At 46.2% G+C, this 288,358-nt stretch overlaps 2 protein-coding genes, 1 long non-coding RNA gene and 1 other non-coding gene across 6 annotated transcripts; 1 reads left to right on the top strand and 3 right to left on the bottom strand.

The window, feature by feature from the left end:
* The first annotated feature begins 66,811 nt into the window (after positions 1-66,811).
* On the top strand, positions 66,812-224,323 carry LOC146783470 (serotransferrin-2-like). The gene is made up of 17 exons (XM_085634023.1): positions 66,812-67,078; positions 82,416-82,579; positions 124,892-124,991; positions 127,840-128,016; positions 135,859-136,021; positions 154,826-154,890; positions 157,440-157,597; positions 162,704-162,890; positions 163,193-163,341; positions 168,674-168,764; positions 171,248-171,316; positions 180,205-180,387; positions 195,898-196,054; positions 213,275-213,357; positions 217,035-217,219; positions 217,778-217,964; positions 223,164-224,323. The coding sequence occupies exons 1-17, from the start codon at positions 67,024-67,026 to the stop codon at positions 223,208-223,210; spliced, it is 2,220 nt and encodes a 739-aa protein (XP_085490149.1). The 5' UTR covers positions 66,812-67,023; the 3' UTR covers positions 223,211-224,323.
* On the bottom strand, positions 90,894-91,033 carry LOC146783473 (U4 spliceosomal RNA). Its single transcript, XR_014971094.1, has one exon. It is a non-coding gene; the product is annotated as a U4 spliceosomal RNA (small nuclear RNA).
* Positions 92,220-147,297, bottom strand: LOC146783471 (uncharacterized). Of its 3 annotated transcripts, none has more exons than XR_014970565.1 (3): positions 139,111-139,189; positions 138,900-138,996; positions 92,220-92,553 (listed from the first exon to the last, which is right to left on the bottom strand). It is a non-coding gene; the product is annotated as an uncharacterized LOC146783471 (long non-coding RNA). The 3 variants fall into 3 exon arrangements; XR_014970564.1 differs by lacking the exon at positions 92,220-92,553 and adding an exon at positions 124,261-125,266 and having other exon boundaries at positions 139,111-139,251; XR_014970566.1 differs by lacking the exons at positions 92,220-92,553; positions 139,111-139,189 and adding exons at positions 124,300-125,266; positions 147,254-147,297.
* LOC146783472 (uncharacterized) lies at positions 93,791-106,835 on the bottom strand. Its single transcript, XM_085635069.1, has 2 exons — positions 105,524-106,835; positions 93,791-93,891 (listed from the first exon to the last, which is right to left on the bottom strand). Exons 1-2 carry the CDS (start codon positions 106,833-106,835, stop codon positions 93,791-93,793), a joined length of 1,413 nt encoding a protein of 470 aa, XP_085491195.1.
* Positions 224,324-288,358: the final 64,035 nt, after the last annotated feature.

Here is a 288,358-nt window from a genome sequence, read left to right as displayed (position 1 = left end):
TGCTACTTTGTGCTTGAACATTCTCCAAGGGCTTGATCTGAGCTTGCCCCCTGAACTGAACCCCAGGAACAGTGGGTTCTCTGTGCTTTTGCTCGTCCTCCAATTCGAGCCGTGTGTGCATCCCGCTGGAAAGAGACTGCGCCCCTCATCGCCCCTCCTAGGGCCGTGACACTCAGAAGCTCGCCTGCCTCCAACCCGTGAGAGCCCCGCTCCGTCCCGAGCCGCTCTCTGTTCCCGGGCCAGGCCGCCTGCATCCCTGTCACCGCCTGCTACTGGAGTGCGCTGACCGCGCTATCACCCCTCCCGCCGGAAGACGTCCGACGACTGTGATCTACGCCGGGTCATCCAGCTGCACTGACCGTGCCCTGCGACCCCGCTTCGCTATCCCCGGACATCTCAGGCCGCGCCGCCCCCGCTGTGGAGACCCTCCTGCACCGCCGTGCTAAAGGGTCGCTGGCCGCGCCTGCCTACGTGCCCACACCTGCTGATTGAGGACCCAAGAACACTTCCCAAGCTGAGAGTCGCACCGACCTGTGCCGACTCTCCACATCAAGAAAGAAGTTCCAGTATCGGGCTCGGGGCCCGCAACGCCTTATTTCCCCGTTCGCAGGAGACGAACTCTGTGAGTACTGGAACCACAAGTAACATTTGCAAGAGAACTACACGGTATCCATTTGAAGCTACGAACAACGAACATTTGCCCGCTGTACAACCTGGTGGCATAGCGAAAACGTTATTGGTCTTGTGATAAGTCTGCTGAGATATATATACCTATTTTTACATAAAGAAGCGTATTTTTATATATATCCAAGTCTGGTGTCCGTTTCTGGGGGGATTGATGTATTTACTGTGTGTATGATTGTAAGTGCTTAACCAACAACGCCTGAGGAATCGCCTTGGCTGCTCACGCCACGCACCTAGAGGGTGAGCAAGGGTCATTCGCGAGGGGTTATCCTGCACCCTGACGTGGAGGAGAGGGTTCCTGCTTGACACAAGGGCAACCTTGCGCCAACCAGAGATCCCCGACTCTAACACCCACCATCTCCACCTGGATGCCAGTCACAATCGAATACACCGCCTCGACCATGAAAGGCATCCACTCGGGGGCCCCCACCGACCCCTGCCCTCCTCACATCTACCACAGCACCGAGATCGCTCTACTCGCCGCCACAGACGAAATGTACACCCTCCTGGGCCAAAGCCACTCCGCAGCCCTCATCCTACTCAACCTTTCAGCGGCCTTCGACACTCTCTCCCACCGCACACTAGTCGCCAGACTACACAACGCCGGCATACAAGGAACAGCCCTAGACTGGATCCAATTATTCCTCACTGGAAGAAGCCAAAGGATCCGACTGCCACCCTTCCTCTCCGATCCCAAGTAAATCACCTGTGGAGTCCCACAGGGGTCATCTCTGAGTCCGACCCTCTTCAACATCTACATGACCCCCCTCGCCACCATTGTCCGACAACACGGTCTCAACATCGTATCCTACGCTGATGACACCCAGCTCATCCTCTCCCTCACCAAAGACCCTACCACCGCCAGACTCAACTTCCAGACAGGAATGCATGATGTTGAAGTCTGGATGACCAACAGCTGCCTGTAGCTCAACGCCGAGAAGACAGTTGTCCTCGTCCTTGGAACCACCCCTTCAGCATAGGACAACAACTGGTGTCCGCCACCCTTGGAAGCCCACCTACCCCCTCGGACCATGCCAAAAACCTCAGCATCGTACTCGACTCATCCCTCACCATGAACCGACAGGTCTACACCGTCACCTCCAGCTGCTTCAACACCCTCCGCATCCTCCGCAAGACCTTCAAATGGAGCCTCCCGGAGTCAAGGAACACAGTCACCCATGCACTCATCACCAGCAGACTGGACTAATGAAACGCATACTATGCCGGCATTTACAAGTCCCTACTTCGCAAACTCCAGACATTACAGAACACCGCCGCCAGACTCATCCTCGACATCCCCCGGCACGAACACCTACATAGACTCCACTGGCTCCCCATGGAGAAAAGAGCCACCTTCAAAATCCTCACTCACGCTGACAAAGGCTTACACAACAATGTACCCAAATACCTCAACGACAGAATCAGCTTCCACGTACCCAAAAGAGACAGACGGTCTTCCAAACTCGCACTGGCCGAAACCCCGCACATCCACAGAGCCAGAGCAGGTGACAGATCCATCTCCCACATTGCATCCAAGACCTGGAACGAGCTGCCGGCAGACATCAGTGCTCCCCCTCCCTGAACACCTTCAGGAAGACCCTCAAGACCTGGCTCTTCGGCTAACAGTTCTGCGCCCCCTCCCCCCCTCAGCACCTTGATACGCTCACGGGTGAGTAGCGCGCTTACAATTCCCCTGATTGATTCATTGATTGAGTTATTATCATGAGATGATTGTTCCTCTTCTGCACTGCTTGAGGTGGTGGGGCAACACTCTTCCACCATAGTGGAAGAGCCGCCACTGGGGGTGTGTCATCTACGTGTGTTAGGCATGAGCGACCCACCCACGGCCCTCTTGCGCTACGCGTCCCACCCCCTCTTTACCTGGACATTGACACCATGGCACAATCCACTGCACTCTCTCCAAATCTGTGACTCAGCCAGCAAGAGCCTCAGCCAGGTATGATTTCACTCGGCTGGATACAGCAGTCGCCGCCTAGTATGCTGGTGGACCTCTCCCGATGCAGTTGATGCAGCAGGGTCCCCTTAGCTGTGAAGGCACAGCGCTCATGCCACACAAGTTCACTGTAGCACAGGGGCCTCAGCCTCCACAGCGTACAGCCAGCCCAACATCATACGGCCTGTGATGCAGGGAGACGGCACACACCGTTGGTAATCCCCTCCGTGCACCCCGGTGTAGTGGTGGATTGTAGTATGCGATGCTGACCTCACTACGTTGGTGCGCAGGAGCGCCTCTACCATTATCTTCTCCAAGGGTCGCAAGGCGGTCTTCTCACACAGGTCAGCTACGTGGCTCCATGCGACCTGCCAGACTTCACCACCAGGTACTGGCGATCGTCGTGAATCAATGTCTCCCGCCAGGGCTCATCAACTCCACAGCTCCTCAACATCCCACTCCAGGCTCCAGACGCAGGTCCAGCGAGGCATCCAAGCTCAAGATGCACGTCCAGCGGGGCATCCAGGCTTCAGACGCAAGTCCAGGGAGGCATCCGGGCTCAAGACACAGGTCCAGCGAAGGATCCAGGCTCCAGACACAGGTCCAGCGGGGTATCCAGGCTCCAGACGCAGGTCCAGGGAGGCATCCAGGCTCAAGATTCAGGTCCAGCGAGGCATTCAGGCGCCAGACGCAGGTCCAGGGAGGCATCCAGGCTCAAGACCCAGGTCCAGCGGGGCATCCAGGCTCAAGGGGCAGGTCCAGGGATGCATCCAGGCTCCAGACACAGGTCCAGGGAGGCATCCAGGCTCAAGACGCAGGTTCAGCGGGGTATCCAGGCTCAAGACGCAGGTCCAGCGGGGCATCCAGGCTTCAGACGCAGGTCCAGTGAGGCATCCATGCTCAAGACGCAGGTCCAGCGAAGCATCCAGGCTCCAGACACAGGTCCAGCAGGGCATCCAGGCTCCAGACGCAGGTCCACGGAGGCATCCAGGCTCAAGACGCAGGTCCAGTGAGGCATCCAGGCTCCAGACGCAGGTCCAGCGGGGCATCCAGGTTCCCTACACAGGTCCAGGGAGGCATCCAGGCACAAGACACAGGTCCAGCGGGGCATCCAGGCTCCAGGGGCAGGTCCAGGGAGGCATCCAGGCTTCAGACACCGGTCTAGGGAGGCATCCAGGCTCAAGACGCAGGTCCAGCGGGGCATCCAGGCTCTCATCCTAGCCATCCTGGATGTTGGGTGGCTTGAGGGGGTTGCTGATGTGTGCTGCTCTTGGCCCTGGCTGCTCCAATCTGCATCATACTTCTGTTTTGGGCATCTTTTCTATGGGAGGTGGACTGTTAGGATATTTTTTAAGTTAGAGGAAAATATCACTCATGTTGGGCTGCCTAACATGCGTTTTTTTATTGCTAATGGGCTTATTACCACTTTTTAAACGTTAGCGCGAGGATTTTTATCGCCGTCCTGCTAATTTAATCACCGGACATTTCAGTCGGTTAGAGAAACTATCGCCTGTTAGCGGTGTGCTTTTAATAGGCCGCTAACACGGTGATAATTTCCAGTGGTAGACGCCGATAAAAAAAGTCACGCTAATGTCGTTTAGCGATAATTATCGCCACTTCTTGATAATATACCCCATATTGTTTTTCCTATTTAGGAAACCCAATAGTTCTTTATGGTTCAGTCACTTTGCGAGGATACTATTGTTTTCAAATTAGAGTGGACTTTCTTTTTTTTCATAAATTGTAGCGGAGGCCGAGTGCAACTCTTCACTCCCTCTCTTGCTGTATGTTGATCTGCATGCGCTTGTTGCCGTGCTGTATGTTGATCTGCACGCCTTTTGTTGCCGTGCTCTATGTTGAACTGTACGCGCTTGTTGCCGTGCTGTATGTTGTATTCTAGTGCGGGTGCCATCCTTGCCTTGCGCATTTCATGATGGACATTCCACGTTCCGCGTTTTTGTTGACTGATCAGTCGTTTCTTTAACAGCAGTCGGTGTGTGTATCGCGGCGGTGTAAGTTGTTTGAGGATGGGCTCTTTATGTTTATATCGGAATGGAATAAAGTACCTACTTTGATCTGAATATTCTCCATGGAATTTATTCTTCTATCCAGGCCTTCTTTCCTTTTGTTTTTTATTTGGAGAGAGTATGCAAGGTACAAAAAATGTCTTTATAAACAAACCTAAATACAATTTTGGCTAAGATATGTTTACAGAGAATCATATTTTTTCAGCATTTCATATATATATGTACACAGTACAGATAAAATCGACAATCAGTTAATCCCTACAGTAAGAAGAGAAACCCAAAAGCCTAAAGAAAGAGCCATAAGAAAAGAAAATAGAAATTATGAGAAGAGGGAAAAATAATGAGATGCTACCTAACCCTATAAATTCCTCAACCTAGGCCAGTCAATCCCTCCCTGCACTTTGCCTTGTAATCCATTTCTTCATTGGAGCCCTGACCTTCTTTCCTACAGTCGGGTTTTTACAAATGTAGGGGCATATTATCAAGAAACAGTGTTAAAATTATTGCCGCTTTAGTGGCAGAAAACTGCTGCTAAAGCGGCGATAATGGGCTTGATAATATGCCCTTGAGAATTCCAATAGAAGCCCATGTTCTGGTGTCAACATGGGCTTCTATTGGAATTCTCTGCGGCATATTATCAAGCCCATTATCGCCGCTTTAGCGGCAGTTTTCTGCCGCAAAAGCGGTGATAATTTTAACGCCGTGCTTGATAATATGCCCCGTAGTTACCCTCCTACTCCACTCGGACCTCTTGCTGCCTCTCTGTATTTCAGCTATCCCAGCTTAACACTGCAAAAAAAGTGTGTTTTGTTAAGGACGGAAACAAACAGCCCACTAGTAAATCTGCAACTTGTATATTTGTAACTCTAACCGCTAGTATCTGTAGTAGACTTTTTTACTTACTACCATCCTTATGTGAATTTAGAGTTTTTAGTTTTTTTTATCTTTTATGTAATTTATGTACTCTGGAGCCCTCATTTAATGTAACTGGTCCTATTGTAAAGCGCTCTGACACCTTCAGGTAAAAACACATTCAATAAGTAAAATAAATAAGATTTCCTTCAAACAATGACGTAAGTGGTAATTATTACTGCTGAATTTAAACTAACCAATAATTTACACGAACATAGGGGCATATCATCAAGATCCCGGCGATAGAATTATCGCCGCTTTAGCGTCCGTTTTCGGACAAAAAGCAGCGATAATTGTATCGCACTATCATCAAGCAAGCGCTAAACTGCTTTAGCGCTTGCTTCCTAGCGTTAGCGGGCATTTTCCATTACGCCTTGCATGTCAGCGATAGATATCGCTAATGACATGCAAGATAGGCGTTCCTCACCTAAACGTAATGAAAACGGTCGCTAACACAATAGACTACAGCAGAGGGACCCTGAGTATATCAATAAGTGAGGAAGGGATCAGGGAAAGAAACTATTCAAAAAACAAAACTTCCTACACTAATTTATTCAAGTGGAAGGCAATATGTCCATGAAATAAAGTAGAACCCACAGTCAACGGTGTATAAAACTATGTTATTTCATTTATTAACTAATTTTTTCATTTTTTATCATTTTTTCAAAGAACTCAAAGAACATATACATATATATTTTTCAGACTGTATAATGATACATGTAATACATTTAACATCAAAATATTGAAGCACAATTATGACTAATCATAAACACTGTACAACCATGACATAAATAAGAAACATATATACAACATATATTACAAACAATTAAAGACAATAAACCTGAAAACTCAAAAAAACAACAATATATTGATGATTAAAATCATAGGTTGTGGAGTTTGAACATAGGACCAGCGCCAACGCGCGTTTCGGAGCTCAGAAATGCTTTTTGCAGGCTCCTTCTTCAGGGCATATTAGAGTGGTCTTTCAGAAAAACAAGGCTTCGGGGCCTAGTTTGTTGTCCAACACTCATACAATAAAGTTAAAGATTAAATATTGACAGCCGTTGGTTTGTCAGAAAGAACTCTTATACAAGAGGATACCGGTGGAGCTGCTACTTCAATCTTTAATTTGGCGTTTAAAAAAGTAAAATGTCACTAGGCGTGAAGACAGTATCAAAGCCGATGGTATGTCGTCAAAGTTTGTTCAGTATAACTGGACGGGCATGTAGTGGAATCCAGAAAAATCAGTGAGGATAATCACGTAGTTAAGATTAGCCCAGATGCGACAAAAAAGAGGGACTCCCTTGAGAGCGATAGCCATGGAACCCGTGACATGTATCTGCTGAAATGCCTGACTGCCTTAATGAGTGTTACTATTTACGCTGAGTACCCGACTTACGTCCCAAAGACACCAGCCTTTCTGATGACTGAATAGAAACGAGAATAGGTTTCATTTAAACCCAGGGTTCACCCACATCTTTTGACAATTATACCACCACGGGTCTGTACACCGTACTAAGATAACTTCCTGACTGGCCCCCAAATCTCCGGCCCGGATACTACTAGCACGCTCTTTTTTGTCGCATCTGGGCTAATCTTAACTACGTGATTATCCTCACTGATTTTTCTGGATTCCACTACATGCCCGTCCAGTTATACTGAACAAACTTTGACGACATACCATCGGCTTTGATACTGTCTTCACGCCTAGTGACATTTTACTTTTTTAAACGCCAAATTAAAGATTGAAGTAGCAGCTCCACCGGTATCCTCTTGTATAAGAGTTCTTTCTGACAAACCAACGGCTGTCAATATTTAATCTTTAACTTTATTGTATGAGTGTTGGACAACAAACTAGGCCCCGAAGCCTTGTTTTTCTGAAAGACCACTCTAATATGCCCTGAAGAAGGAGCCTGCAAAAAGCATTTCTGAGCTCCGAAACGCGCGTTGGCGCTGGTCCTATGTTCAAACTCCACAACCTATGATTTTAATCATCAATATATTGTTGTTTTTTTGAGTTTTCAGGTTTCTTATTTATGTCATGGTTGTACAGTGTTTATGATTAGTCATAATTGTGCTTCAATATTTTGATGTTAAATGTATTACATGTATCATTATACAGTCTGAAAAATATATATGTATATGTTCTTTGAAAAAATGATAAAAAATGAAAAAATGAGTTAATAAATGAAATAACATAGTTTTATACACCGTTGACTGTGGGTTCTACTTTATTTCATGGACATATTGCCTTCCACTTAAATAAATTAGTGTAGGAAGTTTTGTTTTTTGAACGGTCGCTAACACAACATCGCCCTATTAGCAATGCGGCCCAGGGCCAGTGAAGCGATAAAATAATGAGCGATAACCGTGCTTATCGCAATTACTTTACGCTTGGAAAAAAGTTTACTTAGGCATACTTTCAATGGGAGGTGGATTGTTGGGATAAGAACACACTTGATTATTAGCAATCTTTTTCTTATTGCTAATTTTTTTTCGCAGGATTTTTCCTGCTATCACCCCTATCGCTGGATTTTACATTGCCTGTTAGCGGCATGTTGATAATACGCCGCTAACAGGCCGATGTACCCCAGCAACAGAAGGCGATTAAAAAAAACGTGCTAAGGGCATTTTGCCATAATTATCGCATTTGCTTGCTAATATGCCCCATAGAATCGTGTGACAGTACTATGTGACGTACCTGAATCCGCGCACCCAACAGTTCATAACACACTTAAAGATTTACTTTCTTTAATCCAATAATAGGTTCCTGCTACTGCAGAAACCTCCAAAAATTGGCCTTGAAGTTCAACACCATTCACTCATTTTTTTTTGTTTTTCTGGATCTACCCGTCAAGCCCTCAGTCAGCCAGTCAAGCCAGCCTGCCACACCAGCCAGCCTAGCCTTCCGTCCCTGCCAGCTCACTCGGCGAACTAGCCCAGGGGGTACTAAGCAGGCTTAACCTTTCAGCCGCCCCGGTCTGTCCAGCTCCACCCTCCCTCCAGCAGCCAACCAGCCCAGCCGAACTGCGGGGGACCAGCCCGCAGTCAGCTATTAGCCGGTCAGCCTTGCGCTGGTCCGACCTAGGAGGGTTTTGCAAGACAGGGGGTCGACTTAGCCTTCCAGCCATGCCGATCGGACCCGCCGTTCCACCGAGGTCGGCAGCCTGGCCGTGAATCATGGCTGATCTGCACAGCAGTCCAGCCAAGCCTGCCGACCTACGTAAACAAGGCTATTGTGCTGCATAACTAAATACTTATAAACTCCCAAAAGCGAGACCTATTGGCAATGGCAATGCTTGTTTAAAGTAAAAATTAAAAAGCATGAAGTATGTGGGTCCCCATAGATCCTGTCCACTTCAACCTCTGTTAAATGCAGATGTACTTTAAGGTGAGCCGAGTGGATGACAGAGAGGAGGCCAGGAGGGTCATGTTCGCAGCGCTCTGAACATCCGGACCCCTTGAGCCTGAGAGTAACCGTCATGGAAAAAGTGTAAAGTAGTGAAATCCTTGGATAGCATCAAAGAAAGAGCCCAGAGGAACTGGCACTTTATCTGGGGGGGGGGGGGGGGTGGAGGATTATTAGATTACAAATTATAGAGCTAGCTTTCTCAGAGATACCTTGAGGAAGGTGGGGGGCATTATGGGCTTTTAGTGCAGCAGGTGCAGTTGCATTGGGACCCAGGCTCATCACACCTCAATTATGGGACCTATTGTTTTTGATCAATTCCTGTTTTGGTTTGATATATTTTTACTTTTATAAATCTCACGTATAGTGTGGATTATGAGCAACAGAAAAATACGCATGAAAAATTTCCTAAGCGCCGTTCCTGAGCTCATTCCTGCCCCTCTCACTCCCCCTATACTTGCCATACATTTTTGGAAGGGGGCTGACTACAAAACATTTTGCTTTGGAGGCTCCCAGCAAACAAGTTTGAAGACCTCTGGTTCAGGTTATGGGTGGCTGTTTATGATGGGGCACAGCTGACTGCTGAAGCAAGTGCGGGTTTCTCCTAGCCATGTGTTTCAAACACATGGCCCCATAAAGATAAGAAAGCTTTCACGACGCACGGTAGGCAGACAAGCCCGTCCAAATGGGACGGCTCGGAAAGCCGGACGAAAACGTCACAAACACCTCTTTTCCAATGGCTGGCCACCGTTTAGCATAAACGGTGATGCCAGCCAATGGAAAAGAGGGGCGGGTCTTAATGCCCTTTACAGAAAATACATGAAATCATTAAATCTCGCCAGCAAGACTGCGCATGTGCGCAGCCTACGCCAGGCGAGACCTAAAAACATTTAGCTTTTTGCTACTGCTGCAACGCTAAAAGCATTGGCAAAGCCAAGAGTTTAAAAAAAACGCAATCTACTGGCCTTGGTAGATGTGGGTCAAGCCAGAGAATTCATTCAAAAAGCCAAACCAGCACTGAGCCAGGAGTCTTGCTTGGCTGTAAGAGCTGAAGTATGAGCCAAGCAAAAGAATACAAAATTACCAAAAGAGTCTTGATTATTTTTGTAAATCACAGATAAAATGGGTGCTGTATTTAATAGTTGTACAAATAAGCCAAGACTCAATAACATGTAGAAAATCAATGATTATTTACTGAGCATTTGTGTTTCAACTTTTTGCAACAGTTGCCATAGCTTGCTTGTTTCAAGGTAAGCATCTTGACATAGCAGGTTTTTGGCATGGTCTCTGCTCTGTCTGCATTCACACACTTGACACATGTCTGGGGTATCTATAATAATACACATTACACATAGGGCTTTAAGTGGTATGAAAAAAATTGGGGGTCTCTCAAGTGGGCGTGGCCAATGTAATAAGGGCATGGCTTAAAAACACGTAAGCTAAAAATCTGTGCTTAGCAAAGTGTGCCGCCCAACTTGTATTTTGCTGTTTCTTTCATTGCATCCAGATATATGATACAACAAGTAACATTGCACCTACATTAAACCAGGACTATTGGCTTTGTCAATGGTTGCTAGCTGCATAAGCTAATTAAGCAGCAACTATGGCTTGTATATAATATTGAAAAAAGTTTCCACTTAAAGACCTGGTGACACCGCGACAATGTTGCTGCTCCTCAGTTTCAAAAAGAGAAGGAAAATCCAGAGAGAAAATGACTCTTTCCCTTCCCATACAACGCTCACCAGTGTGAGCACGCGCACTTCGATGTGCCTGCTGTCACTGCAGTCCAGAAAAAAAGGGACGCCTGTGCCAGTGCACAAAACAGAGCCCGATAGAAACTCGTTTTGACGCCCCCTTTGAAATTTTTTATTTATTTATTTCTAAAGTTTTGTATAGCTCGAACAAGATCCAGGAGGGTATCAGAGCGCTTCACAGTTGAGGTATGTAGGATACCAAAGTGGGACAAGCACAATCATTACAAATAGATTCAAGACGAGAGCATGACAACAACATGATTCAGAGCATTTAAAAACAAGACTGGACGGATCCAATAATAGAGAAGAGACGGCAATGTACACAGTACCAGTAAGATCATAGATTGCCAACACTATTAATCACCAGATTACACAAATGTAAAAGACAACGATCAGGTAATGGGAGAGAAACATTCCATAAATAACATTGAAAGTTGTACAGTGGCCTGCTCACACTGTTAAACCCAGAAGTATAACTGTGTAATGGACAGTCATAGCATCAGAGAAGATAGCAGGATTGAAGCAGCTGAACCAGGACTTTACGGCAAGAACTTCAGCATTAGGATTTTTTTTTTTGATTTCAAAAGAATTTTTTTTTAAAAGATTAGATGCAAGCATAGTGTACAGGCAAGAATGATACAATTGATAACAGCTGAAAAACACAATATGGTATGTTGATAGTAACCAATAGAAATAACATCTTAAAATTCATTATTATGCAAGTATCGGAGACACGTTAATTAAAGAGGAAGCAATGCAGAGCCGGTAGAAGTAGCTATCAAAAGTATCATCATCAGTTATTAATTTGGGGATAGAAGGAAAGAAAAGGAAAAAGCAAAGATGGAAAAGAGACAGGAAAGAGAAGAGGAAAGATAAGACAAAGGGAGAGAGAAAAGAGGGATTTCCAAAGGATTCACCGAACACCCAAGACAACATTAATTAGACAAATCAAAAGGATATTGATCTACCAACCCCTCTGAGGCCAGTTGCATGTACGTATCTAGCCTCAACCACACACCTGAAGATATAGACGGAGAAAGATGAGCATGATCAACTGAAGTATGAGCACTACGTAGAAAAGAAACCCATGCCCACCAAGTATGGTAAGAGATTGAAGAAAAAGATTTCCACTCCATGAGAATTACTTTGACTGCAATGGTTAGTAGAAGATCCAACAATTGTAATTCCATGGAGTCTAAAGGCAATGGGACCGAGGCCGCCAGTGGGCCTAAAAGAATTAATGGAAATGAAAGTTGAAACTTGATATTAAAGATAAGCATGAGGTGTTTATGAATTAAACCCCAAAAGGGTTGGAGAAGAGGACAGTCAAAGAACATATGGTGGAAATCGCCAGGTGCCAGACCACAACTCCAACATAAATTATCTTCCTTAAGATTTAACGAATGTAAACGAGTGGGAGTCCAATGAAGAAGATTAATAGAGAAAAACTTAGACTGCATTAAAGAGGGGGCAATTTTATTACGAAGAGAGAGCCTACCAATATCCTGCCAAGTGTCTGGAGAAATATGATCGGTAACACCATGCTCGAAATGATGAAGCCATTTTTGCTGTGTAACAGTTTGAGAAGGAAGTGTCGGGGACGACAAAAATTTATAAATCCTAGATGCAACATGACCAGACTTAATCCATAATTGAAAGAGCGTAATCGTAGGGGAAGAATGGTGAAGGTGTACTTTAGCAAGTGCTACCTTTATCTTAAGAAAGGTATAAAAATCTACATTAGATAAAGAGAAATGTTGAGCCAGGGAAGAGTAAGGGAGAGGATCATTGTTGGAATCATATAAATGTTTAACAAGTGAGATACCTTTCCCCGACCAATAAGACACCAAAGCTGGATCAATAGAATTCCGCCAAATAGAAGGCCATCTAGTTTTATGTAATGGAATCGCCACTCTCTTATCAACCTTGCGAATCGCAGCAATAGTGTCTAGAATAATAGATCTAGAGAATGGAATAGAAAGGGTATTTGCGGTTAAGAAAGAGGCAGTCGGAAGAGGAGAGGCAATTCCTGTTCTATTAGCAACCAAGCTGGAACATGAATAGAGGAAGAGGAAAACCAGAGCGCCCCCTGGGAGGCCAAAAAATCAGACTGATATTTCCCCCAATCAGGAAGATTACAACCTCCCATATCATAGGATTTCCTCAAGAATTTATAGGCAATTCTAGCCCTTTTGTCATTCCATAAGAATTTGGAAGTAATTAAATCAAGTTCATGAAAGAAGGCATCAGAGAGCTGAACTGGAAGCATAGAGGAAGCAAAATTAATAATAGGTGTTATCATCATTTTAAGAGTTTGGAGTCGGCCCCACCAAGAAATATATTTCGGGGACCAATTCTCTCGAAGACGACGCACCTTAAGAATAGTTTGAGATTCATTATAAGTGACCGTAGCATAAAGAGTGGAATAAAAATAAATACCCAAGTATTTTAATTGCTTAGATTGCCACTTAAAACCCGCCGACCCCATATGAGAGGAGAAACAGTAGGCATTCAAGGGGAACATCTCTGTCTTATCTTTGTTCAGGGTATAACCTGAAACCTCTGAGAAAAGAGAAATTGTGTCAGAAATAGCAGGGATAGCGCGTTCAACATCTTCTGAAAAAATGAGAACGTCATCAGCATAAGCAGCTGTTTTAAGCTGATGAGGTCCAAAAGAAAACCCCCTAATATCTGGATGAGCATCAATCATTCTGAGAAGAGGATCAATGGACAGCAAAAATAAAAGAGGGGACAAAGGGCAACCTTGTCTAGTACCCTGGCAAAGCTTAAAAAAGGACGACGTAGCTCCATTCACTCTTATGTTAGCTCGAGGTCGGGAATACAGAGGCATCACCATACGGATAAAGGAATCACCAAGGTTATGCGCACATAAAACGGCACGTAGAAAAGGCCACAAGACCTTGTCAAAGGCCTTCTCAGCGTCAAGGGCCAAGGCCGCCGCCGGAAGATTGGAACGCTTGGCGGCACCGAGAATGTGACAGAAAGTACGGATATTATCACGTGCAAGACGACCCTTCACAAAGCCTGTTTGGGAAGGATGAACCAATTGAGGAATAAAGGATTCTAAGCGTCTGGCTAGAGTTTTAGCAAAAATCTTAGCTTCCATGTTAAGAAGGGAAATAGGGCAAAAAATTTTGGGGTCTGAATGATCTTTCCCTTCTTTCGGGATTACTACAATAGTAGCATCCGCAGCAGAGCCAGACACCGAGCCATCCTTAATAAAAGCGTCAAAAACCAATTGAAGTTTCGGAACGAGCACGGAGAGAAAGGTCTTATAAAACAAAATAGGAAACCCATCAGGACCCGGAGCCTTACCAGAACGAGTGGCTTTAATCGCGGAAATGATCTCCTCAGAGGTAATCGGACAATTCAAAGAATTATTATCTTCCTCCGATACAGCTTTCAAAGGAACCGTCTTCAGGAATTCCTGACACCGTTCAAAAGAAGCCTGAGTAGAAGGGGTATATAGATTATTATAAAAATCGCGAAAGACCTCAAGAATCTCTGCAGTCTGGAATTTTTTCGTACCAAGTTGATCAGTGATAGAAGAGATTTGGGAAGATTTATAAGACGATTCCTGGAACTTTAATGTAGCTGCAAGAATCTTGCCCGCACGATTTTTTAACAGCAACTTCTTAGATTTTTGAGCCTGCAGGCCAATATGCGCTCTCTTAGTAACTATGGTATTGTATGTGTATTTTAAATTTTTAATAGATTGTAAATATGACTTATTCTTAGAATTGCGAAAAAGAGATTCCTGACGTTTAATCTCCTCTGCTAAATCCGTGAGTTCCTTTTTAATGGCAGCATTCCTCCTTGACATACACTGAATGACCTGTCCACGGAAAGTGCATTTAAAAGAATCCCAGAGGACCACAGGGGAGCTAACTGAGCCAACATTCTCAAGGAAAAACGTCTCAATATCATTAGAAAACTCTCGAGTCAGGGAATCATCATGTAAGATTTCTGTATTTAGTCTCCAAGATCGAGACCTTACTCTAGGGGCAAAAGACGTAAGCGTGAACGTCACCGCAGCATGGTCTGAAACTAGGATAGGATGGATAAACGGAGAAGAGGAAGATTGAACAAGAGAGGAGTGAACCAAAAGATAATCAATGCGTGAAAAAGACGAATGGGGGGAAGAGAAAAAGGAGAAATCACTGCCAGTGGGATTATGAAGACGCCACACGTCCTGGAGATGGGTCAGAGAGCACATATTAATCATTTGTTTATGTGCCTGAGGGGGACGATAGGTAAAGGCAGAATTCCTATCCAAGATAGGATCCATTGGTAAATTAAAGTCTCCCCCTACAATAAGATTGCCAGAGTGAGGAGTATTGTTTAGCTTTTTGGTGATTGTTTTCCAAAAGAGCGGATCATCCTTGTTAGGGGCATAAATATTCATGACAAAGAGAACCGCATTGCCATCAGATATCTTAGATAGTAACCACCGACCCTCTGTATCCTGCTCAGAGGAAATGATAGATAATCCAGAATGTTTAGAAACTAAAGTAATTACCCCATTACGTTTACCACAAGCATGTGAACACGCAACATCAGAAACCCATTCTTTCTTCAGAAATGACGCCTCCTTGACAGAGACCTTTGTCTCCTGAAAAAGGACTAGATCCGAAGAAAGGGATTTGCAGTAATCCAAAATTTTGGACCTCTTAACTGGGTGATTTAATCCTTTAACATTAAGGGAGAGAATATTCAGACCAGACATAGCGCTAGCAACAGAGAAAAAGGATATTGCATGTATAACATATGAAGTACAACTTCCCAAAAGGCACGCCCCCAAACACTAGACCACCACACAAAACAAGGAGAATCCACGGAGGAAATCCGAAAAGAAAGGGAGAAAGAAGAGGAAAAAGAAAGCAAGAAAATAGACAAAGAAAGAGAGATAAGAGTCCAAAAGGAAGGTCTAAAAGAGACCAAGTTCATATCAGGGGGAACATGGGAAAAAGAGCAAGGAAAGCAACAGGAGGAATAAAACCCATCAGAATATCTAACCCCAGACCAATACATAGCTGATTATATGGAAATAAAAAGAAGAACCATCTAAAGGATATGAACAGAAACTCATAACAGTAATCTAAAACTTCAATTCACTAAGAACTAGTGAAAAATGAATCAAAAACTAACGAACTATAGTTGTAGCCAAACCAGAGTAGACACCACCAAGAGCAGAAAAGAATAAAGAGAAAGAAATACATTACAAAAAATATTATATGGGTCAATTATAATACATTTATGAAGAGAAAAAGAAAAAAGAGAGAAGTGAAACATAGTAGGGAACGGAATGTAGTAAAGATAAGTATAACAGTCAATGAAGCTCTACGGCGAATAAATAAGCGAAATGAGATTATATATAAATATGTAAATTCTATAAATAAGCTTATAAATAACTGACCACTGATACATAGAATCCGAAGCACTTAATATACTAAAAGAAATGTGAACAACGTAAATATATGAGCATGAAGATAAAGAAGCATAAGCCCAACAGACACAATACAGCAATAGAACTCTAATCTAGTGGAAGAAGACAATTAATAATAATATTGACACAAAGCGATCAAAGATATAACATTAAGAAAGATATAACCACGAATTATACAGAGAAGAAAGATCATCCCTAATAACAGCAATTAATAATTATCTAAAAACATGCTATGAATCAAATACATAGTCAATCAATATATCAAAAACACCAATAAACACTGGCGGACTCCAGATATACGAAACAACCAAAGACGAAAATCAGACAAAGGGACCACAAACGAAAAAAGAAAAGACCAGAACACACATACAAATATAAGAAAATTAAGAAGCCCTACAATGGGCGAAGAAAAACGGACCCGGACCAATATAGAAGGACAAATTGGGGATGAAAAGAGTAGAAACGACAACAAGTGTACATAAGTGGGATAAAAACCATCAAGAGACATTACCACGAAATATTGGACAAATCGCGCAGAAGGACTAACGACCATAAAAGACCACAACACTATATCGATGGGAAGGGAAAAACATAAGACCATAACAGCACTTCCAGAACAATGGACAATAGGACCATCACGCAGATCTAAGAGAGAGTGAACCTAATAGACCTGGCAAAGACAAAAAGAACATTGCAGTATGTATAAACGTCTCAGGTGCCAGAGGAGCCAGGAACAAGCGAGGCCTCCATTTGAAGATCCATCTGCGACTCCAACTGATTATCCAGAAACGAAGCCAAATCAGCAGGTTCATCGAAGATTCTGGAGCGCCCTTTGAAAGTAATGCGGAATTTTGAAGGGCCGGCGAAAGAGAAGGGAATATTCATCTCGGCTAACCGCTTCCGAAGATTAAGAAAGCCCTTTCTCCTAATGACCGTGTCTCTGGCAAAGTCTTGAGAAATTGAAATGCGATGGCCATTCCAAGAGACAACCCTAACCTTCCGCATGTGAGCCAGAATTTGCTCTGTATGTTGATGGCGCAATGGCTTGAAAATTATCGCTCTAGGTTGCGTAGCAGATTTAGAGCGAAATGTGGGAACACGGTGTGCACGTTCCAGTTCAAAATCCCTTTGGAAAGAAATTTGCAGTGTGGAAGGAATCCATTGATAGAGGAAATCAATCATAGAAGATGCATCTTTCTCAACATCCTCCGGAAGACCAAAAATGCGCAGATTAGACCTGCGGTTACGATCCTCCTGCTCAGTAAGGTCTTTCCGCAATGCTGCCATTGAGCGCTCTAACTGTGAGAGAGATCTAGATTGCTTTTGCATGGAGTCCTCTGCACCACTAATACGTGCTTCTGTGTCCGAAACACGAAGGGAAAGGGCCTTGAAATCATTCCTGATGGCTAACACCTCAACTTGCAATAAATCTGTGTTAGTCTTGGTAGATTGCGCAATTTCATAGACCTCATTAAGGCGCGTCAGGATAGACTCAATAGTGGCACCCGGGTCCTTTTGCGCAGATTCAGGTGTAGGGGATATCTGTTTGGACCTTTTAAGAGACGCTTTAGAGTCTTTAGCGTCTTTAGCATTTGGTGACGGGCCCATATTCGCAGCCATAGAGCACACCACCTTAGCAGGAGCAAAGAGAAAGGAAACGCGCAAAAATGGAAAGCGCGCTCACATCAAAGGGCAATAATAATAGCGTCTCCCAGGGCAAGGAGAGGGACCACCTCACAAAAATATCAAGTCCTGCAGATAACAAAAAAGCACCTTCCAACATCCAGAAACAGCCATGAAGCAGGGAAATAACGATCAAAAAGACCTCATAAGAGGGCAATGGCGGCGCTCTGACTAGAGGTATAACAGCCGAAAACCACACAATATGGTCATAATAGGCAGCAAAAGCAGCAAGAGGAATAAAAAGAACAATATAAACGTAGGAAATGTGAACAACTTCACCAGTTCTTGTCCATCCTCATTCCTGGCAAATCCTTAGCAGTGACAGCGTCGAGTTGAGGAGAAAAAACATGTCGCTCTTGAGGAAAAACAAAATGGCGGCCGCTCGCGAAAACGCCGAGCGCCACCTAAAAATGCCCGAAATATGGTCACCGGTATCCACAAAGTTCAGAAAAAGTCTCTCATAGCAAGCTTGGCAGCTTCATATCCAAAAGGCCCACTTCAGAAAATACCAGGGCAAACCGAGGTGACAGCTAAACCTCCGTTGACTCCTGCTCCAGCGCAGAGCTCAAGCACAAACCGCCATCACGCAGCGGCGCGCAAGCCACGCCCCCGCATTAGGATTTTTTTCACTTCTTTTTTGAAGGAAGCAGTGGATGGGATTCGGCAGACAACCGGTGGAAGGGAATTCCAAATCTTCAAGGCCATGCCTGAGAATGCTCTGTTATTCGTTCTCTTTTTGTGGCAGATTTGAGGTTTCAGGAGCAGTGAGTTTGCACTTCGACATGGAAAGCCACCCCCTGATAATTGTAATTTGTGAGCCAGATAGATGGGGTCTTGAAGTGCAGTGCTTTGTGAGTTAAGCAAGCGATCTTTAGTTGTATTCTAGCTTCACAAGGTAACCAATTTAGGGATTTTAAGGCTTGGGATGTGTGATCATTTCTTTTTGTACCAGTAATCAATCTGGCTGCGGCATTAATGGAAGCCGTAAGTGGAAGCAAGCTTTGTTTGGGGAGACCGCAAAGCATGGAACTACCGTAGTCTAGCCTTGGCAATACTAAAGCTTGAACCGCACATTTGAAGTCTTCGTGTGGAGGGAATGGTTTGAGGTTCCTTAGTAGCTTCATCTGGTGTTTATCACCCTTGGTTGCATTGCTAACATGTTTCTGCATGTTCAGGTGCCTGTCTAGGGTGATTCCTAGAGATTTAGCAGACTCGATAAGGTGGGGAGAGCAGTTGAAGGCTGAAAAATGATGCATCCAGATGTCAATCTTGGGGGCATGGTTAGGGGGAGCAATGAGAAGGAATTCTGTTTTGGAAGTGTTGTGCATAAGGTAGTTTAAAGTGAGCCAGTATTTGGTGTTCATCAAGATGGAGTTGAGTGAAATGAAGTCTCCCGGGGAGGAGACTTTCAAATAAAGTTGGGTGTCATCTGCGTACATCTGAAAGAGAATGTTCGCTGAGTTCAGGGCATTAGCTAAAGGTTCCAGGAATAGATTGAAGAGTATGGGTGAAAGGGCTGACCCTTGTGGAACCCCCATCAATACTGCTGGCGCTCAGCACCGGTGAGACCCGGCCCACTTAAAGCCCTGATTACACTCATAGCCCTTCTTCTTTCTACTCGCCAATGATGGATTATAGTTAGGACCACGTTTTCATAGGGAAATCATTTTTTGATTGGTTTATAGCTGTGGCGCTGTTTGACGAAGCTTCATGTTTTTTTTTTTTAAAGTCTCATCAACCACAGCTCCTTCCTGGAACGTTTTCACGGGATCCATCAAGCAAGGACAGAGGAAAAGAGGGCATCCCAAAACATGTTTTCCCAATTAATTTTTCCATAGGTAAATTGAACAGCAATACCACAAAAACTGCTGTATTAAAAAAAAGACAAATACACCAAATTTGGCAGAAAGCAAGATCTTGGTTCAGAAAGCGTATTTTTTGTGATTTGGGGTATACCCGTTCAGTAGTTTTTGAAAAATTCAGTTTAAAAATGTATAGATATTTCATGCGGCCGAGCTGAAAGATCAGAAGATAAGATCTTATTCGCTGCAATCACAAGAGTCAAAAAAGATGTTGTGGTAACCATTTTACATAAAAAAAAACATATAGGGGTGCAGGGTAGGAATGCCTTGCCCTCCTAGACTTGGTGGTGGGGGTCCCACTGTACCCCCTGGGGCCCAAAATATATTTTTAAAAATAAGTTTACTTCACAATTGCAGACCAACTGCAGCTCTGTGGTAAAATTTAAAAAAGGGAGCTTCCACACTTTGAAAAAAAACCAGGGTGGGCCAGGAAATGCCATAAGTTGATCTTTTGGGGAGGGAGTTGCCAAGCCTTCCTGCACAAGCCTTATACAGGCCACAGGGACCTCATCCTCTTGTGGCCTCTTTCATATTTCAGGGGAGGGGCACAGAGGGATCCTCCCCAAGCCTTTTAAAGGCCCTGGGGACCCCCTCAAAGTCTATGTTTCTTTTTTAGTCCAAAAAAATGTTTTGATTAACTTTTAAAGAAACAGGAATGGTCTAATTAAAATTCCATTCAGACAAATAAAAGAGTTGACTGTTCGTTACTCCATGAGTAGTAGGAGTTTACGATAGCACGGAGCTGGTTTCATTGTTTTGTGCTCTGAATTTTGAATAGCCCTACCTGGCCCCGGTCCTTTGGGCTTAACCCCTATAGGTTTTTGCACTTTTAGAAAGTCAGCATTTTCTTACTCAACCATTCTGTGCCTCTGTCTGTCCCTAGAACACAATTCTGGGTTGAATGACAGTTGGGCTATGTGAGTTCACTCTAGACAGTCACACAAAGGGACCTGAGGTGTGCCCTGCATAGCCTGATGGCCCATCACCAGGCTGATGAGCCTTCTTGAGCTAGACTGGTGGAAGGAGATAACACTTGCACCTGAATAGGGATGTGCCTGTCCCCACACAAAGAAGTCTCCATTCCCTGCAGTGTGTCTGGAGCCATAGCCAGGAAGGGCAGGGTCATGGGCAATACAAAGACCTTTCGTTGAAGTATCCCAACTTCAAAGGTTAGAATGGGTATAAGTACTAGACCTCTGACACCATATACACAGTCTACTTCTGGACTGAGGACATTCTGCTAAGAAGAAGAGCTGTTGGACTGCCAGGAGGGACTGACACTTTGCTGACCCTTATATCATTTCATTAAAAAAAAGGTCAGTCCCCTATTCCTGTAGTGACTACCAGCTACATTTTTCTCATGTTGCTGGCAGCCAATCGGAGCACTCGCTCCAGTGGGAGTCTGACTCCCGCAGGTGCGAACTGGCCCAAGAGGCAAATTGCTCCCTGAGCCAATCAGAATGCTTCTATTTTTAAGCTGGCGTCCTCAAAAGATTCTCGTGAGCCTCTCGCAGAGCCAACCATCCAGATATACAAATATTTATGTACCTCAATTCAGTAGTTCCCAAACTGTGCACCCCGTATGCCACAAAACTCAGCCAGGGGCGCCGCGGTCACTACAAAACTATCAATACTGCAAACATTGTTCAGCAATAAAGTTTTACAGTGATTCAATGAACTCCAGTTCCTTAAATAGCCACTAGATGCCATTATAAGCACATACCTCCAGACTTGGGAACAGCAGGTCAAGTTGCATCATTATGATTGATGACGGACAGGTTCTTCTTATCCATGTTTCCCCTTTTTATAAGCCACCTCATCCAGACAAAAAGTACAGTTTTTCAGAAGAATGGTACCCCTGTCCTACACACTCAAGGTGACTCCGTTTTGTTTTCACTATTGCACTCTCTCAGCTTTGCCGGAATACTGCTGATATTTTACACCAGGACTCTCTTTTGAAGTAGTGAAATATGCTGGTGTTTTAACATGTTTTTCTGCATTCAGTCCAGTGATCGTAGCAGTCAGTCTGGCCTTCAAATTTCAATAGTTTCTCAGTATTACCCCTGTAACAAATTGTTTGATATTATTTTGATTCCAGAATGTATGCAGTAGGGATTTACTTGCTTCCTCTTTCGGTATCTGGTGGTGTACAGAAACAACAAGCTGACTGGATTGCATTTGGCACTTTAATGTATTCTCTTTCCATTTGTTCTGGATTGATGCTGCATTAGCCATAGTTATATAATGTCTCCGCTAGAAGGCTGATGAATGAGCATTTACAGTGTATACTGTGCAAAAGCAAACCATTACTCACAGTCAGGTAAATCAAAGGTTGAAGTGGGCCTACGTTGTGCCCCATTCCGTGTGTTGTGGTGGGCAGAAGCAAAATGTGAATGACACCACAGTAGACTAATAATGGATAAACAGGGCTGACAAAAAGCCCTTGAAAGTATTTATATTATATTATATATATATATATATATTTTTTTTTTAAACAAAAGGTTGAGTGTAACGTCCAACCTAAACGTCCCTGGTAGTCCCTGGTAGTGACAAATTAAACAGTGCAGTTTCTCCTTACCCATATATTGATCCTATGTATTTGCTTTACTCACATTCTTATTTTCTGATTTGAGAACATGCAAGATTGGGAGATGGGATTTTGTCATGAAATATATTACCTATATAATCAATTATGGCATGAATACCAGTTTGAATTATTGACTTCAATATAGGGATAGGTAAATTCTCCTAAAGATGGATTTCTCAATTGTTATGCGCAAACCTCTGCCAATATAAATAAATAAATACATAACGGTCTCCAATTGCACAGATTACAAAACATATACATTATATAAATATAACTTAAAATTGTAAAATGACACAGGATAAAATCATAAATAATGTAAAATCCATATAAAATACTTTCATAGACAGGTGTATAAATCCTCTGTTGTATTTAATCCCCCTGGGTGCTTCGAATCCATTTCTAATATAGATTGTGTCTCAAGCTTCCCGAGTTTACTCTCCCTATCACCTCCTCGCCTACTTGGGGAGATTGCATCAATTACATAATAGCTGAGTTCCAAACTGTTGGATTTATGGTGGGCCCTGAAGTGTAGTGCTACGGGGTATGTATTATCTTGGTCAGTTATCGCCCGCATATGTTGGAGCACTCTTTTGTGCACCTGGAGCTTGGTGCTGCCTATGTACTGCAGGCCACATGAGCACAACAATACGTAGACAGCATAATCTGTTTTACACGTCAATAATTTCTGGATTTTGTGCTCCTTGTTACTGAAGGGGGTACGATAAGTACTTTTATTGATACCGTGCTGGCACGCTTTGCAAGTTTTACACTTTAAAAAACCTTGGTGCGTATGTAGCCAACTGGTCCCCTCTATGATCTCTGGATTTGTTTTAACCGGGCTATCTCTCATGGATGGTCCTCTACTGTAGTTAATGAACACCCTCTACGATAGCAGGGGTCCTATTACCGGATCATTCAACACTAATGGCCAATTTTGTTGAATAATATTCTGTAATACTTCTTGTTGTTTGCTATATCCCATAATTATCCTGAATTCGTTGGTTATATGGTCTTTGCCTGCTGCTACTGAATCAGGGATCTCATGGGTACTCAATTGTCTGTCCTTGAGCAACTCATCCCTTGTCTGCAACATTGATTTGGATATGGCTTTGTTAATAATGCCATTCGTGTACCTTCTTTCCAGGAATCTTGTTCTGCTATTTTCTTGGGCTACTCTTAGGTCTGCATCATTGCTGCTTATTCGTCTAAGGCGTAGCATTTCCCCATAGAGTATACTGTTAATTAGGTGCCTTGGATGTGAGCTGCTAGCATACAATGTTGAATTGCCCGCCGTTTCCTTTCTGTATAGCTTGGTCTCAATCTTCCAATTCCTGATATAAATTTGTGCATCAAGAAAATTTACTGTACTTTCACTAAAGGTAGCAGTGAAGTGTAAATTGACATTATTAGTATTGATGACATTAACAAATTCCGTTGCTTGTTCGAGAGTACCCTCCCTTATCACGAACAAGTCGTCGATAAACAAAGCCACATCCTAATATTGTTTTCGGTGTATTGGCTGTGTTCCACCTTGAGGACCGGCTCCTCCCACCAGCCCATGTGTAGAGAAGCTGGCCCCCATTGCCACACCTCTGGTCTGTTGATACAGTATGTTGTTAAACATGAAGACATTATTGTACAAGCAAAATGTGACCATTTCCCCCAGCATTTTGTTGTGTTTAGTGTATTGTATTGGTCTCATGGCCAGATAATGCTCCATGGCCTTGTCTCCATCCACATGTGTACAGGGATGTCACCTCGAGCGCAATTAAAAGATATTTGTGTTGCCACTCAAAGTTGTTGATCTTTCTCAAAAATCGCTTGTATCCCGTATATCAGAGGGTAGTGTTTTCACAAAGTCCTGTAGAAAGAAATCTACATATTGGGAGGTATGTTCCAAAAGTCCATCCCTGGCTGAAATTATAGGCCGCCCTGGTGGTTTTATTGGATCCTTGTGTATTTTGGGGATAAAATAGATGGTAGGGATTGCTGGGCTCTCTTTTATTAAGAATTTATATTCTTGCATGGTTAAGTTTGGTATAAAATTCATTGTACATGATTTTGAAATTGGAGACAAAGCTTCGGTTATAGCAGGACCTGTCATTTCATTGATTAAATGCTTCTTTTTTGTATTCATCTTTAGACCATATGACGATGTTACCTCCTTTGTCGCAGTTACAGATTACTATACTGTTCTCAACCTGCAATCTCATATATATATATATATATATATATATATATATATATATATATATATATATATATATATATATATATGTATATATATATCGTGGGGAAACATGCAAATATAACATCGGTTTGGTCCCACCGAGGAGCGACGTACCACCACAAGAGCACCATCATTGCCCGCCTTGGACTCCTTCTGTACCTCATGAAAACGTTACAGGGCAATGCGGTGCCGCCGAAGACTATCTGGTATTGGACCCCTCACAGCCTTGAAAATGGGTCTGTCTAGGGGGTAGCGAATTGCTGTTCAGGAACAATAAATTAAAATTGAATAGAAATGCGGGTGTAACAGCAAAGAGAAAAAAACACTGCCCACTGGAGGGTATGAGTCACGCACCGTGAGCTGAACCACATGTCCCAAAATGCACTTATAAAAGTATCCACTGGGGGATGTGAAAGTAAAATGGACACTAACGTGGGAGCAGCGGCGGTGTGTATGGTGTTGGGTACCTTTGAAAAAGTTCTATGCAGAATGTAACGCGTCAGGATTGCCATGCTGATACACTAATAATATATATATATTATCGCTCCAAAATTCTCTAGTCGTAAAGAATTAAGCACTCACTATCTATTTTTAAGAAACACTACTCCTGTGGTGGCAACCTTTTATCACATACCAAAAATTCACAAAGACAATGTGAAACCACCAGGTAGACCTATCGTGTCTTCCCAAGGAAGTCTAACAGAGCACATGTCCATGTTCATTGACTATTTTCTGTTTTCATTTGTGTCTCATCTTGATTCTTATGTGAAAGACACTAAAGACTTCCTGAGCAAGCTTAACACCTTAATCTGGGATGCTAATTATAAACTCATGGTATTGGACATTACCAGTTTATACACATGTATACAACATGAAGATGGTATAAAAGCTGTCCAATTCTTTCTTAACAAAAGATCATTGAGATTCGCAGCACATAATTCTATGTTGATAGAATTTACAAACTTCTGCCTCTCGAACAATATTTTTGTTTTTGGGGATCAATTTTTCAAACAGGTCTCAGGTACGGCGATGGGCACCTGTTTCGCCCCCAGCTATGCCAACTTGTTTGTAGGCTGGTGGGAGGAGCAGGTGCCCAGAACCTATGAGAGAGGAAACATCAAGGGTGAGGTCAAAGCATGGTATCGTTATATCGATGACCTGTTTATTGTCTGGGATGGCACAGTAGAATCGGCTAGAGATTATATAGAAATTTTGAACAACAATGATCTCAACTTACATTTTTCGGGTACAGTGAGTCCAGTGGCAGTGGACTATCTGGACCTGAAAGTGTTTGTTTCCTCAGGCAAGCTGGAAACTGCTCTTTACCGCAAAAGTACAGCGGGCAATTCCATTCTTTTCGCAACCAGCAATCATCCGTCGAAATTAATCCAGAGCATACCATACGGAGAGCTCTTGAGATTAAAACGGAATAGCTCCAGACCCTGTGATTTCGAGGCTGCTGCAAAAGACTGTATATCCAGATTTTGTATAAGGGGCTATGATAAGACACATTTGGAAAAGACACTAGCCAAGGTCAGGGGGATCCCTAGACAGCAGTTACTGGAGGAAAAGAGTGGAACCAGCAAAAAAAAAAAAAAAAAAAAAAAAAAAGCAAGGTCAATTGACTCCCCAGAAACCAAGTTCAGAATTATCACCACATACTCTGCAGAAGCCAATTTTTTGAAACGAATGTTAAAGAAAAATTGGCATATTCTCAAAAGTGACAATATCATGGGGGAAGACATTCCAGATTACCCTATGATAACTTTCAAAAAGGCGAGATCACTTAAGGATAGGCTAGTCAGTAGTCATCTAGTGAAACAACCTACTATACAGGGCACTCTGAAAGACATGCAGGGTTTCTTTCCCTGCGGTAAGTGCAAGGCCTGCTCAAATAGCAAGATGGTTTTGACATACACAGTGCCTGATGTGAATCTTAAAAAACCTATCCTCAAGTTTCTAACCTGTAGCACATCCTATGCAGTTTATTGCCTTGTCTGTCCGTGTGGACTGCTGTACATAGGCAGTACCATTCATGCATTAAAGATTCGTATTTTAGAGCACAGGAGAGCAATATTGAAGAGTGACGCCTCATATCCAGTAGCAAGGCATTATGATGACAAACATCCCAACAGTAGAAACTTTTTACAGTTTTTTGGCCTTGACTATATTCCAGATAACATCAGAGGAGGGGATCATCTTAAAAAGCTACGCAGGTTAGAATCACGCTATATTATAGACTTACAAACCAAATTCCCTCGTGGCTTGAACAGTAATGAGGAACTATCGGTACACCTGGGATCCTAGTAAAGAGTTGATTATGGTAACAGTAACATCATCGCAAGTGTGTGGGATGTGGTGGGGCGATGACCACTATGGTGAGCTTTTAACGTTGCCTTTTTCAGTTATTTTTTCTGCTTTTGTCGAAAATTAGTTGGGCAGTAAAGCCGATTCACGGTTTGATCGATGGCAATGCCGATACACGGCTTGATTTTGTGCAGTAGAGCAGATGCCAGAAAGCGTAAGCCGATACACGGCCTTATGAATTAATATGTTCAAAATCTTGATGTGCTGGTACTTGAGACAATATGCCTTTATTATGTTTGATAATATTGACGATTCTGCAATTTGGATTAATTTGCATGTACCCAGTATGCATGTGTATATGTTTATTTATTCATATACTTGATTTTGAACACATTTCAAAATGGCGCTGTATTATCTGTGCACTTTACGCTGTCCACTTTCTATGTTAAAATCTATGATGCATTGAAAGATTTAAATAATGGCGCTTTACGGTGTGCTGTGAACACCGAGGAAGGCAGATCGCCGAAACGCGTCTGTTCTGGGAATAAATCTCGTTGACACGCTACCCGTGAGTGCTTAATTCTTTACGACTAGAGAATTTTGGAGCGATAATGTTATGCGGCTGGCACCGCCGCATTTACAGCACCCGACCGTGAGTGACTCGGAAATCGAGGTGCGAAGGGAGCAGTAATATATATATATATATATATATATATATATATATATATATATATATATATATATATATATATATATATATATATATATATATATATATATATCAAGGCTCCGGGTACAAAGGCACCAGCACTCACGGGAACAGTTGTCCAATTTTATTTTATTTGGACCAGCTTACAGCAAAACACGTTTCGGCTATCGCCTTCGTCAATTGCTAGAGGCATCGACTTTTCAGTGGACATAAATACTCCATTTACAAACATAAACATCAACATAGGACTTACTCCAGTCCACTTTGGCGGCCATTGCTAAACATGCAAACATCATTCTCAATTGCAATACAATTCTGCCCTGAATGGGCCTTTCAAAGCATCACACCCTGGATGGGTTTTGTCCTGCCATATGTTGAAAAACAATTTAAGTGAAAAATAATAATACTTCATAATCAGGAGCAAATATCAATACATAGATACTTCAGACTACAGGTGGACAGCCAACTCCTCCCCACTATTCAGACCAAGTGGCATTTTGGTCTGTACATCAATAATGTACCTGGATTCAAGTTTCCTTAGTTGTAACTGTCTGACACCCCCTCTAACATTTAATGGTACGTGGTCCAGGCAAAAAAAGCTTAATAAATCCCTATTACTCTGGTGAAAGGATTCAAAGTGTCTTGCCACTGGATATGACACATCTCTATTGTTAATAGCCCTCATGTGTTCCAAAATGCGTACCTTAGTTGGGTGAATCGTGCTCCCTATGTAATATAAACCACAGGGGCAAACCAGACAGTAGACTGTGAAACTGGTATTGCAATTCATCAGCTTGTTGATCTTTCTGGGGGACTTGAGACCTGGGACTTTATAATGTGTTGTTTTCCTGCTGTTTCTACAGGCCCTGCATTTTAAGCACGGATAAAATCCTGTTATTCTCCCAAAAGGTGATGTTATCCTCTCTTTAATGCAATGGCTTTGTACTAGGTCATCACGTAACGTTCTAGCTCTCCTGAATGTCAATGGTGGTGCCTTAGGTATATCCTTCCCTAAAACTGAATCCGTTTTCAGGATATGCCAATTCCTTCTCAATATATTTCTGATGACCTGAGCATCCTCAGAATAATCAATAATTATCCTGAATTTGTTGTCGATCTTTCTTGCTGGTCTGGTAATGTGATCCTCATTTTTAATCAAATCAAGTCTAGACTTCATTTCTGCTTTTCTGATAGCCTCATTTAGGATGTCCTGATGGTAACCTCTCTGCCTGACCCTATTCATGCTTTCTCTCGCTGCCACTTGATAGTCACTATCTAGGGAACAATTTCGCTTAATCCTGAGGAGTTCACCGTAAGGTATACTACTTATAGTCTTCTAAAAATGGCAACTTCGGGCATGCAATACGGAATTCCCCGCGGTCGGTTTTCTATGCAAACGAGTGCACAGTCTACCTTCCATGGGGAACACCATTAGGTCCAAGTAGTTCACACATTTGTTACTGATATCCCCTGTGAACCTAAGGTTTAGGTCATTGTTGTTAAGTATTTCAACAAAATCATTCGCCATTTGTTCAGTACCATTAAAAACAATGAACAAATCATCAATGTATCTTGTCCAACAAATGACTTTCTGAGTCCAACATACATTGGTCTCCGCCCAGGCCACCTGCTCCTCCCACCAGCCCACGAACAAGTTTGCGTAGCTGGGGGCGAAGCAGGTCCCCATCGCGGTACCGCGTGTCTGTTTAAACAAGACATCCTGAAACAGAAAAATATTGTTATGCAAGCAAAATCTCACGAACTCAATTATCATTGTATTATGTTCTGCCAAATTAATTGGTCGATCATTCAGGAAGTATTGAACCGCCTGGATTCCTTGGTCATGATTGATGCTTGTGTATAGACTGGATATGTCGAGGGTCATCATTACAAAGTCATTTTCCCAGTGTACATTTTGTACTTGTTTCAAAAAATCCTTGGTATCCTTGATGTAGGAAGTGAGTTTAGTGACTGGTTCAGACAAAAAGAAATCTACATACTTGGACATGTGTTCCGTTAGACTTCCCAAAGAAGAAACAATTGTCCGTCGCCGCATAGAAAGCACCCGACCGCGAGTGAAGGGGCGTGACGGAAATGTGAGCCTGATATATATATATATATATATATATCCATCATGCGCTTCACCTGGACAGCCAAACACACAGCGGGTGCCTCCGCAGACGCGAGGTGAATTCGTCTTGTCGTGTAACAACCAAAGCATTTTCGGAGGACTCACGGGGTCAGTGAAATAATTTATTCTTACAGCAAACGCGTTTCGACATCATTGCCTTCGTTAGTGCCATAAATAATTATGTATTTCGCACTGCATTCTGTCTTTTAAATAGCCTAATGTTTACTTCATTGGTAGGGCTGCAACCAATCTGGAAACGGCAAGTGTTTCTTGCGTCAAGATATATTTCCACAACGGCCCACTTTTCTGGCTCCTGGATGCTCTGGGCGGTGCAGTTGCGGTACGGCAGGGCCAAGCCGTTTTACAAATCACACCACTTTTCCCCAGACGGGGATTCCGCTCGCACTCACGAATAAGAAAACTTCAAATTGCAGTTGTCACGATTCCAATTTATTTCAGCATACCAGAAGCATATCTACGCGTTTCGGTCTCAGGGCAATCAAACTTCGTTCAAAATTGATGTTCTGCAGAGATGTTTATTAACACAACGCATTTCGACTGCGTTTGCAGCCTTGTTCACGTGTAAAGTGCACAAAGGAATGGTAACTAATAAAGCCTTGTGGATGGTACAGACACAAACAAGGGACAATCGCTACCCAAGTGGAGTTGGCAGACATCTGGTAGTGGTAAAGACTGTGCAACATAGTATATATTAAACATTCATATACACAATGGATGTACCAAAAACATGTATGGCGTAAAATACATTAAACACAATGAGAAATCAAGCACTTGTTGTCAATGCAACACAACAAAAGAATAAATAAATAAATGTCATTGTGCTAACTTACTACAGCGCATGCGCTATTCAAATTGAACAACTTTCTCCAAAATCCAAAGGCAGACAGAATACAGGGTACCGTGCGTAGGCAGAGTACTGCTCAACGCGATCCATCACGTGCACACTGAAATGTTGAGGACTGGAAAATAAATGCAAGTAGAAAAACCACTATGCATTGTCATCCCCAGCAAGTGCTGTGGCACAAGTCGAAAATGCATGTGAACATACCCAGTTGGCGTTGCCAGTAGGTAGTTATAGTTAGGACATAGTTTCCATGGGAAAAAGCGTTTTTTGTTTTGCTAATAACTATGGCACCAATTGAGGAGTATTCCAGAAATTTTCAAAACTAGTACACACCTGAGTACAGCTGCTGTGTGGAAAGTTTCGGTGATTCATGAAGCGTAGGCCGAGAAAAAGGAGGTCCCAAAGGGGTTTTGAACTAGTTCAGCCTGAACTGCAGGAGGGAATGACACCAAATTTTGCAGAAAGCTAGCTCTTTGTCCAGAAAAAGCCCTTTTTTGATTTGGTATAAATCCATTCAGTAGTTCTCGATTTTTTTTTTTTTTAAACTATTTTTATTTGGTACAAAATATTGTTCTTTACAATAAACATTGAGACCATTGTTGAATCTGATTGTTGTTTTTTCGTTCGTGACATGGTAGCTTATACATTGCCTCGAAAGGCGTTCTATTTTCCCCACACCCGTTCCCATTTTTGGGTCATCCTCTATGCATGTACACCGATCTTTCAGCCACCATCGCCATATCCATATAATTTCTCCGCTCCCTTACAGTGGGCGCACTTCGTGCTCCCCATTGTTTTGCGATGTTCCTCTTGGCTATAGTCATACCTAGTGTCGCCCAGGTTTGTGCTGCACTGTTGAGATCTGTGGCTTCCCATATGTTCAATAAACATCTCTTAGGCTCTGGAGGTACCGGGGCCCCACTTACTGTCGTTATTGTGGACATGACAGCCTCCCAGTATGCCTCTATTCCTGGACATTCCCATAGTTGTGATAAAATGTGCCTGATGCTCCACATTACCGTAGGCAGACCTCCCTATCTGACCGCCCCATTTTATATAGTGTAACTCTAGTGTAATAAATCCGATGTAGCACTTTAAGTTGGATTAGGCGTAGTTTTGAAGGAATTGCCACCTCTCTTGGAGACGTCAGCGCCTCTTGCCAGTCCGTTTCGTCTAAGTCTCCCACCTCTTTCTGCCATTTCTCCCGGATCGATTGTGTGGGGTCGGGGTGATTATTAATAAGTTTACGATACGTTAAAGTTTTGGCTTTTTTGTGTAAGTGTTCCGCCAATAGTCTGTCCTCCAAAGGAGAAGCCTCTGGAAGGGCGGTGTCAGGTGGGATGGCTGTCTCCAATGCGTGCTTGATTTGGAGATAGCGAAACATTTCGTATTGGTCTTGGAGTTGGGAGAATGGGATTACTTTTCCCTTGGCCCATAGATCTCCCACCTGCAAAATTCCTATGGCATCCCATTGCTTGAACCTTTTTCTGATGCGTAATGTGTACTATCCGAGCTTTCTGTGCACTGCATGCCAAAGCTGAATCATATGTTTTGTCAGCCCTACCCTAACCTTCTTGTGTTTAGTATTGTACATTGCTCGGTTAAGCCCTTCTTAACCTAGTGTAAGTCTATCGAGGTGATATGCTGGGTCAGCGTGTGGATATGGATCCATTGATTTATTACCGTTAGTTGGGATGCCCAATAATATGCTTGTATATTTGGTAGCGCAATGCCCCCGTCGTACCATGTTCTAAATAATTTGGACATTGCTATCCGGGCTGGTTTTCCATTTCAGAGGAGTTTCGTCACCTCTGTCTCAATAGCCCGGAAGTAGGCTGGGGGGACTAAGAATGGGGTGTTCTGTAGGGCATCTAGGAATCGGGGAGTGCCATCATTTTGAAGAGCGCTGCTCTCCCCAGGAGCGTCAGTGGCAGGGATTGCCAATGTTTAGTGTCTCTACCCAATCTCTTTAGGGGTTCTAGCAGATTTAGGGTCATGAAGTCCTCCAGGTCAGAAGTGATGTGGATCCCTAGGTATTTGAAACTATCCCCCACTATCGTTACCACGCAGTCTGTAGTTAATCTCAAGGGCGGACCGTGCAGAACGTATAGTATGGATTTGCTCCAATTGATGGTATATCCTGAGTGTTTCCCGTAAGCATCGCCAATATGCACAATGCGATGCAATGAACGGCTGGGGGAGGCCATGTATAATAGGATATCATCTGCATATAGGAATAGGCTATCCTAGCAGCTCTCCGTCCAACGGAGCCCACGTACAACTGGATCCTGCCTTATCCATGCCGCCAAAGGCTCCAACACCAGGGCGAAAAGCAGTGCTGACAATAGGCAACCCTGTCTTGTACCCCGCCCTAACGCAAATTCTTTAGATATTTGCCCATTTGCCACTACATGTGCAGAGGGTTTCGTGTACAGCAATCTTACCCATGAGCAAAACCTAGGTCCAAAGCCCAACCTAACGAGCACTGCAAATAAGAATGGCCACCCCACTGTGTCAAAAGCCATACGGGCGTCTAGGGATAGTATTATGGTTCCTCTTGTATTGTGTGTTTGCGTCCTAGTACATTCTGGAGTCGTCTTAAATTCAAGGCCGTGTTCCTGCCTGGCATGAACCCTGACTGGTCAGGGTGTATCAATTAGGTTAGGTCGGGTGTCAGTCTATTCGCTAACGCTTTGGCCAAAATCTTGGCTTCCGCGTTGATTAGGGAGATGGGTCTGTAGGAGGCACAGTCGCGGGCTGGTTTCTCCGGCTAGTGTATGGCTACGACTGTTGCTGTTCTCTGATCTTTAGGGAGTTCTCCTCTTTCTAAGCTTGCGTTGTACATTTTTAACAGGTAAGGGGTGATTATAGTCACACTTTACTTATAGAGCTCAATAGGGGTGCCATTAGGGCCCAGAGCCTTCCCCGAATGTATGTTTCCTATTGCTATTGTCAACTCATCAGATGTAAGTTCGGACTCCAGTAAGCTTGTGTCCTCTTTTGTGAGTGTGGGAAGCCGAATATCTCGGAGAAACACCTCTGCCTCCTCCTGCTGTATTGTGGTTGCTGGGGTGTACATCTCAGCGCAGTGGTGCACTAGCGTATCTACTATGGTTTGGGGGTCCGTTACTACTTCGCCCGTTGAAAGTTGGAGTCCTGCAACAAAGTGACTTGCTCGCTCCTGTTTATCTAGCCACGCCAGCAGCTTGCCCGCCTTATCTCCTACTTCGTATATGGTATGACGTGTGGCTGTCAGTTGGGATTTTGCGTCTTCCCATAGGTATTCCTTATATTCTTGTTTTTTGAGTTGGAGTAGATGCATGTTGGTGTCCGAGCTGTCAAGGGAGTGTTGTGTTTCTAGTGTTTGTAGTTTGTGTTCGAGTGTTAGCACTGTTTTTGTCTTTTCTCTTTGATGGTTGGTGATTAAGGAGATGGATTCCCCACGTAATACCGTCTTGTACGCCTCCCATAAAATGAGGGGTGAGGAAACCGACAGTACATTATCATCAAAATAGTGTCTCGTAGCTGTGCTCAGACCTCTCCAGGTTTTTTTTTTTTTTTTACGTAGCCAGGGTAGATCGGAAATATACGCGTTGTGTGGAGGTGTACCGGGTCTATTTGGCTAGTATAGGGGAATGGTCTGATATTCCCCGTGGTAAGTGTGTTAGATCTATGAGTTTCCCCATGTGTAGTTCTCAAATTATTAAAGAAAAAACACATTTGTATATCTAGGGGCGTGGATCCTCAGTGGATCCAACAGATTTCATGCTGAGATTTGATTGGCTGCTAACTATTCAATCAATCAATATATATATTTATTCAGCTATGTGATAGCCATAAAAGCACACAATAAAATACAAAAAGTGTACATAAAAAGGCATCATATTTCATAAGCCATTAAATAATAAAGATCAAAAAAGGAAAAATCAATCCTCTAACATTATTTTCCTGGAGGATACCGAAGCTTAAAGAAACATAGCTACACAGCAACATGACTTGTCATCAGACAGAGCACGTAAAAAGAGGTACGCCTACATGCAAGAACGTATCTTTCTAGTTCTCATGAGTGGTATAAGAAATTTCCATGTATATAATATATCAAAACCACAGAAGAAAAGAAAATGCAGCATGGTTTGTTTGGACCAATTATTGCATGGGCATGTCCTTAACTCGAGCTCAAGTTGATGCCAGCTTGGAAAGTATAAAAGATATTTGTACCAGCCATAAAACTAAATAATAAAAACCGTGTCCAGCTCCTATTTATGTTCCACAAATAATCTGAGCTAAATGCAGATAATCTCTGTTGGACTTGGCCCTTTTTCCCTAAATTTTTCGCTTTTCTGGGAAATCGCATGATGTGTAAATGCGAAGATTGAATGCTGTGCGATAAAGTACGCAGACTGAGTTTCCCAATTTGAAACATATAACTTTTAAAATGGATGCCATGGCTGTGTGGTTGTGCCAATTGGCTGAGCTGGGTTAACAGTCTAGTTATTATTTCCCAGCAACCCCAGCTTTTGGAGGGAAGCCTGGCACCCAGGGTGCTCTACCCCTCCCCCTAGGCCAGTTAGAGCCAGTCTCCCCAGACGCTTCTAGAAGCTTCTGGCACTGTCTGGAAGGTGGGGTGAGGGGCGTATAAAGGGCGGAGCTGGGCTGCCATGTGCTCAGTCAGAGGGTGGACCTGAGAGAGAGGGGACCTGCTGCCAGGGGTTACCGCCACATGGGCCTGTGGGCTGGGCCCTGAGCCTACCTACCCCCCTCTACTGTCCCCTAGGGCGAGGGAAAGCTATAGTAGGGGCAACGCAGACCTGGAGAAGCCTACGCAGGAGTTTTAGGTGGTAGGGTTTAGTCAGGGACGGGGAACAACCTTTACAACGCAACTTTTACAACGCAGTACCTTTACAACGCATTTTTTACAACGCATAATCCATTACAACGCATGACATTACAACGCATGACACTACAACGCATTTTTAAAAACTACCTTTACAACGCATTCCATTACAACGCATACTACCATTACAACGCATACCATTACAACGCATAATATTACACTACACTATCCAACACTTACCCTACTGTTGCACCCCCTGGAGTTAGAATAGTAATTTTTACCCCTATACTATCCAACACTTACCCTACTGTTGCACCCCCTGGAGTTAGAATAGTAATTTTTACCCCTATACTATCCAACACTTACCCTACTGATGCACCCCCTGGAGTTAGAATAGTAATTTTTACCCCTATACTATCCAACACTTACCCTACTGATACACCCCCTGGAGTTAGAATAGTAATTTTTACCCCTATACTATCCAACACTTACCCTACTGTTGCACCCCCTGGAGTTAGAATAGTAATTTTTACCCCTATACTATCCAACACTTACCCTACTGATGCACCCCCTGGAGTTAGAATAGTAATTTTTACCCCTATACTATCCAACACTTACCCTACTGTTGCACCCCCTGGAGTTAGAATAGTAATTTTTACCCCTATACTATCCAACACTTACCCTACTGTTGCACCCCCTGGAGTTAGAATAGTAATTTTTACCCCTATACTATCCAACACTTACCCTACTGTTGCACCCCCTGGAGTTAGAATAGTCATTTTTACCCCTATACTATCCAACACTTACCCTACTGTTGCACCCTCTGGAGTTAGAATAGTAATTTTTACCCCTATACTATCCAACACTTACCCTACTGATGCACCCCCTGGAGTTAGAATAGTAATGTTTACCCCTATACTATCCAACACTTATCCCACTGTTGCACCCCCTGGAGTTAGAAAAGTAACTTTTACCCCTATACTATCTAATACTTACCTTAAATGCAATTTAATATTATGCGTTGTAATGGTATGCGTTGTAAAGGTATTATGCGTTGTAATGGGAATGAGTTGTAAAGGTAGTTTTTAAAAATGCGTTGTAGTGTCATGCGTTGTAATGTCATGCGTTGTAATGGATTATGCGTTGTAAAAAATGCGTTGTAAATGCATGCGTTGTAAAAGTGTGCGTTGTAACGTCATACATCCGTCAGGGACCTATGCCTCTGAAAGTGACAGGGCTTAGGTGCTGCCTTCTAAGTGAGTGAGGGATCCTGAACTAACCCACTGATCTGGCCCAGCGAGAGGAGAACCCAGGAACGACGGGCAGAGACTAATTAGTCAGCCTTCAGCCACCAACGCAACTCCCCCCCTCAAGAAACCCTCAACCAAGGGGCAAGAACCAGCAAGCGCCACCGTGGGACCCGGACTGCAGACCCTGCAGAGAGAGAGCGCTATTTACAAGCTGCCTGCAGAGAGAGAACGCTATATTCAAGCTGCTCGTGGAAGGAGAGCGCTATAGTCGGTGAGCGCTACATCTGAATTGACTGTGTTCTGCTGAGAGGGCGCTGCCTGTCCACTCCCCTGTGCTGTCGCCAGATTCCTGGTAAATCGACGCCAGCGGGAGCCCACCCCGCGTGATACCGGCCGGAGGCGCGAGTGCCAACTGCCTCGGCGCTTATTCACAACATCGGGAGCCCACCCCGTGTGTGTGCCGCCATGCGGTGTTTTTATTTATACCCGCGGGAGCCCACCCCGTGGTTATTATGCTGATTCAACGGGAGCCTACCCTGTTTTGGCGCTCCACTTAAAAACGGGAGCCTACCCCGTATTGCCCCCGCAAGGAAGAGAAACTGACGGAATCACCGCTGCCGCCCGGGGGGCAGACGAGGAGCGGGCCGCTGCTCTGCCTGCGGCGATCCGGAAGGAGAAGGAGTGGCGCGAGAGCCAGGCGGGAGGCTACCCCGCGCTGGCGTCACCCCCCAGGCTCGACGGAGACGTCGCTCCATGGCGAGGGGCTCTCCGGAGGTGAGGAGAGCCCCGCGAACCGTGCCTGAAAGTCCCGGGTCCCAGGAGGGGGCCCGGGTGAAGTCTGGCGCCGAGGAGAGGTGCTGCTGCCAGGGGTCTCTCCGCGCACTGAGTAGAGCCCCGGGTGCAGCCGCCGTCATCAAGGCCCGGGGGAAGCCGGGAGAAGCGCCGCGGTGATCGGAGCTCTCCCGGAGCTGAGGAGAGCCTCGTGTGCGGTGCCGGCCGCCAAAGACGCCTGAGGTCTGCCCCGGAAGCTGGTGAGTGGGGCTCAGCGTGTGAATGGTTGGGGGGGCGTAGCGGGGCACGTTGTCGGTGCCCGCACCCAAGCGCCGGTGGGAATCCCCAACGACCCCGCCTGACAGTGGATCGCTGCACCGAGGGGGCAAGACTGATCCTGAGTCCAGGAGAGAGACTCATACCGAACCCCTGATGGGTTGGCCTAATGCAGCCCGGTTACAACGTTAGGGGGACAGGTAGACGGTGAAGACCAAGCTTAAGGCCCCGTGGGAGCGCTGTGATCAATTAGCTGTGTAGCGCCTGGGTGACATGCCATATTTGAAGCGCTGTTGATTTTCTAGGTGCAGCGCTATGTTTATTTGCCATGCTCTGGGTGCTAGTGCTTTGCTTTGTGCAGCGCTATGGTAAATGCACTGTTTTAAAGCGCTGTTGCATTGCTATGTGCAGCGCTATGTTAAAGGCTATGTTTTGAAGCGCTAATGCATTGCTATGTGCAGCGCTATGTGTATATGCCATGTTCTGAGCGCTATTGCCTTGCTATGTGCAGCGCTATGCTTATATGCCATATTTTAAAGCGCTATTGCCTTGCTATGTGCAGCGCTATGTTTATATGCCTGTTTTACAGCGCTATTGCCTTGCTAGGTGTAGCGCTATGTTAGAATGCCATATGTGAAGTGCTAATAATTCGCTATGTGCAGCGCTATGATAAAAGGCTCTACTTTGAAGTGCTGGTAATTGGCTATGTGCAGCGCTATGTCGAGATGCCAGGTTTTGATGTGTCAACAAACTGTCTACCTTAATTTCTGCCTCAGGCTCAGGAGTCACTCATATTGGTGATGCATAGGGGAATGCCATGCTATTTTTATTACAGGTGTTCCGGGCGATTGCTTATTGTTATGCCATGATGATTTCCTTGCAGGTTTGAGGCTGATGGACTTATTTTTGTCGTCTTCTATGTCGCAATGACTCCGGCAGGGGCCCGATTGGCCCTGCCCTGTATATAATTCCCCCCCTGTAAATTTTAACCGAGCGCCAGTTGGCGCAGTGTAGAGATTACCAAATATACTGTGTTTTGACAATACAAAAGTTATTCTTACCTAAACTGGTGTAGTGTCTCTGTTTGTAGTGTGCCTTGTGTGTCGCCTGTGTGTACTGCGTGAATGCTTTGCACATTTCCTCCAGAGTTTGGCCCACCCGCTCTGCACCACGCTACCCGTTTCCAACAATCTCATACAGTCCTTTTCTTACTCTCCGTAATCTATCTGTTACGGCTTTCTCCAATAATAAGTGCTTTGTTTGCTTCCTACAAGCACCAGCCTGTGGCCCTCTAACCAAAACTTATCAATTTGGCCCACACTTTCCAAAGAGTTTTTAATATAGCCCAACCAGGAGATAGAAAGGCCCCTTTCACAGGCCAGACAATCATTAATTATACTCTTTGTTAGTGTGGCACCCTCTGAGCTCCAAATAGATAGCCACAGGATGGCCAGGCGACTCTGAATATAGTCGCTCTGATAGCCTATGCTCAACTCAGTGTGGCAAATGAAGTGGGAGAAAGATGCTGGGGCTGATTCTAACCTTCTACAAAAGGGATTCTCCTCCCTCTGGAGGTTTATAGGGGCATCCAGACCCCATGCGCCAACAACATAAGTTGCAAAGAGGCTACACTGTGTTGAGTATATTTGCAGTACAGATTTCAGGGGCCTTCCTCTCTTTAATGATGGTAGACAGAGCAATGACCCAATTGCTCTTGAGAACTTTTCTCTGCACAGTGCTATGTGCTGAGACCATGAACCCAAGGAAATAAAGTTAATTCCCAAATAGGAACATGTGCTGGTGTTAGATAAAGTGTTTGTGCCTACAGTGATGGGTGTATACTTCGTGAAATTTGTCGACAGATTAAGAGTAGCCATCAAATTCACAAATGAACAGGTTAAAAGTCGCAGAGCTTTGGGAGTTCGGCCGATTAAAACTGCGTCATCCACGTAAAATAAGGCAGGAAGGGGCGTGCCACATACTAGAGGTATGTCAGGGGTGCTCTTAATAAGTTCTACACTAAGCTAATTTATAATACAAAATAAACAATAATGGTGCTAGTACACATCCTCGACAACCCCCCCTGAATTAGTACCAAATTCAACAGTAACTTCCCCCTTACTGCCATACCTTACGCGAGCCTTAGTGCCTGTGTGTAAAGAGATCAGTAGAAACACTATTGATGGATCCATTTTTAAGTTAATAAGTAACTGCCATGATTTTGTCCGATTTACACAATTGAATGCCTAAGATAGGTCCATAAAGGCAAGATACAGGTTTGACTGTTTAGTCACTGTGTACTCTCCAATAATTAAACTTAAATTTAAGCATTGCTCTACAGTTCCTATGCCACTTCTAAAACCATACTGACAGTCATTTAATACATTATTTTCAGTGACCCATTCTAGTATTCTATTATACAGCACTCTCCCCACAATTGTTGCTGGAGAGATGGGGCGGTAAATCTAGGTTCTGCCCTATTACTTTAAAAAAAATTGGAACAATGGTCAAAGAAATCCAGGAAGGAGGGACTGAAGAATAATTCAGGCTGTTATACATGTTCGTCAATAATGGGGCCCACAAATGTACATTACATTTGAAGGTGTCAATAGGGACCCCGTCCGGCCCTGGAGCCATCCCACCTGCACTTTCACTAATAACCAGGTAGTGTTGAAAGCAGCCATTTTGGAACTACGACTCAGCCGAGTCCGAAGCAAAAGTTAAAAAAAGAGAAGGGGGTAGGGTAAGAATACCCAGACCTCTTAGGCCTGGTAGTGGTGTCCCACAAGGACCCGGCTGGGCCCAAAAAGCATTTTTCCATGGTGTCTAGTGCTTTTCTCCCTCCCTGGTGAGCAGATGGGCCTAAAAATATGGCTTATCTGCTCCAAGGAAGGTGGGAGGCAGAAAACAGCTAAAATATTGCCTCAATAATGGGGGGTGACCCTTGCCAAAGGGGCTGCTCCCAGACATATCAATAACATCATCCCTGGTGTCCAGTGGCTTTCTGCACTCCCTTGGGGGCAGATGGGCCTCAAAATATGGCCCATGTGCCTACCGTGGGGGGGGGGGGGGCAGAATACGGCCAAAACAATGTTCAACTTATTGGGAGTGACCCTTGCCCAAGGGCCCGCTTCCCGACACAAAATAAATAAAAATTTCCCAGAATAAAATCCCTGGTGACTAGTGGGTGCATTCCTGCTGCTCGATTGCGGCTCACCGGCAATCGGGAAGCAGAAAAACACTGCAAAGAGACACTAGGGGGGGAAGAAAAAACTCTTTCCTTTCTCCCTGGTGCCTCTTTGCCCTCCCCGATCCCTCCCCGGAGGAAAACTCACCTTCCCCCTTGGACGCACTGGAAGCCATTTGCTTCCAGCGAATCCCGTGCCTGCTCTGATGAGGTCGGTGTGGGATGTATGCATCGATATAATCAGATCACAGAGGGGAAGGTTGGGGGTGGAAGTGGAAGTGGAAGCACTGCTATCACCTGTCCACCCCACCGGTATCAGGTACAGTGGCTATTAAACCTGTCCACCTCACCGGTATCAGGTGCAGTGGCTATTACACCTGTCCACGCCAAGGGTATCAGGTGCAGTGGCTATTACACCTGTCCACGCCAAGGGTATCAGGTGCAGTGGCTATTACACCTGTCCACCTCACCGGTATCAGGTGCAGTGGCTATTACACCTGTCCACACCAAGGGTATCAGGTGCAGTGGCTATTACACCTGTCCACGCCAAGGGTATCAGGTGCAGTGGCTATTACACCTGTCCACATCACCAGTATCAGGTACCGTGGCTGTTACACCTGTCTCCTCACCAGTATAAGGTACCATGGCTATTACACCTGTCCACCTCACCGGTATCAGGTGCAGTGGCTATTACACCTGTCCACCTCACCGGTATCAGGTGCCGAGGCTATTATACCTATCAACCTCACCGGTATCAGGTGCCGTGGCTATTACACCTGTCCACCTCACCGGTATCAGGTACCACCTCACCGGTATCAGGTACCATGGCTAATACACCTGTCCACCTTACCGGTATCAGGTACCGTGGCTATTACACCTCTCCACCTCACCAGTATCAGGTGCCGTGGCTATTACACCTGTCCACCTCACCGGTATCGGGTACCACCTCACCGGTATCAGGTACCATGGCTATTACACCTGTCCACCTTACTGGTATCAGGTACCGTGGCTATTACATCTGTCCACCTCACCGGTATCAGGTGCAGTGGCTATTACACTTGTCCACCTTACCAGTATCAGGTGCAGTGGCTATTACACCTCTTCACCTCACCGGTATCAGGTACCACCTCACCGGTATCAGGTACCATGGCTATTACACCTGTCCACCTCACCGGTATCAGGTACCGTGGCTATTACACCTGACTACCTCACCGGTATCTGGTGCAGTGGCTATTACACCTGTCCACCTCACCGGTATCAGGTACCACCTCACCGGTATCAGGTACCATGGCTATTACACCTGTCCACATCACCGGTATCAGGTACCGTGGCTATTACACCTGTCCACGCCACGGGTATCAGGTACCGTGGCTATTACACCTGACTACCTCACCGGTATCAGGTGCAGTGGCTATTACACCTGTCCACGCCAAGGGTATCAGGTGCAGTGGCTATTACACCTGTCCACCTCACCGGTATCAGGTGCAGTGGCTATTACACCTGTCCACACCAAGGGTATCAGGTGCAGTGGCTATTACACCTGTCCACGCCAAGGGTATCAGGTGCAGTGGCTATTACACCTGTCCACATCACCAGTATCAGGTACCGTGGCTGTTACACCTGTCTCCTCACCAGTATAAGGTACCATGGCTATTACACCTGTCCACCTCACCGGTATCAGGTGCAGTGGCTATTACACCTGTCCACCTCACCGGTATCAGGTGCCGAGGCTATTATACCTATCAACCTCACCGGTATCAGGTGCCGTGGCTATTACACCTGTCCACCTCACCGGTATCAGGTACCACCTCACCGGTATCAGGTACCATGGCTAATACACCTGTCCACCTTACCGGTATCAGGTACCGTGGCTATTACACCTCTCCACCTCACCGGTATCAGGTGCCGTGGCTATTACACCTGTCCACCTCACCGGTATCGGGTACCACCTCACCGGTATCAGGTACCATGGCTATTACACCTGTCCACCTTACTGGTATCAGGTACCGTGGCTATTACATCTGTCCACCTCACCGGTATCAGGTGCAGTGGCTATTACACTTGTCCACCTTACCAGTATCAGGTGCAGTGGCTATTACACCTCTTCACCTCACCGGTATCAGGTACCACCTCACCGGTATCAGGTACCATGGCTATTACACCTGTCCACCTCACCGGTATCAGGTACCGTGGCTATTACACCTGACTACCTCACCGGTATCTGGTGCAGTGGCTATTACACCTGTCCACCTCACCGGTATCAGGTACCACCTCACCGGTATCAGGTACCATGGCTATTACACCTGTCCACATCACCGGTATCAGGTACCGTGGCTATTACACCTGTCCACGCCACGGGTATCAGGTACCGTGGCTATTACACCTGACTACCTCACCGGTATCAGGTGCAGTGGCTATTACACCTGTCCACGCCACGGGTATCAGGTGCAGTGGCTATTTCACCTGTCGACCTCACCGGTATCAGGTACCACCTCACCGGTATCAGGTACCATGGCTATTACACCTGTCCACCTCACCGGTATCAGGTGCAGTGGCTATTACACTTGTCCACCTTACCAATATCAGGTGCAGTGGCTATTTCACCTGTCGACCTCACCTTTATCAGGTGCAGTGGCTATTACACCTGTCCACCTCACCGGTATAAGGTGTCGTGGCTATTACACCTGTCCACCTCACCGGTATCAGGTGCCATGGCTATTACACCTGTCCACCTCACCGGTATCAGGTACCGTGGCTATTACACCTGTCCACCTCACCGGTATCAGGTACCGTGGCTATTACACCTGTCCACCTCACCGGTATCAGGTACCGTGGCTATTACACCTGTCCACCTCACCGGTATCAGGTGTAGCCTGATTTTCTCCAGATTTTGTGTTCTTATAGTTTTCCATGGCCTAATGTAGGTGTGTGCGAGGGTCACTTTGGAGTGTTTGTGACTCTTGTTATTCTTGTCGAAGGTCTTTGTCCCTGGATGTAGTTCTGCTTGTCTCTATTCCTTCTCTCTCATGAACCAAGCCCCAGAGCTGTTCATAAATAACAGACCCAACTGGTGAGGAGTTCCAAGACAATCCCGGCTTCAACTGAGTCTATGTTGTGGTCGGTGACTTTAAATGTTAGTTCATGGTGGGCGTATGTCTGATTTGGGTTACAGGGGCAGCACAAACACGTCCCATTGGTGCTCTCATGTAATAGTCACAAGCAAGGGGGACATTAAACATCAAAAATAATAAAAAGACAGCAATGCAAAAAATATAGATGACAACATAAGAGCAGCTCAAGATAGATGGTATTCTCTCTCTCTCTCTTTCTCTCTCTCCTTTTGGAAGACACCTGCCACAGATGACACCCTCAAACCTTTATACCTCTCCAAGCCAAAGTCAATGGAGAGTGTGTTTAAACACCGTGAGTCCTTGTGGAGCCATAGTTGATGGTTTCCCACATTCATGTCTAGTTGTGGGAACCATTTTGGCCCTTTCACTGAGATGTTCTTGTTATCAACGGAGTGGGTGATATGGGTCACTAGGCCTCATGCCCTCTTAAATTGTCACCTCTCCTTGTGTTCTGCATTTTTCATGACAACAGTGTGGTTAACCAATTCATTTTCTCGGTGACATTAGATACATCCAATTTCTCCAACTAGTTTTCTGTCCTCATGGGGATGTGAGACGACACGCGTCTATGCCATATTTGCCATGAGCTGCACTGATGCAGCAAAACGTAGACAGGCTGCTTATTGGTCACGCTAGCGTCAAGCTGATGGAATTCCTTCAAGATTTTACCCACCTTACACATGAGGATACTCAGTGCAAAGTGACGAATTTGTGAATTCTCTACCATAAAGTAGTTTAGAACTCTGTCCACTCCAAATCCTTAATGCACTTTTTTATTTCACTCTTTCTCCCTCTCCAGTATGTTTTATATTTCTGCCTTGGTGGCGTCAATAATACACCATAATGGTAAACATCATTTACCACGAATCCGGAACAACGCATTCCATTACAACGCGGCCATTACAACGACCGCGTTGTTACAACGCATGCCATTACAACGAAAGTCGGAACAACGACTTGCTCTAGGGGTCACAAGTTGCTGGATTTAAAATCCAACACCTTCCCTACTGTTGCACATACTGGAGTTGGAATAGTAAATTATACTATTCCAACATCCAGCACCCCCCCTAGAGCAAGTCGTTGTTCCGACTTGCGTTGTAATGGAATGCATTGTTACAACGCGGTCATTGTAATGATCGCGTTGTAATGGCATGCGATAAAAAAGCATGCGAGATAACTGGCATATTCCACCATAATAGTTGTCGTAACTATGCCAATATAGATACTCATTTTCTTGTGGCAGTGTTCGAGCAACCTGTATTTAACAGTTTAAATGTCACTATTATCCTGGGCCATAAAGCAATCAAACACTTGACAAGGTAAATTCAAAAGTAAGCAGCAATAACTTAGTTATTCAGTATGAATGGAATAGCATCGTAGGCCTTGGAACACAAATGGTTAACAACAGTATCCATCAGGTGACTTCAACCTATGTCACAAAGGGGCGCTTCTGGTGACGCTGCCTGGCAGCTTGAAGTGTGATAGGCTGACAGGCCCAGTGTCCTTTTTCTTCAATCGGCAAAGTACTGAATTAGGGAGGCCCATAGAACTCGTGTTTGGTGTCTTTTTCATTTGCTTTTGCCAGGCCACAGATCTGGCAGGCCCCGGCACAATTAGAGAAATGCCCCTGCCCAAAGCTTAATTTGTAAAATAATAACTGCCAAGGCCCTGACCAGAAGGCCACTGCAGCCAGCACCACCCATCGCCCATGTCATCGCTGCCAAAATAACTACTAACCTCCTCTCTCGCCTGCTAATGCAACAGCTCAAATAATTCCAGGTCCCCAAAGCTAAAGGAATGGCTGGGGAGGCAGGTATTAGTAATTTTTAATGTATATTGTATTCATAAACAACCTTTGTTATGCTCATCTCTAAATTAGATGAGCAGCGCCACCATGTGGCAGACTGTCCAAGGTGCGGTGTTGACAATTTAGTGTCAGAGCCCAGCACCAGAAACCACTGGCCCAAATTAAGCATAGCCCCTGCCCCTTTTATGCTCCTGAGAGATATCTCAGGCTTCCGTGGGAGAGTCAGCAAATGTTTGAAGACTTCCAACCTCCTCCTGGTTCACCACTGTGAAGGGAACAGCTAGTTCGCTCACATAGGAGTGGAGTTCACCAGTAGACGTCCCTTAGTTTTGCTTAGCTGCCACAGCACAAAGCAGCCACAGTGTGCATTTATCCAGGGCTTGAAATGCCCATTCCTTGCTGCTGCTGCATCGTTTTCGGTCGCACGAGGAACAGTGTTGGAACATCATCGCCATCAGAGCATAAGAAGTACTCTGCGGTACTACTGGTCAACATCGTTGCCACAAAACTATTGGACAATTGTAGGGCCTCACATGCACAATTGCCACGTGCCCTGTGGAGCCAGGACCACCCGTGGCAGGGACTCCGAGATGGAGAAGGGAGAGCTCTGGGCAGGACTGCCTCCGCATCATCAATGGCTGTGGTGCAACAGGGTCAGTATTGTTTTCTCCTCGTCGCTAGTGTGTGGGTTTTGTCAGGAGAGTCCTAACCTGAGTACATAACTGTGACCCAGCGTCGGACTGAGACAGGAGATGACGTTTACATTTTCTCCTACCAGTTTCTTGCCTAATCCATTGAATAATGACCACCAGCTCAAAGGTGTGTTGCCCAATTCATTATTTTATATTAGCCCTCTTTTTGCGCTGCACAAGCACTTTATCACTATCACTCCTGCACTTCCTGATTTTGAGAAGTATTCTTTAAAACGTATCTATGATCAGTGGCGGCTGCTATGGGGCAGTAGTAGTGTAGGGTGACCAGATTCTCAAAACAAAAAACGGGGACAGGTCATAGACATAGAAGTAGGACTATGGTTTGCAGTAACCATCGACATAAAAGTAGGACTATTTGACAGCTGTCATAGACATAGAAAAAGGACCACAATTACAGCTCCCTCCACAGACTGAGATGAAGCATTACAGACAACAAATCCGCGGTCTTTTATTGGCAACCCTCTCCTTCACACAGCAGCATTAGTACTTTTTATTACATTTACACTTTTAAGGACTACAGCATATATTTGCCAAAAGTCAATAAAACATCACAGGCTAGCAAACGCCCGATTTTTAGCTTTATCAATGCTCGTTTCTATAGCTGCACGTCAGCACCACATAAAGTACAACTCACCAATGTTGCTTAGTTGCTCATGACAGAAAAGCATGGGAGGTAAACTGCGGAATGCTAAATTGCCAAATGGCAGCCATGGACCAATGTACAAAAAAAAACTTCTCTCCAGGTATTACTGCCTTAGGGTCTTCAGGGTGGCAAAGGATGGCCGACCACACTGTCCTCCCACATTTGCGTAGTTACTGCTGAGATGTCATGTTACCTTACTGGGGTATGTATAGTGCACTCTAGCCATTGGTATCATCTCATAGTGCAATAGTGTGAAGACCTGAGCAAAAAGCTCAAGCAGCGCTGCTCGCCTCTCCCACAGGCGTTAACCCTGCTCCTTTAAGTCCTTTCCAGCTAAACAGTTTGCCGTGATCCGAAAGGTCAGTCAAAAGGTCAAGTCATAGCTTTGATATGGAGAACACAAAGCATGCATCAATTGGTTATGAATGCAATGAGCAATGCATTAATCCTTGCACGGTATGCATAAGGGCTACTGAAAAGTTTGTATGGCTATGAATACAAGCTACAGGACGAAGAAATATTGTTTTATCCAAAGTAGAAACTTTGGCTGCACGATGACGTAGGTGGCGCTGCGTGTAAAATGTCTCTCTTCAAAGGTTTTCCCTTCTTGCTACAGCGCTCACCTCAGTGACGACACATGCCGTAAACAGTGCAAAGAGAGCAGGCGTGCGCATGCTCAACCGGAACAATGAAAAACAGGGACATTTCTGTGTTTAACGGGGACACTGTTTGAAAACAGGGACATTTGAGTCACTTGGAGAAAAGTGTCGGGACACGGGGACACTTCCCCAAAAACGGGGACCGTCCTGGGAAAACGGGGACGTCTGGTCACCCTATAGTAGTGGAGCAGGGAGGGGGCGTTTAAAAAAAGAAAACCACCTAGCTGCTGACTGCTGCCTTTCCTCCGTCCTCTTCAGTCGACGCATGAAACAGGAAGCACCCAGACTCTCCTAAGCCAATCACGACACTGCTGTCACCAGCATGACAGCAGCGTCATGATTGGTCTGAGCGCTGTGGCTCTGCACTCAGACAGGCAGTGGGAGGCTATGCATGTTCTCCACCCAGCTGTGCAGTATAGCCGGATGAAGAAATGCGAACTACACATGACTATCTGGCCGGCCCAAGGCGGCAGGCCACACCGTCATCTACACTTAGAAAGTGCCCACCACTCCCCCCCCTGCTCTGTGGGCAGCTCAGCCCCGCCCCACCCCGGACTTAAACAGAACCAGTACTGAAACATAAAATAATAACATGGGGTTATTATCATTAGATTTTTCCTGTGGGGTGACGCTCCTCTGCCTTGGCGGAGGAGCAGCTGCAGTGTATGGTATATTGAGTAATGCACATTGTTTAAATGAATTGAACAACATATCAGGGTGCCTGGTGGTCATTATTCAATGTATTCGGCACGAAACAGGTTAGAGAAAAAAATGATGCACTCCACACAATGATGTAAACGTTATTTGAAATTACTCCGAACGAAACACAAATGCTTATATTGATTATTTGCTCAGGAGTTTCTCAATGGCTGTCACATCCTGGGACAGGAGATGGGCCCAGGCATCAAAATAACAGTTGTCTACATTAGCAAACCAGGTTTGTTTTGAACTTGTAAAACCAAGCTGCATAGGGTGTCTTGCAGGGTGCCGAGGGCTTGTATGCATTTGTGCTTGCATCAGGCAATGTTTATGAAAATATCAGGGAAATCAAGAGTAACAAGCTTTGGCAATGCCAATAGGTCTGACTTTAAAAGAATCGTTGTTGTTTAATAATGTGAAACATTGCAAGTAAATAGCATGGGACCTAATATGTATTTGTGTAGATGCAAAGACTTGTAAAATAATATTGGTGTAGGTTAAAAGGTCTGGTGAAAGTTGCATTGTCAAGCCAGACTTAAAAATCCATGTATGTTAAGGATTGCCCTCCTACCATCTCTGCTGTAGTCAGAGAAAAACAACATAAATTATCTTCTTATCTAATACACTTTAATATACGGGGCGGCGCCTCCGTTATGGCGGAGGTGCCTCACCCCCCTGCTGGAAGCAGCAGGGGAAAAGGCAAAATGAAATGACAATAAAGCAATTATTAAAAATGCTTTATTATCATTTTGCTTTACCTGTAGGAGTCGGATTGAATACTGCAGCCATCGTCCCTGTCCTGGGGATGGGGCCATCAGCAGCAGGAGCGTTGGACTCTGGTCACTGCTGTCAGTGCGCATGTTGGTTTGGCCGGCTTTCTCAGGACGGCCAAACCGACATGCGCACTGACATCTCCCCAACCCAAGCTGCATTGCCAAGTGGATAGAACTGCAGGCACAGGCTTCCAGTCTCCTTTGGAGCAGAAAAGAAGCCTGCTCAGGCCAATCCCAGCTCTTCGCGAGAAGCTCTGGGATTGGTCGTAGAGAAGTCTGGGAGCCTGTGCTCATGGGAACTGCAGTTTGCAGTTCCTGGAGCAGAAGAGCGCTGAGGCGAAGAGCGGGAGAAGAGGATCGTAGAGGCAGCAGCCAGCAGCCAGCAGCAGGGAGGTAAGAGTACTTTTTAAATTATTTTCCCCCTTGCTGCCACACCCCCCCACTTCGTAATGGCAGCAACCGCAAGGTCATGTGTGTGCCACTAAAAATGTCCAACTCCAGCAGCTGGATAAATAAACAAAATGATCACAATTGTGTGGACGGCAAGTACTTTTTTGTGGAAGCACACAACTTCTGCCCAACTAAAACATGGGGAGAAGCCAGAGCCCCTCTCTAGTAATGCTCACATAATTGTCTGGGGATAGCTTAGCTGTCAAGCCAAACATAACAAGCATTTGCAATGCAAGAGGTCTCACATTTACGTGAGTTTGAGCTATTGCCACTGTAAATGGCATTGGCTTTTTATTTATCTGTTGATTTTTAAAACATAAATAAAAGGCATTGCTATTTACAAGGCCAATAGCTTAAACTCTCGCAAATGCGAGACCTAGTGCATTGCAAAAGCTTGTTTTTCTTTTTGACTGGCTTCACCGGTAACTAACGCCGCTGAACCCATTAGCAGTTATATTTCTGAATGTGGTAATGTAGCAACAAGCAAGCATGATGGCCTCCTCCTCGCGGCCTGTCACTGATGGTGTCGAATGACAATGAACACCTGCGCAGGCAAGCAAAGGGCGCAGTCTGGCTGGAAGCATTTTGTTTGAAAAAGAATTAACCGGTTTACGTGAGGGTCAGGGACCCCTGTCTTTGCCCGGTTATCCCCACCGAATTTGCATATGAATAGCTTGACAGGCTGACCCTGTAGGCACGTAGGCTCTTCCCGCCCCTTAAAAGGTTACCTCACAAGAGAGCCTGGTTGCGACCGGAAGTAGAGAACGAGGCAGGGCAAACAGAGAGCACTCTTTACACTTCCCTTTCTTGCTCTGTAAAAACCCGAAAAAACGGTGCTGGGATGGGCGCACGACACGAGGTATTTATTGCTCAAGCATCACGAGGAGATAGCGTGAGCTGACACCATGTTTTCATCTTGATGATAGTAAAATCACACAAGCACGCACTTGTTCCATTGCTGCCATCAAAAACAAAGCGGGAGCGAATTATACACTCTCCTCCACCCGATTTCTCACTAAAGGCATGTACGAAATCTACATTGTGTAAAATACATTTAGTCTAATGTGCTTTAATTATACAGCCAAGTTTCTAGAGAAAGACAAGCTTAAATTGACCCAAAAGATTGAGGTTTGGTGGCATCATACAGAATGAAATAAAATAACTAAAGCACAGCTTCTGTCCCGAGACAGAATGATCCTGGGCAAATTCTATGTCAGGACAGGAGGCTCCGATTATGCTTTCTCATTTCTTTATTAGAAATGCCCAGCAGCCAATTAGAAGAACCGTTGTAGAACGAAAAAACTACAGTACCCATGAGCACCAGGGTACCACGTGAACAACCATAGAGTCTCACATATAAAAGCCAATGCCAGTGAAAGTACGTCCTCTTTCTTTGCTGCTCCGCAGCCAGTTAAGTGTTTCTTCTTGTATATTACTAATGTGTTGATACTTTGTTGCTATTTTTCTTGCCTACGGCTTCATTTGCATGCTTCGGCGCTCTATTTGCATTGTTACTTTGTTGCCGCTTCTAGCGCGTTTCCTTTCAGGTTCGCGGTGTCTTCACACACGCGCGTTGCTGCGCGGGGAGCGTGTGTCACCTCCCGAGGTCCGGACGCTCGTCGGAGCGTCCGTGCTCGTTTTTCAGGTGGAGTGGGAGTCCTGGGGCAGTGAGACTCGCGCTTTCACGCGCGAGCTCATTTTTGCATTTCTGACTCGAGGCGGCCGTTACCGCGCATGCGCGGCGGCCATTTTTAGTGTTTACATTGTGTTCCTCACGGAGCTTCACAGAATCGGCTGTTTTACACGCCGCTGCCCACAGCCTCACAAGTTAGTCAGCCCCATCGACGCCCATTGCTTTTTCAAGGCTTTGGGCTGTATAATAGCGCATAGGCTCTGCCTAGAGTGATTGAGCAGCAAGCCCTCCCTCCACAATTTATTTATTTATATATTTGGGTCAGGTTTCTCTACCTTTCCTACTGGCTTGCTGCGGGGTTATTCACTCCCCCTGATTTGTGCCTTTGGCATATATATAACACTCGGAGTATCATTTTGTGGGCTTTATTGTCACATTTCTGTGTCAGAAATGGAGGAATATTTTGATGACGATGATTACTCCTTTGAAGAGGATGACTCTAGTTTTCTAGAGCAGGATCTAGTGGAAGCTTTGGACCAAGGGGTTACTCGCTCCGTTAATAAGGCCCTGGTCCACGCCATTAATCCCCTGAAACGTCATTTGACGAACTACGCCAAACAACAGGGTTGGTTGCCTCCTTCCAGTTCCTCCAAATCTCCGGCTAATCCGCATAGATCGGATTTTAAAAGACTGGCTAAATCTTTAGCCACAGAAAAAGCTTCCTCCTTGCCTTCAGTGGGCGCCTCTGCCTCTTCTGGACTTCTAACTGATTCCGATGGTCCTCCTTCCTCTCCTTCGGACCACGATGTTCCGCCTCCACGCAAGAAGTCTCGTAAGGAGCATTATGTCGATGCTCCCACTCACCCTCAGGTCCTTACATTTGAGCCTTCTGAACTTTATCATCCGCATTCCTCTTCCTGGCTCCCTTCCCCTGCTGTTGCAGCCTATGTTCAGGCGCACATTCGGCAGCCCTTCGAAAAGGATGTTAGGGCTCGCCTTCGTTCTGAGTGCCCTCGCCCGGATCTCGCAGATCACCTGGCAGACACTCCAGAGATTGATCCAACTATGCTGTCATACCTCAAAAAATTTGCAAAGGATCCGAAGAAGGGTCTTGACAGGTCCTGGCGTTCCTGTCAGGATAAAATGCTGGATTTACTGGGACCACTCACTAAAATTCTGGATCTGGGATTTCAGGCCAAAGAATCTTCTTCCATCGTGGATCCTGACGACCTGATCGAATGGGCTCAAAGGGCTATTTGCCAGTTAGGCAATGCTAATTGTGCAATTTCGAGTGAGCGTCGTCGCTCTATTTTGCTAAAAATCGATCCAAAATTAGCGGAACTTTCTACTTCCGAATCTGGTCCGGTGGCTCAGGGTCTTCTTTTTGGCCAACCTTTTCTAAAGGAATTGACGAAATTTGTTGCAACCTTCAGCGGTCTGGATAAAGCTCAAGCTTCCATCAAACGAGCTCTTCGTCCGGTTTTTGCCAGGGCCGGACGACATAGGGGACGCTCGTTCGGCCGTGGATCTCATCAATCCTCCCAGAGGGGATTTCAGTCCCAGAAAGGCGGAGGTCAAGACTCTGGATACAACTCCCGCTCCAATTTCTACCCATCCCGCAAAGGGAGGGGTCAATTTCGAAAGGGCCGTGCAGGTGGAAACCAAGGAGCCTACCACGACTCTAACACCTCAGGTGAGTCTGATTCCTTTTTCCGACGTGATTCTGGGGGGCAGAATACAATTTTTTCTCCACAACTGGCGTCTAATCTCAGACGATGCTTAGGTTCTGCAAACTGTTCAAGGTTTCAAAATAGAGTTTTATCAATCCCAGCATCAGTACCTTCCTCCACACCCCCTAACTTTTTCTCTTCAGGACCAAAGTTTTATCTCGGCGGAGATCGAATCCCTCCTCAAAAAAGGGGCAATCGTTCCATCCATTCCCCACCCTCAAGGGTTCCTCAGCACTATTTTCCTGGTTCAGAAAAAAGGGGGCGGCAATCGCCTGGTCCTCAATCTGAAGGAGTTCAACGGAAATGTCGTTTACAGACACTTCAAAATGGAGGGGATTCATCTATTGCGCGATCTTCTTCGCGAGGGGGATTGGATGGTTCGGCTCGACCTCAAGGATGCGTATCTTTCGATTCCTATTTTCAAGCCTCACCGCCGTTTTCTTCAATTCAGTTGGCAGGGGACGCGGTACGAATACACGGTTCTTCCATTCGGCCTCTCGTCAGCACCTTGGTGCTTCACGAAGCTTCTGAGGCCCGTCGCGGAATGTCTTCGTGCTCGGGGTGTCCGCTTAATAATTTATCTCGACGACATTCTTATCATGGCGGACAGTCCCCTCACAGTCTTATCGCATCTGGAGTGGTCTATCGACCTTTTACAATCCCTGGGGTTTCTTGTCAATCCTCAGAAGTCAATCTTGAATCCTACTCAGGTGATAGAGTTTCTGGGCTTCCAGGTGAATTCCCTTTCCTGTCAACTTCTTCTGCCAAACCAAAAGATTCGGTACATCAAGAGGGAATTGAGGTCGGTTCTTTCCACACAGACTGTGTCGTTGAGATCGTTAGCACGTGTAGTAGGTCTTTTAGCTTCTTCCATTCAGGCGATCTTTCCGGGCCCTCTTCACTATCGGGCACTTCAAAGGTTGAAGATTCGTCATCTCCAAAAGGGTCTTCGATACTCGGATCTGATTCCCCTTTCACAGGATGCGAGGGACGAGATGCAGTGGTGGCTAGACCACATGGAGGCCTGGAATGGGCGAGCCCTGTTCGGCTCCTCTCCGGATCTGGTGATAGAATCCGATGCCAGTCTTTGGGGTTGGGGAGCCCGCTGCGGTCCCGTCTCGACAGGGGGTCGGTGGTCCTCCCAGGAACTGTCTCTTCACATAAATTGCCTGGAACTCCTGGCGGGTTCCTTTGCGATCCGGTGTTTTTCTCCTCTCCAGTCCAATTGCTGCATTCTGCTCCGCATGGACAATGTTTCGGCAGTACGGTATGTCAACAAGTTAGGAGGAACGAGATCCAAGATTTTGGCGGAGATCGCCAAGAATTTTTGGCACTTCTGTCTTCAACAAAAGATCACAGTTATTGCCGAATATCTTCCCGGCTGTCACAATCAGATTGCGGACTGGAACTCTCGGCATCTTCGCGATTTCAGCGATTGGCGCCTTCATCCGCGCATCTTTCGCAACCTCCTTCGGACTTGGGGTCAATGTCACCTAGATCTGTTCGCTTCTCGCCTGAACACTCAGCTCCCTCTGTTTTTCAGCTGGAGACCGGATCCGAAAGCCCAAGCCACGGATGCGTTCCTGCAAACTTGGCCGTCAACTCTCTGTTATGCCTTTCCCCCGTTCATGATGATCCCCAGGGTTCTGGCTTACTCGAAACGCTTTCAAACAGAGCTAATCCTAATTGCTCCGCTGTGGCGAGCTCAAGCGTGGTTCCCGGTTCTTTTGGAAATGTGCTGTGCAGTTCCGTTCCTTCTTCCCCAGAAGTGGAATCTGTTGTTGGATCCCCTCGGCAATCCGCATCCCCTTGTTCTGTCAGGCACTCTCCTTCTGCTGGCGTGGCGAATTTCGGGGATCGCTGGTCGCTCCCAGGCCTTTCATGCGACGCTTCCAAATTCATCGGTGATGCCTGGTCTCCCAGTACTCACAAACGATATAAGGCTTCATGGAAACGATGGTGTGATTGGTGTGTTCAGCGGGAAGCTGATCCCACTTCAGCGGATGTGGCTATGATTATTAATTTTCTAGCCTCTCTCGCTTCTTCTGGTTTGGCTTATCGTACGGTCAACAACTTCCGTTCCGCAATCTCAGCGGCTCATGTTCCTATCGATGGTAAGCCTGCAGGTGAGCATCCCTTGATTTCCAAATTGCTTAAGGGCATTCGTTTATCGAATCCACCGTGCCCTAAATATGTCTCGTTGTGGGATGTCTCCATTGTTTTGAGGTTTCTGGAGGCTTGGCCTCCTAATTCCTTGCTTTCCCGCAAGCAACTCTCTGCCAAACTGACTATGCTGTTATGTCTTGTTTCTTGCAAACGAGTCTCTGATGTGCGTGCGTTAGACTTGGCAGGGCGTAGTTTTACACCCGAGGGTGTCACTTTTCTTATTTCTAAACGCACCAAAACGGCTACTTCTTTTGTTACCTATCCTTCATTTCCTCACCATCCCAACCTTTGCGTTGTTCAGTGTGTCAAGGATTATGAGGTATGTACTGCCCCTTTCCGTTCAGATCCACAGGGTCAATTACTTATTGCTTTGCAAAAACCTTTTCGTCCGGTTACGCCTGCTACTTTAGCGCGCTGGGTTAGATGGCTCTTGTCTGAGGCTGGAATTGATGTTTCCATTTTTGGTGCTCATTCGGCTCGTGGGGCTATGGCCTCTAAAGCGTTCTCGATGGGTGTTTCATTATTGGACATCATGAAAACCGCAGATTGGTCTTCTGACTCTGTGTTCAAAACTTTTTATTACAAACCTATTGAACATATTGCTTCTGTAGTGGTGGATAAGCTTTGAACAAGCATAATCGGAGCCTCCTGTCCTGACATAGAATTAAAAATTTGCAAACATTCGTGACAAGAATTTTCAATTCTATTAAGGACAAGGAGGCGAGGATTATCCCACCCAAGGTCATGACTTATTCTCATGTTTTCAATGTCATAATTGCATTCATTTATGTTTAATGCATTGGTTTTTTCTCTTTTTTACCCCCCCCCCTTCTGTTGTTATCTTCACTCTCTTTATGGGATGAATATTACGGCTCTGCCTTTCTTTTCAGGTTCTGACCCCAAATAGCGGTCCTTCTGTTCCACCTGCTTTTTTGCTTGGATGGTCTGCTGCCTCCTGTATTCGGCGTTTGCTGTGTTTACTTTCGTCAGGGTGATTCCGGCTGTTGCTGATGGACTCTGTTACCTGGCATTCATCGTTTTCCATTGGACTTCCTGTTTCCTGTGAACTGTTCCTCACCAAAGAAAGAGGACGTACTTTCACTGGCATTGGCTTTTATATGTGAGACTCTATGGTTGTTCACGTGGTACCCTGGTGCTCATGGGTACTGTAGTTTTTTCGTTCTACAACGGTTCTTCTAATTGGCTGCTGGGCATTTCTAATAAAGAAATGAGAAAGCATAATCCTCGCCTCCTTGTCCTTAATAGAATTGAAAATTCTTGTCACGAATGTTTGCAAATTTTTAATTGTGTTCTTTCCTCTTATCACAGCTCTTTTACACGATCGAAGTTAGTTACTGACGCTGTAATTAAAAGAGACGTCCGTAAGACTCGGCAAGGCAATGCAACAAAAAACACAAGTGGAAGCGCGCCGTACGCGTGCACATCTGCTACACGCCGCGAGCCGTACACGTGCACATCGCTGTCCGGGCGCGTGCACATCTCCTGTCCCTCTTCGGAAGCTAAATCGACAACAATAGATCTCGCCAAAGCAAGCAGCGCATGCGCTACGTCACTAGGCGAGACCTAAAAACCGTCCCACCAGACTATAAACCAGGCCGACAAACAGCCAAAAAAACATGTCCCACACTCTGACCTATCAGACCAACCACTCAGGTTCTGGCAGATTGCCCTACAGGTCAGTCCGACCCTGCTGTGGGCCAGTGCAATGCAATGAGCAAGTGACAGACACACACTGTGTGCTGCCGCGTAGTGCCTGAAGGCACAGTTATATATCTCTTTTTATCTAGCCTTCTCCGCAGCTCCAATGTAAGGATGTTTCGACTCAAAGGTAAAAGGATTTCTTCTGTTTCACTCTCACAGTCTCCCAGCCACAAGAGCATTTGTTGCAATCTAGCGCCCTCTTGTGGCACCAGATTGTAAGCAGCTGCCTACAATGGCTTGCATATAGCACTAGTTCTAATTTTCTGTCAGGTCTGGTGTTGCAGAACCGACCTTTCTTAAGAAATAATTGGCCACATAAAAATCAACATTTATCTAATGTTGCTGCAGAAAATGTTCATCTCTTTTGAGCATTTTTTACCTCTTTATTTCTATACTAGTTCCTGTATTCTACTCCTTTCTTGCTATACTTGCTAATTGAAGCTTCATACTTTTATAATCATTCTTTTATCCATGACTTCTCACTCCTATACTTGTTCTATTTCTATACTTGTACTTTTTCTAGTTATCCCCTTCCCCACCCTCTCCACATATAAAAGACTTAGAAAAGCTTTAGTTTTATATGGGCAATATTTTTCATTTGACTATTTCTGAATAGCATTTGTATATGTCTTTGGATATATTCTTACTTTTTACATATGTCATACCAGCACCTCTGTATCTTGTTCTTCTGTTTAAACACAGCTTTTTAAAATCAAAAAGACATAATTGGCACCGGTATTGGCGGACGTAACACTTAGCTCACAGTCTAAGAATGTAACATATTTGTTCCATCGCTGACCTAGCTCTAAGGAGGAGCTGGGCGCTCTACAGAGAACCCTTTTTATTATAACTGGAGAATTGCAGCCATGATATGGTTTACAAAGAGTATACGTAGTAATCCCCCAAATATATTACTTAATGGTGGGGAGTAATTTCCAAGAAGCAAATAATAGAAAGATTGAATGCAGTCCAAGAAGGTCTGGGTTCAGACAATGAGTTAAGGCATTTAGGGGCATATCAACAACAACCGGCGATAATTATCTCTAAGCACACTTAGCGCTAGGATAATTATCGCCGGCTAGCGTTGATTTTTATCGCTGAGATAGCGTGCTATTAGCAACGCTTATCTAAATAGCGATAAAAATCCTCACGCTAAGTGGCTAACGTGAGGTTATCGCTGGAAACCCAGCGATAATCTCACGTTAGCTTGTTGATAGGGACAGACAAACTTAGCCATGATATCCTCCTTCCATAGGATATCATGGCTAAGTCAGAAAAATACCAGACGTAAAAAAGCAGCGTTAACCGCGGTTAGCGCTGCTTTGTTTGTCTTTAACAGGGTTAGCGATATTCTTGATAAAAGGAGAAATGTTGCTTAGCGACATTTCTCCTATTATTTTGCTCTGGAACGCCCCCTTTGCATCTCATTAGAGATGCAAGGGGACGCGTAGAGTAAAAGGGTGCTAACATGCAAATTTGCATGTTAGCACCCTGTTGTTGATAGGGTGCTAGTTTTATCTCTGCTTTTTTGGCTTTTAAAGCCAAAAAAGCAGAGATAAAGCCCTTGTTGATATGCCCCTTACTCTGAACCCTGATAGTAAGTGTTTCACACCTTGACAGAGGGTCTGAAATAGAGTTTGTCTGGCAGGTTACTGTGTCTCAAACGTGACTGATGGCCCATCTTCCTTATTACAAGTGCATTAGATCCTGTGGCACTTGTAATAAAACAGACGGGCTATCCTCAAGTCTGAGTAACCTGTCCACCAAACTCCAAATCAAGCCCTGAGAGGGTTCATCAAATCTCTGTCACAGCAGAAACCTATTTTGTTTATTAACTGCTTTGCTTGCCTATTAAAGACAGGGACATTCCATTTAGTATGATTCTACCCAGCCCTCCCCTCTAATTTCAAGGGCAGGAAGTCTAATTTCTCGTGAAAGACCAGTGTAAATGTTCCTCTTTATTTTTCTAAATAAGGTATTGGATGGCTCATCTGAGGGCTCAGTGCAGTCTTGTGAATGAACACCAATATTCTCAATTGTAGGATATTCTTCTTGTGCATATATGACTGTCTTGTCTTAGGTAACATTCAGACTTGAGATCAAGTTGCCACTTCTTAATATGAGTTTTATGTTTTTTAACCAGCTGGAAATGTAACTCCGCAGTATGTATGGGATACGCAGAGGCACGAGGGTTCGGAGTTTGACTATTCGGTCATAACCCTCTTTTATCATGAACTCTAAATAAAGTTTATATAAAGTACACAATATGATTTATCTTCTGCCTTCAAGCAAGATACTGGATAATTCATCTGAATGGCAACTACAATTAATTAAAACCAAAGGGGATGATGGACGGAGTGTTGAACATTGCAAGCCCTAAGTTGGCAGGGTATGCCCAGACGTGGGTCCCTTGCTCAGTTTGCCACTGGATTCAAGCTAGCCTGGCTGATGACGGCTGATTAGCCAAAATCCGGTCCCAGGATGCTTGTTTCCGGTCCAGGGAAGACATGGCTTGGCAGTTCGGGCTGGACTGTTCCCATGAGGCACAGGGTCAGACTGATTTGCATATGGCCATGTCTGAACTGGGGTGGGGGAGTGAGCTAAAGAATGATGATGGATTAAACTCAGATCAGTTGACTGGGGGTGAGTGATTGCAATGTTCAACACTCCGTCCATCATCCCCTTTGGTTTAACTACAATTAATTCTTATGAAACTGCACAATGTGATCTTGTGAATGAACACTAATATATTCTAATACAGGTGATCCTTCTTTTGATCTCAAACTCCACAAAAGTATCTTATGTTATGGAAGCTATAGACTTAAGATCATATTGTCACTTAACCAGTTGCACACACAGCAACACAGTATTTACGAGAGGTGTTCGGAGTAGTAGTATGAACGTTCTGTTCAAACCATATTTGACAGTGCATTAAAAAAGACTTTCTAAATTTCTCATTTCTACCTATTATCTCTTTCGCATTAACTTGTATTCTTTTGGAAAAAAATTGCAACCTTTTCATTATATGGAATATTGATTTTGTGATTTCAGTTGCTGCTCATTCCGTATGAATTTTGCATAAAACTGTTGCCGGAAACGCCTTCTTTTCTCTTTGAAAACCTCTCAATTGTGATATGAAGTATTGCGATATGAAGGTTTGACAATGCAGTCTTATTACCTGTCCTAGACTATGTTGACAGCTTAACCTGTGAACAATACGGCTTTGTAGTATCCTTTGGATAGGGAGAGATGTCTCAGCCCAACTTTGTTCAGTCTTTATTTCACTCCCTTGTTGGCTTTATTCCTCCCTTTGGTTTCATCTTCTAGTCTTAAATGCTGATGATACCCAACTCATCCTGAGATTCGATGGCGATATGTCCCAGTTATAGTCTAAATTGAAGTCATGCATGTCTACCGTGGCCAGTTGGATGTACTCCAACTCTCTCTGGCTTAACTCGTCTAAGACTGAAATACTGGTCTTTGCCAGTCCGGCCAGCTAGACCTTCTTCGGGGCTTGAGGAGCGTCCACCTTCACCACTCAGGTCTCTTCTGCCAGTCATCTGGGAGGTTTTTTTGACATTGACCTCTCCTTCCAAAACCACATTTCTAAAGTTATCTCAACCTACTGTTTTTTCCTTCTCAAAACTCTTTAAAACAATTCAGAACATCCTGATCGCTTATAGGGAAACAGTCCTCGACGCCACGAATGGGGCAAGATTTGATTAGTGCAACACTGTTCTCCATGGTCTACCAAAGAAACAGATTTTCTGCCTTAAAATCTTCCAAAATGCTGTGTCCTGCCTTCTTCTTCGGCTTAACAAACGTTGCCACATATCACACCGCGTCAAGAACCTACATCGGTCAAATATCGACAAGGAATATTCGGACCCGGTCAGCTTCATGCCCAAACAGGGCTTAAAGTGAGATTAAATAACTGAGTGTGGGGGGTCTCTCAAAGGGGCGTGGCCAATGTAATTAAGGGCGTGGCTTAAAATACATAAGCTAAAAATCTATACTTAGCATAGTGTGCTGCCCGACTTGTATTTTGCTGTTTCTGTCACTGCATCCAGATATATAAATCAACAACATCATACCTTCAACAAGTCAGGACTATTGGCTTTGCCAATGGTTGTTAGTTGCATAAGATAAATAAGCAGCAACTATGGCTTGTATATATTATTGAAAAAGCTTCCACTTAAAGCCCTGGTGACACCACGACAATGTTGCTGCTCCTGAGTTTCAAAAGAGAAGGGAAATCCAGAGAGAAGTTGACTCTCTTTACAGGATTTCCCTTCCCCTACAAGGCTCACCTCATGCCGTAACTTCTCCACTAGTGAGAAGTGAGCAGTGTGAGCAGCGCACATCGATGTGCCTGCTGTCACTTCAGCCTGGAAAAAAATGGACCGCCTGTGCCAGGGCCCAAGACAGAGCCCGATAGAGACCCGTTTCGAGCCCCCCTTTAAAAAACTGCCGGTCGAGAACCGGTGAGACCCGGCCCACTTAAAGCCCTGCGTCCAAACTCTATTCAGCTACGATTTAACGCCTGTGTTCCCTCTGATCATCATCCACACCTACCCTGCTGTGTGTACCTCTCCCACGTCGCCAGGTCCTAGGGGGACGCTCTTTTAAATATCTTACTCCCAAGGCATGGAAGGCACCAACAACTACCCTTCCTCAACCAACCGCTCTCTATTTACAGAACGGTACAAAAGTGGGTGGTGATGGACGGAGCATCAGAACCAATCAAACACTCACACCCAGTCAACATATCTGGGTTTGATCCATCACCATTCTTTAGCCTACTCTGCCACCCCAGTTCAGACATGGCCATATGCAAATCAGTCTGACCCTGTGCCTCATGGGAACAGTCCAGCCCGAATTGCCAAGCCATGCCTTCCCTGAACCGGAAACAAGCTTCCTAGGACCGGTTTCTGGCATTTCAGCCGTCTTCAGCCAGGCTTGCTTGAATCCAGTGGCAAAGTGAGCAAGGGACTCACGTCTGAGCATACCTGCCAACTTATGGCGAACAAAGCGGTACAAAAGGGGGTGGTGATGGACGGAGCATCAGAACCAATCAAACACTCACACCCAGTCAACATATCTGGGTTTGATCCATCACCATTCTTTAGCCTACTCTGCCACCCCAGTTCAGACATGGCCATATGCAAATCAGTCTGACCCTGTACCTCATGGGAACAGTCCATCCCGAATTGCCAAGCCATGCCTTCCCTGAACCGGAAACAAGCTTCCTAGGACCGGTTTCTGGCATTTCAGCCGTCTTCAGCCAGGCTTGCTTGAATCCAGTGGCAAAGTGAGCAAGGGACTCACGTCTGAGCATACCCTGCCAACTTATGGCGAACAAAGCGGTACAAAAGGGGGTGGTGATGGACGGAGCATCAGAACCAATCAAACACTCACACCCAGTCAGCAGATCTGGGTTTAATCCATCACCGTTCTTTAGCCTACTCTGCCACCCCAGTTCAGACATGGCCATATGCAAATCAGTCTGACCCTGTGCCGAATGGGAACAGTCCAGCCCGAACTGCCAAGCCATACCTTCCCTGGACCGGAAACAAGCTACCCAGGACCGGTTTCTGGCATTTCAGCCGTCTTTAGCCAGGCTTGCTTGAATCCAGTGGCAAAGTGAGCAAGGGACTCACGTCTGAGCATACCCTGCCAATTTATGGCGAACAAAGCGGTACAAAAGGGGGTGGGGATGGACGGAGCATCAGAACCAATCAAACACTCACACCCAGTCAGCATATCTGGGTTTGATCCATCACCGTTCTTTAGCCTACTCTGCCACCCCAGTTCAGACATGGCCATATGCAAATCAGTCAGACCTTGTGCCTCATGGGAACAGTCCAGCCCGAACTGCCAAGCCATGCCTTCCCTGAACCGGAAACAAGCTTCCGAGAACCGGTTTCTGGCATTTCAGCCGTCTTCAGCCAGGCTTGCTTGAATCCAGTGGCAAAGTGAGCAAGGGACTCACGTCTGAGCATACCCTGCCAACTTATGGCGAACAAAGCGGTACAAAAGGGGGTGGTGATGGACGGAGCATCAGCACCAATCAAACACTCACACCCAGTCAACATATCTGGGTTTGATCCATCACCGTTCTTTAGCCTACTCTGCCACCCCAGTTCAGACATGGCCATATGCAAATAAGTCTGACCCTGTGCCTCATGGGAACAGTTCAGCCCGAACTGCCAAGCCATGCCTTCCCTGGACCGGAAACAAGCTACCCAGGACCGGTTTCTGGCATTTCAGCCGTCTTCAGCCAGGCTTGCTTGAATCCAGTGGCAAAGTGAGCAAGGGACTCACGTCTGAGCATACCCTGCCAACTTATGGCGAACAAAGCGGTACAAAAGGGGGTGGTGATGGACGGAGCATCAGAACCAATCAAACACTCACACCCAGTCAACAGATCTGGGTTTAATCCATCACCGTTCTTTAGCCCACTCTGCCACCCCAGTTCAGACATGGCCATATGCAAATCAGTCTGACCCTGTGCCTCATGGGAACAGTCCAGCCCGAACTGCCAAGCCATGCCTTCCCTGGACCGGAAACAAGCTTCCTAGGACCGGTTTCTGGCATTTCAGCCGTCTTCAGCCAGGCTTGCTTGAATCCAGTGGCAAAGTGAGCAAGGGACTCACGTCTGAGCATACCCTGCCAACTTATGGCGAACAAAGTGGTACAAAAGGGGGTGGTGATGGACGGAGCATCAGAACCAATCAAACACTCACACCCAGTCAACATATCTGGGTTTGATCCATCACCGTTCTTTAGCCTACTCTGCCACCCCAGTTCAGACATGGCCATATGCAAATCAGTCTGACCCTGTGCCTCATGGGAACAGTCCAGCCCGAACTGCCAAGCCATGCCTTCCCTGGACCGGAGACAAGCTACCCAGGACCGGTTTCTGGCATTTCAGCCGTCTTCAGCCAGGCTTGCTTGAATCCAGTGGCAAAGTGAGCAAGGGACTCACGTCTGAGCATACCCTGCCAACTTATGGTGAACAAAGCGGACCTTGCTTGGCAGTTCGGGCTGGACTGTTCCCATGAGGCACAGGGTCAAGACTGATTCGCTTATGGCCTGGTTCAAACTGGAATGGCATGGTGAGCAAAAAAACGATGGATTTAGGCCCAGATCTCTGTACTGGGGTGAATGTATGACATTGTTCTGCATTCTGTCCATCAATTGTTGTTTTTGCATTTGTCACCCCGAGTGGGAAGGGTATGCCCAGACGTGGGTTCCTTGCTCTCCATGCCACTGGAATCAAGCTATCCTGGCTGAAGAGGGGTGAAACCCCGAAACCGGTCCCAGGATGCTTGTTTCCAGTCCAAGGAGGACCTGGCTTGGCAGTTCGGGCTGGACTGTTCCCGTGAGGCACAGGGTCAAGACTGATTTGCATATGGCTGGGTTCAAACTGGAATGGCATGGAGAGCAAAAAAACGATGGATTTAGGCCCAGATCTCTGTACTAGGGTGAATGTATGACATTGTTCTGCATTCTGTCCATCAATTGTTGTTTTTGTTGTTTTTTCTCTATTTACAGGAAGCAAAAGCTCAGGGGCATATTAACAAGGAACAGGTCAAATTAATGCTAAGGGCGCTTAGCGTTAATTTTTTTAATGCCCGCTATCGCTGGATAACATCGCCCGGTTATCGCGTTATTAACAACGCTAACCGCCTAGGTGATATAAAATCCAGCGATAGCGGCATTTTGGGAGGTTATCGCTTGCAATGCAGCGATAAAACTACATGGATAGGGATATCCTTGTTGATAGCCCATGGTGGATTTAGCCATGTAATCCACCTCCCATTGGATTACATGGCTAAATCTGAAAATTAGCAGACGTAAAAAAGCAGCGTTAACCATGGTTAGCGCTGCTTTTTTTGTCTCTAACAGGGTTAGCGTGAAGCTTGATAATAGGAGAAATGTTGCTTAGCGACATTTCTCCTATTATTTTGCTCTGGAACTCCCACTTTGCATCTCATTAGAGATGCAAGGGGAAGCGTAGAGTAAAAGGGTGCTATCATGCGATTTTGCATGTTAGCACCCTGTTGTTGATAGGGCGATATTTTTATCTCCGCTTCTTTGGCTTTTAAAGCCAAAAAAGCGGAGATAAAGCCCTTGTTAATATGCCCCTCACTTTTTTGCCCTTGAAGCACAGTTTTTTAAAAACATTTTTCTCTTTCCTAGCGCCTGGACGCTGTCTCTAGATAACAGCTGCGCTTTAGAAATATTCATTTATTCTTTCAACAAGATTAAGATGAAGGATGAGGATGGAAGAGGACAAGGGAACTAGGGGGCATATCAGCAACAACCGGCGATAATTATTGCTAAGCGCTCTTAGCGCTAGGATAATTATCGCCGGCTAGCGTGGATTTTTATCGCTGAGATAGCGTGCTATTAGCAACGCTTATATCAAAAGCGATAAAAATCCTAGCGCTAACTGCCTAATGTGAGATTATCGCTGGAAACCCAGGGATAATCTCACGAAATGTGGCGTTAGCTTGTCGATAGGGACTCACAAACTTAGCCATGATATCCACCCTCCATAGGATATCATGGCTAAGTCAGTCCTGAAGCAGGCGTAAGGAAAGTAGCGATAACAGGGGTTATCGCTACTTTTCTTGCCGCTATCCTTCATAGCGTGGGGCTTGAAGATAGGAGACGACATTTCTCCTGTCGTGTCAGGTCAGGAACGCCCACTTTGCATCTCATTAGAGATGCAAAGCTGGGCGTTAGAAATCTCCACGCTAAAGCAAGGTTTCACGCGTTGGGGTGACTTTGCTAATTAGGCGATAAAATTATCGCCGCTTTTCGGCCGAAAACAGCCGCAAAAGCGGCGATAATTTTCTATCGCCGCCTTGTAGATATGCCCCCCAGGTGTGAGAAGAGGATGGGAGAGGGGACGAGGAACTGGAAGGTGGAGAGGGAGAAAATAGACGAGAAGGAGAGGGGCTGAGGAAAGGATGGAATTAATTTGAAGGGGCGAGTCGAGAGAGTGTAAGAAGGGGGCGAAAGTGGGAGTTAGAGGGCAGCTCGAAATGAGTGAGTTAGAGAGGGAGAGAGGGAGGGAGGGGCTGACAGTGGGAAGAGAGGGAGAGGAGAGATAGAGAGAAAAGAGAGTAGAGAGTAGAGACAGAGAAGGGGGGAGTGGGAAGAGAAAAGATAGATAGACGGGGAGACAGGGAAGAGAAGAGCTGGAGAGAGTGAGAAGAGAGAGAGAGGCGAGAGCGAGACCTGAATACAGGAATCCGGGTTGTGAATACAGGAATCCGGGTTGTGAATACAGGAATCCGGGTTGTGACGTCAGGTGATGTGAGGATGTGTTATCAGAACAGCACACTGTGCATTTGTTTAGCGCTTAACATATTATACAGCTGGATGCACAGGAGAGTAAAGAGATTTGTCCAGAATGTGGCATGTTTTTGTCAGTGTTTAAGCCATGATGGGAACCCACTTCCTATGTCCCAGTATCAGCAATGAACGCTGGTACCTGCCTTGCTTCGTTTCTTCACCCCCAATACATCTCTGTTTTCTAAATGTTGTTGTTACTTTGTGTTTCCATACCCTGCAGCCCCAAAGCGCCTAGAAACGGGCTGATATGTTGGCGCTACACAAAACATCCGTCTGTGTCACGGCGGGGCCGCAGACAGCGCGGGATGCCTTCATTTGGCCGTTTTCAGGGGGAGGCGGAGCCCATCTGTACTGCAGATTTGGCAGAAAATGCGATAATATTTTCCATCTGCCCCAGGAGGACGGCCGCGCAGGGCCTCTCAGCGGCCTCTCAGCGGCCTCTCCAGCGGCGCAGCATGTTTCTGGTTTGCAGGAACATTCTGTGAAAAAAACACCTGAAAGAATCCCGAATTTCATCCATTTTGATCCTTCCCTGAGTACGCGGTATTGTGGCGAGAGTTGCCTCTTTTGGGGGCTCTATATTTCTGTGGTGAAGAAGAGAGAGAGGAGCTCCTCTGCACCCCGCGAGCATGCTTCCAGGCTGGACCGTCCTCATCATCAGCTGCCTGGCACAGCTGTCAGCAGGTAAGACCGCTGACTGGCACCGTGCACCCCGCCTGTGTAAGGGGGCACTCACCGCTGCCCGAGACTGCCGAGACAGACGTACTTCATGCAGTCTGTGCAGAAATACACCGTGCTTCCACAGTCTGTATACAGCAGGCGCACTCCATGCTTCCTCAGTATGTGCATGTATATACTCCGTGCTTCCACAGTCTGTACTCGGACGCACTCCATGCTTCCTCTGTATGTGTAGGTATACACTCCGTGCTTCCAGTCTGTACGCAGACGCACTCCATGCTTCCTCAGTATGTGCATGTATATACTCCGTGCTTCCATAGTCTGTATGCAGACGGACTCCATGCTTCCTCAGCATGTGCAGGTATATACTCCGTGCTTCCACAGTCTTTACGCAGAAGGACTCCATGCTTCCTCTGCATATGCAGGTATACACTCTGTGCTTCCACAGTCTGTACTCGGACGCACTCCATGCTTCCTCATCATGAGCAGGTATATACTCCGTGCTTCCACAGTCTGTACACAGGCGCACTCCATGCTTCCTCTGCATGTGCAGGTATACACTCTGTGATTCCACAGTCTGTACTCGGACGCACTCCATGCTTCCTCTGTATGTGCAGGTATACACTCCGTGCTTCCACAGTCTGTACGCAGACAGTCTCCATGCTTCCTCAGTATGTGCATGTATATACTCCGTGCTTCCACAGTCTGTACGCAGACGGGCTCCAAGCTTCCTCTGCATGTGCAGGTATACACTCTGTGCTTCCACAGTCTGTACGCAGACGGACTCCATGCTTCCACTATATCTGCAGGTATATAATCTGTGTTCCACAGTCTGTACGCAGACGGACTCCATGCTTCCTCAGCATGTGCAGGTATATACTCCGTGCTTCCACAGTCTGTACGCAGACGGAATCCATGCTTCCACTATATCTGCAGGTATATACTCCGTGCTTCCACAGTCTGTACTCGGACGCACTCCATGCTTCCTCAGTATGTGCAGGTATACACTCCGTGCTTCCAGTCTGAACGCAGACGCACTCCATGCTTCCTCAGTATGTGCATGTATATACTCCGTGCTTCCACAGTCTGTACTCGGACGCACTCCATGCTTCCTCTGTATGTGCAGGTATACACTCCATGCTTCCACAGTCTGTACGCAGACGCACTCCATGCTTCCTCAGTATGTGCATGTATATGCTCCGTGCTTCCACAGTCTGTATTTGGATGCACTCCATGCTTCCTCAGTATGTGCATGTATATACTCCGTGCTTCCACAGTCTGTTCTCGGACGCACTCCATGCTTCCTCTGTATGTGCAGGTATACACTCCATGCTTCCTCAGTCTGTATGCAGACGCACTCCATGCTTCCTCAGTATGTGCATGTATATGCTCCGTGCTTCCACAGTCTGTATTTGGATGCACTCCATGCTTCCTCAGTATGTGCATGTATATACTCCGTGCTTCCACAGTCTGTTCTCGGACGCACTCCATGCTTCCTCTGTATGTGCAGGTATACACTCCGTGCTTCCACAGTCTGTACGCAGACGGACTCCATGCTTCCTCTGCATGTGCAGGTATACACTCTGTGCTTCCACAGTCTGTACGCAGTTGGACTCCATGCTTCCAGTATATCTGCAGGTATATACTCCGTGCTTCCACAGTCTGGACGCAGACGGACTCCATGCTTCCTCAGCATGTGCAGGTATATACTCCGTGCTTCCACAGTCTGTACGCAGACGGACTCCATGCTTCCACTAAATCTGCAGGTATATACTCTGTGCTTCCACAGTCTGTACGCAGATGGACTCCATGCTTCCACTATATCTGCAGGTATACACTCTGTGCTTCCACAGTCTGTACACAGACGGACTCCATGCTTCCACTATATCTGCAGGTATACACTCTGTGCTTCCACAGTCTGTACGCAGACTGACTCCATGCTTCCACTATATCTGCAGGCATACACTCTGTGCTTCCACAGTCTGTACGCAGACGGACTCCATGCTTCCACTATATCTGCAGGTATATACTCCGTGCTTCCACAGTCTGTACACAGGCGCACTCCATGCTTCCTCTGCATGTGCAGGTATATACTCCGTGCTTCCACAGTCTGTTCTCGGACGCACTCCATGCTTCCTCTGTATGTGCAGGTATACACTCCATGCTTCCACAGTCTGTATGCAGACGCACTCCATGCTTCCTCGGTATGTGCATGTATATGCTCCGTGCTTCCACAGTCTGTATTTGGATGCACTCCATGCTTCCTCAGTATGTGCATGTATATACTCCGTGCTTCCACAGTCTGTTCTCGGATGCACTCCATGCTTCCTCTGTATGTGCAGGTATACACTCCGTGCTTCCACAGTCTGTACGCAGACGGACTCCATGCTTCCTCTGCATGTGCAGGTATACACTCTGTGCTTCCACAGTCTGTACGCAGTTGGACTCCATGCTTCCAGTATATCTGCAGGTATATACTCCGTGCTTCCACAGTCTGTACGCAGACGGACTCCATGCTTCCTCAGCATGTGCAGGTATATACTCCGTGCTTCCACAGTCTGTACGCAGACGGACTCCATGCTTCCACTAAATCTGCAGGTATATACTCTGTGCTTCCACAGTCTGTACGCAGATGGACTCCATGCTTCCACTGTATCTGCAGGTATACACTCTGTGCTTCCACAGTTTGTACACAGACTGACTCCATGCTTCCACTATATCTGCAGGTATACACTCTGTGCTTCCACAGTCTGTACGCAGACGGACTGTATGCTTCCACTATATCTGCAGGTATACACTCTGTGCTTCCACAGTCTGTACGCAGACTGACTCCATGCTTCCACTATATCTGCAGGCATACACTCTGTGCTTCCACAGTCTGTACGCAGACGGACTCCATGCTTCCACTATATCTGCAGGTATATACTCCGTGCTTCCACAGTCTGTACACAGGCGCACTCCATGCTGCCTCAGCATGTGCAGGTATACACTCTGTGCTTCCACAGTCTGTACTCAGATGCACTCCATGCTTCCTCTGTATGTGCAGATATATACTCCTTGCTTCCACAGTCTGTACTCGGACGCATTCCATGCTTCCTCAGTATGTGCATGTATATACTCCGTGCTTCCACAGTCTGTACGCAGACGGACTCCATGCTTCCTCAGCATGTGCAGGTATATACTCCGTGCTTCCACAGTCTGTACGCAGACGGACTCCATGCTTCCACTATATCTGCAGGTATACACTCTGTGCTTCCACAGTCTGTACGCAGACGGACTCCATGCTTCCACTATATCTGCAGGTATACACTCTGTGCTTCCACAGTCTGTACGCAGACGGACTCCATGCTTCCACTATATCTGCAGGTATATACTACGTGCTTCCACAGTCTGTACACAGGAGCACTCCATGCCTCCTCAGCATGTGCAGGTATACACTCTGTGCTTCCACAATCTGTACTCAGACGCACTCCATGCTTCCTCTGTATGTGCAGGTATATACTCCGTGCTTCCACAGTCTGTACGCAGACGGACTCCATGCTTCCTCAGCATGTGCAGGTATATACTCTGTGCTTTCACAGTGTGTACACAGGAGCAGTCCTTGCTTCCTCTTCATGTGCAGGTATACACTCTCTGCTTCCATAGTCTTTACAAACGCACACTCCATGCTTCCTCTGTATGTGCAGGTATACACTCTGTGCTTCCATAGTCTGTACAATCGCACACTCCATGCTTCCACTGTATGTGTAGGTATACACTCTGTGCTTCCAGTGTCTGTGGATGTACACTCTGTGCTCTCCCAGTGTCTGTGGATGTACGCTCTGTGCTACCCCCAGTGTCTGCAGATATACACTCTGTGCTCCCCCAGTGTCTGTGGATGTACACTCTGTGCTATCCCCAGTGTCTGCAGATGTACGCTCTGTGCTCCCCCAGTGTCTGCAGATGTACCCTCTGTGCTCCCCAAGTGTCTGCAGATGTACACTCTGTGCTCTCCCAGTGTCTGCAGATGTACGCTCTGTGCTCCCCCAGTGTCTGCAGATGTACGCTCTGTGCTCCCCCAGTGTCTGCAGATGTACACTCTGTGCTCTCCCAGTGTCTGCAGATGTACACTCTGTGCTCCCCCAGTGTCTGCGGATGTACGCTCTGTGCTCCCCCAGTGTCTGCGGATGTACGCTCTGTGCTCCCCCAGTGTCTGCAGATGAACGCTCTGTGCTATCCCAGTGTCTGCAGATGTACACTCTGTGCTATCCCCAGTGTCTGCAGATGTACGCTCTGTGCTATCCCCAGTGTCTGCAGATGTACGCTCTGTGCTCCCCCAGTGTCTGCAGATGTATGATCTGTGCTCCCCCAGTGTCTGCGGATGCACACTGTGCTCCCCAGTGTCTGGCGATGTACACTTTGTGCTCCCCAGTGTCTGCGGATGTTCACTCTGTGCTCCCCAGTGTCTGAGTATGTACACTCTGTGCTCCCACAGTGTCTGCGGATGTAAACTCTGTGCTCCCCTAGTGTCTGCGGCTGTACACTCTGTGCTCCCCCAGTGTCTGCAGATGTACACTCTGTGCTCCCCCAGTGTCTGCGGATGTAACCTCTGTGCTCCCCCAGTGTCTGCGGATGTACGCTCTTTGCTCCCCCAGTGTCTGCGGATGTACGCTCTGTTCTACCCCAGTGTCTGCGGATGTACGCTCTGTTCTACCCATAGTGTCTTCGGATGTACGCTCTGTGCTCCCCCAGTGTCTGCTGATGTACACTCTGTGCTCCCCCAGTGTCTGCTGATGTACACTTGGTGCTCCCCCAGTGTCTGCTGATGTACGCTCTGTTCTACCCCTAGTGTCTGCGGATGTACACTCTGTGCTCCCTCAGTGTCTGCAGATGTACACTCTGTGCTCCCCTAGTGTCTGCGGATGTACACTCTGTGCTTCCAGTCTCTGTGGATGTACGCTTTGTGGTACCCCCAGTGTCTGTGGATGTACGCTCTATGCTACCCCCAGTGTCTGCGGATATACACTCTGTGCTCCCCCATTGTCTGTGGATGTACACTCTGTGCTCTCCCAGTGTCTGCGGATGTACACTCTGTGCTATCCCCAGTGTCTGCAGATGTACGCTCTGTGCTCCCCCAGTGTCTGCAAATGTACACTCTGTGCTATCCCCAGTGTCTGCAGATATACACTCTGTGCTATCCCCAGTGTCTGCAGATGCACTCTCTGTGTTCCCCCAGTGTCTGCAGATGTACACTCTGTGCTATCCCCAGTGTCTGCAGATGTGTGCTCTGTGCTCCCCCAGTGACTGCGGATGTACGCTCTGTGTTCCCCCAGTGTCTGCGGATGTACGCTCTGTGCTATCCCCAGTGTCTACAGATGTACGCTCTGTGCTCCCCCAGTGTCTGCAGATGTACGCTCTGTGCTCCCCCAGTGTCTGCGGATGTACGCTCTGTTCTACCCCAGTGTCTGCGGATGTACGCTCTGTTCTACCCCTAGTGTCTTCGGATGTACGCTCTGTGCTCCCCCAGTGTCTGCTGATGTACACTCTGTGCTCCCCCAGTGTCTGCTGATGTACACTCTGTGCTCCCCCAGTGTCTGCTGATGTACACTTGGTGCTCCCCCAGTGTCTGCTGATGTACGCTCTGTTCTACCCCTAGTGTCTGCGGATGTACACTCTGTGCTCCCTCAGTGTCTGCAGATGTACACTCTGTGCTCCCCTAGTGTCTGCGGATGTACACTCTGTGCTTCCAGTCTCTGTGGATGTACGCTTTGTGCTACCCCCAGTGTCTGTGGATGTACGCTCTATGCTACCCCCAGTGTCTGCGGATATACACTCTGTGCTCCCCCATTGTCTGTGGATGTACACTCTGTGCTCCCCCAGTGTCTGCGGATGTACACTCTGTGCTATCCCCAGTGTCTGCAGATGTACGCTCTGTGCTCCCCCAGTGTCTGCAGATGTACACTCTGTGCTATCCCCAGTGTCTGCAGATGTACTCTCTGTGTTCCCCCAGTGTCTGCAGATGTACACTCTGTGCTATCCCCAGTGTCTGCAGATGTGCGCTCTGTGCTCCCCCAGTGTCTGCGGATGTACGCTCTGTGTTCCCCCAGTGTCTGCGGATGTACGCTCTGTGCTATCCCCAGTGTCTACAGATGTACGCTCTGTGCTCCCCCAGTGTCTGCAGATGTACACTCTGTGCTATCCCTAGTGTCTGGAGATGTACGCTCTGTGCTCCCCCAGTGTCTGCATATGTACACTCTGTGCTCCCCCAGTGTCTGCAAATGTACGCTCTGTGCTCCCCCAGTGTCTGCAGATGTACACTCTGTGCTCCCCAGTGTCTGCGGATGTACACTCTGTGCTCCCCCAGTGTCTGCGGATGTAAACTCTGTGCTCCCCCAGTGTCTGCTGATGTACACTCTGTGCTCCCCTAGTGTCTGCGGATGTACACTCTGTGCTCCCCCAGTGTCTGCAGATGTAAACTCTGTGCTCTCCCAGTGTCTACGGATGTACACTCTGTGCTCCCCCAGTGTCTGCGGATGTACGCTCTGTTTCACCCCTTGTGTCTGCGGATGTACGCTCTGTTCTACCCCTGGTGTCTGCTGATTTACACTCTGTGCTCCTCCAGTGTCTGTGGATGTACACTCTGTGCTCCCCCAGTGTCTGCGGATGTACACTCTGTGCTCCCCTAGTGTCTGCGGATTTACACTCTGTGCTCCCCCATTGTCTGCGGATGTATACTCTGTGCTCCCCTAGTGTCTGCGGATGTACACCCTGTGCTCCCCCAGTGTCTGCAGATGTACACTCTGTGCTCCCCTAGTGTCTGCGGATGTACACCCTGTGCTCCCCCAGTGTCTGCAGATGTACACTCTGTGCTCCCCTAGTGTCTGCGGATGTACACTCTGTGCTCCCCCTAGTGTCTGCTGATGTACACTCGCTGCTCCCCTAGTGTCTGTTGATGTACGCTCTGTTCTACCCCTAGTGTCTGCGGATGTACGCTCTGTTCTACCCCCAGTGTCTGTGGATGAAAACTCTGTGCTTCCCCTAGTGTCTGTGGATGTACACTCTGTGCTCCCCCAGTGTCTGCGGATGTAAACTCTGTGCTCCCCCAGTGTCTGCTGATGTACACTCTGTGCTCCCCTAGTGTCTGCGGATGTACACTCTGTGCTCCCCCAGTGTCTGCAGATGTAAACTCTGTGCTCCCCCAGTGTCTACGGATGTACACTCTGTGCTCCCCCAGTGTCTGCGGATGTACGCTCTGTTTCACCCCTTGTGTCTGCGGATGTACGCTCTGTTCTACCCCTGGTGTCTGCGGATGTACACTCTGTGCTCCTCCAGTGTCTGTGGATGTACACTCTGTGCTCCCCCAGTGTCTGCGGATGTACACTCTGTGCTCCCCTAGTGTCTGCGGATTTACACTCTGTGCTCCCCCATTGTCTGCGGATGTACACTCTGTGCTCCCCTAGTGTCTGCGGATGTACACCCTGTGCTCCCCCAGTGTCTGCAGATGTACACCCTGTGCTCCCCCAGTGTCTGCAGATGTACACTCTGTGCTCCCCTAGTGTCTGCGGATGTACACTCTGTGCTCCCCCTAGTGTCTGCGGATGTACACTCTGTGCTCCCCTAGTGTCTGCGGATGTACACTCGCTGCTCCCCTAGTGTCTGCGGATGTACGCTCTGTTCTACCCCCAGTGTCTGTGGATGAAAACTCTGTGCTTCCCCAGTGTCTGTGGATGTAAACTCTGTGCTTCCCCAGTGTCTGCTGATGTACACTCTGTGCTCCCCCAGTGTGTGCGGATGTACACTCTGTGCTCCCCCAGTGGGTGCGGATGTACACTCTGTGCTCCCCCAGTCTGTTAATAAATACACATCATACTTCCTCTGTCTCTACAGATGTTCTCTCGGTGTTTCTCGAATCTAAGCCTAATAGCATAAACTTTTAATGAAGTAGCCTATTTTATTCCTCCTTAAATCCAACAGTGGTTACTCAGTGCCAGCGGGCCTACCGGCATGTATCTTATGGATGGGGCTGGGCCCCTTTCGGTGCCTGGTTTGGGCAACATATATATTATAGGTATTGATCCTTTTTCACGTGTGCCCAATGGACTTCTATGTGTGTCTTGCATACATTGTGTCATTGACTATTAGAGCCCGGCTCCATCTGCCAGAGCTGAAACAAGCCCAAACTCAATGCAGCTGGTACTTAACGACTTTGTTAAATACATGCAGGATCTCGACCTCCGTGTAAACCAGGCAAAAACTTATGTAATGAAGTGTGGGAAGAAACCTGGTAACACACGAGCTATGAGAATTAAGGACTGCATTATTAAATCCACTGACACCTTCTCATATCTCGGTGTGTTATTTGCCAAAGGCAGCTCCTGGAATCAAGCTGTTAAAACAAGGTCGTTACTTTTTAGAAGTGCCTGCATGGCACTACATAAATTCGCTCTGAGATTGGGCACAAATCCCCCTAAGGAAGTGCTGATCATCTATAAGGCCCGGTGTGTCAGCAAAGCTATTTATGGGGCGGGCATCTGGGGACATGTGAACTGCAAGTCAACGTTTGTCTGTCATGCAGAGCTGGGACTACCTTTTCTTACAGATTTAATTAGGACCGAGCCCATACTCTTGTGGCATAAATTGTGGACATCCGAGTATACTGGTTTTAATCAACTTGTCATTAGGGACTGCCTAAACTCTACTCAATACGCATACATTACTTGGCTAAAATATGTAGAGAGTTTTTGCAACGATTTGGAGCACCCAGAATATTTGAATAATCCTGAAAGCTTAGCGAGACTAAACAGGAAAGACCTAAAAACTGACTGTTTAGTACACCTGGAGAATAACAGGATGTCGGAAGAACTATTGAGAGGTTCTGTTCAAATAAACCAGCTAATTCTAACTAATTATTATACTCAATTATATCTTATCCAGGTCCCACACTAAAGCTTAGATATGTTTTAACACGTTTTAGGATGGACATTTTTCACAGCATGGTTACGTTTCCAGATGTAAACGATTGGTCCTCCACTTTATCCAAGTGTCCATGCGATAATGTTTCGGTACAGACAACAATGCACGTTGTTCTCTTCTGCAAATTTTATAACAAATGGAGGAGGCATTATATATTAAGTTACCTAAAGCATCGAGATTTTCTTCAATGTCATCCAGCTTATCTATTTTTGCAGTCCCCTTGGACAATTGATATTTGACAAAGAATGTCATCCTTTCTGTGGAGTGTAATTTACGCGACGAAGTCTGTTTTATGAACTGTATAATGATCTACATGGAATTTTTACGGATTGGAGATTGCTTCAAGTGAGCATGACAGGCAGGTATGACGGGTCCAGTATTACTGAGGCTCTTACCTTCCTGTTGCTCCATGATAGTACACCATGAACTTGATTTCCTTCAGACAGTTGATACCGATAATCCAGCATATATTCCAATGACACAAAGCTTTATCAATAATATTAGCTGAAAAAAGGTGATTGTCCCAAACTAGCATGTCATAAGAGATAGGCGGCTGTCTATGCATTCCAGAAGTCTCAGGCAAGACTCTAATGAAAGTAAGCAGAGCCTTCAGCTTACCCTGTTGAAAGAAACAAGGATTGTGGATTTTACCCAAAGAGGCTTATTACTGTAGCTCTAAAGAAAAGACAGATATTATATTAGATACGTGAGCTCCTGTATTATTGATATGTATATCTTGGTAAATTTAACTCCCTAATGATGCACAGTGATACTACCTAAAGTCAGGAATGTTCAGCCCGCCTGACTGTTATACATACTTTCTTACATGCGTTTCGTGGGTATCCAGAGTGGCAAGTGAAAGATTAGTTAATGCTTTGCTTTTAAAAAAACAGTATAACCGAATTGCATAAGTAAAGGCACCAGCTTCAGAGGTTGGATGGTGGCCCAAGGTGTAATTGTAGACACCGTACTTTGATACATTTTTTACTACAGCTGGGTGTCACACCCGCCTTTTCCTTATGAAGTCTAGACCCTGTAGCAGTCAGGGTGCATTGTGCGGTGGGTAATTTTCAACCATGAGTATTTCCATCTGTTTTAATTCACATTTTTATTCATAATCATACTCGTATGCACTATTCTCCACATTTACATTGTAACTTTACAATACAGGCTAGGGTGAGATGACAGGGATCCTTAGGTCCTGAAAAAGGCCACAGACCTGTCTGTTCCTGGCTCGCTGTGGTGACTGAAACATGTAGACAGATGCATTAGTAATCTCTGATGTGGCATATCTATTCTTTTAATCTTATTGAGGTAAGTCAAAAAAAGATGGATGTGATTAACCTTCAGGTAATTTTATAATTTTTCAACTTAATGAGATTCCACCCATACAAAATATCCTCCTTTCAACGGAGCCTGGAGATAGTTCTTACACAAGCTCCATAAGTTTGGAGACTATTCGGACAGGTATGACGGAACACAAACAATGAAGCACGCCGCCATTGCTGGGCGAGGGTTCCATGTCCTAAATAGGGAGCGCCTTCTAGTGGAATTCCTGACTCCTCATTACCTTTTACGTTTACTGGTGTTTGTTGCTACTGAATCCTAGAGAGGATGTACTGTGTGTGTGCCTCTCTATCCTCTCACTTACCCTTTTAATATTATTCCAAGAGAGAGTAGTCATTTTAACCAAAGAAACTCTCCCCAACATGGGGCAGTGGTAGATTCTGTCTGAAACTGCCCTAAAAGTTGGTTACGCTTCATAGGCAGAAGTAGCCACCCGAATATGACCCGCCAAAATCTTTACATTTAAATACTCAACCTTTGATGCAGCTGAAAGGTCTCCAAAGACAACATTGTCTTTTAGAATTTGTGTTTTTATCATAGTTTAATTTATAACCTGAATACAACCTTAATCTGTTGCCAAAGATGTCATTGCTGATGGCGCTGCTTGAGGGTCACTTGTAACAATCGAGATACCATCTGCGGATGGCAACATTTTAACTGAATCCTGTTAATGGTGAAATGGAGGGATAATGATGGAGTCTTTAATAGCAGAATTAAAAGGTTCAATAAATGAGGCAAAAAGTGAAGTAGTGAGTGAACAACCCTGACATGTACCATGTTCATTGCTGAAGGTGTTAGAAAATGAAAGGTGCAGGCAAAAAGCTACCCCCAACGCCTGTATAATGTCATAATGGGCTCAATAAATGTGATTTGGACAGTGGTACCTCTCCAAGACCTCCACACAAAAAGTGCTATGAAACTTGATTGTACCCCGTTTTGGCATCAAGAAAAAAATCGCCCCAGAGAGCTTTATCAAACAATTTGATTGGGGTGGTCTACAGTTTATATACTGCATTGCTCCCTTAAGCTAAATCTGGTATCAAGGCATGAAATCTCCACGCCAAAAGCTTTGCAAAAATCTTACCTTACCATCTAAGTTTGTAGCGATTTTGGACAATAAGGAAGATAGAAAATGCACCTGGAGCCGTGATGTAATATCCTGATTAATGACTTTCTGAATGACTAATAAAAACAGGTGAAATGAAGTGTAAGTGTACAGGTCTACAGATTCATGGCAACCTTCGGTCTGAATCCCGTCATCCCCTGCAGTGCACATGTATGTTCTTGAATAAGAGCCATCTGTGCTGCCACATCTGTAGGAGGCTGCCAAAAGTTTACTTAAAGAGAAGCACGCCGTACCTTGCCTTGGGCTCAAATGTTCTTCTCTTTATAATGTAGCATAATGTTATACTCAACGGGGCAGATTTACAAGCCCCTTGCGCCACTTTTGCGTCTTTTTTCCCCCATGTTAAAAATGATGCAAAAGGGGCGCAAGGGGCTTGTAAATCTGCCTCAACGTCTTGAATTTTTGTTGGGTAAGTACATAAGTCCTATCTTCATCTTGCATACATTGAATCTGCGAATGTACCCGTCTGCCCTTGCTTAGAAAGCCATTATACGCCTCACTGCTGATTATTCTCATTAGCTTCAGTAATTAAAGCACATTTTTGTCATTCTTCTTCCTATGTTGTTTGAGTTTGAATTGTGATGGTAAAAAGTGCTTCCAAGTATATTATAAGATCGAGTTCTAAGAGACTAAACTAATACACAATTCATGAGTAAAGACCTTCAGAAAATCACACCCAGTATGAATGCCACAGCTATTTACATATGTCTATAAAGAGGTTTACGTCTGAACAAATAGAGTCACACAATCCATTATTTTTCAATAGCATTCAACCAAAGGCCCATCTTCTAGGACTCCGCAGACAGCTAGCCCAGACGATCAAACTAGGAATAATGGCATGATCGGTACTAGTGACTGCGTACACCTCCCGGGGACTTATCGAAGTATCTATTCATCTTTTAGGTGCCTTGACTGATCAGTCAAAAAGAAGTATCGGCACTCCCCTTGTATTTGTATCTTGCTACCTTCTTTCAAATAACCCCTTTCGGCTGATGAAAGGTGGGTTTCATGCGGTCATAGAAGTTCTTCTTTTAGAGCAGTGGTTCTTAATCTGTGGTCTGGGGACTCCTGGGGGTCCGTGAAGCCGAATCAGGGGGTCCGGGTCTCCTTGGAAAACAAAATAATATTAACAGATTAATAAAGTGAATATAAATAAAGAAGCAAAATGTACAACTGAAAAATGTTCTGTGAATGTGCAGGAATTTGAAATTGGAGGCTAAAAATGAAGTAGTATTCCCAGGCTGATTTATGGGACTAGTGTAAGTGCATCGAACAGAATATAGTATGGACGATGAGTGGCCTCAATTGAATTTAGAAAAGCTCCAAGCTTCCTATTAAAATATTTTTTTTTTATATTTGTTTGAGATTAAATAAAATATTTCATAATTTGTGTATTTAGTTTATGAATGCTGGGTGCTGTATATTTTGTGTATTGTTTTGCTGGTCAAATCACCGAAAATTCTGATGCTGGGTTCCCGGGCTTCCAATAATGATTCAGTGAGGGTCCTGTGGTTCCAGTAATGAGTAAGTGGGGGTCCAAAGATGACAAATGGTTAAGACCACTGTTTTAGAGTGTTAATATGCAAGACGGCTCTCGATGTTTGTTTATACTCCGCAGCCCATTTACACTGCAATATAGAGTCTTCATTTGGCTAGGATCTATCATGCCAAATATATGTGCTGCATTACATTATAAACGCGGAATAACAGGGGATGAGTTTTAATAATATTCCAACCAACACATATTTAATAGATTGCACTCACCCTTCTCTTCCTGCCCCAACTCATCCAGCATCAATCCCATGCCCCAATACAGAACTACCCACCACCCTAAAACTCCTGTAGCCCCCTACTACTCAAGCTGCGAGGTGTTTTGGTAGCTCTCCCAACCACACCTTTGCTGAACCCCCAGTAGTTCAACAGTTTAAGACTGTATCACAAATGCAGTATATAAATCTTCTAGTATAAAATAAGGAATACCAACTTTTGTAAAAAGTGTAAATTATGTGCGTAAATCTCGATCACTACCAAGTAAAATACAGGAAGGTATCAGACACAAAGATTCATACCACCACTAATCATTACTACCATTGTTACCAAAGGAGAGCAAGATGATTGGGCATCGATGGGGAGGGAGGTGCATCCCAATCTGGAACTGGTATTATCAATACTCTGTCCTGTCTTTCTTAATGGGGAGCGGATAGTTATCCATTTTTTCAACCTCAGGAAAACTGGGCATTAAAACGTTAAGGGATGTAGGGGAGGAGGCGCGTAGGCATATTGCTTACACTATTGTTGAAACTCCGCTGCGTCTAACCTCTGAGGAATTCACAATTCCATTTGGAGGATCATTTGGGAATCTGATTGAACGCCTCGACAAAAGAGCTGATGGAGATACTGAGAGACAAAATGAATCTTACGGAACATGGTTGTCACAGCTACAAGACCATGTCTACTCTTTCCAGACCAAGACTTCACGCCAACGCATTTCACTACTACATGTATTATAATCCATGTTGTATATTGTGATGTCAACTATGGTATTTCGTTACGGCATGATGGACTCGTGTGGGGGAATTCTAAAAAGGTGGTTGTAGCAGGGGGGTTAGTGCCGTGGAATCGCTGCCAGGGTTGGACGTGTACTGCCGATCAAGAATTAATCTGGTTGATCATTGCGTGCCACCTATACTTGATACATTACTGTGCTTCTGTTTCTCCAAAGTTCTCTTCCAAAGCTCTAACGGCTTCTTCATACTTAGCATATGAATCTTTTTCTATATCTGAAACACCTTCCTTTCGTGTGCTGGGTTTTTGGCAAAGTCAACCTCCGGGACTACATCTTCCTGGATAAGGGGCTTAAAATAAAAGGCATCAAACATCCCAACGGACAGAGGAAACCCTGGATGTTGCTAACTCTGCTCTCAGCCGCGCCCTGAGTATCAGAGCTGATCATTGGTAACAATTACATTCGGTGAGTTGATGGAGCGGCCCAGAGGAGTCTGTGGCCAAAGGCGGGGAGTGTCCAGGAGAAATACAACGTTGGTTGCGGGGGAAGGTCACAAAGAAGGCATTCATTTGTTGAAATGCCTCAGACAAGTGGAGGTGTGGAACATCAGGATGTACGCCAGAGTAAATGAGGAGAGTAGAAACAGTCACAGGGATTACTTGCTTGGGTTTTTCCAGAGGCAAAAGATTCAGGGCCGCTTCACGGGCAAAGGAGAGACATTCAAGAAAGGTAACATACATGTGTAGTGTCTGAACTTGGTTAATGAAGGTAGGGAACTGTTGTCACACTTGCTGTGAAGCAGCAGAGGATCTGCTGTGATCAAACCTATTGAATGTGTGCTGGGATGGGGATCTCAGGGGATCTGTTCTATTTAATGAGGAGGAGGCAATGATAGGGTCAGTGGGAGGTCAAGCAGAGCAACAAAGGCCTAAGAATTCATGGGAAAGGTTAACATTGCAGATTTCTTCAGAAAGTGTTGGTGTCAGGCCCTTGTATGGGAGTGGAGAGTGTCTTGAGCCAATTAAAGCCATAACTTCAGTCTTGAAACAAGAGTCTTTGGGGCATATTATCAAGCATGGCGTTAAAATTATCGCCGGTTTAGTGGCAGAAAACTGCCGCTAAAGCGGCGATAATGGGCTTGATAATATGCCCGTGAGAATTCCCATAGAAGCCCATGTTGACACCAGAACATGGGCTTCTATTGGAATTCTCAAAGGCATAGTATCAAGCCCATTATCGCCGCTTTAGCGGCAGTTTTCTGCCGCTAAAGCGGCGATAATTTTAACGCCGTTTCTTGATAATATGCCCCTTTGTTCTTCATAATGTGTCCCTTTCATCTCATTTTCTGCCTCTCATCTCTTTGGAGTTTGGCTCAATCTTTAACACATCTTCTTGTCTCCTTCTTACAAAAGGTAAGAAGTTTCGCTGGTGCACGCTGTCTGAGCTGGAGCAGAGGAAGTGCTCCGACTTGTCCAGATCGCTCCTCACTGTGCTACCCGCAGCCATGGTCAACTCATTTGCAAGAGTGTCCTGCATCCGAGCACACAACACTCACGACTGCATCAGCAAAATCCAGGTGAGCTCCTGGGGCATCTGAGGTGGGCTTCAGATCCAAGACTAAGTCCCATACAAGTTAGCTGGTCTGAGCAGAGGGGCATAGCAGCTACAGGAACCCGTGGAGGGAGGATGGCAGAACATTTCTCCCAGCTGCACAAACATGCTTCTGGGACCCTGTGAGATGATACATTTTAAAGCTACGGTATTCAATGCAACCACTGACTATAAATGATTTAATTTAAAATCCGTTGGCTGTAAATGTATCCTGTGTAGATACTCATGTGGCATGGATCTGGCCCTTCTGGAACTATGATGCACCTGGTAATATATGAAATGAAACTAACAACCAGACGCATTCCCCCACAAGAATTTACCAATTTTCACTATTTGTGTACTTTCTTCAATATGCAAGGACTGCTGTTAAATAGTATGTTTATATTTGGTGTGGACATTTGTTGTCCAGATTTTTGCTAGCATGGAACCGTGAAGAATTACCTTTGGGAGCACGTGTTGGCAGTGGGTCGATGGGGCACATACTTCACTGGCACGTGCCACAGGAGCCTACCGAGGGGACTGCCCTGTCTCAATGGACACACATGCTCGAGCAGTGGTCTATTAAAAATTGTTTGAGACCCCTTGTGCAAAAACACAAGGGATCTCAGAAAGTATTTTTACAGATGACTGCTTTAGTGTCTTTGAGCTGAGAACCGCAAAACATCAGTATCTAAACGTTTTTTCCTGGGATCCCTTGTGCTTTTTTTGTACAAGTGTTCTGAGAAAGAAAGCTTACAGATCACCGCTCAAGAACCCCCACCCCAAATCACAAATCTGCTAATGTTTTTTAAATAAAAAAAGAAAAACGTCAACAAACTTTTAGTGCTTCCTGCCCCTGTGGGCATTTCTTCACTTCCCCGAGTGGGTCCAGCATCAAAGCATGAACTGAAGACCACCCTAGTAGAGGGTCCATCTGTAGGAGGAACGCATTTCAAAGGGGGTTCCAATTTTATTAACTATATTTATTTTGTTACTCAGCACTATTATTAGAACTGGGGTTAGGAGGGTCACACACTGCAGAGCATAAAAAGAAAAAACACAGCTAGCGCCTTCTCACTTGTTGACAACCAGACTTTACTGGTCATGAAATGAGAGGGATTGTGTTGTGGCCCCTGACTAATGACTACACCACCTGCACTTCTGAGTAACATTGGTCAGGGGTGCAGCTTCAAGGGGGGTGGTTGGGGTGTCACACATCCCTAATAAATTCAATTCAATTAAGCTTTATTCGGTACAAATTAATGACCATAAAAGCACAATGGACAGACATAATAAGAAAAATGCAAGGGGCAAGTTATGGTAAACATAGCGATACATTAAGAATCACAATAAATAAATAAAAACTGGATAAAATACAGAAACATATCCACACTTTGTTAAAAACACATGCTTTTCCTGGAATTGATGCATTTGTTTAAAAAAGTTGCAGTGTAAAAACAAATATCCGCAGATTGCAAATTAAATAATAATTTCATTGCATGCTCAACTGTCCGTATTCCATATTTAACAAATATTGGTTTGAGAAAGGCAATACGGAAATTAGAGTATAATTTGCAAAACAAGATAAAGTGCAGTGTGCTTTGCGTGGAAGTCCCATCACATCTACAAGGCCCAGATGGATGTTTTTTCATTGTCGGATGGGCCACCAAATGGTGCACCATTCCAAATCTGAGTCTTGTTAACACAAATTTATGGGAGGGCCTTGTAACCAAGGTTAAGTAGACAGGAAATCCTTCCGTAGATAGGTATCTATTATAGAACATGACAGTGGACAGAGTTCCGGCGGCAACTGCCCTCTTTCTCTCTGCAAAGTCCAGAAAAACCCTTTTTAGCTCCTTTTTGGGGATCGATAGAACTGCTTTGGGATCTTTTACAATGTTCAGGTTAAGAATATCTGAAAAACATACAATAATGTATTTAATCCAGGGTCTTGCTACAAATTTGTCTAAACGCAAACAATCCTGGATAATAGACCTAGTAAAGGACTTCTCATCCTTCAGCCAGATAGACCGCCAGGTCATCAAAGGCCTAAGGGATAAAAAGTCAAGTAGGTAGTTAACAGATAACTCCTGATGACTCAAAACATTAGAGGCCGAAGTAGGCAAGCATAGAAGTTTTTTAAGAAAAAGATTTTCTTCCAGCTGCAAATTAAGGGCACAACAATAGCCCCAAATTCCTGCCCCATACAGTGCAATAGTTACACATCTGGCTTGGTAAATTTTAAGCATGTCCCCGGTCCTACGGTCCCCAATTTTGGCTGCAAATCTGAAGATGCCATGGGCATTCCTAGCCATTTTATTACGTATGTTATTGAATTCATAATTCCACTTCTTATCACAAGAGAAAGTAATACCTAAATAACAGAATTAATAAATTCATTTTCTGATGAATAGTTGGGTACAGGTGCTTTAAGTTGGGTATGGCGAGGTGTCTGTTGGATTCCACCTGGGATTTTTGCAGAAACACAGACAAAAACACACACTCGCTCTCCCTCTTTGTTTTGAAAGCCTTAAAAGAGTTGGTTATTTTTACAAAATGTTGTGTTTTCTCTCTTAGTACTTCTACCAATCTGCATTCCTCTCCCTTTCCAACACCCCTTAAACCCCTCTCAGGCACCCTGTTTGTTGTGTAAAGTATTTTAAAATGTTATGCCAGCTCTGAAGCTCACCGCTCCCCCAGTCTTACTGACCAAGTTACGCCACTGACACCGCTCTGTATGTCAGTGCAGCAGGTGCTGAGCAGACCCCGCTGAGGCGGATTCAGTAATAATAATTATAATATTTCCTATTTGTAAAGAGCGAGCATATCACCCCTAAAGTGTTTCAAGGCGCTGTAGGCTGTCGGGGAGATTAAGTGAGCTTTTGCCCGGAGTCACATGATGTGGAGCTGAGCTGCCGCTGGCGATTGAACCGTGAAGCCCATGCTCCGGAGTCACACACACTGGCCGCTGCGCCACACCTCTCCCATGTAGTGTGTAAGTGCACCTGCATGCCGGGGGTGGCTCTGGGTTGGCTCTTTGGTACACTATGCTACCTCTGAAAGAATGTTTCAATGGGGAAGGGTCGGAGTGCAACACTTTCTAGGTGGAGCCGAGCGCAGTCAGTGCCCCTCTGTGATCCTACTTGACATTGCACTAGAGTTGGTAATACAATGCACCACAGAGGCAAGCATGTTCCCATATTTGTATTGTAATTTATTGTAATTGCATTTATATAACTCTTACTACCCCTGACGAGGCGTCAAAGCGCTTTTTCGGTGAGTAGCGCGCTACTCCGGAACCCATTAAGGATTAGTGTTGTATTAGTATAGTGAAATATGAAAGTAATTTGAGTGGTGGATAGGTTAGTCGGTTATTTGGATTCAGAAGGATAGTGGAGGGATAAAAGAGGGAAAAAGGTTTGCATTTATATTGCGCTTGTTACCCCTGATGGGGTGTTAAAGCGCTTTTTTGGCAAGTAGCCCGCTACTCCGGAACCCATAGAGGATTAGTGGTGAATTAGTATAGTGAAATATGAAAGTAATTTGATTGGTGGATATTTGTCAGTTATTTGGATTGAGAAGGATAGCGGAGGGATAGAAGAGGGAAAAAGGATTGCATTAATATAGCGCTTGTTACCCCTGATGGGGTTTTAAAGCGCTTTTTTGGCGAGTAGCACCCTACTCCAGAACCCATAGAGGATTAATGGTGAATTAGTATAGTGAAGTATGAAAGTAATTTGAGTGGTGGATATTTGTCAGTTATTTGGATTGAAAAGGATAGCGGAGGGATAGAAGATGGAAAAAGGTTTGCATTTATATAGTGCTTGTTACCCCCGATTGTGTGTTGAAGCTAACCCTGGGCGTAGTGGGCGTAGTGGGGCTACGTGGAGCAGCGCATAGTGTGGCAAAATCTACACACACTTGCGCGCTCCGCGTAGCCCCACTACGCGCCGCCCGCCCTACTTTAAAGAATGTAAAAGTAAATAAATGACCTTACCTGCATTGCGGCGTTCCGGGGCTCCCTCTTCCTGCTTGCCGGCAACTTCTTCACACAAATGCGCATGCGCATGCGCAGGCGTCCGCGCATTTGTGTGAAGAAGTTGCCGGCAAGCAGGAAGAGGGAGCCCCGGCACTGCAGGTAAGGTCATTTATTTACTTTTTACATTCTTTAAAGTATTTTAAAATGAGGGCCGGCGGGTGGCGGGCAGCTCTGCTTCGCAGCGGCGTGTGCGTAGTGCTGCCTGCTTCGCCTACTTCGTAAACGGCGAAGCAGGCAGCACTACGTGCACTCCGTGGGCGAAGCGGAGCACGACGCCCAGCCTTAGTTAAAGCGCTTTTTTGGCGAGTAGCACACTACTCCGGAACCCATGCATCAGAGAGGGACGGGAAGAATCACATGTGACTGTAGTATGCAGAGGGAAAGATAAGCATACTAGGGAGACAGCAAAAAAACACCACCATGAACTTTTTTAGAAGTCTTAAACAAAAGGAAGAAAAAAGCAGCATCTGAAATATCGCACAGAATGAATGAACAAAAGAAGAGGAAGGAAAGGCCGCACATGGTAAGGAACAGGCAAGCAAATGAGTGTCAATGAAGCAGTGGCGGTGCGTCCATTGGGGCGTTGGGGCGTTGCCCCCCCGCGCGCGCCCCGCGCCCGCAGCTTCCTCGGCGTCTCTAAACTTAAGTAAACTCTCAGTTTACTTAAGTTCAGAGACGCTGAGGGAGAACTGTCAGTCAGTATGACGTTGGACCGCCCACCCCCTTCAGAGTCTGAAGGGGGTGGGCGGTCTGGCGTCATGTTGACTGACAGGCATTGTACGGGGCAACAGGCAGCAGCACACAAGTGCGCATGAGTGGGCACGGAGGGCGATTTTTGCACCGTGCCCAGTCATGCGCACTAGTGTTTCCAAAGGCTGGCGCATGCCCATTAGGAGAGCGAGGGTTGAGCCAAGGCTCAAACCTCGGTCTCCTAATGGGTAGGCGGGCGGAGCGTAAGCCTGCTCTAAGCCAATCCTGGTGCTGCTCCAGCACCAGGATTGGCTGAGAGGGGTCTTGCCAGCAGTGATGGGCTGCCTGTTCCGGTGAGTGTAGGCGCCAGAATCGTCGGACCCGAGGCGGCGCGGACCCGGACCTGCTCAGGTAGGATTTGGATTTTATTTAAAAAACCCCACCCCCGCGCGACACCCCCCCCCCCCACGACACGAGCCGCGACTGGAATTGTATGTGTGCAGGTTTCACGTCCTTCTTTCTTTCTGTGTTTTAGGGTGTACTGGTTTCAGAGGCCTTAAATCTACTTGTTCTGTCTCAGGGCTGCTAGAATTATGCGGCAGGAAAGGACCCAATTATGTGACAGGGTTTATCTGCCGCGAGGAAAGGCAAACGTGGCATAAAGCGGCATTTATTTGTGTGGTGGTATTACAGCGTAATGTTGTCAATTTTGCATGTGAACACTGCCTGGGAAAAGTTTTCACCTCATTCGTACCAGATTAGAATCCAAGTAAAGTAATAAGGAATTGAAAGATGACCATTGAACCTTTGCATAGGGCCTTTCACTAGGCAGCAGCACAAGTTACTGCGAGGTTTGTAACGTTTCATCCGTTTGAGCTATAAACATTGCTGGTAAGATCTGCAACTTATTCAGCAGATGATGCATAATGTGGCAAATCCATAAAACACTGCATACACAGAATCTCATAATGTCCAGCAGCTTGTAGCCAGGAGCGCTGGAATTATGTGGCAGGGAACGGCCAAATTATGCAGCATGGTTGACTAAATGTGTAAAAAACAAGTAAACAATGTGGCGCTTTTTTTTTATAGTAACCTCATTATTTAGCCATTTTACCCGTCAACAGTATCTGGGCAGAGATATGACCACATTGCATCCAGTCCAACACCAAAATACAGCAATAAGCAAGAGAAAGTTGGCCAGTCAACCTCTGGCAAAGACCTTCCATTGTGTGGCAGACAAATGCTAGTAGCTTTATTTTCCGTTTGAGATCGAATTTTTTTTTATAACATCAGCAGATGACTGATTATTTGGCAAATCCATAAGTATGCAGCAAACATTGTGGTCGTAACATCGCATATTTCCAGTGGCCTTGATTATAGGTGTGGGTAGATTTCAGAGACCTGGTTTCTTTCTGTTTTTTCGGGGGCGGTGTAGGCTTCAACCGACGTGTGTTCGTGTTTTGACACGTTCAAAAGATCCCCTTGTCTTTCAGTACCCTGCAAGTTTTAGAGGCTTTATGTGTTTTCGTTTTTTTGTGCCGGTTTATATAGCGCAAACTCGACCGGAAGTTATTGAAGCGCTTTACTTTAGCACCAGTTACCTTACACAAGGACACACTCATGATTGGTGGGACGGGGAGATAAAAGTGATTTGCCCAGAATCCCAGGATGTTGAGCCGAGGCTTGAACCTGGTTCCCCAGCTCCGAAGTCGGCAGCTCAGGCTGAAAAGCCACATCCTCTGAGTCCTAATTTGGTCTCCTTGTTGTATGTAAGTGCAGGCTTCAGAGGCTTTGTTTTTCTAAGTGTGTTTCAATTTCCTTATGTGTTGATATATTGTTGATGAGCATAGCTCTACATTCAATGTGTGCTGGCTAATAAACTACAAGACATCATGGCCAGATGTACTAAATGTGTGGCAGTCGCTAACGGTCTAGTTTGTAAAATCAGAGGTTTTGCAACTGCTAATAAGTTATTTGCTATGTGCTAAACCCATTTTTGGAGTCACTAAAGTTGTATGAATACTATGTTCCTGTAAATAAATTGCGCTGCTGTAAAATAAAAAGTTTCCAATATTAAAAAGCAGTCAAAGGGACGATGTTCTACTGGCCCTTGCAGGCGACCATCCCTTTGACTAGCGACTAGTGAGTCCAGTGCTTTGAACCCTCATTACGGTTGTTTCTGAGCAATCCCGATGTTGGCAGGTGTGGGAACTGAGGCACCAAAAGATCTGCTCTAGATTACAAAGTGTGATAAAGTGGTGAAGCCAGGGGCAGAACCCTGAGTCCTACATCAACAGCCAGTGCCACAAAACCATTAAACCAGTGGCCACGGCAATTATGTGATTCTGCATTGGAATACAATTGGCATATAATCTACCTGCCTCCTCTCATTCTCCCGAGGTACTTGCAAAAGGCAGAACTCTTATATAAATAGAAGGAACATAATGAACACACCCCCCACTTTGGGGTATCAGTGTTATAGCCAGGGCCACAGGATTTATTCGATGCTGCTGCGTTTTAGGCATGATTATGGATTTGATACCTTAGCTATATAATCCATCATCTACAGCCTAAATTGAAGATTTTAACAAAAACCATCAGAAAAAGGATCAAATGTTACTAAAAATGCAGTAATATGTTGCTGCACAGTGGATGGCCCTTCACATAGTGTTAACATGTGCAGAAAATGACATAATAATGAAATACTACCCTGCATTACACTGTAAAATGTAGTCAACCCTGCTGCATAATTTGGTACTTCCTGTTGCATAATTCCAGAGGACCTGATTAAAGTGCTGCTGCTCTTCCGGTCCTTGAGAGAGGTGGAGAGAAGCAAAGGAGAGAGATGGGAGGGTAATAGGGGTCATAAGGAGGAGGCTGGGGCATTGCTGGGTGTATTGGATTAATAACCTTCCTGCTTCCTCATATTTGCTTGAAAATGCTCCATTTATCCTCTATTTTTTCAAAAAAAATTCGGAGGAGAACCCCCGAACCCCCCCAAGGTAGTTTAAGCTCGCTCGCTACGCTCGCTAGCCTTAGTGCAGAACTGTCAGAATTTAACGCCTCACCACTTTCATATGTCACCAGCCGCCACTGCAATGAAGCCTCCCAATGTATGGGGCCGCCACTCCATCCTTGACATTATGCGGGTGCAAAATGTGCCCCAGAATGCGCACTAAGCGCTTTTGGTAGCTGGGCAATGAGAGAAACTGGATTTACACAACTGTTAATGCTTTATATGGAAATAAACAGCTCACTTTTAGTTCCGCACTCTGTCACCCTTGTGGCGGAGGGCAGTGCAGCAAGTCACTGTGCTGCCCTGCATCACAGGAAAAGGTCAGGACGACGGAAGAGAATGTATTTAATTTTCCCTATTCAGTCGTCTGTCGACTTCCCCCGCCTCACCCTGCCGAGCTTCCTTGGAACGGCGACGGTTGAGACATTCGTGAGAGCCCTTCGACAATAGACATTGCCGTTTACTTACACGCTTCAGAATGCGAGTTCATCCGAAGTTGCACTCTGATCGTACTACTTTCTGAAAGTTTTCTCTGTTTTGAACCAGTAAATTCAGTCTCCTTAGAGACTGTCAAAAATTGCAATGGCGACTATATTTCAAATCGCCACAGCGGGGTATTGGGTAAAGTTTTCAATAAGCAATAATCGCGCCTCGGTTAGACCTCATTGGCTACGATACTGCCACTGCGCAAAGCTAAAGAACAATCGTCATTCGAGGTACCAATGGTGGAAGAAACTTAGGACACCTATAGTGTCCAAATGTCGCACAAACACAGGACCCAGGGACTATGACAAAAATAACTCTGTTTTGCGATCTGGAATACTTCTAAATTGTCTCTATCACTTGTAAGCCTCATAGAAAGGATGTTTATGAGCAGAGGATTCTGGGGGCCCATATGCCAATTAGCATTTCCTGGTATAGTAGTGCAACGGACCCGTTCACTCCTTCAACTAGAATTCCTCCGGAGCAATTATGAGGACTCTTCAGGAGACAGTGAGGTACTTATTGCTCCCTCGGGACAGGCGAGGTGTTTTAGTCGTCTCAGCCAGCAAAGCATGTAGAAAGAATCGGAATGTAGGCGCCTTCAAGGTCCTCTCACACTTGGGACATCTCACAGCACGCTCTGAATAGTATTTAGGTATGTGGCAAAAGAGCGAGGTGCAGCCCAGACTATCAGAGGCTCGCCGCGGGTACGACCGCTCTCCTTAGTACGATGAAAGTAGGGGTCGAAATGCCGTATTACTTCGAGGTCGCCGTGTTGAGACGTGCTCTGTCTTAGCATCTTCGGGACTGTCACAGTATCTTTTTTCTTGCGGCTCACCGCGGCGGCCATGTTAACAGGAAAAATGGCGCCCGCATGTTGTGTTTCTTTAGCCAGTGATTGATTAATGTTTGACAGTCAACACATGGCCTTATTAGCTGAAATCTAAGGCGCCAACTTACGAAATGTTGGATTCAACCAGTGTTTAATTTGTAGAAGAATTAGAGCTGGTGCTCAAAACTCTGCTCAGAAGCCTGTGGCTAACACAATTGCACCAAATGCCAAGGCTTCATACTCAGGAATACATCTCATCCCTCGGTAATCGTCTACCAGATACTCTATGCCCCTTTATAATATGTGCTAACAGTCTGCACCCAGGACTCTTCTGTCAAATACCCACTGATGTTCTAACACTGCCCCTGGTCTCCTGATTGACCCTGCCCTGACCTCCCACACTCTGCTAATCCCACACCCCGTGACCCGATGGGGACTTCCAGCTGAAAATTACCACATACTTAAAAATTTGCGAACATACGTGACAAGAATTTTCAATTCTATTAAGGACACGGAGGCGAGGATTATGCTTCTCATTTCTTTACTAGAAATTTGCTCAGCAGCCAATCATATTACAATATAACAAAAAACTACAATACCCATGAACCCAATGGGTATGACGAAATAACCATAGAGTATGCACATATAAATAGTCAGCAAGAGAATACCACATCCTCTTTCTTTGGAAATTAGCAACAGTCAGAAGAAGAAAAAAGTGCAATAACTGGAAAAAAGGCGTGGAAGATAAAATCGTAGCTCGAACACTTCAACTGAAGACCAACAGGATAGAAACAGCTGATTTGACGCGTGAAACAACATCCCCCAAAACAGGAACCAGCAGACGTCCAGAAAAAAATAATCCAAGGTAAAGAAGAAGCGCAGCTCACTTCGGATCAGAACCTGAAAAAATATATAAAGTGGTAATATACCATTCCGAAGTGAAAAGAAAGCATAGAATACTTAGGGAGGGAAGAGAAAAAACAAGGACTGTATCCAAATACATCATAACAGTATACCAGAAATATATAGTTGAAAAATTATCATATGCAAAATACATAACAGAAAAAATGGGTGGGATAATCCTCGCCTCCGTGTCCTTAATAGAATTGAAAATTCTTGTCACGTATGTTCGCAAATTTTTAACTCTATGTCAGGACCGGAGGCTCCGATTATGCTTGTTCAAAGCTGAGCCACCACAACAGAAGCAATATCCAGAATAGGTTTATAATAAAAAGTCTTAAACATAGAATCAGTTGACCAATCAGCTGCTTTCATAATATCTATTAAGGTCACACCCATAGAAAAGGCCTTGGAAGCCATAGCTCCACGAGTTGAGTGTGCACCAAAAGTAGTAACATCAATACCAGCTTCACCCATGAGCCATCTGACCCATCTGGCTAAAGTAGCCGGGGTCACAGGGCGAAAGGGTTTTTGCAACGCAATCAACAATTGACCATGTAAATCTTGACGAAAAGGAGCAGTACTTACCTCATAATCCTTAATACATTGCACTACACAGAGTTTTGGATTATTGGGAAAACTTGGGTAAGTGACTGAGGCAGTATTACACTTAGTACGTCTGGAAATGGAAAAAGTAACCCCTTCAGGAGAAAAAGTACGACCTGCAAGGTCTAGCGCGCGAACATCAGACACACGTTTGCAAGAGACTAGACATAAAAGCATAGTTAACTTAGCTGATAATTGTTTGCGGGATAAAGAGTCGTTGGAAGGCCAAGCCTCCAAAAAACGTAAGACAATAGACACATCCCACAATGCAACATACTTAGGACAAGGAGGTTTTACCAATCTGATACCTCTGAGTAATTTGGAAATCAAAGGATGTTCACCTGCAGGTTTACTATTAATAGGAATATGCCCCGCCGAGATGGCCGAACGGAAATTGTTGACAGTCCGATATGCAAGGCCTGAGGAAGCAAGAGAAGCTAAAAAATTCACAATCAAAGTGACATCTGTATTAGAGGGATCCACTTCCCGTTGAGCGCACCAATCACACCAACGTTTCCATGCGGCTGCATAACGTTTGTGTGTGTTGGGAGACCAAGCTTCGTTGAAAAATCTGGAAGCGTCTCCCGAAAGGCCTGAGACTTGCCAGCGATCCCCGAAACCCGCCATGCCACTAGAAAGAGTTGACCCGACTATTAGAGGATGAGGATTGCCGAGGGGATCCAATAACAGATTCCACAGTTGGGGAAGAAGAAATGGCACTGCACAAGACATCTGCAGAAGAACCGGGAACCAAGCCTGAGCCCTCCAGAGAGGGGTGATCAGAATCAACTCCGTCTGATAAAATTTCATGCGTGCCAGAACCCTGGAGATCATGACAAACGGGGGAAAGGCGTAACACAGGTGAGACGGCCATGTCTGTAGAAATGCATCCGTGGCAAGAGCCTCCGGATCCGGACGCCAACTGAAAAACTGAGGAAGTTGAGTGTTGAGGCGAGAGGCAAAAAGATCGATCTGGCAGGGGCCCCACACACGAGACAGGAATCTGAACACCCGAGGGTGAAGTCTCCAGTCGCTGAAATCTCGAAGATGACGAGAATTCCAGTCTGCCACCAGATTGCTGTGACCCGGCAGGTACTCTGCAATCACCGTGATGTTTCTCTGAAGACAAAAGTGCCAAAAATATTTGGCTATCTCTGCTAGAATCTTGGAACGTGTCCCCCCTAGCTTGTTGACATAACGGACCGCTGAGACATTGTCCATGCGCAGGAGAATGCAACAATTCGTCATGCGAGGAGATAGACAACGGATCGCAAAGGACCCCGCCAAAAGTTCCAGACAATTGATATGGAGAGATAATTCCTCCGAAGACCACCGGCCTGTGGTAAATAAAATATCACGCTCTCATAATTTCAGAATATCAATAAGATCATGCATAAAGCAAGAGGCTGAGTCTGTGGTATCAGGTTCATAAAGGGATTTATTCCAATAACTCGAGTCAAAGGGAGAATATTTCCATCACCAAAATTGGATCTGGAAAGGGGCTCAAAAGTATTCTCAATATTCTCAAAACATTATTCACAGAGTACAGTATATATACATTTCTCAATTGTACGTAAGCAAAAGAGCAAGAGAGAATGAGATAAGAGCATGTGGGCGTGTAAGTAGGCGTGAAGGTGGGCGTCCATGTGGGCGTCCACTTGATGATAATGGGTAATTTGTCATGTGTGGGTGGATACCTGGAGAATCCTGCAATGTCAGCAGAAATATTTGGCAGAGATGCGTGCGCAGTCGCATGACGTGTGATAGACGTGCAACTAGAGGGAGAAAGGGACTTGACATTTAGCTCTACATGTGGAGACAAAAGTCTGGGGTTATGTCAACCTAATCCCAAATCATATCTAATATCCTATGTTTAAAGAACTGTGTTATCCAAAAAGAAAGGTCTCTCGAACAAAATCTATTCTATACTGACTGTGAGTGCGTGTACAAGCGTCTAAGTGTCTACACTAAATGCGAGGGGGTAGGAATATTCCATGGTAACAGGGCTATGAATTACTTGCATGAGGACAGAGAAGCCGGGCCTTTTGCTCGGTAGCTGGAAGAATGTTTACTTAAACTACTAGACAGGAATGCATTGGGCAGGGAGCGGAGCAGATAATTTCCGAAGGTGAAATACAGTTCTTGGCAGGCAGCAAGCTGATGTCGGGCATCGTGAGCCGCGCAGAGGATGAGACAAAGTTCATGGTCACAGATGCAGGCTCGGACTGGAGCTTCAGAGACAGAAAGCAAGAAAAGCTTGATGACAGAATCAGGGCCTACTTGCCTGGACTGTAAAATGGCATAAGTGAACCATATAAAGGCGGTGGCCTTTCGTACTTAGGAATGGAATATCCGGCCCATTCATGGCGGATCAACAGAGGACATGTTAACGGTGGACGCACATGTATTTGCGTCTTCATAACTGGAACTGGAGGGAACATACATGTACTTGTAACATGCACATAGAACCGTTGGGGTCCAAGATAGGGGACATAACTGACCAGAAAAATCCATATTTCCACATTCCCTCCTTGTCCCCTACTTGCCCGTCAAGAGATATCAATCTTCATTAATCCATTGATCTGTTCATATAGCATCATTTGTTCTTCTTTCTTCTTCCGGGATCTTGAATGAAAATCTTGATGTGGAATGCACGATGTGGCACACAGACCACAAATCGCTGGTCCACATTGCAGGCATAAGCAGCAACTGAATAGTATGAGAAGGCCAATACCTAGGAAGGATAGGACCCTCCATCCAAAGGTAGATAATACACTCCAAAACCAACCGGACCAAGTCCAGGTGCCTGGATTCTGGTGTATCTGGCTTACAATCTTATGAAGGCGAGTTATGGCTTTATATACAGATGGCGAATTTTCTGGTATGAAAAATGCAATAGCTTGATCCGATGACCCTACAAGCTCCGCCCCTATCGGCCAGGATAACGTCAAGGACAAGACTATTTTGAAGCACAACAATCCGCATAGCAGACTGCTCTTCTGTTAAATTGCCTAAGGCGGAAATAGTTTCGTTCACTACTGCTTCAAGGGTTCTGGTTAATCTACGTATCAGCTTACTATTGGTAACTGTACCTATATAGGGAAAGAAACCTTTATTGAAATCTGTGTATTTTTCCCATGCTGTTTCAGTGTAATCGACAATTGGGAGATCTCTCTGCTGTCTATTGTGTACTAAATGAGTATTTCTATGATAATCAGGAGGAGCTAGGAAAACAGGTGGTAGGAGGAATGCTATGTAACAGGTACCATCCCAATCTAGAGGTAGGCGTATATATGCGGTCTGGCCACATATAAAGTAGGAATGACGAGAAGCTCTAAATGTAGACTTGCCTTGATCACTAAATTTTATTACAGTGGTGCATTTACTATGGCCCATGTGTATGGAGCCATTCTTTCTTATACATAATTCCCCTTTTACTGGGAATACGGACATGGCGGGCAAGATTGGTGTAGCTTCAGATTCAACGTTCAGGATCATGAGGTTAAGTGTAAAATTACCTAATCCATATACTTCATTTCTTAGATCAGTTCCTGTTCTTTTGGGAAGTCCCTCCTTGTTAGGGTAGCAGACTTTAAGCAAAACTAAGTTCAGGTTTCCCCATACCCAGTTGTCTTGATAAACTGCGGAATTCGAATCTAGGGAATTAATCAAACTAAACCATGCTCCACAGGAGCCATTGTGTGTGAACGGATAGAGAAAGAGGGGCAAAACTCCCTTATAGTTCTGATAGGGGGGGAGTCGGCCACAGACCCAGCAGTCTGTAGCATTGCTAGTCTGATGTGAATGGTGCAGCATCTGAATAAAGGTATTGTTGCGTAAGGCAAGTCGATATGATAGCTCATAGGATGGCAGATCACTAAATGTGTGCTTTATGGTATCATTAGTGGAGGAGTATAAGAGTAGGGCAATAGGAGGAAAAATAGCATGTAGTATTAAGCTGATACATATTATCGTGATGCACAGAAGAGATTGAAAAATTACAGTCACTATACATCTATTTGCTTCTTATCTTGCTCTCTTATTTTTGCTTTATGTTATTGTCCAAGATCTTATGCGAGCCAGAATACATGTTCAACCGCTTCACCACCTAGTGGACTTAATTGATCAAACGGGTTCTGACTTCTTAGATCAAAGTTTAGCTTTGTGGAAACTTCTGGGGAGTCTCCTCTAGAAAATGGTGTTCAAAATCCAAAATCCAAGTTTAAAGTCTTTTTCCTTTGTAAAAGAGTGGTGAAGGTGCACTTTGACTTTAACGGCCGTCCCCGTGGTCCAGAGCACTGACTTTGGCGCCTTTCATCCAGGAGCGATGGAGTATTCTTTGACCTGGGTGTTGTCAGGGAAGGCGGCAGCAACCTGCGAACAACAAGAGAGTAGTGCAGACATCAAGGAAGCCAGGTAATCTGTCAGCATCAGTAATCTTTTAGGCATTGGAGTGCCCCACATATTTGGTGGTCTACCAAAGACCACTTCATAGGGAGATAAGCCTGTTCTAGAATGAGCTACCATTCGCATGAAAAAGAGGGCAACCGGCAGGGCTACCATCCAATCTACACCTTTGTCTGCGCAAATTTTAATATCTGATTATGTCTTTCTACAAGGCCTGCTGCTTCAGGATGTCGCACACAATGGAATTTCCAGGTATACCCTAACAGAAGGGACACCTGCTTCATTAGTACCAGGACATATTTGTAACCTCTACATCTGTTAATTTGGATATAATCCATTTGGAGCACTTCAAAAGGGTGGTCAGGTGGATGGAATCCACCTTGTTCCATCGGAATGCCTTTACCTGGATTGAATTGGCAACAGATCATACATGTTCTGACCTTTTGTTTCGCTGCTGCACGCAGGTGCTTGTTGAACCATATATTCTGTAAGCTATCTATCATTGCTTTCTCTCCTAAGTGTGCAGGACTATGTGCGGTATTTATAATCACTTGTACCATCGAATCAGGAAGAAGCCATGTGGATTTGCCCTTGTCATCCAACCCTGATCAGTCAGTACCCCTCCTTGTTCCGACCATTTCTTTAATTCGTCCATCGTAGCATGTGTCTGTATGTCTTGTACATCCTTGGAAGGATCCCTAACTGTCATGGCTTTGGACACTTATTGAACCTGTAACTTTGTCATGTCTAGTGGGGTCTGAGCTGTCTGTTTAGCTGTTCGGTCTGCCAGATCATTGCCTTGGGAAATGGTATCTGTGGCTCTAGTATGTGCTTTACATTTTAGGATAGCTATGGCTGTTGGTAAATGTATTGCTTCCAGTAGGGCTTGAATATGGGGGCCATGCTGTATCTTGGCCCCATGAGAGGTCAAGAAACCTCTTTCTCGCCAGAGAATCGGTGTAAATGTTTACTCTCAGCTCTCTTAGCTCTTATGCACGCTTGTGTCAGGGCGATGAGCTCTGCTGCTTGTGTTGACAATATGTCTATTCTTTTAGTCTCTATTATTACAGTATCAGTAGTCACTGCATATGCTGCCACTAATTCTCCCGCCCCTGTCCTCATGCATGAGCCGTCAACTTATAGTGTTAGGTCGGGGTCTGGGAGTGCAACGTCTGTCAAGTCTTGTCTTGGTTTAGTCACGGTATGTATTACTTCAACACAGTCGTGTGGTGAAACGCTTTCTGTACTGGAGGGCAAAAGGGTAGCAGGATTCAGTATGTTGCATCGTCTGATCTCTATGTGTGGTTGAAATAACGTTGGCTCATAGCCTGTCAGTCTAGCTACAGTCAGGTGTTGTGTTTGTGTCCGGTTCAAGAGAACCTCTACTGCGTGTGGTACTTGTACTGTCAGAGGGTGGCCCAGCACTATCAAGTCACTTTGTCTTATGGCTAAGGCCGTTGCTGCAACTGATTTTAGGCACGCAGGCAAAGCCTGTGCTACTGGGTCTAATGTACTAGAAAAATAAGCACAGGGCTCGTGTTTTCCTGCATGATCTTGTGTTAGGACAGATAGTGCTGTTCCATCCCGCTCTGTCACAAAAAACATAAACGATTTGTTGTAATCAGGGTTTGCTAAAACTGGTGCTTGACATAAAGCTCTCTTTAATTCTTCAAATGCCACAGTGTGTTCTTGTGTCCAAGGGAGGACTTTAGTAGAAGCTGTATTAGGGGCTTGGACTAATTCCCCTGAAAGATCACAATAAAACATGAGAAAAAGGGGAAAGCACCATACCTATTTCCTCGACTTAATTTCTAAGGGGGCTAATTTCTAAGGGGCTTAATTTCTTAAGGGGCTAGCGGGAAGCGAACCTCCTCAGGGGCCAGCAGAAAGCCAATATTCTCCTCCTTCCCCCCCTTTTTGACAGGAGGAAATCTGAAACAGATTTCACTGCTGTCAAACACTATCAAACCCTGTGTCTTGTCAACACTATTAATCCCTGTGTGTAGCTACTGGGCGTAAGCAAAATTATAGAAGATACACAGCGTATTTGAAACGGCGAGAAATCCTTCAAATTAATGTACAAACCTCAATGTGTTAGCTCATAAGCTAGCCAAATGACATCTCATATGCAAATGTCCCTATTACATGAACCTACACCAACCTGAAGTCAATATTAATGCTAGTAGGCCCTAATAGGAATGCTAAATTACCTAAATATTCGGAAAACCAAGTTTAAGAACAGTTGTTAATGTTGATAATTAATAATTTATCTGCTAAAGAAATCAGTCATTTTGCAATAATTTCCACCTATACAATAAATAGCCTAATTTAAAAACAAGTCAACTTATGGGGCCACCACTTACAAGAATGAGCTTACTAAAGCAAACTTTAAAAAGGAAATCCTGTCGGATATTTTCTCATTACCCTAAATACCGAGCCTCATTTGTCACTCTGTGGTGGCAGTCCTTATTTAAAACAGGCCTTCAAGAGTTAAGATGCGAGTGCACAGATCATAATTGTTCCTTAATGTCCAATCTGGAAACATATGACCGAGGCTGCCTGTCTATAAGAGAAAGGCAGTCGTGTGAAAAATATTTTAGTCTTGCATAATTTTTCCTATTATTTCATTCATCTCCAACACCAATTAGACATACACTGATAACGTGTTGTCTGCTATTTTGACAGCATGATAAAGGTAATATCACGTCTGTGAAATTTAGTAATTGTGAACAAGTTCCAGCCAAGCGCTGTGCAAAGATCGCCGTCGTCACGACTATCTCTGTACTTGCACAGGAGAACTTGGTATTTAAACGCTAAACAGACTGGTCAATACAACACAAAAACAAAACATATATAAAATACATATGCCAAGCCATCAGTATACCAAGCACAGAAAGCATAGACAATTGCACTAACATATATAAATGAGCAGCGATGCGCAATTACAGTACCTACAGCTCAGAGGCGAACATTCTGGCCTGCTTAATTTGTCAGGCTTATAATCAATAATTCATTTACCTGCCCTATACACCCCCATCTGAAATCACCGTGTCAAGTCTGACACACAGAATCAGCAATAATAATCAAAAACGAAGAACACACGAACCTGTTTGTTTTCTTTTATAAACACAGAATCAGCAATAATAATCAAAAACGAAGAACACACGAACCTGTTTGTTATCTTTTATAAAAATGAGCTATGCATCTTCGTCAACACAATGTACCCTAATGTCCCAGACGAAGACGCACCTCTCATCTCTCCTCACAGACTTTTAACCACTGGATCATTTATCCAATGCAACTGGTGGCAGCTTGTGGCCACAATTCAAAAATGTCTGAATTTGAAAATCGTTTTTATATAGGCACATAGCCCTTAAAATTCCAAGCAAGAGCAACATTTTACTTTCTGGCCGGAAGCAATATAGCATTTTCTAAAATATAAAACAAATCTTCTCCATAGACATTTCCTCGGGGCACTCGTTTTGCACAGAATAGAACAAGGGAATCTTTCTCGACTTACATTTCTCAGCTGCCCTGTCTTATCAGAGAAGTTAAAAATAGCCCCTCAGCGCGGCCTGAGCCTGGGCTGCCAGCCAACTTTTTTTCGTTGTTCCGGCTGCAGGCATTACACAGATGCGATGTCAGAGAAGCTTTCTAAGCAGTGCCTCTGTTCTGCTCCTCTCACCGGCCCCCACCTACACTGGCTACAAGGTCAGAATCTGTCTCCGATTTCTGTATCACATACTGCTCTACACAGCCCCCACCTTCTCCTCACTCTGAAGCTGTCAAAGACAAAAAGACTACTCAATTCCATAAAAACTGCAATAATTCGCTCAATTGAAAAATTATTTTTACATACAATTTGCACTCAGGGGGTCATAATCTCACCGACTTGACCCAGCACATTGGCTCACTGGACCACCAAGAACACAAACCTGGATTTTGGAACAATTTTGTAAATTCGAAATACCCACAATTTTTCTCAAGCTAAACTTTTCACTAATTATTTTTCATTAACACTTTGTACATTAGGGGTGTCATCAAATCACAGGTGTTGCTCCTTCTCTAGCTACACCCCTCTCAATTTCCTATTGACAACGTAGTCAAATGTTGGACCATGTAAACACCAGCTATGCGCTGTTCATTTGGTGGGTGGCTCAAGAACCTTTGGGCTACTATATCATTATTATATGTATCGTGGTACTTGCGGTGGCACTCTAACTGGTCTTTCTACTGGGGCCACTCTTGCTAGGTCCTCTGAAAGGACGGGATAAATACCAGCAACGTCAGTATTTCTTTCTCTGTCAGCCTGCGCTCATTTTACCTACTCCAATTACTCCTGTAACATCTGTTCCTTGGCTTTTCCAGACTCCAGTCTACTCCTCTCTGCTTCGTGAAACACTTACTCTGACCTACTATGTGACTCCTTGCGCCAAAACTCAATGGCATCCTTCCAAGCTGGTCTACATTTTCTCTTTCATAAGAGTGTCTCGTTGTCCATCTACTTGTTCTGCTTTTACTCGGATACCTTCCTCAACTAACACGTTTTCTCGGGCTTTGTCTGAATCCTCCCTACTTTTCTCTTCTTTTCTGAGCGCTTACTCTGTGCGTCTATGCTATTCTTTACGCCATAATTCAATGGCATCATTATGTTACTGTCTGGCTATCTTTTTCCATAATTCTTCTTCTACTCTCATGATGCAATCTGCATCCCATGTCCCAACTGCGGGCCACCTCTGACTTTCTGGTAAATCCTTGGTGTAGTTTACCCATAGATCAAGAAATAATACGGCATCTAGGCCATGCTTATGATACATAAAGTACCCTGGAGTGTCCCTAGGTGGAATGGGAACAGCTTCTTCGAGTACCCCTTTTCTAGTTTTGATCTGTCTTAATTTTGAAAAGAGCGGCATATTGAGAACTGATCTGATCTGATACCTAATTTTGAACACGTTTAATACCATAAAACACAATAATGAACAGTCATTCACACCACAATATACAGAACGTATTTAAAACATTTAACATTTAACATTTAACGAACAACAATGATCATTAGGGAACTAATCACTTAGCATAATACTCGACACTAACTAGATTATTCTGAATTATATACTAGACATACTAGATATACTGCTAAACAGTACAGATACACTGCTGAAACAGTGCAGACCGGATTTGTGTACCCAAACCCGTCTTGACCGGCACAACCTATGTGCACGTCAGAACGCCTCCCCGGCAATGGTACTCACCGGGTAGCTCGGAACGGAAGGCCTCGGAACTGAACTGGACTGGACTGGACCGGACTGGACTGGACTGGACTGGACTCGTGACCTGGATACTTCGGAACTTCGGAATCTGGTGGGCCTCTGTATACCTCGGACACAGCTCTCTCGCAGGTGGGCTCTGGGTAGGACAATCTGCGTTCCTCACCGCCTCGTATGGATGCCTGGTCGCAGTCTGTCCCCTTCGTTGGCCTGAGGGAGTTGGCGGGAAGACCCGCGACGTGCGCGCTTGAAGTCCATCACGGCTATGGAAGGGGGCAAAACTGGACCTTCATCTCCGGCGTGTGGGGAAAGAGATTAAACTGTTCGGGCGCCATTATGTGGTAAATAAAATATCACGCTCTCATAATTTCAGAATATCAATAAGATCATGCATAAAGCAAGAGGCTGAGTCTGTGGTATCAGGTTCATAAAGGGATTTATTCCAATAACTCGAGTCAAAGGGAGAATATTTCCATCACCAAAATTGGATCTGGAAAGGGGCTCAAAAGTATTCTCAATATTCTCAAAACATTATTCACAGAGTACAGTATATATACATTTCTCAATTGTACGTAAGCAAAAGAGCAAGAGAGAATGAGATAAGAGCATGTGGGCGTGTAAGTAGGCGTGAAGGTGGGCGTCCATGTGGGCGTCCACTTGATGATAATGGGTAATTTGTCATGTGTGGGTGGATACCTGGAGAATCCTGCAATGTCAGCAGAAATATTTGGCAGAGATGCGTGCGCAGTCGCATGACGTGTGATAGACGTGCAACTAGAGGGAGAAAGGGACTTGACATTTAGCTCTACATGTGGAGACAAAAGTCTGGGGTTATGTCAACCTAATCCCAAATCATATCTAATATCCTATGTTTAAAGAACTGTGTTATCCAAAAAGAAAGGTCTCTCGAACAAAATCTATTCTATACTGACTGTGAGTGCGTGTACAAGCGTCTAAGTGTCTACACTAAATGCGAGGGGGTAGGAATATTCCATGGTAACAGGGCTATGAATTACTTGCATGAGGACAGAGAAGCCGGGCCTTTTGCTCGGTAGCTGGAAGAATGTTTACTTAAACTACTAGACAGGAATGCATTGGGCAGGGAGCGGAGCAGATAATTTCCGAAGGTGAAATACAGTTCTTGGCAGGCAGCAAGCTGATGTCGGGCATCGTGAGCCGCGCAGAGGATGAGACAAAGTTCATGGTCACAGATGCAGGCTCGGACTGGAGCTTCAGAGACAGAAAGCAAGAAAAGCTTGATGACAGAATCAGGGCCTACTTGCCTGGACTGTAAAATGGCATAAGTGAACCATATAAAGGCGGTGGCCTTTCGTACTTAGGAATGGAATATCCGGCCCATTCATGGCGGATCAACAGAGGACATGTTAACGGTGGACGCACATGTATTTGCGTCTTCATAACTGGAACTGGAGGGAACATACATGTACTTGTAACATGCACATAGAACCGTTGGGGTCCAAGATAGGGGACATAACTGACCAGAAAAATCCATATTTCCACAGGCCTCCCGTGGACATTGGACCGCAACGGGCTCCCCAACCCCACCGACTGGCGTCGGATTCTATCACCACCTCCGGGGACACTCCGAACAGGGCTCGGCCATTCCAGGACTCCATATGTTCCAACCACCACAACATCTCCCACCTCGCTTCCTCTGACAGAGGAATCTGATCCGAATACCTGAGGCCTTTCTGGAGATGGCAGATTTTGAGTCGCTGGAGCGCCCGATAATGGAGAGGACCCGGGAAGATGGCCTGAATTGATGAAGCTAACAGACCGACAATCCGAGCTATAGATCTCAACGACACAAGCTGTTTGTGTAAAATCAATCTCAACTCCCGTTTGATTGTCCTGATCTTCTGAAGGGGCAATAGCAGTTGGCAAGAGAGGGAATTGATCAGGAAACCCAGAAATTCTATCGACTGCGAGGGGTGAAAAACAGATTTCTGAGGATTCACTAGAAATCCGAGTGACTGTAAGAGATCTATTGACCATTCCAAATGGAGCATTAACAGACGGGGACAGTGAGCCATGATAAGAATGTCGTCCAGATAAATTATCAGACGAACTCCCCGAGCTCGCAGTGACTCCACCACAGGCCTCAGAAGCTTCGTGAAGCACCAGGGTTCTGACGAGAGGCCGAACGGGAGAACCTTGAACTCGTACCAGACACCCTGCCACTGGAATTGAAGAAACCGGCGATGAGGACCGTAAATGGGAATCGACAAATACGCATCCTTCAGATCGAGGCGGACCATCCAGTCCCCTTCCTGAAGAAGATCCCTCAAAAGATGGATGCCCTCCATCTTGAAGTGGCGATAGACAATCCAGCCGTTGAACTCTTTCAGGTTGAGAACTAACCTGGAACCGCCTCCTTTTTTCTGAACCAGAAAGACGTTGCTTGAAAAACCTTGAGGATGAGGAAAAGACCGGACAATAGCCCCTTTCCTCAGGAGGGAGTCTATTTCCGCGGAAATAATCGCCTGATCGTGAAGAGAAAACATCAAGGGAGAAGGAGGGAAAGGTTGACTTGGGCAACTGAAAAACTCTATTCTGAAACCTTTGACAGTCTCCAACACCCATGCATCGTTGGAGATCAAGAGCCAATTGGGAAGGAAAAACTGAATCCTGCCCCCCAACATGACTTCTGTAACAGAGATCAAACTCACCTGAAGCGGAGGAATCGTGATGTCCTCCTTGATGACCTCCGGCACGTCCTTTGCGGAATTGGTATCGACCTCTACGGGAGGGGTAGAAGGAAGGCTTGTTGGTGGCGGAGTTGGGGTCCTGACCTCCACCACGGTGGGACTGGAAACCACGCTGGTTAGATTGGTTAAAGCCGCGGCCGAACGATCGTCCCCTATATCGTCCGGCCCTCCCAAAAACCGGGCGAAAAGCCCGTCTAATAGAAGCCTGAGCCTTGTCCAGACCACTGAAAGTGGCGACAAATTTTGTGAGTTCCTTGAGAAAAGGATGCCCAAACAATAAACCCTGCGCCAAAGGACCGGATTCAGAGGAGGAAAGCTCAGCCAATTTTGGGTCCAATTTTAATAAAATGGAACGTCTGCGTTCAGAAGACATGGCACAATTGGCATTTCCCAAGTGACAAACAGCTCTTTGAGCCCAACCAATGAGGTCGTCAGGATCAATGGCGGAGGAAGACTCTTTGGCCTGATAACCTAAATCCAAAATTTTGGTGAGAGGTCCCAATAAGTCCAATAACTTATCTTGACAAGAGCGCCAAGCTCTATCAATGCCTCTTTTTGGGTCCTTGGCATATTTCTTAAGATATGTCACCATAGTCGGATCCACCTCCGGAGTGTCTGCTAATTTGTCTGCTAAATCAGGCCGTGGACATTCAGAACGGAGACGGGTACGCACATCCTTGTCAAAAGGTTGACGAATGTGTGCCTGGACGTACTCCGCCACCTCCTGAGACGGGAGCCAAGAGGAAGAATTAGGGTGCATGATATCGGAAGGATCAAAAGTTAGAACCTGGGGATGCGATGGCGCATCAACAAAATGTTCCTTCCGGGCCTTCTTACGAGGAGGAGGAGAAGCGACCCCATGATCCGAGGAGGAAGAAGTAGAAGTACTATCATCGTCTGTCTGACGATTTGGAGGGGACGAAGGCTCCATGGGAGGCTGACCATAGGAATGTTCAGAAGAAAGGGCCTTGGCCAGTTTAACAAAATCAGATTTATGTGGATTGGATAGTTTGGAAGATTTAGCAGACCTGGAGGACTGTGAAGATTTTGAAGATTTTGAAGATTTAGAAGACTTAGAGTTAGGTAGCCAACCCTGCTGCACTGCATATTGGGACAAATGACGTTTCAATGGTGTAATAGCGCGAACCAGCGCCTTATTCACGGACGTTTGAACACCCATGTCAAGAGCCTCTACCAAATCCTGCTCCATAGAGCCAGAGGCTTCTTCATCATCATAATAATAGTAATCATCCTCCTCAAAATATTCAGCCATGGCAGTGCCTGGTGTAAATAAAGCCCACAAGAGGAAGGATATCAACAAGGAATCACTTATGCCAAAGCACAATAAAGGGGGAGCGGCAGAACCCCGTAGGCAAGACCAAACAACAGGTTTAATGACCTGAAATTATGTAAATATTTAAATGTGGAGGGAGGGCTTGCCAAGCATAATAGTAATAATAAGCCACTCTAGGCAGAGCCTATGCAAAATTATCCAGCCCCAACTGTGTCTGAAAACAGCAGGACGTCAACAGGGGCATAAAAACAGGCTGTGGGCATATGAGCAAAGAAGCGCTGCTCTCGCGCTGCATTCCTGAAGAGAAACGATGTTTATCAACAGGAAAAATGGCCGCCGCGCATGCGCGGTAACGACCGCCTGAATGTAATGAAAGAAAGAACTACGCGACACGCGTGTAGCCTTTCAGCCCAGTTTTCTCCCTCTCCACGAATAATGAGGTGCGGGCGCACAGCGACCGAACCGGGGAGGCAGACACACGCTCCCTGCAACGCGTATACGCAGGCAATACAATTAAGCAACACTCGCGAAATTGAATTCAAACGGAACGCGCACAGCGCTAGCAATACATACAAAGCAGATATAACAATACCATTGCCATAAGTAAAAAACAGGTTAGAGTATGAAAAGAGAAAGCAAAATGCACTTAACTGGCTGCGGAGCAGCAAAGAAAGAGGATGTGGTATTCTCTTGCTGACTATTTATATGTGCATACTCTATGGTTATTTCGTCATAACCATTGGGTTCATGGGTATTGTAGTTTTTTGTTATATTGTAATATGATTGGCTGCTGAGCAAATTTCTAGTAAAGAAATGAGAAGCATAATCGGAGCCTCCGGTCCTGACATAGAATTAGTACACGTGGCAAATGTCAGTAGGTTTGTCCCCGGAATCGGCGATAACATTTGAAATATGGGACAAATTAATGGAATAGTCATATTTTGACAGGAAGGATGGCTTGCTGTTAGACATGAATTGTGTATGGCAATGCTATGACATACTGCTACGCCTGGTGTGATCACGAGGCTGTCTGCCATCAGCATCTGATATACTACAAGCAGGACGTGCATGCAATGTTTCTAGGTGTATGGTCCCCACTGTGTGACCTATGTGGGAAACAATCAATGTTGTTTTGGAGCACCTGAGAGGTACTGTAGCTGCACACATGTAGGTGTGCTTCGATCACAAAGATAGTAAGCTTGATAAAGCACCTTTTTCTTTTTTTTTAAATATATACCTCAAGCGGGTAGGTCTTGGGGAATTAGAACTTTCTTGTATATCCCCTTCATACTTACCATGTAGGTGTTTAATTACACTGAGACCGTTTTTAGGTCTCGCCTGGCATTGCAGCGCAAAGCGTAGCTCGCTGGGTGAGAGATATTGTAAGAGAATAGATTTGAGAAGACTTGAATCCCCGCCCCTCATTTTCATTGGCTGTCGTCACCGTTTCTGCTAAACGGTGGCCTGCCATTGGAAATGAGGTTTTTAGGCCACTGCCTTTCTCCCTTTAGTCCGGCCGATCCGGACAGGGTCGTCTGCTTTGCTGCAGTCGCAAAGAAATTTTTTATCTTTATGGTGGCCATCTGTTGTCACTCAGCCCGTGTTTATTTTTGCATCGCTCTTTCACTTAAAGTGAAAGTGAAAGCGCAATGCAAATATAAACAAGCGGCTGAGTGAAAACAGATGGCGACCGCTCCCCGTGCCCCGACAGTTTTCTCCAGATAAATCACATGCCCCGGTTTTGGGAGCGGGGTCAGATGAGCCAGGGGCTGCATATGAAGTGTTATGACACAGCACCCCCTCCCCCCAGGGACCGGCATCTCTTCAGAAGGGCTGCTCGACATGCCACACAGCATGCCAACGCGTGCCCTGCCTTTGTGGCATGTGCCATTTTACACACTGTTGGTAAACGTACTTTTGTGACCTTCAAACCTGGTGTGATGACGGCAGCACGCACTAGGAGGCACCTGCGGGGAGCATCTCAGGTTACTGTCGCTGATATTTCTGCAGTTCCCCCTGCCAGGCTTACACCCTACCTGTGACTTGACTTGGTCGTCGCCATGTTTGGTTTCAATTCAGACGCTGCCCTGCCTGGAAGGACTCACGAGCATTTCATTCCTACTCACCATATCGCCCCTGGGTCCCTGATGCTGTGTGTCTCCCCTGCAGCCGCTGTTTGACATCTCGCAGCCATCGCAGGGGGAGACTACAGCTCCCAGAGGGCTGAGCGCTCCTCAGCTGTTCAGAATCTTCGCGCCCGGAGGCGCTTAAGAGAAGGAGGCTCCCTCCGCGTCGCGGGACGCGCGTGGGCGGCGCCGGGCTAAGCCCGGGCAAAGGGCGGGCCGTCTGTGGCCGTCCGGGGCTGGACAAGGCTGGGCTGGGCCACCCCTCTAACCGGCACCATACGTTCTTTGGGATTGTTCGTTTTAACACCTGGTCGGTTTTTGAGGTTTGCTCTGTTAAGGTCTTTCATGTTTTGATAGCTGTTGTTACAAACGTATTGAGGCATCTGTTGTAGAATACGCTATGGCGAAAAACTACAACAAGGGCTCTATACGCTTATTTAAAAAAAGCTGAAAATGCCGTGTCAAAAGAAATTGAAATTGTGGAAAGAAGGTTGTCATTAGAGCCTTTTACCCAGCTTAACTCAGTTGTTTCTACACAGGCTACTCATTCTATCTCTTCTGGGCCTGCTTTAGAGTCCTGTCTTTCCAGTGCCCAATTTTCGATGAATGTCTCTAGTCCTCCTCTTTCCCCCCCAGCCTCACGCACTAGGCAGTTAAAGATCCCTTCTGTTACCCCTGTTAAAGTACCCAAGGGTAAGAGAAAAGCTACTCATGCCCCCAAAGGAAACCGCCAACAAGCTAAACAACCTAGGAATAAAGATCCTGGCCAAGGGTTGGTTCATCCGGAAGGTAGTTTAGTGGTTGAGGCAACTCCTGTTAAGGGAAATGGGCTTACTGAGCATAGGGCTCAAGGGGATGTAGCTACTATGAGGGACATTTCAGTTGATTTGATTAAGCTGTTGGACGAGCGATTGAGAGCGATTATATCGCCAGTCTTGGATAGACTTAGTAAGATTGACGATAGACTTATTCTCATTGAACGTCATATAGCGGGTCAAAGTGCACCGGTGTTAAGGCCTAATCCATCTGATCTACATCCCCTAAGTGTAGTCACTTCTAGAGTGTCTGAACTGGTTGAGTCTATGTCAACTCCTGTTGCTGGCCCTATAAACCCCTTACCACCTGCTCGGGGAATCAATGGTGTTAGCCCAGGGTCGAGGGGTCATACTGAAAGACAAAGTTCTCGGGGGGAGCCTACACATAAGGATCGCCCACTAAATTTGCCACCAGAGGCCTGCCCATATACGGTTATTTTGGCCAATGTCCCGAAAATTTGTGATGGAAAGGAAGAGCATTGGTCCTCCCTGAAAAATAAAGCCCTCCACTATTTGGCTGGGAAGACAGTCTTGGGGAGTCACCTCTTTGATTGTTTTAAAATGGTGAGAAGGGTTCCTTGGGTGGGGAAGTCCAATAAGACTCTGAAGGGTGACTGTGTCGTTGTGAATTTTAGTTCCCCCGATATAGTTGACCATATTTTAAGACAAGCAGGGTCTATTAGAATTCAACAGGACTATGTTAATGTTCTCCCATTGGGCTTTTTTTATCCACCACTTTTTTGGGGGCCTGTCGGATTGAGAGAGCATCCCTTTCAGCACGTCCCTGCAAGTAAAACACTGCTATTAAGTAATAGATATGAAGTCCTTAGTACTTTAGATGTTAATGACTGACTCAGGGTCGATAGAGTTTATACCCATAATGACGTATCCAGTGCAGTTTCTTCCAATTCTTTTGGGTTTTTATCTCCCAGGATACCTGCTGTGGATAATATTGTCAATTCCAGTGCTCTAATAGTTAAAACTTTACCTTTACAGACAGAGCTTGCCATAAGAGTCACGCAGAGGCGCCCTGAGGAAGTTTCTGTAGTTAGGAGCGGAATAGCTCCTATCATTCATTTTGATAATTTGGGTGTTCAGTTGCCTATTAATGGAGTAGAAGCTGATCCACTACCTCTTTCACTTAATTTGGAAAATTGTTTAACAAAAGAGCGAGTGTGTGCAGGAGGCACTCCAGCAATAGATATAATTACTGCTTTATCATGGAATATTGCTGGTCTTCGCTCTAAAAGAGGTGATCAAAACTGGAGGGCTTTTCTTTCCACTTATCATATAATTGCTCTACAAGAAACATGGGAGGCTACAGATCCTTACTACCTGGATGGGTATCAGTCCTTTACCAAATACGCTGTGCCTTCTTTCATGGGGAGACCACGAGGGGGTCTTTTGTTATTATTCAGTCTAAAGTTATTATATAGCATGGAGCTGTTAGTGACCAATTCTTCTCATATTTTAGCGGTGAAAATGGAATGTGTTAATTTGCCATCATTATTGGTGGTTAATTTTTATAACTCATTCACTAGATTGGATGAGTTAGAGCATCTCAAAGCACTGTTCAGATTTTTGGACGAGTATGATGCAATTAATGTTAAACCTTATTTGCTTTTACTTTTTGGCGATTTTAATATTCATGTATGTCATCTTAATTGTTTTGCAAATAACCATCATGATTTTTGCCCACAAGAGGCTATCCATTTTGAACACTCTAAGGGTGGGATATATTTAGAGAGTATGGTATCGGCCTATCATTTACACATGCCTGTTCAAGACTTGTTGGTTCCTGTCCCTACGTTTACGGGTCAAGGCCATTGTAGTACAATTGACTACATCTTCGTATCTCGCATTCTGATGAACTTACTGGGTACTTTTCGTGTCACGCAAAATGCCTCAAGTGATCACAATCCTCTTACTCTGGAAATCAAAGTTAAGGCCTTGAGGAAAGATGTTCCCTTGCCTTCGATCTCCAACACAAATCTAGAGACTACTAGTCAGGGAAGACGATTGAGATGGGATGTTATTACCCCGGCCGATTTCCTTGAAAACTTATATGAAAGTAAAAAAGAGGATTTTAGTCTGTGTCTTTCGGCAGTGGCACAACCGAGGGTCATTCTGGGTGCCTTTGACAGAATAACTAAACAAGTTGTGGGGAATCTTACCAGTCATGGGAGACCAAGGCCCAAGAAATTTAAAAACTGGTTTGACCATGCTTGTTCTAGTGCTCATTCTGCTCTCTTATCGGCACTGAAAGAATCCGGTAATAACCCTAGTAAGATAGCAGAGGCTAGAAGATGTTACAAAAAAGCAATAAAGGACAGGAAAAATCAGTTAAAAAACAAGGCATGGGATGATTTGTCAGACGCAAGTATCCAGAAAAATAGTAGCCAGTTTTGGAAGGTGATTAATAGTCCACTTTTTAACGAACTGGAGAATAATAACAAAGAATGTCTCATCCCGCCAGACAGATGGGTGGCTCATGTTAGTGGTCTTTACTCGGAGATTCAAGAACTTAATCCAGTAAATTATGCGGATAGTACATTAGCCTCAAGAATCCTTTTTAAGGAGGAAGAAGTCCTGGAGGCCATTGAGTCAATGGCAAAAGGTAAAGCCCCAGGACCGGATGGAGTCCCCGCGGACCTTTATAGGGCTGACTCAAGGTTTTGGGCAAAACTTTTAACTCGTGTTTTTAATGCTGCATCTGAGGCCGGTGCTCCTAAATCTTGGGGCAAAGCTGTTATTGTCCCTCTTTTTAAAAAAGGTTCAAGAGAAGATCCGGCTTGTTATCGGCCTATTTCTCTCTTGGATTCTGCCATGAAAGTAATGGGTAAAGTTGTCCTTGCTCGCTTAACAGTGTGGTTGGAGGAGAAATCTATAATCTCTGACCTACAATATGGGTTCAGACAAGGAAAGGGTACTGTAGGTCAATGCCTTAATTTACATCTTATTATTGGGAAATACACGGTCGCTAAGCAGCGGGACCTCCATTTAGCTTTTATGGATTTGTCCACTGCTTTCGATCTTGTAAATCGGCAAAAATTATGGGCCTTATTAGCCGTTTTGGGGCTTGATCCGGTACTGATTTCTTTTTTGGCTGTTATCCACGAGGACACTACCGCAGTTGTCCGCTATAGTGAAGACGGGAGTCAGACAGATGCTTGGCAGGTAAAGCGTGGAGTAAGACAGGGGTGCATTCTTGCTCCCCTACTTTTCTCGCTTTACATTAATAATTTGGGCGTGGTTTTAACCTCGGTTAGTAAAGCTATTCCCAAAGCCGGCTCTAAAATGATCCCTGCATTACTATATGCGGATGACACCGTTCTGTTGGCAAGAACCGCGAGAGGTTTACAAGCTCTTTTAAATGGATTTTATGATTTTATGGTCTCTTTAGACTTATTAATAAATTTTAAAAAATCACATTCCATGTCAATAGGTACGGGGATGGCGAAAAGGGTGAAATTTTTCTGTAATGGGCAGTAATTAACAAAAGTGCAGACCTTCCCATATTTAGGGATTGTATTTGACGATAGAATATCTTGGGTCATGCAACGTGCTCAGAAAAAGAATAACCTTGCTAGAGCTACAGGTGCTCTGTTGGGCTTTGCAAAGCGTTTGGGGTGTAAACCGCTTCCTGCTCTAATGAAAATCTATAGAGCTAAGTTTATTCCCATGGCCCTATATGGTAGTGAGGTCTGGGGTTATAAGGCCTCACCTGACATCCAAACAGTAGAAAATACTTTTTTTCGGAAACTGTTGTCTCTTCCCCCTTCTGCACCAATTTTTAACATACATGAGGACCTGGGGGTGGGATATCTCGCTGACCAAATATCTGTGGCCCCGTTATTAGGTTGGCTTAGGGTTTGGGCGCAGCAGCCACCAAATCTAAACCAACAAATTATTCAAGATTGCTTGTCCCTAGATGAAGCTATGTCTATCCCATGGATCTGCTATATTAAAAACAACTTGAAGTCGCTTGGCTGTCTTGAACTGTTTAACAGTCCTTGTGCGCTGAGTAAAGAGAAAATCAAGGCCCTTAAGACCCAATTTTTGACTAGAGCAATGTTGTCAAGGGAAGGAGATGAGTTGGGGAAACCGACAGTTAGGAGGTTTGTTATGTTAAGTTTAGGTGGTGAGATCCAGCCTTACTTAACCTATATTAACAAACCTTTCCATATGTTTTTGCTAATAAGGTTTAAGCATGGTATGCTCCCTTGGCTCTTGGCCTACCCCAAAGGCTTTTTCAAAGAGGGACCTTTGGGGCCTTGTCCTTGTGACAACATTTCTGATCAAAATACGTTGCACATGTTATTTTTTTGTAAATTTTACTCTTCTCAGCGTAAAAAACATATTCTTCCGATTTTCAAGAATCGTCAATTTGAGCAAGTAAGGCCTGCGTTGGCCTATCTACAAATGTTGGAGTCTCCTCTGATTTGTTTTGGGGTTGCGAGCTTCATCGTGGGTGCTTTAAGATCTAGAAATAGGGCTCAGTCCACTTAGTTATTCCCCTCATTTTCCAATGAGTATTGTGCTTAACAAACTGTTGAAGATGGAATTTTGAAGGAGAAATGATTTTATAGATCGTAATATGGCTGAATTAATTGAAAGACATACTTTTATTGTATTTAGTGCCAAATTGTATTGTATTTATTTTTTGTGTTAACATTTTTTGTAATTGCATTTAACTGTACAATGAATTACTGTTCTGTGCTTTGATGGTTTTAAAATTTTAACCGAATAAAGCAAACTTTGACTTTGACTTTGATATGCTAACAGTCTGCACCCAGGACTCTTCTGTCAAATACCCACTGATGTTCTAACACTGCCCCTGGTCTCCTGATTGACCCTGCCCTGACCTCTCACACTCTGCTAATCCCACACCCCGTGACCCGATGGGGACTTCCAGCTGAAAATTACCACATACTTAGTACACGTGGCAAATGTCAGTAGGTTTGTCCCCGGAATCGGCGATAACATTTGAAATATGGGACAAATTAATGGAATAGTCATATTTTGACAGGAAGGATGGCTTGCTGTTAGACATGAATTGTGTATGGCAATGCTATGACATACTGCTACGCCTGGTGTGATCACGAGGCTGTCTGCCATCAGCATCTGATATACTACAAGCAGGACGTGCATGCAATGTTTCTAGGTGTATGGTCCCCACTGTGTGACCTATGTGGGAAACAATCAATGTTGTTTGAGAGCACCTGAGAGGTACTGTAGCTGCACACATGTAGGTGTGCTTCGATCACAAAGATAGTAAGCTTGATAAAGCACCTTTTTCTTTTTTTTTAAATATATACCTCAAGCGGGTAGGTCTTGGGGAATTAGAACTTTCTTGTATATCCCCTTCATACTTACCATGTAGGTGTTTCATTACACTGAGACCGTTTTTAGGTCTCGCCTGGCATTGCAGCGCAAAGCGTAGCTCGCTGGGCGAGAGATATTGTAAGAGAATAGATTTGAGAAGACTTGAATCCCCGCCCCTCATTTTCATTGGCTGTCGTCACCGTTTCTGCTAAACGGTGGCCTGCCATTGGAAATGAGGTTTTTAGGCCACTGCCTTTCTCCCTTTAGTCCGGCCGATCCGGACAGGGTCGTCTGCTTTGCTGCAGTCGCAAAGAAATTTTTTATCTTTATGGTGGCCATCTGTTGTCACTCAGCCCCGTGTTTATTTTTGCATCGCTCTTTCACTTGAAGTGAAAGTGAAAGCGCAATGCAAATATAAACAAGCGGCTGAGTGAAAACAGATGGCGACCGCTCCCCGTGCCCCGACAGTTTTCTCCAGATAAATCACATGCCCCGGTTTTGGGAGCGGGGTCAGATGAGCCAGGGGCTGCATATGAAGTGTTATGACACAGCACCCCCTCCCCCCAGGGACCGGCATTCTTCAGAAGGGCTGCTCGACATGCCACACAGCATGCCAACGCGTGCCCTGCCTTTGTGGCATGTGCCATTTTACACACTGTTGGTAAACGTACTTTTGTGACCTTCAAACCTGGCGTGATGACGGCAGCACGCACTAGGAGGCACCTGCGGGGAGCATCTCAGGTTACTGTTGCCGATATTTCTGCAGTTCCCTCTGCCAGGCTTACACCCTACCTGTGACTTGACTTGGTCGTCGCCATGTTTTGTGCCCATATGTGGGAATTTACCATATACCAGAGCATTGGGCTTTACTGTGCTGGGCGATTACCACAAACATGCCCAGCTCGTATTGAGCAACACGTATTACTGTCAATATAAAAGTCAGACGTGTGTAACAGTATCTAGCCTTTGTGTTATTGTAGTCTGTGTCAAAGAGGCCTAGGATTTTTGTCCTACTTTTATGTCAGAGAATGGCCCGGTTTTTGTTTTTAGGTCTCGCCTGGCATTAGCAGCACGCATGCACCGCGCTCGCCATGCAAGGGCTTCTTGGAATCAATACGGATTCCAAAGTATTCAGAGGCGGACTTGAAGCCCCGCCCATCTTTTTCATTCGCTGGCGTCATCCTCCATGCTAAACGCTGGCTCATGATTGAAAAGGAGGCTTCTTAGTCCCTCCCTGGTACCGCCCTGTCCACTTTTGGCCCCGCCCACCGGGATTGGATCTCTCACTTGCGGCGTTACACACTCTCCTTCATTAGCTGCTACGCACTATATTTTTTGCACACCGCTGACAGCTTTTTAAAATGCGCCTTGGCGTGCTCCTGTTGCCTCCTCGCTCGGGCCAAGATACGACATTCAGTGTTCTTTTTGTTTGACAATGGCGGCCCGGCAGCACCGCATCCCTCTGGCCAAGCCTCGTTATTCAGTACAAACATTGAGTACAGACCTCTCGAAAGCAGCACAACATGAAAATTTGGTGGCAGGGGTTAAACAATGAATCCAGTCAATAGCCAACCAGTGCAGTGCTGTGCCTGCCACGTTTCTGCTCACAGGCTCTGCCGGCGGCGGCAGTGCAGCCACAACTCACCACCAGGCTGCAACACCCGCACTGCATTTCACGCTCCGTAAATGAAGGTCACTGACAATCCCAGTGTATGCCCTGTGAATATCCGATTTTAGTGGTCCCGATTTCTGCTGTGGATTGGGGTTGGCGCTTTTCTGCCCAAAACATGCAATCGTTTTAACTTTGATATATGTATATTATTGACATAGTAGTGAACTAAAGTTCCGTGATCGCACAATTTCTAGATGCGCCTCGTGATAACCCCTGGCATCCGTGCAAAGTTGTGCTTTTTCACCATTGCTTCGGTTGTGCAAACACCCTGCAGCCTGTTGCAACACCCTCCGTAGTGTCGCAAAACAGGAAAAGTAAAAAAATGACATAGGTTTATGAACTAAAAGCGAATGCGCGAGTTTGTTTCCTCATACGTGTGTCACAGGGGTGGGGGAAGTGCACTTCTTTGTTCCACTGTAATACACCGCTTGGATTTTTTTCTTCTTTGCTAAACAACTTTAGTATGTCCTCTTCCACGTCTTTAAGAGAAGCAGCCAACCATCAATGGAAAACGTGTGGGGACGGGGAGAGAGAGAGAGAGCTCTATTTTTTTTTAAGTACCTGGGTCAAATATATATATTTTTTCCCCGTACAGAAAATAGCCAAAAAAACAAGAGGGAATGGCTGTCCAGAGTAGACGTAATGCAGCGGTCTAATGCTTTATTTTCAGTTAGACATTTCTGCAGTGGCATTGTCCGTCTCCTAACCCCGTTCCGCTCCCCTCCCTCGAGATAGCGGTGGGGGCTTAACCCCTCCCCCGTAGCACACTTGTTACTTTTTGATGCAAATGAAGGCGATCCAGGGGATATGTATTTAAACCAAACAACAGACCCACTGGCACGTTTCCACTCCATGTGTCCCAGGGAGGCGTTACCCTAGCTTCAAATCCCACCAAAAAGAGGAAAGGGGGACAGAGCGAGCAGCAAAAAAAACCAAACAAATCTTAATAGGTTTACAGAAAAAAGACATTTGCTGCAATCTTGGGGGGAGGCTGTAAGAGAGTGCAACAAGTTGTACAGAAACAAGTTAAAGGTTTCCTTACTTTTAAAAAAAAATGTAAATTAATGGGGGGTGTCTAGGGTTGCAACAAGGAGTGAAAATAATATAAAAAGATTAGGGGAGGAGATATACATGGCCTTTGCTGCCAACAGGAAAGTGGGAGACCAGCTCTAAAAGTGTGCACCCCCCTGCAAGGAAATAACAAGCATTAAAAATGCAATAGGTCTCGCCTTTCATTAAGTTAAAACCCTTTGCTTTGCTATACAATACCATTAGCAAAGCAAATCGCTTTAACTTAATCAAAGGTGAGACCTATTGCATTTTCAATGCTTGTTTAAAAGCTGGTCGTCCTAGCTTTGCGCATTTTTCTTGCTGCTCGGTCCTGCCTGTAAGTCCCCCCCCCCCGTCTGCTTCCCCCAACACGCCTCTTTTTTCTGTAGCCTAATCTCCCCCGCCCACCCCCCATCTGTACAGCGATCTATCTGTGTATAGCAAGGGTTGTGATATATTTCACACACGTGCATACATATAGATAGAGCTCTATCTGAGCTCCAAGGAAAGTGCTTTTCAGAGAATGTGTTTTACTGTCATACAAGTTTCTGGAACATGGGGTGCTATGCGTGCTTTAAATGGGCAGGTGCTGTCCGGTACTGAGTACCCGCAATTCTTCAATTTGAAACGGAGAATACCTGCTCTTCTCTGCACTGCTGCCATACATTCAGTGCGAGAGTACCTGCACTTCTCTGCCCTGCTGCCATACGTTCAGTGCGAGAGTACCTGCACTTCTCTGCACTGCTGCCATACGTTCAGTGCGAGAGATCCGACCCTTCTCTGCACTGCTGCTATACGTTCAGTGCGAGTTCACCGGCACTTCTCTGCACTGCTGCCATACGATCAGTGCGAGAGTACCGGCACTTCTCTGCACTGCTGCCATACGTTCAGTGCGAGAGTTCCTGCACTTCTCTGCACTGCTGCCATATGTTGAATGCGAGAGTGCCGGCACTTCTCTGCACTGCTGCCATATGTTCAATGGGAGAGTACAGGCACCTCTCAGGTGCAATCAGATACTACTTTGGATAGTGAGTGCCTGCACTTCTGTATACACATTTAAAGTAGTGGTGTTGTGTACATTCTGTCATCCATGCACAACAAACTAAGTGTGCTCAGAAGAGTTTCAAGGACCACTCCGGGGTATAAGGCGCTATGCAAATGCTACTGTTCAATAGAATACATTGATGTGATATCACCAAAATGTATAAAAGTGCAATAAATGAGCTTGGGCGTCTAGGCGCTGTAGTCTTGCTATGCCACTCGGTAAGAACTGGTAATAGAAGCTTCCCGTGAACATTAGGAGCTCGAATAATGTCACAGGCCTCGCGATACTATATGTAGGACCCCAGACCATCACGGTGCTCTGAGGAGGCAGAAAATGTTGATGCATCCTTGTCGAACCAAGGTGTGGGACTGGTGTTAGCTTCCCGGGCCCAAATTATCCACTGGGTGCAATGTCTCGGTTTACTGTGGGGCGCACACTTAATTCAATGTGCCGGGTGCAGACCACGACAGCACAGTATGCCCCCCGCCTCCCCCGGATTTGAGATAAAGGATCGCCCTGTGGATACTTTGATACTTTTAGGGAGAGCTGATTCCAAGAGGGTATTGGTAATCATGCATTAATTGCCTTTTTAAAAAGGATAAGTGAACATACCTGCAATGTTTGACTTGTTAAACGTCTCAGAGCTTCCAATTTTATAGATAAGTGTGAGAAAATGCTTGTCCTTCTTGGGTGGGCCCCAGTTAATTTTATTTTGTGCACAAGGTGGCACGACATTAAACATCTTGTAGGCCAGTGCATTAGACACGGTCCTTCATGCAACACTGCACGGATAAACCTCATAGTCAGCTGCTTTGATGTTTCAACAACTCTTTCAATTGTCAGGCAGAAACCTGCATCAGATCACACCGAACCAAGCAGCTGCACTGCACCCAACTCAGCAGAGGGATGACATCTAATCCATACCACTGTCACCCAAACTCCACTCTCATCCAAGAACAGGGTGCACACAAACAAGGAACCGAACACAGCGACAGCAACACACATACACACTCAGCGCAACCTTTCCCCATCACTGGCAACCAGCTACACCACACAGAAACACATCAGAGTTTAATACACATTATCGCAACTTTAACACCTGAAAACACACCCAACACAACATTTACAAACACCTAAAAATCACGGATGTGCGGAATATGTGGCAGCCATACTGCTGCTTACTGCACCAGGGCCTAAGAGATACCTCACTAACACAACTGGTCTTCCCACATACATCCGTGATGAGCAACAGAGAAGCAGCAAGAACTGTAGCTTGTAAGGAGACATCCTTATGGCACCTTCAAAAACACCTTACAAAAACGACACACTTCTCGACACAGGTCAGGCACTGCACCCTGGCAGTGATACCTCTGACCACCAGGCACCCGGCATGTTACCGACCAAGGGAATGCGTAAACAGTGGTAAAACCCTACGTCCGCCCTTGTCTAACACTACAACCGTAGAGCCGCAATGATATGGCCATCAAACTTAAGCAACACAGTTGGTCCCTTTTCATCTGAATCCTTTGCCCAACATCACGAGTAAGAATGTCTCATAAAACACATCGTCACAGGATGATCTACATACTGGTCAGCAATGGAAAGAAACCTGAAAATTGTATGGAACTGCGCTTACAGCTCTAAGAGGCCATACGTGTGGCAGTCTAGAATCAGGAGGGATCGCGTCAACCAGACCGGAGGAGGTATCGCCATCGTACACAAAAGCACCGTTCGCATCTCGACTGACTCCATCGACGCATTCAACGCCGCCGAGCACCTGCACTTCCAGATTCACACCGACCCCAAGACTACCCTCAGAGGCACCCTCATCTACAGACCCCCGGGACCTCGCACACAATTCTGAGAAGACATCACGGACTTCATCAGCCCACACGCCCTCCCATCCACCGACTACATCCTCCTCGGGGACCTCAACTTCCACCTGGAGAACAACAAGGACCGCAACACCACCGCCCTGCTGGACAACCTCGCCAACCTCGGACTCAAGCAACTGGTCAACACCCCCACCCACTACGCTGGCCACACGTTCGATCCCGTCTTCTCATCCAGCAAGCACATCACCTTCAACCACTCCACCGGACTTCACTGAACTGACCACAACTGCGTCCACTTCAGCTTCAGAAAGAACGCGGTCCGCCACCACCCGAAGCAGGCTCCCCACAGAAACTTGAGCAAGATCACCGCCGACCAGCTCGCCACCTCCCTCAGCCACAATCCACCAGTCAGGACAACGGACCCCAACGCAGCAGCCCGCAACCTCACGCAGTGGCTGACCTCCTGTGCCGATGACCTCGCCCCACTGAAGAACCCACTCACCAGGCCCAGAAGCAAGAAGGCCCCCTGGTTCACCAACGAACTCAAGGACTCCAAAAAGGCCTGCCGCACCCTCGAGAAGGCCTGGCTCCTCGACAAAACCACCGACAACATGACCGCCCTCAAACACGCCACCCGCAGACATCACCAGCTCATCCGCACCACCAAGAAGAAATCTCTGAAGGAACGACTGGACAACAACGCCCATGACAGCAAGGAGCTCTTCAACATCGTCAAGGAATTCTCCAACCCCAGCACCGGCAACAACGACATCACTCCTTCACAGGACCTCTGCGACTCCCTCGCCTCGTACTTCCACCGCAAGATTGCCGACATCCACAACAGTTTTGGCGCACCACCCCCGCACCCATTGGTCGAACCTGCGCAACTCGCCGCCACCCTCCAGACATGGACCGAGGTGACCACCGAAGACACGGGCCGCATGATGAACACCATCCACTCCGGATCTCCGACCGACCCATGCCCCCACCATGTCTTCAACAAGGCAGACTCCACCATCGCACCCCACCTCCGAGACATCATCAACACCTCCGTCGACACAGCCACCTTCCCGGAGAGCTGGAAGCATGCCGAGCTCAGCGCCCTGCTGAAGAAACCAACAGCGGACCCGACCGACCTCAAGAACTTCCGCCCCATCTCGCTCCTTCCTTTCCCTGCCAAAGTCATCGAGAAGGTCGTCAACAAGCAACTGGCCGCCTTTCTCGAGACGAACGGATCCCTCGACCCATCACAGTCCAGATTCAGAGCCAACCACAACACCGAGACCGCCCTCATCGCAGCCACCGACGACATCCGAGCCCTGCTCGACAACGGAGAAACAGCGGCACTCATCCTCCTAGACCTCTCCGCAGCATTTGACACTGTCTGCCACCGTACCCTAGTCCAACGCCTCAACAACACCGGCATCCAAGGGAAGGCTCTGGAATGGATCACCTCATACCTCACCAACAGAACACAGAGAGTACGCCTCCCTCCGTTCTGTTCTAAGGCCACCGAAGTCATCTGCGGCGTCCCGCAAGGATCGTCGCTCAGCCCCACCCTCTTCAAAGTCTACATGAAACCCCTCGCTGCCATCACACGCCAACACAACCTCAACATCATCTCCTACGCCGACGACACCCAGCTCATCCTCTCCCTCACCAGAGACCCCGACACCGCCAAAGCCAGCCTACACGAAGGGATGAAAGACGTCGCCGAATGGATGAACATCAGCCGCCTGAAACTGAACACAGACAAGACAGAAGTCCTCATCCTTGGACCATCACCCTCCGCATGGGACGACTCCTGGTGGGCCCCGGCCCTAGGCACTGCACCCAAGCCAACGGACCACGCACGCAACCTAGGCTTCATCCTGGACTCCTCCCTATCGATGTCCAGACAGGTCAACGCCGTCTCCTCATCATGCTTCCACACCCTCCACATGCTCCGCAAGATCTTCCGATGGATCCCGACCGAAACCAGGAGGACGGTCACCCAGGCCCTCGTCACCAGCCGACTAGACTACGGAAACACCCTCTACGCCGGAACCACAGCCAAGCTGCAGAAAAGACTCCAGCGTATCCAGAACGCCTCCGCCCGACTCATCCTGGACGTCCCCCGACGCAGCCACATCTCGAGCCACCTGAGAGACCTGCACTGGCTCCCTGTCAACAAGAGAATCACGTTCAGACTCCTCACCCACGCACACAAATCCCTCCACGACCGGGGTCCAAGGTACCTCAACAACCGCCTGACCTTCTACACGCCCACCCGCCAGCTACGATCCGCGTACCTCGCCCTCGCCGCCGTCCCTCGCATCCAGAGAGCTACCGCCGGAGGAAGATCCTTCTCCTACCTGGCGGCTAAGACATGGAACTCCCTGCCCATCCACCTGCGGCTGACCCAGGACCACCTCGCCTACAGGAAACAGCTCAAGACCTGGCTATTCGAGCAGTAGCAGACCCCCTCCCCCAAGCGCCTTGAGACCCTTCCGGGTGAGTAGCGCGCGATACAAATTCCATGATTGATTGATTGATTGATCTATGCACTATACAAATGGTTATCACGTAACATAACCCCTGTCAGGTCTTTTCAGTATTCCTTGGCATCATTGGGACTACATAGGCATGTGATAGGTGAAGCCTACGTGTTCCCTCTACTCAGCAGTACGCCTGAGTACTGGGTCTACGAAAGAAAGCTCATGAGAGGTGGTGCACACGCTGAGACACAGTGAGCACTAGGTCGACAGTCAACAGTGAACACATGCCAGACTTAGTACTTTGAAAAAGAAAATAAGCGTTAATAACATCTTACGATTGTCACACAGTGAATTGAAATGAATGATAACGCCTAAGGTTCTAGCCTTAAGCACTGCAGTCACATTGTCACAGATTGTCTGTTTTTTAGCTCGAGCCTGGGCAGCGCATGCACTGCTCTGTGAGGCATGCTGTATTCGAGTATAGACTTGAAGCTCCGCCCATATTTTCCATTGGCTTGTGTCATTGCCCTTTATAAATGCTGGCTTCTGATTCATTAATAGGCTTGCTAGTCCCTCCTTAGTCCCCTCTTGTCTTAATTGGTAACCTCCCATGAAGACCGGCCCTTTTACTTCTGTTGTTACACAGTATGTCTTATTTAGTCTGGAAGCACTATTTTCTTTAATGAGTTTCTCCTACTGTAGGCACGACATGCTTTCCTGCAACATTCAGCGCGCAGTGCACGCTTTCACTTTCCAAGCAGCCCGGGACAATGGAGGCCGCTTATTTGAAATTAAATAGGTCTCGCATTTACAAGAGTTTGATCTATTGCATTGTAAATGACAATGCCTTTCATTTATGTGTTCATTATCAAAACAGATCAATAAAAGGCGTTGTCATATACAATGCCAATAGCTTAAACTCTCGCGAATGCGAGACCTATTGCATTGCAAATGCTTGTTAGAATGTTCTGTGGCTTCATGAAATTTCGTGGTTGTCACTAGTGGCATGCCATGCTGACTAGATGAGAGGTCCAAGTCATGAGCAATCTTCGGACGTGGAGGTGGATGATGAGTTTTCTTTATTATCAGGGTCACAGCGGTGTTCTAAAGCTTGGCGGGCTGCACTGAAGAAGCTACACACACATGCAATTCTTTCAATACCTGTAAGTGGTGACTAGAAGTGCTACCTTTGACCTGAGTATCCTTGACAGATAGGTTTGAAGCTCGTCTTGCAGAGAGATTGGGCTTACAGACAGCGTACCAGTCAGCGATTCAGGGGCTTTAAAAAAGATGCATTGAGGGACCCTGTAGAAAAGGAAAATGTAACTCAGAGTCCTGGGTGTATGAAAAGATAATGAATGAACTTGTTTATCTGGTTTAAGACAAGAGCCAATTGACCCTGAACTTAGGAGGACACCAGAGACAAGCCAATGCTAATGAGCATCTCCATTGGGAACACATGAGGTACATCAAACTCTAGACCATACAAATACCAAAAGCATGCAAGGGCCTACAAGCGCATCAGAAGCTCACTCTAATGTCAACATGACAGCACTTCACACTGTACAACAATGCATGTATGCATGTAGGGCGGGGTTACAAATTTCCATTGTTGGTAGTGCTGTTTCTCTCCAGACAACATCCAACAGCACACCATCTTAACTTTTATTATGCATTGTAATGTCCACAGGCAAACAAAGCAGATGCCGTCTCCTTAGATGCGGGCGATGTTTACACAGCTGTGAAGCTGTACGATCTTGTGGTGGTGGCCAAGGAAGTCTACGAGGAAGGTGGGTGTTTTCAGGGCCACTGTTAATATACACACGTCTTAGGGAGTCCCGCAAGGTCTTGGGGAAGATCTCCAAGCTGCATTCTGTACCATCCTTGATACCCTTGTGCAGTCCCTGAGATGAGGGTTGATAGGAAATGATCCCAGACGGCTCCTGCTCATCTCTTGCATTATGTAGCCAAAGCCCAATATGAACATACAAGTTAGGATAGTAAGCACTACGCAGTCCTTGTGCCTTCCTATGCCTAGAATCCCATGACTTGGCACTGAATCCATCTGTAGCAAAAAGTAAGACTTATATAAAGAGTGAAGAACATTTACACCTATAGATAAGTTAGATCTTTTGGCTAATACATACATTTATGACCACTTCATGCATAATGTACACAGTGTGTGTATTGCATGCATAATTGTATTCTATTCATGTACATTGTGGCTATCTCCAATATTCCTATCCATATAATTGCTCAATGTGCTGTACTACGCACATTACTGTATGGAAGTACATTAATTCCAAAACATATTTTGTTTTTCATTTCTTTGGTTGTATACATTTATTTGCCCTTCTTGTGTCCCTTGCTGTGTGGATGTCAGGACTTTACTCTACTTTCTGCTCGTTGTGTGTAACTGAAGTTCCCAAACAAGTGAAGCAAGGACATGTCTAACCCTTGGGGAACACCAATGTACAATGAGAACTTGCAGTTCATGCCCTTGGCCAGCCCTCTGCTTCTTCTCTCGGTACCCCGAGGTAAGAATGCCCAGTTGGAAAATATGCATAGGGATTAGATCAACATGTTTCGCTTACATTACGCACAGGTAGACGCACTTCCGTACATAGGTTTTATTTTTGGAAATCACAGATGGTTTATGCATGCATCCATCATGACATTTGGTATTGCATATCTTTCCCTCCTCCTCCTCCCCCCTAGTGCCTATAGTTTATTGATCTTTTTTTAAAGTACCCTGGAGCCTGTGAGCCAAAAATTGATGAATTATTTCCCATTTTATGCTGTTTTCAGAAATAAAATGTATAGGGTGGTGTTTCCACGAAGCCACCATGATGTCGCCTCTGGCCAAGTGAGTTTGGGCAAATTATGAGGGTGTCTATGGGGCGACAACTTCAGACCAGGAGAGATACCTTCAGCCATAGATGAAACTGTCCTTAGATTCCAAGCTGGTCCCTAAGGGTGGGCAGGAGTCGAAGAGCAAGATTGTGGAAGGTACAACACCTTCAGGCCATAATGTAAGGATATTCAAACTGGTGAAGGAAGATAGTTAAAGAAAAGAGATTGGTCGAGATGTGAGCGGAGGAACCGCGATCAGTGAAGCCCAGCTTCCCATGTGGAAAGAGTGACTAGCCAACAAAACGGTTCTGTCATCAATGCGGGGATGTAGTAGGAAGTGGTATTGTATGATTTCAGATGTAACAGTGGACAGAAGAAGGTTTTGATGCCTTTTGAAACTGAAGCTGTTAGGATACACCTTGATAAAGGCCCTCAAAGACAAAGCTCTTGGTGAATGAGTGTACGCTACACCAATGGACAGCTGGCTCAGGTGACCAAGTAGCATGAGACTTTCCTTTCAGAGTCGGGTGGAGCTTTAGGGTTGCGACCCAAATTTGGCACTGGCCGTAATATCTACGGACCACAGAAAGCAAGTCCTTGGTGGACACTGCTGGTGGGAGCATAAGGATAGTTGGAATTATAAAATAAAACCAAAGATTTAGAGGAGAAGACTCAAGTGTACATGTCCAGGTTTTCAAAAGTAGATTTCAATACTGGAACTAGTCTGTTGCGAAGTGCCCCAGTTTTATCAGATAAGGGAACTGAAGAACAGGGAAATACACTTGATTTGCTAAAGATGACCCGATTAATGGGAAGCCAGAATTAGAACTTGGGTCTTCAATATCCACAATGAAACCATTCGACAACATCTCACAGTGGGGGTCAGTGAAGAAGCTAATGGGAGCTAAGTCTTTTATGCATCTTATTTCTAGGAAGGAAACTACGCAGGCAGTTACAAAGAATTAGTAGCCCACTCCCAGATTGGATTTATTTGCCCACCACCAACTCTTTGAATCACTACAGGCCCAAGTCCTGCATTTCAGTGGCATCATGTGCCAATCTCTCTATATATATATTTTTTTTTCAGAATAGCTTTGAGAATCCTCTTGTGTTGGATGGAGTGAAGGGGTGACTTGGTCATTGCTTATATTCTAGTGAATTCTCCATTAATAGGTAATCTGCACCTAGGATGCGGATAGTTTGCTATTAGTAAATAACAATTTGCCCCTTGTCTCCTTCGAACACCATTCAATCAGTCAATCAATCAATAATTTATAAAGCGCAGCTCATCACCCCTGAGGGTATCTGGGTGCTGAGGTTTCACTTTCTTTCCTCAGTCAAAGAGCCAGGTCTTGAGTCCCCTTCTGAAATCTGCCAGGGAGCGTGATGTTCGTAGGTGGATGGGTAGGTCGTTTCAGACCTTGACGGCAAGGTTGGAGAAGGAACGACCTCCGCTGTAGCTTTGACGGTTGCGGGGGGTGTGTGTGTGAGGGCCAGGGTGGCAAAACGTAGGTGTCTGGTGGATTGGTGGAATCTCAGACGGTGGTTGATGTATGCTGGTCCCTGGTCATTTAGGGACTTCTAGGTGTGTATCAGAATCTTTAACTGGCCTCTCTTCTGGAGAGGGAGCCAATGGAGTTTCCTGAGGTGGGGGGGCGATGTGGTTCCTTTTGGGGAGTTTGAGGACAAGATGGGCTGCTGCGTTCTGTATGGTTTGGAGTCTCTTGAGGAGTTGGGTGTTGATGCCTGTGTCAACAAATTCTCTTTCTCTCCTTCCACCACCAGGCAGCTGTGTGTTGGCCGTGGCTGTCGCGAAGAAGGGAACCCTAAATATTCAGAGGCTCAGAGGAGTGCGAAGTTGCCACAATGGTGCCAAGTGGACGTCGGGCTGGAATATTCCTTTAGGATTCCTGCTGGCAAATAACTATATTTACTGGAACAAGGAGCAGCCACTGAGCAAAGGTGGGTGGGTGTGTGTGAGATTGAGCCCCATGGAGAGGTAGAGCTAAGGGGGTACATGTGCAACCCGAGAAAGGAAAAAAAGAAAAAATACTGGACAATAGAGAGAAGAGCGAGATAAGAGAATGAAGAAGAAAGAAGGACAGAGAGACGAGTGAAAGGGACTGAGGAGAGACTGAGCAGAGATGGAGGCAAGACAGACAAAGAGAGGAAATCAGAGAGAGAAAGAGAGGATAATGTGTTTGTGAAAGAGAGTAAAAAGCACATAAGACAGTGAGAAAAAAGAAATAGATGGTGGAAGAGTCACGAACAGAGAGCAGACAAAGAAAGATGGAGCTATATTAGACAGAGAGAAACGAGAGAGAGAGGGGAAGAGAGAAATGGAGAGAGAGGGAGACAGAACGACAGAGAGGAGAAAAAAGATTGAGAGAAAGAAAATAGAGTAAGAGAAGAAGCAAGGGAGATGGGACAGTGACGGAGGCAGTGAAAGAAAGAAGAGAGGGTGAGAGGACAATCTGAAAGAGAGGAGTTGTGCATCCATTCAGGTGTCACACTCAAAAGAGGTGTGTGCAAAGCCATCTTCCCAGATGCAGAGTGTGTGTGTGTTCAGGCGTAACACTCACAATGGGTGTGCTTGAAACCCTCTGCAGCAGATGCAGAGTGTGCCTGCATTCAGGCGTCACCCTCAAAAGGGGTGTGCGTGAAGACCTCTGCTGCAGTTGCAGAATGTGCATGCATTCAGGCGTCACACTCAGAAAGACTGTGCATGAAGCTGGCTGCCACAGACGCGGCGTGTGCATGTGTTAAGGCGTCACACTCCCGAAGGGGTGTGCGTGAAGCCCTCTTCTGCAGATACGGAGGGTGTGTGTGTTCAGGTGTTACACTCAGAAGGGGTGTGTGTGAAGCCCTCTGCGGCAGATGCGGTGTGTGCGCGCTTAGCCTTCTCACTCAGAAGGGGTATGCATGAAATCCTCCGCGGCAGACGCGGAGTGTGCATGCGTTCCGGTGTCACACTCAAAATTAGTGTGTAGGTAGTTCCCTGACGTAGACGAAGGGTGTGCATAAGTTCTGGCATAACACTCAGAAAGACTGTGCATGAAGCCGTCTAATGCAGGCACGGAGTATGCATGCTGTAGTGTCTTGCAAGTTAACACTGACAGAACCCTTTTGGCACCTGATGACTCAATAGAGCTATGACGTAATTAATAGAGTTTATTGCAATGGAAGGATTCTTTAGAATGTTGAGTTTGCAGTTACATGCAGACGAATAAAGACGTTTGATACTAAACTGCATGTGTGGTATAGTCATTTACGGGTACCCCACCTGGGAAGATGCTACAAATGACGATAAGATAGGGGATAAGTAACCCTAAGATTGACAGTGCTCTCTCACAGAGTTTGCCATGGTGCAGGCAAACTGCTCATACGTGCCACATTTGCAGTCATCAAATTACAGAATCGAAGCTGAAGGCATGTGGAGTCAAAGCGCAGTTGCTGCCCCTGTGAAGCAGTTGACAATGAAAGCATTTACAGAGAATTTACACGTTGTTGGTTCAGTACCTGTTGGTCAGGCGGTACTTAAAGGTACCGTGCTACTACGCAACATAGAGTTATACATAGTACTGTCCGATAACGCTACAATTACAAATGCTGCCAGCCAGAGATCAACCTGTCAAAAATTATAAAGCGACAGCCATGCGCAAAATAATGCTGCAATTACAAGTGCTGTGAGGCAGACATCACCCTGGGGTAATCAAGAACCGCCAGAAGCAGAGTGGCCAGATACAAGACAATGGTTGGCTGCTTACTAGAAGTAATTAAAGAGTCTTCGTACCGCAGCACTGGGCACAGTTGCCCAAGGAGAAATGCCTGGGGTTGTGCTTATAGAGCTGTCCATACCTGAAGAGCCTGGGGTTGTGCTTATAGAGCTGTCCATACCTGAAGAGGCGAACCTCAAAGCCGCTGAGTGGGGCTCAGAACAACTCCACAGTTCTTGAAGAGTGAAAGTCAGCGAGGGCTTCGGAATAGTGGCAGGATGCTGTTCCGATGGAGACCAAGAAGAAAATCCTGTTTCCAGTTATTATCAAGAATGATCCAAAGGCCAGTATGTCACAAGGGCACAGAGAGAATGAGATAGAAACAGTGGCCGGAAGACGTCCATGTCCTACCTCATTAAGTTCCACTCTGGTCTACAATGCTGCTGCTTCCTTGAAACCACCATTATCATTTCATACCACCAAAAAGCAAAATATTTGTGACTGATGTACTACGTGGATATAGACATTTGAAGATTTCATTGATGCACTTGAAGAGAATTATAACAAAAAGATTAGCAAATACCTCATAAATCTTGCTGGTGATGGCGTAAAGGAAGTCATAATGAAAATGCCATTAACTGACAAAGAAATCGCATACTGTCAGAATAGAGAAACCTTGAATGTCAAGTTCAATCCAATGGCAAAGATTGACTATGAAAGATATAGTTTCAGTAAAGAATGACAGTAAGTTGGCGAAACCATCGATGGATTTGTAGAAACAGTTAACACACTCATCAAACACTGTAAATTCAATAAAGTTCATGATGAAGCCATACATCTCAGGGTCATTGATGGATACTTCTCTGATTTATGCAGACGGCAAATGCTGAGAGAAACTCTGAGTCTTGAACGAGTGTTAATGGCTGCTAGAGCTGAGGTGCGTGCCGATCGACAAGCTGCAGACATGAAGGCCAGAGGTGCTAAGACTGAATAAGTCATGAGTGTGGAAAGCAAGTCAAAGCAAAAGACTGAAAGACACAAGATGATGTCTACATGTAAAAAGAAGTTATGTTTTAGATGTGGATTTTTGTTTCCACACGAATACGGATGTCCCGCCATTGGACAGATATGTAAGTGCTGTGGGAAGAAGAACCATTTTGTGACGGTGTACAAAGCAAAGGGAAAAACAAGTGTGTTATAGCGCGAAGACAGTATGGCTGCCGGAGCGTTCCAGAAGCAATGTTTGACGCATGCACCCACAAGGCCCAGCGAAGACGTCGGGTACGACAAATCAACACTGAGTGAAGTAGATTGTTATCTAAATCCTCGTCAAACAGCTCCTCCATATCAGTGAAGTAGCGGTATGCATATGCGTTGACATGCATCAGGTAAACAAGGCAATTGAATGAGGACGACATCCAGGTCCACACATTGCTGACATGATAACGCAACTGAATGGTGAAAAAGTCTTCTCTCGCCTTGATTTAAATATAGTTTATCATTAGTTGGAACTTGAAGAAGATTGCAGGTACATCCCAACCTTTTCTACACGCGTTAGTCTTTTGTATTGAAACAGGCCAAGATTTAGATCTTGGCGGATCTGGTATCACCATCACATTTCCGAGAGCTTCACCACCCGCCTACCTGGTGGTCTGCCCGTTCTATTTAGATATTTTGGCGGGTCTATGGACTAAAGACTGTCTGAGTGCTGCTGTCCCTACCGGAATGTTCCTCCCACATCGACAGCGCATAGGCAAAAGCAGCTGTTGGAGGGAGTCCACCAGGATTACCACATGTGCCTTTCTATCGGGGAAACTGTGGCGGGGATACCACCAAACTTGAGTTGGTGGAATCGAAGGAAATAAGGTAGAGACTTACACTGTTTCCCACTTTGATTTTCATCTTTAACCCCATTGTTCAGGTCCTTCCTGTGCTGCTACTACTTGATCACAACGCTAATCAACTCCGTTGTCGGCGGGATACAATGTGAGCCTCTTTTCCACTTGTCTTACTATGAATCATGTTAACATTTGCTTGAGCCCCGCGTATTTGAACATTGCTCTTGCATGCAAATATTTTCTTATGTGTAATGCATTAGTGTTAATTTTACAACTTTTCAAGGTAAAATGAACACACCCGTATTGACACTTAAAAAATATTTTTGCCATTGTGGTAATTGTGGTTGTTGTGTTTGGGGTGCCTGTGGGTGTATATTCAATAGTGTATATATGTTGTGTGTGTACTATGCTATATGTAAAAAAAAAAGGCATAACACATTACCTACATATATTTTTGAAGCAAACACAACACATATGTGTAGCGACACATTAGTGAGTAGTACTTACCAGTCTCCACTCCACCAGGGACACACTCCATCAGGAATCCACCGCTAGGACAATGCCAGCACAATTGGGTAATCTAAATAGGCTCAGCGCTAACCCGCTGGCCTGACGCTGAAAAAGTACTGTTAGCCAGCAGAGGAGTCTGCCGCGTCAATGAAGGTGCGCTGTTTACACAATGGAAAACAGTCTGTTGATGTGGACGGTGGTTCAGCCAGCCCACATCTAAATACGGAGGGCGAGACTCCCTCAGCACAACATAGTACTTGTAACTGCCGCCACAGGGGGATTTAAATCAGGCCCTGCGTTTGGGTGTGTCATTCGCTGCAAAACTGTATCAAGACGTTTATCGTGGTATCATACAGCCTGTCATTAATGCGTTCAATTACAGCGATGACATATTGGTTTTCGGAGCTACACAAAAAGAACATGATAAAGGTCTTACACAAGTATGTTATTTACTTGTCGAAGCAGATTTGACTTTGAATGCAGACAAATGTGCGTTCCATAAGACAAAGCTAAAATTCTTTGGCCATACCTTTTCTGATGGGGGTATGACACCGGATCCTGCTAAAGTACAAGCACAGTCAAATGCTGATCCCCCCCAAGATGTTTCCGTGGTGTGTTCATTTCTAGGCATGGTCAGCTACTGTTCTAGATATATACAAGACTTTGCCACTGTAAGTGCTCAATTGAGAGAGTTGACAAAAAAGAATGTTTCATTTCATTGGTCCCATGAATGTGAAAACAGTTTTAAGAAAATCAAACAAGCCATTGAGAATGCTACTGAAACTGATTGTTTCAATCCGAAACTTCATACAGAGGTTGTCATTGACGCTAGCCCAGTGGGGTTAGGGACTATCCTTGCACAGCACAGTGGACACCCGAATGCTCAAAGGCATATTGTGGCGTATGCAAGTTGGAGTTTGTTCCCACCAGAACATGCTTACAACCTGAAAAAGAAAGTTTATCCGTGGTACGGGTGTGAACACTTCGATGTATTCCTGTACAGAAGGCTTTAACACTAGTAACGGATCATCAAGCTGTGCTAACAATGTTTGGCAATCCAAAGTCCTTGATGAACGTTGAGGACTCTGGCTACAAGAGTACAACTATAACATTGTGCATCATCCAGGAAAGAATAAGAACCCTGCTGACTACTTTTCCAGAGTGCCCTTTCAAGGTCAAGGCACTCCATCCAAGTCAGCTGAAGCTTATATCAACTTCATCATAGAATTAAACACACCAGGTCCATTTTGTTAGGCCAGATTACCACTGCCCCGAGCCAGGATAGTGACATGCTAAAGTTGAAAGATATAATTACACATCAGTTGTGGAACCAACACACTCGACCTCTCACCAGTGAGGGTGAATATCAAAAATACAGAAATGTCAAAGTTGAACTGTCCACAACTCAAGAGTGTGTTATATTGTGAGGGTAGAGAATCTTGATTCCAGAGAGTCTGCGGCAGTAAATGATTGAAGTGGCCCATGAAGGGCATAGGGGAATCGTTGGCACAAAACAAGCTCTCCGAGACTGAGTCTGTTTTCCATAGCTCAACAAGCGAGTTGAGAATGAATTAAAGGCCTGTCATCTATGCAACTGCCTATCTACAAAAGTTACTCAACACACCCTAAACATGTCAGAACTCCCGAAGCAGTCCTGTGAGAAAATAGCCATTCCCTTTTTCAGTCCACTCGACAATGGACATCACGTGATTATACTTGTGATTACCATTAATTGAGGATGTCTCATTTACCTCTCAAGAACGAGTCATTGAGAAACTGAATAACATCTTTGCGACATAAGGTGTTTCAGCCATACTCAACTCTGACAGTGGCCTGCCTTTTAATAACCGGGAGTTCAAAGACTTCTTAGAGAATCTGGGTATAAAGCATCAAAAGAGCACTCCTCTGCGGCCGCAGGACAACGGACTGCGTGAGAGATTTATGAGCACACTAAAGAAAGCTGTGCAGCGTGCTACACTTGAGAAGCTCAATTTACAAACTGTGTTAAACTATACATTTCAAGCTTATTGTTCAACACCTCATTCGACCACCGGTGAAAGGCCGGCAACATTGATGTTCGGTAGAGCAATGACAACTAAGAAACCCCAGTGAAACAATCAGAAAGAAAGAGATGAGAATGCAACTCATACAAGGGACTTAGTTCAGAAACAAAAGATGAAAACATATGCTGACTGAAGACAACATGCGAAAAACATCATTTTCTAGAGAGAAAACAGAGTGCTCGCACTGCAGACGAGGAAAAGAAAACGTGATGCTTTCTTTGATGCAGAACCTTTCCAAGTGGTGTTAACCAAAGGAGACATGGTGCCTGCCCAGCACTCTGGGAAGTCTATTACCAGAGACTCTTCTCCCTTTCGGCTTTTGATTCTTAGTTCACTAGATCTCCATGATGAAGGAGAGACTGATTCTGAAGCACCAGTGACTGCAGCTGCTGATGCCTTGCAGATCTTGATCATGATGGGGACAGGTCTCAACTTTGAACGACATGTTCAGGTCGAACAATTACAGCGCCAATGAGATTAGTTGAAGAGATTTAAATGTGTATATGTGTATATCTTTTGTAAAATTGGTAAGTTTTTGTTTAACGGGGGGATGTAGTATCTTGTGAGTTAACAATGGCAATGGCTCCCGATGAACTCTGTAGAGCTATGACGTAATGAATAGAATGTTTTGCAGTGAAGGCTGCTTTAGAATGTTGAGTTTGCAGTTACTCGCAGACAAATGAAGATGTGTGATACTAAGCTCCCTGTGTGGCGTAGTCATTTATGGGTACCCCGGCTGGGAAGACGCTGCATGTGCGTTCAGGTGTCCCACTCCTGAAGGGGTGTGCGTGAAGCCCTCTGACGCAGATATGGGGTGCACGGGCATTCATCGGTCATACTCAGAAGAGGTGTGTGTGAAGCCCTGTACCACAGCTACGGAGTGTGTGTGCTTCAGGTGCCAAAGAGCTTCATTTGTTTCCATCTGCTGTGTCTATGGATATAAATGTCACTAGCAGATTTAGCCAAAATATTTGCATGGCTCTGAATATGACAAGAGTGTGGGATTTGGATGCTGGGTGTGTGTTGATTGTGTACTAACAATAGGTATGCTGGAGACCCTTGGCCAAACACATGCATGTGTTTGTGGGTTTTTTGATGGGTGTTTATCTTGAAGATGAGTTTTCAAACATCTGTGATTCCTTTGGATGCCCTGAAACCATTGACTAAACAGGTATATATGGACTGGTTCTCCTGAAACCAGTGTTAAACACCAACAGCAGTGTATGGATTGGTTCCCCTTAAATCATGACCAAAAGGGGTTTGGATTGGATCTTATTAGGCCACTGACCATACTTGTGTTTGGATTATGTGTAGTGTAGACAAGTGACTTAAGTTCTGTTTGTGTGTTTGGATTGAATACCTTGAAACCAGTGAACATGTGTGGTCAAGATTAGGTAGTCACAGATCATTGAGCTAAGTGGAGTGTATAGATTGGATGTTTTAAGTACCGGTGGCCAAATGTATTTTTAGGAATGTGGTATCTTCAAAAGAGTATCAAAAGATGTGTTTGTGGCTCGCATCTCCTAGAGACTAGTCACTAATATGTTTGCATGAAGTGTCTACCTTGTAGACCAGTGACCAAGCATGTTCACTTAGGCTAATAGCCTCCTGGACTAGCTCCCCTAACACATTTTATATATTGAATGCACGTTTTTCTTTTTTTTTCTCCTTATAAAGCTGTTGGTGATTTTTTCAATGCCAGTTGCATCCCAGGGGTAGGAGTGTTGATCCCTCAGCTTTGTGCATTGTGTCAAGGACAGAAATCCTATGTCCGAGACAAGAATCACTTCTGTGAAACCAGCCACAGCGAGCCCTTCTCCGGCTCCGATGGAGCCTTCAGGTAATGCATTGCTATGTGCACTAAGATGGTGGGGTGGAGCAATCGAGAGACGCGTCCCTGTGACAAGGCACAGCATGGCTGCCACAATAAGGACTACAAATGCATTGAATAGGCCTGCTATTGTTTGCACACACCAGAGTAATTTACTTTGACACTGGTGTAATGGATTATAATCTGGAGTAACCATAATTATCAGGCACAACTCAGGAACTTAATTCAGGTACAGGCAACATCTATCTCCAGATGAAGGCCTGTCATCCAGAGGTCAAAGGCGGCAGATATAGGACAGAGCATGTTCTGCTTTCAAAGGGATGAGTATATTGCAATAGGTTCAGATAAGAAACGTGTAACTCATTAAAATGCAGAGCTGTCTCCGCTTCAGTGTGATGTTATTGCATTAATTTCACCAAAATCTATTTTAATTCTGTATATTTCATTGTATGCAGTTTTAAAATTCTACTTATGGACTTAATATTACCTGTCAATGCCATTGTTGATATTTTTATTTAATTTACAATCTAAAGATTTACATCACACCTTTTATTAATATTAACAAGCATTGGCATAGCCAATAGGTCTCGCTTTTGGGACCTTATAAGTATTTAGTTATGCAGCACAATATCCTTACATCAACTGCTGCATGGCTAAACACTAAGCACAGGGATTGGATGGGAGTCTATCCCAGAGGCTGAAGCTGAAGGAAGAAGAGGAGAGGCGGTGCGACACTGGAGGGGGCTGTCGGCGGAAGGTAAGTTTTTATTTTTAAAATAATACATTATTTCTAAAACCCCCAAGCAACTTCCCGGGCGACCCCTCCTGCGCCCCACCACACTTTATTGAGGGCGGCCGCCATTCAGCAAAAGCCACAGGAGTAAAAGAGAGGAGGAAGGAGGGCAAAGGCACACAGATGGAGGGTGAGAGAGGGTGGGTAAAGGCAACACAAACGAATGGAGGGAGAGAGGAAAATATGAAGGAATATCTGTAATACAACTAAAACAAAAAAGTCAGAAAATATAAGTGAGAGTGCACAGTAACAAAGACAGCGATACGGAGAGAAGGGTCGAAAGTCACAGGGACGGAAGTTGGGGGTGCAAAGGCAACACAGTGGGAGAGAGGGCAACATGAAGGAATATCATTTCTGCAATACAATTAAAACAACAAAAGTCAGAAAAATATAAGTGACATACACACTCCGAAAATAAACTTTCTTAAGTCTGGTGTAGCGTGTTTGAAGTAGTAACAAAGATAGAAATACTGAAGAAGGTGTGAAAAGCCACAGGGAAGGAGGGTGGGAGGGAGGTGGGCAAAGACAACACGGACCAAGGAAATGAGGGTGGGATGGAGGGTGACAAAGGCATACCGATGGAGGGTAGGAGGAAGCGGGTAAAGGCAGCACGGTCTGATGGAGGGAGAGAGGCAGCACAAAGGAATATCATGTCTGCAATACAACTAAAGCAATAGCAGTCAGAAAATGTAAGCAACATGCACACTCCGTTTGGTATGGCCTCTCATTGTATAGTATGGTATGAGCTGTCCTGTATGGTATGGTATGGCTTGTCATTGTATAGAGTGGCATGGGATGGTATGGCCTTTCATTCTATAGAATGATATGGTATGAGCTGTCATGTATGGCATGGTATGGCTTGTCATTGTATAGAGTGGTATGGTATGGCATAATTGTATGGTATGGTATGGTATGGTTTGGCCTATTTTTGTACAATATGGTTTGGTTTGGCCTGTTTTGTATAGTATTGTATGGTTTGGTCTCTCTTTGCATAGTATTGTATGGTATGGTGTGGAATGGTGTGGTATGAGATGGTATTGTATTGTATGGTATGGCTTATTAATGTATAGTATGGTGTGGCCTTTCTTTGTATAGTATGGTATGGTTTAGCCTGTCTTTGTATTCAATGGTATGGTATTGTCCGGCCTCTCTTTCTAAGGTATGGTATGTGATGGCGTGGCCTGTCACTGCATTGTATGGTATGGTATTATATGGTATGGTATGGCATTGTATAATATGCTATGATATGGTTTTGTATGGTATACTATGGTATGTCCTGGCATTGTGTGGTATGGTATTGTATGAGTTATCATTTTAAAGTATGGTATGGTCTATCTTTGTATGGGGTGGTATGGATTGGCCTGTCTTTGTATACTATGGTATGTATGGGTTGGCCTCTCTTTGTATGGCATGTTATGGTATGGCCTGTCACTGCATTGTATGGTATGGTATGGTGGGGTCTGTCATTGTATAATATGGTATGGCATGGTTTTGTATGGTATGGTTTGGCCAGCCATGCTGAGATATTTTTGTCTATTTGAAAGAAATATAGGCCAACCACAATGGGTGGTGTTATCAACAAATATACAGGCCTGCGGTGTTACGTGCCTACGTGAGCACAGGCGCCGCCTTATCTGCAGGTGCCAACAACGAGCAGCGCAATGCAATTTCCACCTCTGAGCCGGTAAATATACATTAGTCTGTTAAACAAACATGTGGCAGTATTTGTTTCATTGGGCAGTGCTTGTGATGAGATAAGAACAGAAGCCAGGATGAGATAGCAGGACTACATTATGTGGGGTACACCATGCCATGAGGACCGATGTACCTATTTCAAAAATCACACCGTGCGCGGTGACAACTGCTGTATACTTCGCAAACATGGCCGACGCCATCTTGCGGTGCTAGACGTGACTGACAAAGACGAGCTGTTCGTAATTGCCCCCTTACCGATGTGTCAGGGGATAACTAGGCTGCCTCCCAACTGTTCACTTATTTGCGCAGTGTTTTTACGTCTACTGTGCTTCCATGGGTGAACGTGTATCAAAACCGAAGTCTCTAGAATAAACCATACAAAAAGCAACACTTACAGACCTCTTATGTACGAAGACATCGGCCATCTGTCCGATAGACCACATTAGTCCTGCTTCCCATGTTCAGGTGAATGGAGGGCACTTAGGTATTCCGACATCTATTTTAAGTTAAAAAGAAAACAATCTGCTTCAGTCACACTGAAATGCGGCCTTAAACGAACATTAAAAAAAAAGTGATGCTCGAGCGCAATTTTTAGAAAGTGCAACTTTACACTCGAACTAAGGCTTAGTTTAAACCCAGGCTGATCTCCGGGGTTCACAGGTCACAGCCTGCGACGACGCGTAGAATTTCTTCTATGGAATGAAATACATACATCGGACGATACAGCAAGACTTTATTCTTAAATGAATACAGAGCGCTGCCAAAAAGGAAATACAAATCACCAGTGCCATCTGGTGGCTGTTTAGTGGGGATAAAAATAAGAAGAGACGGTAAAGAAGACTTAACCCCTTCAGCGCTGGGCGAATTCCGCCGCGGTGCTGAAGGGTTCGAGCGCGGGCGGGCTCATGACGGAACGGTTCCGTCAAGGAAACAAACCGCAGCGGCCTTGTCTGAAGTTGTGTCCGAAAACGCACAGTACTTTTATTCAAAGGTGTGTCTTTTAAATGTTATTCACTTTGATGTAGTGGCATGTTATGGTGCTAGTTGGAGCACACGCCCTGAGATGTATTGGCATACATATACTCAACAACAGTAAACAAACAAGTGGGAGGGGTTTTGTAAATAAATCCAAAGCAGTGTGCACTCTATGCCCACTGCATTGGATTTATCTACAAAACAAAATGAAACACTACACAAAACTCATGATTCATCGAACAAATGGATCAGTATTATTGAATATCAACAGCTTTTTTCCTGTAACAGAGAGCAGCTTTTTAAAAGGAACAGACACAGGAACAGATAGGTGAGCTAAGTTGCAGGAGAAATACCAAAGCAGGCCTACAGGTCACAAAGCCATAACTTCTCTGGATTGGAATTAAAAATCGCTTTGTGTATGTTACATAAAATAAAATGTAATAAACTTTCTGTGGAAGACTCATCACAAGCACAAATCATAATAGAGGGTTCTTGCAGACGGAGAACGCTTTGTTTTTAATTTCACACCATCACACAAAGTAGTTCAAAACTCAAAATGTGTTTTTGCATCCCGTTCGCTGAGGCCTTTGGTTCAGGCTTGTAGCCATTAACAAGTGTCCAGTCTGCTTCTGCGGGGCAGGCTGAGCTCACCAACAAGTGGTCTGGAGTCCCGAAAAGTTTAAAAAGGAACCAGCACCTGCCAATGATGGAAATGCCCTCTCACAGACAAGTAGTGATTTCGGTGACGATCTGGTGAGTACTTAAAACTCTGGCAGGGGCCCTGACCAGTGCTTCATTTATGCTGTGAAGCAGGTGGTGAGCACAGACTTCTGGGGAGCAGGACTTCGCTTTCATGGGGCCTATGTTAACATTCAAGGAACAGAGAGACAGAAAAGGAGGAAAGGAGGACGAGAAATAGAGGAAACTGCAACAAAAGGGAACAAGCATTGGCCGCGCGGCCATAAAAGTAACGGCCACCCGACCGTGAAAGCGAAAGTAATCGCGATCATGATCAAAGCGAAAGTGATCGCGAGGATGGGACGCGCTGTGTGGTAAGCACGCGAGTGGTGCGCGCGCAGCAGTGATTGGCGGCTGCGTGCGTGCACGCTCGCGTGAACGCAAGCGTTATGCCAGCGAGGTCTGGTAGCACTTTGGAAACCCGTATACTAAATGTTTCTCTGGGCAGCGCATGCACTGGCTCAGGCGAGACCTAAAAAACACCACTTCCACTTTGCAAAAAAAGAATGTCTTAGTTCAAATTATAGAACGTATAATAAATCTCTTCATAATCAATTTCTGAATTACTTTATATATGTTTCTTTCTTTATTGACTGACAGCCTCATGCATCAAGCCAAAATCCAGTCGGTAAAATACCGATTCGCTAATAGCTCCCGGTATTGAGTTAAAAATACCCAATCCCAATGCATCAACCCAAAAGCAAAAATCGCTATTTAAGGAATCCTTAAATAGCGATTCCTTAAATAGCGATAGCATTTAAGGAATCCCAAATTGAGATTCCTTAATTTAAGGAATCTCAATTTGGGATTCCTTAAATGCAATGCATGAAAGTTAAAAAATTTGCGAATTCGCTAATAGGGGGAGCAAATTACCATGAAGATGAACTGCATGGTAATTTGCTAAAAGTTTGAAAAGTGCACTTTTGTGCATTTTTCAAAGTTTCATGTTGCGCACACACATGCCCTTAGAGCATGTGTGTGTGCAACATATGTGCACATATCAATTTCAAGGGTGCAATAGGGTGTCATTTTGACACCCTTGAAATTGCATGAGCAATTTGCGAGAACCTACTGGTACTCGCTATTTGCTCATGCAATCTCCAATTCATTCCTATGGGCCTGGAGGCCCATAGGAATGATTGGGATGGCATTCCTTAATTGCTACTCGCAATTTGCTAGTAGCAATTAAGGAAAGTTAAGGAATCGCTATTTGAATAGCGATTCATACATGCATAGCCTTTTGCTATTCCTTATTAGCGAATCCTTATTTATCGCTAATAAGGAATCGCAAATGCCAATGTTGATGCATATGCCCCTGAGTTTTCTAAAATGCTGGTGAGCGCCTTTTGGTTAATATGAAGCAATTGTGTATCAGATAGAGTTTAGCACATATAAAAACAAAGTTAGGGGCTCATTAAATTTTGTCAGATGCGAGAGAGCTGCAAAAAAGCAGCAGTGGTGCCATACTTTAAACTTGCTGTTCCCCCATTCTTTTTCGATCGGGAAGCGCCATGATTCAGACGGCGAAGCTTCCACCATCTGTGCTGGCAGAAACCTTTGGCCAACAGTCCATCTCCTATTTGGCTCTCGGTCATTGTGCGTCAGACCATCCACCCTATTTAGGGCCAGTGTTCCAAATTACTTTTCCCATTCTAGATGGCCAGAAAAAACATGGTGGTCTCAAACAGGAAATCAAATAAAAACAAGCATTTGCAATGCAATAGGTCCCACATTTACAAAACTTTGCGCTATTGGCACTATAAATGTCAATACTTAAATTCTCGCAAATGTGAGACTTATTAAATTGCACGTATTGTTTGTTTCCAAGCGCACCAAAGCCGTGTCTAAAAAAAGGGGTGTGGCCTCTATTGAGTAACAGTTGATGGACAGAATGCAGAACAATGTCATACATTCACCCCAGTACAGAGATCTGGGCCTAAATCCATCGTTTTTTTGCTCACCATGCCATTCCAGTTTGAACCCAGCCATATGCAAATCAGTCTTGACCCTGTGCCTTATGGGAACAGTCCAGCCCGAACTGCCAAGCCAGGTCCTCCCTGGACTGGAAACAAGCATCCTAGGACCGGTTTCGGGGTTTCACCCCTCATCAGCCAGGATAGCTTGATTCCAGTGGCATGGAGAGCATGGGACCCACGTCTTGGCATACCCTTCCCACTCGGGCTGACAAATGCAAAAACAACAGTTGATGGACAGAATGCAGAACAATGTCATACATTCACCCCAGTACAGAGATCTGGGCCTAAATCCATAGTTGTTTTGCTCACCATGCCATTTCAGTTGGAACCCAGCCATATGCAAACCAGTCTTGACCCTGTGCAGGCACGGCATGGGGCGCTTGGAAACAACCCACCAAAAAAATATTGTAAAGCAATAGGTGTTGCATTTGTGAGAGTTTAAGCTATTGGCATTGCAAACAAGCGACTGCAATTGTCCCGGCTGCTTGTAAAGTGAAAGCGTGCATGGCGCACTGAATATAAGGAAAGCACATCGTAGGTCAAAACCCATTAAAGAAAACAGTGCTTACAGAGTAAATAACACAGACTGTGTAACAACCGAAGTAAAAGGGCCAGCCCACATGGGAGGTAACAAATGAAGACAGGCGGTACTAAGGAGGGACTAACAAGCCGGTTACCAAATCAGGAGCCAGCATTTACAAAGGACAAAGACACAAGTCAACGAAAAATATGGGCAGAGGGTGGGCAGAGCTTTCTGTGCATACTCTAAAACAGCATGCCTCGCAGAACAGCGCCTGCGCTGCCCAGGCTCGGCCTTAAAACAGAACTGTTGGAACCATGCTAGACCCGACTGAAGAGCCCCAATAAGGGTGAAACTGTGTGAAACCAGTCCTGGGTTGCTTGTGTTCCGGTTCAGGGAGGACTTGCAATTTGGGCTGGACTGCTCCCATGAGGAGCAGGGTCAAGACTGATTTGCACATGACTGGGTCTAATCTGAGGTGGCATGCTGCGCAAAAGAACTGATGGGTTGGAGTGTGGCCCGAGTGACTGCCAGTAGTTAGACTTTTTGCACTCCTCCTCCCATTACCTTTTGTGTGCTCCCAGGACTTCTCCACAGCTCTATCCACGCCATCTGCCTTGGTGTCTTCTTGCACCTGCAAGGCCTCTTATTCAGCCCCTGTCCGCCCTGCCCAGATGTAGGGATTTCCTTGCGCCTCTTTCCTCCTGCCCTGGAAGCCCAATCTGTAAATTCCCATGGTGCAAAGCCCCAGGACATCTCCGACTGTAAAAGCGATGTGATAAAAAGAAATAAAGAAACCTACACCCCACCACTGAATGTACACGCACATCAGCTAACGCTGGGAAACTAACCTGATACCCAACCTCTCCCACATTTGCACATAGAACAACACTGTGCACACAAGCGGACCAGGAAGGAAGCAGAGGTGAGCTGGGTGTTCAAGAAAAGGAAAATCAGCCAGCAGCTCCACCCTGGGTTTATCAACAACTAGGTGTGCAGAGTGCGGCATTACCAGTTAAGATGTGTAGAATCTAGCATTACTATAGATGTGCAAAATGTGGCATCACCACAGAAGATGTGCAGGATCTGGCATTACCACAGATGGCGTGCAGAATGTGGCATTACCATAGAAGAGGCGCAGAATGAGGCATTACCATAGAAGAGGCGCAGAATGTGGCATTACCACAGAAGATGTGCAGAATGTGGCATTACTATAGCAGGTGTGCAGAATCTGGCATTACCATAGAAGAGGTGCAGAATGTGGTATTACCACAGAAGATGTGCATAATGTGGCATTACAATAGCAGGCGTGCAAAATCTGGAATTACCATAGAAGAGGTGCAGAATGTGGCATTACCACAGAAGATGTGCAGAATGTGGCATTACTATAGCAGGCGTGCAGAATCTGGCATTACCATAGATGACGTGCAGAATCTGGCATTCCCATAGATGATGCGCAGAACCGGTTATTACTGCAGAAAACGTGCAGAACTTGGTTTTAAAATTTAAGATGTGCAGAATCTGGAATCACCATAGAAGAGGTGCAGAATCTGGAATTACCATTGAAGATGTAATTGTAATTTTATTTATATAGGGGTTACTACCAAGCTTATATATATAGCGCTTACTGTGCAGAACCTGGCATTACCATAGAACATGTTGAAAAGTTTGCATTATCAGAGGAGGTGTGTAGTAGCTGGTAGTACAAGGTGAGGTGTTATAAAAGGAGGTGCTCTACTAAACAAGACTTGCAGTATCTGGCATTACCAGAGGAGGTGTTTGGTTTTTGACATTACCACACAAGGTGTTTTCAGGATCTGGTATTTCCAGACAAGGTGTTTAGTATCTGGAATTACTAAACAAGGTATACAGTACAGGGCATTAACATTCAAGGTTTGCAGTATATGCAATTACCAGAGGAGGTGTGTAGTATCTGGCATTACCAGAGGAGGTGTGCAGTGTTGGACATTACCAGAGGAGGTGTGCAGTACCCGGCATTACCAGACGAGGTGTGCAGTATCTGACATTACCAGAGGAGGCATGCAATATCGGACATTACCAGAGGAGGTATGCAGTTTGGACCTTGCCAGAGGAGGGGACATAGCGTTTATATTGCATGTTTACAACGCATGCGATTACAACGCGGTCATTACAATGACCGCGTTGTTACAACGTGAGCCATTACATCTCAAGTTGTTTCTACGACTTGCTGTAGGGGGCGCGCAAACTAAGGAATAGTATAATTTACTATTCCAAAACCTTCCCTACTGTTGCAAACGCTGGAATTGGAATAGTAAATTATGCAGCATAATTTCATCTTATTAGTACTAATTTAAGACCCAAATACAGCAAAATGTAACTGAAAGCAACGGTCAACCTTTGCAAAGTGACTTCTGATGCACAGCAACATGTGTCGCTACATGTTTAGCACCTTTTGATACGTTTGAACTACAGACGGAATTGTTTTTGTTAATATCTGCAAATTATGCAGCAGATGATGGATTATGTGGCAAATACATAATTATCTAAAAAATGCAGTGGCCACAGAATCACGCAATTCCAGTGGACCTGCAAGAGACAGTGAGGGCCACGAGGTGTAGGAGTCACATCTCCTGCATAGCCCACTGTGCAATATTAGAAGGATTGCAATTTATGGACTGCAAGTAACAAAAGGATACCTGTGCTAAAAGCAGTAATTCACTTACCTATCTACATAAATTAAAAATCTGTCATCTGCATGTTACATGCCACAGTTTTCAGTAGCCACATTAATGCTATATACTACTTTAATCCAAAACTGAGACAAGACAAAAAACAAATCTTTCCAGCAAATGTGTTAACCTCCAGAGTTTTTTCACCATTATCATTAATCCCTGAGATTTATTGGGCCCACGAAAATCTGTGTAGCAGATGCCTTAACCCTATAAAATATTATAAAATGCAGACTTTGCAACCAATTAAGCACAACAGGTTTACTGCCATGTTTCTCCTTGTTTACCATTCCTCTAAGGCAGAATTTTTAAAACATAAATGTATAAATTGAGGCCCGGAGTTGCGTCACATTTTTGGCACAACCTCAACGCAAAATCTAATGTGTTAAATCTCGAAATGCACTCAAATATACTCATGATATACCTGGTAAACATATATATGAGGTCTTAAGATCCGATGTCACTTCTTGTGATGCCACTTCCTGTCAGATCATGGGTTATGATGCCACTTCCTGTGATGTCACTTAGTGATGCCACATGCAGTGTCATGTGCCACCGTGATGTAACGTGCTGTGACGTCACACGCCAGGATATTGCGCCATGATGTCACTTGAATACTGCTTAACTTGATTAGTCCCCTTACTAATGTTTTGGGGGCCTTAGTCCTGGGAAAAGGTATTTACTATCTGGCATTACCAGAGGAGGGCACGACTTTCCTGTCCTGAACTTTCTTTTAAAAGAAACATGTTTTTCTGAAGCAATAGTCCATGAGAAGAGTCTGGTGAAGTAAGCAAAGACTACAAGTCCCAGAATGCACCAGCAGTAAATAAAACTGTAGGAGTGGGAAGCAGGAGGTGCAGTAAATTGATAGGAGGCTTATACCATCGCCCTCGGGGGTCAGGCGGTGTTAGTTACGCCCTGACAGAGCCCGGGCGACGCCACCTCACAAAACTGAACAGCGGTGTTCAGGCCGATTCCTTGTTCCGCTTTTTTACTTTCAGCAACTACGAAAGGCATCGATTTGAGAGCATAAAGCTCAACTGATCAGATACCGGTTATAGCACGCATAGCAAATGTGCTGTCCTCTAGGCGCTATATCTGTGGACGAACTCTGCGGAACTCGCTGCAAGCCATCTCAGATTAAAGCCCCCCCTCGGACTGAGGCGCTTTAGTAGCATAGTTGGTGCCTCGAAAACGCACACAAGGAACTAACATAAAACATAACACAATATCACCGTAACTAAAACATAACTTGCAACGTGACTCACAAGAGCACGGTTCCCATTTACAGCTGAGGTTTCAAAGCTCATAATTCATGGTCATTATGTTCTCCCTGTGAAGTATTTTACATAATTCACGCGCTCTGGGTCATCTCTGTGAAATACAGTCTGGAAGCAAGAGGCCGCGAAGAACAGGAGCTCTTTACAGCGATGGTCTGGCGGTTCTCATACTGTACAGTGCAATCAGGGCCCTTTGTTCAACTAGTAACGTGCTTTAGAACAGCAAAATAAACCTCAACGTTGGAAGCAGTGGGAGGCCACTGCCATCTCAACATTGCAAAGTACATCAGCTAAACGACATCGCTCTTCTACACAAAAATATGCTGTAATAAATAAAATACATTTAAAATAAATCCTTTGATTTAGAACAAATTGTTCTTTGTTCAAATATTTTTTTTCTCTTTATCCTTTTGTGGAAAACGAAATAGAAAAGCATGGCATTTGAAAAAAACATGTTCCCGTGTAAAAGCACAGATTTCAAATGCCAGTTAAGCATACACATAAAAAAAAAAAAAATACAGCCGCCATTGTCAATAAACTAAATAGTGCTCACCCACTAGATAAAGCATGCCGTGGAACGAACAAAGTAAAAGGTCCAGTCCTTATGGGCGGTAAGAAATGGAGACAGGGCGGAACCAAGGTGGGGCTAACAAGCCTCATAATGAATCGGAAGCCAGCGTTTACCAAGGACAATGACACAAGCCAATTACAAATATGGGAGAAGAGTTGGCGGGGCTTTCACAGAACGTATACAGCATACTCGATGACAGCATGCCTCGCAGAGCGAGCAGCGCATGCGCGCTTCCGCTAGGCTCGACCTAAACACCCTGACAGGTGTAGAAAACTCATAGCACATCAAGCCCATTTGTTTTTGTTGAATTCAGTGACAAAATCCCACATTGGAAATTTGTTTTAAAAAAACGAAACTTTCCGAACTGGTATCTGCTTGGCAAAGCATATATGCCCTCAACCAAGACACCACGGCAGCGACTTTGACAGACACCCCTACTGCCTGTTGAAGATTAATAAGCCTGTTAGCGGTCTTCTGCCAGGGAAGCGGAGGACATTCTTCTGCCTACCTGTCGGGGCAGGGTGCCAGCAAACTCTATGTAAGCTACTTTTTTTTTTTTTATAAACAACATTTTTATTGAATATGAAGTAAAAGCAGGGCACGAGGAATACACCTACAATAAATCAATGTCCGCGGCTCTACGAGCCTCCCATTTATCAGTTTAACCGCTGTATATCAGACAGGATACAAGCAGGAGTCAATCTATTTCAGAGTGTATATTCTGAGCTATATCATAGGTTCCCAAATGCATTTCACTGTTCCTCCAGGCCCAGTCAAAGTATACTCGTGTTCTACCTCATCACTCTGGTTAGAAATCCCCAACTAGTCCCCCTCCCTGACCCCTCCCCCCCCCTACTCTGGGCATGGTCTGGCTGGGTCTAGTGCCTTAATGTACCTTGCAACATTATCATGTCCTGTGCTAATGTCTAGTACTTAAACATGTTTGTTGTTTTTGGGCATTCAGCTCCAAACTCTTTGCCTGGGACAGGGTACAAGTCCTAAAAAAAGAAGTGGGGGGACTAACCTAGTTAGGCAGTACGCAAGGGACATCACGGCACGTGACATCACAACGTGTGGTATCACTGCACATGATATCACAGCGCATGACATTACATCATAGGAAGTGGCATCACAAGCCACGACTTTAATATGTACGTGTGATGTAAAGCGCTCTGCCACTCTACTTTGGGATAAGCAGCGCTATACAAGAAAAAATAGTGGTACTTTAATTATTTCAACGCCTTCTCAGGGGTAGTAAGCGCTATATAAATCCCATTTATTTTGTGTAAATACTGGGAGAGACCAACACATCTCACATTCTTTCAGCGCATGCATATCTAGTAGATAGAGCCTGAACAAAGTGAAAGGCTGCCTCTCTTAAGTATGTGTGAAGTGCTACTTTTTGTTTCCCCTCTGCTGCATTTGTCTCTAGGTGTGAGGCTCCTGACTGCTGCCAGCCAGGGGACTCGAACAAAAGGAGGCCTGATGACTCCCTCAAATTCGGCCTTTGTTATGGGCCCAGCAGGAGTCAAAATAAGAAAGCCCCGTCCCCGCCTGCACGTTGTTGCTTGTTGCAGATGGAAAGCAGACAACGTGCAGGCACTGCTGAAAGTGTCCCGGTGTTTGGAAATTACAGCGGAAGGAGTTCAGCACATTATTTTAGTGGGGCCCAACTTCTTGGCGTAGTGGTAGGCGTTCACCCTGTGAAAATAGTGGGTGGACGCCGTCCACCCACATGTACCCCCAACTCATGCCCTGGCCTGGGGACTAATGACTTAGTTGCGTAATCCAGTATGACCCAGTCCGCGACTGCGTTTCTTAGTAAGCTACTTGGTCATGTTATCAGGAAGTCGGGTAATAGGATCTCTGATTACAGGTAATGTGGCAATTTTATGAATTCAGGAGGTGAGGGGTGCCAGGGATCTATAATTCAGTCTGGTTGTGGAAGTGGAGTCCAGTTCAAGGGTAGTGAGTATCCCTCTGTCCCTCTTCTTTGATCCCTGCAGTAAGCATCTCATGATGAGTCCTCTCCTGTAGATTGTTTGCTAGCAGCAGTAGTGACACTAAACTTGCTGCTCGATTCCCACTAGAACTCTTACAAGCCGGTTCTGAGTGATAACGAAAGGCTGGTCTTGCAGAAGGGATATTGGGTGATTGTGCACAGACGGCTGCGGTCAACTTAAAGTAGTGGGGCAGCGCAAGGGAGAATGATTTGATCCACTGACAGCCACTGCCGAAAACCTGCAATGCCCTTGCGCCCAACGTCAAAGCTCTCAATCATGGTCCGCTCCAAACAGTGTTTATAAAAGGCCACGATTGAGAGCTCTACAGTTGCAAGTTTCCCACTGGGGCCTGTCAGTGAGTCAAAAGAAACATTTAATTAAAACCTAAAAAGTTAAAAAGTGTACTCACCCGCGGCCTCGGTGTTTCTCTCTGGTCTCGGCAGTCAGTGTCTCCAGCACAGGCTCTCACAGTTTAGTGAACTTCCCTAACCAATCCAGACCCTGCTCTCATGCTGTCAATACCATTAACCAACATGAGAGAAGCTCCAGGATTGGTTGGAACAGGCTGGCTCTGCGCTCACTCAGTGTGAGAAGCTAGCCTGGTATATGATGTACACTTATGTAAGTGGACACCTTGCACCAGTCCAGACAACCCTTATGGTGATTTAAGAGGTCTTAGACAATCTTAGAAAGCTCTCTAAGTGGTAGCTGTGGAGAGCAGTCTTCAGGCTTAGTCCGGAAGGAGTGTAAAGCAGCTTGTTAACCAGAATGCAATCTTATAGTTTAGATTAAGTGAAAAAGAACCACACAAGGTATTTATAAAATATGTATTTATTAAATAATACTCTCTAACACAGAAATATCTCCTACCCGGAGATACGCACAATGCACACAATACTTTAGCAAAGAAACACAGTAAATAGCACGTAATACACAGTGGACCCCAGAGAGGGACCATACCATATACAAAGAAAGTGGTATAAGAACCACGACTCGGGTCAAGACAATGTCAAGTGGACGTAGAAGTGTTGGTGACCCAAGGAACCACCCAAGATGAGTAGATAGGGACCCCACGGAGAGCCTGTGCAGTGTGGGAACACAACTGCGTGCTCCGTACAACTCTACATGTAAGTTGCAGTTGGATTTTTAAAGATTAAGGACCCTTCCCAGTGGACCCTGAAGAAACCCCATGGAAGACAGAAGGTTGGAGAGCCACCCCATCTGTGAATACCCTAGTACCCACGTTACCTACACCGGGGAAGCCGGGTGCATACGTGTGAAGTGGTGTGGGAATCTGCCATCGAACCCAATGGAGGACTTCAGGAAAGTGGCACTGCTGAAGAAGGAGGAGGTGTCCGGTGGAATTTGAAGGCGGATTCTAGATGAGTGGTACCTGCAAGCAGAGGGGACAGAGTCTATGTCACTCAGGAGCGACCAGGAGACTTGGAAGACGAATGCCCTCCAATGTTGGGTGTTGCAGGATGGGTGGCGATGACCTTGACTCTGCAGCTCTGAGGACCAGGCGACGCTGAGGAGAACCAGGAGCCATGCATGAGCTGTCCCACGAAGGATGTCGAGTGCTGAGGGGTCGGTGTCTGGCAGGAGCACCAACAAGCCTTGGCAAATGCAACCAACGCAAGGATTGAAGAAGGAGTAAAGTCGGGACCAGCAAGGTCCAGGGGACTCACCATAAGCAGGGGAGTCAGGGCAGGCCCCAAGCAATCAGGGGTAGACAAAGGAAACAAGTCTGACCCTCAAATGGACCCACCTGTTGGAGGCACTAGAGTCGCGAGACGACCCCCAGCAGGCCACGGTGCACACAACGCGGTTTGGAGGAAGACTTTGGTCACTGGAGATGCTTGAGGTTGGGGCTACTTGGAGCCCAAAGATCTTCTTGGAAGGAAGCCAACAAGCATTTGCAACTGCAAGTTGACCCAATGCACAGGAGTTCGGTTATTGCAACCCCCACAAGGGACACTGGCCTCAAACTTGGTGAGAAGGCAGGGCAGGACTCGGGAACTGTGGAAAACCACCACCTGTGTTGCAGAACCTTACGGAGTCCGGAGGAGCTGGGGTTCAGCAGACCGGTCGTCTTAGATGCGGGGCCTGCGAATGCAGGGGAGTGACTCCTTCACTCCAAGGAAGATTCCTTCAAGTGTCTTTGATGCTTTACAGGCTTGGAAGGTTCCTGTATGATGCACATGCACAGACGATGCAGCAGACTGATAGGGAGATGAAGTCAGGCGCAAACGAAGTCCAGCGAAGTCCAGAGTGCCCACACAGTAGAAGAAGAAGTGGTGTCTGATCTGAATCTTATCCCACGACGAATCTAGGGACCTACACCCAGGTAAGCCCTTAAGTACCCTAGGGAAAGGGTTTAGAAGATTCAGGGAACCATCCCAGGTGAGGGTCTGGACAGGGGGGAGGTTACTCCCATGTCCTTTGACAAGTTTCACACCGGAGCAGGAGCCAACTGCTTAAACTGGACTATGCTTGGGGGCACCAAATGTGCCCCTCATGCAGACTGAGTGGCGCTGGCAAGCGCACCCACCCTAAACCAATACACTAAATCCTGTCTGGGAGGTGGTCACACCTCCCTGTGACGGGATACCTATTGTTCTGCCTTCCCCTTCCTCAGCTTGGCTCACCAGCAGGAGGGCAGAATCAGGTCTCTGGTCGGCAGCAACCATTTTGTGCTGTCCAGGGCAAGAAGGCTGGTATGGGAAAAACTGAGAGCCTAACGGAGGGCTCTTCCAGTGCTTGGAATCATACCTCCCACACCGTTTACGGTGTGGGGGTATTATTCCAACATGTTTGATATCAAACATGCTAGGATTCGTTGCAGCCGTTTTCGAGATGGTCATCGCGTAATTACGTGGTGCCCCTCTACATAGTATATGGCTGCTTCACTGACAACCCAGGAGAATGGACTCCGTAGGCTGCAGGGGTGTCCTTCGCATGCAGGGGCACCCTCTCACTTAGAACTATGCACCCTGCCTTCAGGATTGTAAAGGCCTGGTATAGAGGTGACTTATAGGTTTTAAGTGCAGTGACCCTAGATAGAGGAATCCTATATCTTTAGTAAGTGGGGCTAGCACCAGCTTACACGGGCTGCAATGGCAGGCCTGTAGTTCCATTTTGAATGGTCTCCCATGGGTGGCATAATGCATTCTTCAGCCCATGGGGGACCTCTGAGGCACCTATGCCCTGGGGACATGGGTACCATATACTAGGAACTTATAAGGGTACCCCAGTATCCAATCTGGTTTGTACCTAAGTACTGAACATATCAATTTAGGGAGAAAGCAGAAAGACTGGGGTCCTGATTAGCAGGATCCCAGTCAGACAAGTCAAATATAGCTTAGCACCAGGCAAAATGTGGGGGTACCCATAGAAGCGGATCCTACTTTCCTACACTCAGGAACTGGGGGCCTGTCCCTGCTCTCCACCCAACTGTGCAACACAGCTAGGGTTGGAGAGATATAAAGTGTGTGTGTGTCGGGCTGTCCGTCAAAAGACAGATGGCCAAACCAACATGTGCACTTGCAGTGCCTGCCACTCCTCCCTGCTGCTGCCAGTCACCAGCAATGGCGATGCCCCAGCCCTAGACTCAGCTCGGGCTGGCAGGATAAAAAATAAAATGGTAATAAAATCATTTTATTTTTCATGTTTGCTGGTCTTGCAGCAGGGGTGACGATGATCCTCCGCCCTAATGGAGAAGCTGCTGCTACGATATTGATCGGGCTTAGAGTACTGGAGGGTGTCTCGCGGGTTGAAACTGGTGCCCCTTAAGCTGTCAATTCCTTATTCAATTGCTTGTTTAAATATAATTTAGGCCCATATGTACTAATGCATTTTCCAATGGACACAGAATGGGAAAATCCCTTTTTTACATCAGGACCTTGGTTTTTAGATGGCTTATAATACAGAGAAGGCTGAGTTACTTTCAAAGTTGTGTTTATAGTGTTCAGAGTTCCAGTCCTTGGATGCACAACAGTGCTTAATTTGAGCCAGTGGTTTCCGAAGCTCGACACCAGCACTTAATTACCAACACCAGCAATCATGACAATCTAGTAGGTGGTGGCACTTTTTGTCTACTTTAGAGATAAGCTCAACAACACTTGTTTATTAATTTAACATGAATTCAAAATTACTAATACCTGCCGCCCTAGCCATTCTTATAGCTTTGAGAGCCTAGAATAGTTTGAATTGTCACGCTTACAGGAGTGTGATGGTTAGTAGTTGTGCTGGCAATGGCTGTGCTAGCGGGAGCTATGGGTGGTGCAAGCTGTAGGGACGTCCTGACAAGGGCCCTGGCACCTTAAGCACTGACACCCAGGGATCAGCACACACGCACACGCACGCACATGCACACACACACACACACACACACACATTCATATATACACACATGCACTTGCACCCACCATACATAAAAAACTTTCAATTTATCGGCTGCAGTGGTGATCTTGGGTGGTGGGAGAGAAGCCTTGGAGGTTCCTGACGATTGGGACTGCTGCCCTCTGTTTTTTGGCTGTGAGAGGAGGCAGCAATCCCTTACTTGTCCCAGAGTGGGATAGGGTTGAGGAGAGTTGCTGACCCCACCCCACTCTGTGATAAGGCATCAGTGATCGACACTCGGTCCTGGGCACTTGAGGACTTATAACTGAAGCGCCCAGGTCCCAGGCTATCGGTGAAGCTCCCCTCCTCTTCCCCATGATTTTTGTTCCAGTCCTGAAACCAAGATTAGAACCCCAATTTCTGGATATAGGTCAGTATCAGCAACCCAACCACATGCTCACATCTCCGGTGATGTGTTCTTGAGGTAGGCAAAGGCTAAGAATTGCCCAGGGTTGAGTGGGTTTTCTTGGACATTGCAAATGGTCAACTGTACCCCTTGATACACTTGTATGAATTAAGGTTGCCAATGTACGCTTGTGAGAGCTCTGAAAACTGAAGTCTTGTAAAGCCATACAGTCTTCATCCAGTGCCCTGTTTGTGCATCAGACATGCGTACCTGTAGAGGCCTTAGCTCTTAGGAACATGAAGTGAACTCATTTGGAGTCAGTTGAGGAATAGCACACGTAAATGTACTTGATACATGATGCTGCATCTTCACCAATGATTTACATCTATATTTCTGTGATATTGATTGCTTGTTCCATTAATTTAGTTCCTTAAAGTGTTATCTGTTGCAGTAAATGTGTCACCATGTAGCTTCTTTAGTGTGCTTTTCTCTACAGATGTGCAGAGATACTGATACCTCTGGAGTGATATACAGTTCAGCGATATTAGTTGGGAGTGGGGGAGATAGACACTACATATCATCTGGTTGGCTTCCATCATTTGTAACACTAGTTCTAAATATCTGACAAGGTCCTATATTAATGATAGTAGTATGGGATTGAATCATGCTAAGAGACGCTCAGTCATATTTAGTCCTTGCACAGTTGTGTTCCTGTGGCGATGGCGTAGCAGGAGAAGCAGCACTTGTAAATGAGGAGTGTTGGTGCATTCACACTGGACTAATGAGCACTCTCTTTCCTTGCAGTTGTCTCAAGAGTGGCGTAGGGGATGTGGCTTTTCTTGATCACATATCAATAGCCAAAGCCACAGGTACAGTATATATGCATGGATCTGCACCGTTGTGTCTGATGGCTTTGAGTGTTGCGTTGGAATTGAGGCGGTGAGGCAATAGATGAGACCATAACTGGTACGAATAGGGCTACCCCAGGTCCTGTTACCTGCAGACACTTGAGGACCTCTGACCTTCAATTAGACAGAAGGAGGAGGCAAGCAGGCCTTTGTCTTCTTGTGCCACGGTAATTGATTCCTTAATATCCCAGAGGTTCGTTCACAAAACTGTATTTTGTGACCTACGTTCACCACTTACCACATCACAATGGTTTTTGCTTCTTACATTCCTACTTAATCAATTTCTAATTGTAGTACAGTAAACAGCCAAATTTATCCTTCTATCGTGATCTCAAAATCTCATCCAAAGATCCATCCTTCATATTCTCCGTGCAAGTTTTCTTGTGATAACACCGCATTGCAGGCAAATATCTGGCTCAACATGAGGTGTTCTTTAGAAAAGTGACTTCTACAAAGCATCTAAAAAGCTCTGCGATTTACGCATTATGCTATGTTTGCATCACATCCTTCTTTTCATGAACACTATATTGCATCTTACGCCCTCAAGTGTGGTTTAAGATCTTAAGTATTACAGATGACCTGTGCACACATGATAGTATCAACAGTATGAATTGCTGTCAGTTATAAAGAACACAATTACAGCAGTCAAATGGCATTTTCTTTCTTTGTGGTTTTATTCGGTGATCAGATGCCCAGCCAACCTGTGTTTCGTCAGGGTGTAAACCCACGACTTCTTCAGGGCTAATGGACAGATGGTCTGAAAAGCGAAATTCTCTCAGCCAGTTGAACTTCCGTCCCGGCTGAATAGGTAGGTAGAAGGACAATGAATATATTGAGGTAAATACCAGAACAGGAGCACTTTGGTGTTCCTAGTATGGGGCATCGGCGAGTACGCGTGTCTTTAGCAGTGATTTATGAGCCGATAATGATAAATTACTCAAAACCTCTAAAGATGGTAATTGATATTATTTCTCATAGGTAAAATAGAAGCATTATTCGACGAAAGCGCTTCCCAGTTTAACAGTGATTTTAAAGTGTTTTGATTAGCATCAGAACAGGAACAAAAATTATTTATCAACTGACGTTTATATAACGGGAATGGTGAAGACTGGCCCTATTCAAGTCACAATAGAGACTGAGGAATAGATGATCTTAAGTTTAGAATTATTTGTATAGAATTCAGTCAGGAAGTGCAATAACGTATTATTGATACCCTAAGATTGGAGTTTAGACCCAGGTGGTTCCTGTTTACTTTGTCAAAAGCTGGTCAGTAATTGAGACAAAAAGTTTAGCCCCATTAGAATAATGGTCACAATTAATCAGTACATTGAATACCATAATATTATCAACAGTGGATCAACCTGGACGAAATCCAGTCTTTATAAATCACAACAGTCCCTTTTTTGTGCCCATTCTGATATCTGGCCGATAAAAATTTGGAAAATAATTTGCCATCAAATCCCAAAAGCGTGATTCATTTCTAATCTCTTGTAGCCAATCGCAGGCCTTGTTAATAAAGTGGTTCCAAGAATCCGGAATGAACCTCAGAATTATATATTTTTGTAAACAATATACCTAAGATACCCTTCCATAAAGTGGGGTCAGCTCTAGGCACTGTGATCAGATACCATTTGGGCAAGGAACCAATGATGGACAACTAGAATTTGTTCACGTGAATACTTCGTTCTCAGCTCTTGATATCTGGTTGTTGAGCCATGGTGCACCAGTAATGTTATCTGTCTGGCGAGCAGTATACAGGTTTATTATAAAAAAAATCACAGACTTCAAATGTGATATCGTAGCTGTAACGATTGATGCAGTGGCTCATACCTGAATTAATTAGCAGCCAAAAGCGTCTTGAGTCTCTTTTTTAATAATTTAAACTAATTGTAATCCTCATTGTAATCCGACACCTTATCCCAGCCAAGATATAAATCTGAAAAGTGTTTGTCGCATGATGCCTAAGACCTCAGTTACCCTTCCTAAGAACCTAGGTGGGCCTCCTATGTCCCAGGTTCACTGTCTCATCCAGAATGCATTAATTGAGAGTGAGCCTCTTGAGAATCGGAACCCCTATTGCTCGCACCCTCCTGGTATCGCTTTCTACATATGCAGAATCATCTCTCTACCTCCCCTGAACATTTATAGACCCAGTGCTATAAAATGTAATGAAGAGTTATATCAAATGTTCCTCCTAATCTGGAGCACCAAACCAAATTTTGTGCATTGTCCTAAAATACATTGTTTACGTAGTCAACATCACTTGCCATGTAGATGTCTGCTACCACCAGAAAGCATCCCTGATATCAAATTCTTACACTCTTTTGTTAGTTTTCACCGTTTTTTGTTATTGAGTGATATGTGGATGAGTGGTTAGTAGAAATTTCCTCTGTCTGTACCTAGTCATTTGTTCGATGTAATCCCACCATATGGCCTCTCATATCTGCACGCTGGCTGGAAATCCTGATGATACCTTTGATTGTTTGTTGTCTTGTGTCTCTGGACCTTAGATGCGGAACTAGAACAGTATGAGCTCCTGTGCCCCGATGGGACCACGGCCAGTCTGAGTGCGTACAGGAGCTGTCACTTGGGTCGTGGCCCTGGCAATGCCCTTGTCACCAGGCGGAACTTTCAGAGGACCTCCAGGAAGTTCCTATCTACAGTCCAGGTAAAATGACTCTACAAATGTACCAGAAATCAATACCAAAAATGTCAAGGATTCGCCTTGTTCAATCACCTATATTAGGAGCCTGGCTTATACCTGGCAAGGATTACACTAATACAGGTGATTGAACCAGGTGAGACCTTGATGGAAATGTGACTACAGGCTCGTCTCGTCGCTGTGGGACCTACGCAGCACTAATTGGTGTTTCTTTATATAATTGAACAGACACCAAGTAGGTGTATGGTTTCTATCGAGCATGCAGAGGGCGCGAGGACCAAGTGCAAGAAGGAAGGTAGGATCATTAAACCCCAGCAAACGTCCGTCTTATCTTTCCCAAATTTTAATCATACCAACTGGAGAATTTAATAAAACATGATTTCCTACCAGCCACGTAATGTTACCGCATTAAGAACGCCTCCAGCTCTTACGTTCCATTATTAGTGGTCTGATACTATTCAGTGTTCTCCTGTAACTCACAGGGAGCAGCACGCCCCGTTCTGCAGCCGAAAGGGAGAAACCCAGTGATGAAGCATGAAACCAAGGGGTAACCCTGGTGGCTGAGGGTTGTACTACACAAAGCATCTGCTTTTCCAAAAAGGAGGACTAGCCCATACATTAGAGTGGGGCTCTCAATTTTGATTTTGAGGAAGAGCCCTCTTTTTTAGCACCTCTTCTCTCCACTTTTATGTTAATATTCTGTAGTACTAAGTCTATTTAAATATTTCTGGAATAAAAGGTATATGTCAGTTTACAGCTTAAGATGGGATATTGTCTCTCAGATACAAATGCAATTACACGTTATGAAACATTACAAAACTGTGTGCATAGTTCCTGGTGTTCTCTATTCTGTTTCGTACCACATCATGCCCTCCCACTGTGACATGCCCTTAGGTGCCCCCCTTGCCATAATTCCTCTCCCGACATGAAGATCCCAAGAAACGCGCCCTGCCTTGTTACCTCATCCCTACCCCGAGTTTATCGTTGTGGAGGTACCTGTGCTTTCCTGTGACATGATGGAACAGCATACTCTTCCATCTCCTTGCTCAGCCAGCACATCTGGCTCGCTGTCATCCTCTTATAGTAGAGGTCCATCTGTATCTCCACTCAGTGGACATATGAAAAAATGAAATAAAGAAACAGGATGGAATTTCGCTGTCTCTGCAGTGATTTATGAAGTTCTGAAGAGTGATGGAATAACGAATTGTATAATTTCAAAGTTTAAGATGGTCCTAAAATGGAGAAAATGGATAACTTTATAACGAGTGTTTAATATGAGGGAAGTTTCCCATATAGCAGTGCGACATAAGGGTGCGCCAGTTTGTGCCCAGATTTTCCGCTTTTCCATCTGTATCTCCCCCATCACCCAACTCCCATTTTGAGCCTAATAAAGGACTTGCTCTTTGATTGTTATACACATGTTGTCTTGTGGTGCTCCTGACATGCATATCATGTTGCAGTGATCCTGTCATGCTTTATTGTATTGGTTAAATGCCTCAATAAAAAAAAGTTGAAAAAATGAAACATTACATAGAACCCTACCACTACAGAATTAATATTTCAAGAGGTAAACAATAATCCATGGCGCACGGTAAAGGATGTAAGATTTTAGGCAGTGCTGCTGTTGCATACACTGTCTCTGATTCAGCTCTACAAGGTTTGTTTTCACATCTGTGGGTAACACAAGTGATCTTACTTCAATGCACCAACACTTCAATGTGAAACACAGTTTTTTGTAGCCCCCCAGAACCCCACCTAATACATAGTTGAAATGGCGTCAATGCTTTTGGTTTACTAACCGTCCCTAAACAGGGATACAGGGACACCATGGTGAATAGAAACAAACCTCTTTTGTTCTCGTCAATACCACACACACACACACACTGAACTAAGAAAAAGACACGTAACCAAAATGCGTGTTTATTTCAACAGGTGCACTCTGTTGCTTAACAAATGTAAAGCAACCACATAGAATGCAATTAAAACATTATAAATATATGTTGCGAACAATGACAATAAAATGAGCATTTTTACAATGGTTAAAATGTCATAAAAAAACCTAACACCCTAAAACCTACTGCTATGCGCTATGCTAGGAGAGCATGGTGTTGTTTAACTTGCATCTAGATTTTCTTAAGGAGAATCTGGTGCAAAGGACATCTCCTGAAAAGTGGTCTAGTGGCAGTCCTTTTATATTATGTCCTATCGAAAATAGAATCCCAAACATCACCTGAGGAATGTCTGGGATAACCAATGAGCATCAAGATGCTTGTCCAAGACACATTCTTTTAAACAAATACAGTAGAAATATGACAATTCAGACTACACTGATCTGGCTATTGTTCTTCTTTGACCTTGAGCTTGAGATTGAGATAACAAGGTAATGGTTCCAGACTGATGCTGCATCAAGTGTCTTGTTGATGTCTATGTCTGAGTGACTTGACACTTTCACAGGTTCTTGGAAAGACAACATCTGCGTCAAAAGCAGACATGTTGATGAATCTGCAAAAATACAGAAAATGAAGTCTTGGCCTACTTAGAATGAAGTCCGGCCTTAGAGTCTGTAGGTCACTGCATATATGAGGATCTGGGATAGGATTTATAAACACTAACTCCCTAAGGAAGTTTATACTTTGCACCCTTGTACAATATGGACTGCATGCTTACATACAAGAATGCAAAGCACAGTATCAAGGACTGCAGTCAAAACAGACAACCAAGAACACGGAGTAACTGGGGAGTCTAGTAGGTTTAACCACTACGCTACATAAGGGATTTGTAGTTTCACATATGTCCTATAAATCCATCCAATCATATTGCTCCACTACCTTTTTACTGCATGGCAAGAAAATATGACATATACAGGTACAGCTGCATGGAGTTACTGAAAAGGGGCACTGACAGCTGAAGATATCGGTACACCTGAATAAGGTATGGAAGAATGCAGGGACACCTGATTGTATACAGAAGCGCAGAGGCAGAGATGCTGACTTGTGCAGGGATGCCTGAAGGTATACAGATACACCTGGACAGAGATACTGAATGATAAAACGACACCCCAAGCTTTACTGATACCTAGACAGAGATACTGACGGATGCAAGGATACCCAAAAATATACCAATACACCTGAATAATATACTGAGGAATGCAAGGACATCTGATGGTATACAGAAGCGCAGGGGCAGAGATGCTGACTTGTGCAGGGATGCCTGAAGATATACAGATACACCTGGACAGAGATACTGAAGGATACAAGGACACCAGAAGATATACCAATGCATCTAAATAAATATACTGAAGAATGCAAGGACACCTGCTGGTATACAGATGTGCAGTAGCAGAGATACTGATGTGTACAGGGACATCTGAAAATATGCAGCTACACATGGGGAAAAATACTGAAGCATACAAGGACACCCCAAGCTTTATTGATGCTTGGGCAGAGATACTGAATATATTGAAGAATGCAAAAAAAAGCTAATGATATACAGATGTACTAGGGCAGAGATTTACTAATACAAAAGAGTAGTGATAAAGAAGATTGTAAAGACACCTGTAAACATACAGGTGTACAGGGACAAAGAGAATGAAGGGTGCAGCTAAACCTGAAGATATACAGATGCCCCTGAACAGAGATACTAAAGGATGAAAGGACAACGAAGGTACACCAGTACACCCGAATAAAGATACTGAAGAATGCACCTGCTGATGTACAAATGCACAGGTGCAGAGATACTGTAGTGTGCACTGTGCAGGGACGCCAAAAGATACACATATACACAAGGACAAACATATTGAAGGATGCAAGGACACCGAAAGCTTTACTGATACATCTGGGCAGAGACAAAAAAGGATGCATGGACACCTGAAAACATGCAGGTGCAGAGGTGCAGAGACGATAGCATGTGCAAAGAAACCTGAAGATATTCAGATACACTTGGAGAGGGATGCAAGGTCACCCGAAGGTATACTAATGCTCCTGGCTGAAGATATTAAACAATGCACCTGATGATACATAGATGCACAGGGCCAGAGACACTGAAGAGTGGAAGATGCTGAAGATATACAAAACACCTGAACAGAGGTCCTGAAGAATGCAAGAACACTTGTAGATAAGGACGCCTGATCAAGCATAAAGCGAAGGGCACCACAATACTGGCCAGAGTGTCACCGTCTTTCTGTGCGGATTCCCCGATTATAAACTTCTGACATAATCTACTGTTTACAAACCTTTGCCAAAGCAGGCATTACTGGAATCACATTGTTTTTCGTCTTGCTTTGCAAGATTGCAGCATAGTGTAGCCACCTTAGGGACAAACATCCCTGAAGGCAATTCCAGCACGCCTGTCCTGTATGGTCGATTTGTTATACGGAGTGTCTCTCCTGAAGCTGCATCCCCCAGGTAGGATCATCATTACTACCTTGATCACCAATAGACTTTTTATGACGTCCCAGCGCCCAGGCAGACATTTATTTCATTTGTGATCAGGATCAACATTCAGGGCACAAATGTTGATATGGTTTGTGCATTTTTTATATATTTGTTGTGGTTATGTTTTAACTAAGGTATGACATGTGGTATAAACATTGAAGCGAATCTTAACCAAATGTAGTCACAATGTCTACCCGCACTTAAGACCCTCCTCTTCTCCATACGCCTAACCCTTGAATGGTCCTCCCTAAAGAAAACCTCTGCTTCTCTCTTCCATCACTTGATCCGCATTGTATATAGTTGTATTGATGCTTAGCCTGAACTAGTGATGTCCCAGAGTGCCACTGTAATTGCAGGCTTCGACTATGATTATGCACTATGTCCCTCGGTGCATATGTAACGGTATGTCCATGCATCGGTAACCACACACCTTGGCATGATATTTTGGAATCTAGGAAAGATGCTGCATTGTCCTCTGGTGTTAAATCTGTTCTAAATAAATATCCACAAATAAATCAAATAAAAGTATGGTTATGAGCTGGCATCTCTAAGTGCAACCATGATGCATTTTCAGTATGGCTTCTATTACCTAAAACAATAAAATTGTACTACACATGCATACACATGGCACTGGCACACACTGATAATTCCATGACTGACCAGACGTTGCCTCTTCCAGCATCTCTTTGGCCGGAAGGGGAAGGCGCAGACTCGCTTCAGCCTCTTTTCATCATCGCCATTCGGAGGGAAGGACCTGTTGCTCCGAGACACCACCCAGCACCTAGAGGTCATAGCGGAAGAGGAGGACATCACAGAAACCTTGGGGCTGGACTATGTGGCTCTACTGAAGGGTCTGGGACATGAGGGTAAGATGATGAGGACCGGTGAGAAAGAGATGAGCGTGCACAGGGATCACTAAAAGACTAAGAAAGAGCAAGAAATGGAAGAGAAGTGAAAGGAAGACTTAAACATGATATGAGGGTGGATGAGCAAGAGTAAGAAAAGGGAAGCGTGATCGAACAAAGACATTTTTTAGGAGTAGCAATGTGTATGTGGATTGAGTGGTTCACGAGGCATGGTCTTTGGGGATATATTCTGGTATTTCGTTGGAGGTCTCACTCTATGAAACTGAGAAGTCTGAGTCATCTGTTCTTGTACCCTGCTGCAGGGAGCTCTCTGAGCAACAGCGTGGTGCACTGGTGCTGTATCAGTGAGGCCGAGCTACGCAAGTGCGAGGCGTGGGCCTTGAATATCAAGTCTGATCCTCTCGTCTGTACCCTAGCATCATCCCAGTCTGGCTGCATTGAAATGATCAAGGTAAGCCCTAGTGACACGTGGTCCATATCTAAGGTTGCATTCCCATGCATGCAGGTTAACTCAAATGTGCATGACAGTGCATACATGTAAGCATGTGCGCTTAGAGGACATGGCATGTGAAATACCTATGTGAACACTCAAGACAATTATTTCTTTTTCACGTTTGTGTGTGAGTATGCAAGTCTAATGCTCATCACAAGTGCAAGGTTAAGTATGCTGCGTCTCCAATTAAAATGAGTGGCTTGTGTGAATTTAGTATACCTGGTGTGTATACTTTTATAAATCACACAAGTGCTGGTGTGCATTTGTGATGAATTTGGTAAATTTTGAGCAATCCTGTTGTGTGTCTTTACTTCTGAGTTAGCAGTCAAAGACCTGGTTCAGGGAAGGTGGTATATACTAGTAAAAAGAATGCAACAATAATGTGCGCCACGTGAGACTAAACGTAATACTTGATATAGTACAAGTAACTTGAGCTTCAAAATGGCAGTACAACCCATCGTCGATAACTGTAGATAATTTCTATGCGACCCTCAACCCATGTTCATCTCTAAATCTAAAGTCTAACCTCTTGCTCTCACTTGAAGGGGGCGTTGCTAGATTTTTTGTTCTATACCGAATGTCACTGCTCACCACTGAATCTGTATCATGTATTCATGATTTCTCTGCCTCAGGGCTCTGTATTGAGCCCCACTCTATTTAACATCCTTATGACCCCTCTGGCGACATTGGCAGAGTCCTATGGGGCCCGGATCGTCTCTTATGCTGACGACACCCAGCTTCTGTTCACCTGCCGTAAGAGCGAAGAGTTCGATGGAGAAAGGATCCGTGAGTGCCTTGGGGCTGTTTTTAATTGGTTCCAACTCAACAGCCTCAAGTGCAACTCGGATAAATCCGAAATACTATTCTTCGGATGCCCATCGGAACCAGATTGGCATGGATGGTGGCCTGCTGACATGTTCCCTCCAACTCAGTCATCTAAGTGGGCTAAGAACCTGGGAGTAAAAATTGACAATGAGCTTTCGCTCAAATCCCAGGTTTCTACTCTTACGGGAACATGTTTCGGGATCCTCAGAATGTTGCGTAAGTTTTTTCCCCTTCTATCTGAGGAACATCGGAGGATAACTGTGCAGGCACTTATAGGATCCAGATTGGACTATGCAAATGTTCTATATCTGGGTCTGCCAGAATATCTCCTTCAGCGTTTGCAGGTGACCCAGAACGCTGCTGCTCGAGCGATCTTTGGCCTGCATCGTCGCACTAGTGCCTCTAACCTTCTTCTATCCCTCCATTGGCTTCCTGTACGGAAGAGGATACTGTTCAAGGCCATGACCCTAGCCCATAAGGCCCTGCATGGTAATGGTGCAAAATATCTCCAGAAGAGGCTGGACTTCTACCGACCTACACGATCCCTCAGGTCGGAAACATTGGCTCTGGCTCGGGTACCACGTATCAAAAGGGCTCGTCTAGGCGGCTGGTCCTTTAGATTCCTTGCCCCCCAGCTATGGAACTCTCTACCGGTGTCCTTGCGGACTACCTCGAACTTGCTTGCCTTCAGGAAGGACTTAAAAACTTGGCTGTTCTCTGGTTAGTCCGCTTCCTCTTTTAGGCTCCTGTCTTTTTACTGTTATGTTCTCCAGTTCTTTCTTTAGGTCTGGAGCACAAAGCGCCGGGACACTCCTTTGGAGTAGCCGTTGCGCTATAAAAGTCCCATTTTAACATAACATAACATAACATATTGCAAACAATCAATAAAAACATTTGTAAAAAAAAAGAAAATGGCAGTACAGTTTTTCATACGTGATATCGGTTCGCTCAGGTTGGTCGACATTGCAAGGGTTGACCCAATCCACACTGTACGTAGAACAGTCATCAGAGGATTTGGGGTTGTATTAACAAGTGTATAGAAGAACTGAACCATAAGCTAGGAATTAGGTTGGTCAAGCAAATAGAGCCAGGTAAATTAAAAAAACAGGGTACCATAATAAGGCATGGCATCAATTATAAGTCAAGTCAGATATGAACGTAACACCTCAGATCTATTGACAACATGTGGCATAAACATTCTAGCTGAGGTCCCAGCCATTGACATGTTCTGGAAAGGAAAGCCAAACTCCATAGAAGTTTGCTATTTTGTAATGAACTATGTCAGCCATCTTCTCCGTAGCGTGAATTGACCACAGTTGGATCCACTGTAAACTAACTGGGGGTGGCTCAGGCACCTCCTGTAATGGGTAATAGACTATCCAGCTGCCAAAAACGTGTGGGTCATAAATGTACCTATTGGAGTCATCAGAGGATACTCACTATCTTCACCCAGATAACCCAGCCATAACCACAGCGGGTCGAGAGTAAGAGAGGCGTCTGTGATATCTGACATTTCTTAGATCAGTTAGGACCAGAATTCCCAAACCTTATGACAATACCACCATGAGTGAGATATAGGACCCCTCATACCGCTCTCTTCCGACCAGGTGTCTGATAACCCAAGCATCGCTTTCAGTCACAATGGGATGAAATACCGGAGCATTCAAATTTCAAATGAATTTTCATTATATTATCAGCATATGGACGATTTCGATGCTTTAACACATACTATGTCGCTCATATATCTGTGTTCAATTCCACCTCCCGCTGATCCATATAAGCCCGTGTTAATGGCTGTGTGTGTCAGCCCAGCCGGTTGTAGAGGATAATATTGCCCTTAGCTGTTCTTGCCTCTATGAAGACACTTTTATTTGTGACTTATCTCTTCATCGCTTGCATTTGCATTTATTTTTTATAAATTGAGAGTGAATTGGTGATGGAATGGAAATCCCCACCAACATAGTATTTTATTGTTAGGGAGGTGGGGTTTGATATCATTCATGTACCTTTGTTTATTGAGTATTGCCATGGACAGATTTTGGAATAAGGTCATCTTGTCTCCCTTCAACTGGATACAATCAAGGGTATGAGCAGTGCTGCAAATGTCCTCTCTAAGTTGAAGAAATGAACACTCGTCAAGAGTCATATCTTCTTTCAATTTGGAATGCCAAGAAAGCCCGATGGGTGTGGTCCAAATTTGATTCAAAATTATTGGCGTCCTATAGAAAACAGCAAAACGGCTGCTGCGCATGTGCTTCCAGGTCTACATTCAGTGCAGCCCTGATGAATTCCTGGATGAAGCTATTTTTATGACGTTTTCTATTTTTGCCATCTCCGATTTCCTCCAGGAGAAATTCCGGTTGATGTTCCAATTTCGTAACTCGTTCTGATAGTTCTCATTGGATATCTGCTTGCTCCGCCAGATTCTTTTTGCCTTGGTGTAGCCACGTTTTGGCCTTTTTGAAGTGAGTGATCCAGGTCTGTTAATGATTCAGTAAAGCCCGGTCACAGTCAACGCTGTCCTTTCTTTATTGAACTTGTGCATAAGGAGTCCAACATCGCCTTTCGTTGAAGGTGATTGCATATCTAGCATTGGTTCCGACACAAGACTTGCTTTCTATGAATGCAAAAATGGCACTCCCAAGGAGCAAAATTGTACACATACTTTTTGTAACTATTGAGTGACCCAAAAAGAAGACAGAGTGAGAGAAAAGGACTTGATCAAGGACCATAGGAACACACAACCACCCACGGCCACCTCCAGTGAGACTCCCAAACTACGCAGCGAAGCTTCAAAGAAGATCTTAAACAGCTCTGTTGGCAGCACTGCTGCTGGAGAGCAAAGATATCACATACACTAGTGGGAGGGATGCTCCTACTGCAGCCCACAGCGTAAGCGAGAGGCAATGCCCTTTTCTAAGACTATATTTATTTCACTACAATTCGAATGTGCATGCAGTATAATAGGATGAGAGAGAAATGGGCAGAAAAGCTAAACAGACAACTGTCCAGTATAGAGTGATCTAAAGAGTTAGAATTTATCAAAACAGTTAATAAAATAATAATAATAATCCACATTTGTAAAGCGCGAACAATCACCCGTAAGGGTCTCTAGGCGCTGGGGGCCGTCGGGAAGATTAAGCAAGCTATTGCCCAGAGTCACATGGTGCTGGGCTAATCTGCCGCCCACGTCGGGGATCGAACCGTGATCCACAGATTCCAGAGTGAGTCGCCCTGGCCGCAGCACCACACCTCTTCCACCATGCATGCTTTAAGTTAAAAAAAGTTCAGTTTCCTGCAGCCGACATATCCTTTCCTGGTGGTACTGGATAAGATGTTGCCAGGAGCGAATGATTGCTGCCCAAGATGTGATCAGGGTGAGGCTGCCTGGTGGTGGCAAAATTTGAGGATCCATAGTATCAACTATTTCAGAGAAAACAAATAAGAAACTTGAGCATACCCCAGCAAAGGTCCAAAAACAAAAGTCTATACTATAGTTGTGACCTTAAGGAATAGGTGAAATAGGTTTTCAGGGTTCAATGTAAAAACAATAGGGGCTGATTCACAAAGGTAAACGTACACTTTTGTGAAATATTTTTGGGGTATTCACAAACTTCAAATTCAATTTTACTATTAGTAATTTTACGACTGCAGACAGTCCACAGTTGGGACAGAGAACTCCACACATAAGACAGGACAGGCCTTCTTAGGACTTCAAAAAACATTTTGCAAAAACACAGACTGCAAAATACAGACTGTAAAATCTTGACCCGATCAAAAGAGCTCCCTTTGTCCTGTATTTAATTGCTACATCTATCCAAAGTCAGTTTCCACATAATTCAGGAAAGGGCTAATTTACTTTTTTATGCCAGTCTCAGTTTATTTTAGGTGATGTTGTTTGTGGTGGGTTACGTGCAGATAGATTTTTTTGTAGTGGGAAATTATATAAGGTGTAATTCTGATAGTCTTGTTTTGCAAAATCAGCCGTTTTTCAGACTCTTGTAGCCAGGAAGGTCATTATTTGTCTTGCTTTGGAATTTTGGGAATATGATCCAGAGTTGGGTTCCCAATATGTAGGGACATGTTAGATCAGTGAGTGCAAACCCCTGTACACTTCTTCAGTACCTGTCCGTAGATGCAACTGCTGTTTAATCTCAAAATATGCGTCTTTCTGATTCTTTACGTTTTAAAGGTACTTTTACCATTATACATGCCACATGACATACCGGTCTGTCGATTATTTTAAATGCAGAGATTCTGAGGAAAACTCTCTCGGCGTAAATGCTACAGTGTATACGTTATGAGTGTGCTCTGTTCATGTAGGCTCTAACAGACCTGCGGATCTTCAATTTGTCCACAATGTAGTTGTCTTCATTACAAAAGGGGAAAGAAGATCCTACTCAAATGCCAGGACAAGGAAGTGTGTCAAAAACAATTTCCCCAATGTGACTTTTTTTCCCCCCAGAATAACGAGGCAGACGCCGTCTCCCTGGACGCCACACATGCGTATATCGCGGGGAGGTGTGGCCTGGTTCCTGTGGCTACAGAATATTGGGGTAAGCATCAGAACCCAAGATCCAAAATTCCTACTGTTTTACAATATCTTTGCTAAAAGGAACATACGAATGTGCACAATTCACACATACACTGCACCCTTTATTCTATTTTTAATGTATTGTGAGGTCAACCAATATCTTTCTTTAGAATTAAACTAATGTTATGTTTTCACCATCACATTTTCATCCCAGCAGATTGGCAATGTCAATGCATCATTTAAACATGCTTCACATTGTTGTGTGTGTGTCTTCTACTGGGCACCAGCAGGGTGTGCAAGCCATGCTATTCACATCTGTGGGACAACAGCCTGGAAAATCAAAACCTGTTTTTCAAAGCTCTGATATCTGCACCTGTAAACATGGCTCGCCCAGTCCCCTCGCCTTGCCCTGCTGTCCAGAGATCCCAGGGAAGTGGTGGGAAGGCGGGCATTGTTTCACAGACTCCCCCGGTGCACAGAGACTCTGGGAAGATGGTAGAATGAGATAGTGACTTGCAGTATTTTCCAACATAACATAACAACAAGAAACATTTTAACATTTGCAGTTCATGTCAACGCAAGCACATAGGAAAGGTATTGAAATGTTGTCTTTTAAGTTGGTCTTGAAACAATGAATTGGAATGAATGCTGGGGGAGTGTCGAGTATTTCCACGTTAAGTAAATCTTTTTTGTAGTTGGTAACTTAGGCTGTCTATAAGAAGCAGATAGTCTGCAGTTCAAAACTCAGTGAATTACTTTTCTTCTAAATAAAGATTTTACACAGAAACAATAGAAATCCATATTTCTAGGTGTATAAAGTTCAGTAAATTAGTTTTCAGTCAAATAAAGAAAAGCTGAACCAAACCACAGAATTGTTTTCATCTGCGGTGTCTAGTAGCTTTGGAAGCAGATTATGTGCATTTTCTTTTATTTAATTCTAGCCCAAACAAATCCCAAACCATCGAGTAACTATGAGCAGTGGGATCTGCTAACACAATACCCATGACCCAATGGCCCACATGTCAGCTAGATCCTACCAGGCAGACTGAACAAGGTCATCAACTTGTCCACCAATGACTGCGTGAGAAACTGAATGCATTACTTGATAATCCTCTGCCCAGGTCAAATGCACGGTCAAAAACATGGTTAGACCATGGTCATCCATGACTTACCATGCCTAAAGTTTGGACAACGTGACTTGTCCATAAACCAAGGCGCAATTGATCTGGTACACATACCATGCATAGTTTGGAATAATGTTGTCAATGACAGAGCAAAAGAGGGGAAACCAGTGGCTGCACGCAGAAATCTACTCTGGCTACCAAAGTAATTGGCCTATTTTCCCGGAGACCCAGTATTCTCCTTTACTGCTTAAATTTGCAAAAATTAACTCCATCGTGATCAATGTCCACCCTAAAAAATACAAATTAGTAGGTGTGTCATGAAGACACACTCTGCCTAAGCAAGTCAAACCATCAATAAATGCAAGAGGATAAAATAAGGAAGATGCAGGACTACAAACTGTTGGATCAGAGAGCTGCCATGACCGGCCATCTCTAGGACCTTTCCTAGAAGGTAGATTACCCTGGACTCTTTGAGGCACATCGAATAACCTAGCGACTGGATAGGGCTGAAATCATCCAACGGGTACTGACTCTCCTGTAGGCCATTATGATCTCTCTATAAAACCTTTATATTAAACTAAGACTAGATATCACACATGCACTTCTTGCAGTACAAAGAGGGCCTAGAAGTAATCATCTCAGGAAGATAACGTGCATACAAGTCACATGCAGAATTTGTTAAATAGATATTAGCCCTCGGAATCCAAGTAAATGCAATAGATAATGGGCACAATGATCAAAGTCCCCAAATTCCGGGGCAAAGCTCATCGTCCACTATTGTGCCATTATACAAACAACTCACACAATATGTCAGCAAGGCAAAGAATAGCATACAGTAAATGGAAACTCAGTCCATATGATTGGTTGGCATAATGTGGTAGATCAAGAGCTTAAGGGCAACAAAAAGCCAACTAACCAAGCAGCTCCAGGAAACACACAAAACAAATATAAAATAGTGCAGAATCTTGAGTTGTGGGACATGCCTGGTGACATGACAACTAGAACCTACACCAAACCCAGCCTTTCAATACCCCCACTCACAAAATCTTCAGTAGCACAATGACTCAACCCCTTGAGATTGGACAGGAGCCAGGGCAAACCTTCCATCCTCCCAAGGTCATAAAATGAGTACAGCTGAGATGGATCCTACTGCCAATGATCAATTAAGATTGTAGCATGAACCTTATGAATGGCCAATATTATTCTGTTGTATTTAAATCATAGCTACAGTTTTCTTTGCCCTCCAGAAGTGTGACTGTTTTATATTATTGTGGAACATGTACTAAAGCTCATACATGCATGGGGCTCTCCGACTTCCAAAATCCACAAATGATGCGTGCTTCATGCTGTGGACGTGTCTGTTGTGTCTCCTGATCTGCAGGTCCTGAGTGCACCTCAGCGCTTGGAAGTGCATCCGAGGGTGGCGAGTGGCTCCGTGTAACAGAAAAAGGTATGAAGAGTGATCAAAGTGACTGAAAAGGGGTGTGAGGATTCCTTAAGTTGCACCAGCTGAACACGAGAGGTGGATTTTTACCCACAGTCTACTCTGGGCTTTGGAAAGCAGTTGATTTAGTATAATATCTTTGGAGTTCAAGAACTAAATATAAATGCAATGGGTAAAACAACTAATTTTCTTTAACAAAGTATTGAATTTTAGAGGGCATTTATCGATTGGCATAGTACAAATTGATTAACGAAATGCACCTTCTCAGCAGAACCTGCCCTCTCTAGTGTGGAATCATGGTCACAGCAGCATGAGCTCCTCCTGTCTGTGAGAGGACGAGATGAATCTCCTTCTAGCCTTCATGCATGCACAAGAAGCCATGATGGAGCCTGCACATCAATGTGAAATTCATTTCATCCTAGAGGACCATGAACTTGACATTATGTAAGCTTAAAATTACCCCGATAGTCCGCATTAAATTCCACGATTGGAGATATGAAAGCACTAAACTTTAAGCGTGACTTTGCCTCCACGTATGCCATGTCATTTAAACCAAGCTTGTCATGTTTTGCTCCCTCGCAAGCCAGGACATCCGCAGTTCACACATAGCATCTAATTACTTCTACACATCATGACATTTTCATCCCACAAGCTATTGAATTGGCACAAAAACCCTGTAGTGACTACATGAAGAATGAACTGCCTGCACATAATTAATTCACACAGCGGAGAGTGGGGGAACAATCTTGGGTGCATCCCCTGTTCAATGCACAACATCCAAGAGTGCTCCTCAGGTGTGCAGCATAGCGAAACAGAGATGTCAAAAAGGCGGCAGGCATTTTGGAATCTCTCTTCTCTTAAGGATGGAAGTTCTCACCTGCCAGTTAGGTGGCATGCTTCATCACATGGCTGCTCACGCTGATAACATCAGCCGTCGTCTTGGGCTGCTACCCTCCAGAAGTAGGAGAGCCCTTTTGATGTTCGGCGGCTCGAGGCCTATGATGGGGAGATGTCCTGAGGGTCAAGATGTAGCAGCGGAGGGTAGAATGCCAGAGTACTGTTAAAAATACCTAGCTGTGGACCTTATTGTTTGTGTTCTCCATGTGGTATATTTTGAAGAAAGGGGCAGAGTTCAACCCTCGTGGATGGTCAATATGTTTTTGCCCCTAACTATCAAGGGAGCCAATTACCAAATTAACATCCTAAGGAAAATCAAACCATTCCTGCCCCCTGTGGATTTTCAGTTCGCAGTACAATCTTTAGTCCTCTCCCAATTAGATTACGGGAGCGCTACTCTTGCTGGCCTACCCAAAGTAAAGCTGGCCCTGTTAAAGACCCCATTGAACTCAGCTGGCAGACTTATAACAGGTTCCATGATAATCAACCACTTTACTCCAGACCTAATAATCTAAAATGGCTCCAGTTTGAAGCTAGGATCCAATTGAAGACTGCCCTTTACCATAATACTCCTGTTTACTTGGCCAAAAAACTTTCACTGGAGGTGCTTAGCGATAATTTTGTTATCGCAGGCTATCTCTGGAATGTATCGCCCTGGTAGCGTGTTATTAACAACGTGTTTCTCCAGGGCAATACAAATTTCAGAGATAGCGAGGTTTTCGCCGTCTTGCAGGGAACATCGCTGGTTTTCCAGCGATGTTCCCTGCAAAACGGCGAGGTCGTATCAGCATAATCCACCCCAATGTTAGGGATAGGTAAGTCTGCATTTTAGCAGATGTTAGTTTTTTGGAGAAAACAGCGGTTTTCTCCCAAAACTAACGTGTGCTAAAATGCTGGGGCACCCTTGTAAATATCGCAATGTGAACATCAGCGATATTTACAAGGTTGTCCTACCCAGTGACGCCCACTTTGAATCTCATTAGAGATGCAAAGGGAGGCGTTGGGTAAAAGGGTGCTAACATGCGCTAATGCATGTTAGCACCCTCCTGTTAATAGGGCGATAGTTTTATCTCCGCTTTTTTGGCTTTAAAAGCCAAAAAAGCGGAGATAAAGCCCTTGTGAATATGCCCCTTGAGCTGTCTGGGGTTAGTAGTTCCTTAAGAAGTGCTAACTCCCTGCTTACTCCTTCTCTGGTTGTCCTTTGCTTTTCCCTTTTCCCATTATGTGTGACTTGCTGTATGTACCGCGCTCTGAAGCCCTGACTGGTCCTGTTCGCACCATATAAAACCCTGCAAATAAAACAAATAAATAAATCCTTACTCTGATGTGCTACTGCTGGCTTTCACCAGGTCCCAAATATAATTATCTATATGAAAAATGTAATTTTGGCTGTGAGTATGCTTAGAAAAAAAGAAGCCTGGTAATTGACATAAAGAAACAGTGATCCTTTGGGCACATCTATTGCTAGAAATTTCGTTAGGATCCTGAATGTCCCATGAACGGCTTATGCTTGTGAAACCAACGCAGAGGGCAGTCACCTGCTCCACATCAGCATCTCACAAATAACAGCAGGCGTTATTGCCGCGAGGAGATGCCTTATGGTGAAGCATGCCACCTAATTGGTGGGTGAGGGCTGCCATCCTTAAAAGAAGAGATTTCACAAATAGCTGCTGCGCTTTTTAACAAACCCACTGTTTCATTACCACACCTGCTGGGCATTCTTCGTTGGTCTGCCTTCACCTAAATCTTACAACTACCCATTTGCATGGCCCGCCATCAAAGACCTCATTGCTAATTCTAGCAGACTCCAAACAAACCAGTAAATTGCCTGTGCAAGAGGCAATAATTCACTCCTGCGATAGTAATGCCATTCCCTGCAACAAATCAATCAATCAATCAATCAATCAATGTATTTGTAAAGCGCGCTACTTACCCGTGAGGGTCTCAAGGCGCTGAGGGGAGGGGGGTGCCGCTACTGCTCGAAGAGCCAGGTCTTGAGGAGTCTTCTGAAGGCGAGTAGGTCCTGGGTCTGCCGTAGGTGGGCAGGGAGGGTGTTCCAGGTCTTGGCGGCGGGGTAGGCGAAGGATCTGCCGCTGGAGGTTGTTCGTTGGATGCGGGGGACAGCGGCAAGGGCGAGGCTGGCGGAGCGGAGTTGGCGGGTGGGGGTGTAGAAGCTGAGTCTGCTGTTAAGGTAGGCTGGTCCGGTGTTGTGGAGTGCTTTGTGTGCGTGGGTGAGGAGCTTGAAGGTGATCCTCTTATTGACGGGGAGCCAGTGTAGGTCTCTCAGGTGGGGGGTGATGTGGCTGCGGCGGGGGACGTTGAGGATCAGTCGGGCGGAGGAGTTTTGGATGCGTTGCAGTCGTCGTAGGTGTTTGGCTGGGATTCTTGCATAGAGTGAGTTGCCGTAGTCCAGTCTACTGCTTACGAGGGCCTGTGTCACCGTTCTTCTTGTTTCGGTCGGGATCCACTTGTAGATCCTGCGTAGCATGCGGAGGGTGTTGTAGCAGGAGGAGGAGACGGCGTTGACCTGTTTGGACATGGAGAGGGAGGAGTCGAGGATGAATCCTAGGTTGCGTGCATGGTCCGTGGGTGTCGGTGCTGTTCCCAGTGTGGTCGGCCACCAGGAGTCGTCCCAGGCTGAGGGGGTGGGTCCGAGGATGCGGATCTCCGTCTTGTCCGAGTTCAGTTTCAGACGGCTGCTCCTCATCCAGTCGGCGACGGCCTTCATTCCCTCGTGGAAGTTGGTTTTGGCGGTGTGAGGGTCCTTTGTGAGGGAGAGGATGAGCTGCGTGTCGTCGGCGTAGGAGATGATGTTGAGGTCGTGATGGCGGGCCACTTGTACGAGGGGGGCCATGTAGACGTCGGGCTGAGGGATGAGCCCTGGGGAACGCCGCAGATTATGTCAGTGGCTTCGGATCAGAAGGGTGGGAGGCGGACGCTCTGGGTTCTATCGGAGAGGAAGGATGTGGTCCCGTCGATGGCCTTCTCTTGGATTCCGGCTTCTTGGAGACGTGTCTTTAGGGTGCGATGGCAGACGGTGTTGAAGGCGGCTGATAGGTCCAAGAGGATGAGGGCTGTTGTTTTGCCGTTGTCTAGTTGGCGCCCGATGTCGTCTGTGGCGGCAATGAGGGCTGTCTCGGTGCTGTGGTTTCGTCTGAATCCGGACTGGGATGGGTCCAAGATGTTGTTGTCTTCGAGGTGGCGGGCCAATTGTATGTTGACGATTTTCTCGATGTCCTTCGCCGGGAACGGGAGCAGCAGTCATTTTATCACATGAACCAGGACATTGTCCACACATGAGCTCTGAAATGACACAGACATAAGCCCAGAATTTCCACTGCAAGTCATGAAGATTCACACACATTGGTTCCCAAAAATCAAAGTTCTGATGGATGCTTCTAACCACAGGTTCCTCACCTTTTGAATTCCTCACAGGCGCTAGATTGGAGCTGGAAAATTTCAAAGCATCTACTTTCTCATGCCGATAGGTGGCGGCATTGATTTTGCAAAGACCTTGCGCGGTCGCAGGAAGTGACAATACAGAGCTGTATAATGGCACCAACCCTGTGCGCTGATATCAGTTCCTTTCTTTCCACTCAATTCAATGCAGATGTGGAACTCTGATCCTGACTTTTCGTTGGTTGCTATAAACTCCAAAAATAAACAATTTTTCCAGACAATGTGCTGGGGAAAATGCTACCAAAGATTGTAGTCTTCAAACTGCACCACAAATGCAGGAAGTAGATGCTTGTCACGGACCCACACAAAGTATGTCTGATGTCTAGAGACTAGGCCTAACTTCAATCTTGTGATGAATGCGCTCTGATGCACAAGAAAGCCATCGACGAGCGGGAGACGGAGCTGGATGTCCCTGAACACAAGAACATGGGCATATCACTCCCCAAGCAGGAGAGGATGTGGTCCGTCGGCTAAACTGCCGACTTTGGTGCAGGAAACCAGAGTTCGAGCCTCGGGGTCGCGTCCACATCCTGTGATTCTGGGCAAATCACTTAATCTCCCCGTGCCTGAATGTGTAATGTAAATACGGTGCTCATGTAAAGCGCTCTAATACCTTCCGGTCGAGTTCGCGCTATATAGATATGCAACAACAACAAAAAAAGCAGCAGGACCGCTCCTGTTCTAAGTTCCGCTCCTACTCCAAGTCGCTGTCCTCAGTTAAGTTGAAGACAAAATTGAGAGACAAATCTCGCCACAAATGCAAGAAGTCGAAGAGGGATTCCTTACTGTAGCATCACAGCCAGTCTGTGGATAAATCACGCAGTTGGCACTCAAAAGCTCACTTTTGATCACCTGACTCCGAAACCATCGTAAAGCTAGTTCTGGCAAGCTCCGAGCTCCCTGCAGATAGATGTCTTCAGGTAGGCCATGATTCAGCTTTCTAGGACGATGCGGGATCCCTCTGGCGCGTCTTTGCACCTGATGGAGCCGCAGGGCCCTTATCAAACCTCTGCTGGTGGGTCCAGCCTCTGTGTCAACTGACCCTGCGGTGCCTCCATTGAGTCCTTTACCAGTGCCAGTCCACACCTCCAGCTCTGTGTTGGAGGCCTTGCTGATGGCAATTGCTCCAGTGCCAGTGGTGCATACTCCCAATTTGACCCTGAAGCCTGTCTCTAATCCGGAAGTGACGTCGGCTTTCGGCATGCCTATGTTTCTTTATGAGATTACCAAAGCGCATCTCCCATATTGGATGAACCTTACCCTCTTCTCCAACACCAGTAATATCGTAGGCTGGAGGTCCTGTTACATTTGGCTTCTGATGCCATTTAAGAACCTCAAGATGCTCAACTTGGTGATGGTGACAACACGGAGGTGGACATTTTGCTGACCCCTCTTTACACACATGTTGACCTCTCCTAAAGAAGCAGAAACAAAAAGAGAGGGGCCCCTTCACCTCACCAAAGGAATAGGGTACTCTTGACAAGTTGGAAGTAAGTTTATCCTTTGGGTACTCCGCACTTACTTTTCTATGTATAGTTAGTTTGGCCAAACCGTCGTGCGGACTTGCAGTGCCCTGTGTCCACCACTCCTCCTGCTGCTGCTGTCAGTTGATGGCCCCTCCCTCAAGACTCCGCTCCGGCTGCGGCTTGTTCATGTGAAATAAAGTAATAATAAAGCTGCTTTATTATCATTTTATTTGACATGTTTTTATCTGCTGGCTGAGGCAGTGCGGCGACGCTCCTCCACCATAACGGAGGCTCCGCCGCTGTGTGGTACTCCAATCTCCTGAATCTGAGCATCCATCCTCGCATCCTCCGGACGCTTCAGGGGAACCTAGTGTCTCGGCAGCACTGCCGGGTTTCCATTGGAATTTTTCACAACCTACACCTCCATGCATGAATATTGTGCAGCAGCAATTAAGTGAGTTTGATCTACCAGCTGAAATAGTGGGTGTCAAGGCGCCCATCTACCAAGTCTGTTTAATCTGGCTATTGGGTGTAGTTCATGGCCTGGTGTGGAGACCATCAAATTGACCCTCTCTGGGAAAAACTGGCTGATGTTTATTTTATCTCTGGCCCAGCAAGGTTTTGAAGTGGGCACAATTAACAAATACTTGTTGGCCCTCACAGACGTTCCATGTTTGCCTGACCAACCTTTGTTATTCAAGTCATCAATTGCTTGTGATCCTATTTTAAATAGACTCACATACATCTCACATACATGTTCAGATCCTGCACCCTTTCTCTTGGCCCTTGGGTTCTTGATGTGTACACAGTTGCTGACCAAGATTGCTATTAAGATGGCATTCCTCATTACAAACTCTGTGAGCTGCAGCCTTTGTCAGTGAAACCTCCATATACAATCTTCAATCTGGACAAATTGGTTCCATGAACTAGTGCCTCCTTTCTGTCAAAGGTGGTGTCATCCTTCCATATGGCACAGTCCATCACTCTCTCTGCCTTCTTTGCCTAACCTCACCCCTCTAAAGAGAAGAAGTTTCACATGCTGGAGCCTTGGACAGCTCTCAATTTCTACATTGAAGGCACAAAGGAGCACCGGATGGATGATCAGATGTTTATTGGCTTTGCTGGTGATAAAAAGGAGGTCTAGAAAGAAGGCCTTATCCTGATGCATCGTCATGTGTATTAGAACATTGGAATGTTGGAAGCTCCATTGAAAACAAATGAGTAGCTCCGGGCTTATAATGGCTGGTATAGGCCCAGAACTCCAACGTTCCAATGCTTCTTTGTTCACAGCTCTGGCTGTGAACAAAGGCTTCAGGGAGCCTGAGGGAATTTCAATCCCCTCGCGCTCCCTAAAGCCTTTGTTTAATTTGTTAGAGCATTCTGCCCTCTAGTGGCAGAATCTTCTAATAGCCTTATAGCCCTTCGTAGCTGGGCTATACCGGCTATTAAAGTCCGCTGCTTTGTTAAAGTCCCTCGCCTTCGGCTCGGGCCTTTAACAATGCAGCGGGCCTTTAATAGCCGGTATAGCCCGCTACGGCGGGCTTTAAGGCTATATTAAAACATGCAGCTCTGGCTAAGAAAGAGCCTCTGGGCTACAATAGAGTCAAGGCCACCAATGGAGTGTTGGTGAGACGTGTTCTATTGTTGGACATCTTAGTGTGTATAAGCCCCCCTGTTTAGTCCAGCTTTACTTTTGTTGGTGTTGTAATTACCTACACAGTCCAAGCCTGGACTGTGTAAACAATGTCCAACTGTAGTACTCCATCCCTTTGTGGGGTTTTTGGCACCACACTACAGGCCCCTGTGGGCCTCACGTTGATGCTTATGACTGTGTCCGTGGACTTCTGAAAATACTTCTCATAACAGACAATTCATGATTGAAATTAGTGAGTCTCCGGAATGTAGTCTCTTTTGAGCTTATCTTTCTTACAGGATATGTCATGATCATTGGAAGCCTTCACACTTTGCAACATTTGGTTTCACATGTAATATATGAGCATTCCAGATATTATTGGTTTAGTTTCTGCTTCAACTGTTTCTTATTTTGCTTGTTTCCTCTGCCGAATTAAAGACAAAAGGGCTTAAAATTATTGTTGCCCTGAAGAACTACGGTTAAAAAGGCATTGGGGAATCTACAATAAGCCTTATCGATTTGAAAAAAAATCTGGGAACAGTGAATATTCCATGAAGTAACTTACAACACATACTAGTAAACAAGTCATGCACTCCCATTGTTCATTTGTTTCTTTCATAAGACCCAAAATGAAGCCCACAGGGGTCATAATGTGGTGTCAGGCCTGCAGATCCCTACAAGGGGGCGTTTGAGATCTGCCAGGCTGCAATGTGGACGGTCATTCACCCTCACCAGGTGTTACAGTCTCGACAATGAAGCCCACCTTTCAGGAGGCACTGCTCTAGAATCTGTTCACTAGGTAAGGAATCTGCAGTTAGATGTATCCATCAGAGAAAAAAATACTTATCTTTGCTAATGCTCTTTCTGATTGAGACTCTATTTAACTGCAGATTACTCCTTGGGTTGGCGCAAGGTTACCACAGAGGTCATGATGCATCCTTTTGGCACACAAAAACAGTTGCTTGGAAAAGCAAGGCTTCTGCAGTTAGTGTATCCACCAGAAAGAGCCTTACCGAAGCTAAGTAACTTGTTTTTTCCGCAGTGGCGTAGCTAGGCACTTTGCCGCCCGTGGCGGTCACGGCCTTTGCTGCCCGGCGGCCGAGCTGAAGAGCAGGGGGATGCTGGCGATGTTTCCTGCGTTTGCCGCCCCCGCAGAAAAATGGTAAAACAGCAGGGTGGGGAGGCTGGTGGAGGTCCGCCGCCCCCAAAACTGGTGCCGCCCAGGGTGGACCCCCCCCCCCTTGCTACACCACTGTTTTACCGGAAAAATCAGTAAACATTTGAAAATGTTAATATTTCCTCTGGATGTTTAAATAATTCAAATATGGCTAATAATTAAAGATTATCTTTTATAGTCAAGTTTGCATGGAGGGACTAAGGAATTAACTTGGTTAGGGAGATTATGTGACGTTCTGTAATTGGTTCTTCTCTCCACACAGAGCTACCCCCTGTATATGCAGTGGCTGTGGCTAAAAAGAGCGCCAAACATATCAACATCCACAATCTTGGGGGCCGGCGGTCATGCCATGGGCACTTGTACAGCCCAGCCGGGTGGCTACTGCTCTCCAGGTACACCGTGGGGGACCAGGAGAGTGACAGCATGAACTGTGACGTCAACTCTGGTGAGTATGAATCCATGTCAAGCAGGTCTGTGAGCAAGAGTAATGATGCATAATCCATCTTTGCAAAGGGTACTGAAAAGGGGTTTTCAAGGTTTGACTGACCACTGGGGTACAAGAAAGACATCTGGTAGTCTGAGAAACAGTGAGGGCTTTCTGCGCTGCACCGGCTGTAGGATCTCCAGTCTACACAACCCCAAAAACAGCCCTGAGGGAGCAGTACGGAATTTGTCACGGCAGAGAAATAATGCTCTTGCATATTATGCCAGACACAAATGTATGGAATTCTTCATGAATTTTTGCTAGAACTTCCTCTAAGATATATGGTTTTATAGCCAATATATTTGGAAAATTGTACTGCAAAACATTTAACCTCTTTGAAATAATAAACATATTTTTTTGTGGGAAAACCCAGTCAAGCCATATTGGAAAGAGTCAGGCTTGTTCTCTGTGCTCGATGGTGCAGTATGCGGATGGTAATAATGCATCTTCCCAAGGCTGCTTATAGCTCTCAGTTCACACCTATTCATATCTGTGTCTATAGGACCACTAACAAACCACAACATGTAGAGGTGCATGGACCTAATGTATCTAACTCATCAGTATAAGATCCTGGAGGTGATCTATATCTTTGTTTGTCCATGTATATAAAATTCACTGAAAAAAACACAAAAGTTAACTAGACGTAATAGTTAAGTGATGATGTCAGTTAAAACATACTGTTTTAAATGAATAAGACCAGTTGAGGTTGAAACGCGTTGGTGTATTGCTCTGTGCTTTTACGTAAATAAATGTGAAAATGTTATGACTTGAGTTCGCCAGTTTATTCTGCGTTGAACACAGAATACAGTTTCATATATGTATAAAAACAACATAAATAAGAAAGGTAGTCCCTATGAATATAGTCTAATCCCAGGACCTCTTATCTAGGACTGAATTAAATGAGGTTTTACTTACTTTTGAGTGGTTTTTATCTTCCTACTGGACAATAGTATACCAGAGAGTTAACCGGTTCAACAGTGTTTCAACCCCAAGTGGGTCCTAATAATCTAAGAGAGGTCACGTGGCCAATGTATCAATGCGCATTCATTAGTTAGACCATCACAATCACTAAAAACACACATCCATTCATATATTTATTTATTCAGATTGTACCTATATAAACATCATCTCACTTACACATTATAAAAAATCCATAATACTCAAAAATACACCCACAAACTCTCTATTCATACCTCACTCAAAATAATTCAAAATTATATTTTATTTCATTTCATATACCTATCACTTAGGCACAACATCATTCAGAACATCATATATTCACCACTCTCCTATCCACAAACACACATGCTACCATAAAAAAATATCAAAAACAAATTATTCACAAATATTCATACAGTACCATAATTCCAAGCTCTACCACCTCTAATCCATACATTTGAGCAGTACACCACATTTCAGTGCTAACATCAAAACTTCCTAATATCTGGACCCTTCAAACAACTTTCAAGCTCCAATTCAAAATCTTTCAACCGACAGGTTAGTTAAACATACAACCCACGTCTTCAAAGGCTGACCTGCAAAATTAAGTATCAGAGAACGCCACAGCACCAACGCGAAACGTCCTCGTATTCAAATCCATCTGCAAATGCTGTACTTCATATGCCCTTAATAGCCATAATTCAAACCATCAAATCCACTCACACTGTCATAGAATGAACCCCTTTTTCATTACAGAATCGCCAATGTAAATGTCCAGTATTTGTAAAGCGCGAACAATTACCCGAAGGTGTCAAGGCGCTGGGGGCCGTCAGGAAGATTAAGCAAGCTGTTGCCCAGAATCACATGGTACTGGGCTGACCCCTGCCGCCTGAGCCGGGGATCGAACCGTGATCCCCAGCGTCCAGCGTCAGTCGCCCTGGCCGCTGCGCCACACCTCTTCCCATTGTGCCAATGTGTTTACGTCCAGGGGTTAAATATCCTCACCATCCCCAAGAGGCCCAAGTTACTCTCTAAATGTATAACTGGGCCAGACCATGAGTCCTGCTAGTGAAATCAAGTACATTCAATCCATTCTTTTAACTCGCTCCATTACCAGCCTGGGCTCTGCTCCCTGGGGGTGGCCTCCACTAAGGCCCTCAGTCTAGTCATATCCCCTCCGATAGGGGCATAGCAGAGACCCCCCCCCCCCATTAGGTCGCCCTCCCGCATCTCACAAACTCAGAATGCTCTGGTTAATCTTTATGGAAGAATTGAGGGCGCAGTTTATTTAGGCAATTTCCAACTTACAAGCAATACTTACACATCATTTGTTTTCGTTACTCACTGAGCCTGTGCCTTCCTTAACATACCCTCAAGCACTGCGCCCCACATTCAGTGCTCTTAATTGCCTCAGCCCTCGTGCCATGGACAATTGTATCATCTGCTTCCAGTGCAGCCGGTTGACATCTTACTTCTGGCCTAACCTTTTTCTCTTCTACTTCCTGATAAGCGCCTTCTTCCAACCCGACAGGTGACCTTTCACTCCAGTGTACCATTTTTCCTTTTACTTCCGGGCAAGTGCCTGCCTTCAGCCCACTAGGTGACCATGCACTTCCGGTGTACCATTATACCTTCTTATTCCAGGTAAGCGTCTGCTACTGCCTGCTGGGTGACTTTTCACTTCCGGGATAATCTTTTAATCTCTACATCCGTGCAAGGGCTGCTTCCAGCACGTAAGGTGACGTAATCACCTATACCAAATTCTTATGGGCCACAGGCTCCGCCATTTAGAGTTTCCTTCCAGTTCAACACCATAAGCCTTTACAGTATACCACCAGTGTCCAATTGGCTCTGACCATTAGTTGTAGCAGACCTATTTCCGTCTGCCTGCCTGTCTTTTTTCCCTACAATCTCCTTGTAAGTACTGCATGCATTGCTGGCAGCTTTCTCCATCAGCAACACCCCGCCCCCATACCGGGGCCACAATTCTTCCACCTGTACCCAAAGATGCACTTCATCAGGATTGAAAATTGTCGAGTGCCACAAATGAATTAAGAATGCTTAACCCAATATAGGCCATTGAGCTTCCATAACCAACTAGAAATATTTTTAGAGCATACCATTTCTGCACCCTCCTTTCTCCTAGCCAAGGCAGTAGCTGGGCAGACATCCCTATTACCACAAAGTCAATTCCACACCCACCAATGAAAAAAAGCAGAACAATGGGGGCCATCAACCGTCAGCTCTCCCACTCCCTGCAACACCACAAACTCCTAGACAGCTCCCTTTCAGGTTTCCGCAGCAACCACTTTACTGAGACGGCCCTCATCACAGCTTCAGAAGACATTTGCACCATACTAGATCGAGGCCACACTGCTGCACGCATCCTAATGGCCCTCGTCACCACCTTCGACACAGCTTTCCACAGCACACTCATCTACAGACTACACAAATCCGGAATCCGAGGACCAGCTCCAAGTGGTCAGATAGCCTCCTTTTTGACCAACGGGTCATGCTCCCTCCCTTCACCCCAAAACCCATTGACCTCATACGTGGAGTCCCGCAAGGGACTTCACTCAGCCCCACTTTCTCCAATGTATACATGACTCCTCTAGCAAGCATCATTCGGACCCACTGACACACCATCATCTCCTATGCAGATGACACCCAACTCATCCTGTCCCTCTCAGAAGACACCAACACCACCAAAAGTAATTTATTAAAAAAATGGTTAGATGCCACGAAGTAAGTGGCAGTGCCTTCCTGTATATATTTTGTAAAAGCCACTGGGACCTTTTCCTGAGACTCGTACATGGTTCCCCAGCCCCAAAGTCAGCTGCTCTGGCCGTTATGCCACAGCGGCGTCAATGTATATACCTGCATTTTCTTCTAATGTATACTTTGATATAAGCAGTGCTTGTGCTAACTTCTCTGGGATTAAGTAAAACAATGCACTGTGGGCTTGTTTTAACCATGGATTGGTAGCTCTAAAGCCAGACTCCAGAAGTAAGATAGGCTGCCCATAATTAGCTGAATATTCCGGGTCAGGCAAAGACCCGAAAGAGGCATAAAAGTGCTGCACGCCGTGGACCGCTTCACAGTGACTGGGCACTTTACCTAACTTGAATCACAGATGTTGAGGCGACGCCGAGACTCGAACCTGGTTCTCCAGCTCCAAAGTCAGCAACTCTGGCCAGTATGTCTCAGCTGCGGCAATGGATTTACCTTCATTTTTTATGAATACGTACTTTGATATAATAGTTTCGGGCTCTTCTCTGGAGTGAAGTCAAACAAGGTGCTGTGGACTCTCAGACAGACGATGGGATTAGCTGAGCCAGGTACATGTCAGCAAAGCGTGAAATGGAAGTGTTCCCCACAGATCAAGGCCAATGAGGGTCGGTGGGCTTGGGGGCCGGGGTCAGGTATGGACCCCGTCATGCAATTGAAGCTTTGCCTTCTCCACCTTCTTTTTAGACTCACTGGCCTTTTGGTAACTGTCTAATGCAGTATAGGCCAGCCTGCCTCTGTGGATGTTAATCAATAATCATCACATTCCTCGTCTTCATATATGAATTCCTGTTTTTTATAAACTATGGGGCATACTTACAAGCCTCATGCGCCACCGGAGTGGCACCTTTTTTTTAACTCTACGGCGGCGCAGAGTGCGGGCCCATATTTGCAAGGCCAGGCAAAGCCGCCCTGCGTGGCTTTCCATGGCCTTGTAATTATGGCCCCCTTTCACACATTGCTCTGCGTGAAAGGGGCGTTCCATGGGTGCTGCTGTGGGTGCTCCCTCGCAACACCCACGGAATCTGAAACAAATGTTTCTACAATCGCTACTATGAAGCCTGCAGACCAAAGATTTCTGAAAAAAATATAAATTACCTGAGCAAGACTCCGAGTTCCTGAGGGGAGACCTACAGCCTGACTCTGTCATTGGGTCAGTGGTAAGACCATGGCATGAATCCGCTCCTTCGATGTCCAGGCCTCCAGAAAAGAAAAAGGCTTGATGCCGTAGGCAGGGGAGTCTATGACGCAGCAGTCCAGGTCCTAAGGCATGGGTACTCACAAACATTTTTCAAAGATCTACAAAGTTTGGTTTGCGATTAGACCGAGTGCCACATTGATGCCAGCAGCGTGGAGGTCTGGTGGGTAAGGGGGGAGGTGAGGTGGGTATGGAGGAAGGCAAATCTTATACATCTAGTGGTTCAATTTCACAATGGAAAACCAGAAAACCTGTGATTAATTCCAGCTTCACCACTTTACCAAATTGTGTCATCGTAGGCAATTGATGTATTTCACTTCCCCTCCTTTGTCTTCATTATCATATAGAGGGGGGCATTTAAATACATGACTTCAGGATGTGTGCTGTACAAAAGCTTCTCCTGTGTTTGATTTAATAAACTATAACATTGTACATGTATAACCTAGGCCACCCTGAGAGTGCACATAACGACTGATGTGCCTCTCCGTTCACTATTGTACAAAAGGGGGTGGTGATGGACAGAGCATCAGAACCAATCAAACACTCACACCCAGTCAACAGATCTGGGTTTGATCCATCACCACCCCCTTTTGTACCTCTCCGTTCACTATTGTCAGAGTGGGGGGAGAATTCATGTTTCTAAATTAATATTTGAAAACTATCACTTTAAAAAATACTTCTCAATGCACTGATATAACCTGATACACTAGGGTGAATCCGTTCTGCATGTTAATGAAATACACTTTTTGAATTTTGAAGGGGCCTCATCACATTTTTAAACTTTTGCTGCAAGATGGCTTTGAAAATGAAGGTGTTCCTAAAGTTAAGTGATGCAGGACAACCCATTTACTTCATTTCCTTAACTTCAATTAACCTTTAAATAAAGACATAGGGGCATATTATCGAGGAAGAGCGGTAAACATCGCTAAGCGCACTTAGCAAATTTCTGCTTATCGCCGTCTATCGCTGAATTACATCGCCGTGTTAGCGGCGTATTATCAACGCTTTGTGAACTGGCGATGTAATTCCAGCGATCGACGGTGAGAAACAGAAACATCGCCTGAAGTCCAGCGATGATTATGGAGACACTTGCTGGTAGGGGAGGGTGTTCTACACATGGCGAGCCACCTCCCATTATCAGCATAGCTAAGTAGAAGAAAAAGCAAGCGGAAACTTCATGCGATAACCGCGGTTAGCGCGGTTTTTTACATCGCTGGGGCCGCATTGTTAATAGTGCGAAGGTCTGTCTATCACGTAAATCATGCAGACATTGTGAGGAATGCCCATTTTGCATGATATTAGTGATAATAATCGCTGACATGCAAAATGGAGAGAAAGCGGCTACAGAATCAAGGAAACACGCGTTAGCGTGTCCTTGAAAATAGTGAGATGTTTATTTCGCCGCTTTTCGGCCGAAATCGGCCGCTAAAGCGGCGAAAATGGGCTTGTAAATATGCCCCTTAGCTGTTTATTTACCATCTTTTTAATGTTCGTGCTGAGTCGAGTGAACAGCAGCCCAGTGCTGCTGTTGATCGGTGGGCTGCATGTATACGTCAGGAGGGCCGCATGCGGCCCCCGGGCCGTACTTTGAGTATCGCTGTGTTAAGGGCATGGAGCACTGCACCTTTATGAGAATGCTATGAAAGATGCCTGCGGAAATCCATGCAGGGGTCCATGCAGTCAACCCCTAAAGATGAAAATCAAGACTTCCAAAGGTGCTTCGGTGGATTCCGCAGATTTAGCATTCTTAAGTGCCAGCATTGTTGGCTTTAAGATCATCTTACCCACTTGTCAGTACATTAAGCACAGCATAGCAAAAGATAATGATTTCACCATTTGTAAGTGCAGTTGTCTTTAGTGTTTGTGCGGATGAAGAAATGCACTGGATGGAAGCTGACGCTGAAACGCTAAACGTAGTTGGTTTCGAGCATAACTACATGTTTTTTCAGATCACAATTTAAATCTGAAGGGATGTTACCATCAGCAACAAAATCAGCAACAGAGGGTTCAGACCTCACAATGGCAGCTATAACAAGGGCAGCATTACCATCTGAGGCATTCATCTAGTGGGAGGGAAGGCCAGTGATCCTCAGGCTATGCAGGGAAGGCAGGCTTTGACTTTCTAACTTTCTTTCTACTGTGTCGGATGTCTGCCTTAAATCAAATCTATGTTCAGCTAACGAAGGCCAAATGGATGAATTTTTAATAGACCTACAAGAAAAATATTTGAATGTCCCAATAACAAAGGAGCACAGAGAGTATCTCAGATTTGTGTTGGGTAGCAAACACTAGTTGTATGAAGTGCTTTCTTTTGGCCTGAAATCAGCTCGCCCTACTTTTTCAAACCTGATGACGGAAGCGGCTGACTGCTTGAGGAAGAAGAAAATGTTCATCTGTGCATTGAATGGCTGATGCAAAGCCAGCTCTCCTGAAAGGGCTTCCCAGACCTTCAACACAACACGATTCCTTCCAACTGGTCTGGGGCTCTTGGTCAGCTAGTCTACTTTCGATCCTCTGCAATTTCTGAATTACCTGCATGCTACTCTAGATGCGCTTCACAGAAACAATCTCCGCATCTCAAACAACCTCAACATCTAAAAGCATGCCAAATCTCCCATTTTTAAGGATTGGTTGTGTGGTGTGGTTTCATTGTCGCAGTGCCAGGCACCAAAGCAGTGTCTTGAAGATCAGTGAAACCAATTAGAAGGACATTGAGAGGACACGTTGCTACTATCTCCGGCCTTTCTTCAGTCTTCACCTGGTGGTGTCATTGTCCCAGCCTGTTCATGAATATTTCATCCCATTATATTTTTCCGTCACAAATGATTGTTGTGCGTGCATTTTTGGCAAAATGGGATGCTGACAATTACAGGACTCTGGCCACAGAACTAGACCCCATTTCATATCAACCTGTTGGGACTCAAAGCAGTGAACTGAGCCCTTATGGCTTTTCGTCTCCGACGATGGACAGTTTGGATTCAGACAGACAATACTATAACCAGCATTCGAAGAGGCACTGATCCAGGACTTTGTCTGTGGAAACTCCATTAATTTGTAGGTAAAGTTGGTGCATTGCTGGGAGTGGAAAAATGCTCAATCCAGCAAATAGTTCCTGGATGATGTTCTCAATTATATCTCGTTAGAGGTTTTGTTTCATTAGGAGCTGACTCAGAAAACAAAAATAATACCTGAAGAGTGCTCCAAAGGGCATATTTACAAGGAAAGTGGTGAAGCGTGTTGTTAAGCCTAGAAGACTAACCACACGCTCCGTCACTTTTGAAACGCAGGACTGCACCCAGTGGCGGCTGGTGACATTTGATAGTGTTGAGTCACAAAAGTTAGGGATGAGTGCCCTTTGCTGAGTAAGCATAGCGAGCGAGCCCTACTGGCATAAGGAGGGTTGCCCCTTATAAATAATTGGAAAAAAGACTTGGTAAATGGTGCATGTTCAAGCAAATTTGAGAAAGCAAGAAGGCTAATAAAGCACCTCTGCGTTTCTGCTCTTCCTCAGCCTTCGTCTCCTCCGCCTCAAAGCCTCCGCTCTTCCTGAGCCTCTCTCTCCTCCACCTCCAAGCCTCTGCGCTCTCTCCTCCACCTTCAGGTTCAGCTGTCCCTCGGAATCTCTCTCCTCCACCTCAAAGGCTCCACTCCCTCAGTCTTTCCCTTCTGCACCTTCAAGTTATTGATCCCCCTCAGCCTCGGACAGACTGGGAACGCAAACTGGCCCTGGCAAGTTTCCGTTCTCCCCCAGCCTCTCCCTCCTCTCTGCACAACAGGCCCCCATCAAAACGTTATATCCTGTGGGTCGCAGAGGGGAAGGAGTGATTTAAATAAAAAAAAAATGTTTACCTTACCGGGTCCTGCGCCACCCCCGCTCCTGGCCGGGTCCCGCGTTTTCCTGCTGCACCTGCTTTCCTTCTCTCCTGCAGAAACAGGAAGCAGACAGCCTCCCGCCCAGCCGGGCACCTATGGGGAGGCCATCTTCTGCGTGCAGCCTACATAGAGAAAAGGGGGGAGTGCGCATGACTGCTTTGGTCGGCCCCAGAGGGCCGACCAAACAGTCAGGGCCCACAATAGTGGGCTAGCCACTCCTCCCCTGCCCTCGAGCAGGACCGCCCACCCACCCACCCCCAACCAAACCCTGCTGCTTTCTCGTAGTGCAAGAAGCAGAAACATAAAATGGTAGTTTTAACATTTTATGTTTCGGCTTCTCGCACTGCGAGAAATCAGTAGGGCGATGCTCCTCCCCCCTAATGGAGGAGCCCCACCTGGCTGCACCATATTTACAAGAATATGGTGCAGCCCTGCGTTTCCCCATGCACTGGCGCTAAATTTAGCTGCCTAGCGCCAACGCAGTCACGCCTGGACTTCTGTATTGAGGGCAGTGATTGTTTATGTGCATGAAGGTGTCCCTTTCTGCACATAAGCAATCTTTAAATGTTGATTTGTAACTTCTATCTGAGCTGCTTGATGCAGCACACATAGAAGTTGCAACATGGAATTTTTTTTAATTGATTGTTTATGTGGAGGAAGGGACACCTTTCTGCACATAAACAATCATTGGCGTTTTGCTGTATCCATGTTATGTTATGTTATGTTATGTTAGAGGAACTTCTATAGCGCACGACTCACCCAGGGGCATTTCGGTGCTTTGCTAAAGTTATCCCAAAACTGGAAGGAACAGGGCATTTTTAGTTTAAAAAAGGAAGGCTTTTAGCTGTTTCCTAAAAGTGCTATACACTGTAATTCTGCGAAGAGAGTCTGGAAGCTCATTCCAGTATCTGGGTGCCAAGTATGAAAAGGATCTTCCTCCAGAACGGCATAGCCTGATACGTGGCATCTGTAGAAGAGCCCGCGCACCGGACCGCAGATTTCTGATAGGAGCATACTTAACAAGTCTCTTTTGGAGATATCTGGGGCCTCTACCGCTGAGTGCCGAATACGTGAGAGAGCAGATCTTAAAAAACGATCTTTTCCTCACTGATAACCAGTGGAGTTCTCGCAACAAGGGGACCGATGCGGAACCTGCTGGGTGGTTCATTACCATCCTAGCTGCCGTATTTTGGATGACCTGGAGTTTACTCAACAAGGTCTCTCCTACCACGGCCAGTAGGGCATTGCCATAGTCCATGCGACTGATGACCATTGCCTGAACCAAGGTTTTACGATGGATTGTGGGCAGAAAGGGAAGAATTTTACACACCAGACGCAGGCTGTAATAGCAGGAGCTCATTGTCTCAGCTATATGGTCCCTCATAGATAGAGATTGATCTAGTTTTAGCCCCAGATCTTTAACACATAGAGTCGGAGTAGGGGCAACTCCCAATTGGGACGGCCACCAGTCATCTGACCAGCTGACAGTTGCTTTACCTATCAGCATTAGCTCGGTTTTGCCGGTGTTCAACTGGAGGCAGTTCCGAGACATCCAATTGGAGATGTCAAGCATTCCTCCGGCAAATCGAGCTTTCTCTGCTACTGGGTCCAAGCCAACCGGGAAGATGAGCTGAGTATCATCAGCATAACAGATGATTTCAAAGCCCGATTTTTCCGCTATCCCGGCTAACGTGGACATATAGATATTAAATAGGGTCGGACTTAAGCACGAGCCCTGGAGTACGCCTTTATCTAGAGGGATTGAATCTGACAAGTGTGGCCTGAGCGTAATTGTCTGAGATCTTCCAGTCATAAAGTTACGTAGCCAATTTAAGGCTCTACCCTGGATACCACAGGATTCCAATCTCTCCGCTAGCACTTCGTGGGAGATAGTATCGAAGGCTGCGGAGAGATCCAGCAGAATCAATATTGCCGAGCCCCCTACATCCATTTGTAGCCTAAGCGAATCCGTGACTGCCAAAATTGCAGTCTCGGTGCTGTAGCCCAGTCGGAACCCAGATTGTGATGGGTCCAATATTTCATTTAGTTCTAAATATTGGCTTAGTTGTTTATTTACCATGCCTTCCAATGCTTTCCCCAATAAAGGTAAAAGAGAGATCGGGCGGTAATTACCAAGTTCTTGCGGGTCTGCCGTAGGTTTCTTCAGGATGAGACGCACATATGCCTCCTTCCATGTTCTTGGAATATTCCCAGATTGAATAGATAGGTTATATATTTGGAGAATAACTGGCACACAACTGGCTGCTAACAGAGCCATCGTTTTGGGAGGCCAGAGATCAGTGGGTGATCCAGATTTAGCTGAGGCGAGTGCTTTGGAGACTTCCTCAAGAGTAATTGGAGCGAAACACTCCAAAGTACTGCCTGTCCTTTTTTCCAGCTCTCTACAACCAAGAACATCAGGGGGTGGCACGTTTTTTGCATAGATTCTGGCAATCTTGTCTTGAAAATAACTGGCTAACTGGTTACAAAAATCCTGTATTACCACAGGGGATTGACTGCTGGCCTGAGGAGATACACATTCTTTAACTAAACTAAAGAGCGCCTTAGGAGTATTCGCCGCACCTTCAATTTGATTGAAGATAAATTGGCGTCTTGCCCGTTTTAGGTTGAGATGATAAGAGGTCAAGGAAAGTTTATACAGCCTTCTATCTTGGATTTCTTTGCTGACATGCCAGACTCTTACTAATCTTTTACATTTAGACTTTTCCGTCCTGAGCTCAGTGGTGTACCAGGGGGCTGACGGGCGGTTTGACCTCAGTCATATTCTTTTTGGGAATGACTGCATCCAAGGCAGTAGAGAACGCCTTGTTGAAATCCTCTAACGTTAACTCATTTCCCATCTCCATTTTTCCTTTCTCTAGGTGAAAGGCCTCCTCAAAGCGTTCAACTGTGAGATTACGCCAAGGTCTAAGCATTAATTGTTTCTTTGCCAGGCTAGGGGCAGTAGGCTTAGGGCAGCACAACTCGACTGCAAAACTAACCATCGCATGGTCTGACCATGTAAGCGGCTCCGGAGGGCTACAGGCTATGTTGTTTATGTTAGCAAAAATAAGATCTAACATGTGACCAGCATTGTGAGTCGGACCAGTCACTCTTTGGGTCAGGCCAAGCAAATCAAGGGCAGACATGAGGTGGTTCACCTTCGGACTCGTAAGGTCTTACCCATGGAAGTTAAAATCTCCCAATAGGAACTTATTTGCAGCGAGCACATGCATAGCAATTAGTTCGATCAATTTGTCTGCGAAACCAGTCTTCGAGCCCGGTGGACAATATAATAGGACTCCATTCCAACTATCGGTAGGGGAGGTGACAATTTTAAAAATTCCTATTTCCATGTTGTCATTTCTAAGTGTAGATATCCAATTTATTTTAAGGTGCTTTTTATATGCTATAGCAATCCCACCACCTATCTTTCCCTCTCTGTCCAGATGCAACAGAGTATACATCTCTGGAATGGCCATTACTATCAGTGGATAATTAGTGGGGTTTAACCATGTTTCCATGAGAAAACATATATCTGGGGAGTGCGATGCAATCATATCCCAGATTTCGAAAGGGTGCTTCGCGAGTGATCTCACGTTGCATAGTATACACTTTAGCCCACTAGTCTTTTGCTCCATAGAGTTGTTTCTAATCCCAGGGTCCCTTATTAACTGGGGCCCTTGAAATTGGCAGTGCCTACAAGCCACAGGGCCCTCTAAACAGCCCGGGAATTTCTGCTGGCAACAGAGATAATTCTGGTACTTGGCTGACTCCCATCCCAGTTTCCGTAGATCATCACCTGAATAGGAGATACGAGAGGGAGGGGGACACTTTACCTCAATTTGGGCAGGGTGGGTGGCCTCTGAGCTCGGCCGGGCGCAGACGGGCTTGCCTTAGGCGTGCCTTAGGCACGCCCGCGAAGCGCCCGCGGGGAGCGCCCGCGGAGCGCGTCCGCCGAGCGTGTCCGCTGCGCGCGCGCACTGACGTGCTCGTTTATGCCGGAGTATTCCCCTCAACTAGCCCGCCACCCTTCTTTTACCAGCAAGATGGCCGCTCCCTTCCCCGGCTGCCTCCGATGTGCACCGGCACCTTCACCGCACCGCGCCTCACTTGGCTGGATACGGTGAGTCAGGGGGAGATAAGTAAACAGCCTAATCAAGTATGGCACGATAATTAAAACCAAATTAAATTCCTAAAAGGAAGTGCAGCAGTGTGAAAGATAACGGTAGTGCAACACATTAAAAAGCACTCCTCCCAGCTTCCGCCTAAGGAGAAACTAAGCTGACGCGTGCGCACAGAACACGCTCCTTTATGCCGCAGTATTCGGCTCAACTAGCCCGCCACCCTTCTTTTACCAGCAAGATGGCCGCTCCTTCCCCCGGCTGCCTCCGATGTGCACCGGCACCTTCACCGCACCGCGCCTCGCCTCACTTGGCTGGACACGATGAGTCAGGGGGAGATAAGTAAACAGCCTAATTAAGTATGGCACGATAATTAAAACCAAATTAAATTGTGCAGCAGTGCGAAACATAACGGTAGTGCAACACATTAAAAAACACTTCTCCCGGCTTCCGCCTCAGGAGAAACTAAGGTGTAAGATGTGTGCTGCACAACACAACACACATGGAAACAGCAAAAACGAGGAGAAATTAAACATTTCTCCTCGTTGCGCCAGGGTAAGACAAGGTTTTCCTGGTCTTAATTTTGGCACTGCCTCCTATTTACACGACCCATGTAAATAGGGGACAGTGTCAAAATCAATAGCTGTTGGGTTGGAACGCCCACCGCAACACCCATTGCCCTCCCCTTTCACGCTAAGTACAGCGAGAGAGGATGCCATATTCACAAGGCAGCCTAAGCCACATTAAGTGGCTTAATGCTGCCTTGTAAATAAGGCGAAGCCCCTATCACCACCACAACGTCTGAAAACGTGACGTTGTGGTGGTGATAGGGGCTTGTAAATATCGCCCTTAGATTCCAAGAACCATGGTTATTGGGAAATGACATTTGATGAATTAGTTAGGAAAAGTTCTTTACGTCAGTATTCCAAAGTAGGGGTGATAAGGAAATCACTGGAAGAGAAGACAGTGATGGTATACTGCATTGTGTTAGATCCATCTTAGCGCTGTGATGCAAGTATTAAAAGACTCAGGAGCAGAATTCTGTATTGTGTAAATCTTTATTAGAGCCTCAAACAACTCCCCACCTCCCTGGCTATATTTCTAAAATGTGAGGAACGGTTTACAGCAGGGATCTATTTTCCTTATAAAAAGAAACTGAAGCTGTGGTGGAGATGGAAGCTGCTTGCTTCTTACAGGAGCAAGATTTATTTTCTTTAGTTTCTTACATATTATATTTAAGATACAGTGTTAGGATTGATGCTGGAATATTAATTTGTTTTACAATTGGCTTAGATGGAATTCAAGTGTTTCCAGATTCCTACGAGGCAGAACTACCATTAAAAGAAAGCCCTTTTCCCATAATATCCGATGTGGCCTGTTTACTAGGAATTTATACAAACAGATACAGATTAACCCCAAGTAAACATGGTTGGCATAAGCAACTAGGCCACTGAGTGTTTTTTTAAGAGTCCCTTAATTAGGACCAATGTTGATTAAGAAGATAAAGCCAATTTATTGGAAGTTGCAAAACACAGTGGTGTTACTTCAAATCATTAGATTTCATGGATTTTATGATCTAATGGAAAAATAGAAAAAGGTACCAGAATTCGAAGAAAAATTAATAGTACGGGTCTTTCAAAAAATCAAAGCAAGCTATTTGACACAGTTTCTTCAATGCATTATGTGACTTCAGAGTATTATCATCTGGAGAAAGGTGGGAAAATAGGCTATAAGCAATATGGTAACCTAAACATTCCAACTACACCGAGAGCAGCATTGCAGGTCACATCCATCTTCCCATTATGAAGTATTGAGTTCTGCTAGAAGTAGATACCTCTTTTTTAGCAGTTAAATTGACATGAACTTGAAGAACAAATGTAAAATACTGACCGCAAATACTTCACCCACAGATCCTATGATATTAAACACAAATTAGCAAGACTCCTCACCTGATAGCATTCATATTTGCTTGTCATCTCTGTAAATAAATACAGCTAATCTCAAATTATATTTAGTGGAAAGAATGTCAAAACTAAAAAAATAAATTGTTAAAAACATAAAGCAAAAAAGGTCAGTATCACAAACACCTTCTATACACAGTCAAACATGATATCCACAACATGATATGCTGTTTCCACCTTGGCACCAGCTCACATTCCTGTTGACATTCCAAGCAAGGTCATCTTCTCCAGCCACCTGCAAACACTTTCTCTGATGACTTTTGACCATTCACAAGATTCTGATTTTATGAGAAAGGATAACTACATTTATAGTTCTACAGCCTAAGAAATTCACACCCAGCTTTTCCTTGGAAAAAAATGTAGAAGTCTGGTTCATGGTCCACTGCAGTTGTGAATGAGACAAAAACTATAACTTCTATAAAGTAGTCCCAGTAACCCTCAAGAAATCCAGGAAAACTCTAATATGTGCTTCTTAAGGTGCTCCATGATCTTAAGATCCTAGCAGTGATTGGCTGCCTATGCCAGGGCTGTGGACTGTAGATTGTGAAGCCCCCCATGTAACCATTGTCTCTTCTTTCCCCCACCAAAGCATACCAGAGTTACTTCTGGAAAGGCTGCATGCCAGGTTCCGAGGGGGGTCTGTGCAAAGTCTGCATCGGAAGAGAGGAAGAGGATGGTGTAAAAGCCTCCAGCAGGTGTGCCGCAAACCATGACGAGCGTTACTATGGCAATCTGGGAGCACTCAGGTAAGGCTCTGTTGGATAAGACTTTGGCCATAGTTTAGAATGGATACTGAAAAGCGACAGTCTACTTGCGCACTGGCCTTGGTGATGGGTGCATTAAATTACTCTATTTGTAGTGGGAGGGTTTGCTTTAGCGAACTACTCTTTAGCCTAGCCATAGATGTGCAAAGTCAGACTCCAAGCTCAGTGGTGAAGCAAAAGTGAAAATGAGAAAGTTCAGGAACTTTCAACCATTTGTTAATGGGGATGAGGGCTACAAACAGAACATTATTTTGCAACAGAGTCCAAGGATTAGGTAAGTGATAATTCACATGCCACTATATGTCCTGTTGTTACAAAGGGGGTGTCCGAGGAAAAATGACCACGTTCACCATCCTACTACCACCTCTAATGTAAGCTGTTAAACAAATGGCATTGTGATTGAGTTGATGACCATTTATTAGATGTAGACTTTTATTTATGTTGCAAGTTACACACACCCATGCTCTACAAAACTCTGAGATACACAGTCACTTGTTTGTTTAAAAATCGTGATAGCTAGAGGTTTCAGGTGATTAAACACAAAACTTTCTGCCTCTAATACCACACTGTGATTCAAACACAGCAGAGAGTGCTAATTATGTTCCCTAGTTTGACATTTTCTCTGCCTAAAAAATTGAAACTACCCAGACTTCTTTCTATTTTGAATATTTATGTATCACTCTAAGATCCCAAGCATTTCAATTTCAATGTAGTGAAATGCTTTGCTACATATCTAAGTAAATACATGTTTTATTGTGTGTTACTTGAAATCATTTGCAATAAAAGCATCAAACTTCATATACAGAACAGATAGAAAGATGTTTCTCAAACATATCAGCATATGAAGTTAGTAATAAAAAAATAATTATTTTAGTCTAATGGATCTAAGTTTATAAATGTCATTGTTGAAGGAATTTATTTAGTGTTATTGTCTTGGGAGCTAGATTGCACACCTTCTATAATGTTTCTAATACATAGTGATCGAAATATGGGCCTCAAGTACTTTTCCTTAAATCTATTGGATTAGAGGAGTGTACCCCAAACTGTGGGTCGCAACCCACTGGTGTGCGAGCTGATTTTTTGGTGGCTTGCAAAAGTCTAAGCAGCAAATAAAGATGCTTATAAATTCTGTATCTTTCTACTCAAATGTTGTGCGTTTTAAAGACAGAGGTCAAATGTCAGACTAAGTCTATGGACAAATTGCTGCTTATGTTTTTAACATGGGGATTGGTGTTTACAAGCTCTTCTTACTTTACAGTCAGAGAAAGAAAAGCAAAGTGAATTATGTGGCAATCTTGCTGGGGTACTGGGAATGTTATAGGAAAGCCTGTAGGATGTCATTTTTTGTAACATTCTACAAAATGTAAATACCTGTAAATGAACAGTACACATTCAGCAGTTAGGAAAACCAAAATGAAACACATTTTTCTTGTAATTCTGAAGTGTGATGGAAACAAAGATTTTAATAGGTTCAAAATAAATCAGTACACTTTAATTGGTGATGCACAAATGATCAATCATCACTGAAACCTGACTTCCGCACATTATCATTTGTGTGCAATATAGTTTTATCAGTAAAACTGTATGGGCAACATGTACAACTGTTTACATCGGTCGCAAACGGAGATTTGGGCCGTTTGCGTCTGCTGAAAAGGGTTGTAGCATGTACCAACCCTATTTTGTGAGTCGGTAACCTTCTACTGACTCACAAAGTAAGGTTTGCGAGTTGTTATTAGGAAGGGCTGTGCCATGGGCGTAACTTTCTAATAGCGAGTTGCAAGTCCATGTACAATTGTTTTGCGACCGGAATGCAGTCACAAAACAATCGCAGTTTACCACCTAGTTCACAAAGGTGGTAAGCCAGTCGCAAACAGGAAGGGGTTCCCAGGGTGTTGGAAGGCGGACCCCGAGGAGTCGGCGAGACCACCAAGGGGGGCCCTCACACTGTACGATGTAGCCGAGCACTGCCGAGAAGTCTCCTGAGAGATCCTTCTCCTATCACGTACTAGCACAGTAACACCACCACACCGGACTCAAGGAGGTTGTCTCAAGACAAGCAATTCTTTATCAGCAATAAAAAGGCTACGAGGTCAATATTTACACGAAGGGATCGAGGGATCCACCAAAAGTCTCAGTGTCTCTTTGGAAGGGTAGGGGTAGCGGGACAGTCTTTGGCAGGAGTGCGGTACGAGGGTACCTGGGGCCCAGTTCTTATCCTCAAGCTGGAGGACCTCCGGATCTCGGAGGGGTCGAGCCGCGACGGCGTCAGCAGGGCTCTGGCGTACAGTTCGTGGAGAGCCGCGATCCAATCAGCAGGGCTCTCAAGAGGGTTTCTGCTCAGCTCGAGCCGCGACGTCGTCAGCAGGGCTCCTTAGGGAAGTTTCAGCGAGGTTGGGCCGCGACAGCGTCAGCAGGGCTCCGATGTTCCAGGTGGCTTCAAAGTGTTCACAAGAAGGAGCCGCGACGCAGTCAGCAGGGCTCGTGATGGTTCCGACAAGAGTTCTTCTCCGTAGGGTCAGCCGCGATTCAATCAGCAGGGCTCTCGACTCCGGGATACAACTGCCGATCTGTGGCGGGGTTGCCCCAGATATAGGTCTGGAGCCCTTTGATGTCCGGACCCAGGCGCCCGGTGGGGGCGGAGAGGCCGGGTGGAGGTGGCCAGACGCCCAGCAGGAGAGGCGCCAGGCCCAAGGGAGTTGCAGGGCGATCACACCTCGAGAGGGGAGGACAGTTGGGGGTCCCATCGATACTGTCCTCCGCCGGGGGCGATGAATGGTTCCTGCGGCACCCCCTGGCCAGTTCGTGGTGCCTCGATGTCGGGGCTTCGCTGGGGTCAAGGCCGGGTTGAGCGGGGTCGCGCTGGCTGGTGCACAGAGTCACGTGGGTGCCAACAAGATGGCGGAGCCACGAGGGGTATGCGACCTCGTGCAGCTCAGGATGAGGGGCCTCGGTGCAGTTCAGAAGGGTGGCCCGTGAAGGCCGGGGCGGGGAACGGGCACAATCCACGGGGGTACGGACCATGCCACGAGGCCGGGTCCAACAGGCGTCCCCCCCAGCCGAAGGCATGGAGAGTCACCCATCTCCTTGGGGATTCTCCTCGTCAAGGCGGAAGAAGCGGGACAGGCCGTCGGCGTTGGCGTGGTCATTGCCGGGCCGGTGTTCAACGTCAAAGTTCATCCCTTGTAGCGAGATGGACCACCGCAACAGCTTGGGGTTCTCGCCCCGCATTTGCATTAACCACCGCAGGGGCCGGTGGTCGGTCTGGACCCGGAAGTGGGTACCGAAGAGGTAGGGCCGGAGTTTCTTAAGGGCCCACACCACAGCGAAGGCCTCACGCTCGATGGTGCTCCATCGTTGCTCCCGGGGCAGTAGCCGTCGGCTGATGAAGGCCACTGGTCGGTCGAGCCCCTTTTCATCGGCCTGGGACAGGACGGCCCCGATCCCATACTCGGAGGCGTCCGTCTGCACCACGAACTCATTATTGTAGTCAGGGGCCTGTAGCACTGGGGCAGTACACATTGCGGTCTTTAGGGTGTCGAAGGCTGCTTGGCAGCGGGGTGTCCAGTGCACCTTCTTGGGCTGCTTTTTGGACGTTAGCTCTGTGAGGGGGCCAACAATGCTCCCATAGTCCAGGATAAACCGCCGGTAGTATCCGGTGAGACCCAGGAAGGCCCGGACAGCGGTCTGGGTAGTGGGGGGTTCCCAGGCCTGGATGGCATCTATTTTCGGTTGGAGAGGGGCCACCTGCCCGCTCCCCACTTGATGGCCCAGGTAGGTCACGGATCCGTGGCCGATCTGGCATTTGCTGGCCTTGATTGTGAGCCCGGCCCGCTGGAGGGTGGCCAGGACGGCTTTAATGTGAAGGAGGTGCTCTGCCCAGTGGTTGCTGTACACGGCAATGTCATCTAGGTAGGCCGCGCTGAAGGCCTCAAGCCCGGCCAAAACCTTGTTCACCAGTCTTTGAAAAGTGGCCGGGGCGTTCTTCATTCCGAAGGGCATCACCCGAAAGTGGTAATGCCCATCCGGGGTCGAAAAGGCGGATCTTTCTTGGGCGCCGGGGGTGAGCTGGATCTGCCAGTACCCGGCGGTGAGGTCCAGCGTGCTCAAGTAGCGAGCGGCCCCTAAACGGTCGATGAGTTCGTCGGCCCTGGGTATAGGGTGGGCGTCCGTCTTGGTCACTGCATTCAGGGCTCGGTAGTCCACGCAGAATCGCAACTCCGGGGGGTGGCTGGGAGCTGCGGCCTTTGGCACCAGGACGACAGGGCTGGCCCACGGGCTGTCGGAGGGTTCGATGACCCCCAGGGCCAGCATCTTCGTTACTTCGGCCTGGATGCATGCCCGCACTCGGTCGGGTACCCGGTAGGCTCTGTGTCGCACGGGGGGGCTCGCCCCGGTGTCGACGTCGTGGACGCACCAGTGGGTCACCCCCGGGGTGAGGGAGAAGAGGGCTGCGTAGTCCTGCAGCAGTTGCTGGCAGTCGTTGCGCTGTTCCGGAGTCAGGGAAGAGGCGAGTTGGACACCCTCGATTGTTCCATCATGGACGTTGGACTGCAAGAGGTCGGGCAGGGGCTCGGAGTCGTCCTCGCCCCCCTCGTCGGTCGCCAGTAGCAGGCTCAGTTCGGTCCGGGCAAAGTGGGGTTTTAGCCTGTTAGCATGTAGGACCCGGAGGGGGTTCCGGGGGGACTCCAGGTCGACCAGGTAGGTGACGGGACTTTTCTTCTCCACTACCTTGAAGGGCCCGGTCCACTTGTCCTGGAGGGCGCCGGGTTCAACCGGGGCCATGACCCATACCTTCTGACCTGGCTCGAATTCTATGGTAGAGGAGTTCCGATCGTACCACCGCTTCATGTCCTCCTGGCTGGCCTCGAGGTTGGCTTCGGCCATGACTCGGAGCTTGCGGGTCTGGTTTCGGAGGGTCAGGAGGTATCGGTAGACGTCAGGAGGGGCGCCTTGGGGCTTCGTCTCCCAGCTCTCTTTGACCAGGCTGAGCGGTCCGCGGACCGGGTGTCTGTACAATAGTTCAAACGGGCTGAGCCCCAGGGACTTCTGCGGGACTTCCCGATAGGCAAACAGGAGGCACGGCAGCAGGACATCCCATCTCCGCCTGAGGGGCTCTTCTAGGCCCTGGATCATTCCCTTTAATGTTCTGTTGAACCGCTCAACCAGTCCGTTCCCCTGAGGGTGATAGGGGGTCGTGAACTTGTATGTGACCCCGCACTGCTGCCACAGGGACCGCATGTATCTGGAAATAAAGTTCGTGCCTCTGTCGCTCACCACTTCGCGGGGAAATCCCACTCGGGAGAAGATCCCCATTAAGGCCCGGCCTACCACGGGGGCCGTTATAGTTCTTAGCGGGACCGCCTCCGGGTACCTGGTGGCGTGGTCCACGAGGACCAGGATGAAGCGGTGGCCCAGGGCGGTCTGGGGGTCCAGGGGCCCCACGATATCGATTCCGACCCGTTCGAACGGGGTGCTGACGGTTGGAAAGGGTTGGAGGGGGGCCTTGACCCGACCCCCCGTCTTTCCGCTGGCTTGGCAGGTCTGGCAGGACCAGCAGTGGTTGTCCACGTCTCTCCGCATCCGGGGCCAGTAGAAGTGGGTCACCAGACGGCTGTACGTTTTGTCTTGCCCCAAGTGTCCGGCGAGGGGCACATCATGTGCCAGGTTGAGCAGGAACTCCCGGAAGCGGAGGGGGACCACCAACACTCGGCTGGCCCCGAGTTCTGCCACTTTCTGCTCACTGTATAGCAGGCCCTCGGCCCAGTAGACCCAGTGGGTGCCGGTCTGGTCCCCGTTGGTTTGGGCGGACGCTTGTTGGCGGACCCCTTCGAGAGTGGGGCAGGACTGCTGCTCTTGTTGGAACTGCTCCCGGGTGGGGCCCCCTTCGTGTCGCCATTGTGTCAGCTCTGGTAGGGCGCACGGGGAAGCCATCTCTTCGGGGGAGGATTCACTAGGTCCAGGGTCGGTGTCCGCCTCCCCCTCGCTGCTGGCGGGAGGTGGTGCGAGCCCCTCGGGCTGGGCGGCCCCGGAGGCCGAGGATGAGCGGGGGGCCCGGGCGGTCATGGACCGGGTGATGGCACAGGCCCAGTCAGATAGTCCCAGCATTCGGAGGTGCTCTCGTCGCTCGACTTGAGCCCAGGGGGAACTCTCCAAGTCGTTCCCCAGGAGGCAGTCGATGGGGGCGTCGTCGCGTACCGTCACCTTCAGCAGGCCCGTCACCCCTCCCCACTCGAAGGGGACCAGGGCCATCTGGCACAGGCTTTCGCTGTTGTCGGCCGTCCGGACGGGACACAGCACATTCGGTAGGATCTGTTCGGGGGTCACCAGGTGGCAGCGGACAGCGGTGACACTGGCGCCGGTGTCACGAAGGGCTTCGGCCCGTTGTCCATTGACCGTGACCTGCTGCCGGTACTTCTGGGTGTTGCTTGGGATGGGGGTGCAGGGTACCATTTCTCGGCTACCTAGGCAGACCAGGGACATGGCTGCCGGCTCCCATTCAGTGGTCCCTCGGTCGAGGGTCTCCTCTTCCTCTTCTCCTTCTCCCAGGGCGGCGGCCGCCAGCTGTCGGGGCGGAGGCCCGCCGGCCCCGTTTCTTCGGTTCAGGGGGCAGACCGGATCGCTGGCATAGTGCCCGGTTTGTTGGCAGCCGTAGCACGTTACTGGTGGCCGTGGTCCGGGTCTGGCCGGGGGCGCCCCCCTTCGGGCTAGGCTCGGGGAGAGTTGTTGCTGCGGTGGCCCTCGAGGGGGGCTCCTGGGGGCCCCGGCGGGAGGGTCTCGGTTCCTGTTCGGCCCTCCCCCTCCACCGCGTTGGCGGGGGGGTCCGGTGGGGTTCCTCTGGTACTCCCCCATTGAGTTCCGGGGGACCCGGGAGTTGACCCATCGATCGGCCTCGACGGCGAGTTTTCGCGGGTCGGTCATTTTGCTGTCGAGGAGGTGCTGTCTCAGTTCCACGAAGCAATTGTTGGAGAGATGTTCCCACACGATGAGGTCGACCAGCTGCCCGTAGGTGGTTACTTTGCTACCTCTGATCCACCCTTCTAGGGCCCGACTGAAAAAGTCCACATATTCCACCCAGGTGGTGCCCGGGATTTTCTTGCAGTCTCTGAACCGCTGGCGGTACATTTCTGCGGTTAGCCCGTAGCGGGTGAGCAGAGCCTCCTTCATGTGATCGTAGGAGGTCATCACCTCCTCCGGCAGCTGGAGCAGTGTGTCTCGACCCTCACTCAGGAACCGCCCCCACAGGCCCGCGCCCCAGTCTTTTCGGGGCACCCGATGAGAGGTCATGGCCACCTCGTAGGCCTTGAACCATTGTTGGATGTCGTCATTCTTGTAGTACTCCTTGACGACCTCTTTCGGGATATGTACCTTGGTCTCGGCAGGCGGTAGAGTGTCTCTAGTACTGGGGGCGTTGGTCCCTCCGTTCTTGGCCTTGATTTCGAGCTCCTTGAGACTGCGCTCGTGCTCAAGGGTCAGTTTCTTTTCCTCCAACTCCCGGTGTCGCCTCTTCTCCTCTATCTCCTCTTGAAGCCGTAGCTGCTCTAGGGCCAGTTTCTTTTCCGCCAGCTGGAGTTCGCCGTCCAGCCGCAGTCGTGCGAGCTCTAGCTCGTGGTTCCGGACCTTCTCCCGCTCTCGTATTTCTTCTTCGGAGAGGCCGGTTTCTAGGCTCTTTCTTCCTCCGGTTGCCGGAGTCAGTGCGGTTGATGTGGTCTCAGTCAGGGGCAAGGGACCTTCTTCCTGGGAGGGGCCTGCCCCGGCCTCCAGCCATGTCCTCAGAGCTTTCTGCATGTCCTCTTTGGTACTTAGGCCGGTGGTTGCAATGCCTTTGTCTTTGCAGAACTGTTTTAACTCTTTGTGCGTATATTCTTCCAGCCGTTCGGGCTGGAACTCCATTGTCGCGTTGTTTTCCTGGCTGCTCATGATTACTGTATGTTTGGATGGGTAGCTAGTGGGTACTGGCTGGTACGTACTGCGTTCGGCTCGGATCCTGTCGCTGGCCACCAAATGTTGGAAGGCGGACCCCGAGGAGTCGGCGAGACCACCAAGGGGGGCCCTCACACTGTACGATGTAGCCGAGCGCTGCCGAGAAGTCTCCTGAGAGATCCTTCTCCTATCACGTACTAGCACAGTAACACCACCACACCGGACTCAAGGAGGTTGTCTCAAGACAAGCAATTCTTTATCAGCAATAAAAAGGCTACGAGGTCAATATTTACACGAAGGGATCGAGGGATCCACCAAAAGTCTCAGTGTCTCTTTGGAAGGGTAGGGGTAGCGGGACAGTCTTTGGCAGGAGTGCGGTACGAGGGTACCTGGGGCCCAGTTCTTATCCTCAAGCTGGAGGACCTCCGGATCTCGGAGGGGTCGAGCCGCGACGGCGTCAGCAGGGCTCTGGCGTACAGTTTGTGGAGAGCCGCGATCCAATCAGCAGGGCTCTCAAGAGGGTTTCTGCTCAGCTCGAGCCGCGACGTCGTCAGCAGGGCTCCGAGGGAGGTTTCAGCGAGGTTGGGCCGCGACAGCGTCAGCAGGGCTCCGATGTTCCAGGTGGCTTCAAAGTGTTCACAAGAAGGAGCCGCGACGCAGTCAGCAGGGCTCGTGATGGTTCCGTCAAGAGTTCTTCTCCGTAGGGTCAGCCGCGATTCAATCAGCAGGGCTCTCGACTCCGGGATACAACTGCCGATCTGTGGCGGGGTTGCCCCAGATATAGGTCTGGAGCCCTTTGATGTCCGGACCCAGGCGCCCGGTGGGGGCGGAGAGGCCGGGTGGAGGTGGCCAGACGGCCAGCAGGAGAGGCGCCAGGCCCAAGGGAGTTGCAGGGCGATCACACCTCGAGAGGGGAGGACAGTTGGGGTTCCCATCGATACTGTCCTCCGCCGGGGGCGATGAATGGTTCCTGCGGCACCCCCTGGCCAGTTCGTGGTGCCTCGATGTCGGGGCTTCGCTGGGGTCGAGGCCGGGTTGAGCGGGGTCGCGCTGGCTGGTGCACAGAGTCACGTGGGTGCCAACAAGATGGCGGAGCCACGAGGGGTATGCGACCTCGTGCAGCTCAGGATGAGGGGCCTCGGTGCAGTTCAGAAGGGTGGCCCGTGAAGGCCGGGGCGGGGAACGGGCACAATCCACGGGGGTACGGACCATGCCACGAGGCCGGGTCCAACACAGGGGATCCCTTCCCCTGTGTTGTAAAAATGCTTTTTAACAGATGCCAGTGGTCCCATGGATCACTGCCTACTCTTAAAAAATGAAACAAACATTTCATTTTTCTTTTTTAAATGCATCCTGTTTTCCTATTAGGAAAATGGGCTGCATTTTAAAAAAACTGCTTTATTTAAAAAGCAGTCACAGACATGATGGTCTGCTGACCCCAGCTGGCACCACCCCTGTGAGTGCTGCCCATTCCTAATGGGTCGCAAATAACCTGCCTCTTGAATTTTAATGAGGCAGGTCCCTTGCGACCCATTTGGGAATCTCAAACAGTGTCTGAGACACTGTAGTACATTTCATTTTGCGACTCGCAAATTGCGAGTAGTTAAACATCACAATTTACGAGTCGCAAAATGAAATGGTCGTACATGTGGCCCTATGTCTGTTCAAATTTAGTGGCAACTTAAATGGAAAATGTGCTGTCCTTAAATGACAGTGCGCTAGCACACGATGCTTTAGCTACATTTAAAAAATCGCCCGCCTCATGTCCATTCATGCTAGGTGGGTCACAAAATGTGGCGCTCTAAAAATTGAGTTCTGGTTCTAAAATGTTTGGGAAGCACTGGATTAGAGCATAAACAGATGACGTGCTCAGTTGTTTCTTCTGTTAAACCACATAATCAGCATAGTATATTATTGTGGTCTCTTGCACTCCCATTAATAACAATGGATTTTAGTCTAAGGGCCATAATACTTGGTATATAAGGGAAACAGCAGTTACTAGAGACTTACTTATGATGATCTGCTTCTAGGAACAGATTATCAAACTTAAAGAATTGGTGGACGGTTAAGAAGATCTATTCAAGTGCCTGGGTGTAAGTGACATTTTTGAAAAATGGATAGTAGACTCGTTTCCTCTGCAATATGTTTCTCAGTAAAATAAATGGTCTGACAAAGCTGTACCTTCTTGTAAGGAAAGCAGAAGAGTATACAGCAAGCTACTGCCTCTGACAGGTCCAGTCAGACTTGGGCAATTTTTCCAGCACTGGTTCTTTCATAAATGTGCACTAAGGAGGGTCCCTAAGGGCTGCAGCGTGTATTGTGCCACCGTCAGGGACCCACCACCAAAATCATGCAGACTGTCATTGCAAACTGCGTGAAATCGTGCAGACAAAAGTGTAAACACAACATGGCACACACCCTCTGTGCCATGCCCACAGAATGTATGAAATATATGTAAGTCACCCCTACAGCAAGCCTTATAGCCCTAAGGCAGGGTGCATTATATTACGTGTAGGAACATACCTTCATGAGCAGATATGCCCCTGTGCTGTCTAGTTCAATTGCTAGATAGTACAAGTGAACAGGGAAGCCATCTTAAGTACATGTATTATTGGGCACTGGTCATCACGAGTTCCACAGATACACGATGGCTTCCCTGAAACCTATGGTGTTTAGTATCAAACACCTTGCCTTAATAAATCCATACTGATGCCAGTAGTAGATTTTTTAGAATATGCATCCAGAGGGCACCTTAGAGGTGCCCCCTGAAAACCTACCAGCCTCTTACTGTGCTGGCTGACTGGTATCATAAAGCCTGGGACATAAGACATGTTTCTGACCCGCTGCAGGTGAAAGACCATGCTCTGTGAGGCCAGAAACAATACCTGCTCCGGAAGAAGGAGTTCACACCTCCTCCAGCATGATGGCAAGTGAATCTGCATATCAAGGCCAGGAACTTCAAGGCCCTGCCTCCTTTGATATGCGACCCCGGCTTTACCCCAGACCTGGGTGTTGCCACCCTCTGCCACGAGGCCCATTTGGCACTAGGACAGGAAGGAAATTAGCTATGCTGGGAGGCACGGTGCACTACCACACCAGTCACACACCTAAGGTGGGCTGCCTGATGAGCTGCATGAATAAAGGATTCCACCATCTTGATTTTGGTGGAATTAGGTACTATGGGACAGGGTTATGCCCACTCCCCACAGTGGTCATATAGGGTATGGAGTGCCCCTGGTGGTAAGTAACCCATTGGCTACTATCCTTTACTCCTGTTAATGCCCCTAAGTTTAGTTTAGGTGTCCCCCTCACACCAGGAACTCAGGTTACCCAGGCCAAAGAAGGACCAAGAAGATCTGAAAAAGCAAGAACTGCGGACTACTGGTGTACTTTGGCTCCAAACCCTGCCTGCCTGCTCCTGTCCTGACAATCATGACACCCCAACTTGTCCTACAGTTGTGCATCTTCCAAAAGCCTCAGAGGGCCTCCAGCACTTCGCCAGGCTGTCAGCATCTCCCTTGAAGTGGCAGAGCCACCCCTTCGACCTGCAGGCACAAATCACAACGTCTGGTTCATTATTCTGCTAACCACCGGGTTTACCAATGTAGCACTCACCCAGGAGGCAGTCGCCATGCTCCAGGAGGTCTGATCCATATCCCCACCAAGCGTGAAGACGCCAGGACCAACTGGAGCCACCCTGCATCAATACCTAGACTTTTGCAGCAACCAAAGCTTGTTTGAAGTCCAATCCGGACTCCAGCGCCGAACCGACTGACAAGCCGATGAGGGACATCAGCATCACAGAGACCAGCACTGAGAGTGGCCAAGCTGTCCTGTTCTGACCCCACTCTGCAGGTCTAACTGAGACCTGTGAGTGCCTTTGACATACGGGCCCAGCTGACCAAAACCCTCTGCATCCAAGCTCCCTGGCCTGAGCCCCCCTGCTCCCAGGACCCTCATGAATTGAGCCCCCCATTGGGAGCTCCTGAACTTTTACCCAAGTCCCCCTCTGCAGCCTGTTTCTAGGGGGCACCCCTCTTTGTCTACGGTGTGGCATGCAAGGCTACCAACCCATCTGCCAACTCTGCACCTGGACACTCTATGGCAGGTAAACACGAACTGCTGGTGGTACTTTGGACCTTGGCCCCCTAGTACCTTACGTTCTAAATGGGACTCCTGGAATATGATTGCAAGTACCTGTAGGCAGCATATGTTTATTTCTCCTTAGGAGAGCATTACCGCTTAAAAACGCATTAGTGCAACAATTTTACTTACCTGTAAAAAGTTATATCACAAAAAATATTTACCCAATTATGAAGTTCTTGGTGCTAAATTATATAAAAAAATACCTGTTATTTTTTCTAAATTGGTGTTGAGTTTCTTCTTGAGTGTGTGTCTCATTTATTGACCCTCTATGTTCAACCAATGCTTAACACTACCCTCTGATAAGCCTAAACTGCTCGCCAACACTACCACAAAAGAGAGCATTTGGGATTAATTTAAGCCCTGTAAGCCAATAAGTGTAGGATGGACTTTCTACATAGTGTACCTCTTTTTAGTACACTACATAAGAAGCCAGCTTCTTACACATCCCACTGTATGAAACATGACCATATGAAAAACCTGTGTCCTACAAACCAAACTCTCGCACTCAAGCCCAGGAAAGTTTTAATGCCTCCACCCCACATCCAGAGATCCTCCATCAAATAAATCCACAAATTGTAGACAGTCTTCCAGTGCTTAGTTTGTAAAAGAAAATAAGTGCCTGGGCCCTCGTCAGCGGGCCACAGCAGCTTCCACCACACATTGTTACTGTCAGAGCTGCCAATGGCAGCACCTATACAACTCCTAACCAGCACACTGCTACAAGTGTGACAATTCACACTGTTGGAGGCCCCCAAAGGTTTAAGAATGGCTTGCAAGGTAGGTATTTCTTGTTTACAATGTATATTGAATTAGTAGCAACTGTTTTTGTGTTCATTTTTAAATTACACAAACAGTGCCACCATGTGGCAGTTGTCATAAGGGCCGGTGTTGGCAATTAAGTGCTGGTGCCAAGCAACGGAAACCACTGGCTCAAATTAAGTACTGGTCTTCCCACAAAAACTAGGAGTGCCAACAGGCAAAGGAATTGGTGAATTCTGCACTATGCAAAAACCAGGTAACATAAAATAGCACGTCCTCTCGATGTCCCTCAATAAACGCTCAAGCTCTTGTCAGACCAGTAGCAGAAGGCCCTCACAGGAGAATCTAACTAACATAGGAAACGGTCTGGTGTTCTGAAAGCCTAGCTCAGAACACACTAGGCCATTTACATCCTAGGTTTGAGCCTTTAGCAAACTGTCAGTGTTCCTTCTTGAACCCTGCTAACCCTATCTATCCTCTAGAAGCGTCGGCACATAAGTAAAGGAAAGGGACTGTTCCTGGTATCTCCCCAGCTCTTCCGCCCATCCTCGCTCTCTTTAGCTATGGTCTGCACACACCTATATTGATTGAGGAGAGGCAGGATGAAAGGTCTGACTGTAAACACTGTGACGAGTGATCAGTCGCCTTTTAGCCTTGAATCTCTCTTGCTTGCCCCACTACCTGTAACATTCTACCATCATTTCCAACTCTGTCAGACTCTCATTCCAGAACTCATTATTTCAACTTGCTTCTCTCTCATGTTCTCTCCTCACCTTGGCTGCTTCTTCTATGCCGCCCCTTTCCCCTCAAAACATTTCCCCACCTTCCGAATCAGACAGACAGCAAAGGTCAACTGCTTACATTATACGATTGCGCCATTTGGCCAGCTAGACCAATCATTTCATCCATAAGGCTCCCTCCTGGTTGTCTCTCTCTCCAGGCCCTTGCTTCATTTTCATCTGCTCTTCCCTTTCCCACTCATGCTTATATTTATACTGCTGTTTATGAAGTTACTGGGGACTCTCAGTCCGACCGCAGGGAAGAATTCAAGCATGTGAATTACTAGGGATTTACAGAGGTGCCAAAGGTCTTGCCAATTGGGGAACAATTGAACCATTACCTTGTTTTAGGGGAAGAGCACTGGCGCTGGGGACCTGGATAGCAGGAACCCACTGAACTTCCGTCAAAATTGTATCCGATCCCTGACAAAAAGTGGGGGTGACCATGTCAAAAAGGGGCACTTTACTAAAGGATGGATCTTGCAACCCTCCAACCTAACCTATGTGAGTTAGAAGCACATCAGTGCGCTAGCCCTGCAGTGCTCTGGACGACATGCTCTGGTCTTATGACTCTCCGCCTAATCTGCTTGAGTGATTGCATTGTTAAGGGTGTGGACAAGAGATCGTGTTCCAACAAATAGTCTAAGTAGTCGTGTGGTCCTAGTGCATGGTTTGGGAGTCTGTTTCCAGTATGAAGTGGATTGTTCCAGATCTAGGATCCGGGTGACTCTGTATTGCCCTGCTGACTTTCCTGCCCCTTCTTCTGTAGTTGGGATACATACGGCACCTTTATTCACTCTTTCTGCTGTCCTCTGATCCATTGACCCTGTGTATTTGTGTTTGGAATTTCCTGATCTTAAGTCACTTAGTAAGAGTAAAAAGGAGTGCATAATGGTACTTTGTTACCACCGACCAGAGTTGGTCTCAGTCTGGACACAAAAAGTGCAAAAGCCTGTCAAAGTGTAAAAGCTTCTAGTGGACCTGCTGCAAATTAATTCCACTGTATCCACTTGCTGCCTTGTGGTTATCAATATATAAATGGGAGCTCTCTGCCATAAACCTATGCCCTTTCACTTGGCTACATCAAATCCAAGCTGTGGTCCTGTGTATCATTTCAGTGGAAAGAGTCCCAAGTGATCACAATTCAGAGATGCAGAATCTGCTTTGTGAATGGCGCAAGTTCTGCATCAGCGATCGAGATGTGAGATCAACTCAGTGCAAGAATGCCCTACACATGCCAGTCCCAAGCCCGGAACCATACCTGACTGAGGTTCCATGAGGAGTATTTTTGCCCTCTGGTGAACACTTTTGATAAAGACTCTTTTTGGATTGTAGATATTGTGATGGGCACTTATCTCCTTATTTGCTACAGTGATTTTTCCATCATAGTGTTTGATCTTCTGAAAAAAGTTGTCCCTAAAACACTGTGGACCTCAAGTTATGTATTACCCTGTTGTTCAAACCAAGGGTAGCCAAGGAGAACATTGTTTTGGGCATTGACAGTGGAACCTCAGCGTGCATCAAGACGGTGGACTCTCTTGGTCTCTTAGGTAGCCAGTGGTACAGAAAAACGGTCACAGTGGACAGTTATTTTTCGAATATCATAAAGGAACGAACATAAATCAAATGCATTAAGTAAATTCAGACGTCACTGCAAAAAACAAGTAAATTCTTGTGATTTAATTTTCATCGTGCATATAGAATGAAACAAAACATATTAATAGGAAATTAATCCTCATTCATACACATTGGTGCTCAGAAGAAGAGGTGAGGGGGGAGTGAGTGCTCAGGGAGAGTTGATTGATAGTGTGCGGGTACAGAAAGGTAATGTGGTTCAAGAAACATCCAAATCTTTTTTAACCAATCCGCCTTTTTCTTTGGCAACAAAAAAAACATATTATTATATACATAACATTCTAGGCACAGATAAACATGTCTCTGTTGCCTATGTTTGATGAGAACAAAAAGTGTGTCAACGTTTCGACTCCTGTTGTCATAAAGGTAGCTTCATCCTTATTGGGGGGTCTTCATCAGGACTTTGAGAGTTAGTGAAGAAAGGGTAGGAGCACCATATTGTGAAAGCATGTGTAATCTGGCTGTCTTTTGAAGGTGGGGGCCCGTAGGCACTTGGGAAATCAATAAAATATGAAGGTGCTACAAATTCACTTCAATCGGCCCAAACACGGTTGCTTAGTAACCACCGGCTGCTCCAGACTCACTCAGCTAGGCTTTATTGTAGTAAAGATTCATGACATTTTTACCAAAACCGATGCCAGGTTCACTGGCCTGTTTCTGCCTGTCACCTGCTTGCTGTCACACTTGTGGAATGAGGCAACATACATATTTCTCCAAATGCCAGGAATACAGATATGCTGTGAAAATCAGACCAAAGTGTGACATACACCGCAGTGTAATCTAAGGGCCGTGGGCATCAATGCTGTCAAATGTGATCCCGGCTACAAGTTACATTTTAGCCGTGTGGATACTCCAATGAAGATATGACGCAGCCTTTAGCAAGGGGAGAGGGTGAAGCTAAATGAGCTCTGGGATGGCTGTGGATCTATGATCGTCCACAAGAGCTCTCCTTGCTGCCCTCCTGGCCATGCTAGTTGTGAACAATCCCTGAGCCTTGAATAAAGCAGGGATAGGAGGCATCTGACTGGCACCATGCCTGGACGGTAGAGGGCCTTGGCTCTGCAGTGAGCAGCAGTATCTCAGTCCAGAATAGTCTGCGCCCCATTATGATCCCACACTACCTGAGAGGGACATGATGCAAGCTGTTGTCCAATCAGAAGCAAGAAAGAGGAACATCTCTTATAGCGCGAGATGTGCTGTTATTCCTAACCCGAATAGAGAGACTGCTAACGTTTAGCAACTGCGCATGTCACCCCGGCTTTTCTGAAACAAATGTAACGGGTCAAGTGTGAACAGTCTGTGCCTTGTTTATAGTCCTGACCTCTCTCTCACCTTCTCCTGGCTCTTCTCACCACTCCTTGTCTTTCTGCTTGATGCAAGGCCCAGAAAGGAATCAAGAGCTACTTAAGTGATCCCTACAACAAAACTGAATTGATGAACATGTGCCTACTGGAATCCTTGAATTATTAATGAGCAGTATTTTTAGGCGTGGCATATCAGTGTATTTTCCAGGAAAATGAGAATAAAAAATGTACAACTTGGTTTTTAGGTACTCAGTGTGACATCAGTGGTTCCCAAAATGTGAACTTGTTAGGATTGATACTTAACTATCTGGCTGTCCAACACTGGTCCAGGAGAGCCGGAGCAGTGACAAATTTCAGCTCATCTCCTCAAAAAATATTTGCGTACATCTTATCTGAATAGGAATAAATTAAATAATTGCCACACAGTTTCAATGGAATTGTTTGTATTTAATTCATATCCACATATTACCAATCCTGTTGCTGTGAAATACTCAAAAATATCTTTCTAAAGCATATACAATGATTACATTATTAAAATGAGGCATCATCAACAAACAATTGATCTGCTAGATTTGCACATTCCCACTTTACAATAGTTAGGATGCATGTTGGACTTAAATGACATGAGAGTTTTATCATTGGAATTTCTTTTTCTGCAGGTGTCTAGTGGGAGACGCTGATGGGCGGAGCTTTGGAGATGTTGCCTTCCTGGAACATTACTCGCTGCTGAAGAACATAGAGAGTCAGTAGTTCGCGCGCGCCTCCTCTAGTTCTCGAGCTGTCTCCCTATCTATTAGTCTCTGTCTACCTCTGCTCTCCTTCTGACCCGCTCCTATGTATTTGTATATTTATATGTATTATCAGTCCATAAACACCATATAAAATACACAAGTCAGCTCTAAATTAGAACAATTACAAATTCTTTTAAAATGTCATTACAATGTCATAAATGTCAAGCAAACAAACAAGCACATTCTTACTGTCAGAATTTTAAATATCAATTGAACTAAATTACACACCATTATATTTAAATGACTTCGTCTTAAGAAACAATTGATTTCTTAGACTCAGTAATTCTTTACAGTCTATCAATAAATGTTCAGTAGATTCAAAATGCTTGCCACATAATCTGCACAGATGTTGAGAGTGGCTGAAATCTCACCAGGTTCCTTCTACTCCTAACACCTGCAAGTGATTACATTGAATTCTCATCATCTTATGAATTTTAAGAAGACATTCAAATACATTGTTATGTAAATGTAAATCCAGTATTTGTATCTGTAAAGCGCGAACAGTTACCCGAAGGCATCCCGGCGCTGGAGGCCCTCGGGAAGATTAAGCAAGCTATTGCCCAGAGTCACATGGTGCTGGGCTGACCTGCCGCCGGTGCCGGGGATCGAACCGCGAGCCCCAGATTCCAGCGTCAGTCGCCGTGGCCGCGGCGCCACACCTCTTCCCTGTAACCAATTATGATGGCCTGTAAACGAACCCAAATATTCTTTATCGAGTTTATTAGGAGACAATGAGCAGAGATCAGTTTGTATCGTACTGTTTTATATTGCAGCATTTACATAGAGCGCACTACCAGTGTGTGGGGCACTGAAGTACGTGCCTGCATGGACACCATGCTACACCATGTAGGGTGTGTGGTTGGAAGGGTGTTGTCCTCATTTTTGATCCTACGTGGAAAACAATGACCAGAAATGTGTGGGACGCATTGCTTAGCAGTGTGGTGGACGAAAAGGTGAGAGAGACAGACACACAGTTTATAGTATCCAGTACGCTGGCAGCTTTGAGCAGCTCTGCAGATCCCTTTATGGTGTTTCTTATTATCATGATCCACTTTGGTGGTTACTGCACTGCCTGAGCAGGCATGGTTGTTGAGAGAAATGGTGTGGAGATCTTCTAGGATGGACTTTCATCCCATATCTGTTTGTCAAAGAAGCAGTCTTGGTATGTAGCTGGTTGTGACCTGCAGTGGTGGACTAGATATTAAATCCATTCAATTGGACAGTAGTATTTGTCAGAACTCATAAGTTAATCCATCTCCACTCAGTTGGAGATAACTGGTGTGTGGGCTGGTACAGTAGTGGGTGATGAACAAGAACCATAGCAGATATATCTTAAGTGATTGTAAGACGATAAGCAGTATTACGCATCCTGTATCAACTATAATTGGCAGCTGAGTGCTATGGTATTAGCATTAGTGTGTGCCAGAAAGGGTGTATATGAATTGACAATAGTATATAATAAGCAGGCTAGCCATAGGTCAGCCCTTTGTAACTTACGTAGCTATAAAAAGCAGTGTGCTGATTGGGCTGTTCCATATTTGTGGGCTGTAAACTGTAGATTGTTCTTGAAGATGCGAGTCTCTTTCTGGGCTCCAGTCCATGGTAGGGGGATGGTTGTGTTATCTTTAAAATAGCTGTGTTTCCAAATGTATTCTGAAGGGTCAATACTTTGGAGATTGTCTGGTAGCAAGTTACAGAGCATGGTGGCTTGTACTAGGAAAGCAGTCTATCCTATGAATTTCTTAGGGTAAGGTGGAATGATGGTCTGTGGTGCTTGCCTGGATCCTGTGTCCTGTTGTGTGTATATTGCTTGTGTAGCCTGATGGCGTACAATAGATCTAAATTACCTCTTAAAGGCAATTTTTTTGGCTTTAATATTCAAAAAGAGGTCTTTAAGTCTAGAAATTTTAATCACTTGAAGCAAAATTAATAATACTGATAGAAATTGCCCCTCTTAGCAAGGTAGAATACTTTGTGTGGTTGTGGTATCGGTTGGTATCACGTTTTGCCTTGTCAATTGTAAACAGCCACAGTTAAGGATGATGCTGTGATCTCAGGCTGTGAAGTGTACAGGACAAACACTGAATTCAGCCTCCTCTAGAGGTTTCGTACAAAACCACAACTTCAGGACATGAAAAGGCAGAAATTATGTAATTGCAATACTGTTGAACAATTCTCTGAATGCACACAGACAGGGTACATAGAGAATAGCTAAGGGGGGCCTGTTTCAGAGCTTTGGGGCCAAGTCAGGCATTGGCCAGTTACTAGTTCACAAATGTGGATTTTGAGGGACAAGCAACCTTGATAAGTGGAGCAAGGTCCTGTCTATGTGCTGGGCCTGATTCACAAACTGCATTTTGTAGTATGTAAAGTAGTAGTACTTACTACAAAATGCAATTCACAAATCTCTGAGTAGAAATCTCCTCCTCTCCTTTCTTTTCTATGAGAAGATTCTCACACATACGTTTACTACTTAGTAGTAAATGTGGGAGGGAACAATGGCGTGGCTGGAAAATGGAGAATACTTACTACTAAATGGGAGGAGTTTATGCAGGAGTAGGGAGTAGCTTAGGGAGGAACAGCGGCTCACTAACAAAAGAAGAAGCCTGGTGCTGATCCCAATCTGCACTTCTGAAGTTACTACAGCAAAAAAGGACCCAAAACAGAAAATGCACTCCAGCTCAGTCCTGGAATAAGTCCAGCGTTACACATGGCCACCACTGGTACAGCAACACCCTCCCTAGAAAATAATGGAGGCATGTATTCAAAAAAAGAACCCCGTTTAATATGTTGAAATACATTAATTTATTTCCACTTTTTAAAAAATATATATAAATTTAATGAACCCTAATATTTTGGTGCAAACGTGTTGAAACGTATTGAAACGTATTGAGTCAAAGTAAGGTTCATGGCATCATGCTGTAATTTCTGTAACCTCTACAGGTCAGATTGTGTCACTCCTATGTAGACAATTTTGAAAAGTTTAATATTAATCAAGACATGAGATGCAGGGACTTGAGTATCTGCAAGAATGTAGCAAAATATCTGGCAAAGTGGTCTCATTTGGGAAAAAAAATATTAAAACCTAGTACTGACGCGAGAAGGCATCCTCGTTTCGACACGATTGTCATTCATCAATACTTCTCCCTCAGCGATCATGGCATACACAATTGTCTCTTCCTCTTCCATGGCTCTACTAGTATTCATATTCATCTGTTCTGACTTGGGTATCTTAGCATGTCTCTTGGTCTTCTATCCGGTCGCCAAACGCTCCAGCTGTTATCGATCTGCATAAAACCTTTACATACAACAGTTAATTGTCAGTGATACTTGGAGTTATAAACCCTGTAAAATATTACCTAACTTGGTAGGAACACAGTTCTCTCCTGTATTTCTGCTTTGTGTCGCTACTTGTAACACCCGCCACCACAGTCATTTATTTATATTATGTAATTTTTGTACAATACACCTGCACCTATCACCATGTTTGTCTGTACCCCATCAGTCTGTCTCCCATCTAATGCAACAGTCTGCCCAGTTTCCATGCACATGAAAGCAGTTCTATATGCACCTGCACCTTACAGATCAGAAGAGGACATTAAATTCCCAGTTACCCCTGTCTTTGTAGGTCTGGAGACGTCTGGCTGGTCAAGCGGACTCAGCGTCTCAGATTTTGAGCTCCTGTGCCTGGATGGAACCCGTGCTTCCATCATGGACTGGATGGACTGTAACTTGGGTCCTGTGCCGCCCAGCATGGTCATGACTCGCCCAGTTAGCACAACTAAAATCCATGACTTCCTGACGAAATCCCAGGTGAGTGCATGGTGGGCGGAGGCTTATGGGACAATTCTTTTGCAGCACTGTCTTTTCATCAATAGGGGTTTTATGGGTACAGTCAACAGTGCCCCACAAATTATCATGTCTTAATTTGGGGCACCAGTGGTCACTGTTCAATTTCTAGTCAGGAGGTGAATGAAACAGGACCATAAGACGTAAAGTGGCAACTAGCAGATTGTACTGGGGTGCTAGTGGGAGCGTGAGATACTTCTGGGGGAGCGGAGTGAGATGATGGCCGTGGGAGCTAAGGGGGCCCTGGCACGATAGAGTACACGTATCAATGTAGGATAAAGTGGGAGAAATGAGAGGGACTGGTGAGGAACCCAAATGGGAGACAAAAAAAGCCTACATCAGAGAAAAAAACCTCAGGAAATCATCTCAAAGGCATAAGGAAAGAATGCACACTCAAAGGATATGGAGGTAGCAGCAACCACAGGTTTTGGCCACCTGGAGCTCAGCAGGGATTTGTGCCTCTTCGCAATGTTAACCTAAAATGCATTCCCTGAAAACAATATTTAATTACTTATTTTGCAGGAGGCACTTGTGTTCAATCCAGAGTCGAAGTTCCATCTCTTCCAGTTCCAGACTCACGGAGAGGCCGATCTGCTTTTCAAAGATGCCACCCAATGCCTCATCCACACGAGCCACCTTGGCTACCGCACCATACTTGGGGAGCCGTTCCTCAAGTTGGCGGAATCAGTCTTCAATTGCACCCGCTCAGGTAACTAGGGACCCATTCTGTTGACCAACTATTTTGGAAGGAAATAAAAAAAAAAGTTTGGTGGGAACAGGACATCTAGGCAACAGGCGCTACAGTGCTCACACGTGCTGGAGTGCTTCACAATGGTCAACATCAACAATGCAGGGTTTCTCCTCGGTCACTTTGCCTGTGAAATTTCCAAACCCATTCACTAATGACAGGCACTGGACGAGAAGATGCCTTGTGTGGGAGGTTCAGGGTCTTGCCTGCAGACTCCTGGTTAAAAAGGAGGACTGCGCCAATGTGAACCATAAAGTTAGAAAAAAACGCATTTAATAGGAAGACTGGCGTGGAATGGGGGCATGTAGATTGGCACAACAGACTGTTCACACTTATCCCCTGGTAGGGTTTGCAATATTTGTGGCTTATTGTCAGGCATGAAGATATACAAAGCTGTATCTGCAGCTTTACACAGCAGTGTGGTGTCAATTGAGGTGAATTGGGTAGGAACCAGCATAGATTTGAGATAAGGAGGTGGGGAGGTGGAAACAGAGATGCAGGATCCTAGCTGGCACTCAGGCTCTGTCTCATAAGCTTCGCCAACCTCCTCCAATTTTGTTTTGAGTAGAAAGATTACCCACCCACAGGAACATGTGCAGAGTATCCATCCACTGCTGCAGAGGACCAGTCTGTGCAAGGAACCTGTGCGTGAGCATTCGAAGACTCCCACTCCCTTCAGTCACCGTCCCGCTAGACATGGCGACATGCATGCCAAGGAACTCACTTTCTCCACCTGGTCCTCTTTCTCCTGGTGTGTCTGATCCTCCTCTTCCTGGTCTCCCAGCCCGCACCTTGAGGTCATGCCAGGTACTGCATCCAAGCTAGTTCATCTTTCTGGTTTGCTACTAGCTACAGCATTGGTTGTCTCGCCAGCCTCATATAGCGAAAAGAAAATCATACATTTAAAAATTACTATGTACATATATAGGACGACTTTGGGTCAGTCCTTTTCACCCATTGGCCTATTCACCTGTCATTCACATGTTGCTTCTGCTCACCAAAGCATACAGCGGGAGGCAATTGGTCAGCTCACTTGAGCCTTTTGCTCTCTTGCAGTGTGAGTGGCAGAGTTTTCCTCATCACATGTGCACAACCGCCTAAAAAGAAGTTCACTTTATTTTCAGGGCTGGTGTGCCAACGCTATACTTGGCCAGCAATTTTTTCTTTCAATACTTTATCTTTTTTTATTCTTTTTTTTAACCACATAGTATGTTTTTCTGTGAAGTGCTTTAAAACAAAAACGGGTTTCTATACCTTTTCTAAGTGAACCTGTCTGCTCGGAAGTACCCATACTCCTCTATTAAAATCATTTGCAATGGTTATTTCATTGAATTTAAACATTTTATTGGCAGCATATAGCTGACACGTCTAGGTGGCAGGATGGTTTCTGTTTTTCTTCTTTACTTTATTACAGCATATGCTTGCAAAACTGAATAAAAAAAAAATAACTCCTTTCCACATTCTTGGAAAAAAACACCCTCCGCCTTCCGGGTGCCTGAAAAGGTAGGTATGTGTGGGTTTGACTTACCTACAACCACACATTACGAGCTCTGCAGGGTTTCTACAGCCATGTGCCTGTATCATTCCTGTGAAGTAACTTTACCACGAAAGACCTTTGAAACGTCCATCACCAGAATGATGATAATAAACACCATAAAAGGGTCCAGCAGAGCAGTTCAAAGCTGCCAGCTTACTGAAAACCATTAAAAATAAAACTGCGCCTGTCTCTCACACCTCTTCACCCACCGCACTGCTAAGCTCTGCGCCCCATAACACGATAACCACACCTCAGTGGTCACCATGCACGACATGGAAACACTTCCTGCATAGGATAAAAAAAAAACACAATCTTCCAACCAAACACCCTACTCAGGCATAGCTTGCTGCTCATACAGGCAAGCGCTTAACTGCCCCCCATATGGGTAGATAGCGCTATGTACAATGTAGCCACACATTACAGTTGCAACAGACATGAGTTCCCTTACTGGTGCCCCGCTGTTGGGTGAGGTGGTGATGATGATGGAAGGTGCTGCGAGCGTCGCATACCAAACCACTTATACCACTCACCGCAGCGCCTCCTTCTGGGAGAGACTAGTACTGCAAGACTGTGACGTCTCCGCCCGCCCCCTTCTTACCATCTCTTCAGTGTGTCCTGCGCATCCGTGGCCCTTGGTTAGTGGGGCCAGAAGCCAGTGTGGTTCCTAACACTGTTGCTCATATCTGATACATAGGAGTTCAAAGAAAGACAAATGCTATAACAAAAATTGAGAAAATGCGGGGAAATAAAGCAAGAACAGCAAAATCTTTAGTACAAAATCTAAATGTGTCGCACACAATAGGGAAAACATGGCCAAGAGCTCTTTGGAAAACAAAATATGGTAAATATTTTATAAGACGTTTGCTTGTAATAGGAATACCGGAAAATGCTTCTTTTTCTGCAATTTACTCATATTATCTTGAATTTTTGAAAACGATTTTGCTTAACACTACAGGTTAGCCATTTCTAAGCACTTTATTAAAAAGTGTTACTCCTACCCACTCACGTCATCAACCTTGAAATTATGAAAGTGGAGTCAGTTTACTGCCATAAAGAAAATCCAGCTGGCAAAGAAGGACTATGTGGGGAAAAAATCATGCAGGATCGGAATACACCACTGAGCAGGTGACTGACCTTCTTGACAAATATTCCTGCGCCAGCTCAACAGTGTGTCTACCGACCCAGCCCAATAGATGAGCAACGTCATGACAAAATCAGCATGTACGTGATGCACCAAGGACGGTCAAGGAACATTATAGGGACACGGGATAAGGACACAAAGTATATTTAGGTCTGGTGTTAGCCAAGACCTTTTGATTGAAAAAGAATAGATTTACTTACAGGGGCTTTCAGCCAGCTCTCTTCATTCATGCCATTCACACTTTTATTACGCCCAGTAGAGCAGGGACCACAGGTTCAGCCCACTTCAGCCATTGGCTTCCCTCTCGGCGAGTCAGAGTATTTTGCTCTTGTACAATGTGCACTTACACTCAAAAATAACCCCTTTATTGCAGTTTTACAAAAAGCCCCCTGTGACCAAGAGGAGAGTAAAAATACCAAAAGTTGGCAACCAATGACAGACCGAGCGCTTAATTTGAGCCAGTGGTTTCCGGAGCTCAACACCGGCACTTATCACAGCTGCCACATGGTGGTGCTGTTTGTGTGATTTAGAGATAAGCAGAACAACAGTTGTTTTATTAATTCAATATATATTAAAAACAACTAATACCTGCTGCCCAAGCCATTCTTCTAGCTTTGGGGACCTCACACAGTCTGAATTGTCACACTTGTAGCAGTGTGATGATTAGTAGTTGTGTAGGTACTGTAATGGCAGTGCTGACAGGGGCAATGGATGGTGCAAGCTGTGAAGGTGTCCTGATGAGTGCCCTGGCACTCATTTCTTTACAAGTTAATCACTGGACCGACCTATTGGCTTTGCCAGTGCTTCTTGTTGGTAATTTAGGTGTTTACCAGAACAATAAATGAATGAATGAATGAATCAAAGGTGAACCATTTTTATGGTTGAAATGCTAGTTTTAGATTACAGGATGAGTTTCTGCATAGTGTGGAACTGGCTTAAGGGGCACCTGAGCAATGGACAGTGAAAACTGAAGGCAGACTATAGAAGCAAAATGTCATACATTGTCGATAACCGCACACCTGTGGACAAGGGTGTACAGGTTACGTAAACCGGAAATCAAGATAACTACTGGATCAAGCAAATGTACAGCATTATATCATGGGTGTGTACTCTATAGAACCTAAGGTGGACAATGACATACAGTATCTAACACAGGCCATTATGGTAAATTGTATAATCAAGGTGTTTTGACTGAAAGTTCATTACTAAAGGGTGCTATAGAGTGGTGTGTTGGTAGAAAGGACAGGGTAAATCATATGTAGGGTGGTATAGATTAGTACATTGGTGAGTGATAGACAATGTTCTAAGAAATTGGCATCAGGGTGATATTTATGCGAGCCTACATTAGAACATAAATATAAACAAGCATTTGCAATGCAATCAGTCTCGCCTTTGGAACCTTATATGTATTTAGCTATGCAGCACATTAGCCTGTGTGCTCAAACATCTACTGTTCTTTAACATGGAGGGAAAGTAAGCACCAAACTGCATGACACGCCAGGTATGGGAACACATGGAGAGAAATATTGCCTTTCAGCAGAAACTGGTATAGTCCAAAGCTCTGTTTTTGATATAAAATCAGGGCCTTTGGTGATCATAGCACAGAAAATACAAGATTTGAAAAAAATATTATTGTCTATGGGTGCTCGTGAAAGACAATTTCTGTGGACTGAAATCTAGATAATGCTAAAGTGTTCTGGTATTTTACTGTCCTCTTCTGGTCGTTTTCTATCAAGAAAGTTAAATAGAGGCAGTTGCAAGAAAAATAAAAAAAGAAAGTCCCTCAGCAGAAATCAATTCTGGTATTTTACTGACCTCTATTGGTAGTTTTCTATCAAGACAGTTAAATAGAGGAAGTTGAACAAGCAGAAAGCAATTCTGGTAATTTACTGACCTCTACTGGTAGTTTTCTATCAAGACAGTTAAATAGAGGCAGTTGAACAGAAAAAAAGTCCCTAAGCGGAAGCAGACAAGTCCTAGGGCTGATCTCCAGAGGTCACAAAGTACATACTCATAGAAGTATATACAAGAGGTCTTGAATGCTCGACCTAAAAAGGATGGATACTTAAGTAGGATCACTGGGTAAGGTGTAAAGCAACTTTTCGGAAGGTCGAGTGAGTATGCGGAAACAATAAGGTTGGAGTTATGTTGAGATAGGGAGTCAAGAACAAAGGAGTGTGAGAGTAGTGATAGATAAGGCAAAATAATGTATTCCTGGCAGTGGGCCATGGCGCTGAGAGCTGGATATGGGGTGGGTGGGTGGGTTGGCAGTTCGGAGAGTGAGGGCAGAGTCATGGTCAATATATGGGAACCCCAAATCTGTGTTCATTCTTGTGGAATGTTTTGAAGAGGAGTGCCAATTTCTTCTGAACATGGTGAGCACAGGGTTCAAGCAACATGCTGTTGGTTTAATGTCTCAGCACCAAAAACTGTTCATTTACAAAATAAAATAACTCCAATGGTTACCTGTTCTCTCTTCTAGGTATTCTAGACTTCTGCAACCAGGATATTTGTAACTCTTCTGGATAACTGTCTTCGGTAAAAAGAATATATTCCGGATGACAGACTAATCAAACAATAAGTCACAGGAACATTTGGCATCCCAACATTGAAATGAGAAAAGGTTATCCTCAAGCAATCCGGGAGCTTTTCAAGCCTCAAAGCCAAACAGGAGCATCATTCTTCAAAACTGTGAGAAAAGTAGAACTTTATCCCAACCTGATAAAAAGTAAATTCTACTTGGACAGTCAGAGGTTCAAATGAGAAGAAATTGCACTTGTTAAAAATGGGTACTAGGATCTACACCGTGCATCTATTCACAAAGAGATCCTATGCTTTACCATCAAGGGCAGGAAGGCTACACCAATTGAAAGCCATGACCTAAACCTTTCAACGGGTGACAGATTGTCCTTCACAGTCAGTGGAACAGATGATAACAAATGATGACCAAGACCTACACTTTACAACCAGTCACGGACTGTATCCGTGTGTAGACTACAATGAATGATGGGACTTGGTCAACATCCTACAGCCAGTCACCAAAAGCCTATCTATTATCATCAAGGGCACTGATGATACCATAAATAAGGACTGAGAACTACACCTTGCAACCAGTCTCAAGCAGATCTCATACTTGACAGACTACAACAAATAAGCAGCATGAACTACACGTAATAACCAATGAGTGGCACAGGCTACAACAAATGGGTTTGTTAACTGCCCTTTACAACAGATGACAAGCAGACCCTACAATTTGCCGTCATAGACACAAACTCCACTATAAATCATGACCATGAACTACAGCTTGCAAACAGTGATGAATCTTGTACACTCTCAATTGGTGGCAAATGGTCTACAGCTATAACCGTGGATGACATATTTTCCTACCCATAAACCAGGGGGGAGGGAGGGAGGGCATGTTCTATCCCTCACAAAGGAAATTCACAACCGCCTACACTTTAAGTAAGAAAGCACACTTCTTTTAGTTCATGAGAAACATACACTGTCCCTTGCAACAAATGAGGAAGTCTCTTTTAATCAAATGAGCGATTGTACAAATGAAATGAATGAAAAATGAATTTATAAAGTGCATTAAACCCGAGGGTATCTGAACAAAGAATAAACCACATACTGTAAAAACAAGTGAGGTTTGTATCTTACCTCCTGCATCCAAGCTGTAAGGCAGCCTAAAGCTAACCATTAATTAAGAAGAGTCGTTCTTTCAATTTGTGAAGGGTCTCAGCACAAAACAATCAATGAGGAATGCTCTCCACTCCTTGCAACCAGTCTATACTTCTTTACAACTAAGAACCAACATGTAGTAAATTACAATTAATTAGGAGCAGTATGAGTGCGGTATATCTGCAATCTACCTTAGTCGCGTAACTAGTGGTATACATTTCAGTTGTACTGAGAATACGTCTCCGATTGTGTGTGCTTCTTCAGCCCAATATCTATTAATTGGGGGAGGTGTTTCCAGGCTAAAGGTAGGAGGTCCGCAGGGTCTGATGTGCATCTGGTGCAGTATGATGGGCTGAAGGTGTCTACTCTGGAGAGTAGTATGGTGTATACTATAGCCTGTTTTAAAAGTAGACGTGTAGGAGTTAATTAATGGAGACAAGCTTAGCTTGTTTGCAGGAACATTGCTAAGTATAAGGAGCCACCTCCTGACCCAAGTCGGTTTCCCATTGTACCCTGGTCGTGTAAACTGGCTGAGCCATGTACTCTGTGTGGATTTTAATTTAGATACCCAGCCCATGGTGTTTGCAGACTGAACCATCTATGTCAGTAGGGGAACTCCTAAGATTTATAAGGTTCATGTGGCAATGTATGGGAACTCCTAAGGTTCATGTGGCAATGTATGGGAACTCCTAAGGTTCGTGTGGCAATGTATGAGAAGTCCTATGGTTCTTAAGGTTTATATGGCAATGTAAGGGAACTCCTAAGGTTCGTGTGGCAATGTATGGGAAGTCCTATGGTTCTTAAGGTTTATATGGCAATGTAAGGGAACTCCTAAGGTTGTGTGGCAATGTATGGGAAGTCCTATGGTTCTTAAGGTTTGTATGGCAATGTGAGGGAACTCCTAAGGTTCGTGTGGCAATGTATGGGAAGTCCTATGGTGCTTAAGGTTTATATGGCAATGTAAGGGAACTCCTAAGGTTTGTGTGGCAATGTATGGGAAGTCCTATGGTTCTTAAGGTTTATATGGCAATGTAAGGGAACTCCTAAGGTTCATGTGGCAACGTTTCCCATGGTGCCACCGCTGCTAGACGAATGACGAATCCAGTGATAGCAATCACATCAAGAGCGTTGACAGTCCCACCTGCTGGAATTGCTCAGGTGTAAGGAGAATGCAGTTGGGAAATAGCTGGCCCAGTTTTTGCAGGCCCATTTGCCCCAAGATCAATTTCACAGTTTTGTCCATTGATGGCGGCAAGGCGGGGTTAACGACTACAGGTACTTCGGGTAAATAGATAGCACATTTCTCCTCGCTCTAGGAGCTGTCTATACTGCCTAGAGTGGGCATCTGAGTGTTTCTAGCAGTTTTCTCTGTAATTTAGAGGTCTGCACTCTCTCTCTCTCTCTCTCTCAATATGCAGGTATAGGGGTAGGCTCTTGGGGTCGACCCAGTATACTGCGAAGTGTGAATGTGCAACAAGGAAATATCTTTCAACGCCAGGCACTGAAAAGCCACCTCTTTCACATGGTTGGGTCAGTAATTCCCATTGAAGCAGAGTTTTTTTTTGCTTCCCCAGACTAATTTAGTTAGCAATGTGCATAGCATACATGTTTCCTAGGTGTATGCATATATTTATAAATAATATCGAAACTTGGGTAGTACTAGCAACTTGACAAGTGCAATTCTGCCAGCCATAAAGAGAGATAGATGGATCCATCTTTCCACCTACCTTGCTAGCTTCTCAATTGCATGGCCATAGCTTTTTTAGAGATTCAACTCTTGTACTCTATTAATGGTGATATATTTAACTGAGTCCTCTCACCATGTAGGAGGACATTTTAGCACTGGTTTACTAGTGCTTTCCATGAGTGGGAAGATCCAGAATTACTTCAGTAAATTGGGATACCAGAGTATTCCCCGAATCGTAATATATCTCAGATAATATGCCTGAGATTCTCCTCTGAAATTTTAATAAATTAGAGACTATCATGTGCATATACTGATAACAAGAACCTCTTTGTAGGGAATATGATTTTTCCACGTGCCTTGTCTGTAGGAGGGAGCTGTCGGTTCTATGGCCATGGAAGAGTAGAGGTGACAGAGGAGAGCACCTGTTCATGCCCCTGCCAACTTCAAAAGGACCAGACGAATACTCGTTAATGCCCATCCCGGCATCTCTACTAGATATTATAACACTAGCAATATATGTCACCATTCTGTTTCCCTGCATCAGCAATGCTTTCTTGCCTGGAGTGGGTAATGTGTATGCTCAGAAGGATTTGGTGTCTTGGCTCTCTTCTGCTTGAGAAGAAGTGTGTGCATGGTTGTTGTCAAACTCACTGCTGTACTTTTTTTGTTTCAAGAAAATGCAGAGCCTATGTGTCTGGTTACAAACTTTGATTTGTGCACTGCATGTCTTTGGCCGAATGTCAGTTGTCTACTTAGATATGGCCAAAATATGGCATCTTTCCAAAGATCTTCTGAGCGTTTCAAGAAACTACATGTTGGACTTGTTATTGTGATAAATTCAACACAAAAATATTCTATGACCAAGAGGACAGTCTCTTTAGGTTCACTTATTTGTTTAGGTATTTTGTGGAACACTAGTTGTGATTTTACTATAGCTTTGGAGCACTAGGAACCTACAGAAGCATAGCCTTTAACCAGTTTTGTTTTAGTATATTAGCAGTTATTTCCGTGATTGTCCTTAACTTCCCTGTGACCTATTAACAACATTGCTTGGTACCTACCACCAGCTGGCAACCTTTGCACACTGACCCCAAAGGAAATGGCATCACATTTATCACCAGGTGCCATTTATGAACATACGTCTAAGCACCTATCTACTAATGCACACGTCATTGGTACTGTGCGTGTGTCTTTATTGATTTTTTTTTGTTGAAATCTTTTTATTGATTAACATTTTTGCATATTTTAAGCATAGAGTCAGAGCAGTGCTCATGCATCGAGAAAGAAAAGAAATGTGATTGCCAACAGCATAATGTGCAGTACCCAACAGCAAAAGGAGAGACAGGTGAGTAACTCACAACGACCACAAGAAGACATGGGATAGCATCCATAGGCAGGGTGGATCAGTGCTGACGAGTCTCGCCACTGGGTGGCATGCAAACGGTTCGAATGAAACTGGGGACATAGGGTACAACAAAATGAGGACAACATAAGTCAAGGAAGGGAACGGTGAGTCGCTTGAGACCTGCTGCCGCATCTAGTGTAGCCCGGGAAGCCAGAGCCGTCAGGACCCAGTGGCAACGAAGTACTGGAACAGGAGAGTCAAATCCGTCTGGAGGTCAGTGCTATTCAACACCCCTGCCGGTGGGGGATGAACTATGGGTACCAGCCCCAGATAACGTATTCGAGTCCCCTGTGTTAGTGACCAATTCTTGAAGCTTGGAAACCATTGTGTCCCACTGAGGCGCTAGGGTGACTTTATGGATGCCGAGTAGGTCCTCCCTACGTAGCGCCATGCATGTGTCTTTATTGTTACTCAATACTAAGCCAGGTTAGGTCTACATCCCATTTTTTATTGACATGTTTTGGCCCAGAACACTAGTGTGATACAGGCCTTCTTCAGGTGTGCCTTTTTTCAGAAACGTAAAAAGTTTAAATTTAGGAAAACACTTTTTTGTTAACATGAAATATCAAATGATTTCCGAAGTTTAATTTCTCTATGACACTTTTCCAAGCTGACATAATGCTCAATGAGTTGTGTGATATTTTAGATGGGAAATTTTATATGAATAAATAGAGTCCAAACTATGCAGTGTAAAATGAAAACAATAAAAGATAGTAGAGGTAAGGTATTGTGAAATGGTAAGCACAATGAACGTAAATAGGGGGAAGATGGGAAACGGCACGCCAGTAAAAGGCAAGATTCTCCCCTTTCCCAGACAAAGGCAAACAAGCATTGGCAAAGCCAATAGGTCTCACCTATGTGAGAGCTTTTGGCTTTGCCAATTTGTTTTAGCCATGTTGTACACCAGTTTGGCTGCTGTTCAGCATGGCTAAAAGTTAGTGATGTAGAAGAGAGAGTGTCAGGGAGAGGAGTGGAGTGAAATGGATTGCCATCCCATGCAGTGTCGTAGAGTGTAGTGGCATAGACTGGTGTGGAGTACGGTGTTGTAGAGTGGAGTTTCGTAGAGTGGCGTGGAGTGGTATAGATTGGCATAGAGTGGAGTAGCGTGGAGTTTCGTAGATTGGAATGGAGTAGTGTGTCAGAGAGGAGTATCATATATTGTCATAGAGAAGAGTGGAGTGTCGTAGTGTTGCACAAAGTTGTGTAGAGTGGGGTGGTGTAGAGTAGAGGGGCGCAGACTGGAATAGAGTGTCAGAGTATAGTGGCGAGGAGTAGTGCTGCACTGTGAAGTAGAGTGTCAGAGTGGAGTGGCATAGAGTGGAGTGGCATAGAGTGGAGTGGCATAGAGTGGGATAGAGACGAGTGTTGTAGAGTAGAAAGAGTGCTGTGGAGTGGTATGTCTTACAGTGGTGTGTTGTAGATTGATGTGGCGCAGAGTAGAGTGTGGTAGAATGCCGTGGAGTGGCATAGAATGGAGTGAAGTGTCACAGAGTTGAGTGGAGTGGCACAGAATGGAGTAAAGTGTTGTGCAGTGGTGTACTGTGGAGTGAAGTGTCAGAGTGGAGTGGCGTAAAGTGTCGTGGAATAGAGTAGATAGGAGTAGAATGTTGTACAGTGGCGTAAAGTGTTGTTGCATCAAATGGATTGGCATAGACAGGAGAAGTGTCATAGAGTAGAGTGCTATAGAGTGGATAGGAATAGAATGTCGTGGAGTAGAGTAGAGTGCAGTAGTATCGTGGAATGGAATACAACAGAGTTGAGTGGAGTAAAGTGTCTCAGAGTGGAGTGGCATAGAATAGAGTGGCATAGAGTGGAATAAAGTGGCATTGAGTGGCATTGACTGGAGTGTCGTGAAGAGGAGTAGAGTGTAGCAGTGAAGAATGGCATGGAGTGGAGCAGCATGGAGTGGTGTAGAATGAAGTAGTGTTGCAGAGTGGAGGGGAGTAAAGTATGTTGGAGTGGTGTCAAATGGAGTGGAGTATTGTGGAGTGGCGTAAAGTGTAGTATAGTGTTGTTGAATGGAGTGACAGAGTGGAGTTGCATGGTGTGGAGTGGCAGAGAGTGAAGGGTTGTGGAGTAGAGTGGTGTTGGGTGGAGTGACAGGGTGGAGTGATAGAGTTAAGTGGTATAGAGTAAAGTGGTATAGAGTAAAGTGGTGAAGAGTGGAGTGGTGAAGAGTGGAGTGGCATAGAGTGGAGAGTGGAGTGGCATAGAGTGGAAGGGTGTAGGGTGGTATGCAGTAGAGTGACAGAGTGGACTGGCATAGAGTAGAGTGTGCATGGTCTGGTAGCGCACTGCCATTACATACAACACACTTTCAAATTAAATTACCATTAAATTTGCATAGATATACAGTTTAACTGATAAAACTATAACTATACATAGCACAAACAGTAATGTGTGGACGTTGGCATGACCTGTATTGATTTGTTTTGATTGTATGATTGTATTAATATATTTGTTTTCGCCACACTTCAGAATTACAAAAAAATTGCTTCATTTGTACATACATATCTATATATATATTACCTACTGGCGGTCGCCAGTAGGTAGATATAGTTAGGACCTATTTTCCATAGGAAATCCGCAACATTCTATTTGGAATAACGTTGGCGCCGATTGACGAATCTTCGCAAAAGTTTCCAAACTTTTGGCAAGCTCCGGTCCGCTCCTATCCGGAAAATATCACGGTGATTCGTCAAGCGGGGGCCGAGAAAAAAAGGGGGTCCCAAAACGCGTTTTCCCCCATGCATTTTCTCATAGGACCTGTTGAAGCAGCTACAGCCCGAACTGCTGTATGGAATTACACCAAATTTGGCAAAGATGTAGACCTCAGTTCAGACTCGTGCCTTTTGCTTAAATGGTGTAAATCCGTTCAGTAGTTCCTGAGAAAATTAGAGTTAAAAAGATAGATATATCTATGGCCTCGGAGGATCCGCGCACCCTCCCGAGCACGAGCTGAATGCTAATTGGCTGCCAACACTCTGAATCAGGAAGTGTTGGCAGCCATCTTGTGCCTCGGTAGAACCGAGGCACAAGAAAACCCCCCAAAAAGGCGCAAAACGCGAAAAGGGGGCAGGGTAGAAACACCCTAACCGCCTAGGCCTGCCCAGGGGTCCCACAAGGACCCCCAAGGCCCACCAAATGTTTTCTTTTTTTTTTTTAAATCGCGGGATGCGCTTAGGATTTGCGCATCCCGCTGCCAAAAAACAAACGAAGCGCGGCCTCCCGCGCTTCGTTTTTATCTAGCCCCCGGGGGGGCCAAGTCCCGGGGGCAATATGTATATTATAATGGGGGCCCAGAGGGGCCCCCCAGCCCCAGGGACCGCCACCCCCCGGGACTTATCTGAATTATGGGGGGGGGGCTCTCACCCCCCCCAGCTCCGGGGACCGCCACCCCCGGTGCTTTATTATATATGGGTGGGGGGCTCAAAGGCCCACCCAAGCCCCGGTGACTGCCTCCCCCCGGGGCTTTATGTCAATGTATGCGGGGGGGCTCACGGCTCCCCCGCAGCCCTGGGGACCGCCACCCCCCGGGGCTTTTTTTTTTTTTTATAAACAAAAACCCTGTGTGGGGGGGGGCTTGAGCCCCCCCCACACGCCCCGGGGACCGCCACCTCCCCGGGGCACTAATTATTTAACATAGGGGGTCCAGTTACAGACCCCTTTCGGCCCCCCCCCCCCGAAGCCAATGATGGCCCTGGGGACCGCCACCCCCCAGGACCGGCTCCTGCAGTGTCCCAGGGTACCCACTCCTGGGACACTGTAGTGGGCAATGACAGGGCGGGAGCCTCGCGGTTCCCACCCTGCCATTGCCAACTGCTTTGCTTCATTGAAGCGAGAGCAGGTTTCCCTGCTCTCGCTTCAATGAAGCAAAGCAGATTGCTTTTCCACATGGGGAGCAGCATGTTAGCTGCTCCCCATGTGGAAAAGCAATGCCGGCTCCCGCAGGAGGCGGTGAGCCGGCTGGGACCATGGGGAGATTGGGGACCCCCCCCATGGTCCCCAACGAGGTGGCCAGGCCCCGGGGGATGGGATCTCCGGGGCCAAAAGGGGTCACAGGAGGGGGGCAAGGCAGCCCCCCTCCAAAATACAAAAAAAAAAAAAGGGCCATGCCCCAGGGGATGGGGTGCCCGGGACAAATTATGGCCTCGGGAGGGGGGGGGCCACGCGACCCCCTTCGCGGTTTTTGGGGTTTTTGTATAAAAAAAAAAAATGGGGGCAGGCCCTGGGGGATGGGGTCCCCAGGGCAAATAAATTAGAAAAAGAAGGGGGGGGGGCTACACAGCCCCCCTTCTAAAAAAAAGAAAAACAAAAAAAAGACGGATCGGGCCGGAGGCCACGGCCCCTCCTTGCACCACTCTGTAAACGAGCCCCCTGGCGCGTTTGCAGAGGGGGATCTAATTCCCCTTGAATACTGGGGGTCCCTGATGGCCAACTAGCCCACCAGGAACCTCCAGTATGCACCAGGGGGCTGCGTTGCAGAGAGGAGAGGTGTAATGAGGCCACACCCCTTTTTACACCTCTCTGCAACGCAGCTCCGTGGCGCTTACTGGAGGTACCTGGTGGGCTAGTTGGCTGCCAGGGGACCTCAGGATTCAAGGGGACTTAATCACCCACCTTAAACCGCACCACGGGGCGCGTTTGCACAGTGGTGAAGGTAGGGGGCGGGGCCTGCGGTGATATGTGTGCAAACACGCCCTGTGGCGCGATTTAAGTTGGGGAATTCATTCCTCTTCAATCCAGAGGTCCCCTAGGGGCCAACTAGCCCACCAGGTACCTCCACTAAGCGACACAGAGCTGCGTTGCAGAGTGTTGTAAAAAAAGGGGCGTGGCCTCTGAACACCCCTCTGCAACGCAGCTCCCTGGCGCATACTGGAGGTACCTGGTGGGCTAGTTGGCCACCAGGGGACCTCAGGATTCAAGGGGACTTAATCCCCCAACTTAAAACACCCCACGGGGCGCTTTTGCACAGTGGTGAAGGTAGGGGGCGGGGCCTGAGGTGATATGTGTGCAAACACGCCCTGTGGCGCCTTTTAAGTTGGGGAATTAATTCCTCTTCAATCCAGAGGTCCCCTAGGGGCCAACTAGCCCACCAGGTACCTCCAGTAAGCGCCACGGAGCTGCGTTGCAGAGAGGTGTAAAAGGGGCGTGGCCTCTGCACACCTCTCTGCAACGCAGCTCCCTGGCGCATACTGGAGGTACCTGGTGGGCTAGTTGGCCCCCAGGGGACCGCAGGATTGAAGAGGAATTAATTCCCCAACTTAAAACGTGCTACAGGGCGTGTTTGCACACGTCACCTCAGGCCCCGCTCCCTTCCTTCACCATTGTACAAATATTCCTCTAAAATCAGCCGAACTACGAATTCCGATTTTCTCACCTGTTATCAGGAGACAACCCAGTGATGCATCTTTTAGCCCAGCACTGATCCTGGAAAGTAATTCTAAGCGTACTTACCAGTAACTTGTATTTCCTTCCATAGGAATCCATTGTGTGGTTTTCACCAAAAAAGTTTCTAAGTGTCCATTTTTGAAACGTACAAATATTCCTCTAAAATCAGCCGAACTACGAATTTCGATTTACTCACCTGTTATCAGGAGAGAACCCAGGGCTGCATCTTTTAGCCCAGCACTTACCCTGGAAAGTAATTCTAAGCGTACTTACCAGTAACTTGTATTTCCTCCCATAGGAATCCATTGTGTGGTTTTCAGCAGAAAAGTTTCTAAGTGTCAACTTTTAAAATACAATAATATTCCTTAAAAATCACTATTGTAACCAAAACGCTTTTACTCAACTGTTTACAGGAGATGTCCAAGGACTGAATCTAGTATCCAGTCCTGTGGTTAGAAAAGTAATCCATAAAGTAACTAATTGCATTTAACTAGAAATTCCCATTGAGCTCAATGTTGCAGTGTGTTTGAAATTGTGTTGCCCATTGCAACAACTGTAACTACTGTACTTAAAATTCTATTGCCTATTTGCAAAGTATTTAAACTAAAGTAATTCATTCTGAGAAAGTATATTTTGTATTGTAATGTATAATGGAATTATAATGTAATTAAAAAAAAATATCTAAAAATAAATAGTTTAAAAAATGTAGTAAATCAGTATCAAAAAAATCAGTATAACAATTAATACTTTAAAATTTGTTATTTGCAAAACCTTTGACCATGGGTTTCAGGCCTGATATACTTAGGAATTAGCATTTAAAAAACCTTTGAAATTCACGGAAAAAACCATAGGTTTCAGGCCTGATATAGTTAGGAATTAGCATTTAAAAAACCTTTGAAATTCACTGAAAAACCATAGGTTTCAGGCTGAGATGTCATCAGTGATGTCACTGACCATGTCCTGAATGATGTAATATGTGACATCATAAGCAGTGGATTGCGGACGCGCGAGATGTAGTTAGTACAACTAACTATATTGGAGGAATTTCAATGGTTTTTTTCGAGTGAAATGTCCAGCTAACTCTAACACCCGTTAAAACCTATTGTTTTTTTTAGTGAATTTCTAAGGTTTTTTAAATGCTAATTCCTAACTTTATCAGGCCTGAAACCTATGGTTTTTTCAGTGAATATATATATATTTGCAGAAAAGGTTGTCCCTCGACATGAAACACACTCCTCGGTAGGTAAAAACCACTTTAATGAAAGTTGAAGCGATGTCACCAGCAAAAACACAGGATCACTTCAAACAGCGGCCTGACACGTTTTGGGCTTCCGCCCTTGTTCACAGGCCAATTCTGAGCAAGTAACGGCACATTACAGTCACCTGTTTTATTCAAGTCAAAGTTCTGCCCCCAGTGGTCCTCCTTTGTGGATGAAAGGCATTCTGGTAATGGTGGTTCTGTTTCGCCCTTGTGGGTTTGCCGCCGTGCCCAGATATTGATTACAGTTCATTACCCCAGTGGGCTGATGCCGATGTCAAACTCCTGAACTCAGTGCATATATACTGTCCTTCTCACTTTGTAGTCAGAGAAACAAAGGTGAACACAAACCTCCCTCAGAAGCCTAACATTTGTCCTCTGTCTTTGAATGCACAGCAAATGTGGCAAAATAAAAAAAAGTAAAGGCCTGTTTATTGCTCATTCACTTCTGAACTCCAGCATGGTTATTTTGGGGATGCTTCAGAACCCCTTACACTGCTACTTCCAGCACCTCTGGCATGGGTGTGAATTTGAGGAAGAGTTCTGTGAATAAGTTACTTACCACCGGTAATGCCTTATCCGGTAAAGACTCTAGCCACAGATTCATACCTTGGAATTATCCCCTGGAGGCATACTGGATCCAGATATTTTTCATGATCAGTAACCCTGCTCACTTGTCAGTGGCGTTGTTCGGCTCTGTATGTCATCGTTTAACTGGAAGTGACGTGCAGGGTGCCTATATGGGCACCACCCCAGCGTGCCTACGTCAGTTTATTTTTGTGACTTTCCACGCCAGGAGCAAAGAAAGATTTTGACCCCTGGTGTGGAAAACTAGGGCCCTGAAAGGGGAAAACCACGTCTCTAGAAATCCTTTCGTAAAGTGGGGAGGATGGGTGGGTTGGTAAGGAATCTGTGGCTAGATAAAAATCTGTACCAGATAAGGTGTTACCGAAAATAAGTAACTTGTTCATCTGACAGAGACTTCTAGCTGCAGATTTCTCACCTTAGAATAGATATCCAAGCAATATCTCCCCAGAGGTGAACTGCAATTTTTTTTTAACTAAGAAGTCCTGCAGGTCTGCATGGGCAAAATGCCCATCCTTACGGACCTGGCTTTCCAGGTAGTACTGCTTGGTAAATGGGTGCAGAGGTAACAACTTTGCGTCCTGGCAGATGTTCAGGACCAGAACTCCAAGTGCTAACGCAGTGGTCGCAACCTTGGCTCTGGTGGAATGAGCCCGCAAGCCCACTGGGGGTTGATTCGTGGCCAATGTGTAGCAGTGCACAATACCTAGGGAGATGGTCCACATCTGCATGGCATTTCCCTTCTTCGCTGCAACATACTCCACGAAGAATTGGTTGTCCACCAAGGTAGGACAACATCACTCTTTTTGGGCCCAGACGGTGAAGTGAAGTCAAGGGGAAGCTTGAAAGGTAGGCAGGGTTATGAAGTGGCCTACATGAAATGGAGCGACAACTTTCGGCAGAAAGGAAGCTGTAGTGCGAAGAACCAGCTTGTCTGGGTGGATGTTCAAGTACGGAAGCTTGGATGACAAAGCCTGAAGCTCACTGACCCTCCGCGCAGATGTTATTTATTGTCACCAGGAAGGCTGTCTTGATGGTAAGGAGCCTGAAAGGACAATTGTGCAATGGCTTGAGGGGGACACACATCAGAAAAGTTAGAACTAGGTGAAGGTCTCGCTGAGGAATGATGAAGGGCAAAGGTGGAAACATTTGTAGCTAACCCTTAAAGTACTGATGTACAACAGGGGATTTGAAGAGGGGCGGCTGATCTGGCAACCGCAGAAAGGCTGACATGGCAGAAAGATGGCCCTTAAGGGTGTCCACAGCTGAGCCCTGCTGGGCAAGAGAAAGGATAAAGAGAAGGACCTAAGAGAGGGAAGCAGAAAGAGAGTCCACCAGTTTCTCTGCACACCATGCCACAAACCTGCCCCAATGGCAGCCGTATACAGACTTGGAAGAGGGATGCCTGGCTGCCAGAATATCATTGCAGACTTCGGGTGGAAGGTCAAAAGCTGTCAACTGTTGTTGCTCAATCTCCACACAGGAAGGTGCAGTATTGACAGGTTTGAGTGGATAACCCTGCCCTACTGCTGCGACAGAAGATCCTCCTGAAGGGGCAGCCTGATCGGGGGACCGATGGCCATGCTCAGCAGCTCAGGATACCGAACCCTCCGAGCCCAGTCCAGAGCCTCAAGGCCCAGTTGTTCCTTATCTTCTCGAGAACTCTGGGAAGGAGTGGTATGGGTAGAAAGGCATTCAGGGGCCTTGGGCTCCACTTCAGATGAAAAGCATCTCTGAGCGAGAGCCGTCTTGAAAATTCATGTTGGACTTGTTATTGTGATAAATTCAACACAAAAATATTCTATGACCAAGAGGAGAGTCTCTTTACATTCACTTATTTGTTTAGGTATTTTGTGGAACAATAGTTGTCATTTTACTATAGCTTTGGAGCACTAGGAACCTACAGAAGCAGTATATTAGCAGTTATTTCCGTGATTGTCCTTAACTTCCCTGTGACCTATTAACAACATTGCTTGGTACCTACCACCAGCTGGCAACCTGTGCACACTGACCCCAAAGGAATTGACATCACATTTATCACCAGGTGCCATTTATGTACATACGTCTAAGCACCTATCTACTAATGCACACGTCATTGGTACTGTGCGTGGACATTAAGTGATTTGCCCAGAATCACAGGATGTTCAGCGTCATTGCCGAGACTCGAACCCAGTTCCCCAGATTCGAGGTCGACCGCCCTAGCCATTAGGCCACCATCTCGAAGCGCTCTAGCACTGACTACACCTTGTATCCTAAGAGACGGGAGCCAAAATCAAAGTCAAAAGAAACTTTATTGGGCCATCCTAGGCCATAAAAGCAGGTCAAACACACAATTATAAGAAAAAGAAATACCAAAACTAATCAATACAATATATTAAAAGACACCAAATAGTAGTTCATATGGCTGTATCAGACAATCAAAAGGTGTGTAGCTCGAAGAGCACTGAGACTAAAAATGTGACCACCCTATAAAGTGCAGAATAGTGCAGTACCTATGCATACAACCATTAGTATAATACAATTCATTACTAAAAAAGGCAATAACACATTTAAGTTACAGGCTTAAAGCTCCTGATAAGAAACTAGCAACTCCAAAAAAACATCAGAGGGGAGGACAGCATTTGCAAATATATCAAAGCTGGTTTCACTTGTGTAAATCTACAATGCCTTAACAATGGGAAAGTATTTATTTTTCGCAGCTTGCAATAAAAGTCACAGAAAAAGATAAAATGTGAGAGGTCTTGTGCTGAAAAATGATCACAAGGGCAAGGCATTAAAGCCCCCGTCTGGGAAATGCCCTTAGGGACAGATAGATCCCAATGGGTAAAGTTGATTTATTGAGTTCCCTATTTTCCTTTTCTGTCATCCTTCTTGCTAAGATTAATGATTTTATATCTCTCAGCGCATTGAGGCGCATTGGTCCATGATTCGTGCACAGCTCGGGACAGCCTAAGATCTTCAACTGCTCTGAGACGTAACCGGGCCATGGAATATCAAGGGCCCTATCAAGTTGCATACAGTCTTCTTGGACAAGGTGGTTCAGCGTAAGAATGGGGTTCGACCAGATTTTCAACCAGCGCATTATTGGGGCCATAGCAATAGTATCAGAAATTTAACCCTTCCCAAGTTCCTCATGTACCATAAAAGATGGGGTGCATGGAGGTACTGCAGGAGTCTGCGGAGGTGTTTATTCTCTATAACTTGCAGTTCGCTAACATCTTCATAGCCCCACACATCACTACCATAAGTGGTCATGGGTATGCATTTCTCATTGTAAACTTTCAGTAGGGCTGGTAATGGTTTGTCCCACAGCCTCCTAGCAAAGTCCATAGTGGCTCCAGCTACTCTGGCCAAGGTGCTTTTTTAAATGCCCTCTAAGGCAGCCAAGACCCCCTTACGTCAAACAGGACGTGTAAGTAATGGAATGTAGAAACTTTAGTCAGGTCTCCACCCCTTCACAAAAGCCTACATTTGGAGAACTTTGGGGCATATTATCAAGAAACGGGGTTAAAATTATCGCCGCTTTAGCGGCAGAAAACTGCCGCTAAAGCGGCTATAATGGGCTTGATAATATGCCCTTGAGAATTCCCAGAGAAGCCTATGTTCTGGTGTCAACATGGGCTTCTATTGGAATTCTCTGCGGCATATTATCAAGCCCATTATCGCCGCTTTAGCGGCAGTTTTCTGCCGCTAAAGCAGTGATAATGTTAACGCTGTGCTTGATGATGTGCCCCTTTGTTCTTCCTACCGTCATTATGTGTGATTTAGAAAAATTAATAGAAAGGTCAAGTGAGACCATAAAATCTATAAAATTATTTACAAGACTTTGCAACCCCACAGTCGTTCTGGCAAGTAGCACTGCACCCACCGTCTGCATACAGCAAAGCTGGGATAAGTTTAGAGCCTGCTCTGGGGATGTCTTTGCAGGCAGCAGACAAAACCTCCCCAAGTTTATTAATGTATGAAGTAAACAAAACTGGGGCTAAAATGCACCCCTGTCTTACCCCCCGCTAAACCTCCCAGGATGCTTAGAGTGAGCCGTTTTCATTATATGGAACAGAAGCACTCAGATTTGAGTGTGATCAATGCAGGAAAGCCACCAAATCATAATCCATGCCCATCTCTGATAACAAAAGTCATAATTTAGACCTATTAACATGGTCAAAGCAGACGTGCGTTCCATAAACACCATATGCAGATTTCCCCTTTTGGCAGTTGTATATTTACCGGTCACCAGAAGCAAATTGTAACATTGGTCCAGGGTTCCTCTCCCTTTCCTGAAACCATATTGCAATTCTGAAATAATAGATGAGTCTTCTAACCATAGTGTCAAGCGGTCCAGAATCACCCTACCCATAATTCTAGCAGCCGAATCATGTAGGGAGATCGGGCGATAACAGGCTGGATCGTCCCTCGCTCCCTTCTTGAAAATTGGGACAATAACCGCAGTAGACCACAAGGGAGGCAAGCCACTCGGGGCTGCTGCATTAAAAACGTGGATCAAGATCTTGGCCCACCTCACAAATCAGCTTTGTAATGATCAGACGGAACCCTGTCAGGACACGGAACTTTCCACCTAGCTGGGTCCATAATGGCTTTTTGAACCTCATCTACCCTAAAGGTCACGGGTCGCATATCTGCATTCGGAACCCATGGGGTGTCATTCCCTTCCACCCCTCTATAGATCTCTTCAAAATATTGGACCCAATTATCAGCAGGGATGGTGTCTATTAATAACTTCCCAAAATCTGGAGCAAATAGATAGTACACTGGCCTGGCTTAAGACATCCCATGCCTAATCCTGTATAACTTCTTTCCTTTGTTTGAGTGCTAATTTATAGGCTCTCCTACAAATCTTAACCTTCCCCACATCTCTAGGTTTATGTTTCAGTGCGGACATGAGGGATTCATGTGATTTAGAGCATACAGCGTCAAACCATCGTTCCCCCTGGATAACTCCAGCTCTGCCACTAGCCTCTAGGTTGCCTGCTATCCGCTTAACTAGTTTGCTATAAGCATCTAAAACCACACTCTCCTGAATACAGTTATCAAGACAAAGTTCAATGTCTTCCGCTCCCTCTGCATACAGCTTATCTAAAAAAATTTCAGGTATTATCTTCTCCCATTTAATTCTACATGCCTGATTTTTTGTTTTTAATTCCCCCTTTGCTATGCTCTTACCCGCCACACAATGAAAAATCTGGGCCCTTCTTAGTTCCATCATTAGATGGTTATGATCAATAAAACTAGTCCAACACAAATATAAATAGAGTACTTCGGGAAGCAAAAGGGCAGCTACCAAATAGAATCAATGGTAGAAAAACGACCCCTGCCAGTAAATGTTGGTACAGAATCTGCTTTCCCAGTTCTTTCGAGGCAGTGCATATTATTAGCTGCAAGAAGACCCTCTACCCGCAGACCTTGGGGCGAATGCTCAAAATGAGCTGAAGGTAATGAGGCGTCCCAAGGTCCTTTAAGTGAAGTACAGTTATGTTGGCAGCGGTGTTCATTAAAGTCCCCCAGAATGATAACCTCATAGTATGGACGTTCTACCTCCCCATAGTCCTCTAAAAGGCCCTCTAATGCAGCAATGTGTTCAATATCACTAGTTCTAGCGAAAGAATTATAGAAATTAATCACCAAAAAGGTAGGCAACTTTCTGACAGTTAATTCCACTGCTAGCAAATGAGGAGAGTGGCAGGTCACCACCTTAATAGAGCAAGCAATTTTAAGCGATATCAGGTTTAGCAGGCCGCCCTTAGCGCGACCTGCTATCGAGGGAGAAGCTGTTTTAAAAAAAGAACTAAAACCATCCAAGACAAAAGAATCAGATGCATCCCACGTTTGCTGAAGTGCAACCACATGGCAGGGCCTTATTGTTGCCAACCACCTCTCCTCATCTCTCTTGGCCCGCAATGTTCCAGGTCATTACTGTAATGAAGAGAGGGGTGAGGGGGGTGGAGTTGGCCTGGGGCAATGGTCTAGGCGATTCAACTGTCAGAGCGGGGGACCCTACAGTTTGCCCACCCCCAGGAGATTTCAGCTGTCAATTTATAGACCGAGTCTTTCCTGTCGGACCGCACGTTCCAGGTCTGGGATGGCAACTCCCGCTCTGACTCTCTTCCTCTGACAAGTGGGGTCCCCCAGGGTTCCTCACTCAGTCCCACTCTCTTCAATGCATATATGGCCCCTTTAGACGACGTAGTCACCCCCTTCGGCATCAAGATTGTGAGCTATGCGGACGACACGCAATTGGTCGTCTCGCTCTCTCATCTTGAGCAATGCCCAGATAACCTTTTGCACTGCCTCCAGAAAATTCATCTCTGGATGTGCGAGTCCTCACTCAAACTTAATGGGTCGAAAACAGAAGTTATGCTGATGGGGAACAAGTGGTCAGCAATTCCACCATCTGTCTGGCCCGATATTATGGGTGAGGTTCCCGTCCCTAAAAAAGAAATCAAGAGTCTTGGGGTCTGGCTCGAACCGGACCTCTCCATGAAAACCTAGGCGACTAAAACAGCGGGAACCTGTTTTGGACTTATGCGGTCAGTCCGCAAGATCCTTCCTCTGCTTCCCCCTCAATCCAGGAAACTCCTGGTTCAAGGACTGGTTCTGGCACGATTGGACTACAGCAATGCTGTCTATTTAGGAGCCCCTGAAGCCACTCTGGGCAAGCTTCAACAAACCCAAAACGCGGCGGCCCGGATGCTGATGGGTCTCCCCTCCAGAACCTCTGCCAGACCTGCGCTCAAGGCCCTGCATTGGCTACCAGTCCGAGAAAGGATCGAGTTCAAGGCAATGTGCATCGCTCACAAGCTTCTCAACGGACAAGGTCCATTGATCCTGGGAGACATGGTAACCCCTTACAAAGCACCAAGATCTTTGCGCTCGGACAATGAGGGACTGGTGATTGTCCCCAGGTTTAGGAGGGTGCGTGCTGGAGGCTGTCGTTTCTCCGTTAAGGCGTCCACTCGCTGGAACGCGCTCCCGCGCAGTCTGCAGCTGGAACCTTGCCACCTGCGTTTCCGCAAACAACTTAAAACTCTGCTTTTTCCAAAATAAGTCTTCTCTCCCCTCTTGACCAACTGTAGCTCTTACAGCGCGGGGATGCCTACGGGTCACCAGGCGCTTTACAAATCCTTAAATAAATAAAAATAAAATATAGTTTCTAGGTCCTCCAGTGGGGCATATCTGTTGGTCAAAGGGATACCTGCACTTAACAATGGGCGCTCTGTTATCCTTACAGGGGGGGAAAACCCTATTAATATGCTGACTCGCAGGGTTAGACATGCGTGAGGGCTTCATTAAATAGGAGAAGCGGTTCAGAGGGGGGGAGGGGTCACTCCCCGCTGAAGCATCCCTGTCAAGACGTTAGTCTTGACTGCCACTGAGGACAGACTAATGTCGAGAACCTTGGCGGCACTTACCACCATAGCAAAAGAAGCCCCCTCTTCCGTAGCCACGGTAGGAGAGAGCATGCCAGTATCTGGAGAGGTGTCCAGTTCACTTGAATCTGCCAATCCCTCACGCAAGTCTATGTTGGGGTCTAGGAGCTGGCATTCTTCAGGGTCCAGTGACCTCTCCTAATCTTCCCCAAGTCTCAGCCCAAAGGAATAGGACTCTGTCTCTGGCCTGGAAGGCATGGTTCCAGTTGGCGGCAGAGTCAACGTGAGATGACGCCCCTCTGGCTTCATGTCAAAGTCTGGGATGAGAATGGGGACGGCAACATTGGCATCGGGATCGGTCGATGTGGTACGACTGGCACAAGTTCACATCCATCAATGTATGGAAGGGCCCCGGCTGAAGCCAGGGGACGGAACCACAGTAGAACCAGTGGGGCCCCTCCCGAACCAGTAGAGCATGAAGGCATGCCAGTAGTTACAGGCTGCGCAAATATAAGGTGCATGGCATCATAGAAGTCGCGCAGTTGGGCAGGGGTCGCTCCGGCTCCCTGAAACTTCGGAGGCGTGCAGCCAGCCCAGGTGCAGGCTAAAACGTGGAGCAAGTTTTTGAATAAGAACGCTTCCTCGTCTCTTTGTATGACTTTGATGGATGGGTCAAAGTCGAAGTCCTTTTCGGCTCCTTACTCTTTTATGGTTGTGGGACTAACCCGAAGATGAGTTGGAGTGCGACGAGGATCTTACGCACTGCTACTGTTTGTGGGACCTTCCTCTTGACTGTCATAGAGACTGTTGTGGCGTCACACGTCTGGTAGCAAGGAGCTTGAGGGTTGAGCACTCGCTCAAGGTCTTGGGGTGTATGGCATGGCAGTCGATGCAGGTCTTCTCATCGTGGTCACGCTCAAGGCACCAGAGGCAAACAAGGTGCAAGTCCGTCACTTACATCTGCCAGTGAAAGGCACTGCAGGGCTTGAAGCAGGCCTTTCTAATTGACCTCCTGCCACTTCAGGAGTAACATTTCTAAAAGACTTTGGCAAAAAAAAATGAAAATGTCATTCAACAAGTGACTGCTTGTAGCTCTCTCTGGAGCTGTAGTGACTGGAGCGGAAAGAAAATAATTGACATCAGTGAGCTGGGGTGATGTATATATAGGTACCATGCACGCACTTTCAGCGCAGGCAACGCAGACGACGACACATGGAGCCGCATGACGCAACCTACCGGCGTGCAGGGATAATGCTCATGAAAAAATTTCCGGATCCAGTCTGACACCTGGGGAGGATTCTAAGGTTAGGAGTATGCAGCTAGAGGTCTTTAACAGTTTTACTGCTGTGACTCCGCCCACCCCGCACTGATCCCTTTTTTGGCTATTTGGGGTAGTTTGTGCTTAGGATTGCAAAACATTTTCCACATAAGTTATCCATGCCAAACTTGCGTCCTTTTTCTTCAATGATTTTGGGGATTCTAAAGGTACCCAGGGTTTGTAGATTCCCCTGGAGGGGTCCGAGAAATAGGCAAAATATAGCTACATTTTGAGTTGTTTGGGCAAAATAGGAAAAAAGTGCTCCGGATAAAAGTCTGTTTTTTTTCCTAACAATGGCATCAACTAACAGTTTGCTGTGCTAAAGTCACCAACTCCCCAGCTTTCAGGAACATACAGAGCTAAATAAAAAAAACTAATTACCACAGTTTTGGCATTTTTTTAAAGCGATAGCCCATTTTTCCTATTTTTTATGCTCTCAAAATATTTCCAATTTGTGGTGGAAACCAGTGTGAAGCCCATGGGTGATCCAGGAAGGCTATAGATTTCTGAAAAGTAGACACAATTCTGAATTTAGGAAGGGGTCATATGTGTGGATCCCTCTGGGTTTTCTCAAAGAAACTAACTATTGAAATAGTGAAAATGAGTAGGAAAAAAACTGCAATTATTTAATCTGCAACTTTTTGTACAAACAGAATATACCATTACATCTGCTAGACCATTATGGGGATATATAGTTGGGTTTGTTTGTTCTCCAAGAACCCTAGGCACCCAAGACAACTGAGCTGCACCTTACAATGTTTGTGTACCGAGTATTGGCCATTTCATATGATGAAATATGTAGAGTGAAAAATGGGTATCAAGGAAACCTATGTATTTCTGAAATCGGCACCTGATATGGAGTTTAGGAGCAGTGGTTATTTGTACATCTCTGAATTTGTGGGTACCCATACTAGCATATGAAATAAAGAGTATTTTTCAAAATGTCTACTTTCTTACACACTGGCTTACATTTGGAAGGCACAAATGCAGCAAAATCCAATTGGTAATAACCAATATTCTACTTTGCTATCCTCCCACATGTTTTCTGATAACAATGGTACCTCATTTGTGTGGGTAGGCCTAATGCCTGCGACAGGAAATGGCCCAAAACACAACCTGTATACATCACATTTTTCCACTCAAAACTGACACTATAAATGTAAAGTGGGGAGCTGTGGATTTTGAGCACTAGCTCAGCCGGCACCTAAGGAAACCTAGCAAACTTGCAATTTTTTTTAAAACTATGCCCCTGGGGAAATTCAGGGTGGGGTGACTTGTGTCGCCTACACCAAGTTTTGTTTACCCAGAAGTCCATGCAAACCGCAAACTTGGACTAAAAAAACATTTTCCTCATGTTTTTGTGATGCAAGGTTCTAGAGTGTGCGGGAGCCACACATTTTCTACCACCCTGAGTTGCAACTCAGTTGCTAAATCCTACCTTGATAGATGAGCAGTAGGGGTAGCTGCTGTATTTAGGGCTTGCTGTGGTGCCACCCATGCAAACTTACGAACCCCAAACATTTTATAAAGCTAGGCAACCAGGGGATTCCAGTGTGGTGTGCCTTGCATGGATCTCATTAGGTTTTCTTACCCATAATGCCCTGCAACCCTCAAACTTTGGCTCAAATCATACATTTTCCTTATGTTTCTGTGATGGAAACTTCAGGAATCCGCAAGACACAAAATTGCTACCACTCAATGTTACCCCATTTGTCCCAATATGTGGCTGAGCCTAGTGTCCGTGACAGGACTGGATCAAACTAAGGTCAATGGTAGCCGATCCATCCCTGCCACGGGTACTAGGTCCTGCACACCGTTTTTGTCGGCATAAGTGAGGGAAGGTTTGGTGGTAGGAATTTTGTGGATTCCTCGTGATTCCGGAGGTTTCCATCACAGAATGCAAGGAAAATTTGTGATTTTAGGCAAAGTATGAGGTTTGTAGGGCATTGTGGGTAAGACAACTTCATGGGATCTGTGCGAAGCACACCACCCTGGACTTCCCCCAGATGTCTACTTTTCAGAAATGTGTGAGTTTGGTAGGTTTCCCTAGGTGGCGGCTGAGCCAGGCCCTACTTAACGAAGCTACCCCTATTGCCAAATCAGATTAGTAGTTTGACAGGAAATGTTGATGTTTCCACATTACATTTTGGGGCTTTTCCTGTAGTGGACACTAGTAGGTTTGCATTGGAACAAGGGGAGGAATGCTAGGCAGTAGAAATGTTGTGACTCCTTGTGCATTCCGAAAGTTTACTTTACAGAAATGCAAGGAAAATTTGTAATTTCAGGCAGAGTTTGAGGTATGCAAAGCATTGTGGGTAAGAAAACGTCATGGGATCCACACAAGGCATACCACCTTGGACTCCACTCGATGTCTAGTTTTCTCCAAGTGGTGGCCTACCCAAGCCCAAAAAGTGTAGATATTCACCATGGCAAGTGGGAAGAGACTGGGATTTAGCTCTGCTCACCTGCCTTATATGGAAAAATAACATCAAATGTTTTCTCTTTTGCCTGTGGGATGGGATGTTATAGTTCCCAGGAGAGCAGAAAGACTGTTGAGGCTTTAGGGGTGAGGGTGGGGCCCGATGTCAGGATAGACCAGACTCACCCTATTATTTTATTTTTAAAAAATAGTCCTGTCATCCACTGGTGTCTGGTGGACTTTCTATCCCCCCCCTACCCTAGGGGGCAGGTTAGGGGCAACCTTCCCAAGTGGGACAAACTATCTGCCTGGGGTTGAGAAAGACGCTGTTACCCCTTCTGGGCAGGGGAATGGCCTGATGCTAGGGTAAGCCGCCAACTCCTTTTGTTTGTTTTGTCACCAATTTGAAATCCCTGGTCTTTACTGTGCTTTCTGCCCCCAGGGGATGGCAGATTGTGAGTGAAAAACCTTACCCACCACCCGGGGGAGGGTGCAGAAAGTTTATTGGGCCTTGGGGTGGGGAAAGCAAAGGTCCATTCCCAAGGGGACCACCCCTCCGCAACAATATGGAATAAATGAAGTTCTATGTGTCTAGTGGGCTTTCTGTCCCCCCTCCCCCCGGTGGAAGCAAATTGGGGTTAATTGCACCCATCCACCTCATGAGGGTGAAAAAAAGACTGTTGAGCCCTTTTTTGTGGTGCAGGGCAAAACCATGTCTACAGTGGGCAGACTCCACCCCTGTGTTTTGTCCCCTGGTATCTAGAGGACTTTCTGCTCCAGAGGGCAGATTGGGGGTAATCACCCCTATCTGCCACCCAGGGGGGCAGAACGACTGACTGTGCCCTTTCTGGGATGGGTTATAGCCATGCCCATGGTGGGTAGCCTCCACCCCTAAGTTTATTTTAAAACATTTTTTAAAACAAATACTCAGATTTCTAGCGAGCTTTCTGCCCCCCGACCCGAACGGAAGATTTGGGGTAATCACCCCATCTGCAAAGGTGCAAAAAGACTGTTACATGTATATTGGGGTGGTGGCATGGCCATGCCCTTGTGGGCAGCCCACCCCGCTATGTTTTTATATATAAAAAAAATACTGGTGTCTACTAGATGGGTAATCGCCACATCTGCCCCTTCCCATGGGGGGAGGGGGGTGGGAGGGAAGAAAGACTGTTGCATGTATATTAGGGTGGGGGCATGGCCATGCCCTGGTGTGCAGCTCCCACCCCTATGTATATATATATTTATATAAATATATATATATACATATTACCTACTGGCGGTCGCCAGTAGGTAGTTATAGTTAGGACCCCTTTTCCATAGGAAATCCGCAACATTCTATTTTGAATAACTTTGGCGCCGGTCGATGAATCCTCGCGAATTTCTCAAAATAGGTGGGGCGCTACGCTCCGCTCCTACCCTGAAAGTCTCGGGGGGATTCGTCAAGCGGGGGCTGAGATAAAAGGGGGGTCCCAAAACGCGTTTTTCCCATGCATTTTTCCATAGGACCTTTAGAACGAGCTACAGCCCGAACGGCTGAACAGAATTACTAGAAATTTGGCAGAGAGGTAGTCCCTAGGTCAAGGAAGTGCCTTTTGTAGGTTTGGTGTAAATCTGTTCAGTAGATTCTGAGAAAATAGCCTTTAAATCAATATATATATCTGAGCCCGCTTACGGTACGCTTACCGTACGCTTACCGTAAGCGTACGGTGGCGTGCGCGAGCGCGATTCTGATTGGCTCTTAGATCTTAGTAAACATTCGAATCGGCCGAAACCAGGAAGCGGCGTCCGCCATTTTGTCTCTCGCACTGAGTGTTGTTTATCAAACATGATGGCCAAAAACATGTTACGGGGCTGTTTTGACAACTCCCTCCCACATAGTAATGTTGAGGGAGTCCCCAAACATCCCCCAAGAGCAAAAACGGTTTTATTTTTTTTTCGGCAATTTCGCCGAGTACGCTTACCGTACGCTTACCGTAAGCGTACGGTAAAAAAATAAAAATAAAAAAAACACTATCCACACTCACCCTACCCCCTGTGCTTTTGGTGGCCGAAGGCCACCAAATGTGCAGGGCTTATTAATAGGTAAAAAAAACCTAAATTTTGGCAACATGAAATTATAAAATCGAAATAAAAAAAACACTATCCACATTGACCCCACCCCCTGTGCTTTTGGTGGCCGAAGGCCACCAAATGTACAGGGCTTATTAAAGTTGATAAAAACCGTGCACGGAACGAACTGCGTTAAGTGGGCGCGCACGCCTCGAATGGCGTAAAGTAACTTAGCATTTAAAAAAACGTACAAATTCACTGAAAAAACCATAGGTTTCACACACGTTATAGTTAGGAATTAGCATTTAAAAAACCTTGCAAATTCACTGAAAAAACCATAGGTTTCACACATGTTATAGTTAGCGGAAATTTTACTGATAAAAAACCAATGAAATTCCCCCGTTATAGTTAGTGCAGGAAACTATAACTCACGCGACCGCAATCTTCTGCTGATGACATATGTGTCTTTATGAAAAAAAAATATTTGTAATATATGTATAGCTAAAAATGTATGGAAGAAGACATGGGCAAATAAGTGTCTAAATACAGTATTAGCATCAGCAGAAGATTGCGGTCGCGTGAGTTATAGTTTCCTGCACTAACTATAACGGGGGAATTTCATTGTTTTTTTATCAGTAAAATTTCCGCTAACTATAACATGTGTGAAACCTATGGTTTTTTCAGTGAATATATATATAACCTGGTTTCTAGTAGATGGGTAATCGCCCCATTTGCCCCTTCCCCCGGGGGGGGGGGGAAGAAAGACTGTTGCATGCATATTGGGGTGGGGGCATAGCCATGCCCCAGTGGGCAGCCCCCACCCCTATATTTCTATATGTAAAACAAATCCCTGGTGTCTAATGGGCCTCAGAGGTAATTGCCCCCATGTGCCCCCCATGCGGAGCAGAAAGACTGTTATAATCAAATGTGCTGCCGGGCAGCACAAGCCCTTGCCTAAGGAGCCACTCCCTTCTAGGCTGGTGTCAAGTGGATGGATCCCTGCTTCGGGATCTCTCTCCTGTGGCGATCCCAAAGCATCGATACCTTTCCCATAAAAATCAGCCCGGGGGCTGAGATATGCCCCTCGGCACTGAAAGTGAAACGAGCCCTTTGGCTCATTTTACTTTCACTTTTATAATGTAATGACGTCCGCGCACCCTGTTTGCTGATCGTCATTACACACACAAAAAAAGCTCAGGCTGCTCAGGAAGCTCTCCCGAGCAGCCCAAGCCTTGGGAGAAACAAAGGAAAACTTGCGTGCAAAGCACCATAGGGGCCTTTCTAACTCTCCCCAATGTAGGTCAATGAACAACTGATGCAATGGGGAGGGCGTGAGGCCGTGGGCCGCACTTAAGGGACTAAGTTATGCTATTAGTAAAGAGCGTTGACCAAAATAAACAAGCGCGTAGACAGAACATTGTTCATCACAGGCATGCGAGACTGATGATCCAAGTGGCAAAGAAGTCAAGCAGAAGTAGAATCAGTCAAGCAGAAAGATAGGAGGCAGGAATCCTCTTCCAAGAAATACAGCACATTTACTGCTTCCTGAAAAAAGAAAATAAAATTTCCCAGAAAACTAGCACTCTTGAAGGAAAGGGCGGAACCAGTCAGACAGGCTGTACTCCACAGGAGGGACACACACAACCTAAAACAAATAAAGGCAGCAAATAGAGATTAAGAAAATGTGATTTACAGTATACAAAGCCAATGGTAAGCATGGGCGAAATGCATTCCTAGTGAAGCTTTCAGCATGTCCCCAATATGGCCTAAAAAAGAAGCAGAGGGCAGAAGTTAAAGGGGGACGCTCCTCCCTACTTCATTACATTAAGAATACAACAAGCATTGGCATAGCCAATAGGTCTCGCCTTTGGGACCTTATAAGTGTTTAGCCAGAGCTATTGGGTTTGCGAACTTTTTCACCTAAAGAGAATATGTTATGTAGACAAACAGTGACCAAAAGATAACTTGTGGTGCCAAATAAATGTTTTAAATAAAGAGACGAGATGCAGAGTGAAAAGGGACAAGGGCTAACAGCGCTATGCAAACACAGAAGCCCGGATCATAGCACTCCAAACAGAACTTTAGAACTCATTTACACTATTCCTGAAGTCTCTTTAAGAAACCTCTAAAATGAGGCGTGCTTGCAGCCCCGGGCTTCAGCGGCATGTTGGATACTTCAAGTTTTCAAACATTAAACCGGTGCGAAATGTATAATGCTGCTGGGCTTCCTATGCGGGTTACCAGTTTGAATCTAAGTGGGACCGACTGGCCTTTCAGACGCCGCCGCGACAAACAGAAAGCCTTTTGCTGTGGGTATATGCAGTGTTGAGTTGCGAAAGTTCTGCGGCTGTGACAGGAAGCACCACACATTGCTAACTCAGAAGATCTGCGCCAGGAGTTGGCCAAAACATTGCTAAACTTGGGCCTAATCAAATTCGAAGTCCCAGTGACTGGATAAAATACCAAGAGTGCCTCCCTGCACGTACACCCTTTTGCAGATGCCACCACACACAGTCATCTGTAAACACTGTAGTATCCATGATGGACAGACGTGTCACCAAGCCTGCCCATGAGATCTGGATGTAACTTGCAAGTCTCAATGACTGCAAACCAGGTCAAGCCACCACCCGCTCCGCTCAGCCTTTCATCCTTCCGAGGATGACGAAGTGAGATTCAACCATGAAAACAACCACGCTGCTTTTAACTTTGTTTTAAATTGAAACCTTTTTTTAGTTTCAACACATATTTCTGTACTTTAGGCCAAGTGAACAACGACCAATTATTTTAAAGCAAAAGCATACATGTAAAAAACACAAGGTTATTTACGTAGCGGTTATCACTGGAGATCACACAAAACAATAAGCGCGTCCCCTAGAATTCAGGAAATAAAAAAATTGCGCACAACTTATTTGCTTCATTTTTCCATTTAGTAAACTTAACTTACTACTAAAACGACTTTCCCCTTCCTTTTGCCGCACGAGTGTTTGGAAATATTTCAAAGAGAAAGTCACAAAAAGCCATAGAGTGCGCCTAACTTCTTTCCATATTGCAAAACTATTTTAACTTTCAAAATACTCACACTGCTGCAGGCTCAGGGCGCACGCTCCGAACACCCATAAAGCAGAAGAATTTAGAGGTATAGGAAAGATGCGGCTCTTACCCATCAATTATGTGCTCGGGAGGGTGTTTCTCATCGCTGGACGTGGCTAGAACAACATTCCCTCCATTCGAAGCCAGACTGATCCGGCTATCAAAGATAATAATTCATGGGTATTTAGGATACCAACAAAAAGAGAGATCCACAGCAGGCTGAACCTTTGCAGAGGCTACCGGGCCTTCGAAAGGAGAGTCCCCTAGTCACTAGGCAACTGAGAAGTCTTGTTGCGCAGTGCTAAAACCGCAACAGTCTGCATCAAAGTGGGTAAATTCGACTGCCATTTTGGAATAAAATGTATCATCTCGTTAAACTGCGATGTTGAGCCCACGGTTGCAGGACAGACATGCGCAAAGAGCTCGCCTTTTATTTATTGCATACTGTGAGGGTTGGGGGTGACACCTTACGCTGCAACTGACAAATCACTAGTGAGATAGGAATATCGACAGAATACAATAATTAGTGTTGAATAGCAAGCGGTATTGAATCATTAGTAAACTCATTGGCAAATAAGGAAAATTGTAAGCCTACACGACACAATATAAAAAGTGTGAAATAATGACAATTCATTTGCAAACATAAATTTAATGAAAATAAAAAGAAAATGTAAACCATTTAAGCGTATCAACAATAGAATTTATAAACATTCCAAGACGGCCGCTGCCATACCTCTCAGTGATTGATCTAGTGTTTCAGAACATGCACTTGGGTAGCTGGTTGTTAGTTTCCAAAGTGAGTGACAGAGAAAAGACTCCCACGCCACTTGTACAGAAGGCGCGTTCACTCCACAGGTTGGTGGAACTGAGTTTATGTTGCGAAGTTCGTACTTTGCAACATGTCCTACAAGACCTATAGTGACTGGTTAAGTTAGTTGGCCCCGTAGAAACCTTTAGAATGTGTTTGTTTTTTATCTAGGTCCACTCGTCTTTAAAAAGGTGAAGAAGTTCTCAAATTGGTACAAAGTATGTATATTTCAAATATACTGAGTTTGCGCGTGCATCTGAAGCACTCGTGCTTGTGCTGGCATCCGCCTTGCGGGAGCGAGCAGCGGCGGCGCGAGAGCCATATGTTTTCAATTAGCACGCACGCCGCTGCTCGCTCCCGCAAGGTGGATGCCAACACAAGCACGAGTGTGCTTGAAAAGGAGATGACTGATTTCTAAAGGTCATCTCCTAGAGCAGCGCATGCGCACTGCCTAGGTGAGACCTAAAAAAGCAGGAAGGAGAGGGATGAGTAGAAAACCAAACTTGTTTTATTTATAATATAAAAGCAAAAGTAGTATGCAAATTGAAGATAAAGAACATGATGCTATTTTAAATCATGGAAGAAAAAATTCAAAGTAAAACCAATTGCAATGAAAACAAAAAACAAACAATATGGTACTGGAGAGATGGAAGGTACAAAAATTCAATGATTTGCACAAGTTTAATTTCTCCTCATTCAAGGACATCCGCTTTTACCAGTATGCAGACTCTACCCAGCTCTGAGAGAATCTTCCGGCCGTGCATGTGTAGAGCGCAAATATTACTCAGAAGAGAGTATCCTGGCGACGTGCTTAAAGTACTATGGGCTCCCGAGAGAAGAGGGAACAGTTAGATTACTGAGATACAGAAGGATTCAAGGGCCTGAAATAGCCAGGTTTCAAGTTCTTTTTTAATCAATGCTTCAGACTTGATGTGGCTCATTTTACTGGGAAGTAGGTTCCAGGCTTTGGAGCCTAGAACTGTGAAAGATTTTCTACCTCGGGATTTTAATCTCAACGAGGGGGGTTTCAAGAGGTTCTCAAAAGAAGATCTTAAAGTTTGTTGGGGCAGATAATGGCGAAACTGGTCATTGAGGTATTTTGGCCTGGAGCGATGGAAGGCTCTGTGAGTGAACAGGAGTAGTTTGAAAAGGATGCGCTTATGGATTGGGAGCCAGTGCAATTTGCTGAGAGCAGCTGACGCTGGCAGTTGTGGGTCCAGTCTAGCAGCTGAGTTCTGCACCATCTGGAGTTTGTGGATGATCAATGCAAAAAGAACGCAAAAAGAACAGATGAAGGACGGAATGCTGAACAAATCAAACATTCACCCCCAGTCACAGATCTGGGTTAAATTCATTGTTTTCATCAATCAATCAATCAATCAGGGGTTGGTGAAGCGCGCTACTCACCCATGAGGGTCTCAAGGCGCTTGGGAGGAGGGAGTGGTGGGTAGCTCCGGATCAGTCGAAGAGACAGGTCTTGAGGTCTTTCCTAAACGTGTGCAGGGTTGGGGCGTGCCTGATGTTCACAGGGAGCTCGTTCCAGGTCTTGGCTGCGATGTAGGAGAAGGCTCTCCCGCCTGTTCAGTTTCTGCGGATGCAGGGGATCTCTGCCAGGGCGAGGTCGGCAGAGCGGAGGTTCCTTTTGGGTACGTGGAGGGATACTCTCTCGTTGAGGTATTTGGGTCCGATGTTGTTGAGGGATTCATAGGCAAACCAGTCTTCACCCTGTTCCCCATGGGAACAGTCCAGCCCATACTGCCAGGTCAGGTCCTCCCTGGTCCGGAAACAAGCCTCCTGGTACCGATTTCTGGGTATCACCCCTCATCAGCCAGGCTAGCTTGAATCTGGTGGCATAGCGAGCATGGGACCCACGTCTGGGCATGCCTTCCCACTTAGGGCGACAAATGCAAAAAGTGAATTATAGGCTTTGAACAGCCTGCATACAGACTGTTGCAATAGTCCAGTCTTTTTTTTTTTACTTTTTATTGGCATTTTATCAATACAACAGTACAGCAAGTATGTGGTAGACACTACATCATATATTAATGAATATATAATTTCAGTGCATATGTGGTGTTAAGATCCATCAGGCTCGGTACATTACAATCATCAGTAGCGTGTCTAGAGTATCACAACAAGCGCCTGGTGGGTAATCACTTTCCCATGCGATCCGACCATTTTTTGATACAGCAAAATTCTAATAGTTACAAGAGGGATGTTTATTAAATTGGCAGGACTTGTACGCAACAGTCCAGCTCATGGTCAAGGCCTGGCAATCACCATGAGTGTGAGAAGTGGGGGAGATGTCCCAGTGGTGTCAGTCAGGGCCTATCTATTGGCTATGGTGTCTCGTGAGGTGTAATTCCATCACCCTCCAACCCCCCCGTATGGCGTACCCCACCGCTGCCCATTATGCAAGCAACCCTCTGAGGTGTAGCTGTATCTTACGTCTCTCTGACGCATCACTCAGCTAGTTGCGGGATTGCAAAAATCAACTGTTTTATTACATAAAGTCCCTCATGTGTCCTCTACAGGCCCATTCGTTCCGGGAGTCTCGGTGTAAGTAGCGGTCCGCAGTGGTGTGCCCAGTGAGCGGCTCCTAAATGTCACGTGATCTTGAGCGAGTGGGTAATAGTTCTGCGCAAATGTTGTTTTGCTGCTGGCAATAAGTAATATCTGTCAGCCATTCCTTAAACATGGTCGCTCTGCCCCGCACCCACCTGCAGGCTATTTTGCATTTGGCAATAAGTAAGCCTATCGCCAGGAATCTTTTAGCTTGACCTTTGTGACCTGGTAGGTATCCCGGGAGGCACATTTCAGGCGTCAAATCCAAGTGTACCTCCAGCATGTCGCTCAATGCATTGCCAATCTCTGCCCAGTAATTCGCTATATTCTGGCACTCCCACACTAAATGTAAAAACCCTGCTCCTGCCCGCCCACAGCGGTCACATCTATCACTGTCTCGTAACCGGAGTTTATGTAATCGTGCTGGAGTGTAATACATTCTGTGGAAGAATTTAAAATGAATAATTCGAAACCTACTGCTAGCGGTGATGCGTTCGGTTTGTTGGCAACTGTATGCCCAAGCCTCTTCTGTGATGGAATGTCCCAATTCCGTCTCCCATCCCTGTTTAGCTTTCATGGTGTTGTGTGTCCCCGCCCTTATGGAAGCTTTGTATATGGCGAACATAGCATGTGCTGCCCCTCCCCGTATGAGTTGGTGCAATGGGGTCAATGTGGGGGGTTCCTCTGGAAACGCGGGGGTGGCAGCTTTGACAGCCTGTCGCAGGCGGATGTATAGGAATCTATCCATTGTGGTGGGAGGCGTGTCACCCATAAATGTAGTAGCGTCTTTGAATTGTCCCTGATGGTTCATATCTCCCAATGTGTTGAGGCCCAGTCGGAGTAGCATGCGTTTACAGATCCCTTCCTGAGTGATCAGCAGGTTATGTTGGTCTAATAGGGGAAGTAGGGGGGAGTACAGCATGGGGATTTGAGATCTTTTCGCAATGGCATGCCATGCATTGTTGGTACACGCTATGGTGGAGCTTCTCCCCGCGGCTGTCTTGTCATCTACACCTAGGAATCCCCTCAGTGGTATCGGCGCCATGGTCCCCTGTTCCACTGCCAGGTGTGTCATACATGGGGGAGCGCGAACAAGTATGCTGCGAAATGTGCCTGGGCACTGAGATAGTATAGTTCAGGATCTGACGCTTCGAACCCGCCTGGTGCAAACGGTAGTGTGACGGTGCTTCATTTTTTTCCTGGGTTGTTTACCCCCCCACACAAGGCGTATGAGTTGACCTTTTAGTCTAGTGAAGAATGGACGTCCAGGGGGGAAGGGAATGTTCATAAATAGATTTTAAAAATTGGGCATTATGACCATTTTCATTAGAGCTATACGCCCCGCCATAGAAAGGGTTAGGGCGATCTACCTGCTGATCAGGTCCTCCACCTTGGTGAGAGCTACCCCATAGTTGGCGCGCATTAATTCCTCCTTATCGCTAGTAACGTTTATTCCCAGATACTAGACCTCGTCAGTGCTCCACAGCAGTGGATATTCCATTTGGATTGTGGCGGTGGCGTCTGTTAGTGGCATGACTTGGGATTTGCCCCAGTTAATGGTTATGCCCGAAAAGGCCCCAAATTGTATTATTTCTCTTATCATGTCATTAAGCCCGTCAACAGGGTTACGTACATATAATGTGATGTTGTCCGCGTATAATGGTATTAAAATGGGCCGTGTGGAAGAGTCCAATGCGTATGGTTTATGATGTTGGCGGAGCATGGCCGCAAGCGGTTCCATGGCATTCGCAAATAATAGAAGCGACAGGGAACAACCCTGTCCCGTTCCCCTGGTGATGTCGAAGGCTGGGAAGCGTTCCCCGTTTAGAAGAACTGAGGCCCAGGGCTTATTATACAGCAATTTCATCCACTGGAGAAATCTCAGTGGAAATCCCATGTGCGTCAATACTGCCAGGAGGTATCCCCATTACAGGGAATCGAACGCTTTGGTGGCATCCAAAAAAACTGCCACCGCCTGTTCATACTGGTCGATTTCGTGCAGGATAGAGAAAAGAGTCCGCAAATTGTGCGATGTTGAGAGGCCCGGTATGAAGCCTGCCTGTTCAGGGCAGATAAACCTATCCATCAGCAGGGCTAGCCTATTAGCAAAGGACTTTGGCCAGTATTTGAACGTCGCAGTTTATCAGCGATAGTGGTCTATATGAGTCTGTGGATTCCGGGGGTTTCCGGAGTTTCAATAATGAGACCAGCATTGCTTCTCGCATAGTAGGCGGGAGTAATCCTGTTTCGAGGGCCTACTCATAAACTACTTTCAGGAAGGGGGCTAGCGTGTCTATATATGTTTTATAAAATTCAATGCTCAATGCCATCCGGCCCCGGTGCTTTGCCACTGTTAATCTGCATTATGGCCTCTCTTATCTCGTCCAGCTCAAAGTCGACCGCTAAAAATTCCCTGTGACCATTGCTGAGCCAAGCTAGTTCTATTTACTGTAAGTACTGTGGGGGTCTCCCCCTGACGTGCCGCACACGATGTATATAGCGTTTGGTAATGCGCAGTGAATACTTGGCCTATAGCTTCCGTGTCGCGCTGCATCACGCCTTCTCTGTCTTGGATGGCAAAGACATGATTCGCTGTTCTGGGTGGCCGGATCGTCTCCGCATGTGCTTTGCCAGGGCGTTCCCCCTCACCATACTGTCGCGCCCTGTGGTATTTGCCACGGAGCATACATTCCCGCTCCGCTTCCCCTTGATATTCAGTTATGGTCTCTCGTATCTTGGCCATCATGGGGCCGTCATCTGTCCCCCACGCGTCTGACTCCAGTTGTTTTATCTGGCGTTCCAGTCACGATATAGTTGTGCGTATGTCTTTAAGAATACCCCCAGTCTTGGCCATGCAATGTCCTCGCACAGTGACTTTTAGTGCCTCCCACACCGTAGCCAGGCACGGGACGGAGTCAACATTGAATCGTAGGTATTCTTCTAGCGTTTCCTCCAGTTTAGACACAGACACCGTATCTAGCAATGCCGTGGGTTGCAGGCGCCACTGCCTAGCCTGGGAAGACATTCCTGGGGGGTAGGGGTTCACCAAGATAAGCACCGGGGAGTGGTCTGAGTAAGTTTGCGCTAAGTGGCAAGAGGAGAGGATGCGCAGCGCAATGTCTCGTGACACTAACCACATGTCCAGCCTACGTGTTATGTACAGCCGAGTGGAAGGTGCCTTCATATTGTGTCGGTGCTGGTGGCGCCAGACATCCACAACGGAGATTGTCGGCGACTATTTTCTGTAGTTGGTGCTGCGCTATGGAGTAGTGATGCGGTAGTGGATGTGAGCGGTCGTAGGGTGGATGGAGTGTTAGATTAAAATCTCCTCCCCATATGAGGTGTGTCGATCCTATATTTACTATGCGCGTCCAGAGGGTGATAAAATAGTCTTTGTCATCTATATTGGGCCCGTAGCTGCACACCAATGTAACGGAAGCTGATGCCAGATGCCCCCATGTTATGCAGTATCTTCTTCCTTGTGAGTCGTTCTCGGATCCCTCCTCTATGTATGGCACCGTTTTATTAATTAAGATGGCTGTCCCTCTAGAGAAGTTGGAGTACGAAGAGAAATATCTATGCGAAGCCCACCGCGTGGCAAATTGAGGCCGTATCTAAGGGGGGGGTGCGTTTACTGCAGCATAGCTATGCTAGTGTGATGTCGGTCTAGATAGGCCAGAATATGGCGTTTCTTCCTGAGATTACCCAATCCCCTAACGTTCCAGGTGAGGAGAGTGAGTCACGGTGTCATGTCAGTCTTGCGGCTGTTGTCCATCATCTCCCCTTAACTCGTATATGTATGGTCTAGCTTGGAGTACCCAATGTCTATGGCTGTGTGGTATCCCCATGAGTTGAGTGAAATATCGTCACTTGAGTAGTGTCTACCTGTTTACCCCAACATACCTCCCACAACAGCATTGCATTGGTCCCTCCCTGTGAATCCTTCCCAAATTACCTCCAAACATTCGGGACATGTACATCACCATAACCTTGATTATGTGGTATTTTAAACATGCTAATAGGATATACAACTTGCATGGCATTTGTATCCCCCAAAATAGGAACATAACTATGCTATGTCATAGCAGTCTCAAGAGCGATTCTTTTTTAGAGTCATTTAGACCAATCAAGGAGACATTAAGCAGATGCTTCCAGACATTATGACACAGCCATTCAGCCGGTAACCCGGGGGTCCGGCGGCGTTGTACATGTTGGCATTGTTACAGGCATTCGGTAAGTATCTTGATAAATTACAGGTCTATGGGTTTTGTGATTTTTCCCCATAGTCTTAGTGTCGGTAACAGTGGTGGCGCAGTGTTCCAGCCCGCATCGCGGCTATTGCGGTCGTCGCCCAGGCCCTGATTGAGAATTGCCCTAATTGTCGTGGCTAATCGTAAACGTGGGGGTCTCCGGGCGGTACAGCGTCAACGTCGTGTTCGTAATGTTGGCCGGAGCACGGCAGTAGTGTTTCGGTATAGCTCACTGAGGCATGAAAGTTAACGCTTGAGTTCGGCGAGCCTAGCCCACAGCTTCGTAGGTAGGGTCCATGTGTGAGGTGTATGGCGCGCATCTGTCCCCCTAGCGCTGCGCCCCTGACGTCGCCGGTTATCGGGGTTATGTCCAGTATTCAACTCAATGTGCCCTTGACCGGATCTCACCGAGAGCTCTGGACGTACCCATCCTTGGTGGGGTGCGTATGTCATCGCATCTCCGCTGCCAGAGAGCGGTGTGCGTTTAATAGGGCATCGCTCCGGGGATACCGGACGACGTGTCCATCCTCTGTTATCCGCGATAAGATAGGAATCTGGTCCGGGAACATGGCCAGTAAACAAACTGTTCCCTATGCTTATGTGGCGATAGGGAGAATAGGGGTTAGGGTTGTAAATTCAAGTGGGGTCAAGGGGAGGAGAGGGGGGAGATCATTGTGTGCTGTAGCGGGGGGGTTGGCAACTGTCCAGTGGGGCACAGCAGGCCTGTGCACTGTGTGCAGGAAGCAGGGGACGGGAGGGGGGGGGGGGGAGGGGCCCCCAGGCAGGACGTAAACCCAAAGCTTCACGCCTATTTCCTTTGTGTGCTGTGTGCTCTGTTGCGTTAGGGAGAGAAGGGCCAGGTGTGGCGAGGTGGTTATGCCTTCACGTCTGTGTCCCCAGCCAAATAGTATGTGTGCAGCTTCGAAGCTTGGCAGCAGCGTTCGCTTAGTGTGCGATATCTGCGCGTTAATTTATCCCTGAGGTCGGTCTCATTTAGGGCGGGAGCAGAGGCCACCAAAAGCGAGCGGGGGGGTTGGGAGTCAACTCCGCCACAGCCTTGGGGCCGTCTCTGCCTGTCATTAAGAGATCAGGTAGTTCCATAGTCTCAGGTTATCCCTTGTTCTTGGCAGGCCATCTGGAATGCTTTAAGGCGGTCATCCCAAAGCTGGGCAATGGGGAATTTCCGAAGACCCGCGGTTTCCTCCCGAAGGAGCACCGTGCTCTCCGCTTGTGCCCAGTTAATGAAGGAGGCTTTCCAGTGTCTAATGTGCGGGGGGGTCGTGTCCTTCCAGTGCTTAGTGAGCAAGCGCTTGGCCGTTATAAGTCCCATGTCCCAAAAGCGTGCCTGCACTTTGTTGTGTTTTGTGCGCTTATACAAGCCTAATAGGCATGCCTCCCATGTGCGTGGCAGTCGCTCGTCAGTGTCGCACGCGAGTAGTGTCAGTGTGTCGTCCCAATATGCCCATATAGCAGGGCAGTGCCACAGCATATGGAGGAGGTCTGCTCCCGGTAGCGAGCAGCGCTGGCAAGCTGCGTCCGTCAGTGAGAAGTATCTATTTATCTTGTCGGGCGTGAGGTATGCACGCTGCAATATGTAGTATTGGATAATTTTAAAGCGGGGATTACGGGGGATGTTGGTCGGGCCAGCCAGGATCAATGTCCATTCTTTATCCGTCCAGTCTCTTCCCCTGTCTGTCGCCCAGCGTTCTCGCAGCGGTAGTGTGGATGGTTGCGAGTGTGTCTGTAGAGCTTGCGCTAGCCAATGTATGATGTGAGAGCCATTGCCCATAACATGCAGGTATTGTATGAAACTGTGCATGGGGAGTTCTTCTGTGATGTCGCCCCAGGAAGCAGTGAGCGTGCGCAAGAGGGACGCATGCAGTAGGAACTGCCCCTGCGGGAGAGCTGCATCCTCAGTCAGGTGTGCGAAGGTTAGCAGCTCACCATCTGCATATAAGTCACCCAGCGTGTCAACTCCTGCACGCTCCCAGCTTGCCAAATGGGCTTCAGTGAGCGGTCCCGTCGGCCCAGGTGTGCCTAAGAGTGGTAAGATCGGGGCATAGGGCTTAGTTGCTCGTGTGAGACGAAGGCACCGCAGGAAACACCTGCGCGCCACCGCCAGGTATATCTGGGAGGGGCATTGAGCGTGGGTGTTCGGATGGAACAGCGTGTTAATTTGCGTTTGTGTCCAGGCAGCTGTGGTCGAGGCGGTATCCTTGAGGTGCCTGCCGCTCAGCCATCCCGCCACCCATTGCATCTGTGCCGCGAGGTAGTATAGCTCCATGTTTGGGACTGCCAGGCCCCCCGAGTCCGTGGGCATGTATAATTTGGCCAGCGCCACTCGCGGTCTCCCCTTGTTCCAGATGAGGCTACGCAGCAGCACCTCCAGGTCGCGGAATATCTTGGTGGGAACATACGTGGGCATGTTTGCAAAATAATAGAGCAGTCGAGGCAGCACAATCATCTTGGTCAGCGCAATGCGGCTAGGCACATTGAGGGGTAGGGTGTTCCAGAAGCCGATTTGCGCTCGGATGGAAGTTATCGTTCGGAGGAGGTTGCCCTCCAAGATGTCCGTTGGGTTTCTGTATATTCTTATCCCCAAGTAGCGAAAGGCAGTGGGGTACCACTGCAGCTTGTCCCCGCCCAGACGAATGTCACATTCAGGCGTTTCCGGACTAAAGGGGTAGGCCCCCGATTTGGACCAATTGACTCAAGCCCGACACTTCCTCAAAGGTGCGGAAAATGTCAGTAAGGGAGGCGGGGATGGCAGTTATATCTCTGACGTATAGTAATAGGTCATCCGCGTACAGTGACACCGCATGTAGGCCGTGCGCTAATGGGATTCCCCATTCCAGTCCATGTGTCCTGAGAGTCACGGCCAGAGGTTCCATGGCCAAGGAAAACAACAATGACGACAGTGTGCAGCCTTGTCTCGTGCCTCTGCGGACCCGGATGTCGTCTGAGAGGAGCTGGCCCGTGCGGACACGGACTGTCGGTTTGCCATAAAGCAGGTCGACCATGGCTCCGTACCCTCCCCCTAATTGGTACTTCTCCGTAACTGCTCTCAGGTACGGCCACTCCACCGAGTCAAAGGCCTTCTCCAGGTCCAGTATCAGGCATCATGCTCTGGGCCATTGCTGTGTGGCGTACTCCTGCACCCGAAAGAGGCGTCGGATATTGTGAGAGGTGTGGCGTGTGGGGACAAAGCCGTTTTGGTCCTGGTGCACCAGGTTGGGCACATGGGGGGCCAGCCTCCTGGATAATGCAGAGGCCAGTATCTTGTAATCCGTGTTTAGCAGCTCCAAGGGGCGGTAAGAGCCCACCCGTGTGCTATCTTTGTCAGGTTTGAGAGTAGAGACCAGGGTGGCCTCGCTTAACGTTGGGGGCAGAGCGGCGTCGTCCGCCGCCGCGTTGTACATTCTCAGGAGTTCCGGGATGAGAATATCCGAGCCGGCTTTGTAAAGCTCAGCTGGTAGTCCGTCCGGGCCAGGGGATTTGCCATTAGACAGGTTAAAGACGGCTTCTCGGAGCTCGTCCGGTACGAGCGGGGCTCCCAATTCATCCTGCTGTGCGATAGTCAGTTGCGGCATTTGCAGGGGGGAGAGGTAGCCAGCAATATTGGGGTGGGGACTGGTAGGCGGGAGCGGTACAATGCTTCATAATGGACGATGAAGGCGTCGTGTATGTGTCGTTGTGTGTATACCAGTTCCCCTCCCTCTGCCCGTATGGCTGCCACTGGGGCCGAGCGGGTTTCTTGGGAAATCAGCCAGGCTAGAAGTTTGCCGGGTCTGTCACTTAGGTGGTGCGTTCTCGCCGAGTGTGCAGCGTAGTTGATGTTTCGGAGTCGCTCTAATAGGCGCGCATGTTCCGTGTGGGCTTCGTGTAACGGGTCCTCATCACCTTCTATAGCCCCCTCCTCCCTGGCGAGTCAGACTACAACCGGGTTAGGTCCCTCTCCAGTTGGTGTCTCATGTGGTCCTGGGTGCTCAGACAGTGTCCTCGGAGCACTACTTTGAAGGCGTCCCACTTCACCTGGGGGGTGGATGCCGTGCCGGTATTGTCTTCAAAGTACTGTGCAGCACGCGCGAGTAGGGAATCGCGGAAAGCCGCGTCTAGTAACAATGCAGGTTGTAGGCGCCATGTGGGCACAGGGGGGTGCGGTTGTTCCCAGGTCAAGGACATAAAGTGTGGGTTGTGATCTGAGTGCGTGCGACCCATGTAATGTGTGTCTGTTACGTGGGGTAGAAGGCCAGTGAATGCCATGAACCGGTCCAGTCGGACGTGCAAGCCATGAGCGCCTGAGTAGTAAGAATATGCCCTCGTCCCTGGGTTGCGTGTTCTCCAAACATCATGCAGGTCCCACTGTGTGGCCCACTCCAGTAGTGCTTTCGTGGCTCCCCGTGTGGAGGCGTTTACTGGGGGCGGGGAGGAGCGATCCAATGTTATGTCTAGGGTGCAATTGTAGTCTCCCCCCAGTATCCACGAGGTTGCATGCCAAGGTGCCATGGTCGCTGAGAGACGCGCCAGGAAGCCGCTCTGATCGACATTGGGGGAATAGAGGGACACTAGTGCAATTTGCTGTCCATCTAGCCTGCCTTGCGCAGCGGTAAATCTGCCCTCCCGGGCTATTACAACATCCGTGACCTCCCAAGGGGTCCCGGGGCGGACCCATATCAGTGTTCCGCGAGCGTATGAAGAATAGTCCGTGGCATACAGTTGCCCTCGCCACCTGCGGTGCAGTGCCCGTACCTCCACCTTGTTTAAGTGCGTTTCTTGGAGGAGCGCTATGTTGATTTTATGTCGTTTTAGATAGGAGTAAATGTGATAGCGTCTAGCCGGTGTGTGCATTCCCCTGACGTTCCAGGTGCATATTTGTATACTAGCCACAGCAGTCGTGTGTGTGTGCGTCCCCCGCTTCCTTCCAAGATGGAACGCCCAGCACAGTGTTTCCCCAAGCCCAGCGCTTCGCTCCCACCGCAAAGTTAGTGTTGGTGCCGTGCGTGCAGTGCCATGATCTCCAGCAGGACATGGGGATAGGGAAGAAGGGAAAAACATATAGCCTCAACATGGCAACAAAGTCAAAAATGCCAAAAGGTCGGCCGTACAACATGTCGCCGTCCAAACGCTCGAGTGAGCTCGTAAACTATACAGTCTTAGGGGGTATCTTGTGACTTATAGCGTAATAGTAAACAAAACGGTGTAGTCTTTGGAGGGCTCGGCACCCCTCCCGGGCGAGTAGTGGAGGCCGCTGCTGTCTGGCGGACGCCCAGTGTCTGCCGCTCAGTGCCATATCAGCGGCCTACCCGATTGTCAACCAGGCGTTGGCAAGGGTCTCAGGGGAGCATGCATGCCCCTCCCCGAGCGTCTCTTGTGCCAGCAGATCGGTGGGGCAGCATCCCAGGTCAGGCGTTCGTGCCTGTATTGTGGGTGTGTGAGTCTGGTGTCTACAAACAGAAAATGTACTCACAGTGTCTGGCTCCGTTCTCGAGTCCCCGGAGCAGCGATGGTCCGGGCGCAGGGAGGCCCATGATTCTCCCAGTGGGGGGGCAAGGGAACGAGGCAGGAGCTTAGGTAGATCTGCACCGTGCTTCAGGGGGCAGGCCGCCGCCGGGTTCTGGTCAGCCAAAGAGATCCACTGTTTGCGGCGTGACGTCCGGGGGTTCCCCAGAGCACTGGGTATCCGGTATACCATAGATCGCCTCATCATCCGTCAAGGACACGGCAGGGCTAGCGCCCAGATGAAGTGATTGCGCCGGGGAGTTACTGAGCGCCGCCACCTTGCGTAGGGCATCTCGCTGTTCGTGCTGAATTAGGTCCGCCGATGGGGAGTGAATCCTCGCATCTCCGGCCAGTGGAGGCTTGGGCGATTTGCGGCGGCGTCGTCGTCGCGGTCCTCGGGTCCGCTCGGTGGCGGCGGCTCCCAGCTCTCTTCTCGGCGCCTCGGGCCTTCCTCCATCCAGCCAAGCCTCCGCTTCCTCAGGGCTCGTAAAGAAGTGTGTCCTGTCTCGTGTAATCACTCGAAGCTTGGCAGGGAAAAGTAGCGAGTACTTGAGGTCAGCTTCGCGCAGCCGCCTTTTTACTGCCAGGAAGGAATGTCTCTGTCTTTGTACTTGCACCGTATAGTCCGGAAAGAACATCACCGGGCCATTATCTATGTGGATGTCCCCTAGTTTCCTGGCTTCGCGCAATACGGCATCGCGATCCCTGTAGTTGAGGATCCGGAGGAGAAACGGTCTAGGGTTAGAGCCAGGGGGGAGCGGTCTCGTGGGCACTCTGTGGGCTCTCTCCACCACGAAGTAGGGGGAGAGCACGTCTTCTGCCAGCAATTCTCTTAGCCATTCCTCCACACGGCGAGCCGGGTCCACCCCTTCCCATTTCTCCGGAATGCCCACTAGGCGGATGTTGTTCCTTCGCGCCCGTCCCTCCGCGTCCTCGGCTCTGTCTTCCAAAAATTCCACTCTGCTCAGGAGGTCTTGTACTCTTTTATCTGTCTGCGCCGCCTGTGGTTCAATGACTGCCAGCGTATCTTCCAGCGCCTTAGTGCGATCTTGTAGCTTCTTATGGTCGGCCCTGAGGTGGGTTAGGTCTATTGCCACGCCATCGATTCTGGTCTCCAGGGAGGTGCGTGTCTGTTGGAGGGAGTTTTCCATCCTTTCCATGGCTGCTAGGACGCTGTCCAGCTTCGACGCCACTTGTTCAGTATCCATCTTGGGCGTCGCTTTTGCTTTCTTTCCCTTTGTTGACTCAGTCCCTGGCCCGGTGCGTGTTCGCACCCCTCCAGGCATGGGGCTGGCGGTGTGCATCAGCGGTCCCTCAGACAAAGCGGAGGTCAGTGGTGTGCCAACAACCAGGGCAAAGTATAATCTGCAGCAGAAGTGTTTGCCCCCCTAGGGGGGGGGAGAGCCCAGGAAAACGCTGCAGCAGCCTACACTGCAGGAATGGTCACTGTTGTCAGGTCCCCAACAAAGAGGTCACATGTCAAGAAAGGTATCCAGAATAAGAAGAAAGGAATGATGGTGGCTGTGTTGTCAAAACTGTGTAAACAGCATTTGGTGCGAGGTCGAATGCAACATGGCGGCAGAGCGTTCCTTAATCCGAAACGGGTTAGCGCTCTAGTTGATTTGGCAGATTTGCGTGATACCGGTGAGGCGCGCGGAGAGCTGCGCACTTCACCTGAACTGTGAGAGGAGTAGGAGGTTACCTCAACGCGTCGCGTTAGTCAGGGAAAAGAAGCTACGCGTCGCGAGAATTCTGAGGAGAATTTAGAGTTTGGAAGCAGCCAGCAACCCCAAGTAAGACTGTTCCATTTTTCTACCAAAGAAAACGTTCCGAACTTCGCAGCAGCGGAAGTTAAACTGAAGCACTGGTTCTAGTGAATGAAATTACAGCGTTCTAAAAAGTCAACACAAGTTTTGGTGTAGCGTTAGTTTTTGGTGCGAGTTGAGTCAGCTCAAGTCTAGTATATAAAAGGTTTAAGGTACACTAAGTAGTTCCGAGTGAGTTCCGATTCGATTCCTGTCAATAAGAAACCATAGGGAGTGAAAAAACTCTTGAGGGCAGAATACAAATGACACAGAAAAGTAAGAACAAAACTACAGAGAAGCAACAGTAGTTAGAACAACCAATAAAAGGTGAAGAAGAATAAGAAAATAAACCAAGGCTTCCGTTCTCTGTCCAGTAAGTGAGTTTAGAGGAAAAAGACTAAGAGAGGTCAGGAAGGGTGAAGGAAATATAATAACACAAGTTATTTATCTTACAGTGAAAACACATTAAGAACAGAAGAACGAGTAGCATAGAAGAGAAGCAAAGGCACACAGCATCAGGGTGGGTACAATAGAGAATAAGGAAAGACATAGGTAGGAAGAAAAGGGAAGTAGAAAGTGATTTACATGTAATTGTTTATTTACAGCTCACGAACTACAGCAAGAGCCAGAGAAAAGATAGACTACATAAGAAGAAGCAGAAAGGAAGACCACCAGTGTGTGCATTCTCTTCTCTGTCCAATTCCCCTTTCCCCCTTGGGGCTCTTCTGGCTACGCATTTAGATATTGTGGAGGCCGGGGAGTTCAGAGGAGGAATTGGGAGCTTGCGTCATCCTGCTCCTGTGTCAACCGCCAGCAAGAGAAGAGCTGGTTCTGACAGAGTGAAGTGCCCACGAGGTATTGGCACCTGAGCAGAATGGCGGAAGGTTTGGATTTAAAGAAGCTAGGAAACATTTTGGATGAGATACAAAGAGAACTAATTACCGTTAGAGAAGAAAACAGGGAACTCAAAAAGGACACCACAGAATTGGCGCAAAGAATAGGGAGTTTGGTTGCGGGAGATGAGTATAAGATATCTTCCCCAGTCTTGGGTTCATTTGAGGAAGCAGCTCCGTCCCAGTCAAGGGTTAACACACAAGTAATACATTCTTTATCCCCGGTGATTCCCTTAGCACCCCCAGAACGCTTTAGTGGAGATCCCCAGAAGGCCCAAGTCTTTTTAACCCAATGTTCCTTGCACTTTATGTGCAGACCAGCCTTGTTTCCAGATGCGCAGTCTCGAGTGGCATTTATCCTTTCCTACTTAAGTGGGGATGCCGCAGCTTGGTCAATGCCTTTGGTCACCAGAAACGACCCTGTGTTATTCAATTTAGAAGACTTCAAGAAAGAGTTCATGCGAATTTTTGACCGTCGGAAGGTGTCTCAAGCTACCGACAATGAACTTTTAGAGATCCGACAAGGAAACAGAGAGTTAGTTGCATATTTGGCACAATTCAACAAGTTGGTGTTAGAGACGGAATGGCCAGAGAACAAACGAGCCGCAGTATTTTATCGGGGGCTAAAGGATGAGTTAAAAGATGCCTTAGCGCAAGTTCCCAATCGTCCCACAGACATCTCTGCTTTGGTGGATCTAGTGTTGGAGATCGATTTTCGCCAGAGCGAGAGAAGAGGCGAGAAGAAACGAGATTATCGACCCAGTGTACCGCGTTTTGATAGAGCCAGATATGAGCCTCACAAGGAGCAAGATACAAATCGCGGAACCGAGCCTATGCAAATAGGAACTATCCGTGGACCTCTTACAAAGGAGGAGAAGGAGAAGAGGCGGAATAATAAATTGTGTCTCTATTGTGGAGGAAGTGGGCATTTTGTTCGAGATTGCCCCAAGAAGCCCAAGACGCAGTCGGCGGAAAACGCCACGCGCCACCAGTAGTTGGAGTTGGACTGGTGGTTGCAGAAACAAAGTCAGCTCCAATGAATCATGCTTTGGCAAATACTTTACAAGCAGACGCTCCTCATTTGGTGATATCTGTCACTCTGAGCTATCGAGAACAAAAGAGAAATCAGATAGCTGTGATGATAGACTCGGGAGCGACAGGTAATTTCTGCGATTTACAATTCGCAAGGAGAATTGGATTACTAGCAATCCGAAAGGAGAAGAGTGAGCCCGTCAGAGCAGTGGACGGTACCAATCTGTCATCAGGCCCCATTGTGAGTCACACAGAGCCAGTGCATCTAGAAACCACAGAAGGTCATCATGAAATATTACAATTCAATCTAATAGACGCCCCGCAGTTTCAATTGATCTTAGGGTTACCATGGCTCACGGAGCATAACCCCACCATAGATTGGGCCGCAAGAACAATAACCTTGAACTCGGATTACTGCAAGGAAAATTGTTTCAAAGACTGCAAAATTGGAATAAAAGAATCTCCTGCTTATCATTTAAGTGAAAACGAAAATTCAGTTTGTTTGATAGACACGGTAACCTTACCAAAGAAATATGGAGAATATCAGGATGTCTTTAATGAAGTTGAAGCAAAGAAATTACCTCCTCACAGGGAGTATGATTGTAAAATAGACCTGGAACCTGGAGTGAACTTACCCTGCAGTAGAATCTATGCTTTGACCGAACAAGAGGATAAACATTTAAAGAAGTATCTGGCGGAATACTTAGAGAATGGATTCATTCGACCTTCGCAGTCTCCAGTATCCTCCCCTTTGTTTTTCATTCCAAAGAAAAATGGAGAATTACGCACGTGCATAGACTACAGGGCAATAAATCGAATAACAATCAAGAATCGTTACCCTTTACCTCTGATTTCCACTCTTCTGGACCAGGTGAAAGAAGCTAAAATCTATACCAAGCTTGATCTGCGAGGAGCTTATCACCTGGTTCGAATCAGAGAAGGTGATGAGTGGAAGACGGCGTTTAGAACGAAGCAAGGTCTATTCGAATACCAGGTGATGCCATATGGGCTATGCAACGCGCCAGCTGCATTTCAACATTTTATTAATGATGTATTGAAGGATTGCATAGACCAAATAGCAATTGTGTATATTGACGACATATTGATTTACTCGACAGAAGTAGAGACACATGAAGAACATGTCAAGAAGGTACTACAAAGACTTCGTGAGAATGGGTTATTTGTCAAATTGGACAAATGTGCATTTGATGTAACCACAGTCGAGTTCTTGGGATTTGTACTTGCTCCAGGAAGAATCACCATGGATGAACATAAGATAAAGGCAGTGACTGAGTGGAAATCCCCTACCTCAGTTAAAGAAATCCAAAGTTTCATAGGATTTGCCAACTTCTATAGAAGGTTTATTCAGGCTTTCTCAAAAAAGTTAATCCCAATCACACGTTTATTGAAGAAGGGAGTTCCTTTCCAGTGGGATGCTGAAGCAGAGGCAGCATTTGAGCAATTAAAGAAGGATTTCACCACAGCGCCTATTTTGTTGCATCCAGATCCTGCAGAACCATTCTTTGTTGAAACGGATGCGTCGAATCTGGCCTTGGGAGGAGTGTTATCGCAGAGACACAAAACTACAGGTCAGCTCCATCCAGTGGCCTTCCGCTCTCGAAAATTAACACCTCCAGAAATTAATTATACAATCACTGAAAAAGAATTACTGGCCATAAAGGATGCTTTCAAGGAGTGGAGGCATTATTTGATGGGAGCTCGACATGTAGTAACAGTGTATACTGATCACCGAAATTTGAAGTTCTTAAAATCAGCCCGAACTTTAACTCCCAGACAGCTACGCTGGTCCTTGTATTTCTCTGAATATGATTTTGTAATCACCTTTCGACCTGGAGCCCAGAATGGAAAGGCGGATGCCCTATCTAGATTAGAGACGGAAGGAGTCACGGAAAAGGTTTTGGATCAGGCAATAATTCCAGCGGAAAAGGTGATCAATGCCGTCTTGCAAGAAACCGTAGAAAATCAAGAGAAAGAAGATCCTTTGGGTTGCGAAGAGATGAGGAGTTGGTTAAAAGAAGATTCCAAAGAGAAATTCGAGAAGGACTACCCTATCACCATGGAGCATTATACTTGCCCACTCCAGAGATGCAGTTAAAGGCTTTAAAAGAATGTCATGATAGCATCTTATCAGGACACAAGGGAATTAACAAGACTAAGGAATTGGTGCGCAGACGATTCTGGTGGCCAAACATGATCAAGGATATACATCAGTATGTGGCGACTTGTGAGACTTGTGCGAGAGGAAAATCAGAAAGGAAACGTCCACAAGGCCTGTTACAGCCCTTGCCCACCCCTCCTTTTCCCTGGCACACTGTGACCTTAGATCTCATAGTAGATTTACCCTCTAGTCATGGTTATGATTCCATTCTAGTGTGTGTGGACGCCTTTACAAAGATGGCGCATTTTGTGCCCTTGAAGGGGGTACCATCTGCCCAGGAGTTAGCGGATGCTTTCAGCCAGCATGTAGTTCGTGCACATGGCATACCTAAGGTTTTGGTGTCAGATAGGGGCTCTCAGTTTCTGTCTCATTTCTGGAAGGCATTCACCAAGCGTTTAAACATAGAGAATCGATACTCCACTAGCTTCCACCCAGAGTCAGATGGGCAAACAGAACGCACAAATCAGGAACTGGAGCAATATCTGAGATTGTGTCTTTTAGAACAGGAGGGAGATTGGCCCGATTATTTATGGGCAGCAGAATTTGCACATAATAACACTACAAATGCATCAACTGGATACACTCCATTCTTTCTGAATACAGGTAGACATCCACAACATTCCTTAAACTTCCAAGAAGTGGGTGTTCCAGCAGTATCCAATTGGGTAGAACAACTGACACAAGCCCATAGTAGAGCTATCAAGAATCTAACAGTAGCAAAGGCAAAATATAAACACTACGCAGACAAAAAGAGAAGAAAAGAACCAGAATTGTTGGTAGGAGACAAGGTTTGGTTAAGTACAAAAAATATCAGATTAAAAGGGGTTAGGAAGTTCCAACCACGATACATTGGACCTTATCCAATTGCGAAAAAGCTTAGCACCTTAAATTATCAGCTAAAATTACCTAAGAGGTTGCGGATACACCCAGTTTTTCATGTTTCTTTATTAAAGAAGGCAGAACCAGAAGTTAGATTGAGTAAGACCCCAAAGCCAATTCAGACTGAGAAAGGAAATGAGTTTGAAGTTCAACAAATTTTAGACTCTAAACTACAGAATGGAAAGTTGTACTACTTATTAGATTGGAAGGGTTATGGTCCGGAGGAAAGATCCTGGGAGCCAGAGTCTGAAGTAAATGCTCCACGACTAGTAGCAGAATTCCACAGAAGATTTCCAAGCAAGGTCCGGAAGGAAGGAAGATCTTTGAGGGAGGGTACTGTCAGGTCCCCAACAAAGAGGTCACATGTCAAGAAAGGTATCCAGAATAAGAAGAAAGGAATGATGGTGGCTGTGTTGTCAAAACTGTGTAAACAGCATTTGGTGCGAGGTCGAATGCAACATGGCGGCAGAGCGTTCCTTAATCCGAAACGGGTTAGCGCTCTAGTTGATTTGGCAGATTTGCGTGATACCGGTGAGGCGCGCGGAGAGCTGCGCACTTCACCTGAACTGTGAGAGGAGTAGGAGGTTACCTCAACGCGTCGCGTTAGTCAGGGAAAAGAAGCTACGCGTCGCGAGAATTCTGAGGAGAATTTAGAGTTTGGAAGCAGCCAGCAACCCCAAGTAAGACTGTTCCATTTTTCTACCAAAGAAAACGTTCCGAACTTCGCAGCAGCGGAAGTTAAACTGAAGCACTGGTTCTAGTGAATGAAATTACAGCGTTCTAAAAAGTCAACACAAGTTTTGGTGTAGCGTTAGTTTTTGGTGCGAGTTGAGTCAGCTCAAGTCTAGTATATAAAAGGTTTAAGGTACACTAAGTAGTTCCGAGTGAGTTCCGATTCCTGTCAATAAGAAACCATAGGGAGTGAAAAAACTCTTGAGGGCAGAATACAAATGACACAGAAAAGTAAGAACAAAACTACAGAGAAGCAACAGTAGTTAGAACAACCAATAAAAGGTGAAGAAGAATAAGAAAATAAACCAAGGCTTCCGTTCTCTGTCCAGTAAGTGAGTTTAGAGGAAAAAGACTAAGAGAGGTCAGGAAGGGTGAAGGAAATATAATAACACAAGTTATTTATCTTACAGTGAAAACACATTAAGAACAGAAGAACGAGTAGCATAGAAGAGAAACAAAGGCACACAGCATCAGGGTGGGTACTATAGAGAATAAGGAAAGACATAGGTAGGAAGAAAAGGGAAGTAGAAAGTGATTTACATGTAATTGTTTATTTACAGCTCACGAACTACAGCAAGAGCCAGAGAAAAGATAGACTACATAAGAAGAAGCAGAAAGGAAGACCACCAGTGTGTGCATTCTCTTCTCTGTCCAATTCCCCTTTCCCCCTTGGGGCTCTTCTGGCTACGCATTTAGATATTGTGGAGGCCGGGGAGTTCAGAGGAGGAATTGGGAGCTTGCGTCATCCTGCTCCTGTGTCAACCGCCAGCAAGAGAAGAGCTGGTTCTGACAACTGTTCAGCGACACAGCAGGGCAGCATCAGCACCCCAGTCAGACAGATCGTGGGGAGCAGCCCCGGTGCAGGCGATTCTCACCTCAATATAGCCTCGACAGGCGTCCCAGCTAGTCAAGTCTTGGCTGCAATGCCGGGTAGGCGGCCCCTCGGCAATCCAGACAGCGTCCTAGGATATGCTCATTGACACTGGGACAGGCAGCTTCAGGGAAGGCGGTGATTATCAGGTGACCGTCCGCACCACGAGTGACAGCCACCATCCAGGGCCTCCACAGGGCAGCGCCGGCACACTGGTCAGGCAAGCAGCGAAGGCAGGCCCGGCCCGGCGATCCCCTTCGTGCCGCTGCAGTGATGAGCATCTCAATTTATCACGCCCCGGCTGGGACCTCAGGCAGGCATCTTCTCGGCACCACAGGTAGCGCCTCGCAGCACTGCAGCCGTCACCAAGGCAGTGGGCCACAGGGAGTGCGGCCGCGACGGATTTCAGGCGGCCCACGCAAGCCGCGCCGTTGCTGACGGCCTTGTGGGAGGGGCCAAGCCCCGGGCTCTCGTAGCCCAGTCCTCCCGTGTAGTAGCGGCCCGCCTATCAGCTCGCGCGACCGGGAGTCAGGCGGGAGGAGATGAGTACCGGAGCTTCAGGGTCCCTCCAGAATTACATTGCACTGGGCGAAGGTCTCGGCAAACAGCTTATGGAAGGAGAATTGAGCCCGTTTGGGGGAGCCTCCAGCAGAGCTCTACCCAGATACGTCTGCCTTCATCACGACCGTAGCCACGCCCCCCGTCAATCATCTTTCTGTTGCGCCGTAGCGCCTCCACTGGTTGTTGGTGAGCGCTCCGCTCTTTTGGTTCCCAGCACTGCTTTTTTGAAGAAGTCTGTTGCTTGTTGTGGGGTGTTGCAGATCTGATGCTTGCCATCGTAGGTGATCCGTAACCTTGCAGGATAAAGCATCGCATATTCCACTCCTTCCTGTTGAAGTTTCTTCTTGATGGGTGTAAATTTCTTTCGGGCTTCTTGCACATTTAAGGTTAAGTCCGGGTATAGCGGGATCACGTTGTTGTAAAAAATGACATCTTTCAGTTCTCTCGCCTTGCGGAGCGCCATGTCACAATCGCGATAGTGGAGTAGTCTCGCGACTATGGGACGGGGCGGTGCACCTGGTGGGTGTCTTGGTGCCAACGTGCAATGTGCTCGTTCCACTATGAGCATCTTGGAGAAAGCTTCTTGTCCAAAGTACGTTGTTAACAATCGTTCCACATAATCCTCAAGCCTTCCAGTATTTGCGGACTCAGGGACACCCGTTATGCGTTTATTTCTTCTTGAGCGGACTTCGATGTCCTCATTTTTGGCTGCAATCACTTTTAATAGCTTGTCAATGTCTGTGAGTTGTCCCGCTGCTTGTGCATGGTCATCTTCTAGGGTGGATATCCACGTTTTAGCCTCTTTAATTCTCCCGTTCTGGTGATCAAGCTTGTGAGTAATCTGTTCCATTCTGGCACACATAGAATCCATCTTGTCCTCTATAGAGGCGAAGCTTGCTTTCATCGTATGAAGGATCGTCTTCATGTCTACCTCGTCTGGGCCGCCAGTCTCTGCGCCAGTACTGTCTTGCTCGGGGTCAGGCAGTTGTCCTCTGGGTGTCTTGCGGGTGTCAAAACTTGGATTGTTTGCCATCTGGTTTTCCCATTGTCTTGTGCCTTGCGGTTGCTGGGGTTCACCGGTGTCTATGCGGGGTTGGCCGGCCGTCTGTTCGCTCCGCACGATATGGACGGAGTGTGAATAGTCCTGGATCTGGTTGGTGTAGGCCCTGGTGCTGTCTAGTCTCCCAGCGCAGGAGATGGGGCGGTCCTCTTCCGTCTGTGAGCTTTGGCGTTGTGATCTGGGGGCCCCCTAGCACCTCGGGCCGGTACCTGGTGGGGGTCTCGGACTGCACCTACAGAGCCATCAGCATGGGTCAGCACCATTCAGGGTCTTGTATCAAGTGCGCCTTTCACTTTTCCAAATCTAAGCAGGCTTTGGGGGTTGCTCGATTCTCTATTTAGATGCCGTGGTCGCCCTGTGCACCTCAATGGCAGTCGACTCCAGTTCCCCGTTTCAGCTATGGTGGGGGCCTTCAGGATGTAGTCCGGGCATCACCCCCTATGGGTCCGTGCAGCCGTCCCCCCCAGTTACGAATGCGCTCGGTCCTGGGATGGTCCACGGGTAAGGCGGCATCAGGAATTCACCATACGCAGGTTTGAAGGAGCGTGAAGGAGAGGTCTTGGTGATTAGGTTGTACACTCCGTCAGTAGAGCGTGTTTTCCTCACCACCACCGGAGAGTCCTTAGGGGCATCTGCACGTCTAGGCCCTTGGCTATAGTGATGGTCTCAGTGGTGAGCAGTGCTTTAGTGTGGGGGAGGAAAGGTGAGGAAGCAAGCGGGTTGGCCCAGCGCGAGGCACGACAACCCCAGTGGAGCACAGCGGGCAGGAGGCTCGGAAGGCCCAGGGCAAAGCCCAGCAGGTTCGGGGTGAAGTCCGGCTGGGTGGGGATGAAGCTTTTGGCGGTCCCTCTGTGATGCTATCTAAAATGGCAGTGTATGTGGCGCTGATCTCAGGGCCTGATCTCTCGTACGGGATGCTCCAACAGCTGGTTGATACATAAGGGGTGTCGTGGTTCTCAGCAGGCTTCTCTGAGGCTTTATATCTCCTAGGGGCTCGCCGTGCTGTACGGGGTGAAGCTTTTTGGTGATCCCTCTGTGGCGCTATCAATATGGCGGCATATATAACTCTGGTCACAGAGCTTACTCGCTCGCGCGGGCCGCACTGTCAGTAATTACGAGGCCGCTTACATGTAGGGAGTGTCGCAAATCTTAGCGGGTGCTTCCAGGGCCGCACTGCTTCCGGGGGCTCTCCAGTGCCTCTCGGCGTTATGCCGCCCTCCCCTGCTGCGCGGTGGAACTCGCTGCACCTGGCAGACTCCTCCGCTACGAGCCGGGTCCCAATCCCCGGCCCGGCACTGCCCTAGCCCGCTCCCGCTTCTCCGGGATGTTTCTCCACCGCGCTCTTACTTAATCTCGTGCCTTGAGTGCGGCGCGCACTTCCAGTCGCTCGCACACCATCTCGCCAGCCTTCTCATGCGGCTGATGGATCGCCGCTGTGTCCTTATCCCCAAGCACCAGCTGCCACAAGACCGTTACAGGGGATGTGGCCTTGCCAATCTTCGTGGGCCGCTCAGCTCGCAGTGTAGTTTGAACGCTTTCAGGGTAATCGCTGCTTTTGTTGTTCCGCAGATGGCTCTATCAGTGCTAGTGTGCTTCTCGGTTCAGTGAGCAGGGTTGATGGCAGGATCCGCTGCCAGATTCAGGATGGATATTGAATGGTGGATTCAGGGCTGACAGAGCCTTACTACAGTGCGACCATCTTGTCGCACGCCCCCTAGCGTCTCCACGCAATACTCCAGTCTTGATTAAATTAACGCGAAGTCAACTGTTTTCCTAGCGGCCAGAGGCAGAAGATTAAAGATGGATTTTTGTGACTTTACAGTATCACTCTAGAACCTTTTTACTACTACTCAACTGTGGATGACTACGCCATTCCTCAAGCTGACCCCAACCAAGACAGAGGTTGGCCTGGTCGCCAGTGCTGCATCTCAAAGGCTTCCGCACAGCAACTCATTGATAGATCCAAGTCCCTGAACTGCAAAAATGATACCAACATCAGCTTCAATACACACATTGTGGACAAGACCACAAGGCATCAGCTGCTCTGGAAAGTAGATCCCATCCTACAAGAAGGCAACTTCAGAATTGGTGTCCCAGTGCAGGTGATAACTTACATTGAGAGAAGCAATGCCCCAGTGGCTGGCATTTTCGAGCCCCATCTGCCTGAACAGTGCGCTCCATAAATCAGCATGATCACATCAAAGGTTTTGGGAAATCCAGCAGGCAAGTCCTACTTCCTGAGACCACAGTGCTTACCTTCAACATTTGCAGCATCATTTATGAAGCAGTCTGTGCTGACACCACTCCATGCCTGATCAGCAAGATTAAAAGACCTGGAGGCCGTGTAAGATATGCAGCAGCAGCCCCGCCAGCAAATGCAGAATAAAACAAGCATTGGCATAGCCAATAGGTCTCGCCTTTGGGACCTTATAAGTGTTTAGCCATGCAACAGTTGCATAACTAAATACTTATAAGGTCCCAAAAGCGAGACCTATTGGCTATGCCAATGCTTGTTCATTACGGGGCTGAGAAGTAGTAATTGCATGCACGGGAAGAGGGATCAAATACCAGTCTGAAACACAATCCAGACCCACTATGCCCCTGCCTCCTGGACTGTCTATCTCTAATAGGACCCCAAGTGGCTAACAATCATGCAAGTTCGTAGACGCAATTTAACTGAACTTTGCAGACAATTGTCTTATGAACGTGCATAAGCTGAAGAATTTAAATACGCTTTTGTAGCTTAAACTCTTGAGTTAATGGTTTAGAAGCTTCCAAAACAAGGAGGAAAGAAAGGGTTAATCACCTGCACATGCCGCCGCTGCTGGAGTAAACAGAGGCAGGCAGGGGGGAGTGCTGGAGGGGGGGTTTCGCAGTGCAAGGTCTCTCAGCCATGAGAAGCCCACAGCTGTGTGTGTGTGCTTAGAGGGTGGGGGAGGGCTCCAAGTGTGAGAAGGGAGGGGGGAAGCCGTTAAAAGGCAGACAGAAGGGATTATCAATGCCTTCGTGAACACCAGCGAAGGGAAAGGAAAAGGAACATGAGAGGAAAGAAATGAAAGAGTGCAAATGGATAACGCAGTTTGCAGCTTTTTAAGCAGCAGGTGTTCCAAAATGAATAGAAATGGGGTGAAAGCCATCCATCCAAAACAGATTTTTATTTTTTTTCCATCAACAAAAACCTTTATTTAAAAAACTTTGAGATATACAAACATAGGTCAGGGAACTGCAGCAGCAGAACTTGAAAGCGTGGGTGGGCATGATCATGAAGAAGGTAAGCACGTGTTTGTGGGAAGGGTGAGTAGCTGGTGTGATGGGGTTCCCAATGCCAACAAAAACAAGAATAGGAAATTATTATGTGGAAATAAAAAGAGAAATTCAAATTGAAAGAAAAAAGAAGCAAAAAAGACTCAAGAAATAATTTCTGATGGAGCCAGAGAGAATGAAATACCGAAAAGAACTGGTAAAAGAAAACAAGCGCGCGCCGCGAACCATGTTCTGAAAAGGGAGGAGGGAGATGCGAGCAGAGCATATGGTGTGCACTTTCGCGGCCGCTTTGATGTTCTCAGTGGCCGCGCGGCTCACTGAGAACATCAAAGCGGCCGCGAAAGTGATCACGCAGGCAGACAAATGGTGCGCGCGCCCGGCGCACATGCACTGTAGCTAGAGGCCTGAAAAGCCACTAGTTTGCACTTCCAAATCCCGCTTACTAAAACTCTCGCCAGAGCAGCGCTAGAGCGCTGGCTCAGGCGAGACCTAAAAAGCACAGATGCCATACATTCTCCTACTGTGCCCTAAGGCTGTAGTTTAGAACATGGTCCACATGACATTGTTTCTGCAAAGGTGAAGAGAGAGACAGGTTGACAGTCATGCAAAAGGCTATAGAAAGATCAGACGTGTTTTGACAATGATAGATTTATTCAAGATACAAACTGAAAGATGGCATGAAATATTTAATGAATAACTATTGAACTGAGCAACACCATCTGCAAAGGTAGATGGTACAGCGAAACATTTTTTAAACTTATCAGTCAGATGTCATTAACACACTGATCAAGGCGCTTAAGTAGACACCCAGGGAAACGTGTTCATACAGATAACAAAAGCTTGCCTTGCAACCACTAGAGATTCAGAGAGGGGATCACAGTAGAGCTATGGTGGGTGCTGTATATGTTCCTAAGAGGCCATGTTGGAGAAATATTGACCGTACACACATACACATTTCTCTCGATTGCCATGTTGGACATGGAAAAGAATTCACCAGGCGTTGCCAGTAGGCAGCAAAGCAGGTCTTGCAGCAATGCAGCTGTATGTCCGTCTCAGTCATGTGGCGCAAAAAGACAGGACTTCATCAACTGAGCATGTAACCGGTGGATCCTACGTAACACCCTGTGACAAAACTGCAGCCATTTACTTTTATTCTGAATTATAGTGGAGGATGTCCTGACAGTCGTCAGTACCTCCAGGTTGTCTGAAGACAGTACTAAGTGTTAGAAAGGACGTAGTGGTATAGCATTCTCCCTTCCTCTATGGCAAAGAACAAGGACCTCTGCTTCATCCAAGAAGCAAACGGATTGTACACGGAGATGGCAGAGGTCACCAATTTGGATGAGGAAGGTTGCTGTCTGACCTTCACGGAAGTCCAGAGGCCTTTTGAGCTGTCTGCTCAGGTGATGTTAATCCCTCCAATGTGGGAGACTATGAGAAACATGCCACTCACAGGCAGCTCAGCGAGCCATTGGAGCTGTATTGAGTGAGCGTCCCCTTTCCTAATGCAGAATAGGATTGTGGTGTAATGTACATGTGGATACCCACACTGGTAGTAAAGCCTTCAATGGGAAGATATGCATGGAAAAAACACTACAAAGTGGCCACGCCCATACACTTAAGAGTCAGTGGTGATCATGGATAACAAATAGGGTGGTAGCAAGGCGCTCCCCACCATGATGGTGACAAAATGACCTCACCATTCCATAATTGGAACCAAAGATGATTGAACAAGGGTGAACGTCGCATGGTCTTCTCATAGCTGGTCACAGAGCTTAACTATATAAAGTTGCAGAGATGGGGCGTGGTCAAGATGGCGGCAAGGTAGGACATGTCGGCCCTGAAGCTTCTGCCCTCCGCCTGCCCTAACAGTGTTTTTGCAATGTATTTTCCGAGCACCGGACCAGCAGACCACCGCATTGCCATCCGGACCCCAGGCGTCACCACGCGACACGCGGTAAAGTCGGAGACCCGCGGCGCCCTGCTACATTACGGCTGTTTCCCTGCCGGGGCCTGCAAGCCTCGCCTCGCTTGGACTGTGGAGCGGGACCCGCCGGGCGGCAGTCCCGAGGCACGCACCCAGAGACCTCGACTCCCGTCCTCCATCGCTTTGGAAGGCCCCGACACTTCTCGCAGCAGCTGAGCGCGGAGGGTTCGGTACACCTCCGCAGGGCCTGCCTGATACCCAGCCTCCCGTTCCTGCCGCGCCCGGCGGCCGTGTGCGGCCTCGGGCTGTGGTTGCTGCCTGCCTCGCGTTTCCACTCCTCCAGCCATGGCACCATCGACTCGGCGCAGCAGCGAACCCCAGGATCCATCCGGGCCCCCCAATTTTTTGTGTGCTAGTGGCCCTTGGACGCGGAGGGACCGGAACACTCAGCGATGCAGAGGGGGCCTACCTCTTGATTTAGGGCCTTCACGCTCCTGTGGACTGCACAATACTCTGCACAACGAGTTGAGATCAATGCGCCCTGGGTGGTTGAGGGGCCATTACCCACCGCATTACTTGAACCTTTGGATCCACTGGGGTCCTGGGACGCCTCCGCTGTTGGTTCCTCGCGCCCGCCCTCCAAAGCCCCACTGCACACGTGGACAATACCCAGTGATTAATTTGTAAAATATTAAGTGCAGGTGCTCACATTGTTTTGGATGCCACACCCACCTACCCCAGCTCCACCCTCTTCCTCCACTGGCTCCACCCACTTACTCTATTGGCTCCACCCACATCCTCAACTGGCACTGCTGTTAGCCAGATGCAATTGTGCGAAATAATCTACCCTGCAACCCTAGGTGGTGTTCTCCAAAGACCTGATGGTGGGATAGTGGTGCGTGTGTGCCACTGCTTTAATAACAGGGTTCCTCTTAAATCATTGAGATGGGCAGTATGGTGCCTTTTTAAACTCAGTGTAGATTAATGATAACAGCTCCAATACATTATTGATAGCTTTCTTTTTATATAATTATATGTCTATGTTTTTTATGTTTATGTGTCAAAGGTCAGTTTTGTAATTGTTATTTAACTTTTCATTAAGGCTTCACATGTTAATTATCTTATTGTACTTTAGTGTCATTTTACGGTTTATATTAATGCGGGTCTAAATTTAACCCCCAACAAAACAGATTTTGTTACATCTCTTGGTACTTAATCTCTAACTCGGTCCCAACCTACTTGGATTCCACTATTATCTTTGAATGAACGCAGACCACCACTGGTTGCTCTAAGTCTCTCAATTTGCCCAATTTTGAATTACTTAGATCTTTTGTATAGGTTCTAGCTTGTTATGCAAGAAATAATGTTCCCTATTTGTGTTGCATTTAATAGCTTAAAATGTTGTTCTCGCATAAGTAGTCTCGATAGTATTCGTAGTGCTTATGCACTATGTAAAGCGCTCTGATGCTCTTGGGACTTATATGAAGCATCAACTGGTAAATTAATTTATAAGGACATTAAATATATCTAATCCATGGATGGACTGATGCATTGTTTTAAAAGCTATGGATGAATTTACAAAAAGTTCAGACCCCAGGATACTGAAAGAATTCTTGAATTAGACATGAACAGAACACCACTGAGGAATCCTCCCATTTACAGAACCAGTCATTAACTGACTCTCAAACCCCTACCCACAACATGTGGCCTCATCCAAATTTCCTTTCCTGGCTACAAATATTCCACAGTTCTGTTTACACAATTGCAGCACATCTACCTCCTCAAAACAAGAGAAAAATACAGTTAGGAAAGCTGGAGTGCATGCTTGCCGACCTACCAGTAAATATTTATTTAGACCTTCTGGTTGTCTGTAAATTCTGTTTGTGGGGACATTCTTGGACCATTCAGCTTCACTTCTTGGTAGTCTGAGTGGTACTTACCTTCCCATGCCATCGACTCTAGTCAACCGAGTTCCTCCCCAGACCCCAATGTCCTTCAACAGAAACACGTTCCATATTAACTCCATGATTGTCCAAGGTTTGGAGATTTACTAATCTAGAAATTCACCCACAATACAGAGTGTAAGCTTGACTTTCTGCCTGCTATTATAATGGTATCATACGCCTCCTGTTGTTTAACTGCTTTCATGAGCTTCATGACACTACCCAAGATTTTCAGTGACATTTTGTGTTCTTGTCTTAGTCCCTTTAAATGATATCAAAATTAATTAGTCTGTAACCCCGTTGGTAGTGGTTAAGATGCTGCATTCACCACTGATTAGAGCAACCATTCCTTAACTATACAAATCAGTCTTTTGACAAGTGAACTGCTTGCAGGTACTTAAAAGGGATGTTTCTGTGTCCTACAGCCATGATACAAGGGAGCCTCTTCACCTCATTGACGTCACCTCCATTCCTTAGTGTAACCTGCCCAAATGCTTTCTTCATAACTTGTATTATTACAGTGGTGGTAAGCTCTGTAAACAAGAGTCACAATCCACTTGCTTCTACAGTATTGCCCATGTCATGATCGCTTTGGGACAAGATGAGGAAGGATACCTAGAGCCACATTTTTCAGGGGTGGGTGACATTGCTACGGCAAACAAGGGTAGTTTTCACACCATGTTCACCATATTGCTCACTACACAACATACAACTTTGGTCCATCTAGTGTCAAAATCAACAATACATAGGTTTCCTAACTGTACTCCTATATAGGTGACCTTTATGTGTCAAAACTGTAATCTGTTCAATGATGATCCTGTAAAGCCTCTAAGCTGCAAGCAGGCTCAGGTCAAATAGCACCTGGGGATCGCCATTTCACCCTGCATATCATGCAGTGTGATGTAAAAAAACTCTGAGCCTATGAGCATTGCACCATAAATAAACACCAACATATTATTAGCTGATTCAGCACCACAATTATTGTTTAACACCATAATGAGTTTATCTCATATACCTGAAAACTCCGATTCGCCATGCTTCATAGTTTGTTTATTAACAAAATAAGTATCAATCATAATGCAAAATATATCAACCCATTACATTAAAATATTTTATTCAACACCTTCTCGGTGTTCAATTGTTAAAAATGTCAAATTGCACAAAACCTACAAGCAATTTACATTTGTTGGTCTGTGTGTAAAAGTGCCAGTGTGTTTGTTGCACTTGATAAAATTAGTTTCTGTAGGTATGTTGGCCCTTTTGAATGCTCATTCTGTGCAAGTGCACCTGTATGTTTTGTGCCTCTAATTGCGTAGGCTGGACAAAGGATGGGGCTAAAAAACTACATTTCTATGTAACTTCTTCCACCCACAATTTGAGTGATAGGTGATGCAAACACTTGATTGCTTGAGAGTACGAACAGTATTGAGAACTGCATCTACCAGAATGCTTTGGGAGTAATGACGAAGTCAGGCAGTTTGCTCCCCTGATCCATCTTTTACATTTCTTAAATGATGATCCATATGTGACTTTGCTGAGTAGACTTGTCAGAACTGGTACAGACCTTTCCAATTCAGGAGCTGAAGAGCATTACAATGTCCTAAGTTGGTATTGGGTACTGTAGACCCACTTTATTAGCACAAGATACATATTGAATATGCCTGCATCTACCACTATGGCCAATGATCAATTCATTTTTTTTTAATATATCTGCAATGTTAAAGGTCTCTTCAGGAGTTGTTTGTTCTGACAGGTGGGTCCCGCCGTTTTGCCCATCATGTCATTAATCGGCATCATGTGTTGACTGCTGTAATGTCACATCTACAACAAGGTATTTAGGCATTCCACGAGTTCAGACTCAAATTGTGAATACATGGAAGAAACTTCAGTTTTTGGACAGACGGGGAAGTCTACTCGTGCTGAATCAATAATTCCTCCTTGTGCATGAATGTTTGTACTAACCTGGCACAGGGGGCATTGAAAGCATTTGAGGAAGCTCACAATTGGAAACTCCACTTACTCTACCTGGAAGGATTTACTACTACCCTGTGAAGCACCTCACGTTTACCAGTGTGGAACCACTCCCAAATACCAGCCAAAATGACCACATCAAGACACAAAGAGTGCTGCAGGGAGCCAAGGGACAAGCGGCTCCGTCTGAATTATTGTTACAACAATTAGGAACCATTCTATGTAGTGAAGCTACAGATGATAATTCGTGTTGTTTCCATACAATAAACTGCCTCATTAGATACAACAATGCTCTTCAATAACAGATTAAATCAACATTGAAAACCATATACCCTACCAAGCACCCTGAACTTGAATGTCTGCCCAATCTGGTTCCGCATCAGCCATTTCTGTGTAACTTGCTAAATAAAGGAATGCCTGACAGAGAGGCTTAGTGTTCCGGGTGAAGCTGGGACGGATAACTTTCTGTTTCATTTATGCCTTTTCTTTGTGTGATGTCGCAGACACATTATTTATTACTCGGGTAGCCCGGCAATCCGGACTGAACGGAAGGTCATTCACATCAAATCAGCATGAGCAACAAATGAAAGGTGCACTTTTACTTGCACGTACTCGTCCTAAACCGTTAAAAAAAACATACTTGCTTCACACTACAGTTCTACCAAATATTAAAATCGAATCATTACTTACTTTGCCTTTGGCTTTTGGTTTTAGAGTCCTGCTGCTGCATGGTTCTGCACAACCTACGCTGCTTGCTTATTGAGTAGACTTGACGTGCTGCTGCGGCTGCGCAGTACACTGGGGGGGAGGAAGGAGGGGTCAAAACTGGGGAAACTGGTCTGATCTGCATTTGTTCGACTCCTCAAGGGAAAAGAAAGTCAGCGCCAAGGAGGAACGGACATCGGCTGGCAAAAAAATCAAATTATCAATTGTGATTGGTAGCTACTATTATTGCTGTTAAGCTGAGGCAGGGACCACACCCACGCATTTTAAGGCGGGCGGGCCCGGCCGCCAAATGTAAATATTTTATGCACAAATCCATATCGCATGTAGACCCGGCCCTAAGAAATAAGTGCCGGTGCTGAGCACCGGAAAGCACCGGCACAAATTAAGCACTGGCAATACCCTTCCCGTTGGCAACACCGCCGGGCGAGGGCGAGCGTGGCCGCCATTAGAGGCGGACGCCGAGAGGGGTCACGGTGACTCACAGAAGCATCCCCAGCTAGGCCTGGGTGCGGTTTGTGAGTCCGCCGCCGCCCCAGCTTGCCCTCCCCCAATCAGAGCAGCAACTGGACCCATCACACAGGCAGGCGACTCCCTGACTGGGCCGGATCAGCGAGAGAAAGCTTTCTGTGAGAGCTACGGGACGACCCCGACGTTGGCAGGTACCGGGGTGCGGGAGCCTGACGTGGGGGAAACGCCCCCTGACACCATACGAGCATGCCCCACAAGACTATAGCACCAGCCCCGACGTGGCCCGCTGCCCATCTGAACACCATCATCCAGTGGCGGGCGGATACCCCAGCTGCATCACACCTGGGCTACGGGTAGGACACTCTACACTCTTGTCACTCGCGAACATGCACCCCACTTTGACATCCTCAGGTGCCCTGCTTAACGTTCTCACCTACAGAGAGGCCGCCCGCGCCACAGCAGTGGAGGCGGCTGATCAGCAGCGGACCGGGCCTGGACACGATATCTTGACACGCTTCATGACTGAGGCCATCCATATAGTGCTCAGAGCTTTTGAGCCGCATCAGCGTCGTTAGCCTGGTGTTCCTACGTACTGTTTGCTACTTCCTGGGCCAAATACACTTGAACCACCCCTTACCTCGCCTCACAAATCCTGGGGATTGCTGGGGTCTGGGAACATTTCCGCAAAGAGAGAAAAGTCGCTCAAAGACATCTTCGAGTGCCAACAGAACATTTCCATATTGGCGTACTCCGCCCGGGGGGGGCTCGCCACCTGTGACACCCGGAGGCTCATGTGAGGAGCCTATAACCCGGGCGTTCCTGGAATCTCTCTTTTTAACCTTACGGAAGGACCTCCAGACGGTGAAGAAGGATCTCACCTCCAAAATCAAGGATATTCGCAGAGACGTGGATGGCATATGGGAAAGGGTTGCTGTCCTGGAGGATAAGGGGGACACCAGAGACACAGAGATGTCCACGCTCCAACAGGAGGTGATAAGACTCCAAGATCAGCACCTTGATTTGCAGCTCCATCTGGAAGACTTGGAGAAACGCTCTCGGAGACATAACATCCGTACCAGGGGAGTGAAAGCCACAGCAGATACCGATGATCTCTCCACTTTCTCCTGGGAGTTATTCAATCACATTCTTGGCACCTTACTTGATGCTGCCATCAAATTGGACTGTGCCCACAGAGTTGGTCCCCCATAAGCGAGCAATGCTCCACCTGCAGACATTCTTGTCTGCGTATATGACTTCAAGACTAAGGAGGAGATTATTAACAAGACCAGAGCTATCCACCCAATCTCGTTCAAAGGTCAGTCTCCGGTGCTCTTTCAGGATCTGGCTCTCCTTACCCTTCATCGGCGACGACAGTTTCGACCTGTCACGGAACATCTCCGTCAGCAAGGTGTCTCCTACTCTTGGGGCCACTCATTCTGGCTCATCTTCAGACATAACGGTAAACTGACACAGATGCGCTCCCTCACTGAAGCTTGTCAGTTGCTGGGAATCTCGCTACCCCCAGACAATGATGAGCGCTGCGACACAGCCTCCGACCCTGAGGTCTCCCCATCGGGCTGGCAGAGGCGCAGGCGACGAATCTGGCGGCCTGACCAGTTTGAGATTGTCAAAGGCCAGCGGGCGGTCCTTGATTCCACGTCTGAGGTTTTCGCACAAAACACTCCAGAGGACCCTTGAGTTGGTCGGATGACCTTGCTCTTCATCATTGCTTCTGAGAGGGGTGGCGGGCGGGGCGGGAGCTCTGCCACTTGGCCACAACATGGACCCCACACTGATTCTTACCCGGTCATCCTGGGATGGCGGACTTTCTTTCTTGACTCTGTTTTGCTTCTGTAGTTTTGCATTTGATTCTTTGACGTGATATATTTTTGGTTTTGGGGTCCCTCGTCCACCTTTTATTCCCATCGCTTAGATGCCCGTCGGGGTCTTTCCATTGGTATATGCGCTCATACACTACAACCTCAGAGGCGATCTCCTGCTATCGCTGTTCTTGGACCTACACACACGTAGATGCCATCTACCACTCTTAAAATTCTCACTTTGAATGTGAGAGGACTTAACAACCCTGTCAAACGCAGAGCAGTCCTCTCATATCTTGACAATGCCAAAGCTGATATCTGCCTCCTGCAGGAGATGCATCTTCTGTCGAAAGACTGCCACCGCCTAAAATCCCACATGTTTCCAACCCAAATGTTCTCATCCAGCCCCACTAAATCTGCTGGCGTAGCCATCCTAGTTTCCTGCACATTCCAGAGTAAAGTCCTTCAGAAAGAGGCCGAAATCAAAGGGAGGCTCCTCACCTATCAATTCATTTTGGGAGACCTGACGTTCACTCTCGGGTCGGTGTATGCTCCCAACGAGGGGCAAGAGAAGTTCCTACACGCTGCGCTCACTGAGGCCACAGCGACAGCTGATCGCCAATTATTGTTGGGGGGAGACTTGAACCTAGTCTTTGACAACATTCTGAACAGGTCATGCCAGTGCACGGGACAGACGGGCACGCTCTCTGCGGCAGGACTAGCTCGACTGCAGGACTTAGGCCTTAGTGATCTTTGGCGCTGCTCCCGACCCCAAAGCCGTGCGTATTCCATCTATTTAAATGTGCACAAAACGTACGCTAGGCTCGACTACCTCTTGGGTTCCACGCCTCTGCGCATGCTTATGACTGACGTTGAGATAGGGGTTGCCTCCCTGTCGGACCATGCTCCAGTACTGGCTACCTTCACACTCCCTCCTTTGCAGTGCCCTGTGCGCCTATGGCGCCTCCGCGACGCTCTCCTACACTGCGCAGATGTCGTAGAGCAGATACAGTGTGCCATCAAGGATTACCTTTCACATATTGCTAATCACGACACTTCCCTCTTGACACAGTGGGCGGCACTTAAAAAGGTCATCCATGGGGAATTTGTGGCCATCTCCACGATAGACAACATGAAGCGTAGGCGCAAGAGGGACGATCTCACCCAAAAAGATAGGGCGGAGTTTGCGGTCCACAAACTTCAGGAAGCCAGGTAGAGACAAGGGGTTCAGAAAATTCGCCGGTGGGATGGTAGGCGGGTATCGGACGATTCCGAGATTGCTGAAGCCTTTCGCGACTTCTACGCTCAAATCTATACAAGCCTGCCGCTGGCACTGCTTACCTCGCGGAGGCTGATTAGCCCACCTTAACTCAAGCACAGGCAGACCACTTAGAGAGGGAAATTAGACTAGAAGAGGTTATAGCAGCCATCTCGCGCCTTAAACCAGCTAAATCCCCAGGGCCCCGATGGCTACTCAGCTGCCTTTTATGAAACGTTTTGCGCACTGGTGGCCCCAATCTTGACTAGTCTTTTTAATTCCTTTGCCCAACCAGTGGTGATCCCTGAAGATATGCTCGAAGCATCCATTGTGGTTATCCCAAAACCAAGGCGAGACAGGACTGTCCGTGGAGTGTATCGTCCCATGTCCCTCCTTAACATTGACATTAAATTGTCCCCCTGGAATTTTAGCGGCCCGTCTAGCCCCATACATGCCGGGGCTGATAGACCCGGATCAAGCAGGCTTTATTCCCCACCGCCAAACGAGCGATAACACCAAACAGGCCCTTCACCTCATCGAGAAGGCCTCCTGGATGTCAGGGGAGTACATGCTGCTCACTATCGACGCCGAGAAGGCCTTCGATAGGGTCCATTGGCCCTACTTGGAACAAGTGCTCGCATGTGTGGGGCTGGGTGACAAACTTAGAACACACATCTTAAATTGCTACCGATTCCCCACCGCCACTGTCTGAGTAAACAGCCATACATCGTCCCGCTTCCCGATAGGCAGGGGCACCTGGCAGGGGTGTCCCCTTGCACCCCTCCGTTTTGCGCTCTATTAGAGCCTTTGACTCAGCGAATCAGACATAACCTGCTAGTAACAGGGTCAAGTTTGGAGGTGATGTCCATACTATTAGTTTATACGTGGACGACGTATT

This window comes from Triturus cristatus, chromosome 11, assembly GCF_964204655.1.
Source record: "Triturus cristatus chromosome 11, aTriCri1.1, whole genome shotgun sequence".
NCBI classification, from domain to species: Eukaryota; Metazoa; Chordata; class Amphibia; order Caudata; family Salamandridae; genus Triturus; species Triturus cristatus.
This window is presented reverse-complemented; position numbering and strand designations above follow the sequence as displayed.

Coding starts and splice junctions, on each gene's coding strand:
- LOC146783472 (XM_085635069.1), bottom strand. CDS start 106,835: ATGGCTGAATATTTTGAGGAGGATGATTACTATTATTATGATGATGAA. Junction 93,892..105,523: donor TCACGATTCCTCCGCTTCAG/GTGAGTTTGATC, acceptor GTTCTTCTGCAG/ATGTCTTGTGCAGTGCCATT.
- LOC146783470 (XM_085634023.1), top strand. CDS start 67,024: ATGCTTCCAGGCTGGACCGTCCTCATCATCAGCTGCCTGGCACAGCTG. Junction 128,017..135,858: donor GGAGCAGCCACTGAGCAAAG/GTGGGTGGGTGT, acceptor CTCCTTATAAAG/CTGTTGGTGATTTTTTCAAT. Junction 162,891..163,192: donor GAAGGGTCTGGGACATGAGG/GTAAGATGATGA, acceptor ACCCTGCTGCAG/GGAGCTCTCTGAGCAACAGC.